This window comes from Oryx dammah, unplaced genomic scaffold (genome assembly GCF_014754425.2).
Source record: "Oryx dammah isolate SB20612 unplaced genomic scaffold, SCBI_Odam_1.1 HiC_scaffold_11032, whole genome shotgun sequence".
Classification (NCBI taxonomy): Eukaryota; Metazoa; Chordata; class Mammalia; order Artiodactyla; family Bovidae; genus Oryx; species Oryx dammah.
The window spans coordinates 457,311-724,510 of NW_024080426.1; the positions used below are offsets into that span (position 1 = coordinate 457,311).

At 37.9% G+C, this 267,200-nt stretch overlaps 1 protein-coding gene across 3 annotated transcripts; it reads right to left on the minus strand.

The window, feature by feature from the left end:
- Positions 1–66,879: 66,879 nt before the first annotated feature.
- Positions 66,880–242,130, minus strand: LOC120860170 (lysine-specific demethylase 6A-like). 3 transcript variants are annotated; one of them, XM_040235964.1, is made up of 29 exons: positions 241,635–242,130; positions 241,378–241,441; positions 214,519–214,627; positions 195,157–195,206; positions 167,725–167,783; positions 162,357–162,477; positions 152,637–152,691; positions 150,015–150,049; positions 135,533–135,626; positions 133,674–133,800; positions 129,750–129,848; positions 129,405–129,624; positions 128,769–128,903; positions 128,159–128,314; positions 126,448–126,543; positions 125,452–125,835; positions 115,914–116,674; positions 112,069–112,198; positions 110,128–110,233; positions 109,387–109,592; positions 101,370–101,434; positions 101,220–101,294; positions 100,325–100,473; positions 95,249–95,363; positions 93,646–93,833; positions 86,260–86,401; positions 77,091–77,217; positions 69,044–69,214; positions 66,880–68,045 (listed from the first exon to the last, which is right to left on the minus strand). In XM_040235964.1, exons 1-29 carry the CDS (start codon positions 241,784–241,786, stop codon positions 68,016–68,018), a joined length of 4,221 nt encoding a protein of 1,406 aa, XP_040091898.1. In that variant the 5' UTR covers positions 241,787–242,130; the 3' UTR covers positions 66,880–68,015. The 3 variants fall into 3 exon arrangements, with proteins under 3 accessions (XP_040091898.1, XP_040091897.1, XP_040091896.1); XM_040235963.1 differs by lacking the exon at positions 128,769–128,903 and having other exon boundaries at positions 125,452–125,541; XM_040235962.1 differs by lacking the exon at positions 128,769–128,903.
- Between the last annotated feature and the right edge of the window lie 25,070 nt (positions 242,131–267,200).

Consider the following 267,200-nt stretch of genomic DNA (forward strand, 5'->3'; position numbering starts at 1 on the left):
TTGATTTCCTGGTTGTGCCATGAGAACACTATCTCAGGTGTACCTTGTGTCTCCTCTGGACAGCTAATCTCGGGCTGCTACTCTGCTGGTGGATGTCAACCACCCGGGATCCCAGAAAGACATGGTTGACAACTGGGAACCTACTCATAGTTTAGTGGAAGATGCCATCTCTGGATCTGAGATTGCAGCAGCCCCATTGCCTTCCTGCTCTGGCTGTCACATGCCTTGCCTCTCTACCTCTGGGAGTGGAGGGGCCAATACACAGCTAGCTAGCTCTCCTTTGGTATTTGCTCAATACTTTGTTCTGTGAACACTCCAGGGTGTGGGTTAGAGTCTTTTCAGGGAAAGTTCTTTTTTTTTGCTCTCTCTGGAAATCCCACTGTTTAGGTTGCTATCTCATGTTTGCTCCCTCAGATTGTGCTCAGGACATTCAGGCCTGATCATTAGGGCCGGTGATGCAGCCCGCCCCTCCCTACCCAGCTCCTGCTTGCTGGTGGCGGACACGAACATCTGAGCTACTTTTCCACTGGTAGTTGCTGTTAGGGACTATTCTGTGGCGTTTTTTCTTTTTTTTTTCCCCTCTCCCAATTATGTTGCCTCTGAGATTACAAAACTCCCCACAGAGGTGCCTGTGAGAGGGTTTCCTACTGTGTGGAAACTTCTCCTTCACAACTCCCGCTGGAGGACATGTCTCCATCCCTAAATCTTTTGTCTCTCTTTTTGTCTTTTATATTTTGTCCTACCTCCTTTCAAAGAGAATGGGCTGCCTTTCAGGGTGCATGGTGACCTCTGCCAGCATTCAGAAGTTGTTTTGAGGAAGTTGCTCATCATTCAAATGATGTTTTGATGAATTTGTGGGGGAGAAAGTGTACTCCCTACCCTATTCCTCCACCATCTTGGGACCACTCCAAAGAACTTCTAGAAGTGGATTTAAAGTGTTAGCTCTTCACAGTATTTTTTTCTTCTTAAAGAAACTACAGTGTACAAAGTACTCTAGACTTTATAGAAAGCAATAGGAATATGTGTCTCTACCTGGGCAATAATTGTATTGGCCGAATCCCTCTGATATAACTATTTTAGAACTCTGGATCCTGTTTAAGGAATACAGTTTGCAGAGGAAAGCTTGAAGGATTAATTTTGTTCAATTTCAACTGTTAAATTGGTAGAAATTCTAATTATATAATGCAGTTTTCATATCTTAAATGTATTCTTTTTGGTTACCACAGTGAAATTAACACTCTACACAAAAAGAGAATGTTCCACTACAAAAATTAACTGAACACAATAGAAGACAGTAATATAAAAAATAAGAGAGAAAAAACCTATAAGATTTACATATAACCCTCAGAGGAGGGCAACCTAAGACAGGCACGGCCGTGAGAGGGGCTGGTGTGGTTGGAGGTTGGCCGCCTACAGCTTTATACCTTGCTCTACAGAACATCAATACAAATGTCTTGAGGGCTTAAATAATATAAAAAAGGGGGAGATGTGGGGCCCTAAATGGGAAACCTTAAAAAAGAAGGGCTAGCTTTGCTATTTAGATCTAAGATGGCACCTGGCGGAAGAGATGAGGGCGTGGCCTAAGTTGTCTGTCAAAACTTTTAATTGGCTCTCTTGATTTCTGTGCACGTAGACAGAGCGTGATCACCATAGACTCCTGTTATAATGAAGGCACATGACGATTTGACCTTTAATGTGATTGGTGCAAGTATGGAAAGTCCCTGCAAACCCCTCCCTGCTTGCCCTTATAAACCAAGAGCTTACAACAATAAATCGGAACTGCTTAGACGGAAAAAAAAAAAAAAAAGATTTACATATAGAAAAAATACAAAATGTACAAAGTCACTCCTTAACAGTTTTACTTGAAATATAAATGAATTAAACTCTACAATTAAAAGGCTGAGTCTGAAAAAATGTGTAAAAACTACCTGATCAACTAAATGTGGCCTACAGAGACTCATTTTAAACCGAAAGATGGAGTAAAGGTGAAGGAAGAGTGGAGGTAATATTCCATGCAAAGAGTAACCAAAGAGCCATGCAAAGAGCAGGAGTGGCTACATGAACAGTATGCAAAGTAATCTTTAAATCTGAAAAGTTTAAAAGAGATGAAAAGGGTATTATAATATACTGATGAAAGATTCAAGAAACCGAGAAGATAAAACAATTATAAACATTACTTAGCAATACCAACAATAGATAATCATGTATGAAATAAAATTTAAAAACTTGAAGGGAGAAACAGACATTTCTACAACCCCATACAGATAGTAAGGAAACAGAAGAATAGAATAACAATAATTCAACTGAGCTACCAGAGATATGCAAGACATTTTACCCAACAAAATCATGAAATCTTCTCAAGTGCTCATGGACATATTCCAGGGTAGATTATATAGTAGACCACAAATTAAGTGTTAATGGAAACGTACATTATCATACATATTCAACTCCAACAAAATAAATTTAGATACCAATAACAAAAGGAGAGTGGAAAATTAAGAAATTTACCACAATTAATTTAACACAATAACAATACAGTTTTTAACTGTAAAAAACTTACTGGATGCAGTGATACGGAAGAAATTTAAAGTTCAATTTCTTATGCCAAGAAGTATGCGTCTCAAATTGACAGCCTAACTTTATAACCTAAGGAATTAGGAAAAAAAGAATAAAAACTAGCAGAAGGAAGGAAGTCGTAAGGATTAGTGGTCATATAATAGAAATAGAAGGTGGAAAAATAATAGAAGAATCAATGTACTAAAAGTTGGTTCTTTGAAAACATTAACATAATTGACAAACTTTTAGGTAAATGAACTAAGAAAAAGGACAGAGTGACTCTTTCTAGGGCAAATTCCTAGAAACACAAGATTAACCAGGGTTAAGTGAAGAGGAACTAAAAAGCCTCTTGATGAAAATGAAAGAGGAGAGTGAAAATTTTGGCTTAAAGCTCAACATTCAGAAAACAAAGATCATGGCATCTGGTCCCATCACTCCATGGGAAATACGTGCGGAAACAGTGGAAACAGTGTCAGACTTTATTTTGGGGGGCTCCAAAATCACTGCAGGTGGTGACTGCAGCCATGAAATTAAAAGACGCTTACTCCTTGGAAGGAAAGTTATGACCAACTTAGATAGCATATTAAAAAGCAGAGACATTACTTTGCCAACAAAGGTCTGTCTAGTCAAGGCTATGGTTTTTCCTGTGGTCATGTATGGATGTGAGAGTTGGACTGTGAAGAAAGCTGAGCGCCGAAGAATTGATGCGTTTGAACTGTGGTGTTGGAGAAGACTCTTGAGAGTCCCTTGGACTGCAAGTAGATCCAACCAGTCCATTCTGAAGGAGATCAGCCCTAGGATTTCTTTGGAAGGAATGATGCTGAAGCTGAAACTCCAGTACTTTGGCCACCTCATGTGAAGAGCTGACTCATTTGAAAAGACTCTGATGCTAGGACGGATTGGGGGTAGGTGGAGAAGGGGACGACCGAGGATGAGATGGCTGGATGGCATCACTGACTCGATGGACATGGGTTTGGGTGAACTCTGGGAGTTGGTGATGGACAGGGAGGCCTGGTGTGCTGCAATTCATGGGGTCGCAAAGAGTCAGACAAGACTGAGTGACTGAACTGAAGTGAACAGAAACCAAAAGAAAAAAGAATATTTGAACATACTTATAATCAATAAGGAGATTGAATCTGTAATAAAGATCTCTCAAAAAAGAAAAGCCCTTAGTGAATCAGCAAGATAGTGGAGGATTTGGTGGATTGGAGTACTTCTGTTCCCACAGATGCATTAGGAATACCCCATCAGACACAGAAGATCTTGCAGAACACCAGCTGACAGCAGGCAGGAGTCCATGACCACCAGAAAGGAATATATAGATCCACACAAAACTCAGAAGAACGAAAGAAGAAAGGGAAAAAGGGGAAAGTGAATAGAACTGGACCTGCTATAGGAACTGAAGCAAGTGTGAGATCTCCAGATAGGAGCAATACTTTGAGACAGAGGGAAGGTATTTGAGGCTGTTAAGAAAGTGAAGCAGCTGATCTGTGAGAGTCTGAATGTAGTGATAACCACCCAGAGAATCCATGCGATAGCCCTGCATGCCACAGTGAGGGACACTAGTCCCTGGGAACCTGCAGCAGCTGGGAAATGGACGGCAGGGATTGGAGAACAATCGCATGATGAGGTCTGCTGTTGACTGTGGGGAAATGGCCTGTAGGGATATGAGACAGGAGATCACAGTGGGAAATGCCTCTGGAGGACAGATTAACAGCCATGGATGCAGGGTGACACTGCTGAGTCGCGTGCAAAGGTAGAACCATCACTGCAGCTTCTTTTTCTCTCCAACAGTAGAGAAAGACCCCAGCCAGAGGGGCCTTAGACTACCTGCTGTGGAAAGCCAGGGAGGCTGTTTGAGCAGAAAGAACCCTTTTAGAACTAATCTGCTGGGGGCCAGCGTGAGGAACTCTGCCCATGGCAAAGGTCATGAGGAAGGAGGCTTGGCATACGCAAAGGTGTGATCAAGCCTCAGGAAACACCCTGTTCCCGAGCATCTACCCCAAAACCAGAGTCTGTTTTATGCTCTCCCCCATAACCATTTCTCTCGGAGAAGGAGTAAACGTGCAGCTCCAAGGCACTCCTGGGGGTGACAAGAGTGTTTCAGCTTACGAACTCCTCTGAAGGTTATCTAACCCACCTGTATAGGTTCGTCCGACCACATGTGATTGTTTACAGCCTCCCAACCTAAGAGGCATGAGATGTTTTAGACTTACTAAAGGCAAATTCTTTTGGGGAGTTAGAAATTATTAGTATAGTGGGTTGGTTAGGAATTATATTGGTGAAGGGTTTTTCATTTGTTGTGTCAATAATTGCTGCTAATTCCCTGCTCTGGGTGGGACAAGGATGTCTCAGGTCAAACCTCTCTGCTGACAGACTAGCTTGTGTGACAGGATTATCCATACTCCTGATGATTGTTTACTACCTCTTAACCATAAACAGCACAGAGAGTTTTGCAGTATTTTGAGAGTCTTAATTAGCAGAGGGCTTTTTCTTATCATTGAGTCAATGATTGCTGCCAGGCCTCCATATCCTTAGGCACCTGGGAATATATTAATCAATGTATTTGGAATATAGAAAAGGAAATAGAGTAGTTCTTCATGTTAGCAATACTAGACTTTTTGAGTTAATGGATTTTCTCTTTTGTAATAGATCACTGTGCTTTGTTATAAATCACTGTGTCTTTGTTATGTAAAAATGTAACTTTATTGCTATCTTAAGACTAAATAGATCTTAAGGGGAGCATTGATGAAAGGATTTTCATTTGTTGGGCTGATGTTTGCTGCTAAATTTCCATGTTCCCTGCCCTTATAATGAATATAACTAACATATAGGAGAAATAAGTATTAATCTTTAAGCATATAGGAGAAATAAGCATGAACCTTTAAGATTAATCATGTTAACCTTGGGTTAAATAAATTCCTTTCTTGATTGTAACTCACTACACCCTCACCCTATAGGAATGCAACTTTATCTGGAGGGTGGTGCCTGGTTTAAGAAAAAACACCCTTGGAAGAAATAAGGTTTTTGGTTATCAGAAACAAAGGATCATAGAATGTCAGCAGGTCTCACTCATGGCCAGAAGATGATAAGACCTTTTTTTGTTATACATTTATGTGAAGCACCTGATTTTGATAAAGGTCAGGACTGCTGACCCCCGCGTGACTCTGTATTCATCCCTATGTGCAACAAAAGGTATTTAAGCAAACCCAAAAATAAAGAAATTGGATCAGTTTCCGGAAAGACTGATTCCCTCATGTCGTCCTTTTCTGCTCCCTGTTTTTCTGGCCGAATTCCCATCTGGTACATGGGTACCCACCAAGCCTATTAATTTTGCCTGGGCTTCTAAGATCAGACCGGGGGGGCCTCAGTGTCTCCTCTCCTTTGGGAGAACGGGAAGATGCCTGCGGCCTACATAGGTGGTGATTGGTATCCCACATGAACCAAGTTATTTGGCCTCTTTTTCTCTGCCAATTGTCTAATCCCTCTCTATCTGTAATAAAATAAGTTATTTCCAAAGATGCTGACGCCGTCCCTACCTTCGAATTCCCTGGATCCACCGGGGCTGGACCCTGGCAATCTTCTGTGCCTGTGGCCACTGGCTCTGCTGCATCCCTGACACCACTGAGGTCCCCATGACCCAAGCAGCTGTACCACGCCCATACCTGGCCCTCACTGGGGCAGACAGAAGTCCTCCAAGGCAGCCTCAGGAGCAAACATCAGTGGACAAACCACATGCAGAGGTGGAAATAAAACCACAGTTAAACCCTAGGGGCAAGGTGATTAATGAAGAAGATCAAAAATTTTCCACCAGCTGTACAAGCTGCACATTAAATTCACATGGTCAACTATACAGATTCTGTCTCTATGGAGTACATAAAAGAACAAATGAGAATTTCCACAGAAGAAAACACACTGCTCTGGGAGTTTTAAGAACACACAGGAACAGGGCCAGATTAGAGTGTGAGCAGTCCCCACAGCAGGTCTAGAGGCCCATCCTCCCCAACATTGGAGAGCTTCTTGGAGAGATGGGGCTATGCTCTGGCTCATGATGGGGACTAGGACACTGACAGTTGAGATCCTAGGAAGACATTTATTATTCTTACTATGCATTGATTTGTTCTGTTGTTGGTTCTGGAGTGTTTTCTTTTTTTCTTTCCTTTATCCCCGCTCTGTTTTCATGGTTATTGCTTTTCTTATTAGCATTATTTCTATTTAGGCTGCTGAGAACTTTTTTAAAAATCATAATTTTTCTTTTATGTGTTTTACTTTTACTTTAGCTTTCTATGGTTCTTTTGTTGTTGTTGTTGTTGTTCTGTTCCTTGGTTTGGTTCACAACAGTCACTCAGCTGTGTCTGACTTCTTGTGACCCTCATGGATTGTATCATGTCAGGCTCCCCTGTCCTTCACCATTTTTCCAGTGTTTATTCAAACTCATCTATATTAAGTTGGTGATACCATTTAACCATGTCACCACCAACCTCTTCTCCTCCTGCCTTCAATCTTTCCTAGCATCAGAATCTTTTCCAATGAGTCAATTCTTTGCATCAGGTCGCCAGAGTATTGGAGCTTAAACTTAAGCATCAGTCCTTCCAATGAATATTTAGGACTGATTTACTTTACAATGGACTGGTTGGATCTCCTTGCAGGTGAAGGGACTCCTAAGAGTCTTCTTCAGCACCACAGTTCAAAAGCATCAATTCCTCTGTTTTTATAGTTTTTCCTTAATATTCACAGATTTTTTCAATATATACTTCTATTTAATTTTGCCTTTCTATCTTCACCGTGTTTTTGCTCCTGTTTTCTTTGCTTTATTCCTAACTTTTCTTTGCTTTATTTCTCACAAAGCTAGTGGAGGTGATGGAATTCCCGCTGAGTTGGTTCAAATCCTAGTGATGATGCTGTTAAAATGCTGCACTCAATATGCCAGCAAATTTGGAAAACTCAGCAGTGGCCACAGGATTGGAAAAAGTGTTTTCATTCCAATTCCAAAGAAGGGAAACACTAAAGAATGTTCAGACTACCGTATAATTGTACTCACTTCACATACTAGTTAGTTAATACTCAAAATCCTTCAAGCTAGCCTTCAGCAGTGTCCACAGGACTGGAAAAAGTCAATTTTCATTCCAATCCCAAAGAAAGACAGTGCCAAAGAATGTTCAAACTACCGCGTAATTGCACTCATCTCACACACTAGCAAAGTAACGCTCAATATTCTCCAAGCCAGGCTTCAAAAATATGTGAACTGTGAACTTCCAGACATTCAAATGGATTTAGAAAAGGCAGAGGAACTAGAGATCAAATTGCCAACATCTGTTGGATCATTGAAAAAATAAGAGAGTTCCAGAAGAACATTTACTTCTGCTTTATTGACTATGCCAAAGCCTTTGACTGTGTGGATTACAACAAAATGTGGAAAAAATTTAAAGCAATTAGAATTCCAGACCATCTTACCTGCCTCCTGAGAAATCTGTATGCAGGTCAAGAACCAACAGTTAGAATTAGACATGGGACAGCAGACTGGTTCCAAATAGGGAAAGGAGTACCTCAAGGTTGTATATTGTCACCCTGCTTATTATTTAACTTTTATGCGGAGTACATCAATTGAAATGCCAGGCTGGATGAAGCATAAGCTGGAATCAAGATTGCCGGGAGAAATATCAATAACCTCACATATGCAGATGACACCACGCTTGTGGCATAAAGCGAAGCAGAACTATACAGCCTCTTGATGAAAGTGAAAGAGGAGAGTGAAAAAGTTGGCTTAAAACCCAACATTCAAGATCAAAGCTAAGATCATGGCATCTGGTCCCATCACCTCATGGAAAATAAATGTAAACAATGGAAACAGTGACAGACCTTATTGATGGTGACTGCAGCCATGAAATTAAAAGATGCTTGCTCCTTGGAAGAAAAGCTATTACCAACCTGGACAGCATATTTAAAGCAGAGATATTATTTTGCAGACAAAAGTCTGTACAGTCAAAGCTATTGTGTTTCCAGTAGTCACGTAGGGATGTGAGAGTTGGACCACAGAGAAAAGGCTGAGTGCCGAAGAATTGATGCTTTTGAACTATGGTGTTGGAGAAGACTCTTGAGACTCCCTTGGACTGTGAAGAAATCAAACCAGTTAATCCTAAGGAAAACCAACTTGAATATTCATTGGAAGGATTGATGTTCAAGTGCCAATACTTCAGACACCTGTTGTGAAGAATTCACTGGAAGAGACCCTGATGCTGGGAAAGACTGAGGGTAGGAGGAGAAGGGGAAGACAGAGGATGAGATGGTTGGATGGCAACATTGACTCAAAGGACATGAGTTTGAGCAAACTCCAGGAGATAGTGGAGGTCAGGGGAGACTGGTGTGCTGCAGTTCATGCAGTCACAAAGAATCAAGACACAGCTTAGAAACTGAACAACAATAACAATCTTCACAAAGAATCAGACACAGCTTCCAGACTGAACAACAACAATTTTCACAGTCTTCACTATTATATTTTTGTAGTAGTTTTGAAATCAGGAAGTATGAGTGCTTTGCTTTTGCTCATGTTTTTTTTCAGGATTTGTTTGCCTGTTATCTCAGGAAGTTCTCTGAGAGTCCAAATAAATTTTAGAATGTGTTTTTCTGTTTCAAAAAATATTCAGACTTTCACACTGAGAATGTTAAATGTTTACATCACTTTGGGTAAAAATGACAGCCTAATAGTATTATAACTTCAGTCCATAAACATGATGTCTTTCCATTTATTTTATTCATCAATTTCTTTCAGAAATGTTTTATAGTTTTCATCAGACAACTCTTTTATATGCTTGGTTAAGTTAATATTAAACATTTTAAGTTATCTTTTGGATACCCCTGTAATTGGAATTTTAAATTCTTTTTCACATTGATCAGTGATACATATAGAAATGCAACTGATTTTTAGGTAATGTCTTTGCATCCTGCCTCTTCACTAATTTAAGTTCTAGCAGTTTTGCTTGTGTATTTGTGTGTGAGATCATAAAGTTTATTTACATATAAGATATCAACTAAAACAGATAATGTTACATGCTTCTTATTTTTTATTCTTGCCTAATGGGTCTGTATAGGATTTCCACTGGAATGCTGAATAGAAATGCTAAAAGCAAGCATCATCATCTTAGAAGAACTACTTCATTTTCACCATTTATTATGAGTCTGATATGGGTTTTTATTAAGGGTTTTATTATCCTTGGTAGTTTCCTTCTAATCGTATTTGTTGAGTGTTTTATCATTGGACAATATTGCATGTTATCAAATATGGGTTCTGGATAAATGACTTGTCAATGTCTACAGATCCTTACATGTAGATGGATCTCATCTAATAAGTACTAAAAGTCGAACAAGGCCCTGCCCAAAGGAAACTTCTCCCTTGTCTGGAAAGGTTGCCCACCTTGAAAGAAGGGCCCAGGGGTTGGTGGTCTGGATAGGGGTGCCTGCCTGGAGCACCGAGGACTGGCTGTCACAGGATGTCACCCACCCTCATGGCCTCCCTCCAGAGGCCAAAATCATCTGTTCACCAGGCCATGAATGTAACCACTTGGAATCTTGTTTTCACAGAATACAACCGATGCAATTATGTCATCTATGGAAGTGCATCCTGTTTCTTCTTGTATGGGATCATTCTGCTGGCAGAAGGCTTCTATACCATAAGCTCAGTGAAAGAACTGTATAGGGAGTTTAAAAAACTGCCTGTGTTGGTTGCATCAGCGAAATAGTGAGTACAGATCCCCAGTGACTGAAAGCCAGCCAAAGCCACAGCTCTGTGTGTTTCTATGTATTGAAGATTTGGTAAAAGCTCACTGACAGTGCATGGAAAGTCTATGATACAGGTAATGTTCATTCCAATTTAAAGTCAGGAACATGAAGAAAGCCTCAGCATATTATTGAGGATAAATTAAAATCAATGACTGGCAGTATTTAATTATTTCAATTATCAATGTACAGATAATAAAATTATTGAATATTTTTTGAAATGTCAAGTTCCTATTAAAAATAACTTTCATAGCTCTCACTCCTCTCCTTTGATTTTAAGTATGGACAAATTTGAATATGACTTTTATGGCTATAAAGACTTCTATACACTATGAGAAATTGTCACAAAGCTTCTGGAGGCATTTATCAAGCACCTATTACAGCAAGCAGCTAGCACTTATTTCGTCAGTGGCAGTGCAAGGATTTAAATTTAGACCTCTGTCATCAACAAGTATATGAGCTAAAGCAGGCACTAAGAAATTATAATCTTTATATGAAATCTATTCCAGTACCCATTTGTTTATTTTTTTGCAGTTTATGAACAAACAATGGTGCTTATATTTGAAAATATTTCACAGGGGTAATGGAGATGAAGACTGTCTAATCATGAGAAAATCATACAAAGTAAATTTAAGTGTTGTTGGCACACAGCTACATTTATTCAAGAAGCTCTGGCACAAGTGGTGGTAAACTATTTTAGAGATCTGAACTAGGCTTCAGGGATAGGGTAGAGGAACACAAATCCAAACACTGGGGAAGATGGACCCTTTATGGCTCTATACTTCAGTGTGAGGTGAGAGAAAGGGAAGAATGCTAAGAATGCTAAGTCTGCCAAACGCAGAATGCTCTGTGTTTGGCAATGTATTTGAGGAGGGAAAAAGTGAAAGATGCAAGGACATATAAACATATATACTAGTACAGACTTGGACACAAAACCTTCCAAAGGACAAACTAAGAGTCCTAATGAGACTGTCATTTGAGAAAAGTATGTTGTTTAGAAGTATTTATGGAGATGAAATACCACCCTCATTTCTACCACTTCTTTACTGACTTGAGAATTTTCAATCCCAGGACAACAAACAGATCTTGAGTTCACTTTGGCTTTTTAAGGTTAAGTTCAAAGAACAATGGAATGAATTAATATAAGGCTTTGGGAATTTAGCCATTATTAAAAAAGACAAGTAAGAGACTATTATTCAATTAGAGGGAATCTGGTTTTTTTGTGTGTGTGGCAAGGAGGAGCTGGCTTTTTCTAAAAAAGTGAAGAGTACATAATAATAAAAACAAAGAAAAATCTTCCTGGAAATTTTTAGACAACAGTTTACCCCTGCTAACTTCTACTCATGAAGTTGTAAAAGTGAAAGGGATTAATTGCTACAGTGGCATAGATGCAAATCAGAAATTACCTGATGTTGAACATTTTAGATACTTGAATATTTGAGCTTTTGCCTTATCATTCAGGGTTTCCTAGTTAGTACAAGGAGCCAGTGCCAAGGCAGTGGGTGCTTCACTCTAAGCCAGGTGGGAGGCCATGTGGACCTATTTGGAGCAGTTCTTACGGGGATTGTGTGGTGAGCAAATATGGACCTTCTGTTCCATATAGACTGCTTTTATCCCTTCTATATTATATGGTCTGTTTAAGAAAAGGTCTATTCTAGAAACTTTCAAAGCCACTGTTGTTTGGGGAAGAGTTGTATTATCTTCACTCATTTCTTCATTTGTTTACCTGTGCCTTGAACACTGTGCTTTCGTTGATATATCAAATGGATATTGAATGGGCTTTCATTGCAGCATGGTAGGAAGACAAGTGACTGATGAGGCTGGAGCAACATGCTGAGAACTCTAACTTGTTTGAGTTAGGAAAGACTACAACTCTGCCCATCAGGGAGAATAGAACTGCCCTTCAGAATTCCTCGCTGTCCCCACCCCTACCCTGCTTACCAGGGGAAGCAGATATGAATGCCCTGCTGCTGCTGATGCTAAGTCACCTCAGTCGTGTCCAGTTCTGTGCGACCCCGTAGGTGGCAGGCCATGAGACTCCACCATCTGTGGGATTCTCCAGGCAAGAACACTGGAGTGGGTTGCTATTTCCTTCTCCAATGCATGAAAGTGAAAAGCGAAAGTGAAGTCACTCAGTCGTGTCTGACTCTTAGCAACCCATGGACTGCAGCCTACCAGGCTCCTCCATCCATGGGATTTTCCAGGCAAGATTACTGGAGTGGGTTGCCATTGCCTTCTCCATGAATGCCCTAGGGAGCTCTAATTACTGCAGGAAGGGAGGTCCACCAAAGAACTACCAGACACTTTCTAAGAAAGTAGTTTTGTTTTGAAGGGGAAGGAAAAGAAATCCTACACTGGAGTAGCCCAATTATAATTACTGAGGAGGAACAAACTACAAAACTGCTAAAAGATGGGATTCCCTGGTGTCTCAGTGGTAAAGAACCTACCTGGCAATGAAGGAGACAAAGGTTCAATCCCTGATCCAGGAAGATCCCACAGCCTTGAGGCAACTAAGTCCATGCACCATAACTATTGAGCCTGTGCTCTAGAGCCCATGCTTTGCAAAAAGAAAAGCCATGGTGATGAGAAGCTTGAGCACCAAACCTAGAAAGAAAAGGCCACATCTAGAGAAATGGCTGTGCAGCACCAAAGACCCAGCACAGCCAAAATAAATCAATAAAATTATTTTTAAAAGAAACTACTGAAATCTGCTTTGGTATTTAAAAAAATTCACAAAGTTTGGAAAACCTGTGTTCTTGAAATAAAACAAAGTGAGTTGTTTCTACAGTTTCCTTAGGTGACCAAAAGGAGGCAAACTGAGCCTGGCTGCAAGGTGAACCTCACATGAGCCAGATTTGGGTCTTTCCAGTTAAAAAAAAAAATAGCCAAACTTAACTGAACTCCCAAGTCCTCACCCATGCACTCTGTGGGTATATATTCTGAGAATGTAAATGCAAGTACAATATGGGAGACACTTTCACTAGATCTGTGACCTTGTACAAGATAGATAATCTCTTGGGCCTTATATCCTATTTAACTAAGAGAAGGGTGTGAAAAGTTCCTTTAACTGGCTTGATTCTCCTACTCTCCCTATCTGGCACCAGCTTTGGAGATACTGTGGTCCAATCAGTGCTCTGATTGCTTCCCACAGGTTCAGTATTGGGAGAAATGTCCTATTATTCCTTCTGGGGGCTGTTCTTTGCCCTGGTTAGTGACAATTTTTTTCCTTTCTTGTCCTAACTTGTCTTCCTCACCTATGTATTGAAGGTGGCCTGGCTAGGTGTGTTTGGTTTCTCGGTAGTGCCAGTGTTTATGTTCTAAAACATATGGTCCACTTGTGAAGTCATCAAGTCCCCCCAGACCAATGGGACAGCAGGGGTGGAGCAGATCTGTGTGAACATCAGGCAATATGGTAATTCTTGTGCAATCCCCTGATTCATTGTTATCCTCTGTGCATGTGTTTGGGCCTTAATTATTATAGGAGGACCTAAGTGTCTGAACCTGTTGCATTCATTCTATTGGAAGATTTTATACTCTTTCCCTCAATATGCTCTATTTTCTGGATGGAAATATCCGACTTTTAGTTTCTAAAGAATGTTATTAAAAATGTTATATTTTCAAATTTCAAAGTATTTGGTAAAAACATTTTGTGACAAAAAAACTTTATGATGCAGTTAACTAAAAAAGACATGGGTAGTCACTAAAAGAATTTTGTATTTTCCATTGATTTTCTCATTTTTACATCATTCAACTTTCCAGCCAAACTATTTTGCACACACTGCATAATCCACTTAATTAGCATATCCAAACTGTTCAACTCACATCTTTTAAAGTGTCTTTGAATTGCTTTAACTTCATATAAACCACAACATAAAATCCAGCTGCATTTTAAACTCTTCAGAAAGTACTCAGTCAATGTCAGCTGTTGGAAATGTCTTCAAATGTATTTTCTAATGAGTGGGCTCCTCACCATAGGCAGCTAAAGTTGATACATTTTTATAGGACACAGAAAGAGGCAGGGTACCTCTTGTCCATCACTGCAGATTCCACTTTCCTTCTGAGTCAGAAATAAGGGGGGAAGAGATTTTAATTAAAGCTGAAGTGGAAATTAATATTCTTTCACAGTTTTTCTGGAGGGATGTGATTGTTCTCATTTTGATTCTTGTTTTTCCCAGGTGGCTTATCTTTATCATTTTATTTTATAGCATAATAGGGAGGCTATTGAAAACGGCAAGTTGGATCAGTCTCTTCTCATAGAGATCAAGGTTCAACAGCACTGTTCTTTATGAGGGATTAAAAACAAATTCTACATTTTGATGTTGAAATTTTCATAAAAGAATTTCCAGACATTTATAATTTTCCTAGTTCTTAAGTATCAGTGAATCTTTTTTCACTACAACTTTTGGTCTTCAGTAACTGATTTAAATCTTCCATATTTGTCCATTTACTAAATCACAGTCTGGAGACTTATCATTTCTCATTTTACTAAAAAATAAAAGTTATTCTTGGCCTATGATGAAAGATGGGAAAGACTATGGATTATACGTTTTAATCTTTTTTCCCTTATCTCCTGACAAAAATGTAATTTTAAGCTATGTTTAATATTTAAGCACACACTTATTCATGAAACATATACAATTATCTTTGGGTTGCAGGGAGAAAATAATGGCAGCCTAATGGGCAGTTGCCACTGTGAATTACACTGAGAGACCACCTGTATACTTCACATGGGTTTTCTTTTGAAAAGATGTCCAATTGGACTTTTAATCCAAAATATTTCTATTTTTAATGTATTTAAAATATTAAACATAATAAAATGCATTTCTACATTTAAAAACAAATAGGTACAAAATACAAATACAAAAGTTTGTGATTCATAAACTATGCTATCAAATTTTCATGTTAGTTTCTGAGTTTATATTCTTAATTTTGGTAGTTATCTCATGTGGACTAATAAAAACATCAAATCCCCTCTTTGATTTGGAAGATCACAGACCAAGACATTCATGTGGAAATGTATTTGAACTCAGTATGATATAATGGTGATATGAAGAGGAGTTTTATTAGGGGGAGGTCATCCTGCAGTTATTTAACTATTTGTAATTAATAGTTCATAAATTCAGTGTAGAGAAAACCTAGCTTTGATAACCTGTTTTTATAGTCACTGAAAAAAAGCATAAAATTTTGGGGGAGTGGAGGTTGGGTTGGGGAGGTAGTCAATTTGTTTCCCCTTTGGTCTTGTTGTCCACATAAAACTTTTTATTGTTCCAAAAAATTTCTTCTACAGAGAGTGGATATACCAATTGTTGATGAAGAGTATTTCATATGATTGTGCTATAATTTCCATTGAAAGAGGAGGCCCCGATGCTAACAGGGGCTCTAGAGTTTGTGCTAATCATCATCCTTCTGCTGGGACTCGCTTCTTAGGAATCATCCCTTGGAATGCTTTCCCAGGAAGAATATGTAACTCAGCCCTGGAAAACATCTGCAGCACCAGAGAGGTAGGCTCCATTCCCCCAGCAGGTCCTAGACAACTACTGGGCACTTCAGGCTGATGCAAAGGGTGCTCTGAGCCACCATTTTCCACCTAGACAACGGCCTTGTCTCACAGCTAAACCCACTGAGTGAAGGTCCTGTGCCATGAGACAGCTTTCTCTTTTGGTGATAATTGGAAAGTAATTCTAATCATGCCAAGTCTGACTATGTCTCAATTCTTCTGTTTCATCTTCAGATAGTTTTTCAAATAGAATATTTGTCACACAGGACCAAAGTAAATTTTCATAGAGAAGACTGCCCTCAATTTGTGTACAACCAAATTTTTATGCACTGTCACTTAATCTTTTGTTTCCAGACTGAGTTGCTGGTATTGCTTGGTCATCCTTAATGGGCAATAAATCCTGACCCTAATGAGCAATAAATCCACTATGGCTTAAAATCTCTCTGCCCTGAAATAGTCTTCAGGCAATGGCTTGTGACTGTTTATAAAAGCAGATTCTCAATGCATTTGTGGGAGCTTGCATTTAAGAGGATCCTGATATGGTTTTGGAAGCAAGGAGCAACTGCAATAATCAGGGCCCACCACCTACCTGCTTCTTGGTGTGTACATCCATGATCTGGGCCACAGGTGGCATGCATGCAGGAGCAGTATAATATTCTGATTGTGGGGAGCAGCCCCAGGTCTGGGGTGTTGGCATGGGGTACAGCCTTTTGCCAAGTTCTGAAAGTTCCCCAAGTAAGCCCAGAATGTGCCTAGTTTTCAGAAATCAGCTGTACAGAGGAAAAGGGAGTGCTGCCAGAATAGGGGAGGCCATTACTCCCCCAAAGAATGCTCACCATGGTGCCCAGTTCTCTCCTAGTTCTACATGTCCTATCACCTGTTCATAGTGGCCTGAGCTGGAGCTGGTGCCACCATCATTGCCCTAGTGAGTTCTGGCCCACTTCCCTGCAGGCACTGTCCAACAGATTTCCCTTCCAGCCAACACACCAGGGACTCAGCTTTGGTTCAGGTGCCCTTGTGTAAACTTACCTCATATCTAGCTTCCAGAAAAGACAAGGTGCTGGTCTTGGCATCTACGGTAGGTGATGAGATTTGGATTCTGGTGGGAAGAAGAGAGGGTATCACCACTGGCATATGTATTAACTAGGGCTAATACATGTTGCAGTTAGCCTGTAATTTCTGTTGCGATTATAAATGTGAAAAATGATACACCCTAGGCTCTGAGCTGTCACCATCCCACCCAAGTGTGAAGTGTCAGGGAAGTGGCCAGCATTGTCTGTGTCTTACTGGTATGTTCTGTTTTACAGAACATTTCTGGAAACTATTTCACAGCCTTTAAAAAAAATTATTTACATTTCAATTGGAGGCTAATTACTTTACATTATAGTGTTTTTTTCCATGCATTGACATGAATCAGCCATGGGTATACATGTGATCCCTATCCTGAATCCCCCTCCTACCTCCCTTCCATCCCATCCCTCAGGGTTATCCCAGTGCACTGCCTTTGAGTGCCCTGTTTCATGCACTGAACTTGGACTGGTCATCTATTTCACATGTGGTAATATACCTCTTTCAATGCTATTCTCTCAAATCATCCCACCCTTACCTTCTCCCACAGAGTCCAAAAGTCTGTTATTTATATCTGTGTCTCTTTTGTTATCTCACATATAGGGTCATTGATTCCATTGTGTATAGGTACCACAGCATTCTTACCCATTCATCTGCCAATGGACATCTAGGTTGCTCCAAGTCCTAGCTATTGTAAACAGTGCCATGATGGACATTGGGGTACACATGTCTCTTTCAATTCTGGTTTCCTTGGTATGCCTAGCAGTGGGATTGGGGGGTCATATGGCAGTTCTATTTCCAGTTTTTTACAGAATCTCCACACTGTTCTCTGCAGCGGCTATACTAGGTTGCATTCCCACCAGCAGTGTAAGAGGGTTCCCTTTTCTCTGCACCCTCTCCAGCATTGTTTGTAGACTTTTTGATAGCAGCCATTCTGACCAGCATGAGATGGTATTTCATTGTGGTTTTGATTTGCATTTCTCTGATGATGAATGATGTTGAGCATCTTCTCATATATTTGATAGCCATCTGTATGTCCACGTTGGAGAAATCTCTGTTTAGTTCTTTGGCCCATTTCTTGATTGGATCATTTATTTTTCTGGTATTGAGCTGCATGGACTGCTTGTATATTTGGAGATGAATTCTTTGTCAGTTGCTTCATTTGCTACTTTCTCCCATTTTGAACGTTCTTTTTCACATTGTTATAGTTTCCTTTATTGTGCAAAAGCTTTTAAGTTTAATTAGGTCCTGTTTGTTTATTTTTGCTTTTATTTCCATTACTCTGGGAGGTGGGTCATAGAGAATCCTGCTGTGACTTATGTCAGAGAGTGTTTTGCCTATGTTTTCCTCTAGGAGTTTTCTAGGTTCTGGTCTTACATTTAGATCTTTAATCCATTTTGAGTTTTTTTCTGTGTGTATGGTATTACAAAGTGTTCTAGTTTCCTTTTATTTACAGGTAGTTGACCCATTTTCCCAGCACCACTTGTTAAAGAGATTGTCTTTTCCATTGTATTCTTGCCCCCCTTGTCAAAGAAAAGGCATCTGTAGGTGCATGGATTTATCTCTAGGCTTCCTATTTTGTTCCATTGATCTATATTTCTGTCTTTGTGCCAGTACCATACTGTCTGGATGACTGTGGCTTTGTAGTAGAGCCTGAAGTCAGGCAGGTTGATTCCTCCAGTTCATTCTTCTTTCTCAAGATTGCTTTGCCTATTCGAGATTTTTTGCATTTCCATACAAATTGTGAAATTATTTGTCCTAGTTCTCTGAAAAACCATTGGTAGCTTAACAGGGATTGCATTGAATGTATAGAATGCTTTGGGTAGTACAGTCATTTTCATTATATTAATTCTTTCAATCCATTAACATGGTATATTTCTCCATCTATTTGTGTCATCTTTGATTTCTTTCATCAGTGTTTTATAGTTTTCTATACAAAGGTCTTTCGTTTCTTTAGCTAGATTTATTCCTAAGTATCTTCCCTGGTGGCTCAGATGGTAAATCGTCTGCCTACATTGTTGGAGACCTGGGTTCAAACCCAGGGTTGGGAAGATCTCCTGGAGAAGGAAATGGCAATCCACTCCAGTGTTCTTGCCTGGAAAATCCCATGGATGGAGGAGCCTGGTAGGTTACAGTCCATGGGGGTCACAAAGAGTTGGACACAACTGACCTACTTCACTTTCACTTTCTTTTCATTCAGAGGAATGGCAAAGATGGTGAGAGAAATCACTGGTATAAACTTGATGATGGAGATGTAACAGAGTGTAAAATGGATGATGAAGAAATGAAAAATCAGTGTTTCGGTGGAGAGTACATGGGAGAAGTATTTGATCATATGATGAAACGCATGTCGTACAGAAGGCAGAAAAGATGGTGGAATGCTTACATACTGCTTTATGAATGAATGGACACAATAGACCAAGAAGATGAAATGATAAGATACATATCACAGCTAACTATTACAAAACCCCATCAGATTATGTCACCAGCCATTGAGAGAAGTGTGCGAAAACAAAATGTGCAATTCATGCATAACCGAATGCAGTACAGTTTAGAATATTTTCAGTTTGTGCAAAAATTGCTTACATGTAATGGTATTTACTTAAGCCCTGCTCCAGGTAAGTCTTTTTCATAAAATTATTTACACTCATTTTAGTTTAAATGCGTCAGCATATTCAGTGCCAGTTAATTAAGTTACCCATACTTTTGAATAGTGGCAGTCAGTATCTGGAGACAGAAAAACTTGAACTTAGGAAAGTTTTGACTAAGCATTAGTTTGAAACATAGATTGGTTAAGTGCTGAGATAAGTGCTGAAGATTACTTTTAGCTAAAAAAAAAAAAAATAGAGCATTTATTTAAGCACTTTTACGCAAAGATTCGGAAAAGGCAATGGCACCCCACTCCAGTACTCCTGCCTGGAAAATCCCATGGATGGAGGAGCCTGGTAGGCTGTAGTCCATGGGGTGGCTAAGAGTCGGACATGACTGAGCGACTTCACTTTCACGCATTGGAGAAGTTCTTGCCTGGAGAATGTCAGGGACTGGGGACCCTGATGGGCTGCCGTCTATGGGGTCACACAGAGTTGGACACGACTGAGCGACGTAGCAGCAGCAGCAGGCAAAGATTGTGTTTGATTGTTAATGTGCTTTTTATTGAAGGACAAGATCACTTATTGCCTGAAGCTGAAGAAATTACTATGATTAGCATTCAGCTGGCAGCTAGGTTCCTCTTTACCTCTGGATTTCAGCAAAGAAAATGCCAGTGATTGGTACATAGCTTTCATTTCATTTATTTTGTACTTACAATTGGTAAAGTTTATGATAAGATTGCTTTATTTTCTCCTGACTGTGGGAGTCATTTCAAATTTTAAATATAAGATAAAAGTCTTGGTAGCAGTGTTGAGAGAAACTATGTATTTAAAATGCTTGTTAAGTCTTTCCTATATGGATTCTGGCTTATGTTTAAATAGGTAGAGGAATTTTAAATGATTGTTTATATTTATAAAGGTATGGAAGACACTATAATACCTTGAGATGATAACTGTTCATAGCATCTCAGATTAGAAAATGTTAAGGAGATATCACTAGGTCAAAAAGAGATTATCAAATAGATTTGTATTTCCCTGCATACACAGTTCTCATTAAATTCATTTTGTGACTGTGGGACTAGAAAAGTCAGAGGGCTGGTATTTGTATTAAAACCTACTGTGACTAGGTATTCCTTGACAGTCCAGTGATTAGGACTGTGTTTGCATTGCGAAGTGCCAGGATTCAGTGTCTAGTCAGAGAACTAAGGTCCCACAAGCTGCCTGACGTGCCCCCCTCTCTCTCCCTACCCCAAAACCCCTAAGATTATTAATTATAGAGATCTTTCCTCTTTATTTGGTTCATAGAAACCTGTTTATTGCAGTAATCAGAATGGGGCCCCATGTTGAAAATTCATTTATTTTCCTTTTCCAGGTATGATGCATTGTGCATTTTACTCCGTCACAGTAAGAACGTACATTTTTGGTTTGCTCATAATGTGCTTTTCAGTGTTTCAAATCGTTTCTCTGAATACCTTCTGGAGTGCCCTAGTGCTGAAGTGAGGGGTGTATTTGCAAAACTTATAGTATTTGTTGCACATTTTTCTTTGCAAGATGGGCCTTGTCCTTCATCTTTCACATCTCCAGGACCTTCTAGTCAGGTAATTGAAAGGTTTGCTTTAATTATGAAATACTTAAGTGCAAATTATATGTTCTTCCAGTTGAAATTAATAAACATGCATTGTTTGTGATATGTACTGTATATGAAGGTTCATACGCATTATTGGGTAAATTGTTTCCCAGTAAGGTATGGTTATTGGGCAGTTTAAAATATAAGGAAAATTTCTTTTATTCAGTTGTTTGAGGCTCCGTACTAAGTTTTCAGTTAATGTTAATTTTATAAAGGCTGAGTTTTTTGTTGATTACATTTTTAGCATAAAGCTACACATGGGTTTTATTTTATTATTCTCTAACACTTAAAACAACATATAAAACATCTGATATGAAATCTCTCCAGCTCTTCCTCTCTAAAAAAGCAAATGTATTTAATAAATTTGTATGTGATACTTCTGTAAACATACCCTTTTAATGCAAATAGAAGTATACTGTTGTGTATCTTGTTGCTGATAAAACAGTAAATTATGCTTCACAGGCATGTGACAATTTAAGTTTGAGTGATCATCTACTAAGAGCAGTGTTAAATCTCCTGAGAAGGGAAGTGTCTGAACATGGTCGTCATTTACAGCAATATTTCAGTCTGTTTGTCATGTATGCCAACTTAGGTAAGAATTGTATGATTCTTTTTAATGTGTTATTTTGTATTTACATAGTAAATGATGAAATTATTTATTTCAGTGTTGAGAACTAATCTTATCTAAAATACAAGCCAGTATTCTAGGTTTATCCTTGAAATCCTTTGCAGATTTTTTTGTATAATTTTTTTTCATTAAGATCTGGTGCTTTGTTTTTTGCTGTACTGGGTTTTCTCTGCTGCATGGGCTTTCTCTAGTTGCTGTGAGCAGAGGCTATTATCTAGTTGTGGTATGCAGGCTTCTCATTGTGGTGGCTTCTGTTGTAGAACAGGGGATTTAGGGTACACAGGCTTCAGTAGTTACAGCATATGGGCTCGGTAGTTGTAGTTCCTGGGCTCTAAAGCACATGCTCAGTAGTTGTGGTGTATGGGCTTAGCTGCTCCGTGGTACGTGGGATTCTTCCAGAGCAGAAATTGAACCTGTGTCTCCTGCATTACGAGGAGGACTCTTTACCACTGAGCAATCTGGGAAGCCCATGTATAACTTTTTAATGGCATTTCTCAGGTTGTGTTCTAAGGTAATTTATGCACTTACTATTTCAGTAGTCTTTAAGGTCATAGATTATGTTCATGTTTTATCTTAAATCTGGCTTTAAGAAAACTACTCATTCCCAAACCTCATCTCATGCTATCTGAATCAGAATTCCTAGGACTAGAAAAAGAAATCTGTATTTTCTGAAGGATTGCAAGTAGTTGTACCTTTCAGGTTTAAGAATCATTTCCCTTTTGTGCATATGTTTTGGTTAAAATAAATTGAAATCCATGACAGTGTATGTAGTTGTTTACTTAAAAGTTCTTCTCTTTAAATCAATACCAGTTAGTAACTATCATTTTCAATATATCCTTTTTAGAGTAGCCTACTTTTTTCCTGAATGGTCTAGTGGTTTTCCGAACTTCCTTCAATTTAAGTCTGAATTTGGCAATAAGGAGTTCATGATCTGAGCCATAGTCAGCTCCCGGTCTTGTTTTTGCTGACTGTATAGAGCTTCTCCATCTTTGGCTGCAAAGAATATAATCAATCTGATTTCTGTGTTGACTATCTGGTGCTGTCCATGTGTAGAATCTTCTCGTGTATTGTTGGACGAGGGTGTTTGCTATGACCAGTGTGTTCTCTTGGCAGAACTCTTTTAGCCTTTGCCCTGCTTCATTCTGTACTCCCCAACACCAAACTTGCCTGTTACTCCAGATGTTTCTTGACTTCCTACTTTTGCATTCCAGTCCCCTATAATGAAAAGGACATCTTTTTGAAAAGGACATCTTTCGGGGGTGTTAATTCTAGAAGGTCTTGTAGGTCTTCATAGAACCGTTCAGTTTCAGCTTCTTCAGCATTATGGGTCAAGGCATAGACTTGGAAAACGGTGGTATTGAATCGTTTGCCTTGGAAATGAACAAAGATCATTCTGTCATTTTTGAGACTTCATCCAAGTACTGCATTTCGGACTCTTGTTGACTGTGATGGCTACTCCATTTCTTCTAAGGGATTCTTGCCCACAGTAGCAGATACAATGGCCACCTGAGTTAAATTCACCCATTCCAGTCCATCTTAGTTTGCTGATTCCTGAAATGTCGACGTTCACTCTTGCCATCTCCTGTTTGATCTCTTCCAATTTGCCTGGATTCATGGACCTAACATTCCAGGTTCCTATGCAATATTTCTCTTTACAGCATTGAACCTTGCTTCTATCACCGGTTACATCCACACCTGTGTGTTTTGCCCAAAGTACTGCAGTATTCTTGCCTTAGAATCCTACGAATGGTAGGAAAAGGCAAAAAGATAGGTCACTGAAAGAAGAACTTTTCAAAGATTCATTTGAAAAGACCCTGATGCTGGGAAAGATTGAACTGGGGGGAGAAGGAAATGACAGAAGATGAGATGGTTGGATGGCATCACACTGCAGTAGTTGGTAATGGACAGGGAGGCCTGGCGTGCTGCAGTCCATGGGGTCACAAAGAGTCGGACATGACTGAGCGAATGAACTGAACTGAACGGAACTGAACTTTTTCCCTAACACCAATTCACTTATTTTTGGTGGTTACCTAAAGAATGTGGGAAGGAGAGGATATAGGTATACATCAGCTGATTCACATTGTTCACAGCAGAAATTAACATAATGTTATAATCTATTATATTCCAATAGATTTTCTTATCTTGCTGTCTAGGAGACTGGAAAACTCTTTTGATGGGGACTTTGCACGGCAGCAGTGAATCAGTTTTGAGGATATGTTGAGCCAAGAATACATAAAATTTTTTGTGACATTTTCATTATTATTTTAGGTTATTGTTTACTAAGAGAGGAAAGAGACCCAATTTTTACTGAAGTATAATTGAGTATAAGTTACAGGCGTAAGGAGAGTAATTCACAATTTTCTTTTTTTTTTTTTACTTTACAATATTTTATTGGTTTTGCCATACATTGACATGAATCCGCCATGGGTGTACATGTGTTCCCCATCCTGAACCCCCCTCCCACCTCCCTTCCCATCCCATCCCTCTGGGTTGTCCCAGTGCACCAGCCTGAGTACTGTGTATCATGCATCAAACCTGGACTGGCGATCTGTTTCACATAGGATAATATACATGTTTCAATGACATTCTCCTATATCATGCCACCCTTGCCCTCTCCCACAGAGTCCAAGACTGTTCTATACATCTGTGTCTGTTTTGCTGTCTTGCATACAGGGTTATTGTTACCTTCTTTCTAAATTCCATATATATGCATTAGTATACTGCATTGGTGCTATTCTTTCTGGCTTACTTCACTCTGTATAATAGGCTCCAGTTTCATCCACCTCATTAGAACTGATACAAATGTATTCTATTGTGTATATGTACCACAACTTCCTTATCCATTCATCTGCTGATGGACATCTAGGTTGCTTCCATGTCCTGGCTATTAGAAACAGCGCTGCAATGAACATTGGGGTACATGTGTCTCTTTCAATTCTGGTTTCCTCGCTCTGAATGCCCAGCAGTGGGATTGCTGGGTCATATGGCAGTTCTATTTCCAGTTTTTTAAGGAATCTCCACACTGTTCTCCATAGTGGCTGTACTAGTTTGCATTCCCACCAACAGTGTAAGAGGGTTCCCTTTTCTCCACACCCTCTCCAGCATTTACTGCTTGTAGACTTTTGGATAGCAGCCATTCTGACTGGCATGAGATGGTACCTCATTGTGGTATTGATTTGTATTTCTCTGATAATGAGTGATGTTGAGCATCTTTTCATGTGTTTGTTAGCCATCTGTATGTCTTCTTTGGAGAAATGTCTCTCTAGTTCTTTGGCCCTCTTTCTGATTGGGTTTTTTATTTTTCTGGAATTGAGCTGCAGGAGTTGCTTGTATGTTTTTGAGATTAATTCTTTGTCCATTGCTTTGGTTGCTATTATTTTCACCCATTCTGAAGGCTGTCTTTTCACCTTGCTTATAGTTTCCTTTGTTGTGAGGAAGCTTTTCATTTTAGTTAGGCCCCATTAGTTTATTTTTGCTTTTATTTCCAATATTCTGGGAGGTAGGTCATAGAGGATCTTGCTGTGGTTTATTTCGGAGAGTGTTTTGCCTATGTTTTACTCTAGGAGTTTTTAGATTCTGGTCTTACATTTAGATCTTTAATCCATTTGAGTTTATTCTTGTTGTTGGTGTTAGAAAGTGTTCTAGTTTCATCCTTTTACAAGTGGTTGACCAGTTTACCCAGCATCACTTGTTCAAGAGATTGCCTTTTCTCCATTGTATATTCTTGCCTCCTCTGTCAAAGATTACGTGTCCATAGGTATGTGGATTTATCTCTGGGCTTTCTATTTTGTTCCATTGATCTATATTTCTGTCTTTGTGCCAGTACCATACTGTCTTGATGACTGTGGCTTTGTAGCAGAGACTGAAGTCAGGCAGGTTGATTCCTCCAGTTCCATTCTTCTTTCTCAAGATTGCTTTGCCTATTCGAGTTTTTTTGTATTTCCATACAAATTGTGAAAATATTTGTTCTAGTTCTGTGAAAAATACTGTTGGTAGCTTGATAGGGATTGCATTGAATCTATAGATTGCTTAGTGTACTATACTCATTTTCACTACATTGATTCTTCCACTCCATGAACACGATATATTTCTCCATCTATTTGTGTCCTCTCTGATTTCTTCAGTGTTTTATAGTTTTCTATATATAGGTCTTTTGTTTCTTTAGGTAGATAATTCTTAAGCATTTTATCATTTTCCTTGCAATGGTGAATGGAATTGTTTCCTTAATTTCTCTTTCTGTTTTCTCATTGTTAGTGTATAGGAATGCAAGGGATTTCTGTGTGTTAATTTTATATCCTGCAGCTTCATTTTATTCATTGGTTAGCTCTAGTAATTTTCTGATGGTGTCTTTAGGGTTTTCTATGTAAAGGATCATGTTTTCTGCAAACGGTGAGAGTTTTACTTCTTCTTTTCCTATCTGGATTGCTTTTATTTCTTTTTCTTCTCTGATTGCTGTGGCTAAAACTTCCAAAACTATGTTGAAGAGTAGTGATGAGAGTGGGCACCTTTGTCTTTTCCCTGACTTTAAGGAAAATGCTTTCAATTTTTCACCATTGAGGAGAATGTTTGCTGTGGGTTTATCATATATGGCTTTTATTATGTAGAGGTATGTTCTTCCTATGCATGCTTTCTGGAGGGTTTTCATCATAAATGGATGTTGGATTTTGTCAAAGGCTTTTTCTGCATCTATATGAGAGATAATCATATGGTTTTTATCTTTCAATTTGTTAATGTCATATATCACATTGATTGATTTGTGACTATTGAAGAATCCTTGCATACCTGGGATAAAGCTCACTTGGTCATGATGTATGATGTTTTTAATATGCTGTTGGATTATGTTTGCTAGAATTTTCTTGATGATTTTTGCATCTATATTCATCAGTGACATTGGCCTGTGGCATTCTTTTTTGTGTGGCATGTTTGTCTGGTTTTGGTATTAGGGTGATGGTGGCCTCATAGAATGAGTTTGGCAGTTTACCTTTCTCTGCAATTTTCTGGAAGAGTTTGAGTAGGATAGGTGTTAGCTTTTCTCTATAAAGTTTTGTAGAATTCATCTGTGACACCATCTTGTCCTGGGCTTTGTTAGTTGGAAGATTTTTTTTTATACTTTTGATTTCCATGCTTGTGATGGGTCTGTTAAGATTTTCTATTGCTTTATGGTTCAGTTTTGGAAGGTTATACTTTTCTAAGAATTTGTCCATTTCTTCCAAGTTGTCCATTTTATTGTCATATAGTTGCTAATATTGGTCTCTTATGATCCTTTGTATTTCTGTGTTTGTTCTGATTTCTCAATTTTCGTTTCTAATTTTGTTGATTTGACTCCTTTTTTTCTTAATGAATCTCGCTAATATTTGTGTATTTGATTTATCTTCAGAAAGAACTAGCCTTTAGTTTTGTTGATTTTTGCAATAGTCTCCTTTGTTTCTTTTTTCATTCATTCCTGCCCTAATTTTTATGATTTCTTCCCTTCTCCTAACTTTGGAGGTCCTAATTTCTTCTTTTTCTAGTTGCTTTAGGTATGAAGTTAGGTTATTTATTTGATTTTTCTCTTGTTTCTTGAGGTAAGCTTGTACTGGTATGAACCTTTCCCTTAGCACTGCTTTTACTGATTACCACAGGTTTTGGGTTGTTGTGTTTTATTTTCATTTGTGTCCATGCATATTTTGATTTCTTTTATGATTTCTTCTGTGATTTGTGGTTTTCCAGAAGTTTGTTGTTTAGTGTGAATATGTTTGTATTTTTAATAGTTTTTTCCCCCTGTAATTGACATCTAGTCTTACTGCACTGTGATCAGAAAAGGTGGTTGAAATGATTTTCTTTTTTTAATTTAGCAAGGCTAGATTTATGGCCCAGGATGTGATCTATCCTGGAGAATGTTTCATGTGCACTTGAGAAAAAGGTGAAATTCATTGTTTTGTGATGAAATATCCTATAGATAGCAATTGGCTCTAACTGATCCATTGAATCATTTAAAGTTTGTGTTTCCTTGCTAATTTTCTGTTTGATTGATCTATCGATAGGGTGAGTGGGATATTAAAGTCTCCCACTATTATTGTGTCACTGTTAATTTTCCTTTCCATATTTGCTAACATTGCCTTACGTATAGAGATGCTCCTATGTTGGGTGCATATCCATTTATCATTATTATATCTTCTTCTTGGATTGATCCTTTGATCATTATGTAGTGTCCTTCTTTGTCTCTTTTCACTGCCTTTATTTCAAAGTCTATTTTATCTGATATGAGTATTGTTACTCCTGCTTTCTTTTGGTTTCCATTTGCATGAAATCTCTTTTTCAGTCCTTCACTTTCAGTTCATATGTGTCCCTTGTTTTGAGGTGGGTCACTTGTAGACATCATATATAGGAGTCTTGTTTTTGTATCCATTCAGCCAGTCTTTGTCTTTTGGTTGGGGCATTCAACCCATTTACATTTAAGATAATTAATGATAAGCATGATCCCATTGCCATTTACCTTGTTGTTTGGGGTTCAAGTTTATAAACCTTTTCTGTGTTTTTTGTCTAGAGAAGATCCTTTAGCATTTGTTGAAGAGCTGGTTAGGTGGTGCTGAATTCTCTCAGCGTTTGCTTTTCTGTAAAGCTTTTGATTTCTCCTTCATATTTGAATGAGATCCTTGCTGGGTACAGTAATCTGGGTTGTAGGTTTTTCTCTTTCATTACTTTAAGTGTGCCCTGCCGTTCCTTCTGGCCTGAAGAGTTTCTATTGAAAGATCAGCTGTTATCCTTATGAGGATCCCCTTTGGTGTTATTTATTGCTTTTCACTTTCTGTTTTTAACATTTGCTCTTCACATTTGATGTTCATTAATTTGATTGATCTGTGTTGGGGTATTTCACCTTGGGTTTTTCCTTTTGGGACTCTCTGGGTTTTTAGACTTGGGTGGCCATTTCCTTCTCCATTTTAGGGAAGTTTTCAACTATTATCTCCTTAAGTATTTTCTCATGGCCTTTCTGTTTGTCTTGTTCTTCTGGGATTCATATGATTCAAATGTTGGGGTGTTTAACATTGTCCCAGATGTCCCTGTGGTTGTCCTTATTTAATTCTTTTTCTTTTTTCCTCTCTGCTTTATTTCCATCATTCTATCATCTTCCACCTTACTTATCCTATCTTCTGCTCCAAAGTGCTTTTGATCTCAGTTATTGCATTATTCATGATTGATGGACTCTTTTTTTAATTTCTTCTATGTCCTTGATAAACATGTCTTGCATCTTCTCAGTCCTTGTCTCTAGTCTATTTATCTGTAACTCCCATTTTGTTTCAAGATTTTGAATCATTTTTTTACTGTCATTATTCTGAATTCTTTTTCAGGTAGACTCCCTATCTCCTTCACTTTTGTTTGGTTTGGTGGGCATTTATCATGTTCCTTTACCTGCAGAATATTTCTCTGCCTTTTCATCTGATTTATATTGCTGTGTTAAGGGTGCTCTTTCTGTAGGCTTGAAGTTTGTGGTTCCTCTTTATTGTGAAGATTGCTCCCTGTGGGTGGTGTTGGTCTAGTGACTTGTCATGATTTTTTGGTTACAGGATCTTGTGTCTGTGTTCTGGTGAGTGGAGCTGGATCTGTTCTCTCTGGAGGGCAATGTTTTGGGGGTGTTTATGGTTTTGGCTTGGCTTTGGATAGCCTGTATTTCAATGTTCGATGCTGTTTTCATGCATTGCTGGAGAATTAGCATGGTATGTCTTGCTCTTGAGCCTGTTGGCTCATGGGTAGAGCTTGGTTTCAGTGTAGGTATGGAGGCTTTGGGATGAACTCTTGTCTATTAATGCTCCCTGAAGTCAGGACTTCTCTGAAGCTCTCAATTTTGGAATTAAGTCTTCTGCCTCTGGCTTTCACTCATATTCTTGCAGTAGCCTCAAGACTTCTCCATCCATACAGCACAGATAATAAAATGGTGAAAAGATTCTTCACAGTGAGGGATTCCCAAAGAAGTTCACAGAGTTACATGGAGAAGAGAAGATGGAGGAGGGAGATAGAGGTGATCAGGAGGAGAAGAGGGGGAGTCAAAGAGGGAGAGACCAAGCTAACCAGTAATCAATTCCCCATGTGCTCTCCACAGTCTGGAACACCCAGAGAGATTCACAGATTTATGTAGAGAAGAGAAAGGGGAGGGAGGAGATAAAGGTGACCTAGGGTAGAAAGGGAGAGTCAGAAGGGGAGAGAGCATTCAAGCCAGTAATAACACCCCTATGTGAAAATGGATATTGAAAATTAGATTCTTTTCTTTTTTTTTTGAATGAAAATTAGATTCTTAAAGGTACTAAATGGATAACAAGTAGAAAAAAAGCAAAGATTAAAAATCTAGAGTAGAGGGTAGACTCTCAAAAATACAATATTAAACAAAAAACCAACCACAAAAATTATAACATATATATATGAAATTTGCTTTAAAAGGTAATAGTAGGTTATAAAAATGAAAATAAGGGAGTAATAAAGAACTTATTTTAAAATAATAATAGTAAAAATATATCTAAGAATTTATTTGAAGCTGTTGTGGGCAGTGTGGGGCCAGTTCAGTTTCTGATAGTTCCTTGTTCCAGCTTGTACTTCTGCTGAAGTTCTACATCCTCTTTCCAATGCTTAGTCAATGTTAATTGTTTTTATCTGTTGCTTTTTAACCTGTCAGGTGACAGGTAAAAATAAAAAGTGACAGGTTTTTACCTGTCATTTCCAGAATGGTTCCCTCTTCTTTGTTTATTTTGCCTTCCTCTGTTTGCAGGTCTCTTTCAGTTCAGTTCAGTTCAGTTCAGTGGGTCTGTCATGTCTGACTCTTTGCGACCCCATGAATCGCAGCATGCCAGGCCAACTCCCAGAGTTCACTCAGACTAGCGTCCACTAAATCAGTGATGCTATCCAGCCATCTCATCCTCAGTTGTCCCCTTCTCCTCCTGCCCCCAATCCCTCCCAGCATCAGAGTCTTTTCCAATGAGTCAACTCTTCATATGAGGTGGCCAAAGTACTGGAGTTTCAGCTTTAGCATCATTCCTTCAAAAGAAATCCCAGGGTTGATCTTCAGAATGGACTTGTTGGATCTCCCTGCAGTTCAAGGGACTCTCAAGAGTCTCCTAGAAACACCACAGTTCAAAAGCATCAGTTCTTCGGCCCTCAGCCTTCTTCACAGTCCAACTCTCGCATCCATGCATGACCACTGGAAAAACCATAGCCTTGACTAGACGGACTTTAGTCAGCAAAATAATGTCTCTGCTTTTGAATATGCTGTCTAGGTTGGCCATAACTTTTCTTCCAAGGAGTAAGTGTCTTTTAATTTCATGGCTGCAGTCACCATCTGCAGTGATTTTGGAGCCCCCCAAAATTAAGTCTGACACTGTTTCCACTCTTTCTCCATCTATTTCCCATGGAGTGATGGGACCGGATGCCATGATCTTCGTTTTCTGAATGTTGAGCTTTAAGCCAAGTTTTTCACTCTCCTCTTTCTCTTTCATCAAGAGGCTTTTTAGTTCCTCTTCAGTTTCTGCCATAAGGATGGTATCATCTGCATACCTGAGGTTATTGATATTTCTCCTGGCAGTCTTGATTCCAGCTTGTGTTTCTTCCAGTCCAGCGTTTCTCATGATGTACTCTGCATATAATTTAAATAAGCAAGGTGACAATATACAGCCTTGACTTAGTCCTTTTCCTATTTGGAACCAGTCTGTTGTTCCATGTCCAGTTCTAACTGTTGCTTCCTGGCCTGCATACCGATTTCTCTTTAGTGTCTAATTTCTGCCCTGACACAATAAGGAGAAGGTGATCATTTATTTAGGCTCACTTGTTCTGTTGTGTTATGGGAAGGGAGGGACACTGCAAACAAACATCACTGGTGTGTGTATTAGGGGAATGTTTGTAGTGTGTGTTTTGCAGTGTATGGGTTTGCCCCATTTTACGACTCTGGGTTTACCCCAGCTCACAGTGGTGTGTGCTTTCTGGGTCTACACTGCTTAGGCTCCAGGTTGCTCTGCAGGGGTGCTTCCAAAGTATGCTCTGCATTTTGTGCACTTCCTGGATCTAAGCTGCTCAGGTTCAGGTTCTCAGGTACTCCACAAGGGCACAGACTCAGTTGGCATGTGTTTTGTGTCTTCCCAGGTCCGAGCAGCTCAGACACACAGGTGCTTGGTGAGCGCACTGTCCCAGATGGGCCATGCATCTTAATCACCTCTTTGGTCTGGGCCACTCAGTTTCCCTGGTGCACTGCAAGAGCACCGTCTCAAATGTGTTGTGTGTCTCGGGGAGCTGATCTTAGGCTGCGACCCTCTTGGCAGATGTCAACTGTCCAGGATTCCAGGAAGACATGGTTAGCAACTGGGAGCCTCCTCAGTTTGGTGTAGGATGCCATCTCTGGGGCTGAGACTGCCCCTTGCCTTCCTGCTCTGGTTGTCGCACACCTGCCTCTCTGCCTCCTGCAGGGAGAGGGGCCTGTACACAGTCAGCTAGCTCTCCTTTGGTGTTGACTGAATCCTTTGTTCTGTGAGCAAGCCAGGCTACATTAGGTTAGAACCTTTCATATGAAGGTTCTCTTTTTTTTCTCTGGCTATCCCACAGTCTGGGTTGCTATCTCTCGTTAGCTCCCTCAGATTGTCCTCAGGGCATTCAGGCCTGTTTCTTACCCTCAGCATGTAGCTTGTACCTCTCTGTCCAGCCCCCATTTGCTGGGGGCCTGTGGGAGCATCTGGGCTACTTCTTCATTGAGAGTGGTGGTAAGGTGCATATTCTGCACATTGTTTTTTTCCTCCCAGTTGCCCTCTGAGATTCCAAAACTCCCCACAGACCTACCAGTGAGAGGGTTTCCTGCTGTTTGGAAACTTCTCCTCCATCACGACTCCCTCTCCAGGACAGGTCTCCTTCCCTAACTCTCCCATCTCTCTTTTTCTCTGTTACATTTTGTCCTACCACCTTTTGAAGAGAATGGGCTGCCTTTGTGGGTGCCTGGTGTCCTCCGCCAGTGTCTAGAAGTTGTTTTGTGGAAGTTGCTCAGCATTCAAATGATCTTTTGATGAATTTGTGGGGGAGAAAGTAGTCTCTCCATCGTATTCCTCCATCATCTTGGAACCGCTCTCCTATTTTGCAGTTTTAGATTCAAAAGGTTTCTATAGTTATAAAGCTCAATATCATTACAACTACCCCCTAAAAGCTCTGATGAAAACTTGAAGAAAAAAAAAAAAGAAAATTCACTTATATGTGTTTTTTTTATAAACAAATATGCATGTTATTGTTTTGGCACACTATTATGTTTCCTTATGGAGTCCTGCAAATTGATAATCTTACATTGTTGTATTTAGTGAAAACATCTGATGTGAGAGTTGGGCTGTGAAGAAAGCTGAGTGCTGAAGAATTGATGCTTTTGAACTGTGGTGTTGGAGAAGACTCTTGAGAGTCCCTTGGACTGCAAGGAGATCCAACCAGTCCATCTTAAAGGAGATCAGTCCTGGGTGTTCTTTGAGAGGAGCGATGCTGAAGCTGAAACTCCAGTGTTTTGGCCACCTCATGCGAAGAGTTGACTCACTGGAAGAGTCTGATGCTGGGAGAGATTGGGGGCAGGAGGAAAAGGGGACGACAGAGGATGAGATGGCTGGATGGCATCACGGACTCGATGGACGTGAGTTTGAGTGAACTCCGGCAGTTGGAGATGGACAGGGAGGCCTAGTGTGCTGCAATTCATGGGGTCGTGAAGAGTCGGACATGACTGAGCGACTGAACTGAACCAACTGAACTGATTCCTCAATAGCCAATTTTCAAACTGCAAGCAAATTTTTAATGGAGGGGGGCAGATTATACCTTGATCTGAAGCCCCCAAAATATTGAGAAGTGACCATGAAATATAAGGTACTTGAAATACAGATTTATTTTTCAAGATAATAGAAAATAATTGTTGCCGTATCAACTATAAAGAATGACAGTAAGGATGTTTATATGTTATAAATTGAAATAATGGCAGTTATGAAATTAAAAATATAGTTTCACTCTAAAAATGTGATAATGCAGAAGGTATGCTTTAGTTTTACATTATTTTTTCACATTAAATATGTAGTCCACATTGTTCACACTTTCAAGCCTTTGGGGAGCTGATTCTTAACTATAAATAGAAAAGCTCTTTCTACAACAATGATTCTAAAATAACCATATGTGTCTCTGAACTTTTGCTCTTGTTTTTTTTTTTTTTTTCCCCCAGCATTTTATTATTTTTTAAATATATTTACTTATTTTAATTGTAGGCTAATTACCTTACAATATTATACTGGTTTTGCCATACATCTCTTGAAATGGTAAATAGCACCCTGTTGTATTTCATTTTTTACCTTTTCTTAACAGTAACTTGGGCCATCTTCTCCAAGTTCATTATGTCCGTGTACTAACTTTTCTTCACCCTGTTAATATGAAGCAACCTAGCAGAGTTTGTGCTCAACTCCGACAGAAAAATGAGTGTTAATCTGGAGTAACCCTCTCCATTTTTACAGCACAGAAAATCTAATATGACTAGCAGCTTGCTTTGCCTTCTCACATGCTCACTACTCATCATGCTCACTTAAAGGACATAAGCAAAATGCAGGCTTATCAGGATATCAAAGCAAAGGAAAAACAGGAACTCCAAGATATCCAGTCCTAGTCAAAAGAACAACTCAATTCTGACACATAAATATTGGCCAGAGGGTCTCAGTCAGTGAATTTACAGCTCTGATGAATCATCAGTCAGCTGCTCTGCAGTATAGATGTGTGCTCCCCCACACTTTACTGCCTAACTCAAGCTGCTGGGGTGTGTTTCTAGGAAAATCTTCCAGCAGGTAACTCTTTTTCTTTAAAACAGATATTGGAGGTTTCATGGGAGCCATCTTAAACAGCAACATTTCAACAAAATGATTGTATATCCTTTTGAAATTTGTGACATGTTCACAGTCCTGCCAAGACATAGTGTGAGAATACTTCATACCTCTTGATAGGGACCATGCCATACCAGCATCAGGGAGAGTGATGTAAATTCACTTCTTCCATCTGTTCTCAAGTAAGTATATCTACATGGAATTCTGAGAGTTGACACTTACTAAACGTTGACTTCTAATGTGATTCTAATCATTAACTTAAAAGTCATTTAGTTGACTACATTACTCAAAAATCCAGGAGATATTAATTTCCTGAGCCAACCAGAATCTGCTTTTCAGTAATGCTAAAATGAGCCATTAATAATTCTGCTACTAGTGGAGCTGGAGTCTCACACATTAAGGAGGGTTCTAGTTAATTGTGCAATAATTTCACTTGAATGAAAGGCTAATGACCTATTTCTCATCATTCTTCTTGGGAAATTGAACTCTCAGCTCTGCTTTAATGAATATTTGCCTTAAATTTGTGAGTGTCTATATTGTAAGAAGATAATTTAAAAGCCTATACAAATTTTGTTCCATAAATATTTTTATTAATTAAAAAGTACAACCTTAAAATGACCACTATCCTAAAGCATTCTTAAGTGATCTGGATAGTGAGTTTACAGTTTCATACCCACTATCTGAAACATAACTGGAGATCACAGACCGACTAACAATGCTTAAGTCACTTGGGTATTTATTTCACTTTTACTTATCTAAGCCTTAGTTTTTTCTAATATTAAAGTTTAATTTTCAGTAAGAATTCTGTGTTTAGGCCATATTCAAAAGAAACTTGTTTTCTAAATCATTGTGTTTCAGAATAGTAAGTGACTATAGGATTTGGGTATTAATGATGGTAAGTTTTGTGTTACTCTTTTATTAAATGATACATTTTACTGTTGGTGCATCAGTGCTTATAAAAAAGAGCTAAATGATATAGTGTTAACTATATCTATTGATGTTAGGAATAAAATCCTGAGACTTCTCTGATGGCCCAGTGGTAAAGAATCCACCTGCCAATGCAGGGGACGTGACTTTGATTCTTGGTCCAGGAAGATCCCACATGCCATGGAGCAACTAAGCCCATGTACCACAACGACTGAGCCTGAGCAACTTAGAGCCTGTGTTTTGCAACAAGAGAAGCCACTGCAACAGGAAGCGCAAGCACCACAACTAGACAATAACCCCCGCTTTCTGTATCTCAAGAAAGCCAGCACACAGCAACAAAGACCAAATGCAGCCAAAACAAACAAAAAAAGAATTAACTTGTGGTTTGGTTATTTCTAAAATTTAAAACATAAACATGTAGATATATATTAAAATTTTAAAAAGCTTCAGTTCAGTTCAGTTGCTCAGCCGTGTCTGACTCTTTGCGACCCCATGAATCATAGCACGCCAGGCCTTCCTGTCCGTCACCATCTCCCGGAGTTCACTCAGACTCACGTCCATTGAGTTCATAATGCCATCCAGCCATCTCATCCTCGGTTGTTCCCTTTTCCTCCTGCCCCCAATCCCCACCAGCATCAGAGTCTTTTCCAGTGAGTCAACTCTTCGCATGAGGTGGCCAAAGTACTGGAGCTTCAGCTTTAGCATCATTGCTTCCAAAGAAATCCCAGGGTTGATCTCCTTCAGAATGGACTGGTTGGATCTCCTTGCAGTCCAAGGGACTCTCAAGAGTCTTCTCCAACACCACAGTTCAAAAGCATCAATTCTTTGGTGCTCAGCCTTCTTCACAGTCCAACTCTCACATCCATACATGATTACTTTTATCAAAATCCTATTAACATGGAATGTTCCTCGAATATGGAATTTCCATTATTTTATTTCTTTTTTAAATTAATGCCTAAAATTGCCTAATTTTTTACATTGGGAGATAGTCTCTTCTGTGTATAAAAGGTTGGTGTTTTGTTTTTCTCTTGCAAGGCAGACAAGTATTTTTCCTGCAGTGGAGGTGCTGTTTAAATCCAGTGTTCTAGAAAAGGCATTGTCTAAAGCCTAGTTGTACCTTTATAATTCTGGTAGCTCATACCAGGGATTTTTGAAAGTTTTAAGTGTCTAAAATTCTTTATATAAAAAACATTACATTTTTCAATGTATAAATTTTTATACATACAGTGAATGTTTTCTCTTCATGTCAAGGTCTTCCTTTAGTGTTTTTCAAGTGTTATAATAAACATTTATATATAATATTCAATACTTGTGTATACTTATTTTAAAGATCTATTTAGGTGATAATAGTAGATGTTCTAAGCATAATAAAAGAAAATTACACTTTCATTCATCTTTTCACTACACCTAAATGCTATCATTCTTTGTCTTTACTATGGTATCACTTTAAAATAGTATGTATACTCAGGTTTAATAAAATATTATATGCCACCAGGCTGTATCTTGCTTAAATACTAATAGCATTTTCAGTTCAGTTCAATTCAGTCGCTCAGTTGTGCCCCATTCTTTGCGAAGCCCATGAATCACAGCATGGCAGGCCTCCAAGGCTGTATATTGTCACCTTGCTTATTTAACTTATATGCAGAGTACATCATGAGAAACGCTGGACTGGAAGAAACACAAGCTGGAATCAAGATTGCCAGGAGAAATATCAATAACCTCAGATATGCAGATGATACCACCTTTATGGCAGAAACTGAAGAGGAACTAAAAAGCCTCTTGATGAAAGTGAAAGAGAAGAGTGAAAAACTTGGCTTAAAGCTCAACATTCAGAAAATGAAGATCATGGCATCCAGTCCCATCACTTCATGGGAAATAGATGGGGAATCATTGGAAACAGTGTCAGACTTAATTTTGGGGGGCTCCAAAATCACTGCAGATGGTGACTGCAGCCATGAAATTAAAAGACGCTTATTCCTTGGAAGAAAAGTTATGGCCAACCTAGATAGCATATTCAAAAGCAAAGATATTACTTTGCCAACTAAGGTCTGTCTAGTCAAGGCTATGGTTTTTCTTGTGGTCATGTATGGATGTGAGAGTTGGACTGTGAAGAAGGCTGAGCGGTGAAGAATTAATGTGTTTAAACTGTGGTGTTGGAGAAGACTCTTGAGAGTCCCTTGGACTGCAAGGAGATCCAATCAGTCCATTCTGAAAGAGATCAGCCCTGGGATTTCTTTGGAAGGGAATGGTGCTAAAGCTGAAACTCCAGTACTTTGGCCACCTCATTTGAAGAGCTGACTCACTGGAAAAGACTCTGATGCTGGGAGGGATTGGGGGCAGGAGGAGAAGGGGACGACAGAGGATGAGATGGCTGGATGGCATCACGGACTCGATGGACGTGAGTCTGAGTGAACTCCAGGAGTTGGTGCTGGACAGGGAGGCCTGGCATGCTGCAATTCATGGGGTCGCAGAGTCAGACACGACTGAGCGACTGAACTATTTACAACTCTGTAAAAGTAGAAAGAAAAATTTGGCTAGCTTCTCCCACAAATAAAAGTCGTATGCATATGACAATAGGACATAGGACTTAAACTTTGCCACTAATTAAGGAAAGTAGAATTAATGAGAGGCTATCATAATAATCCCTGTAAATTGAAAAGCATGGAAAATTGAGTTATTTGAGTGTTAAGAGGTTACCTGAGGTATTGTTGAAAGATAAGATGCCCAATGTCTGGTGGCCATATGGCTCAACGCATGGTGGGCTAATAATGAATGCCTGAACAACATTTCTTGCCGTTATTTTCAAAGGTATACTTAAGAGGAAAATTTCTTAGAGGCTCCAGGAATAAAAAACACTCCCAAATCTTCTCGCATATTTACTATGGCCAAACAAGCTTCACCAGCAGAGACAACTGAGTCCAGATTAAATATGTAAAGGGAAAGAAATCTCTAGGGTTTTAGTAGAAAGACAGAGCAGACCAGTCCTGCCTGTATTAGGTGCTGAATGAACTTCTGTGCAACACTCCCTACAAAGGTTAGAAGCTGTGCTGGGTACAAAGGAAGTGCTCAGTAAATGTTACCTTCTTTTGTTACCATCTTTGAAGTATTTGTGTTTTCAAGAAAAGATAGGTCAAAAATAAAGAACAGCAGTGACATTGTAGTATTTCTGGGACAAATCAAAAGGACAGTGTTTGGTAGATGGTAGCCCAACTCTGGAGAAAAAGAAAACACTGAAACTTTTAAAATACTGCTATGGTGTTTGACCAATGTGTACATGCTGAGTCGTTTCAATTATTTCCTACTCTTTGAGACCCCCATGGAGTGTAGCTTCCCAGGTTCCTCGGTCCATGGAATTCTCCAGGTAAGAATACTGGACTGGATTGCCATGCCCTCCTCCAGGGGACCTTTCCAACCCAGGGACTGAACCTTCATCTCTTACATATCTTGCATTGGCAGGCAAGTTCTTTACCACTAATGCCACCTGGGAAGCCCATATATATACTGCTGCTGCTGCTAAGTCACTTCAGTCGTGTCCGACTCTGTGCGACCCCATAGATGGCAGCCCACCAGGCCCCCCCATCCCTGGGATTCTCCAGGCAAGAACACTGGAGTGGGTTGCCATTTCCTTCTCCAATGCATGAAAGTGAAAAGTGAAAGTGAAGTCGCTCAGTCGTGTCCGACTCTTAGCAACCCATGGACTGCAGCCTTCCAAGCTCCTCCATCCATCGGAGTTTTCAGGCAAGAGTACTGGAGTGGGGTGCCATTGCCTTCTCCGATAGATACACTAAATATATGTAAAACAATACAACTATATTAATACACTAAAAGGTACAAATGAATGTATTTCTCTATATGTGTTATGTATATACTAGTCTTCCAAAGAATTCTTACATATGTTTCAGGATTTGAAGGGATAGTGAGAAGGGGATTATTCCCTGGATCTATTTTCTGCATCACTTTTTGCAGTTTACACATGTGCCCTGAGAGTCTTCTGAACCAGTAGGGCAGGCCTGCCAGAACTTCAAGGTGAGATCATCCCTTAAGAGAAAGAAGACAAAACTTCAGTGCTCAAGAGCAGAAACTCTGGATATAACATGACATCTTTTGCTCAAATTTGAACCACGGTCCAAACCCCAAAATGGACAAATGTCTGACTCCTGTGGATGAGGTGTCCTGTGATTGAAAATGGATGGGACTTTTACATTGTGGCCCATGCAGACCCCATTATATTAAGCATCACTATAAAGCAGAGAGAAGCAGCTCTAGAAGACAGAGGAGTCTTCAGGACCTCTACTGTGGTCCAGGAAAGTCAGTGGGGTTTTGGGGCTGAAGAACTCCAGTACACCAGCAGCAGCAGGGCCAGCAGAGAGCAAAGGGCCCAGCAGAAAAGTTAGCAGTGCCTCACAGGAATGGCAGGATCCAAAGTAGCCAGAGGTGGGGCTCAACAGCAGAGTCTTGGTATGGAAGCCCCTATCTCCCTGCTTATTGGACTTGTTTCTAAACACAGGTTGAGTCATACCAGGACCCTCCCTGCAAACTGATGTTCTGCAGTGTGTTGGGGTTCTGTATGCTCATGTGGAAACAAAAGCCCACCAAGCACAGCTCAGTCACCTCATTTCTTCCCCACAGTAGTCCTGTGAGACAAATGTTTTTCCATGAAGAGGTCAAGTCTTAACCAAGTGTGTCTGCACTGTTGTCAATTTTATTCCCAGGGCTTGGAGACCCAGAGGTAATTTGAAATTTACATTTCTTCTATATAGTTCTGTTATTTGTGCTAGTGGGACTGGCTAGTTTATTTGAAAACTTAGACAAACTGAAAAAAAAAAAAACAATTTACTTTACTGTAATGAAAGTGAAAATATATGACAGAATGAGAAAATATATGTCTGGACTAGTCAATCAATTGATTATCTTTCATTTGTACACAACAGGATCAAATGGAGTGATGAAAAAAATTATAATAGATTACATGTTGTTCTTCAGTCACTAACTGTGACCCCATGGATTGCAGCAGGCCAGTCTTCCCTGTCCTATTTCTTTGCAATGTTCATTTTAAAATGGCTTCTTATCTGTCTTCTTGCTATTCTCTGGAACTCAGCATCCAGTTGGTTATAATAAGAATCAGTACTTAATTCTTTATTAGATGAAATCCCCAGAGGACAGTCCTATGACTGCAATGATAAAATGCAACTGCTTATGAGAAATAAGGATAAAACATATAAAAAATAGCAGATAAAATGTTGCCACTTTGTTATTTTTGGAATGAGGAACAACCATTTCAGGATAAGTCATAGAGAAAAGAAAAAAAGAATGAGATCTGAGTGCAAACAAATACAAACTTTATGTCAAGAAGAACCCCCCAGGATCGTGATCAACATGGCAGAGCAGGGGGATATGGAACTCACCACTTCTTATGAAACATCCAAAATACATCTACCTTTGCAGCAATTCTCAATGATAAGTACTTGCAGACTGTTAGAAAGCTTATTGCAAACAAGACTGGAAGAAAGGTCAACATAAAATTGGGAAAAGAAAGAGAAACAGGTTGGGAACTGTGCCCTTGGAAAGGCATTCTGAATAGGAGAAGAACCCTCTAAAGGGAGTATCCTATTTAAGCCCATATTGTGCACCCAGCTCTGGTGTCTGATACTGGAAGAAAGAAAACCAATGAGAGTAACAAGAGGGCAATAGAAAAACCTAAACTCAGCTTATGGAGAGTGTGAACACAGTTCTTACTCACAAAACAGTGGAAGAACCAAATTATTAATAAAACTTCCCAGGAGGGAGGGGGAAAAAGACGGTAAGGATACTGTGTTTTCTCACAACTATGACACCTACCAGGCATTGGTGGAGGATCTTTGGCACCTAAAGGAATGGAAGGAACCCTGGGGTGAGGAGGTAGAATATACAGGATGGAGTGGAGAAGAGGGGTTCCCATGCTTGGAGAGCACACCCATGGAACAGGGATTAGCTGGGTTGGTGAGAGATTTGGGGATCAGGAGAAGAGGGAAATGTGTCAGAGATCTCCATGCCCACTTGGGCCCTGGAGAAATTGCTTGCTCCTGGGTTGAATCTCCATCCAGGAACCTAAAGCCCACCTCCCCTCAAAAGCCATTTCCAGCTTCACAGGTCCTGAATCTGATTCCCACCCCTCCTATTCCTTGCCGGGGCCTTTATTGGCATTCTTTTTTTGTTTTTGTTTTTGCTTTATGGTTTTGGTTTTCTTTCTTGATGTTGTTTCATTTTTTCTAATACACTTTAAATTTTTTCTAATTTTATGTTTATTCTTTGTTTTTCTGTTCCTTTTAGTATGTCACTCTTTATCTTGGCTATACAGTTTGTGGGGTTTTGGTTTCAGTCCAGGGGCTGAGTCTGAGCCCCTGTAGTGGAATCACTGATGGCAAAGCACTGGTCTAACAGAGAACTTCATACACCAGGAAACATTAATTGGGATGTGGTCTCCCAGAGCTTCCCATTTCAGCTCCAAGACCTAGCTCTACCCAACTTCTTGTAAACTCTGGTGCTGGATTCCGCAGACCAAATAACCAGCAAAACAGGGACACAGTCCCATCCATCAACAAAAATAAGATGAGGACAACAAAATATGTTACAGGTGAATGAGCCAAGTAAAAACTTACAATATGAAAAGAGTGAAGAAGAAATAGGCAGTCTACCTGAAAGAGAATTTACAGTAATGATAGTGAAGATGATACTAAATAGAATGGAAATACATGGAGGTAAGGATTGAGAAATTCACAAGAAATGTCTAACAAGGACCTGGGAGAACTAAAGAACAAACAGACAACAAACAAAATAACTGAAATGAAAAATACACCAGAAGGAATCAATAACAGAATAATGAGGAAGAATAACTGAGTAAGTGATTGGGAAGGTAGAATAATGGAAATAAGACTGAAGAGCAGAATAAGAAAAGAATTGAGGATGGTTTCAGAGATTCTGGGACAACATTAAATGCACCTGCCGGGGGCCAGCGTGAGGAACTCTGCCCATGGCAAAGGTCATGAGGAAGGAGGCTTGGCATAAGCAAAGGCGTGATCAAGCCTCAGGAAACACCCTGTTCCCAAGCATCTACCCCAAAACCAGAGTCTGTTTTATGCTCTCCCCCATAACCGTTTTTCTCAGAAAAGGAGTAAACGTGCAGCTCCAAGGCAATAAAAATTCCTGGGCATGACAAGAGTGTTTCAGCTTACGAACTCCTCTGAAGGTTATCTAGCCCAACTGTATAGGTTCTTCCGGCCACATGTGATTGTTTACAGCCTTCCAACCTGAGAGGCACGAGATGTTTTAGACTTACTAAAGGCAAATTCTTTTGGGGAGTTGGAAATTATTAGTATAGTGGGTTGGTTAGGAATTATATTGGTGAAGGGTTTTTCATTTGTTGTGCCAATAATTGCTGCTAATTCCCTGCTCTGGGTGGGACAAGGATGTCTCAGGTCAAACCTCTCTGCTGACAGACTAGCTTGTGTGACAGGATTATCCATACTCCTGCCACTAGTACATGATTGTTTACTACCTCTCAACCATAAACAGCACAAAGAGTTTTGGAGTATTTGAAAGTCTTAATTAGCAGAGGGCTTTTCTCATTGTTGAGTCAATGATTGCTGCCAGGTCTCCATATCCTTAGGCACCTGGGAATATATTAATCAATGTATTTGGAATATAGAAAAGGAAATATAGTAGTTTTTAAAGTTAGCAATACTAGACTTTTTGAGTTGATGGGTTTTCTCTTTTGTAATAGATCACTGTACTTTGTTATAAATCACTGTGTCCTTGCTATGTAAAATGTAACTTTATCACTATCTTAAGACTAAATAGATCTTAAGGGGAGCATTTGTGAAAGGATTTTCATTTGTTGGGCTGATGTTTCTGCTAAATCTCCAATTCCCTGCCCTTATAATGAATATAACTAACATATAGGAGAAATAAGTATTAACCTTTAAGCATATAGGAGAAATAAGTATTAACCTTTAAGATTAATCATGTTAACCTTGGGTTAAATAAATTCCTTTCTTGATTGTAACTCACTACACCCTCACCCTATAGGAATGTAACTTTATTGGGAGGGTCGTGCCTGGTTTAAGAAAAAACACCTTTGGAAAAAATAAGTTTTTTGGTTATCAGAAAGAAAGGATCATAAAATGTCAGCAGGTCTCAAGGCCAGAAGATGATGTAATATCCCTAAGACTCTTTTTTTGTACATTTATGTGAAGCATCTGATTTTGATAAAGGTCAGGACTGCTGACCCCCGCGTGACTCTCTATTCATCCCTATGTGTAACAAAAGGTATATAAGCAAACCCAAAAGTAAAGAAATTCGATCAGTTTCCGGAAAGACTGATTCCCCCATGTCGTTTCTTTATTGCTCCCCGTTTTTCTGGCTGAATTCCCATCTGGAGCATGGATGCTGTTCCACGTAAACCAAATTATTCAGCCTCTTTTTCTCCACTAATTTTCCTACTACACTATCCATTTCTAATCCCTCTCTATCAGTAATTAAATATGTATTTTTCCAAGGATGCTGACTCTGTTCCCACCTTTGAATCACCCTGGATCCACTGGGGCTGGACCCCGGCATGCACCAACATTTGAATTATAAGGTTCACAGAGTAAGAAGAGAAAAATATGACTCTGAGTAAATATTTGAAGAGATTACAGTTGAAAACTTCCTTAACATGGGAAAGGAAATAGTCAATGAAGTGCAAAAAGCATGGAGAGTTCCATACAGATAAAACCAAGGAGGAGCACAACAAGACACATCTTAATAAAACTTACAAATATTATACACAAAGAAAAAAGTATTAAAAGCAGCAATGGAAAATCATCGAAGATATAGAAGTGGATCACCCTAAGGACAACAGCTGATTTTTCAGCAGAAACTCTGCAGGCCAAAAGGGAATGGCAGGATATACTTAAAGTGATGAAAGGGTAGAACTTTTCAAACTGCTCTACCCATCAAGGATATCATTCAGATTTGATGGAGGAAACCAAAAGTTTTACAGACAAGCAAAAGCTAAGAGAATTCAGCTTTACAAACAAATGCTAAAGGAAATTCTCTAGGCAGGAAACACAAGAGAAGAAAAAGACCCATAAAAATGAATCCAAAACAATTAAGAAAATAATAATAAAGACATAAATACTGATAATTACTTTGAATATAAATAAAATCAATGCTCCAAACAAAAGACACAGACTGACCAAATGGATATGAAATCAAGGTCCCTAGATATGCTTTCTATCAGAAGCACACTTCAGAACTAGGACACACACAGATTGAAAGTGAAAGGATGGAAATAGAAAGCAAGAGTAGAAATACTCTTATAAGATAAACTTTAAAATAAAGATCACTGCAAGAGACAAGGACACTACATAATTATCAAAGGATCAATCCAAGAAAGGGATATAAAAATTATAAATATATATAAATATGCATGTTCCTATAAATACATATGCACCTTAATATATAAGACAAACGCTCACAGGTATACAACGGGAAATTGACAGTAAGAAAATAATGACTGGGGACTTTAACTTTCCGTTACATCAATGGACAAAACATCCAGATAGAAAAGAAGGAAACAGAAGCCTTAAATGACATAATAAATCAGCAGCTAGACTTAACTGATATTTATAGGATGTTCCACCTGAAGATGCCAGAATGCCCTTTCCTCTCAAGGGTAGGTGGAACATATTCCACAATAGATCAAATCTTGGGTCACAAATCAAGGCTCATAATAAGGAAACTGAAATTGCATCAAGCATCTTTTCCAAACACAATGCTATCACAATTACAGGAAAAAAGATACCTGTAAAAACCACAATCACATGAAGGCTAAACTGAGTGCTGGCAAATAGGCAACAGATCATGGCAGAAATTAAAGAAGGAATAAAAAGTACTAAGAAATAATAATGAAAACACAATGACTCAGCAATGGAAAGTTGTAGAACTGCATGTAGAGCTCAATTTGCAGGTATTTAAGTTCTTGTGTTCCCTTGGACAATCAGATCTGATGGAAAAGTGGTCTGGGTTCACCTGCTTCATGGTGATTGTAAAGTGCTGGCCAATTAGCCCTGAACATAGTTGAAACAAAATAGGAATATGGCAGCAAAGCCTTCAGGATTTCAATCTCAGCACAACTGGACAAAGAGAAAAGAAAATTACTAATGTGGAACCAATCTTCAACAACTCATCCTGAATTCTCAAGGCCTGCTCTGAACAAAGACTTCTGGGGCTACCTTGAACAGCAGCATATCACAGCCCAGCTAAAGGTGGCTTTGAGCATACAGTGCACATTCATCTGGATACCTCATAATTCAAATTCTTCATTTGGGAATCTACTTTACCTTACCTTGACCAAGAAAGAAGAAAATATTTGTAATAAAAATGACTTTGTAGTATAAAATGCCAAAGATAATATCACTCCATATAATACAAACTGTAACTTTCAGAATTTTGGTGGACTTTTATATATTTTATTTCTTTAAAAGGAAGATATGTGTAAGTGAAAGCCAAAAAGGAGGGCAACCAGGATGAAAGCTCTTGAAGTTGTATTACCTGAGGAACTGATTATGCAACTCATGACTGAAACCTTTGTGTAATGCAGTTTGATTTTTAATTTTGAATCAGACTCTGAATTGGATGTGGTCATATAAACCCATCCCAGAACGGTCCAAATAGTTAGACTGAATATACCATGTCTAAAATAGACTTTCTTTTTTTTTAAATATAAATTTAATTGGAGGTTAATTACAATATTGTATTCGTTTTGCCATACATCAACATGAATCTGCCACAGGTATACACATGTTCCTCAACCCCCCTCCCTCCCTGTACCATCCCCCTGGATCGTCTCAAGAACCACTTAACATTTCTCCAAAGACATACAGAGGGCTAACAAACACATGAAAAGATGCTCAACATCACTCATTATCAGAGAAATGCAAATCAAAACCACAATGAGGTGCCATTTCACACCAGTCAGAATGGCTGTGATCCAAGACTACAAGCAATAAATATTGGACAGAGTGTGGAGAAAAGGGAACCCTCTTATACTCTTGGTGGGAATGCAAACTAGTACAGCCACTATGGAGAACGGTGTGGAGATTCCTTAAAAAACTGGAAATAGAACTGCCTTATGACCCAGCAATCCCACTACTGGGCATACACAGCGAGGAAACCAGAATTGAAAGAGACACGTGTACCCCCATGTTCATCGCAGCAGTTTCTAATAGCCAGGACATGGAAGCAACCTAGATGTCCATCAGCAGATGAATGGATAAAAAAGCTGTGGTACATATATGCAATGGACTATTAGCCATTAAAAAGAATATATTTGAATCAGTTCTAATAAGATGGATGAAACTGGAGCTGATTATACAGACTGAGGTAAGCCAGAAAGAAAAACACCAATACAGTATACAGTATACAAATACATGGAATTTAGAAAGATGGTAACAATAACCCTGTATGCAAGAGAGCAAAAGAGACACAGATGTACTGAACTGTCTTTTTGACTCTGTGGGAGAGGGAAATGGTGGGATGATTTGAGAGAATGGCATTGAAACATGTATAATATAAGAAATGAATGGCCAGTCTAGGTTCAATGCAGGATACAGGATCCTTGGGGCTGGTGCACGGGGATGATCCAGAGAGATGGTATGGGGAGGGAGGTGGAAGAGGGGTTCAGGATTGGGAACACGTGTACACCTATGGCAGATTCATGCTGATGTATGGCAAAACCAATACAGTATTGTAAAGTAAAATAAAGTAAAAAAAAAAAAAAAAAGAACCACTTAAAGACACAAAAATAATAAACTGTTAATAGATACTTGCTCAATTAAAAAAAAAAAGAACCATTTAATGTACTTAACTTTAAACAAATGAGGATGCTTTTTAAAAATGTGAGCCAATAGGCTAAAGTCACATTCATATTTTCTGTTTATAGAATTGGTATCAGTGTACCTTTATAGTAGTGTATCTTGAAATAGCCTTGAAGTGGTAACTAATCCCCCTATTTTCAATTTAAAAAGAAAACCCAAGATGAGACTAAGTTACCAATCAGTTGTAAATAACTTTTATAAACCTATGCCACTGTAAATTATGTGACAAAATGCTATTAAAAATAACTAAGAAGGAACGTAAAAAACAAAAACAAACCCCACAATGACTCAAAACCTATGGTACACAGCAGAAGTAGTTCTAAGAGGGAAGTTCATAGCAATTCAGTCTTGCCTCAAGAAACAAGAAAATCTCAAATAATTCTAATCTTACATCTAAAGCAGCCAGAGAAGGAAGAACAAAGAAAATCCAAAAGCAGTAGAATGAAATAATAAAATCAGAGAAGAAACTGCTGCTGCTGCTAAGTCGCTTCAGTCGTGTCCGACTCTGTGCAACCCCACAGAGGGCAGCCCACTGCCTCTGGGATTCTCCAGGCAAGAACACTGGAGTGGGTTGCCATTTCCTTCTCCAATGCATGAAAGTGAAAAGCGAAAGTGAAGTCGCTCAGTCATGCCTGACTCTTAGCGACCCCATGGACTGCAGCCTACCAGGCTCCTCCATCCATGAGATTTTCCAGGCAAGAGTACTGGAGTGGGGTGCCACTGCCTTCTCCGAGAGAAGAAACTAATGAATTAAAAATAAAGGAAACTATAGCTAAGATCAATAGAAGCAAATAGTGGTTCTTGGAGAAGATAAACACAATTCATAAACCTTTAGCCAGACTCCTCAGAAAAAAAGGAATATAATTCAAATAAACAAAATTAAAACAAAAAATGATAAATCAGAAGTGATACAGTAAAAATATAAAGGAAGACAAGAAACTATAAACAACTATATGCTAGTAAAATGAGACAATACGGAAGAATCGGACAAATCTTAGAAAAGTGCAAGCTTCCACAGGAAGCTGAAACAGGAAGGATTAGAAAATATAAACAGACAAATTACAAGTACTGAAATTGAAACTTTAATTAAAAATATTCCAACATACAAACGTCCAGGACCAGATACCTTTACAGATGAATTCTATCATTTACAGGAGAGTTAACACTTACACTTCTCAAACTCTTCCAAAAACCTGCAGAGAGGAATACTCCCAAATTTGTTCAATGATATCCCAATAACCTTGACGTCAAAATGAGACAAAGACATCACACACATATAAAATTATAGACCAATAACTCTGATGAACACAAAAACAAAAATCCTCAACAAAATACTAGCAAACAGAGTCTAATAACAATTAAAAGAAATCACAATCAAGGGATATATCCCAGGGATGCAAGGATTCTTCAATATAGATTAAAATGAAAACGAAAGTTGGGGTCAGTCCTGCCCGACTCTTTGCGACCCCATGGACTCAATCCATGGAATTCTCCAGGCCAGAATACTGGAGTGGGTAGCGGTTCCCTTCTCCAGGGGATCTTCCCAACCCAGGGATCAAACCCAGGTCTCCCGCATTGCAGGCAGATTCTTTACCAGCTGAGCTAAAAAGGAAGTCCTGAATTGAGGTTAGTCAATCAATGTAATATCTCATACTAACAAAGAATGAAAACCACATGATCATCTCAACAGATGAAGAAAAAGCCTTTGACAAAGTTTAACAGCAATTTATGATGAAAACATCTTCAGAAAATGGGCATAGAAGAAACATACCTCAACATAATAAAGTCCATATATGACAAACCCACAGCAAATATTTTTCTTAATGGTGAAAAACTGAAAGCATTTCCTCTAAGATCAGGAACAAGACAAAAGGATGTCCACTCACACCACTATCATTCAACTTTGTTTTGGAAGTCCTAGCCACACAAATCAGAGAAGAAAAAGAATGAAAAGGAACACAAATTTGGAAAGTATAAGTGTCACTGTTTGCAGATTATACATTACTATATGTAGAAAATCCAGAAAAAGGCCACCAGAAAACTATTGAACTTAATCAATGAAGTTAGTAAAGTTGCAGGATACAAAATTAATGCACAGAAATCTCTTACATTTTAGTAAATTAACAACAAAACAGAAAAAGAAATTTAAAAACTTAACTTGGTAAATTAAACTTTATTATCACAACAAATAGAATAAGTTATCTGTGAATAAACCTACTTACTTAATGAAGCAAAATACCTATAATCAGAAAATGATAAAGCATTGATGAAAGAAATCAAAGAGGACACAAAGAGATGGAGAAATATACCATGTTCTTGGGTTGGAAGAATCCATACAGTGAAAATGAGTACACTACCCAAAGCAATCTTCAGATTCAAGGCAATTCCTACCAAAGTACCAAAGACATTTTTCACAGAACTAGAACAAAAAATTTTACAGGTTTTCTGGAAATCCAAAATATCTCAAATAACCAAAGTGATCATGAAAAAGTAAATCATGGAACTAGAGGAACCAGGATTCCTGACTTCAGACTATACTAAAAGGCTACAATCAACAAGACAGTACAGTACTTCCACTAAAACAGAAATACAGACCAATGGAACAAGATAGAAAGCCCAGAGATAAAACCACGTACCTATGGCACCTTATCTTGGACAAAAGAGGCAAGAACATACAGTGGAGAAAAGACAGCCTCTTCAATAAATGGTGCTGGGAAATCTGGACAACTTCATGTAAAATAATGAAATTAGAACACTACCTAACACCATACACAAACTCAAAATGAACTGAAGACCTAACTGGACACTGTAAAACTTCATACAGTAAAACAAGAAAAACATTTTTTGACATAGATCACAGCAAGGTACATACAAAAACACTCTTTGACATAGATCACCACACCTCATAGAGTAATGAAAATAAAAAAAATTTTTTAATGAGACCTGTTTAAACTTAAAAGCTTTTGCATAGCAAAAGAAACCATAAATAAGGCTAAAAGAAAACCATCAGAATCGGAGAAAATATTTCCAAATAAAGCAATAGGCAAATGGTTAATCTCAAAAATATACACACAGCTCAAGAAGCTCAATATTTAAAAAAAGTCAAACAATGGGCAGAAGACTAATGTACATCTCTCCAAAGAAGACATATAGATGGCCAAGAGGCACGTGAAAAGAGGCTCAACATTACTCATTATTAGAGAAGTTCAAATCTAATAGATTGGCCATTATCAGAAAATCTACAAACAATAAATGCTGGGGAGGATGTGGAGAAGAGGTAACCCTCTTTTGCTGTTGGTGGGAAAGTAAACTGACACAGCCACTGTGGAGAACAGTATGGATGTTCCTTAAAAAACTACAAACTTCCATATGACCCAGCAATCTCACAATGGGCATATACCCTGAGGAAACCATAATTTAAAAAGTACACATGGACCCCAATATTCATTGTATAATTATTTACAATAACCAGGACATGGAAGCAACCTAGATGTCCATCAAAAGGTGAATGGGTAAAGATGTGGTACGTATATACAATGGAATATTACTCAGCTATGAAATGGAATAAAACTGAGTTATAGTCAGATGGATGAACCTAGAGCCTGTTATAGAGTGAAGTCAGACAGAAGAGAAAAATAAAAATTGTATATTAACACATATATACAGAATCTAGAAAAATGGCACTGATGAACCTATTTGCAGGATAGGAACAGAGACATAAACATTGAGAATGGACTTGTGGAGAGAGTGAGAAGGAAAGAAGTTGGGACAAATTGGGAGAGTAGCATTGACATATACACACTACCATGTGTAAAACTGCTGGGAAGCTGCTGTATAACACAAGGAGCTCAACTTGGTGTTATGTGATGACCTACAGGAGTGGAATGGGAAAGGAGGGAGGCTCATAGATGGAGTAGGTGTATATATAACATGTGGTTGATTCACCTCATTGTACAGAGGAAATTATAAGAGCATTGTAAAGCCATTATATTTCAATTAAAAAGTTGAAAAATAAGTCATATTTATGAGATTTAAAAATAAGAGAAAAAGAAGTAGAGAAAGAAGGAAGACAATGTGAGACCTGAATACAACTGGTGGTCATATTTCCTGAGCTGTTCTACTTCTAGCCAACTGACCCTTGTAGTCTCTTTAAACTCTAAAAATGTCAAGATCTACTGCTAAGCAAGTCAAGATCATTGAGAGACTGATGGATGAAATAAGCATATATGTGAAAGTCCATTTTTTTTCTGAAAACAGTAAACTTAGACTTAATATTTTGAAGAAGAGTAACAAATGCCTACATTGACTTTAAAAGTGTTACCCATCTATTCCTGTGACATTAGAATGTATTAATGTCTCACTTTCAAAGAATTTAAGGTATACAGAAAAAAGTCATTCCAGAGAAGGCAAATTTATTACCTTTTATTAATCCAGTTATCTAGACCTTTTCTTTTATTTATGTTTTTAATTTTTTAACTTTACAATATTGTACTGGTTTTGCCATACATTGACATGAATCTGCCATGGGTGGACATGAGTTCCCAATCTTGAACCCCGCCTGCCAACACCCTCCCCATATAATCTTTCTGGGTCAATTTGCTTTTGTATACTTTTATTTCTTTTTGACTTTATTCTTTCAGTCACTCAGTCATGTCTGACTCTTTGCGACCGCATGAACTGCAGCATGCCAGGCCTGCCTGTCCATCACCAACTCCCGGAGTCCACCCAAACCCATGTCAATCTAGTCGGTGATGCCATCCAACCATCTCATCCTCTGTCATCCCCTTCTCCTCCTGTCCTCAATCTTTCGCAGCATCAGGGTCTTTTAAAATGAGTCAGCTCTTTGCAGCAGGTGGCCAAAGTATTGGAATTTCAGCTTCAACATCAGTCCTTCCAATGAACATCCAGGACTGATCTCCTCTAGGATGGACTATTACTCAGCTATTAAAAAGAATGCATTTGAATCAGAAACTGGAGCCTATTACAGAGAGTGAAGTAAGTCAGAAAGAAAAACACCAATACATTAAAACAATTGTATGGAATTTATAAAGATGCTAAAGATGACCCTATATGTGAGACAGCAAAAGAGACACAAATGTAAAGAACAGACTTTGGACTCTGTGGGAGGTGAGGGTGGGATGATTTGAGAGAACAGCATCGAAACATGTATATTATCATATATGAAATAGATCGCCAGTCCAGGTTCAATGCATGAGGCAGTGTGATCAGGGCTAATGCACCGGGATGATCCTGAGGGATGGGATGGGTAGGGAGGTGGGAGGGTGGCTCAGGATGGGGAACACATGTACACCCACGGCTGATTCATGTGAATATATAGCAAAACTCACAATAATGTAATTAGCCTCCAATTAAAATAAAAATTTTAAAAAGATGACAAACAAAGATCACAGTATCCGGTCCGCTCACTTCATGGCAAATAGTTGGGGAAACAGTGGCTGATTTTATTTTGGGTGCTACAAAAGCACTGCAGATAGTAACTGCAGCCATGAAATTAAAGACGTTTACTCCTTGGAAGGAAACTTATGACCTACCTAGACAGCATATTAAAAAGCAGAAACATTACTTTTCCAACCAAGGTCCACCTAGTCAAGGCTTTTTCCAGTAGTCATGTATGGATGTGAGAGTTGGACTAAAAAGAAAGCTGAGCACTGAAGAATTGATGCTTTTGAATTGTGGTGTTGGAGAAGACTCCTGAGAGAGTCCCTTGGACTGCAAGATCCAACCAGTCCATCCTAAAGGAAATCAGTCCTGAATATTCATTGGAAGGATTGATGATGAAGCTGAAACTCCAATACTTTGGCCACCTGATGTGAAGAACTGACTCATTTGAAAAGACCCTGATGCTGGAAAGACTGAAGGTGGGAGAAGGGGAGGACAGAGGATGAGATGGTTGGATGCCATCACCAACTCAACGGAGATGAATTTGGGTAAGCTCTGGGAGCTGGTGACAGACAGGGAGGCCTGGTTGTGGTGCAGTTGGTTGGACACGTGGATTTCCCAAGCTTTGCATTCCCCTCTCATCTGTCTTTGGTTGGCTGTGATGACTTCTTTCATTTGGCTTCTAGCTTCAGTGGAAGTGTCCTTTAGGACCACATGACATTGTGGATCAGCTGTGAAGTAGTTTCTCCTCATGGTTTGTGTTTATATGTTATTTTCTAATAGCATATAAAATGAAAAAAAATAGATTCAACTATCTTTGCAGAATACACAAAGTATTCTGTGTCCTTGGTTGAAAAGAATCCATGTGTAAAAATATGTCTGGAAAAGACAAAAATATGTCTGGAAAGTCTGGAGAAGACATTGGGCATCTTCTCTTTCAACAATACCTCAGATAACCTCTTAACACTCAAATAACTCAATTTTCCATGATTTTCAATTTACAGGGATTATTATGATAGCCTTTCATTAATTCTACTTTCCTTAATTGGTGGCAACGTTTAAGTCCTATGTCCTATTCTCATATGCATAGGACTTTTATTTGTGGGAGAAGCTAGCCAAATTTCTTTTTCTACTTTTACAGAGTTGTGAATAGTTCAGTCACTCAGTCGTGTCCAACTCTGTAACCCCATGATTGCAGCACGCCAGACCTCCCTGTCCCTCACCAACTCCCGGAGTTCACTCAAACTCATGTCCATCAAGTCAGTGATGCCACCCAGCTATATCATCCTCTGTCGTCCCTTTCTCCTTCTGCCCCCAATCCCTCCCAGCATCAGTCTTTTCCAATGAGTCAACTCTTTGCATGAGGTGGCCAAAGTATTGGAGTTTCAGCTTTAGCATCATTCCTTCCAAAGAAACCCCAGGGCTGATCTCCTTCAGAATGGATTTTTTGGATGAGGTAGTGATTGCCAAAGTCCCAGTTTTAATCTGGACAGATGCCAAGGGAATATATCTCTGGTAGTTGGGCATCAGAACAGATGTCTCAAGCCTGGCTCTCTCCTCCACACACATGCATTCTGAGCTACCCTGTTCTGTGATATCCTGGCGACCAAAATCCCTTGGACTACGTGTGTGCATACCTCATCACTCCCACAAAGTCCCCACAACCAGTATTTCCTTCAGCTTTTTCTATCAGTCAACTGGATCCTCAAAACAAGTGGCAGGATCTTCTACAAACAGTCTGACCATAGCCCAATAGAGAGAGAATTTCAGTCTTACTCTTTGTCTGGCACAGTAGGGGCCGCCTGTACTATTTTCTTAGGAGCATGCTCAGGAGGGTATATAGACCTGTAATTTAACATCTTGAAGGAGTGTGCCTTCTTTTTCTCCTTAACATGTCTGTATGCAGTAGAGGGCTTGTTATAGAAAACTCTCCCCTTATCTTACTGATCACACTGGCAACAAAAGCCTGAAAATGCTCATGAAACTTCAAGAAAAAACCATTCAAGCCTGGTTATTTTTCTAAGTAACTTCAATTAAAGGAAAACATGTGCAACATGCATTTACTATTACAATATTATTCAGAAATTTGACTATCTTTAGTTTACCTATTCATTCCTCTCCATTTTATTTTCACAACATATGATCTTTTACTCTCATATTTTTGCCTTTTTAAAGACTATCTTAAGAGTTGGAATCATATAGTTTCTAGACCTTTCATATTGACTTAATCATCTAATTTACAGCTGGAACGTCTTTTTGTGTCTTTGTAGCTCATTTCTTCCAATCACTGAACAATACTCCATTGAATGGATGTTCCATACCAGTATAAGTGTATCCATGTCCCCACTGAAGGTTATTTCATTACTCCCAATTTTGAGCAATTATGAATAATGGTGCTATCAACATTCATTTGCAGGTTTTGAAAGGTTGTTTGAACACTGTGAACTTATAATGTTATGCTGGTTTGGTGGAAATTTAAGAATTTTTATTAGCATATAGTTGATTTACAATGTTGTGTTAGTTTCAGTGCATGGGTTTTTCTTTGAACATATATATTTTAACTCATTTAAAATTTAGTAGAATGACTCAGTGAAGGTATGAGCCATGTTGTACAAGATCAACATGTTACAGTGGAGAGTTCTAACAAAATGTCATCCATTGGAGAAGGAAATTACAAATCACTCCAGATTCTTGCCAAAAGAACCACATGAACATGAACAGTATGAAAAGGCAAAAAGATATGACACTAGACTATGAGCCCCCCAAGTCGGTAAGTGTCCAAGATGCTACTGAGGAAGAGTGGAGAAACAGCTCCAGAAAAAATGATGTGCCTAGGCCAAACAGAAACTATGCTCAGTTGTGGATGTTTCTGGTAGTGAAAGTATTATAAAGAACAGTATTACATAGGAACCTGGAATGTTAGGTTAATGAATCAAGGTAAATAGGTCATGGTTCAGCAGGAGACGGCAAGAGTGAACATCAACATCAGGGATATAAAATGAACAGGAATGGGTGAATTTATTTCAGATGACCATTATATCTATTATTTTGGGCAAGAATCCCTTGGAATAAAGGGAATAGCTCACATAGTGAATAAGAGTCCAAAATGCAGTACTTGGGTGCAATCTGGTAAAGACAGAAAGATCTGGGTTCATTTACAAGGCAAACTACTCAACATCACAGTAATCTATGTATGCCCCAATCACTAATGTTAAAGAAGTTGAAGTTTAATGGTTCTTTGAGGATCTATAAGACCTTCTAGTTTCAACACCAATAAAAGAAGTCAAGAGATACCTAGAGTAACAGGGAAGTTTGGCCTTGGAGTACAAAACACTAACAGGGTTTTGCCAAGAGAATGCAATGGTCATAACAAACACTCTCTTCCAACAACACAAGAGATGACTCTATACATGGACATCACCAGATGGCCAATACTGAAATAAGATTGATTATTTTCTTTGCAGTTGGAAGACAGAGAAGCTCTAAACAGTCAGCGAAAACAAGACCTGGAGTTGTCTGTGGTTCAGATCATGAGATCCTTATTGCAAAATTCAGGCTTAAACTCAAGAAAGGAGGAAAAATCAGTAGGCCATTCAGATATGACCTAAATCAAATCCTTTATGTTTACACAGTGGAGGTGACTAATAGACTAAAGGGATTAGATCAGGTAGACAGACTGCCTGGAGAACTGTGGACAGAGATTCATAACACTGTACAGGAGGCAGTTACCAAAAAAAAAATCCAAACAAAAAGAAACACAAGAATGCAAAATTATTGTCTGAGGAGGGCTTACAAATAGCTGAGAAAAGAAGAGCTGTGAAAAGCAAAAGAGAAAGGGAAATATATCCCAATTGAATGAAGTGTTGAACACAAATAATAGCTAGGAGAGACAAAAAACCCTTCTTAAGTGAAAAAAGCCAAAAAAAAAAAAAAAAAAAGAAAAAAAAAAAGAAAAATAAAACAGTGTGAAAAAGTACAGATCTCTTCAAGAAAACTGAAGATATCAAGGCAACATTTTATACAAGGATATGCACGATGTACAGAGCTGACTCTTGGAAAAGACCCTGATGCTGGGGAAGATTGAGGGAAGAAGATGGGAAGACAGAAGATAAGATGGTTGGATGGCATCAGTGACTCAATGGACAGGAATCTGAGCAAACCCCAGGAGATAGTGAACAACAGGGAAGTGAGGCATAATGCAGCACCTGGGGTTGGACACGACTTAGTGAACGAACAACTTCCAATATTGCTTTTGATCATTTCGCTCTTATCTTTCTGGTATTTGACTTTTATGTGATACACTTTTAAAATTGATTACTGTCCAAAACTGCAACTAGCTTTGAACAACCACCTACAATAGGATTCTGGCACTCAATTAAAAAAGATACATACATTTCAAAGACCAAAAAAAAAGCTGCAACAAGATGTTAGAATGGGGTGCAATCACGATAAAATCAAATCACATACCTGTTGGGTGGATGACCTATACCCTGCTACTGCTAAGTCACTTCAGTTTTTTCCAACTCTGTGCGATCCCATAGATGGCAGCCCACCAGGCTCCCCTGTCCCTGGGATTCTCCAGGCAGGAGTAGTGGACTGGGTTGCCATTTCCTTCTCCAATGCATCAAAGTAAAATGTGGAAGTGAAGTCGGTCAGTCATGTCTGACCCTCAGTGACCCCATGGACTGCAGCCCACCAGGCTCCCCTGTCCATGGGATTTTCCAGGCAAGAGTACTGGAGAACAAAACCAAACAAGTTCTCCCTCTGTTGTTAAAGTTCTGAGTCTAATGTCAGGCTTCCCAGTCTGAGGATCTGACAGAGAGACTAGGAATTCCCATAAAATCTAACTGAAACTCATAAAATCTGGGATTTGATTCAAGGGCTTCCACAGGACTGAGGAAAACAAGGCTTACTCTTGGAGGGCACAAACAGAATCCTGTGTGGATCAAGACCCAGAGAAAAGCATCAATGACCTCACAGGTGTCTGAACCAGACCTACTTCTTAGTATCTGAGGATCTCCTTTGGAGGCATGAATGGCCGGACATCACCACAGGGGTAAGAGCACTGGCTATGGTAGTCCTAGAAGATGCATCTTGGCATAAGCCCTCTTGGAACTTGCTTTTAATCCTACTACAGAGCCTGCAGACCTCGGTGCTGGGTCACCTCAGGCCAAAGGACTAACAGGAAAGGGGCACATCATCCATCACAGATTGTTGGACTAAAGTTCTACTGAGCACAGGCCTACGCTCAGGGCAAGATCCAGTTTTTTTCCCACTGCCATTTCCTCTCACCAGAAAACTTACAGAAGGCTCTTAGCTTTATCCACCGGAGGGCAGACAGGAGGAGGATGAAGGACCACAATACCACAGTTCTAGAACAAAAACCCTATTACAAAAAGTTACACAGGATGGAAAAGCAGAAGGTTATACTCCAGATGAAGCAACAAGTTAAAACCCCAGAAAGACAACTGGATGAAGATACGCAATGTTCCAGAAAAAGAATTCAAAATGATGATGGTGAAGATGACCTAGGATCCCCCAAAAAGAATGGAGAAGATACAAGAAATGTTTTAAGAAAGCTGACAACCAAAGAATTTATACTTTCAAACTGTGGTGCTGGAGAAGGCTCGAGTGTCCATTGAACTGCAAGGAGATCCAACTAGTCCATCCTAAAGGAGATCAGACCTGGGTGTTCACTGGAAGGACTGATGTTGAAGCTGAAACTCCAATACTCTGGCCACCTGATGCGAAGAACTGACTCATTTTAAAAGACCCTGATGCTGGGAAAGTCTGAGGGCAGGAGAGGGAGACGACAGAGGATAAAATGGTTGAACAGCATCATCAATACAACTGACACGAGTTTCAGTATATTCCAGGAGGTAGTGAAGGACAGGGAAGCCTGTTATGGTGCAGTCCATAGGGTGGCCAAAAGTTGGACCGGATGACTGAACAACCACTAATATCTAAAGCCATGCTTGGTGCTGTTTTGGGCAGCACAGTATCCAGATGCAACTTGCTATCACTCTCTGTGAAGGGTTGGTGAAGGCAGTATGAGATTTGGTCAGCAGTGGGTGCAAGCTCTTCAATGATGGTACAATTTAGAAAAAGTTCTGTCATGTACATGTCAGAGATGTTTCAGAAAATCTAGTAAAATTGTACTATGGACCATCTGTGAAATTGAGGGGCTAGGTGCATTTTTTCTCTTCTCAAAAGTGGTAATTTCCACAACAGTTCACAGTTTTCTTAGCACTTGCTGCTTTCTCTGTTCTCATCTGTATTTTGGACAAACCATTTAAGCTGGCCTGCAATTCCTCATCCAGCATCTCAGGTTTCTTAATATGCTGAAGATCCATCTTTTCCACATTTTCATTGGAAAGAAGCCTGCTGCTTTGTAATGCTATTTTTACCTTTACTCAATAAACTGACTTTCAGATAGGCAGTATTATTTGCATTAGCAAAACCTGCCTCATGGAAATTTCCTGTTTTGGGTTAAAGTGTTTCCACCAGATGGGTGGCCTTTAATTATCGTGCACTAAAAGGTAAGACATCTTTGCTTGGCTTGCGATGCCAAGAGTGTTTGCAATTACTATATAGACTATAGCTCAGGAATAGTTGGATGAAGGAGATGTGTAAGGCCTATGGAAAGACGCTTGGAGATACCATGTTCTCTGGGTATAAGACTGTACCTAAAATTCTATGTATTCACCAAATTGGAAGTTTCCAGGGATACTTTATACAAATACAAATTTAAAATAGTCTAAAGCCTAGAGTCTTGGGACCTGCTTGTTTCACTAGTGGCTAAGACTCACTCCCATTGCAGATCCCACCCCCAACAAGTTCATTCACTGCTGTGTGATTTAGATCCTGTATGTGTAAGAACCTGCATGCTGCAACTAAATATCCTTGCATGCCACAACTAAGACCTAGTGCAGCCAATAAAAAAAAAGAAAAACAAAAAGTTACTTCCACACAATGGAGTAATGTCCAGTTTTTAAAAAATTATAAAACCCCCAAATAGCTGACTTGGAGTGATTTCCATTATACACTTTATAGTGTTACATGAGCAAGGCTGCATTATATATAAAGAAGAAGATGAAAGAAAGTACATCTGTCTGCTCAGTCGTGCAAAGGAAAATGTAGCAAGAATAAACTAAAGACTAAAGGGATCTGCTTATTTCAGGGAACAGCTGAGAAGAAGAAAAGTGAAAAAAGTAGTGAATAGAGAGTGACGCTTTTCTGCCCTGTCATGCAATGATTCTTAGAAGTATGTTTCCTATATATAACATATTCCTACTGTAAAATTACAGTACACTATGCTGTTAGAGGAGCACAAAACAAAAGACAAATAATAACACAAGAACCTAAATGAATAACAAGCCCACTGAGTGGATGGGGGTCTGGTGGAAGGGGAAAGAAATATCCTAATTAACCTTGGTAAATAGTTTACATACCGTAAAGCTTAAGTTAAAAAGAACTGTGAACAAAGACGCCTCAATTATACTTCTAATATAGGATACAATTTGAAACTACTTTATATAGATACCAGACTGGAAAAAATAAGTCACAGATAATTTAAACCAGTTTTTTTTTTTTTTTTGGGGGGGGGCACCTATTTACAGAATAGGGTCTAAAACAAATAACACCCTAGGAGAAATGAATGCACTTGAGCCAAAATACTGGTTTCTAAATGTCATTCTGTAATGAGGCTTACAGAATTCACTGGAGAAATGGCTGATCAGGAGTAGGAGAATATTTGTAAGGAAAATATAAGATGAAACTGGAACATCTTATGATACCAGAAGACAAGGAAACATTTTAAGGCAAAAATAATTATCAAAAATGATAGACGTAGAGATAGGTGAGAAAACTCAGGCTTCAGCTCAATAGATTGATGGTCTAAAAAAAGATTATAGAGGATCCAGAATCTCATAATACAATATCCAAATTCTAGTATGTAATAGAAAAAGCTTCTCTTACAAATATGCTAATATATCAGAAAATGGATGAAATTTTAGTCAATGGATATTAATACCAAGATGAACTAAATGCTTGATGAACCAAAATTTAAATAAGCTACCATATAAGTATTTCAAAAGCACTTACAAATCTTTTCAAGTATCAGAAAATTTCAACAACAAAAAGGCTAAATGTAAATTACAGAATTGAAAAATGAATCAAAATAACAAACATATTGGCCCAGTAACAAACTGTAAGAGATAAGAAAAATTAAATGAACAAAGGCAGATCCGACGATAATCCGAAGCTGAACAAGGATGAATAGACCAGAGCAGCAGGAATGGCGGATTACACACAGCTGATAGAAGACTCTACACATGGACACCAGCAGATGGTCAACACCGAAATCAGATTGATTATATCCTTTGCAGCCAAAGATGAAGGTCTATACAGTCAGCAAAAACAAGACTGGGAACTGACTGTGGCTCAGATCATGAACTTCTTATTGCCAAATTCAGACTGAAATTGAAGAAGTGGGGAAAACCACTAGGCCATTCAGGTATAACCTAAATCAAATCCCTTATGACTATACAGTGGAAGTGAGAAACAGATTTAGGGGACTAGATCTGATAGGGTGCCTGATGATCTATGGACGGAGGTTCGTGACACAGTACAGGAGACAGGGATCAAGGCCATCCCCGAGAAAAAGAAATACAAGAAAGCAAAATGACTGTCTGAGGAGGTCTTACAAATAGCTGTGAAAAGAAGGGAAGTGAAAAGCAAAGGAGAAAAGGAAAGATATACTCATCTGAATACAGAGTTCCAAAGAATAGCAAGGAGAGATAAGAAAGCCTTTCTCAGAGATCAATGCAAAGAAATAGAGGATAACAATAGAATGGGAAAGACTGGCGATCTCTTCAAGAAAATTAGAGATACCAAGGGAATATGTCATGCAAAGATGGGCTCAGTAAAGGTACCTGACAGAAGCAGAAGGTATTATGAGGTGGCAAAAATACACAGAACTGTATAAAAAGATCTTCACGACCCAGATAATCATGAAGGTGTGATCAATCACACTCATCTAGAGCCGGACATCCTGGAATGTGAAGTCAAGTGGGCCTTAGGAAGCCAGTGGAGGTGATGGAATTCCAGTTGAGCTATTTCAAATCCTAAAAGATGATGCTGTCAAAGTGCACATGATATGCCAGCAAATTTGGAAAACTCAGCAGTGGCCACAGGACTGGAAAAGGTCAGTTTTCATTTCAATCCCCAAAAAAGGCAATGCCAAAGAATGCTCAAATTACCACACAATTGCACTCATCTCACACGCTAGTAAAGTGACGCTCAAAATCCTCCAAGCCAGGCTTTAGCAATACGTGAACAGTGAACTTTCAGATGTTCAAGACTTTTAGAAAAGGCAGAGGAACCAGAGATCAAATTGCCAACATTCGCTGGATCATCGAAAAAGAACGTTCCAGAAAATCATCTATTTCTGCTTTACTGACTATTCCAAAACCTTTGACGTGCGGATCACAATAAACTGTGGAAAATTCTTCAAGGGATGGGAATACCAGATCACCTGATCTGCCTCTTGAGATACCTGTATGCAGGTCAGGAAGCAACAGTTACAAATGGACATGGAACAACAGACTGGTTCCAAACAGGAAAAGGAGTATGTCAAGGCTGTATATTGTCACCCTGTTACTTAACTTCTATACAGAGTACATCATGAGAAACACTGGGCTGAAGAAGTACAAGATAGAATCAGGATTGCCCAGATAAATATGAATAAGCTCAGATATGACAATGACACCACCCTTACTGCAGAAAGTGAAAAAGAACTAAAGAGCCTTTTGATGAAAGTGAAAGGGGAGGGTGGAAAAGGCGGCTTAAAGCTCAACATTCAGAAAACTAAGATCATGGCATCTGGTCCCATCACTTTGTGTCAAATAGATGGGCAACATGGAAACAGTGGCCAACTTTATTTTTCTGGGTTCCAAAACCACTGCGGATGGTCACTGTACCCATGAAATTAAAAGACGCTTGCTCCTTGGAAGGAAAGTTATGACCAACATAGGTTGCATGTTCAAAAGCAAAGACATTACTTTCCCAAACAAGGTCTGTCTAGTCAAGGCTATGGTTTTTCCAGGAGCCTTGTTGGATGTGAAAGTGGGACTATAAAGAAAGCTGAGCGCCAAAGAATTGATGGTTTTGAACTGTGGTGTTGGAGAAAACTCTCGAGAGTCCCTTGGACTGCAAGGAGATCCAACCAGGCCATCCTAAAGGAGATAAGTCCTTGGTGTTCATTGGAAGGACTGATGTTGAAGCTGAAACTCCAATACTCTGGCCATCTGATGCGAAGAGCTGATTCATTGGCAAAGACCCTGATGCTGGGAAAGACTGAAGGCAGGAGGAGAAGGGGATGATAGAGGATGAGATACTTGGATGGTATTACTGACACAATGCTATAGGTTTGGCTGGACTCTGGGAGTTGGTGATGGACAGGGAGGCCTGGAATGGTGTGGTTCATGGGGTTGCAAGGAGTCAGACACAACTGAGTGACTGAACTGAACTGGAACTGATTACTTAAAATGTAAATGGGTCAAATCCTCCATATAAAAGAGAAGTATAGCTAAACTGACATGAAAATAGGGCCTATCTATAGATGGCCTACAACAGACTGATTTCAGATTTAAAGACATCTATATATGGAAAACTGAGGGGATGGAAATGGTATTCTACACCAACAGAAATCAAAGGAAAGCTAGGGTAGCAATACTTATATAAGACAAAGTAGATTTTAAAACACAGATTGTTATATGAGATAAATGATGATATTCATTATATCATACATGGTCAAGGGATTAATCCAAGAAACAACAAATATATACGCATGCATATATATGAACATACATCGGAGCACCTCAATACATAAAGCAAATACTAACAGACCTGAAAGGGGAAATTAACAGTAACATTGTAAGATTAGCAGATTTTAATACTTCACCTACATCAGTGGACACTATATCCAGAAAGCAAGTTAGTAAGGAAACACTGCCCTTATGTAACACATTAAGCCATGTGGACTTATATATATATATCATATGCATAGTCACTCAATTGTATCAGATGCTTTTTGATCCTTGGAGATTGCCAGGATCCTGTAGATTGCCAGGCTCCTCTGTCCTTGGGAGTTTTCAGGAAAGAATACTGGACTGAGTTGCCATTTTCCTCCTAAATGGGATGGATCTTCCCAACCCATGGGTTAAACCTGCATCTCCTGTATCTCCTGTATTGCAGGAGACTTTTTACCTACTTATATACTCTTTCTTTTTAACTGGAACATTCTCCAGATTACATCACATGCTAGACCATAGAACAAGCTGGAAACCGTAAAACTCCTAGAAGAAAACATATGTGGAACACTCTTAACATAAATCACACAAAATTTTGGATTTGTCTCCTAACTAAAAGAAATAAAAGCAAAAAGCCATTACATAACCTACTTTAAAAGAAAAAGATTTATAAAACAAAGATAACCATCAACAAAATGACAAGACAACCTAATAAATAACTGGGAGAAAACATTTGCAAATTATACGGGATTAACGCACAAAAAACGTTAAGAGTTTTTACAACTAAAAGGCACAGCCAATGTTTTACAGTAGCTATAAATGGTATATTACCTTTAAAATTGTAAATTGCTATGTTGAACACTTGAAACTTACTTTTGTATGTCAACTTTTTACTGAATAAAAAAAAGAAAAAAGTACCTGGGTAGAGTTTATACAGAGATATTCTACCTCCTGCAGTAAAACAAAAACAACCTCCAAATTAAAAAAAAAAAATTATTTTAGGCTGTGCTGTTTCTTTGCAGCTTTGAGTGCTTCTTCTAGTTGTGGTGAGTCAGGTCTATTCTCCAGTTGCAGTGTGCAGGCTTCTCACTGCAGGGGCTTCCCTTTTTGTAGAGCATGAGCTTTAGAGTAAACAGGCTTCAGCAGCAGTATGTGGGCTCTAGAGCATGGACTCATTAGTTGTGGCACACGGCCTTATTACTTGCTCTGAGGGATGTGGGATCCGACTGCACCAGGATTAAACCTGTATCCCCTGCACTTGCAGGTGGATTCTTAACCATTGAGATACCAGAGAAGTCCCCAAATCCAATTTAAAAGGACAGAACAAAATTCATTAAAGAAAATAGGTAATGGAGGACTTTTAAAATCTAAATGAATACTTTTGAGTGATGCTGATACATGTGATTTCACTTTTGTATCTGTTTAAAATTCTGAGAAATCTAATTCTTGACAGATGATCCAAAGAAAACCAAGTCATTTTTTATGTGTAGGCAAACTCAGTAGACTACATCATGAGAAATGCTGGGCTAGAAGCAGCACAAGCTAGAATCAAGACTGCCGGGAGAAATATCAATAACCTCAGATATGCAGAGGACACCACCCTAATGGCAGAAAGTCAAGAGGAACCAAAAAGCCTCTTGATGAAAGTTAAAGTGGAGAGTGAAAAAGTTGGCTTAAAGCTCAACATTCAGAAAACAAAGATCATGGCATCTGGTCCCATCACTTCATGGGAAATAGATGGGGAAGCAGTGGAAACAGTGTCAGACATTATGTTTGGGCTCCAAAATCACTGCAGATGGTGACTGCAGCCATGAAATTAAAAGACGCTTATTCCTTGGAAGAAAAGTTATGACCAGCCTAGATAGAATATTGAAAAGCAGAGATATTACTTTGCCAACAAAAGTCTGTCTAGTCAAGGCTATGGTTTTTCCAGTGGTCATGTACAGATGTGAGAGTTGGACTATGAAGAAGGCTGAGTGCCGAAGAATTGATGCTTTTGAACTGTGGTGTTGGAGAAGACTCTTGAGAGTCCCTTGGACTGCAAGGAGATCCAACCAGTCCATTCTGAAGGAGATCAGCCCCGGGATTTCTTTGGAAGGAATGATGCTAAAGCTGAAACTCCAGTACTTTGGCCACCTCATGCGAAGAGTTGACTCATTGGAAAAGACTCTGATGCTGGGAGGGATTGGAGGCAGGAGGAGAAGGGGACGACAGAGGATGAGATGGCTGGATGGCATCACTGACTCGATGGACGTGAGTCTGAGTGAACTCTGGGAGTTGGTGGTGGACAGGGAGGCCTGGTATGCTGTGATTCATGGGGTCGCAAAGAGTCGGACATGACTGAGCAACTAAACTAACTAACTGAAGTAAACTCAGTAAATTCAATTTATATGAACCTTGGCAATAAATCATCTCAAAATGAGATAAAACAATAAGATGTCTTGTAAGGAATACAAAGTTAAGAAAACTTAGATGGAGCACAAATATATTATAAATATACTAACTTTGTAAGTGTCCTGATGACTAAATTTTAATCTTTATTTGAAAAAACATTTGTCTTGAGTTTTAGTACTAAAGACCTTTGCATAAAAACATTTACAAAAGAATCACAAAATGGAGCAATTAGAATAATAAGTTGACTATTTTTCTTAAGTAAAACAGATTATTTCCTTTTGAAATTATATATATGTTTATCTATATGTGTATGTATATTTATATATATAAAATGATTACTGTTAAGATTTCAATTGTTGAAAACTATTACCTAAATGTAGTAACATATATACAACTTTCATCTTTAAATTATTTCTAAAAAGTTATTTGAAAATAAATACACCAAGGCATTTCATCAGATAGGATTACATATTCTCATTTCATTTACAGAACTTTTACCAAAGTTCTCTGGAAATCTAGAAAATGTGATAAAATGAGAATAAAGCCCAAATGCTTCAGTAAAATATAGGCAGAAAACCAGCAACTGTTATAAAATGGTTACAGATTAAGAGTAGTTTGTTTATATGAAATAAAAAATTTCACAGAGCTTGTTAAAATTTACTAATGATAAAGGATTTGTATATATTCTCCCTCTCCCCTCACTGAACCATGTTGTATAAGCAGAAAATCATGGAATTTTAGGTCACCTAACTCCAGAAAATATATCACTTAATATATTTATTATTAGAGTGGAGGCCATCATTATGAATCTCTTGCACACAATAAATAAAATTTATCAAACTTACATGTTCCCTTTAAAACTGTAACATCATTATTCATTTTCTACTACACGTTTTTCCAGCACTTATTTATTGGCAATCATTGTAACAACTGCAACCTCACCAACCAGAATAAAAGACATTTACTTTAAAAAGACACATACTTTTGTAAGTAATGCTTTAAGGAAGGCATCTCAGAAACTACCTTAGAGGTGAAAAATTAAAATTTGTTTTATCTTTTTATAATTCTATACTGTATTATAAATACATATGTTATACATGTATGTGGACATATATGTACATATAAAATATATATAATAAGATTTGAAAAGGAACAAAATCTGGGTTTTTACAGAAACTCTAAAACTAAAACAGTGGAAAATGCTTTAAACATGAAACAACTTTAGTAAAATTTCTGTACAATTTTAAAGTTTTATTTACATATATGAAATGTAAAAGGAGTAATGCTTAAAATTACAGAACTCCATATATTTAATGGCAAGTAAATCTTGAAAAAATAACATACCAGTCACAAATATTTTCAAGCAATAAATATGTATTCATAAATAGTGTAAATCTCTATCAAGATTAGAAACAAAAATCACAAAACTGAAGTTTATTTCTTAGTCTATGTGCAAGTGCAAACTATTACCTTTGCACCTTTACTATTAGGCTATTAAACATTTTTAAATCTTTCCATTTGGAACCAATATGGGCACCAAACAATACAGAAAAACTTAAAAAGTGATTTAAAAAAAAAGCAACAAAAAAACCCACAACCTTTCTTCTCTAATTTTTCACATTAAAACACTTAAGCAAAGATTTAAATTTAACTATCTTAGCAAAAATATGACCAGTGAGGGCAGTGTATCTTCCCAAAGAAAGTTTTGAAAGGATAAAATAAAGATGAAAGCTACTTTGTAAGTCCAGAAACATTTAAAAAAAAAGAAAAAGATATCTTAAAAGCAGTAGTCTACTGGGCAGTGCCACTTCTGTCACATAAACATATGATAATTAAGAAAAGCTGGATCTATCCTGGAGCAGAGAAATGCTCTCCTATATCCAGTTGATTGACAATATTCTTGGAAGTTTGCATAGACATAGCTTTCAGTCAGCACTCTTATTAAGCAGCTGTAAAACCAGTGGTGCAGAACTTTCCTGAAGATGAGAAAAGGTGTCATTTAATATTCATAGACCAGTATCAAGAAGAGCAGGATGATACTGAAGGAGCCTAAAATTAAAAGTAAGGTATGTTAATTGTTTCAGTATATTATTACTCCTCAAAAGTGTTCTCTATCTCATGGCTATAACCAATCTACAGTATACTTACAAAGTAAGTTAGAAAGAAAGTCTTGAAGTTCAATAACCTGCTATTGTGACCTTTAGGGACATATTTCTTAAGACCTGTAAATTATTACCCTCAATTTTCCTACTTAATCATTTAATCACAAGAATTTATAAGACATATTAAAACAAAAAAATAATTGTGGAAAAAACTGTAAAAATTCAATTAAAATTTCACTAGTGAATTGTCTGTGAACTTTTCTCAGCAAGAGCAACTATTTCTCAAAAATTTTTCTCTTTTAAGCAATCTAATGCACCATTCAATTGAAAATATCACAACTAAATTTCAACATTTAAAACAAAAGACATTTAAACAATACTAACAAGCCAGGAATAAATGTTTCCATTCACAAAGCCATTTCAAGTCAGAAGAAAACGCACTTGCCTTTGAAATGAAAAGTTGCAGACCATACAAATTTGTGAATTTGGTTTCATGCATGTTATATACCATTAGTAAAACAATATTACTTGTAACAAGAAATACATTTTAAGTAAACACAATTAATATATAACAACAGAGGAGTATTAAAAACATACCAATATTCTGGGGGATCATACCTACAGAATTAAGTAACCAATATCTGGCTTTATCAATTAAGTAGCATAATATTATGATAATATTATCAAAGTACACTAAAGTTTTTAATGTAATTAATGTTATTAATTAGGCCACTCTAACTGAAAAGGAATAACAGGAATAAGCGATGACTTGATAAAGATAAAAGGTTTTCTAAGTATATAAAGAGGAATATTTTCCATATGCACTGTTACTGAACCAACAGAAAATGTGAATGTCTTATTAATTCTTATAAATTAGGAAGTGAAAACAAACACTGATGCTTCAAAACACAGCTAAATATGTACTCACATAATGAATTCACTTACTAATGTAAACTGGTCATATACTTGCATCAGGTCCTCAATTTTGTATTCTTCTAGCACCACGAAATTGTCCAGATTCCCACTTGCTTTTCGTGCACAGTCTTGGCAATGTACTATGTATGTCTTTTGAGAATTGCTTTCATTAGTGACAAAAAGAAGATCAAAAACTTCCACCTATTTTATACAAGAGAAAAAGCACTGAGCAGACATAGCTGAAATTATCTGTACCACTATTATAAAACTATAGAATTCTACTTTACATGATGTAGATGATCATTTTGGACTAAATGCTAGGATTTTGATAAAAGGCTCCATAGGGGAATTCGCTGGTGGGCCAGTGGTTAAACTCTTCTCTTCCACAGCAAGGGGAATGGGATCAATTTTTCATCGGGGAGCTAAGATCTTGCATGCTGAGTGGCTAAAAGAATAAATAAAAAATACAGCAAAAACCTTAAAAAACACCTAGGCCCCATAGTAGTGTTTGAGATGCCAGGTTTATTTTCTAGGACATCCAAAGACAAGGACAGTATTATGTATTTCAAAAATAACCTAATGAAATCATCATTGTAACCATGGATCAGCATGTTTCAATTTTCCACATAATTATCAGTACAAAAATAGTATTGATCAGTTCAGTTCAGTTCAGTTCACTCGCTCAGTCGTGACCGACTCTGCGACCCCATGAACCATAGCACATCAGGCCTCCCTGTCCATCTCCAACTCCCAGAGTCCAACCAAACCCACGTCCATAGAGTCGGTGATGCCATCCAACCATCTCATTGTCTGGTGTCCCCTTCTCCTCCTGCCCTCAATTTTCCCAGCATCAGGGTCTTTTCAAATGAGTCAGCTCTTTGCATCAGATGGCCAAAGTATTGGAGTTTCAGCTTCAACATCAGTCCTTCCAATGAACACCCAGGACTGATCTCCTTTAGGGTGGACTGGTTGGATCTCCTTGCAGTCCAAGGGACACTCAAGAGCCTTCTCCAGCACCACAGTTGAAAGCATCAGTTCTTTGGTGCTCAGCTTTCTCTATAGTTCAACTCTCACATCCACACATGACCACTGGGAAAATCACAGCCTTGACTACATGTATCTTTGTTGGCAAAGTAATGTCTCTGCTTTTTAATATGCTGTCTAGGTTGGTCATAACTTTCCTTTCAAGGAGTAAGCATCTTTTAATTTGGATGCAATCACCATCTGCAGTGATTTTGGAACCCAGAATAATAAAGCCAGCCACTGTTTCCACTGTTTTCCCATCTATTTGCCATGACGTGATGGGACTGGATGCCATTATCTGAGTTTTCTGAATGTTGAGCTTTAAGCTGACTTTTTTACTCTCCTCTTTCACTTTCATCAAAAGGCTCTTTAGTTCTTCTTCACTTTATCATTAAGTGTGGTGCCATCTGCATATCTGAGGTTATTGATATTTGTCCTGGCAATCTTGATTCCAGCTTGTGCTTCCTCCAGCTCAGCATTTCTCATGATGTACTCTGCATATAAGTTAAATGAACAGGGTAACAATATAGAGCCTTGATGTTCTCCTTTTTCTATTTGGAACCAGTCTATTGATAATGTTCTGGTTTTAGTTGTCTTTCCCTGCAGGGGAGGAAAGACACATCTGTCTGACCTCTACAAATAAAGTCACAACTCTTTGTGGTCCAGTAACCCCAGCATGCCAGGGTCCCCTCTCTTTCACTATCTCCTGGAGTCTGCTCACACATCATAGTTGGTGATGCTACCTAAACATCTATTTCTCTGGTGCTTACTCCTCCTTTTGCCTTTAATCTTTCCCAGCACAAGGGAAAGATTTCCCTTGAGCTGGCTCTTTTCCAAAGAGCTTGCTCTTTTCCAATGAGCTCGCTCTTCACATCAGCTGGACAAACTACTGGAGCTTCAGCATCAGGATCAGTCTTTCCGAAGAATATTCAGGGTTGATTTCCTTTAGGACTGACTGGTTTGATCTCAAAGTTCATGGAGATCTCAAGAGTGTTCTCCAGTCCCACAATTTGAGAGTATCAATTCTTTGGTGCTTAACCTTCTATATGGTCCAACTCTCACATCTGCACATGACTAATGGAAAAACCACAGTTTTGCCTATACGGATCTTTGTCAGCTAAGTGATGTCTCTGCATTTTAACTCTAGGGCTATGGCTGTCACAAATTTCCTTTCAAGGAGCAAGCATCTTTTTACTTCATGCCTGCAGTCACCACCTGCAGTGATTTTGGAGCCAAGAAAATAAAATTTGCCTCTGTTTCCATTGTTCCCCCATCTATTTGCCATGAAGTGATGAGACAGGATACCATGACCTAAGTTATTTGAATGTTGAGTTTTAAGTCAGCTTTTTCACTCTCCTCTTTTACTCTCAAGAGGCTCTTTAGGGTCCTTTTCATTTTCTGCCATTAGAGTGGTATCAACTTCATATCTGAGGCTGCTATTTCTCAATTCCAGCTTGTGATTCATCCAGCCTGGCATTTTGCATGATGTACTCTGCATATAAGTTAAGTAAGTAGGGTGACAATTAAAACTGTTGTACTCCTTTCCCAATTCTGAACCAATCAGTTGTTCCATGTCTGGTTCTAACTGTTGTTTCTTGGACAGCCATTCCCATCATTTTAGGTCACTGATTTCTAAAATATCTAGGTTCACTCTTGCCATCTCCTGTTTGACCATATCCAATTTTCCTTGATCATGGCCCAAACATTCCAGGTTTCTGTGTAATATTGTTCTTTACAGCATGGGACTTTACTTTCACCACCAGACACTATCACAACTGGGTGTCATTTCCACTTTGGCTCAGCTAATTCTTTCCTTCTGGAGCTACTAGTGATTGGCGTCCACTCTTCCCCAGTAGCATATTGGTACTGTCTGACCTGAGGGCTCATCTTCTGTGTCACATCTTTTGACCTTTCACACTGTCCAAGAGTTCTCACAGGAAGAATACTTGAGTGGGCATATTCTCCTCCACTGGACCACATTTTGTTAGAACTCTTCACTGTAACCTGTCTCTCTTGGATAGCTCTGCTTGACATGTCTCATAGCTTCACTGAGTGACCCAAGCCCCTCTGCCATGAGAAGGCTATGATCCATGAAGAGGCCACTAACGTTTTGACTAACCCACATTATTCCTTTCTGGACTGCCAGCTACCATTGTGATTATTTATTTTCAATAGCAAGAAACTCATTGATGACTAATAAAGGGTGTTTATTTATTATCCTATTACATTAAGGAAAATGAGTACAGGGTCTGTTTATGAACTGTACTGTACCAAAAGACAGTGTACTTCTGTTACGAATGTTGACTTGTAATGTCTCAGCCTGGAAAATGGATAATACCTAGAATACTTGTTTTCATATACAGAAAAAATCATTTATCTGAGATATAAATGCTAACCAGAGTCTGTTTGGTCTTATAAAAATGTACTTCAATGAGGTTATGCAATGTTAAAACAGCCAAAAGATTAATCAGTATATCTCAGAATTAAAATGTAATTTCAAGATTTCCTTTGGATATTCAATTTCTTAGGCAAGTGATTTTCTGACTTTTGTTTGACTTCAGTGATTTTCCTTTATTCTAAACAGGCAGTAACATAGCTTAGTAATCCCAGTTAAAACATCTTAGTTCTTCAGCTTGTCATCATTCCCTAGCAGTCCAGTGATTAAGACTCAAGCTTGCCCTGTTGGGGGCTTGGGATCAAAACATATATGGGAACTAACATCTCACATTCTATGCAATATGTACACTCCCAAGACCCCAAACAACAAACAAAAATGCTCAAAACTAGTCTCTTACCGTCTTCATTTTCTTTAATTATCAACTACCACTTGATGAAACATGTACCTTGAGTCCCTTGCCGCAGAACTTTTAATTATCTTAGAATAAACATCAGATTTCTTAAATTCAAGATGCTTATAGCTAGATACCACTATATCTAGCTAGATATAGCTAAATACCAGTAGCTATAGCTAGTTTATAGCTAGATAGCACTAGCTATAAGCATCTTACAGATTTTTCAAAATATGCAATACATTTTCCAACCACACTAAACTACCTAGCCTTTTTATTACTGTACTATTAGACTTGTGCAAAAGTAACTATGCCTTCAGACCCTATATTTTAAATCATTACAACTAGTTCTTTATTAATCAAAATGGGGACCAATTTAGTCCACCCATTTTTGCCAACAAGAAATAAGTTTGTTTATTGCTGAAGCATAAAAATCTGTGCTTCAGCATTCACTGAATTCTTGGGAAGGATTTTCTGCTGACTGAAGTTGTCAAGATGCTTGAAGAAATGGCAGGTGGTTGATGAAAGGTCAGATGAATATGGGAGATGAGGCAAATTGTAGCCCCATTTGTTCAACTTTTGAAGCATTGGTCGTTGTTGTGAATAAATGGGCCTTTTCTGTTGACTAATGTTGGCTGCAGGCATTCCAATTTTCAGTGCATCTCATGACTTGTTGAGTATACTTCTCTGATGTAATGGTTAAGTTGGGATTCAGAAAGTTGAGTGGATCAGACCAGCAGCAGACACCTATAGTGACCACGACCTTTTATACATGCAAGTTTGCCTTTGGAATGTGCTTTGGATTTCTCAGTCCAATCACAGAGCTGACTGTCACAGTGAATAAAATCCACTTCTCACCAGATGTAACAATCTGAGTGAGAAATAGTTTGTGTTGTTGTGTAGAATAAAAGATGACAACACTTCAAAATGACTATTTTTTTTGATTTGTGGTCAGCTCATGAGGCACCCACTTATCCAGGTTTTCACCTTTTCAATTTGTTTCAAATGCCAAATGATCACAGAGTGAACGAAGCTGAGTTCTTGGCCAACTTCTTGGGTAGTTCTAAGAGGATCAGCTTGGATGATATTCTCAGTTGGTTGCTGTCAACTTCTAATGGCTGTGCTCCTAATCTTCAGGGCTCTAGTCTCCACTACAAAACTTCTTGAAACACCACTGCACTGTATGTTCACAGGCAGTTCCTGGGCCAAATGCATTGCTGATGTTGAGAGTTCTGTACACCATTTTATGACACACTTTGAACTTGAATAAGAAAACTGCTTGAATTTGCTATTTGTCTAAAATCATTTCCATAGTCTAAAATACATGTATTTAAATAGCCAGTAATAATTCATTGGCAAAAAACATAAAAAAAGATATGCACATTAATGTGGTGTATAACAGAACCACATTTATTTAAGAATGTATTCCAGTATCAAATGGCAACATTCACCAATGCAAAACTGAAATTACTCCTGCATCAACTAATACTTGTTTTGTCCTCCATAAAACACAATGATGTTTTTATTCTCTGATTCAAGCCATTTTTTCCCTGCTGAAATAAAATAATTCACCTTTGAAGGGGCCCCTACGGCAATATTAGAAAATAATTTTTCCTACTTTTTTAAAGAACTATTTCTTTCTTTTTAATGGACTGATGTTGCTTTACAATATTAGTTTAATTTCTGTCATACACCAACATGAATTGACCACAAGTGTACATATTTTCCCTTGTTCTTAAATCTCCCTCCCACCTCCTGCCCTTTCCCACCCCCTAGGTTATTACGGAGCCCCAGTTTGAGTTCCCTCAGTCAGAAAGTAAATTCCCACTGACTATCTATTTATACATGTTAGTGTATATACATCCATGCTATTTTCTCCATTCATCTCACCCTCTCCCTCCCTCTTCTCCTCCACTCTTATCCATAAATCTGTTCTCTATGTCTGCATCTCCACTGCTGTTCTGTGAACAGAGTCATCAGTACCATCCTTCTAGATTCCAAATACAGGAGTTAATATATTTTTCTTTTTGACTTACTTCACTCTGTATTATAGGCTCTAGGTTCAACCACCTCATTATACCTGACTCAATGCATTCTTTTTATAGCTGAGTATTATTCCACTGTATACCACAGCTTCTTTATCCATTTGTCAGACAATGGACAACTAAGTTGCTTCCATGTCTTGGCTATTGTAAACAGTGCTGCAATGAACATGGGGATACATGTGTGTCTTTTTCAGTTTGGGTTTCCTCAGCAGATATGCCTAGGAATGGGATTGCTGGGTCATATGGTGGTTTTACTCCTAGCTTTTTAAGAAATCTCCATATCATCTTGTATCAATTTACATTCCCTCCAGCAGTGTAGGAGGGTTTCCTTGTCTCCACACTCTCTCCAGCACTCACTGTTTGTGGATTTTTTTATTATGGCCATGCTCTCTGTCTCTCTGGTATGAGGTGATACCTCATTGTGGTTTTGATTTGCATTTCTGTAATAATATATGATGGTCCGTATCTTTTCATGTATCTAAGAGCCATCTGTATGTCTTCTTTGGAGAGATGTATGTTTAGGTCTTTTGCCCACTATTTGACTGGTGGTTGTCTTCCTGGTATTGAGCTGTATGAGCTGCTTGTATACTTTGAAAATTAATCTTGTCAGTTGTTTAATTTGCTATTACTTTCCACATTCTTAAGGTTGTCTTTTCACATTGTTTATAGTTTCCTTTGCTGTGCAAACATTTTAAAGTTTAATTAGGTCCCACTTATTTTTGTTTTTATGTCCATTATTCTAGGTTTAGGTCATAAAGGATCTTGCTAGATTTATGTCATACAGTGTTTTGCCTGTTTTTTCCTAGGAGTTTAATAGTTTCTGGTCTTACACTTAGGTTTTTAATTCGTTTTGAGCTTATCTTTGTGTATGGTCTTAGGAAGTGTTCTAAATTTGTTTTTTTGCATGTGGTTGTCCAGTTCTTCCAGCACCACTTATTGAAGAGACTATCTTTTCCCCATTGTATAGTCTTGTCTCCTTTGTCAAATATAAGGTGTCCATTTGTGTATGGCTTTATCTCTGGGCTTTCTTATTCCATTGGTCTATAATTTTTTGTCCTGTACCATATTATTTTGATGACTGTAGCTTTGTAGTATAGTCTGCAATCAGGTAAGTTCATTCCTTCAGCTTCAATCTTCTTAAGATTATTCTGGCTATTGGGCATCTTTTATGTTTCAATATAAACTGTGAAAACTTTTTGTTCTAGTCTGAAAAAGGCCATTAGTAATTCCAAAGGGATTACACTGAATCTATAGATTGTTTTTGGTACTGCAGTCATTTTCACAATATTGATTCTTTCAACCAAGAAGTATGGAATATCCCTCCATCTGTTTATGTCATCTTTGATATCTTTAACCAGTGTCTTTAATTGTCTGTATATAGATTTTTTTGTCTTCTTAGACAAGTTTATTCCTAGATATTTTATTTTCTTTGTGCAATGGTAAATGAGATTGATTCCCTAATTTCTCTTTCTGATTTTTCACTGTGAGTAGAGAGGAATCCAAGCAATTTCTATGTACTGATTTTTGTCCTGTAACTTTACTATTTCCTAAGTCATTGAATAATAACCTGTATATATGCCCACGGACATTATAGTTTTTACGCATATTACATTTATATGTTTATAATTTGTATCCTCTAAATAGAATATAATCTCATGTAGAACGGCTTACCACATTTTTATGTGTTCACTTTTAAATCTTTGCTACAAGAAAAAAAATTAACAAATGTTTATGAAATTAAGCAGAAAAGACTTAGTAGTGCATGGTATATATATATATATATACACCAAAATAGATTGTTGGCAACTGTGTACTTATGATAAATAGTTCCTACTTCAAAATATGAGATTATATCATCTGATAAAGAAAGTCTTACATAATTACTACTGTTAGGAGATACTTCTGAGTAAACACAGAGTTAACAGAATATTATACCATTAAGAGGGGAGCTTGAGGGAGAATGGATACATGTGTATGGGTAGCTGAGTCCTTTTGTTGTCCACCTGAAACTATCACAACATTGTTAATCAGTCATGCTCCAATACAAAATAAAAAGCTAAAAAAATATTATACCATCAAATGAAAATTTAATATAATAGCTATGATATTCAATTTCAACAAAATGCATCACATGAAAAGTATATGTAAGTTTATAATTAAAAGACAAAAGAAACCAAACCCTAAAAAAACCACAAAAAAACTGTCAGTAAGGACAGTTACCTCACAAATGCTACAGTAATGTGCTGGTTCATCATTTGTCCGGCCATGCCATATAATCTCTTTTCCTGCTGTAATAAGAGCTTCCCTCAGTGTCAGACATTGCTTCAGAATTTTCATAAGACAATACCTAGTGTAGAGAGAATTATTGTGACAACTGAATACTGGGTACTCAGCACAAATAACAAATAACTTCAAGAATCATGTTTCCAAGTCTAAATTGGAGGCTGAATACTTTAGATTATAATAAAGTAATAAAGTATATATTTACTCTTATAGTCAAAAAAATCACTTATACATGACTGACTTTAAAATTCCGGGTACTGTAAAATATTACTTATGGGTTATATTTTACAGTTAGTTTAATTACAGTACTAAAGAAAAAAGTACTAAAATTCTTATTTCAAATTTTAATTTGAAGGTAATCTAATGGTATCTTTAATTTAGATTAAACTTTTTGGTAATGTGTATTTTTTCAATACATTCATGCTTCTGATATTAATATAGTGAATCTTCACAAATTTTGCTAGTTTTTCCATAATTTGCTGTTACTACTCAAAATTGTGTCCTACAGCACCCACAACTGTGTCTCAAAGCTCTCCTCTGAAGATAGAAGCGGATGATGTAATCTGGGAAGGATAATTTAACTCGAAAAAGCAAAGAACTGGTTTAGCAATGTGATGTCACAACAATGTTTGTGAACAGTATAAACCCATAAGAGTATTAGTTTGATCAGTATCAAACCAATTTAGAGCTCTCTGATATACTGAACTGCTACTGAATCAGAGTCTGGAAGATATTATCATATTATTATATAAACTATTATTTGAAAGAAACGATAAAACATTAAATGTATCTACTATCCTCCTTATATTTACTACTTTTAGTCTTTATTTCATATTCAAACGTAGAGTTACTGATAGCAAAGGCTTTATTTCCTTCAAAAAGACTATACCTGGCATATAAGCACATAATAAATACTTGAATATTAACTAGGAGATGATTTATCTTTCCCAGATTCCTTACTGACAGAGCTACACACAAACAGCCTAAAAGGGTGATAACACCATGGACAGCCTACAAATCCTTTTAGCTGGCTTTGTTAACTATTCAAAGAACACTTTGTATATGTATTACAAAGCTGAATCTACTACATTATCTTTCTTTCCTTAAGGATTTTATTAAAAGGAATATTCTAATTTTAATGAGTAAATGAGCTGTATAAAACGTCAACCACTATAATAAACATAATAAATTTCAACTATCTTCAAATGTTAATTATGAACTGAAGAGTGAAGTTTTCCCTTAAACTTCAACCAAATTATTTTTAAATGTAAAAAAAATTAAAGCTTATTGTGAAAAACACATGGAAAAATCAAGAATAAACACAGCCCTCATTACCTCTACTTTAAGCTAAAATGTACAAATGTATTATCTTCTTTTGATACATCAATGAAGAAAATTAGAAGGAAGGGAGGAAATAGTAGTGCCGAAAAAGTTGAACATTCTATGAAGACCTACAAGACCTTCTAGAACCAACACCCCAAAATGATGTTCTTTTCATTATAGGGGACTGAAATGCAGAAGTAGGAAGTCAAGAAACACCTGGAGTAACAGGCAAATGTGCACTGGAGTAGAGAATGAAGCAGGGCAAAGGCTAATACAGTTCTGCCAAGAGAATGCACTGGTCACAGCAAACACCCTCTTACAACAACACAAGAGAAGACTCTACACGTGGCCTTCACCAGATGGTCAACACTGAAATCAGAATGATTATATTCTTTGCAGCAAAGATGAAGAAGCTATATACAATGAGCAAAAACAAGACTGGGAGCTGACTGTGGCTCAGATCATGAACTCCTTATTGCCAAATTCAGACTGAAATTGAAGAAAGTGGAGAAAACCACTAGACCATTCATGTATGACCTAAATCAAATCCCTCTAACTATACAGTGGAGAAGGCCATGGCACCCCACTCCAGCACTCCTGTGTGGAAAATTCCATGGGCAGAGAAGCCTGGAAGGCTGCAGTCCATGGGCTGCTAAGAGTCGGACACAACTGAGTGACTTCACTTTCACTTTTCACTTTCATGCATTGGAGAAGGAAATGGCAGCCCACTCCAGTGTTCTTGCCTGGAAAATCCCAGACACGGGGAAGCCTCGTGGGCTGCCGTCTATGGGATCGCACAGAGTCAGACACGACTGAAGTGACTTAGCAGCAGCAGCATACAGTGGAAGTGAGAAATAGATTTAAGGGACTAGATCTGACAGATAAGAGTGCCTGATGAACTATGGACAGAGGTTCGTGACACTGTACAGGAGACAGGGATCAAGACCATCTCCAAGAAAAAGAAATGCGAAAAAGCAAAATGGTTGTCTGAGGAGGCCTTACAAATAGCTATAAAAAGAAGGAAAGCAAAAAGCAAAGGGGAAAAGGAAAGATATACCCATTTGAATGCAGAGTTCCAAATAGCAAGGAGAGATGAGAAAGCCTTCCTCAGTGATCAATGCAAAGAAATAGAGGAAAACAATACAATGGGAAAGACCAGAGATTGCTTCAAGAAAATCAGAGATATCAAGGGAACATTTCATGCAAAGATGGGCTCAATAAAGGACAGAAATGCTATGGACCTATCAGAAGCAGAAGATATTAAGAAGAGGTGACAAAAATACACAGTAGAACTGTACAAAAAAGATCTTCATGACCCAGATAATCATGATGGAGTGATCACTCACCTAGAGCCAGACATTCTGGAATGTGAAGTCAAGTGGGCCTTAGGAAGCATGACTACAAATAAAGCTAGTGGAGGTGATGGATTTCTAGTTGAGCTATTTCAAATCCTATAAGATGATGCTATGAAAGTGCTGCACTCAATATGCCAACAGATTTGGAAACCTCAGCAGCAGCCACAGGACTGGAAAAGGTCAGTTTTCATTCCAATCCCAAAGAAAGGCAATGCCAAAGAATGCTCAAATTACCACACAATTGCACTCATCTCACATGCTAGTAAAGTGATGCTCAAAATTCTCCAAGCCAGGCTTCAGCAATATGTGAACCGTGAACTTCCAGATGTTCAAGCTGATTTTAGAAAAGGCAGAGGAACCAGAGGTCAAATTGCCAACATCTGCTGGATCATGGAAAAAGCAATAGAGTTCCAGAAAAACATCTATTTCTGCTTTATTGACTATGCCAAAGCCTTTGATGTACGGATCACAATAAACTGTGGAAAATTCTTCAAGGGATGGGAATACCAGACCACCTGATCTGTCTCTTGAGATACCTGTATGCAAGTCAGGAAGCAACAGTTAGAACTGGACATTGAACAACAGATTGGTTCCAAATAGGAAAATGAGTACGTCAAGGTTGTATATTGTCACCCTGCTTATTTAACTTCTATGCAGAGTACATCATGAGAAACGCTGAGCTGGAAGAAGCATAAGGTGGAATCAAGATTGCCAGGAGAAATATGAATAATCTCAGATATGAAGATGACACCACCCTTATGGCAGAAAGTGAAGAAGTAAAGACCCTCCTAATGAAAGTGAAAGAGGAGAGTGAAAATGTTATCTTAAAGCTCAACATTCAGAATACTAAGATCATGGCATCCGGTCCCATCACTTCATGGCAAATAGACGGGAAAACAGTGGAAATGTGGCTGGCTTTATTATTCAGGGTTCCAAAATCATTGCAGATTGTTTTTGCACCCATCAAATTAAAAGATGCTTACTCCTTGGAAAGAAAGTTATGACCAAACTATATAGCATATTAAAAAGCAGTAACATTACTTTGTCAACAAAGGTCTGTCTAGTCAAGGTTTATCCAGTGGTCATGTACTGATGTGAAAATTGGACTATAAGGAAAGCTGAGTGATGAAGAATTGATGCTTTTGAACTGTGGTGTTGGAGAAGACTCTTGAGAGTCCCTTGGACTGCAAGGAGATCCCTCCAGTCCATCCTAAAGGAGATCAGTCCTGGGTGTTCATTGGAAGGACTGACGTTGAAGCTGAAACTCCAATACTTTGGGCACCTGATGTGAAAAGCTGACTCATTTGAAAAGACCTTGATGCTGGGAAAGACTGAAGGCAGGAGGAGAAATAGACTCAAGAGGATAAGATGGTTGGATGGCATCAACATGGATATAAGATGGTTGGATGACATCACTGTGGATATGGCTTTGGGGGGACTCCGGGAGTTGGAGATGGACAGAGAGGCCTGGCATGATGCGGTTCATGGGAAACCAATAAGTCAGACACGAGTGTGAGACTGAACTGAGACTGAGACCACAAACGAAAAATGAGAAAATTCCTCCTCATGGCGAAAAATTGTGGTGTTTGCATTTCAAATATTGAGAGAAAACCTGACAAAGTACAGTAGTATAGACAATATTGAGAATAATGAAGGTAAAGAATGAAAATGTTAAAAGTGAGATAGGTTTTAAGTTTATGACCAAGAAGTAAGAAAACTAAAGATGATAACCAGCTTTTCTTCAGTACCTTTTCTCTCTTATCTCACTATTCAATTTGTATGTAAACTCTTGAGTTCAATCTTCACAACAGTATGTTGTATAATCTTTTTCTACTTCCATTGCTACAATCACAATCTAAGTTAGCTAGTTGGATTTCTTCACTTGTCTGTTTTCAATTTCATCTTCCATTCCCAATCTTTACACCCAAAGTAATAAACAGATTCACACTTTAAAGCTGTAAAACAAAAAAATCTCTTTCCCTTCTTCTGTAAAACATGGAATTACTATCTAAACTACCTAACATTGCCTACAAGAACCCTTGTAGGCTTCCTTAGTGGCTCAGCAATAAAGATTCCTGTCAGTGCAGGAGACACTGGTTCAATCCCTGGGTCTGGAAGATCTGGAGATAGAAATAGCAATCCATTCCAGTATTCTTGCCTGGAGAATCCCATGGACAGAGGAGCCTGGTGGGCTAACATTCATGGGGTGGCAAAGAATCAGACGTGACTGAGCAACTAAACAACAAATACATCTATAATTTTGTACCTTAGCATTTTCCTGAATTCATTGCCATAGATAATTCCTTTCCTCTGTACTGCTACAGCCATTTCTGTCCCATAAGCACATCTGCCGGGAGCCAGCACAGGGAATCCCACCCATGACAAAGGTCATGAGGAAGAGGCTTGACAGGCAAAGGCAAGTCAGATCTCAAGAGGTCCTCTGCCCGAGTGTCTACCCCAAAACCAAAATCTGTTTACTGTTTGCTATACTATACTCTTCTGACATTAATGGGAGGCTATTCCCGACCACCTTTCTCTAAACAAAATTAACTTAGAGCTCTAGTTAGTAAGTCTCCCGGGCATAAGAGTGTTTCAATCCAAAAACCCCTCTGATGGCTTTATAGCCTGCCTGACAAGTTTATTTGGACTCTTACAGCCGAGAGGCATAGGAAGCTTAAAACATCCTAGGAATGTAGGGGCTTCCGAGGAGTCAAAATCTTTAGAATAGAACTGATTAAGGGTTTCATTGGTGAGCCAGTACTTGCTGCCAAGTTTTCATATCTTTTATTTGTTGATATAGTTGGTATGTAGAAAAAATAGGTAGTAGCCCTGGCATTAGCAACATTAGATCTCTGAGTTAAGCACTTTCTTTGTTATAACCCACTGTACCTTTGTTCTATAGGGATGTAACATTAGTGCTTTGAGGGTGATGCAGATTAAAGAAAAACACTTCAGGGGAAATGAGATTAACATTCATTAAGGAAGAGAGCCATAAAGTGTTAACAGGCCTCTTGGCCAGAAGATAATGTAACTCACCTGAGAGCTTTTGTATACGGAAAGATATGCAGAAAGCAAGCCTGGTATTGATAAGGGTCAGGACTGCTGCCCCTACATGACTCTGCATCTTCCATGATGTAAAACTTAGGGTATGTAAGCACTTTTTGAAAATAAAGTTATGGGGTTTTTGCACAAGCTTGGCCTCCCCCATGTCAACTCTCTTTCTCCCTCTCCCTCCTTCTCTTTTCAGGCTGATCCCTTGGAACACAGAGGCTCACCCTGTCTACTTATTTGTCTGGGCTTCTAAGACCCACGCGAGAGGGAGCCAAAGGTGGGGCATCCTCTGCTATTCAAGCGGGCGCCTGTGGCCTATGTAGTCAGTGCAAGTTTCTTGAGACTTTATTAGCTTTAGTGTCAACCAAAGAATATCAGCCTCTTTTCTCCTCTATTTTTTCCCTAGTCTCTCTTTAAATCTCTAATTAATCTCTCTTTAATGGCCGACTCTATGCCCGCTTCGAATTACTGTGGATCCACCAGGGCTGGACCCCGGCACACATCAAAGTTGTTTTTCTTAAGGCTTTCACTTGTTTTCAGGATCTGAAATGCTTTTACCCCTCGCTTTTCGTCTAGTTCTCTTTTTTATGATTCTTGTCCATTAGAGAAACCATGCTGTCATAAACCACTTGAACAGAAGTAGCATTCTCCATGACCTTAACCAAAAAACAAATTTGTAAAAATGTACTTTACGTACATTACTTAATCATAACTTATTTATCTGTTTCAGAATTTGTTTATCTAGGTCACCCCGCTTATTTCACTTATATGCAGAGTACATCATGAGAAATGCTGGGCTGGAAGAAGCACAAGCTAGAATCAAGATTCTCGGGAGAAATATCAATAACCCCAGATATGCAGATGACACCACCCTTATGGCAGAAGTGAAGAGGAACTAAAAAGCCTCTTGATGAAAATGAAAGAGGACAGTAAAAAAGTTGGCTTCAAGCTCAACATTCAGAAAATGAAGATCATGGCATCTTGTCCCATCATTTCATGGGAAATAGATGGGGAAACAGTGTCAGACTTTATTTTTTGGGCTCCAAAATCACTGCAGATGGTGACTGCAGCCATGAAATTAAAAGATGCTTATTCCTTGAAGGAAAGTTATGACCAACCTAGATAGCATATTCAAAAGCAGAGACATTAGTTTGCCAATAAAAGTCCGTCTACTCAAGGCTATGGTTTTTCCAGTGGTCATGTATGGATGTGAGAGTTGGACTATGAAGAAGGCTGAGCGCTGAAAAATTGATGCTTTTGAACTGTGGTGTTGGAGAAGACTCTTGAGAGTCCCTTGGACTGCAAGGAGATCCAACCAGTCCATTCTATAGGAGATCAGCCCTGGGATTTCTTTGGAAGGAATGATGCTTAAACTGAAACTCCAGTACTCTGGCCACCTCATGTGAAGAGTTGACTTACTGGAAAAGACTCTGATGCTGGGAGGGATTGGAGGCAGGAGGAGAAGGGTACAGCAGAGGATGAGATGGCTGGATGGCATCACCATTGATGGACGTGAGTTTAAGTGAACTCCGGGAGTTGGTGATGGACAGGGAGGCCTGGTGTGCTGTGATTCAGGGGTCACAAAGAGTTGGACATGACTGAGTGACTGAACTGAACTGAACTGAACTAGATTAAATCACACAGAGACTCTTTTTTACATTCCACAGTATCTACTTTATTGCCAAGAATATGGTCAAGAATAGTTTGTGGTTCTCAAATATTTGATGAATGGGATTCATTGTGCCTAAAACCTAAAGAAAACATAGGTCAAAAAGAGACAAATGGAACATCTGGATCAGCCTATACTTATTATCATGAATTAGAATTAATGGTCATATTGAAGTTACCAAATGACCATCCATAATTGTGGATCTATAATATGAATTACTGCCTTAGTTCAAAATTTGAATGATGGATGGTCTTTCAAACTTTTCTAATTTTAAATCTCAAACATTTAAAGAAAATGGAATGAGTCAATAACTGAACAATTTTGTTTGGGGATATTTGTTAGAAGAAAATTTTGAAAATAAATTAAAAATTAGCACTGTATCTCAAGATACTAGTTTGTGAGACTAAATAGACTAGTCTAATTAGACTATCTAGTCTAAGATTTAGTACACTAAATCTTTGTCTACCATTCACAAACACACAGAAGTAGTGAAAGGACTTAAAAAGAACAACAGAAAATAGTAATTTACATATTTAGCCTATAATTTCCAATATTCATTTGGTGATGGCATGAGGGGAGAGGAAGTGAAAGAAAAACACATAAACTGAAGTTTGGAGAAACAGTGGTAAGTGGCTCGTTCTGAAAAAATGTACCAACAGACTCCAAAAACATGATTCCATTCTATACTAACACAATAAACCAAGTAAATTTTCTGCTTTTCTAAGGCTCATGTTGTGCATGTCAATTCTCTGATTTTGTAAACTTATGTTTATAATATATGCTAGTTTGTTAAGTGGGCAAAAACTTTAGGTCTAAAAAAACAATGCATATACATTAATTTAAAATGACCTATCGCAAAAAAAAAAAAATTACAAACCATCACCTCAACCTTCAGCAAGTCAAAAGCTTCTTACAACAGTAACATAAAGGATCACTAATCATAGTTCACTACCAGAAATATACCAATAAAGAAAAATCTGAAATACTGTGAGAATTAGCAAAATTATACATGAAAAGAAAGTGGGCAGGAAAGAAATGGTGCTGACACTTGTTCAATACTGATTTGCCACAATTCAACTTGTAAAACACATAGAATTTGCAAACTGCAGTCAGGTAAACAGCAATAACATGATATATGCCTATATTCTAAATACACCTACAAAAGAAATGGAACAGAAACCTAAGATAACAAATGAGCAATTAGTAGACTATATATACATACATATATACTTAAACTGTTAATCTATTAAATTTACAAATGGATCAAGAAGGGGATAATTTGATTATAGTAGGAAACTTAACTACTTAAGACTGTTTAAAATGATAATTTCTTTATGAGATATTTATAATAATCTCACTCCCTGTGCTTCAGACAGCCTTCCAGTATTAAAATTAAAGGGGTCCTAGGACATCAGTTTGGTCAAAGGTTAAGAAAAAGGACACATGTATGAGCTTCCTAGTAAAGAATCATGTATGCCTTCATTATTCTCTATGCCACAATAACCCTGGTATATTTCAAAAGATGTGAAGTATTTTTTAACAAGTAAGCATTAAGATTCTGGGGCAACTTTATCATCTGATATCAACTGATATAAATCTTCAAGAGAAAAACATTCATTAGATAACTTTATCATATTCCCTGTCCTCTATTTTCTCGCTACCACAAGCATCCAAAAAGAGAACTACAGCAGCTTTGGAAAGGACTTACTTAATCATTTCAAAAAGCTTGGGATCTGAAACTTTGATGTTTCGTGCCATATTCCAGGAGAGATGAACCATGGGTACTAATGACTTTACACTTTGCAATTTGTTCCACTCATATCGTTCCACTGCCAATTTATACTGGCTGGCTAGGATGGAAAAAAAAAATTTAAGTTATTCCACTGCCAATTTACACTGGCTGGCTAGGATGGAAAAAAAAATTTAAGTTAAAAATGAAAATAACAAAATATATTAACATAATCATTATCACCACTCAGGTCATCATTTTAATGGTAATTCTGAAAAACTAAAAACACTAAAATATGGTTCTCATAAAAATTAGAGTTAAATATTGCCATTAAAAAGCACTTCTTCAATTGCTTCAGTTCAGTTCAGTTGCTCAGTCATGTCCGACTCTTTTGTGACCCCATGAATCACAGCACACCAGGCCTCCCTGTCCATCACCAGCTCCTGGAGTTCACTCAGATTCATATCCATTCAATCAGTGATGCCATCCATCCATCTCATCCTCTGCTGTACCCTTCCCCTCCTGCCCCCAATCCCTCCCAGCATCAGAGTCTTTTCCAATGAGTCAACTCTTCGCATGAGGTGGCCAAAGTACTGGATTTCAGCTTTAGCATCATTCCTTCCAAAGAAATCCCAGGGCTGATCTCCTATAGAATGGACTGGTTGGATCTCCTTGCAGTCCAAGGGACTCTCAAGAGTCTTCTCCAACACCACAGTTCAAAAGCATCAATTTTTCAGCGCTCAGCCTTCTTCATAGTCCAACTCTCACATCCATACATGACCACTGGAAAAACCATAGCCTTGAACAGACGGACTTTTATTGGCAAACTAATGTCTCTGCTTTTGAATATACTATCTAGGTTGGTCATAACTTTTCTTCCAAGGAATAAGCATCTTTTAATTTCATGGCTGCAGTCACCATCTGCAGTGATTTTGGAGCCCAGAAAAATAAAGTCTGACACTGTTTCCACTGTTTCCCCATCTATTTCCCATGAAGTGATGGGACCAAATGCATGATCTTCGTTTTCTGAATGCTGAGCTTTAAGCCAACTTTTTTACTCTCCTCTTTCATTTTCATCAAGAGGCTTTTTAGTTCCTCTTGACTTTCTGCCATAAGGGTGGTGTCATCTGCATATCTGGGGTTACTGATATTTCTCCCGGCAAACTTGATTCCAGTTTGTGTTTCTTCCAGTCCAGCGTTTCTCATGATGTACTCAGTATATAAGTTAAATAAGCAGGGTGACAATATCCAGCCTTGACGCACTCCTTTTCCTATTTGGAGCCAGTATGTTGTTCCATGTCCAGTTCTAACTGTTGCTTCCTGACCTGTATACAGATTTCTCAAGAAGCAAGTCAGGTGGTCTGGTATTCCCATCTCTTTCAGAATTGTCCACAGTTTATTGTGGACACAGTTTCTGTCAAAGGCTTTGGCATAGTCAATAAAGCAGAAGTAAGACGTTTTTCTGGAACTCTCTTGAGTTTTCCATGATCCAGCTGATGTTGGCATTTTGATCTCTGGTTCCCCTGCCTTTTCTAAAATCAGCTTGAGCATCAGGGAGTTCACGGTTCACGTATTGCTGAAGCCTGGCTTGGAGAATTTTGAGCATTACTTTACTAGCATGTGAGATGAGTACAATTGTGCAGTAGTTTGAGCATTCTTTGGCATTGCCTTTCTTTGGAAGTGGAATGAAAAATGACCTTTTCCAGTCCTGTGGCCACTGCTGAGTTTTCCAAATCCATTGGCATATTGAGTGCAGCACTTTCACAGCATCATCTTTTAGGATTTGAAATAGCTCAACTGGAAATCCATCACCTCCACTAGGTTTTGTTTGTAGTGATGCTTTCTAAGACCCACTTGACTTCACATTCCAGGATGTCTGGCTCTAGATGAGTGATCACACCATCATGATTATCTGGGTGTGAAGATCTTTTTTGTACAGTTCTTCCGTGTATTCTTGCCACCTCTTCTTAGCATTTCCTGCTTCTGTTAGGTCCACAGCATTTCTGTCCTTTATTGAGCCCATCTTTGCATGAAATGTTCCCTTGGTATCTCTAATTTACTTGAAGAGATCTCTAGTCTTTCCCATTCTGTTCTTTCACTCTATTTCTTTGCACTGATCCCTGAAGAAGGCTTTCTTATCTCTTCTTGCTATTCTTTGGAACTCTGCATTCAGATGCTTATATCTTTCCTTTTCTCCTTTGCTTTTTGCTACTTTTCTTTTCACAGCTATTTGTAAGGCCTCCCCAGACAGCCATTTCACTTTTTTGCATTTCTTTTCCATGGGGATGGTCTTGATCCCTGTCTCCTGTACAATGTCATGAACCTCATTCCATAGTTCATCAGGCACCCAGTCTATCAGATCTAGTCCCTTAAATCTGTTTCTCACTTCCACTGTATAATCATAAGGGATTTGATTTAGGTCATACTTGAATGGTCTAGCGGTTTTCCCTACTTTCTTTGAGTCTGAATTTGGTAATAAGGAGTTCATGATTGGAGCCACAGTCAGCCCCTGGTCTTGTTTTTGTTGACTGTATAGAGCTTCTCCATCTTTGGCTGCAAAGAATATAATCAATCTGATTTTGGTGTTGACCATCTGGTGATGTCCACGTGTAGAGTCTTCTCTTGTGTTGTTGGAAGAGAGTGTTTGCTATGACCAGTGCATTTTCTTGGCAAAACTCCTATTAGTCTTTGCCCTGCTTCATTCCGCATTCCAAGGCCAAATTTGCCTGTTACTCCAGGTGTTTCTTGAGTTCCTACTTTTGCATTCCAGTCCCCTATAATGAAAAAGGACATCTTTTTTGGGTGTTAGTTCTAAAAGGTCTTGTAGGTCTTCACAGAACCATTCAACTTCAGCTTCTTCAGCATCACTGGTTGGGGCATAGACTTGGATTACTGTGAAACTGAATCATTTGCCTTATAGATGAAGAGAGATCATTCTGTCATTTTTGAGATTGCATCCAAGTACTGCATTTCGGACTCTTTTGTTGACCATGATGGCTACCCCATTTCTTCTGAAGGATCCCTGACCCATATAATGGTCATGTGAGTTAAACTCTTTGCAACCCCATGCCATATGCCAGGCTTCTCTGTCACTATGTCCCAGAGTTTGCTCAGATTCATGTCCACCAAGTTGTTGATGCTATATTACCATTTCATCCTCTATCACCCCATTCTCCTCCTGCCCTCAATCTTTCCCAGCATCAAGATCTTTTCCAAGAGTCAGCTGTTTATATCAGGTGATCAAAGCACTGGAGCTTCAGCTTCAGCATCAGTTCTTCCCATGAATATTCAGGATTGATTTACTTTAGCACTGACTGGTCTGACCTCCTTGCAGTCAAAAGGATTCTCAAGATTCTTCTCCAGCATCACAATTTGAAAGCATTAATTCTTTGGTGTTCAGCCTTCTTTATGGTCCAACTCTCATATTTGGACACAACTACTAGAAAAACCATAGTTTTGAAGATAAAAACCTTTGTTGGCAAAGTGATGTCTCTGCTTGTTAATATGCTATTTGTATCTGTGATAGCTTTTACTCCAAGTAGTAAGCCTCTTTTAATTTTATGGCTGGGCTCACTGTCTACAGTGATTCTGGAGCCCAGGAAAATAAAATCTGCCAATGATTCCAATTTTTCCTAATCTATTTGCCATGAAGTGATGCAACAGTACAGCATGACTTTAGTTTTTGGAATGCTGAGTTTTAAGTCAATTTTTTCACTCTTTTCTCTCACCCTCATCAAGAGGCTCTTTAGTTCCTCTTCTTTCTGCCATCAGGGTGGTATCATCTTCCTATCTGAGGTCACTGATATTTCTGCCACAATCTTGATTCTAGCTTGTGATTCTATCAACTTCTCATGTCACATGATATATTCTGCACAGAAGTTAAATAAGCAGTGAAACAATATACAGCCTTGACATACTCCTTTCCAAATTATGAATCATTCTGTTGTTCCATGTCTGGTTTCAAATTTTGCTTCTGATGTTAAAAGCAGCTTTCTCAGGAGATAGGTAAGGTGGTATAGTATTCCCATCTGTTTAAGAATTTTGCAGTTTCTTGTGATCTATACTGTCAAAGGCTTTATATGTCAAAGTAAAGGTTTTTCTGGAATTCCCTTGTTTCTCTGTAGCCCGAGAGATGTTTGCAATTTGATCTCTGTAGTTCCTCTTCTAAATCCAGCTTGTAAATCTGGAAGTTCTCAGTTCACAAACTCTTAAGCCAAACTAAAAGTATTTTGAGTATTACCTTGCTAGGATATGAAATAAGTGAAAATGTAAAGTAGTTCGAACATTCTTTGGCACTGCTTTTCTTAGGGACTGGAATGAAAACTGACCCTTTCCAGTCTTGTTGCCATCGCTGAGTTTTGCAAATTTGCTGGCACATTCACGGCAGTAGTTTAACAGCATCATCTTCTAGGATTTGAAATAGCTCAGCTGGAATTTCATCACCTCCACTATCTTTGTGGAAAGTCTTCCTAAGTCCCACTTCACTTCAGATGTCCAGCTCTAGGTGACTGAGCACAACATGTGGCTATCAGGATCATTAAGACTTTTTTTGTACAGTTCTTCTGTGTATTCTTGCCACCTCTTCTTAAATCTCTTTTGCTTCTGTTAGGTCCATACCATTTCTGTCCTTTTCTTGTGCCTATCATTATATGAAATGTTCCCTTGGTATCTCTAATATTTTTGAAGAGATCACCAGTCTGTCCCATTCTATTGTTTTCCTCTGTTTTTTTTTTTTTTCCTGCCTTGTTTACTTAAGAAGGCTTTCTTATCTCTTCTTGCTGTCCTCTGGAACTCTGTATTCAGTTGAGTATATCTTTCCCTTTAGCCTTTCACTTTTCTTCTTTTCTTAGCTGTATGGAAGGTGCTCTCAGACAACCACTTTGCCTTCCAGCATTACTTTTTCTTAGGATGGTTTTGATCACTGCCTCCTGCACAATGTTACAAACCTCTCTCCAGAGTTCTTTAGGTGCTCTATCAGACTAAAAATCCCTTGAATCTATTTGTAACTTCCACTGTGTAATAATAAGGGATTTAATTTAGGTCATATCTGAATGGTCTAGTGGTTTTCCCTACTTTCTTTAAATTAAGAGTTAATTTTGCTTTACAAAGCTCATAATCTGAGTCACAGTCAGCTCCAGGTCCTGTTGCTGCTGTTGTATAGAGTCTCTCCATCTTTGGCTGCAAAGAATATAATCAATCTGATTTTGGCACTGACTATCTGGAGACATTCAAGTGTAGACTCATCTCTTGTGTTGTTGGAAGTGGGTTTTTGCTATGACCTGTACATGCTCTTAACAAAAACTCTGTTAGCCTTTGCCTTGCTTCATTTTGTATTCTATGGTCAGGTATCTCGGAGATCGTTTTTGGTGTTAGTTCTAGAAGATCATGTAGTACTCCATAGAACTGTTTGACTTCAGCTTCTTCAGCACTGGTAAGTTGAGCTAAAGACTTGGGTTACTGTGATGCTGAATGGTTTCCCTTGGAAACAAAACAGATCATTCTGTTGTTTTTGAGATTACATCCACATAATGCGTTGTTGACTACGAGACCTACTCCATTTCTTCCATGGGATTCTTATTCCAAAATAGTAGATGTAATGGTCATCTGAATTAAATTTGCCCATTCTCATTCCTTTTATTTCACTGATTCCTAAGAGTTCACTCTTGTTTACTCTTGCTATCTTCTGCTTGGTCACACCCAATTTATCTAGATTCATGGAACTAACATTCTAAGAATTATGTGTTTATTTGTGGAAATATGAATAAATTACGAACATGAATGCATATGAAATAGTCTATGCAATATATATTTTTTTTACATCACCAGACTTTACTTTCCCCACCAGACACATCCACAACTGCACGTTGTTTCTACTTTGGCTAAGCCTCTTCATTTCTTCTAGAGCCTTTTCTCCATAGTAAGTTGGGCATCTATTATCTGGGGGCTTATCTTCTGGTATCATATGTTTTTTACTTTTCATACTATTCATTTGGTTCTCAAGGCAAGAATGGGAAAGTGGTTTGGCACTCCCTTCTCCAGTGGACTTCGATTTGTCAGAACTCTCCACCATGTGCCTGGTATTGCTAAGTCACTTTAGTTGTGTCCGACTCTGTGCGACCCCATGGACTGCAGCCTACCAGGCTCCTCCATTCATGTCCATGAGATTTGTCAGGCAAGAGTACTGGAGGGGGGTGCCACTGCCTTCTCCAGCACCTGATATTAGGCTTGCCTTTTTTAAATCTCTGAAGCCCTCACGTTTTTGGACTAAAAGAATTTCTCATTTTCCAGATTAAAAGAATGAGAATCTAATATTTCAAAACACTTACCCAAAGTCACAAAATTAACAAAGATAAACAAGCTAGGATTCATTCAGACCTTTCTGGCCCCAAATGCCAGACTTTTTCATCCTGCATATATTAAACAGAGTTTGACAAAACATCTCATGTGGCATACTAGAAAAAATTAAAAGTCTAAAAAATAATTATTCTGTTATGTTTTCCCCAAGTTTTCTTTTATAAAAACAATATTCAATGTTCTAAAATACCAAAAGTATATAGTCTATATCTACAAAAGCACATATTTGTTATTTGCTAAAATTTACTCTTCTATATACCTGTCAGCTAGAATTCACTCTCTGTATAGTAACAACTTTATTTTGGGGGGCTCCAAAATCACTGCAGATGGTAACTGCAGCCATGAAATTAAAAGACACTTACTCCTTGGAAGAAAAGTTATGACCAACCTAGATAGCATATTCAAAAGCAGAGACATTACTTTGCTGACTAAGGTCCATTTAGTCAAGGCTATAGTTTTTCCTGCGGTCATGTATGGCTGTGAGAGTTGGACTGTGAAGAAGGCTGAGTGCCGAAGAATTGATGCTTTTGAACCGTGGTGTTGGAATGGACTCGAGAGTCCCTTGGACTGCCAGGAGATCCAACCAGTCCATTTTGAAGGAGATCAGCTCTGGGACTTCTTTGGAAGGAATGATGCTAAAGCTGTAACTCCAATACTTTGGCCACCTCATGAGAAGAGCTGACTCATTGGAAAAGACTCTGATGCTGGGAGGGACTGGGGACAGGAGGAGGCAACAGAGGATGAGATCGCAGGATGGCATCACTGACTTGATGGACATGAGTCTGAGTGAACTCCGGGAGTTGGTGATGGACAGGGAGGCCTGGCGTGCTGCGATTCACGGGGTCGCAAGTAGTCGGACACGACTGAGTGACTGAACTGAACTGATACTAACAACTGTATTTCTTCCTAGGACAAATTTTCTGAACTTTTAGTGAGTTATTTTCCAACTCATCATTAGAGAGAATTTTTAAAATGTACTACTTATTACTGTTACTGTATTATTTACAATACCTGTAAGTGGGCCAACATTCCAAGCAATATTGTTGCACCAGCCAACAGCCTGAACCCAGTGCACAGTGCCTGCATTTATCCAGACCAAATCTCCAGGTCTTTGAATAAACCTATATACAGGAACATTTGCTTCATAAAGATCTTCAAGATTGGGCCACCAAGAACTCATCAAAAAATTCAAATTATTTCTGAAAAAAATGAATAATGTTACTGGACAAAGGTGTTTTTAAATGTCTCATCAAAGATGAAAAGATACTTCTAACAGATTAAAAAATGCTCTCACTTCATATAGTTTAATAAAACTTAATAGTACTGTCAGAACTTCAGAACAGGACTATAGAATAGAAAAAGCAATTGAAGAAAAGTAACAACAGAAGAGAATAGGTACACTTATTTAATTATTTAGGTACCATACGTCTAAACTTACTTTTCGAAAGTACAAATGTTAAACTTTCAAATTAGACTGAAAATAAATTAGTTTTTTAGTTTAATGTAGATTTTACTTAGGTATAATTCATGTACAGTAGAATCCACCTATTAATGAGTGTTGACAAACAGGTAAGAACCATTACAATCAGGTACTCTGGGGCCCGACGCTCTCAGGGGCAACTGTTCAAGTCTTGTCAAGCATAATATAAATGTTAGTACTATTTCACCCAGTATTACCAATATGAAACTGGAGAAATTTCCATTAAAAAAAAAAAAAGGATGCTAAAGATGGCACGCACACAGATCAAACATGTTTTTCAAAAATTCAAAACAGCAGTGATTTTAAAATAACATGTTGTCTGCAACCATAAACTATTGAAATTATAAACATTAGAAGCAGTATCCTTCTGCAAAACAAAATTATAGAAGTTGAGAAGACACATGTTATTTCTAAGTTTAAGATAAATCATTCTAGTTTGTTATTTTTTTATTACTCTGCAGTTTAAACTTTGGGGATAGCACCTATATTTTCCAAGTATATTTGACCTAAGATATCTGAAACAGAAGAAAATTAAACCCTAAAAATAGCTGTGTGTTAGTTGTCCAGTCATGTCTGACTTTTTGCAACCCTATGGACCGTGTCCTGCCAGGTTCCTCTGTCCATGGAATTCTCCAGGTAAGAGTACTGGAGTGGGTTGCCATTTCCTACTCCATAAAAATAAAAAAAATAAAAATAAAAAACCAGTTCTTCCTAAAAATAATCACTGCAATATATGTGTAAAAATTACCACATGGTATAACTTAAAGAAATAAATTCTATTAAAAAAATTCATTCTAACAAAAGTAAACCTGATACATAAGACAGAAAAACCTGATCATACATTACCAGTAATTGAGAGAATTTTGGAGTATTGTTTTTTCTAACCACTGACATACTTTTTAGTAAATAAACTATGAGTAAATATCCTCTAAAATGTTACAGAATTTAGTATATGAAATATGTGTATCAATTTAAAAATAATCACACGACACATATGAGAATTGCATTCAATTCTTAATCATGTATGTTATTATAACTGTATCATTACCAACTCTGAAACAACAGCAGGTAACTGCCCTTTATAATAACTTTTCTCATAATTATTTTCAAAGAATATTTAGTTTAGAAACCTACTTTTCACAGAAGTCATTCAGAACACCCCAGTAACCTTCAGGAACAACAAACCATTCACAATCACCTGGACCAATATTTATGTTAACAGAACAGAAGTTGTTATTTTCTTGGTGACCTAAAATGTAAAAGGAAGAAAATCATGATGTCACTATAAATGCAATGAACAGTGTGTACATGTAGCAGTGTATACCTGTCCATCCTAAACTCAATGAAAGAAATGTGCCGTTAAATTACTGCTCTGTTTTGAGGACTGGGTGAAAAATAAATGCTTACAAATTAATGAATGCCATATGAATAAGTAATAAATATTAGCTATTATCAGTGTTACTACTTTCTTATCTGTAAACTATCCCAACTCATAAAGAGTACCAAAAATTAACAAACGAGGACACAGACAACAAAGCTGTGGTTGCTGAAAGGAAGGGTACAGGGAAGGAACAGTCAGGGAGTCTGGGATTTACATGTACACACTGCTAAATTTAAAATGGATAACCAACAAGGACCTGCTGTACAGCACAGGGAACTCTGCTCAATACTCTGTAATGACCTTATGGTTACCGGGGGGAAGGAGGGGGGAAGGGATAGTTAGAGAGTTTGAGATGGACATGGACACACTGATGTATACATGGAGAACCAACAGAACCTGCTGTACAGCAAAGGAAGGGAACTCTGCTCAATCCTCTGTAATAATCTTATGGTTCCCATGGGGAAGGATGTGGGAAGGTACAGTCAGGGAGTTTGGGATGGACATGGACACACTGCTGTATTTAACATGGAGAACCAGCAAGGACCTGCTGTACAGCAAAGGAAGGGAACTCTGTTCAATACTCTGTAAATAATAACCTTATGGTTCCCAGGGGAAAGGATGGGGGAAGGGATAGTCAGGGAGTTTGGGATTTACATGTACACACTGCTGTATTTAAAATGGAGAACCAACAAGGACCTACCGTATAGCACAGGGAACTCTGCTCAATACTCTGTACTAACCTTACGGTTCCCAGGGGGAAGGATGGGGGAAGGGACAATTAGGGAGAGTTTGAGATGGACATGTACACAATGCTGGATAATTAACAAGGGACTGCTTAAAGCAAAGGAAGGGAACTCTGCTTAGTACTCTCTAATACCCTTATGGTTACCATGGGGGGAATGAAGGAGAAGGGATAGTCAGAGAGTTTGGGATAGACAGTTACACAATACAAGTACACACCGCAGTATTTAACCTGGAAAACCAACAAGGACCTACTGTACAGCACAGGGAATTCTGCTCAATGTGGCAGCCAGGAAAGGAGGGGATTTGAGGGAAAAATGGATACATGTGTATGTATGGGTGAGTACTTTGCTGTCCACCTTAAATACTGTTAATCAGCTATATACTTCAGTACAACATAAAAAGTTAAAAGAAAGAAATGAATGAGATATGATTTTCAAAATGTAACTGCTGAGTTAGCAACCTGTAAGCCCTATAAACCTTCCAATTTGATATTGATACATACTGTAAATGCTTATACCTCTTCCACCACAGGTAGACATGGTAATCTCTTACAATACAGCCTCAGAATATGGCCTCTAAATTTTTAAAAACACATTTAAAAGCTCATGTCAGTAGGTAAAGTATGTTACAGAAAGTATCATTTATTTTATGTAAGAACAGACAAAATGTTTACTAACTAAAAAACACTTAGAACGATTTTTCTGTGAATTACAGGAGCTGACTAAAACATGACACATTTTCTCTATGGATCTCCTTTTGAGTTCCACAGGAAACTGTTGGTGTAATGACAAACAAATGAAACATCCCAAGACTTCTAGGCATAAATGAAAAAGAGTAATATACTAAATTTGGCTTCAACATCTAGATTTTAAATTAAAAAAAAAAAAAAAAAGATTTTTCATTTTTGTGATTCATTTCACTTTCACATATTTATTTTTATAAAATATTCTATATCAAATAATTTTCAAAAACAAATAAATCTTAATGGATCTAGTCTAATATATACATTAAAAATCTTGAAAAATAATGTTCCTTCCCAGTATTAAGATGTTATTAATGACTAAAAAGGCCAATACATTAAATACTTTTTCAACTATTGAAATTATACATATTTCTTTCCACTTGACCCAAATACTGACAAAACAGCACTATCTATCTAAATTTCCAATAATCCTGGTAATAAACATTCCAACAACTGGGTTTTATTCCTGGTTATACATCAATATCCTTGAGAAGTTTTTAAATAATGATATCTCATCCTCAAAACGATTCATTATTTCTTCTGAAAGCTTTTCAGCAGATTACAATTACCAAAGTTGCCAACCCAAACTCATGAAATAAGCAACAAATATTCTTTTAAAAATTAGTTGGTCATTCAAGAGTGAGAATGTACTGAAGAAGACATCAGAAAAACAAACAAAATGACCTGTAGGCTGTACATATCACCATATAGCTGAGCTGGTTTTCTCTGCTACCATCTGACTTAGCTGACATAAGCTATGTTAATGCAAAGAGAATAATTTTATTTTTGTATTGAATGAAACTTTACGATCAAATACCCATTCTTGTAATTAAAATTCTTGGGACTCGATACGGTACCAATCTATGCTCTATCCATATACGTCTTCATGCTACAATATAAGAATTAGGCAGTTATAACAGAGACCTTATGAACTTATAACTTTATATTGCTACCTGACAAACTACAACTTTCATTAATAGTCAAAACTAAATAGCATTTTAACTGGAAAGCATATCATATTTTACCCTTTCATTTTTTTTAAAAATTGCAAGTGCACATCCATAATGTTAAGAGGAAAATAACAAATGTCAAATGTAACACTCTTAATGGGAGTGTGTGCATGACTTAGTCTACTTGATAGGAAAGGCACTTTACTTACTATGTTACAATGTTCTTTCTGTTCTAAAATATCAGTTCTTTGAAACTACCAAACTAGATTCTCATCACATTATGCCTCATATAAAAATAGTGAACAAAATTAGAAAACAAAATATAACAGCAGAAATTTTCCCCAGAAAATCAACAAAACTGAGGCTGAACCAAGGTTTGTCTATGGGCAGGAAAGCAAAGCCGTTTATAGATAACAAATTAATTAAATCATGTTTGGTGTATTGTAAAAAATATTTCTAGAGAAAGTAAAATGTTTCCACATGATTAGCTTTTTGTTGAAAACAGTTACTAAGTGAAGGTCCTGGAAGAAGTATCAGTAATCAGCTTTAAAAAGTAAATAATTGTGGCAGCAACATCAATAATCAGTTAAAAACAAAATAATTTCAAGCATTTCTTCCTGCCCCATAACAAATCAACAAATATTATTAGCACTACCTAACTGGTATTGTTTACTTGAGAAGTCAATGTCCAATATGAAGTGACTGAAGGTTTTGTCTCCATAAGTGGTCTTCACAGGATTAACTGTTAGGTGAGAATATTTTCAAAGTTCCAAATATATCAAATTAAGTTCTCTTGAACTGGAATCTGCTAATATATATTACAACTAATGGTAGGGAAAATATGTCTGGGAGAAAAGCATAATAGGACAAATTGACAAAGTATGTGAAAATGTTAAAGTACATAATGACTGAGGTTTTTCTTTGTATTATTCACTGACAAATAACTTATGAAAAATTTTTATCTCCTACTCTGAAAGACTTAATGAATATAAAATCTGTGAATTTATGACAGAAATAGAAGCTGACAATCTTGATATTCCCTATGGCTTTGCAGTATTGATACTCTAATTTATCGAGACTAACAATTTTTGAATGAGGCCAAACAACAGCCACTGTTATAATATCAAGATATTCATACACTGCTATGGTATTAAAAATTATATCAAATGCTAGCTGTACATTTCTTTAAACATTTGCAGCATATATTTCATAAGTTCAGACAGTAACTGTAGTACCATTTTCAAACAATAAAGCAAGTGCAGAGAACATTTTTATACTGTAAAAGCCTTCTAGTATCTGATCTTCAACTGAAAAAACTGCATTTGAAATGCAACTAAGTGAAGAGAAAATGTAAAAGTAAGAAAAAAACAAAACAAAACAGAAACAAACCCTAAGACAATTCTGTAAATGCCTTCCAACCAACTAAATAAGCTAAATAAAGTAAATACATAGACTGAGAAAGAGTGTCTGGCAGTTATCTAGTTGCAGAAAAACAATTTTAAAGATGAAACATATGAAACATACAGGATGGGGGAGATGCCAGAGGAGGACTGGCCAGCTGGGGCTTGCGAGGGAAAAAAAAAAAAAAAAAACACAACAGAAAAAGACGAAGCATAGACTTTTTCTATAGACTAGCTTTAACAGATGTACATTTGTAGCTATCCTGACAAAAGGGAATACTGACTTGGAATCCCAATAAGGTAAAATGTCATTTCCCCTGTTAAGAATGTTTGCATTTTGTCAATTATTTGTCTCAGTGTTTTTCAACTATTAAGTATTTTGACTTTCATCAATGAAGAAGACACAAGGAAATAATTTTTTCCTGTTTTTACATATGTATCTTCATAATATCCTCAATTTAATCTCTCGGCTAACAAAACATGAATTACTTAACTGTTTACCTTTGAAAGTCACCTGACTTCTGTATTAGTTTCTGTATTGTACTTTTAAGAAATATAACATAATGAGATAGAAAATATAGTGCATCATATATTTTAAGTATTTTCAGTGAAGTTTTATACCATATAGGACACGTATTAGTTCCTTATTAGTAAGAACTGTAACTGTGATGAAAAAAAACAGAAAACTGACAGTTTGTAATCAATGGGGTCAAGACAAAGACTTTCACTGCCTGAGTTAACACCCCTGTGCTAGGCTAAAATTTTTCTGATTTTTCTGATGGTTACATATAAAATGTATAAAAGTCATACTGACAGAAAAAATTGATACTCTCATCTTTAATTATAAGAATATTTACAGTATTTTTGCCTACTAGAAAGAATTATAAAATCCTACTGACTTCATTAGTTATAAATGGGAAACACTACAGGTGCATCTACATTTGATCAACTCTTTTTTCAACTATACAAAATGAATTATTTCATAAAAATAACCTGGTGTCCGACTCCCTGGAACTTTCATGTATAACTGAACTGTATTCATGCCCAGGATGGTATGACCAAGATGGCTTAGAAGATTTCCTGCTGATACAACACGCACAAAAGCAGGAAGTTTAGTCAGTTCAAGTAGCTGTAACTTCCACCTAAAATAAAATAATATGTGGAAATTATAATATTTTTACAAACATTAATTAGAACTAACCCCAAAATTTTGCAATCCAAATAGAAAACAGTTAAATCTGTAAGTTTTAAAAGTTTAAGGTCAAAAGAACTAGTCTTTAACTTCTATTTCAAAGAAGTCCTGAAACAAAGAGATAACTTAAAATTTTATGGGACTTCCCTGGTTCCAGCAGTTAAGAATTCACCTGCAAATGCAGGGGAGACAGGTTAAATCCTGGTCGGGAAAGTAGGGTTCCACATGCTGCAGAGCAGTTGAGCTAGTAAGCCACAACTGCTGAGCCCACATGCTGCAACTATTGAAGCCTGTGCTCCTAGAGCCTGTGCTCTGCAATAAAAGAGGCCACCACAGTGAGAAGCCCGCACACCAAAACTAGAGAGTAAACCCTGATTGAGGCAATTATAGAAAGCCAACATGCTACAAGCAAGACCCAGCACAGTCAAATGACAATAAATAAATAAAATATTTTAAAAACTAAAAAAAAGTGTGATAATCTTATATTTTCATTTGCACATCTGTAAAACTGTTTTGATACTGTAACAAAAATACCATTTCAAAATCTACTAAAAATAATTTCTGAATGCTAGAAAAAACTTATCTGTCAACACACAAAAACAGGATACCTATGGGATTATAGAAAATATAAAAGTAGACAACTTTCAGGTCTACATTTCTGTTTGCACTTCATGGTAATAGAACAGAAGGTCTTACTTTTTGTCATCAGAGAGGTCAATGTTCGTTCCAAATTTTATAGTTTTAAAAGGTCCTTTCCTTCTCCTTCCACTACTAAAAAAGAAAACAACAAAAGTAAATTCATGCCTTTTGGACAGGAACACTGAATGCATATTAAAATTTGCTTACTTATCTGAAGAAGTGGATTCATTATCTGAATATTCTCTATGTTGCATTCTTTTCTCATTTTCCTCCTAAAAATTAAGCAAAAACATTCATGTTTTAGTATCCTGCTACAGACTATACTTCCCATTACACAACTGAATAAAATAATTTTATCTACATAAACGCTACTGATTATGATTTGAAAAGTAGTTTCCTATAGGCACGTTGCACCAAAAGACCAGAGGTCGTTCTTCCTATATGAACTCTTGCATAAGAATGAAATGTGTATATTCTTCTACTTGACACAAATTAAGGTGACAATAAAAAAAATAACAGCAAAGTTCTATAGTCTTGCTATCAATGTTACTTATAAATGTCAATCAAGCTAAAGTACACATTTTAAATTGGCAGGAGTGTGTGTGCCTACAAAAATAACAGTCAGGTTTTCTATAAAATTTTTTATCCTAACCCTGTCTATATGAAGTATAGTAACACAACTAAGAGAACATACAGTTCTTAATAATCTAAACTTCTGACAAAATACATTCTATATAAATAAAACACTTAGCACTAGGAAGGAAATTAAATCTAAATAAAAATGTGTTACTCTCCTGAAAAATATCCCAAAATAATTCAGTGAAGAAATGGTACTGAAACTAGAAACCCATATTGAAAAGAATGAATGTTAGACACCAACCTTTTACTAAAGAGGAAAATCAACTCAAGAGGGATCCAATAACCTAATATAAGACATATAACTATGAAACTCTTACAACAAAAGAAAGAGTAAGTCTGCATGACCACAGGGAAAACCTAGCTTGGCTATGACACCAAAAGTAAAGCAGTTAAAATTTTCACCCAAACTAAATCTTCCACGCTTCAAAGGAAATCATCAAGAAAAAGTGAAAACACAACTTACAGAATAGGGAAAATATGTGCAAATTAAATACTTTACTAATGATTCTGTAAAACATGTAAGAGATCTTGAAGTAGCCACTTCATTTTTAAAAACAAGCAGTCTCATGTTAGTAAAACAAACCAGGTCAAACTGCTGTGTCCAAAAGTTGTTTTTTTGTTTTTTGTTTTGAAAAAGTAGTGAAAAATAGAAACTAAAATTAATGGGACCAGAAAACTCTATGGATACTCTCCTGGGGAAAGAAAAACCATGGACAATATCACAAAAAAAAATCCCTTTCTGAAATATACCAGAGGATTCTTTTCTTTACAGCAAAATCTGCACTCAGAAGAAGCTCTTTATTCACAGGCTAATTTTCTGGAATTTTTATTAGCCTATATGTCCAGAGAGACTTCCATGGTGGCTCAGTGGTAAAGAATCTGCCAGCCAGTGCAGGAGACATGGGTATGATCTGTGGGCCAGGAAGATTCCCTGGAGAAGGAAATGGTAACCCACTCCAGTATTCTTCCCTGGGACAGAGGAGCCTCGTGGGCTATCGTTCGTGGGGTTTCAACAGTTGGACATCACTGAGCAATTAGACAACAAACACATCTCCAGAGAAGAGAATACCAAACTCCAGCCCATTCTACACATTCAATTCTACTGAAAGAATGGGGAAAAAACAAACAAACATGAAGCACTAATGAAGTTCACAGTGGAGAGGCACATGCTTCACAAGGACTAAGACCGAATCATAAGATAACAAAATACCCCCTTACCTTAATAATTTTACCAATACATGACTAAAAGCCTACTTACAGCAGTTCCTTTTATCCAGCACATCAAGGTATGTGAAAAGTCAGATGCACAGCTTAAACCCCATACCAAGAACAAGAAGAGTCTCTGACATAACATAAATGATGGAACTCTAAGAAAAAAGGTTTTATAGTTTAGTATGTAAAGAATACTGGGATGGAGGAATCAGAAGTTGGGATCAAGACTGCCAGGAGAAATATCAATAACCCCAGATATGCATATGACACCAGCCTTAAGACAGAAAATGAAGAAGAACTAAAGAGCCTCTTGATGAAAGTGAAAGAGGAGAGTGAAAAGTTGGCTTAAAGCTCAACATTCAGAAAACTAAGATCATGGCATCCGCTCCCATCACTTCAGGGGAAATAGATGGGGAAACAGTAGAAACAGTGTTAGACTTCATTTTTTTGGGCTCCAAAATCACTGTGGATGGTGAATGCAACCATGAAATTAAAAGATGCTTACTCCTTGGAAGGAAAGTTATCACCAACCTAGACGGCATATTACAAAGCAGACATATTACTTTGCCAAAAAAGATATGTCTAGTCAAGGCTATGGTTTTTCCAGTGGTCATGTATGGATGTGAGAGTTGGGCTGTGAAGAAAGCTGAGTGCCGAAGAATTGATGCTTTTGAACTGTAGTGCTGGAGAAGACTCTTGAGAGTCCGCTGGACTTCAAGGATATCCAACCTGTCCTAAAGGACATCAGTCCTGGGTGTTCATTTGAAGGACTGATGTTGAAGCTGAAACTCCAATACTTTGGCCATCTGATGCGGAGAGCTGACTCACTTGAAAAAACCCTGGAGCTGGGAAAGATTGAGGGCAGAGGATAAGGGGATGACAGAGGATGAGATGGTTGGATGGCATCACTGACTCAATGGACATGGGTTTGGGAGGACACGGAGGCCTGGTGTGCTGTGGTTCATGGGGTCACAAAGAGTCGGACACGACTGAGTGACTGAACTGAACTGATGCAATGAATTCTAAAAAGGAGTAATTTGACATGGAGGTATCTGAAAAGAAATTTCTAAATCTGAAAAAGAGGGAAAAACAGACCAAAAAAAGTTCACAGAAAACCAAACCAGAATAAGCAAGAATTGAAGCGAAAGTTTAAAAGATGTATCAAACCAACAATGTTGAAAGAGAAGAAATAAATGAACCAAGAGGAAATTCCCTGGCAGTCCAATGTTTAGAACTCAGCACTCTCACTGCTGGGGCCCAGGATTCAATCCCTGATCAGGTAACAAAAGATCCCAAATTCCTCGTAGTATGCAAAAAGAAATAAAAAGTTAAACCAATAAACAAACTAGAAATAAGTAAATAGCCCCTACCAATGAAACAGAGGTATCAAAACATGAAGATAGAGGTTCTGAATAAAATCAAGAAGATAAATGTGCAAACCCTAAAGTTAGGCATATAATACTTATACTACAGAAAATCAAACATAAGGGAAAATATGGAATGGAGCCACAGAAAATAAAAATATCTCACTTATACTCATCTAAACATAACAATCACATTTTCTTCAAAATGTAAGCAAGAAGACAGTGAAATGGAAATAAAAATAAAATCACACTAGAATTTTATACCCTCAGACATTTTTCAAGGGTAAAAGAGAAATAAAGATTTTTCTAACAGACAAAAATTTAGAGAAATTTGCTAGAAAAAAACTGTGTTGGTTTGGAAAAAAATTTATTTTTTTTAAAGAAAAAAAATAATACAGGTCAGAATTCCTAATATATAAAATAAAAGCATCAAAAAAAAAGAATAAGAGAAAAAAGTTTCTTAATCCTCTTTTTTATAATTGGGATATAAATATCATAACATTATACCATATTTGTGTGTGTGTCTTTATTTGCTAAATTGTGTCCAATACTTTGTGACTCCATGGATTGTAACCTACCAGACTCCTCTGTCCAAGGCATTCTCCAGGCAAGAATATGGGAGTGGAGTGCCATTCCTTTCTCCAGGCAATTTTTGCCTTCTTTCATTTGTTTCCTTTTAGGATTATTTTGGTTACTTTCTCCTCTCCAACAATATCAATCTCCATGCATAATTCTTCAGGTACTCAGTCTACCAGACTAATAATCTCTTGACTCTATTTGTCACTTCTGCTAAATAATCATAAGGTATTAGGTAATACGTGAATGGTCTAGTGATTTTCCCCACTTTCTTCAATTTAAACCTGAATTTTGCAATAAGGAGCTTGGATGTGAGCCACAGTCAGCTGCAGGTCTTCTCTTTGCTGACTATAGAGCTTCTCCATTCTTGGCTGCAAAGAATATAATCAATTTGAATTCATTACTGACCATCTGATGATATCTATGTGTAGAATCACCTCTAAGGTTGTTTCCAAGATGGTGTTTGCTATGACTTGTATTCTCTTGGAAAAACTTGGTTAGGCTTTGCCCAGCTTCATTTTGTATTTTGCCCCCTGCCCATTTTGTATTCCAAGGCCAAATTTGCCTATTACTCAAGGTATTTGACTTCCAACATTTGCATTCCAATTCTCTAAGATGAAAAAGACATTTTTTTTTGGTGTTAGTTCTAGAAGGTTTCCCAGTTCTTCACTGAAGCATTCAAATTCAGCTTCTTCAGAATCAGTGGCTGAGGCACAGACTTGGATGACTGTTATACTGAATTGCCTTGGAAATAAACAGATCATTCTGTCATTTTTGAGAATGCACCAATGTACTATATTCTGGAGTGCTTTGTTGACTATGATGACTACTCCGTTTCTTCTATGGGATTCTTGCCCACAGTAGTATATATAATGGTCATCTAAATTCCATTCACCCATTCCCATTCATTTTAGTTCACTGATTCCTAAGACATAGATGTTCACTCTTGCCTTACCCTGCCTGACCATGTCCCATTTACCTGAATTCACAGACCCAACATTCCAGGTTCGTGTGCAGTATTGTTCTTTATAGCAATGGATGTTACTTTCACCACAAGACACATTGACACCTCAGCATCATTTCCACTTTAGCCAAGTCTGTTCATTGTTATGGAGTTATTTCTTCACTCTTCTCCAGTAGCATATCATATCAGACACCTACAGACCTGGGGGAATTCATCCTCTAGTGTCATATATTTTTGCCTTTTCATGGGGCAAAAATTTGCCTGTTTATGGGGTCCTCTAAGCAAAAAACTCAAGTGGCTTGCCATTTCCTTGTCCAGTTGACCTAGTTTTGTCAGAACTCACCTCAGTGACCCATCCATCTTGGGTGGCCCTCCACGTCATGGTTCATAGTTTTACTGAGTTACACAAGGTTGTGATCCATCAGTTGGTTAGCTTTCTGTGATTGTGGTTTTCGTTCTGGAGTCCATGGAACTGCACTTCTTGCTTCTTCTGTCTGCCCTCTGATGGATGAGTAAAGAGGCTTGTGCATGCTTTCTAACGGAACAGACAGGCTGTGGGGAAAACCAGGTCTTGCTCTGGTGGGCAGGGTGATATTCAGTAAATCTGTAGTCAAATTTTCTGCTAATAGGTAGGGATGTGCTCCCTCCCTGTTGATTTGGCCTGAGGCAGCCCAGTGCTCTAAGTCTATAGTCCCTATGGTAGGGCTACAGGCTCTATGGTAGCGCTAATGGTGACCTCCTCGAAGATGACTTATACCAACATGCTGCACTTCCCAAGACTGCTGCCACCAGTGCCCCTGACCCTGAGGCAGGCCACTTTCAACCAGTACCTCCACTGGAGACCCATAGGGAGGTCTGTCTCAGTCTCTTGTGTGGTCAACTGCTCTTTTCCTCTGGGTCCTGATGGTTAGAAGGTTTTGTTTGTGCCTTTCAGGACTCTTATGTCAAAAACTGCATGCTTCTCTGAAGTTCACACAGAATGTTCAGTAAGACCACATTCCAGGTCACTACGCACACCTTTGCAATTCAAAAGTAAAGACATAATACAATACATCCTATTAGATAACAATGGAAATAAACTAGAAATCAGTTAAACAAAGACAGAAAATCCAAAAACACACTGATACTAAACAATATATTGTCGAAAATACCCTCAAAAATACCTAATAATTATTTTGAACTGAGTTATAATGAAAATATAAATGTTAGTAAATTTGCAGATGCACCCAAACCAGTGACTGACAGGAATTTCAGCACAATTAATATAAATAATAGAAAAAGAAAAGATCTGAAATCAATCATTTAAGTTTCTACTCTACAAGAAAATTAAATGGAAAACAAGAGTAAATAAATCCAATAGAAGGGACTAAGAAAAGAAATATGAAGAATAATTAAAGTCACGAAAACTGAAAATACAAAGTCAAAAGAGAAAAATCAGTGAAACCAAAACTTGGCCCTTTGAAAAGACCAATAAAATTGATAAAACTAGGCTGGAAAATAAATATACAAGACAGTTCAGTTCAGGTCAGTCGCTCAGTCATGTCCAACTCTTTGCAACGCTATGGACTAGAGCACACCAGGCTTCCCTGACCATCACCAACTTCTGGAGCTTGCTCAAACTCATGTCCATTGAGTCAGTGTTGCCATTCAAGAGACAGAAATTACTAATAATATAAATAAAATATGGATCATTATTACAAATCCCATGGTCATTAAAGGATAATAAAAGAATGCTATGAATCACTCTACCCACAAATATGATAACCTAGATAAAATGAACCAATTCCTTGCAAGACACAATTTATCAAAAGAAACACTGGGAGGAAGAGATAATCTGTAAAGTATATAACTACTGAAATTGAATCAATCATTTAGTAACTATGTAGAACAAAAAGCACCATAGTGCCCAGATGAGGACACTGATAAAGAGTTCCACCAAAAATTCAGGAAGAAATTATGCCAGTGCTCAACAACCTATTCCAGAAAATAGAAGCAGACACAATCTTTCAACTATACTATGAGGTCAAGGACAATGACTACCCTAATACTAAAAACACTGAGAGAAAACTACAGACCAAAGAAAAATCCTCAACAAAGTATCAGCAGATCACATCCAACTATGCAGAAAGACATTTATACACTATGGCCAAATGGGATTTATCCAATGCATGCAAGGTTCAGTTCAGTTCAGTTCAGTCGTTTAGTAGTGTCCACCTCTTTGTGAGGTTCACTCAACACTAAAAAAAAAATCAATCATTATATTACATCAAACATCCACAGGTTAAAAAAGAAAAAACACATGATCATAACAACTGATGCAGCAAAAGAACTGACAAAACTGAATACCTGTGCATGATAAAATCAGTCACTGAACTAGGAATAGACAGGAACTTCCTCCACCTAATAAGATTATCTGTAGAAAATTGTTCGGTTCAGTTCAGTTGCTCAGTCGGGTCCGACTCTTTGCGACCCCATGAATTACAGCACACCAGGCCTCCCTGTCCATCGCCAACTCCTGGAGTTCACCCAAACCCATGTTCATTGAGTTGGTGATGCCACCCCACCATCTCGTCCTCTGTCGTCTCCTTCTCTTCCTGCCTTCAATCTTTCCCAGCATTGGGGTCTTTTCCAGTGAGTCAGTTCTTCCCATCAGGTGGCCAATGTAGCAGAGTTTAAGCTTCAACATAAACGCCTCCAATGAACATTCAGGACTGATTTCCTCTAGGATGGATTAGCTGGATCTCCTTGTAGTCCAAGGGACTCTCAAGAGTCTTCTCCAACACCACAGTTCAAAAGCTTCAATTCTTTGGTACTCAGCTTTCTTTATTGTCCAACTCTCACATCCATACATGACTACTGGAAAAACCACAGCCTTGACTAGACGGACCTTGGTTGGAAAAGTAATGTCTCTGGTTTTTAATATGGTGTCTAGGTTGGTCATAACTTTTCTTCCAAGCAGTAAGCATCTTTTTATTTAATCATATGTGAAGTTAGGCTCAAAGCATTCTCCAACAGAACAGTGAACAGGGCAAAGAATATTTTTAGATGCTTTTGTAAATTTCTGCTTCTTTTGCAGTTTTATTTACAGACTATTAATGACAAAGAAAGCGTCCTAACACTTTATAGAGTATTTTTCAGATAAAATGAAATGGAAACGCCTTTTTACAAACCAATGAAAAACGAGAGCACTGCCCAGATAATATTCTTTGTTAAAATCAGCCTGCAACTACTATGTAAACCTATTTACTTTATAATTTTAAGTAGAAACATTTCAAAAATAAGGATATGCTATAAAACAGTATTTTCTCTATTAACAATATGTACTTCTGCTAATATAACCTCATTTAAACCTTCAATAGTTTATTGTTTATTGTAATACTTACAAAAGCTAATTATATTACTGAATAAACTGTTAAGAGAAGCAATTATATTTAATTTAGAAAAAAAATCTCCAGGAAAAAACACTTACTCTCAATGACTCCTGGAAGGAGGAGGCCTGGTACTGTGCATACTTAGCAATTGTAGTATGAGATCGATTACTTTCACAACGCCAGATTTTCTTTGTTCCAGTGGGATCCCAGTTTTCATCTGCTGGTTGCAACAACTGTGTTCTCACTTCTACTGTGTGTTCATTGTTAGCTTCTACCAATGTTTTAGTAGAGAAAAGCCCTAGATCTACATGAATAAATAAGTTTTAATAAAAAATAAAACTGTTTTTGGTATAATGAACATATCAGAAGTTGTTTAAAAAAATTCTTTATGATGTTCCATCCATTTCTCTAAAGACTGCTTCAAGCCATATGAGGGCCAAACTTACAAAGCAGTCCCATGAATCATTAGATTTAACCACTGTGACAGGTGTAACAAGGGACTGAGGGACATAAGCAGGCTCTGGATCTAATTTTACCTACATCTTACATGGTAAAATGTCTTCAATTAACTAACCTTAGTCATTCATGCTGCTTAATAATAACAAATTAAAAAGAAGTAAAAATCTATCAAAAATTGTCAGTGGCTAATATAGGCATCATGTTAAAAATGTAAAGTGACTGAGACAGAAAGAAGGTTGTTTCTTACCATTAAAATAGTTTAATGGTTTCCTACCATTAAAATAAAAACTGGGGGAAACATCTAGGAAAAAAAGTGTGTTTCTGATAGTTTTTTAAAAAATGACAGAAAGAGAACTTTCAACTTTTTAAAAAAAACTTACCCAATTTAAGAGCTCCAGCAAGGCCACGTATTACTGTAACAGGGTTTTTGGGATTTATACAAAATTGATGTAATGGAGGAAAGAAAGCATCACGTTTACTTTCCAACTGTAAAATTGAAATGTTTTGTTAGATTTCAGAAAATGACCAAGTACTGTCCTGAAATACGTTTTCATTTTTTGTCCAGGCATTTTTACATCAACAATATACTTTTGCCATTAATGCAGAGTGCTACATACTACAGTGTTTTAGCATTAGTCCTTTCAGGAAAATTCCACGAGAAGAAAATCACTATATACATTTGTCTTTAAAAGTGATACACTTTAAATTTAATAAATTCTGAAATGGTGTTATTAACTTCTTAGATCACAATATTCACAAAAGGACTGAAAGAGGTTAGCAGTTCAAAAGTATTTCCCAAGTGTACTTACCAAGCATACCTTCAGAATTCTTATAAAAGAGGTATGGAAAAAGTAAAATATAAACTTAAATATTCAAAGTGTTTTAAAGACTATAATCAAAATAAAAAATGATTCAGTAACAGGCAAAAATAAATCTCCAGTTTGCATTTAATCCCCAAAAGTCCAGCTTCAGGGGTTGACCTTAATTTTATAACTAGACCTTCCTTTCACAATAAGTCAGTGTAATCTAATGTGGTAATTTAAGAGTAAAATTTGGTTTTATATAGCATCTGTAGGGTAAAGGAGTTAGAGAAGGTGAGGTTCAGAAAAAGAATGAGACTGGCACTTTATAGGAACAGATCACCTTTAATGAGGAGAGAAGGGGCAGGAGTCATATTAGTGAGGTGCTACACTTATCCAAGAAAAGAGTAAGTACATACAGGCATGTATGTGGAAAGCTACTGTCTTAAGGAGGCCTGTTCTTCTCCAGGGTTGTTTGGAGTGAGATCAGCCAGCTGGGAGGTGGACGTAATCAACCTTAATGTCCATTTTTTTTGGGGGGTGGGAGACTGCTTCCTTTTGCATAGAATGGTTGGTGGGGGTGGGTCGGTGGGACCTGGAGGGGAGTTTTAATTCCAGGCTATTTTGAGCCATATAACTTTCCTTAAGCATCTAGTTTAAAAAGGAGCCAGAAATCCAAAATGCTCTCTTACATAGCATCATTCTAAATATTTACTCTTCAAATTTTAGCTTAGAAAGTTTTCTTTTGTCTTAAAACAGGATAGTTTAAGGACGGACAGCAGATACACTTAGAAAAAAAAAAATCACAGAAATTGTTTTGACTTAACTTCAATCAGTTTTCTTTACCAAAGACCTAAATTCCCCAAAAGTAAAAACATTTAGCTTCAAATTGAAAATTTTTAATTATTTATTCTTTACCTTTTTAGTAACATGCACTAATCATAATTGCTATATTCTTAACCACTTTGTTGCTTACAAAAATTTTTGCTTTAAAGCATTAAATTAAGGTCTGTAAGATGGAAGAATGTAGATTTAGAATCATGTAAACGAAAAACTAAGACAAAAACAATTACTTATTGCTACTCTCAGAGAATCTCATTCCAAAAGTGAGAGACACTTTAAATTTAAATATTCCCTTCAAAAAATCTTTCTAGAGTACAGTGGCAAAACTTTTTCGAAGAAAGGACAAATGTAAGTATTTTTGGTTTTATGAACTATTTTCTTTCGTAACTATTTAAGGCTGTTAATCAAGTGCAAAGCAATCAGATAACATATAAATAAATGACTATGACTATGACTATGTAACAACAGAACTTTACTTACAAAAAGAGGTAGTGGACCATATTCAGTCTGACAGATGTTGTTTGTTATCCTCTAGGACACAAACATGGTTTTCCAAAGCTTTCAACTTTAGAGAAAAAATTTAATTTTCTCTAAGAAGATTCGCATTGGTTTAAAAATATATCTGAAGGTAGACAAGTTCAGATACCTGGCTTATTACTAATTAGCAAGAAGACTTACATAAATACTAGGTGTGGGTGGATTCAACTTGTCCTTTGGCAAAGGCGGATATGGAGAAGTTGGTGGTCTTGGAGGTGGACATTTATCCAACAAATTGTGACTATTAGACAAGCCATTTTTATCTAAGTTCCTAGAAAAAAAATTATAAGAAATATATCAGTTATGCAATGACTGTAAAAACAGGAGATTAAAACAAGAGAAAAATCTTAAGTTCTACGTTCAGTAAAGTAAAATAATATACACTGTTTCTTCAGAACAAATAATTGTATTTTTGGAGAACAAATTACAAATTATATTTAAAATTTCAAATTATACAACTACACAAGCTGAAGTAAAATCACTGTTCCTTGTTTAGCTTTACTTTTGCTAAAGGGAAGGAAAGCCTGAAACTTAGGATTTTTTTGCAGAACTAATGAAAACTAAAGTTTCAGATGGAGTAGTTATCAACTTTGAAATGCCGTAAAAAACAGCTCGTAGTGTGTAGAGCCTATTTTGGCCTTAGTTACCTGAATAGGGATCAAAGGGGGATTTTGGCAATGAATGTGCACAGTGCTAACCACTGAACCACCAGAGGAGTCCCTGTGATAGGATTTATATAGTTACAAATTAAGTTAAAAATGCAGACTTTTCTATTTTTAAACAATTTGCAAATGTAAATTACACTAAAATCTTACAATTAACTAGCAATTAAGTTTAAATGTTAAATCAGTCTCTAGGTTTCATTATCTGTCCACAAAGCATAGTGACTTGTGTGGTTCAAGCTGCCTGTATCTTAAGCTTCTAAATTTAAAAATACGATTCTAATTTATAAACGCTACAGAACTGATTTAACAACCAAAATACATGTCAGAAGCTAATATAGGAAAAAATATATCCTCCTTAGAACAATGCCTTAAGAGTCAATTATAATCTCTATATAATAAAAGGCATTTATTTTAGTGCTTAATTATGTCTGTCACTCTATACTTTCCACAAAATGATTTAAGTTTGATTATAAAAGACTTGTTTCCTAGTGAGAGATGTACTACAATATAATATAAATATTTTAGAATACTCTAACATATGGATCAAGGATTTAATTGTACTTGAAAAAAATAAGCCGATTTACCATCCTGTATATGAAAAATGAGTAGGATTTTTATAGTCTAATAACAGAGTAAATTAAGAGTATATAGAAAACTCAAGCAATTCAAAGTAAAAATATATATGAAAACAGAAAAAAAAAAAATGAGGCAAGAGCAAGGAACCCAAAACTGGCCCAATTACTTAAATGGTGAACTTACATTTTAAAATTTTAGCAGAAGCAAAAAATGCTATAAATGAAATCAAACACTGGCAGTTTAAAACTTTAATAACCCTTAAAATTTTTCTATGAAATATAACAAAAGAGAACACGCTGCTCAAAAAGTACAATGAAATCAAAAGATCCATTAGTATGTCCCTATGAACCAGTCAAATCAGAATCTATTTACCAAAGAACCAATGTTTTTGAAAATAAAGGAACCATCCTTTTTTTTCCTTTGTAAAATACCTATCAACCTTAAAGCATGAACAGTTTGCACAACAGAAACACATGAATTTCTAAATAGGTATGACTTCACTGCTATTCTAAGAAAAAATTACCATAAAAATTCAAATGGGAAAGAAATGAATTTGGGGGAAAAAAGCAGAGGTGGGAAAGGCTAAGAATATCTCACTGGTAGCAAAAATGTATTATTACTGAAAAATTACTTTAAAAATACCATACTTAAAAATATCTTATTATGAATTTACTTTTGAACACATTTAAATACCAAAAAATGGGAGGTGCTCTATAGATAAATATACAGATTTTTTTTTTCCTTATTAAGTTTCTCATACAGAGATTAAACCCTCTCAACTGCTGATTGCTTGAACTAATCAGAATTCAGTCCAGTAAAGAACACATCAGCATCGGGTAACAGGAATTGTCTCCATATGACAGTTATTATTTGCTATCTATTTGGCTGTGTTAAACTGGAGTAATTTTATCCTCAATTCAAAGCCTGACCTTCATGTTCTTTCTTCCTTCCTTTCTCATCTGTTCTTTATTTTTTCTCTTTACAACTTTTGGAGATGGTGATGGTATCCTTTCACTAGCAAACTGCCAGCCAAACTTACTGGAAAAACCATGCATCCATTTGTAAGTTATTTTCAACTTACAAATTTACACATTTTTAGCAATAAAACAAGTCCTTTTAGTGGTTTTGAGCTTAAAATTCAGTCTAAAAAACGTACCCCATAATGATGCTCACATATATTTTGTAAAATAAGATGGGAAAATTAAAATTTAATCCTCTATGAAAGGCAAAAATTTCTTACTCATATAATTTTTAAAATATCAATTATTTCCATTTTTCTATTATTCTATCTCCAGTAACTGCAAGTACAAACTATATAAACATTTAAGACTTGTGTCAGCTTATAATTTTATAACACATATTCAATGGTTGATCAGTGATGGTTTCTGAGATAATCTAAGTGTCTGAAAAATCTAAACATGTTTTAGTTTCAGCAACTGAGAAGAGAGGTAAAGACTCCCAGTTTCAGAAGACTTACAGTAATTAAGCAATAATTCCTTTTTTATATTTGAAATTCAAAACCTGAACTAAAATAGTCAAAATAGATAAAAACTAATCTTCAGATTTATATTTAATAGTACCTATCTTCTATTTTATTTCATTATAATCTCAATTATTCAAATTTCAAATTGAATTACTTCAAATTGATTATTCAAATTTCAAACAGAATTATTATTCAAATTTGTTTTAGAAAATTACACAAAAGCATTACCCCTAGTATTTTAACTATCACACAAGTTTTACTCTTCTATACTGCATCTAAGTATGAGAAATAAGATAATTTTAGATTAGATTTTAAACAAACAATAAAAATAGTACTTTAAAATGTGTGCAACAGTTTTCTTTTTGAGATGATAAAACCGCTGAAAAATTATGCTGGTGGTTGCTGCATTATATGGAAATATACTAAAAACCACTGTACTGTATGTTTTAAAGGGATATATTATAAGGTGTGTCAATTATATCTTAATAAAGGAGTTTTCAAAAACCATGAATGAATAAGACTGTGCAGAATATGGAAATTTATACAATTTCACATTATCAAAGACAGTGTTTCTCATCTTTTTGTGTCTTATTGTTTGAAGGCAATGAAACCCATTTAAGAAATAAATTTTTGAGGTTCATTCTTCTAAGTGAAAGTGAAGTTGCTCAGTCGTGTCTGACTCAGCAACTCCATGGACTGCAGCCTACCAGGCTCCTCCATCCGGGATTTTCCAGGCAAGAGTACTGGAGTAGGGTGCCACTGCCTTCTCCAGGAAGAATAATAGAATATAGCTTGACTTCCCAAAGTGACTGGTGGTCTATTAACACTTCCCAAATCTTTGTTTTCTTTCTCTTGTCACTCCTGCCTGTTTAAAACCTCTTCTAGAATCACAGAAAATGTTCCCAGAAAGAAAGCAATCAATAAGGTTTTACAGATTTTCTATCAAATATAATTTAATCCATTCACTGGTTTCAATCCCCAATCATAGAGAATATGACAACAACTCTGATAATCAACAGAACTTAGTAATACTAGAGATGTGCTTCTCACAATATGTTGTAGAAAAACGCTTTTCACATGTAATACACTGATAGTTTATGCATGATACTGAGTAATAACAAAGTTCCTTTTGAAACAGTTATTTTAGACAACTGACTACATAATTACCTTTTATATTTTTTATAAAAAACATATTATTTCAGTTTTCTGATCAAGTCAAAAGTGAACTATTTTCAATTTGTGATAAACTTTCCCATACTAACCTGCATGCCTTCAGAACTTCTGTAGAATTTGAGTATATGGACACAGACATTGATGGTATGATTGGAGAATCAGGTTTGCGGCTAATCATAGGCAAGCTTCTATTTTTAGAGCTGTGTGAGTTCTCTAGCCCTTTTCCATTAACTGTTTGTAACCTAACATGAGGACTGCTGATGCTGGTAACACCAAGGGTAGTCGTCTGGTCGGCAGATTTTAGAGCAGTTGTAGAAATGACTGAAGAGTGTAAAGAGGCAACAGAATTATTAGTCTTTGTATGACTTTCTGGGTGAATACTATTGACTTTGTCACATGCTCCAGTCATCACACCATCATTGGCTTTTCCAATCAACAAGGAAGACATCTGAGGATTGCCTGAAATTAAATTTGGTGACGTAGAATCTCTACTGTTTGGACTGCAAATAGGTTCTGCCATCAACTGCTGAACACGATTAGAAAGTCCCTTGACACCAGCACAGCCATTAGGTGTATCTTCAGTATGACTGCTTATTTCAGGCACAAAAGATCTATTTCCTGAAGGTGTGCTCTCTTTGGTATAACAAATGCCTTGTTGGTCACCTGAGGTAGCAGTATGAGAGAGGTGATTGAAAGCAGTTCCCTGTGTTACTGAACTAGTAGGCAGCATCCTATGTGAAGTCTGAGTATTAGTGCTAGCTGCTTGGAGATACAGGGCAGGATCAGTGGAAAATGAAGGCTGTTCATCATTAGATCCTGGCAAATGTGAATTCTGACCTTTGTTAAACCCCTAAAAAAAAGAGAAAAACAGACTTTTAAAATTCAATACTGTAAGTTCCAGCCAGATATTAAACAAACACCTAATGCATACAAAGAACAACAATGAGGATTAAAAACGTTAAATAAAAGCTAAACAACTAACTGTGTAACATAATAGAACCAAAATTATAAAAATCATTTTTAAAAGTTTCATAATCTTATAACTAAAGTGGTTAGTAGCCTTGAGGGAAAATCATATTTCTGGGCTGTGTAACTGATTTCATTTACTAGTGTGGCAACATAATTCTTCATGGAAGTCTTTGAGAAATTTTATCTAATTCAGATATATACATTTTCATTAAAAGAGAAATGACTAAGTAAATTTAGATATGGAAAAACATACATATAGTCATTACTGATTGAAGCTATGAACACATCTTAAACCAGATCACCAATTGTAACAATGTATTATGTTTTATATGGAAAGTGTATATATTAATCCTTTAAAATTAATACTGAATCTATAACAGAAAAGTAACAGCTATCCTCAAAGAAAGCAGATGAAATCTTATTAATTTTTTCCAAGGAATAACTTCAATCTTTCCCAGCATCAGACAAGGTCTTTCCTAAAGAGTCAGCTCTTCGCATTGGGTGGCCAATGTATTAGAGCTGCAGCTTCAGCATCAGTCCTGCTAATGAATATTCAGGACCACTTTCCTTTAAAATTGAATGGTTTGTACTCATTGCAGTCCAAGGGACTCTCAAAGAGTTTTCTAATGCACCACACTGCAAAAGCCATCAATTCTTTGGCACTCACCTTTCTTTACGGTCCAACTCTCACATCCATACATGACTACTGGAAAAACCATAGCTTTGACTAGACAGTAAAGTCACTTTATCCTAGTCAGTAAAGTGATGTCTCTACTTTTTAGTATACTGTCTAGGTTGGTCACAGCTTTTCCTCCAAAGACCAAGCATCTTTTAATTTCATGGCTGCTGTCACCATCTGCAGTGATTTTGGAGCCCCTAAAAATAAAGCCTCTCACTATTTCCATTGTTTCCCCATCTACTTGCCATGAAATGATGGGACCAGATGCCATGATTTTAGTTTCCTGAATGTTGAGGTTTCAGCCAACTTTTCACTCTCCTCTTTCACTTTCATCAAGAGGCTTTTTAGTTCCTCTTCGCTTTCTGCCTTAAGGGTGGTGTCATCTGCATATCTAAGGTTATTGATGTTTTTCCCAGCAATCCTGATTCCAGCTTGTGCTTCATCCAGTCCAGCATTTCTCATGATGTATTCTGCATGTAAGTTAAATAAGCAGGATAACAATATACAGCCTTGATGTACTCCTTTCCCAATTCTGAACCAGTCCCTTGTTTCATGCCTAGTACCAACTGTTGCTTCTTGAGCTGCATACAGGTTACTTAGAAGACAGGTATGGTGGTCTGGTATTTCCATCTCTTTAAGAATTTTCCACGGTTTCTTATGATTCACCGTGAAAGACTTCAGAGCAGTCTGTGAAGGAGAAGTAGATGTTTTTCAGGTACTTCCTTACGCCTCTATGATCCAATGGATGTTGGCAATTTGATCTCTGGTTCCTCACCTTTTCTAATCCAGCTTGTACATCTGGAAGTTCTCAGTTCATGTACTGCTGAAGTTTAGTTTGGAGGATTTTGAGCATTACCTTGCTAGCATGTGAAATGAGTGCAATTGTATGGTAGATTGAACATTCTTTGGCATTGCCCTTCTTTAGGATAGGAATGCAAACTAACCTTTTTCAATCCTGTGGCTACAGATGTGTTTTCCAAATTTATTGGTATATTAGGTGTTGAACTTTAAGAACATCATCTTCTAGGATTTGAAATAGCTCGCTGGAATTTAATCACCCTTTTTGTGTTTCCTGTCTAGAGAAGATCCTTTAGCATTTGCTGGAGAGCTGGTTTGGAGGTGCTGAATTCTCTCAGCTTTTGCGTGTCTGTGAAGTTTTTGGTTTCTCCTTCATATTTGAATGAGATCCTTGCTGGATACAGTAATCTGGGCTGTAGGTTTTTTCTTTCATCACTTTAAGTATGTCCTACCATTCCCTCCTGGCCTGAAGAGTTTCTATTGAAAGATCAGCTGTTATCCTTATGGAAATCCTCTTGTGTGTTATTTGTTGTTTTTCCCTTGCTGCTTTTAATGTTTGTTCTTTGTGTTTGATCTTTGTTAATTTGATTAATATGTGTCTTAAGTGTTTTGCTTTGGGTTTATCCTGTTTGGGACTCTCTGGGTTTCCCGGACTTGGGTGATTATTTCCATCCCCATTTTAGGGAAGTTTTCAACTATTATATCCTCAAGTACTTTCTATTGGTCATTCTTTTCATCTTCTTCTTCTAGGACTCCTATGATTCGAATGTTGGGGTGTTTCATATTGTCCTGGAGGTCTCTGAGATTGTCCTAATTTCTTTGAATTCATTTTTCTTTTTACCTCTGATTCATTTATCTCTACCATTCTATCTTCTACTTCACTAATCCTATCTTCTGCCTCTGTTATTCTACTATTTGTTCCCTCCAGAGTGTTTTTGATCTCATTTATTGCATTATTCATTATATACCAACTCTTTTTTATTTCTTCTAGGTCCTTGTTAAACCTTTCTTGCATCTTCTCAATCCTTGTCTCCAGGCTGTTTATCTGTGATTCCATTTTGATTTCAAGATTTTGGATCATTTTCATTATCATTATTTGGAATTCTTTATCAGGTAGATTCCCTATCTCTTCCTCTGGAATTTAATCACCTCCACTAGCACTGTTCATAGTAAGGCTTCCTAAGGCCCACCTGACTTCACATTCCAGGATGTCTGAGTCTATGTGAGTGATCACACCACTGTGGTTTCCCCAGTAAAAAAGGCCTTTCTTGTATAATTTTTCTGTGTATTCTAGCCACTTCTTAATCTCTTCTGTTTCTGTAAGGTCCTTCATCTTTCTATATTCAACAATACTTGATACTTAATATGGACAGAGTAGGTTTTTTTTTAGAGCTCACATGACAGATTAGGAGAAATACAAGTCTCAATAACAGAATTAAAATCATAAAAAAATATATTCCCTGAACAAAACAGAATAATACCAATCATCAAAAATATAATCTGAGAAATACCAAAACTTTGAAAAATATTCAACAGAATTCTCAATGTTTGAAATCAGGATATCACAACAGAAATTAGAAAATAACTTAAGGCAATACTTCAAAAACAAATCAAAAATATAACTCTATTCATAACAACTGAAAAAGACAACTGGGAGAAGTTAAAAGAGAACTAAGCAAACGGAGAGAAACTATATTCACAGTTTCGAAAAATTAGTAATTTGAGTTAAACACATAACACAATTCTATTAAGTGCCAGGGGATACTTTCGATACAAACTGACATAATGACCCCAAAATTATATTAAGATTAAAAAAAGACAGCAGTATCAAATCAACTATAAAGGTAAAGAAAATGTTATACAAGTATTATCTAAATCTCAGAACATATTCTGAAGTTACAGTGATCAAGACAATTAAGTATTAATAAAAGCTATAGTGATCAACAGGACAAAAGAGTGGAAAATAAAAACAACACTGGGACAAAGAGATAATCTGTAAGCATATAACTATTTAAACTGAATCAATCATTTAGTAACTTTGCAGAACAAAAAGCACCACAGTGCCTAGATGAGGTCACTGATAAAAAGAGTTCCACCAAAAATTTAGGAAGAAATTATGCCAGTGCTCAACAACCTGTTCCAGAAAATAGAAGCAGACACAGTCTTTCAACTATACTATACTATGAGGTCAAGGACAATGACTATCCTAATATTAAAAACACTGAGAGAAAACTATATTCCAAAGACAAAACCTCAACAAAGTATCAACAGATCACATCCAACTATGCAGAAAGACATTTATGTACTATGGCTAAATAGGATTTATCCAATGCATGCAAGGTTCATTCAACATTAGAAAAATCAATCATTATAATACATCACACATCCACAGGTTAAAAAGTAAAAACCACATAATCATGACAACTGATGCAGCAAAAGAACTGACAAAACTGCATACTTGTGCATGATAATATTACTGTCACTGACCTAGGAATAGAGATGAACTTCCTCCACTTAATAAGATTATCTACAGAAAACCTCTAGCTAATGTCATATGTTAAGCTGGGCTCAAAGCATTCCCCAACAGCATACAAAACAAGGCAGTGATGTTCCCCTCTCACCACTCTTTCATCTACCACACTAAAGTAAACTGATAAAACAAGAAAATGATGTAAAATGGATACAGATTATAATTAAAAAGGAAAAAATGAAGCCCTTTGTTCAAACTGACATAATTACCCATGAAGAAATTAAAAGAATCAAGAAACCTACTTAGAAAGGTTAGTAAGGATATAGCAATGTTGCAAGATATACAGTTAACATACAAAAGTTAATCACATTTCTATACTAGTAATGAACAAGTGTAATTTCTAAGGAATCTGCCTGCTAATGTAGGAGACAACGAGTTTGATCCCTGAGTAGGAAAGATCCCTTGGAAAAGGAAATAGCAACCCACTTCAGTATTCTTCCCTAGAGAATCTCGTGATCAGAGGAGCTGGCAGTCTACAGTCCATGGGGTCCCAAGAGTCAGACATGGTTTAGACTAAACAACAACCACTACATTAGCACTTGCCCTAAAATGAAGTATGTAGGAAAAATTCAATAAAATAGTTATCTGAAACCTTTATGAAAAAAGTACAAAGCATTGACTAAAAAATAACTAAGTAACAAGAGAGAGTTTCCACATTCTTCAGAAGTAAAACTTAGTATTATTTAAGATGTCAGTTTTTACAAACTTGATTCACAGATTCAATGTAAGCAAATAAAAATTCAATGTTAATTTTACAAATTTTTAACAAAGTGATTCTCACATAATAAGGAGAGACAAAAGACCCCCAAAATCCAACATAATGTTGAAGTAGAACATTAGAGGACTGACACAGGTTTATTTAATGATTAATATAAAGCTAAATTAATCAAGGCAGCATGGTACTGACAAAAAAAAAAAAACAGATAAACGATCAACATAACAAAATACATAGCAGATAAATAAACCTACAGAAATATAGTCAACTAATCTCTGACAACAGAGCACAGGCAATAAAATGAAGCAGAAACAGTCTTTTCAAGAATGGTGTGGAAAATCAGAATTCATATTGAAAAAAAGAATCTTTGGGAATTCTCTGGTGGTCAAGCAGTTAAGAATTTGCCTGTCGATCAGGGGACACAGGAATGATCCCTGGTCCAGAAAGATCTCACATGTCACGAAGTAACTAAGTCTGTGCCCTGCAACTATTGAAATCTGTGTGCTCTGGATCCTGCAAACCACAATTAGTGAGCTTGTGTGCTACAACTACCAAGCCAGTGCACTAAAGACTGTGCTCCACAACAAGGGACATCACCACAAGGAAAAACTCATGCACCGTAACTGGAGTAGCTTCTGTTCTCTTCAACTAAAGAAAGCTCAGACACAGAAATAAAGACAAGGCACACTTGAAAATATATATACATAAACATTTTAAAATTATTTAGCGGAAGAAAAAGGAAAATTTTTACACGTTACACCATTAACAAAAATTAACTCCAAGTGAGCCTTAGACTCAAATATAAAATGCATAAGTATGGAACTCCTAGAAGGTAGTATAGGTGAAATTATGTAGCATGGTGCAACTTTTTAAATACACTTTCTAAGGCACTATCATAAAAGAAAGAATTGATAAGCTGGAGTTCATTAAAATTTAAAACTTCTGTGAAAGATACTGTAAGATAATGAGAAGGTAAATGAAGACTGGGAAAATATATTTACAAAAGGCATTGCTGTTCAGTCACTCAGTCATGTCTGACTCTTTGCAACCCCATGGACTGCATGCAGGACACCAGGCTTCCCTGTCCATCACTATCTTCTGGGGTTTGCTCAAAGTCTATGTCCATAGAGTTGATCATGCCAGAAGGACTGATGTTGAAGCTAAAGCTCCAATACTTTAGCCACTTGATGTGAAGAACTGACTCATTAGAAAAGCCCATGAGCTGGGAAAGAGTGAAGGAGGAGAAGGGGATGACAGAGGATAAGATGTTGGATTGCATCACTGACTCATTGTACATTAGTCTGAGTAAGCTCCATGAGCTGGTATCAGACAGGGAAGCCTAGCATGCTACAGTCCATGGTGTTGCACAGAGTTGGACATGATTTAGTGACTGTACTGAACTGAAACATGCTCCAAAAATCATCAGTTATATTAGATTAAAAAAAAATGATACATCACTACCTCCCTATTTGAATCAGTAAAATTCAAAACACATCAACTGAATGTGTCCACCAAAATGCTACCCTCAACTTAAGTCTTCACTGTATGTGAAACAAGGCCTTCAAAGGTGATTAGGTTAAAAAATCTGGAGCTTTGAAGAAAGGAATTTGTGTCTTATAAAAGAAACCATCAAGGGGCTTCCCTGATTGTTCAGTGCTAAGGAATCTGCCTGTCAATGCAGGAACATGGGTTTGATTTTTGTGTCGAGCAGACCCCACATGCTATGGGAGCAACTAAGCCTGTGTGCCATGACTACTGAGCCTGTGCTCTAGAGCCCAGAAACCACAATTACTGAGCCTGTGCTCTGCAATAAGAGATACTACCTAAATGAGAAGTCTGAGCATCACAACTAGAGAGTAGCCCCGACTCATGGTAGAGAAAATCCTGTGCAGCAACGAAGACCCAGCACAGCCTGAAACAAATACATAAAACACCAACCACAGACATTCATTCTGTGAACTACAAGTACAATGAGAAGAGAGTCAACTATGAGTAATAAGTGAGCTCTCAAAAAACATCAAAATCTGTTGATGACTTGATCTTGCATTACTCTTGACTCCATGAGTATGATAAATAAAAACTCTGCTGTTTATAAAGCACTCACTCTGTGGTACTTTGAGTCTGCCTAAACCCAGCAACTCTCAGTGGGAGAAGCTAGAGTAAACAGAAGCCTCAGTCACTGAGGGAGGCAATGAACATAAAAGTCTTTTTAGAAGATAGCTGTCAGTTTCTTAGAAAAGTAATTGGTGCTCTTATAGTATGATCCATTTATCATGCTCTTCAGTTTTTACCTGAACGAGTTAAAAACTAAATCCACACAAATCTACAGAAGAGCCCCATGTATTTTGTTAGAATATTCTCTGATCCTATGCACAGGTAATGTACATAATCAATACTGTGAATTGAATGAATAACAAGAAAAATATATTTGAACTATTTGACTTTCCTGTCTGTTCCAGCATAAACAAATAAAGGAGACATAGTACAAGAAAAGAAAAAGAAATATAAACACAGAGTGAGTGCATAAACAAAGTGCAGTTAATGCAAACAACTAAGTGATCAATAATAAATATAGTTATCATCTCAAGGAAACACCCAAAGAAAACTAAATGTATATTGGTAAGAGAAAATCATTCTAAACAGGCAACATCCTGTATGCTTTTAATTATATGACATTCTAGCAAAAGCAACCATATAGACAATAACAAGGTCTGTTGTTTCTACATATTGAAAGAAGGCTAGAGGAATAAACAGTGCACAGGGTATGTTTATGAATCTATTTTGTAATGAAGATGGATGCATATCAAACACATTTGTCAAAATCAATATAATGTGCAATAGAAAGAATGTATTAGAATGTAAATTATGGGGCTCTATCACATTCCAGTATATGATGTTCAGATTAGTGGAAACATTGGTACAGGGAGTAGTTTTAGGGACTTTTCATAATTTCTGCTCAGTTTTTTAAAACCATTTAAAGTGATATAAAATGTAGTTAATAACTTTTAAGGAGGTGGCTGTTCAAGAAATCCCTATCTCTGTATCAAAACTGAATGTCTCTCATTTCCTCTTAGGATTCATCAAGCCCTTCACAAATTAAACCTGATCCTTTGTGTTTCATCTTCATAAACTACACTGTAGCTACATTTGCTGTGACTTGCTCTTCTAAATTTAGTTCTCTGAGACTGTAACTTCTTAGTTCCCTCCTAATGCCACCCCACTCCAGTACTCCTGCCTGGAAAATCCCATGGACAGAGCAGCCTAGAAGGCTGCAGTCCATGGGGTCATTGAGGGTCTGAGCGACTTCACTTTCACTTTTCACTTTCGTGTATTGGAGAAGGAAATGGCAACCCACTCCAGTGTTCTTGCCTGGAGAATCCCAGAGATGGGGGAGCCTGGTGGGCTGCCGTCTCTGGGGTCGCACAGAGTCGGACACAACTGAAGTGACTTAGCAGCAGCAGCAAGCTACTTTCTCCACAATGCAAATCAGATTTTACTGTAATGTATCATAGGTGAATCTTTTTTCATTAGGCTTTTTACCACACTAAAATAAATGCTTCACAGCTAGTAGAATATTGACTGTATGAGGAATATATCTGCATATATTAAATAATTGCAATTAAAAATCATGGCCATGATACTTTCATTCATTAAGCAATGGAATCTGAAAGAACTATGTCTGTGGTTTTTTTCTTTATCTTCAGACTGTCTAGCATAATTCATATATATATATTAATTTACACTAGATACGTAACTACCACGTGCACAGATGACCTTACAACATCGTATTAATAATGAAACACAAAATTCTGAGATAATTGTGAATTGTTTAAAAAAAGATAATATTTCTTAAATTGTAATTTCTTCTCCTCCAAAGGTATACAAGTCAAAGAAAAATTACTATGTAACAAGTAAAGCAGCTAATCTTTCTTTTACCTGAGTGGAGTTTGATAGTTGTTTTCTCCATGGCTCTTCTGTTCTGCTGGTCAGGTTTGTGCAGTTATGAGGTAGAGTGAATGTGTTTTGCTGCAGATAAGGCACATTTCCATTATTTCCACTTCGTGTTAAGTAATTATTGCCTACCAAATTAGTGTCTGTACACCCTAGTGGTTTTGAGGTGCCAGAAAGAATACAGCGTGCAGGAAAAGGTCCACTGGACAAAGGATTTTCAAAACAAGCAGAGTGCACTTCAGGCTGAGAGACACTAGGTACTCTGGGTAGAGCAGAATGTGGTTGCTGGCTAGAGAGAGAGTTTGTAGGCAGTGATGAATCAGCTATTGGCCCATTAGGAATTCCAGTAGTTTGTCCTGTTTGTCTCATCTTCAAAAACAAAAAAGAAAACCTGCTTGTGTGACTTTGAAAATGTGTTATCAATACATCCCTAACTTTATCATAACATTTAATCTCTACAGGTTAAAAAACATACATTTTAGAAATGAAATGCCATGTTTATATAGATAAAGCAAAATCTTTTTCACTATATATTTAAAAGAAGCCTTTGCTTATTAGGGGTATGTGGGCAAAAGAAAGCAATTGAAAACACTGAGTTAGTCATTTACAGGCTTTATTTCCCATTATAAAGTAAGGGATTTCAGATGGCCATTCCATTTATGCCAAATCCTTGAAAATAATCCTTAAAACTTCTCTACTTCAGTATATTCCTTAATTGTAAAGTAATAAAAAGTAAGCCTATAGAACACACCTGAAATATGCAAAAAACATAAAATATATTTCCTATTATTTTCCAAATTAGTTTATAGCTATTAAAAAATAATACTGTCCACCAGTGGTATTTAAAGCTCAGATATATAAATTCTAATGACTACACATAAAAAGTAGAAATAAGCATTAATAAATTCTTAAGTGGTGATACAGTCAAGAAAAATACTTAACATAAGTGATAAATATTTATAATGAAAATGGGATACATACTTGTTGCATTAAGACAAACTGACTTTCCAACTGTTGCAGCATCAGTTTCTGTGTCGGATTGAAATGATCTCTATCTGTGCGTAGCTGTTCCAAGTACTAGAAAGATTTTAAAGTACACAAAGATAAATCAAAGAAATAAGTCACCAGCAAGCAACCTGTAACTTAAAAATCTACAAACCAAGCAATTTTGTGTTGTGACATACAGTGATTTCTAACCAAATGTAATCAATACCAAAATGAAGTCATTACAAAAAGCTAAGAAAGATTTAAAAAAAATAAGAATTCACTTGATGAAAATAATTTTTGTGTTTTGAATTAAATATATTATATGGAAAGTAAATTATAATTCAAAGAGAAAGTTGTTTAACTATAAAACGTGTCATAACAAAAATGCTTAAGGGCAGCCTTGTTTATAATAGGCAGAAATTATGCAAAAGTCTAAAACAGAAATCTAGTTAAACAACATGTGGCTTCCAAGAAATTTTAAAATGTAGCATCATGTATCCATGAAGAACAAAGTAGCCATAAAATACATGAAAATATCTCAAAGATAGATCTTTGAGGAAGGTGAGCAGGGAGAGAAGATACAGCAGTCAAGAGGAAGGTGAGCAGGGAGAGAAGATATAGCAGTCAACAAGCTATATTAGTATAAGGGATAAAAAGAAAACTGAGATCAGCACATTTTCTTGTACATGCATATGTATCTCTAGAAACAAAAGAAAAAAACAAAGAAATTATTAATACTGATTATTTATTGGAAAGAGAAATTAAGTAGCTGGAGGCAGGAACTTCAAGGACCCTTTAAAACCTATACACCCCATCCTCTCATAATTCTTAAATTTCAAATATATGAATATATTACTTCTTTTTTAAAAAGTAGAAAACATAAATGTATCACGATTTCTATTCCTTTGGAAAATGTAGGCTCATTACACTTATGTACATATTAACTTCATTTACTGCCATTCAATTTTAAGAATTAATACCCAACAAAAGCTGAAAGCTTACTGCTTCCACTATGTTAAAACATGTGATTAAAACTGTCCAAAGAGTATTTCATACCTGTAATTTCTGTGGTGTCAAACACCATGAATCAACTTGTTCCTCTACTGAAGTATATGATACAGTGTGACCACTATGTCAGTTCTCAGAACTATTCTCAGGAAAATTTATTTTAAATTAAAAAATATTTGATTAAATTCATACACCAATAGTTACAACTCATGAGATACTAAATGACTAGCAATTGGAATATTTACAGATAAACAAGGCTTATGTTTTAAAAGCATTAAAAAAATTAATGCATAACCTATTTGGAAAATTATACATCTAAAAAGTCATTTATTCTTTAACTCCTCCTTAAAATGTATGTTCATCTGAACCGTGACTCAAAGATCTAACAGACTGTCCATTATATTCAACACTCTATTTTAATGTCCATACAAAGTGGTCGTAAAAATGTATGTTAAATTCAGAACAGCAGGGAAATGATTAAAATGTCTTCATGAACATAAAGTTCTCCCTACTTCCTATATTTAAATGATGCTACAATTTCAGGAGAGGAAATACTGCTTATAATGGCTTAAAAAAAAAACCCTTTTAACTCTCTGAGGAACAAATAGTTAAAATATAAGATAGGCACAACTTCAGAAGACTTAAGACTTTCATTTCTAATTGAAATCTCCCATTTCTCTGAAAAATTTATATATACCTTTGCTGGACTGGATATTCTTTTCCTCTTGGCAGGACTGGACAGGTCATCTACTTCACTACAGGTAAACATATGTACTGGCAAGGGCTGTTGTGAAATTGGTGTTTCATTGAGGCCTAATATAGGTTCACTATTTGGATGATGAGCTTTGTAAGCCTAAGGATCACAGAGGTAAAAAAAAAAAATATGGTTCTATATATTCTTAATTCATGCGTTCAAATTATAAAACCTGATGAATTGCTTACTTTCCAAAACTATGTAACATCATGGATTGCAATTGAAAATCAAAGTCAAGTTTCATCAATGGAGAATGTGCATCTTATTTTTAAAAACTTACTTTTTAAAAAATTAAATAAAATACTGTATGAAAGTCCCTTAAGAAATCCCTTTTGAAATCATAAAATTATACAAAAGTTTTAAACTACCCCAAGAATCTTCCCATATCAGAGGAAGTTTTATTTTGATCTAAAGTCCCTTAGTAGTAAAATTGAAAGGAATTTATTTTAAAAAAAAAAAGCCAATTCTGCACTTAGTAATTTAGATCTGATCACTACAGATTGGACAGAACCCTTAAAGCTGGGCACCTACAGAAGATAACCCAACTTCTCACCTGCTGTGCTGTGTTCATGGCACCCTGCCTGGAGGTAAGCTCTGCGGGTATTGGTAGGCTCCATGCCTCCTCAATACTAGGAAGCAATTTAGTTTTATTCTGTAGACTACCTTGTGGAAGGTTACACAACTGAGCCTAGGAAAAATTATGTAAAAAGCAAATTTAACACAGGACTACTTGAGTAAGAGCAAGTCCACTAAAACTTCCTCAATTTATAGGTATTTTTTAAAGAAAGCAGATTATAAATCTGGGGTTTCAGATATATGCTAAAGAGGATAACTAAAACATACTTTCAAGAATAGGAAAAAAGCTAAGCTGTTTTTCAGAATTCTCTTGGATACCTTGTGAAATTCCACACAAGAGTGAAAACAACTGTGTTCTTTTCTCTAAAATGTTATAACTTAAAAATGTAGATAGCACACAAAATAACGCAAATTAACATGAATCAGAAAAAGTAAGGATGCAAAAAACTTTCAATATAGTATTATCTTAAAGTGAAAAGCAGTATCATCATAAATATCAAAACTATGGAAATAAATTATTGACATCAAACAAAATTAGACAAACTTTCCAGCCACCCTCCTCTCCCAGGTATTTATGGAAATGTCTTTAAAATATGCTACTTTAAGAATTTACCTGTAAAACTTTAATCCTTCCTGTGAGCATAGAGGTATTACTGCAACTTTTGCTTCTAGTTGCATTTAAGTAGCATTTAATGGCATCTTGAGGTTGGTTACAGGATTCATACAGAGTGCCCAGGTCCATCCATGCTGCTGCATGTCCATGGTCCAATTGTACAGCACAAATATAGGCCTGTAATGCATCCATAGGCTGATTTTGTTGCTGATAGAGCACACTGAAAAGAGAAATAAAGTTTACTAAAACTGACTGTGTGTAACATTAATACATGCATACAGATGAAGGTTCAATAAACAGGGATATCAATTAAAGCATTATAAACTTAACACACACAAGCCTTACCCTATTGAACACCAGGTATCTGCACTTGCTTCTGACTTATCAATAGACTGCCTATAAGATATAAAAGCATCCTGAACCTTTCCGATACTTGAATAGCACCTGAAAGAGGGAAGGAACAAGGTAGATATAGATATACAGTTTAAATGTATTTATATTTCCACAAACACTTAAATAACTATATTACCTTGTCAAAATGATGTATATGTAAAGGGAAAATACTTGTTAATCAAGATATGTGCTTATACATAGTGATTTTAATGTACATTATAACTGCTATTAAATTAACTTTCTGTCTTATGATTGCAAGCAAATGTTATATAACGTATTCTTTTCAAACCATTACAGCCAGAAATGGCAACCCACTCCAGTGTTCTTGCCTGGAGAATCCCAGGGATGGGGGAGCCTGGTGGGCTGCCGTCTATGGGGTCACACAGAGTTGGACACGACTGAAGTGACTTAGCAGCAGCAGGAGAAGAAACTTAAATACAGAGCTCTTTTATATGCACTTTAAACTCAAGCTTCTTACATTCCAAGAATATGAGTTAAGTAACAGAAATTAAATGTTGATAGTGACCTCAATTGGCACATCCGAATTTTTCTTTCTGAACTTAAACAATGACAAACATTTCTTAACTTATGAACAACATAAAACTGAGATATAGTTAATATTAAAACAAACACAATAAAGGGTACAAATAAGCCTAAAGATTGGCTGATTTGTGGGCTGACAAACATCAGAAAGGCTAGTAAAAGAGACAGAGACAGCAATTTCAAAGAATGCATACAACCTTAGAGTCTTGCGGCAGAATTAAAACAGGAACAATAATGCAAACAAGGATAGACATTAGAAACAGTATGAATATTAACAGATAGAAAAATTTTTTTAACAAGAGTATTTTAATGATCAGACAAATGCTGTATGTATCTCCTGCTTTATTTAATGTTAAGAGAACTGAAGCACTAAGTAAAGCTGGGTTTTAGCTCTTTCTGCTACATGAATTATTATGTTACCTTGAGAAAATACTTCCTTGAATTCATGTCCCCTACTTGCAACATGAAACGGTAAAATAAGTTGCTGTCTGATCATTCCTAATTTTTTCAGTTTTCTGCTTGTGTCAGACTCTAACACTTTCATTACCAGTGTTACTACTGTACTGCAACATCCCTATCTCAATTTAACAGACACATCTCAATCAAGAAACAGTAATAATATGAAATACAGCCTTGGACACAGAGGTAACACCATTTTTTAAATACTAGATCATCAAATCTCTATAAATTTTACAGACATTGAGATCCTCATTCAGAGCTTCGGTAAGTTTTTTTCATCTAACTAACTATGGTTACAGTGGGTTTCCTGCTGCCTATGGTTACTCTCTCAGAGAAGGCAATGGCATCCCACTCCAGTACTCTTGCCAGGAAAATCCCATGGATGGAGGAGTCTGCTGGGCTGCAGTCCATGGGGTCGCTGAGAGTTGGACCCAACTCAGTGACTTCACTTTCACTTTCCAGTTTTATGCATTGGAGAAAGAAATGGCAACCTACTCCAGTGTTCTTGCCTGGAGAATTCCAGGGATGGGGGAGCGTGGTGGGCTGCCGTCTATGGTGTCGCACAGAGTCGGACACGACTGAAGCGACTTAGCAGCAGCAGCAGCATGGTCACTCTGAACTCAGAGAGTTGGTGATGGACAGGGAGGCCTGGCGTGCTGCGGTTCATGGGGTTGCAAAGAGTCAGACATGACTGAGCAACTGAAGTGAACTGAACTGATGGTCACTCTCTAGTTGTGGTATCTGGGCTCCAGGGTGAGTGAGCTCACTAGCTGCAGTGTATAGGCTTAGTTTGGTTGTTCCATGGTATGTGAGATTATCCCAGACCAGGGATCAAAATTATGTCCCCTGTACTGGCAAGCAGATTACTACTGGAGCACCAGGAAGTCCTTCAATAAGCTTTAAAATATAATTTGTCAGAAATGTGATTCCGTTTTCTATCAGTAAAGTCAATTAGAAGCAACATATCAAAAGGCAGCAGGGAAAAGAAACAAAATTATGGGAAAAAACTAATATTAAAAATAAATGCTGTCTAGGGACTTTCCTTGGAGAAGGCAATGGCACTCCACCCCAGTACTCTTGCCTGGCAAATTCCATGGATGGAGGAGCCTGGTAGGCTTCAGTCCATGGGGTTGCTAAGAATCGGACACGACTGAGCAACTTCCCTTTGACTTTTCACTTTCATGCATTGGCGAAGGAAATGGCAATCCACTCCAGTGTTCTTGCCTGGAGAATCCCAAGGACGGGGCAGCCAGGTGGGCTGCTGTCTATTGGGTTGCACAGAGTTGGACACGACTGAGGCAACTTAGCAGCAGCAGCAGCAGCAGGGACTTTCCTGGTGGTTCTGTGGCAAACACCACCCTGTGCTGCCAATGCTGGAGGCCTGGGTTTGGCCTCAAATCAGAGAAATAGATCCCACATGCTGCAACTAAGACCCTTGACAGCCAAATAAATAAATATTCTTTTAAAAATAAATAAATGCTGTATAAAATGATCATCTTTGGCTCAAAAGAACTATTATGTAATTGAGAAATCAAGACTGGGGTCCATATTGGTAGAAAAAACATTAAAAAGCAGAACATATATTGTTTTAAATTCAGACAACCTCAATTAATTCCTCTGTAGAATACTGCTTTTCCCAAAGAGATGGGAAAGTATATCTTTACTAAAATGAAGATTTTAAACATATTTCTTTACATGTATTGTACATGACTGTGATTAAACAGAAACAACAAAAGGATCCCTTATATAAAGAGTCACATACAATGTAAATGACATTATGCTACAGATTTTTATCTTGCATCAAAAGGAAAAAAATATCCTTTGTCATATTCTTTTAAAAATCTAAATTCGCAGGAGTGCTAATAAAAAAACCTAATATTATGTGTCACACTCCCCTCTTTCTAAAGATAAACCTCTTTTAAAATCACCCCATTAAGATAAATTTTGCACAAAGGTAAAAATTATATTAGCTCCAAAAGCAAAAACTACTTAGTTCACTTATTTCATTTACTAAATGGTTGACTGGTAACAACAAATGGAAATGGAAGATAAGAAAGATTCAGCTTATCCCGTAGGATCTTTAGCAGAGGAGAAAACACTAAGAAGGAATTCAAACTAGACTTTTACAAGCCTAGAGGAGATTAGAAAAACTCTATAATGAAAGTAGCTAACTTTGATTATTAAACAAAATTAATCATGAATGAAATTTTTTAAAAAGAAATTATTTTAATAATAATCTAAATATAAGTATACTTCCTTTTTAAAAGAAAAAGCCACTAAAATTAATATTAACACAAAACCTAAATGTGAATTAACCTTTACATAAAGAAACAAACTCAATGTCAATAAGGGGCAAATTTACAGTCAAACCAAGACAATTAAAGTTAAATTTATAATATTGAAAAAAGTAACTGATATATCTAATCCAATCCATTCATTAACCAGTGGAAAATTCCAACTTCAAATGGTTTAGACTTTTTAATATGCTAGACACAATCATCACATAGAACAAAAATGAATTTCTCTGTTAAATAAATACATTTTAAAAATGATAAAAATGATAGAGGAAACACAATTTAAATACTGAACAGAAAAACAATATCCCAATTATCACATGACAAAATTCTTTAAAACTCTTTGAAAACTAGTATTAACTCAAGTTACAAGACAATGTGAAATGAAATCTAATAAGCAGAATAAGAATTCTTCAGTAAAAGCACCTAATTCAGAATGATCTGAAATGATCAAATTTACCTCCCAAAAATCTGTTACAATGTTTTTAAAATAAACTGCCACTAAGGATATTATAGATTACATTAACATTTTATATCATAAATCATCTCTAGATAGCACAACCCAAGAGTCTGGTCTCACCTGCCAAGGAAATACCAAGACTGGCCAGAATTAGGATCTGCCTCCAATGACTTTTGGAGATACTGAATAGCACAGCTTTCCTTGGTAGCTTGGTCTCCTAATAGATCCACGTTATGATGCATCCATCCTATAATTAATCAAGTGGAAGCCATTTACCCATAATTCAACCACTCTTCTAGCCTCAAGAAAATCATGAAGCACACAAATACCCTTCTTGTATATTTATTTACTTATCTTGAATCAAACTTTCCTAAATTTCGAACTATCGAAGGTAGCTACAGGAAAATCCATTTTACTAAAAGGGATATAATCAACAGAGGGAAACTTAAAACATCTAGGGTACTACATAGAAGTCACACACAGATAATCCTTTTCTGAATTTAATTTGGAAAATAAGATATTGATTTATAAGCCAAAAAGTATAAAGAGAATTAATTTACTTATTCTTCAAAGGTTGAAATATTTTGAAAACAATCTAGTAAGTCCATGTTCATCTCTCAGGAATAAATGAAACTAAAAATATTCAAAGATAAATTATTAAAAGGAAAACCTTACCAAAGATCCTACACTTTACTTGCATTAATTATTTTCAAAGCATCCTAAACATATCATCAAAACCAAAATATTTCTAAAGCTATATGAATATGTAAATTAAAAACTGGTTCCAAAACAGATAAAAGCAATACAGCATTTGAATAATGAAAAAGTAGAAGTTATAGCAGCAAAGACAATGGAAAGATTGGACCATGAAAAAAAATGTTAAACACTTAACACAAATGGAAATATAGTGCTTCATCTGTCAGTCAAGTTATAAAATTACCTTTGCAAAAGTATATACAACCTAGGCAAAAGTACGACTAATTGCTTTTGACATTATAGGCAAAATACTGCCATTTCAAAAATACATTATCACAAGTTCATTAAAATTTAGAAACTATTTGCTCAAAAACAAATACTGAAAAAAAAGCAAATTTTAAAAACCAAATCTAAACATTAAATATATACATGATAAATAACTAACAAAATGAATTACTGCAGAGTATTCTTACTATCATGAAAGTAGTAGTAATATATTACATTATTTCTAAGCACCAAACTTTTGGTTTTTAAACATGAATGTAACAAGTAGCTACAGAAAATAAATAAAATATTCTTTCATTTTTAGGTGACACAGTTCCATTACGACATATAATAAAACACCCTATGAAAACAAGCTCACAGCACTTAACTAACATTTGAATTATTTTAACTCATTTAACTTCACAGAGTGCTTATAATAAGCACATAGGAATGTTCAAACCTCTTCTAGAGGCCAATTACTAAAGAAGAATGTTGAGAACTTAAAAGGAGTGGACTGGACCACTGAATCTAAATTATAAGAGGAAATATGCTAGATGGGTCAGCAAGATTCCCTGGAGGAAATGGCAACCCACTCCAGAATTTTGCCTGGGAAATCCCATGGACAAACTATGGGGTCACTGAGTCAGATACAATTGAATGATTAAAACAAGCAAATAAGGAATAAATACATTAACTCTTAACCAAAAACTATGAGGTCACTGAGTCAGACACAATTGAATGATTAAAACAAGCAAATAAGGAATAAATACATTAACTCTTGACCAAAAAAAAAAAAAAAAGAGAGAGAGAGAAAGAAGTACATTTACAATAGGAATATTTATAATATAAAATACTCACTTAAAATACAATCTCAATACACATCACAATTAATTCTAAAACACAGGAGTTTAGTGAAAAGTTATTTTTAAGCAGAAGAATTAAAACTGTTCTACCCATGCCCACCAAAATTTTAATAATAATGCATTATGTAATAAAAAGTAAAGTAAACTTTTATGTACCTAACTGTTGTAAAACAGTTGCTTTTACTTGTGCAGGTAGGTTTTCTGTCTGTAAAAGCTGTTCATAAGCTTCCTTCGCAGAATGATACATTCTCTAAAGAGCAGAAGATTTCAGAAAAAAAGATACATCATTACTGCAACAGAAAAAAGTTAACACAGATACAGAAAACAAACTAGTGGTTACTACTTGGGAGAGGGAATGGAGGAGGGGCAAAATAGTGAATTAAACGGGTTAGGAGGGACAAACTATTGTCTATAAAAGAGGTAAGTACAAGGATGTATTATACACCTAGGGAATTTAGTTGATATTTTACAATAAATTAAAACGCAATGAAATCTTTAAAAATTGGAGTATCTATGTTGCATATATTCCATATATAACATCAACTATACTTCACCTAAAAAAGCCTTTAAACATAGAATTAATGTTTCAACTAATAAACTGGAATAAACACTCATACATATGTTATACACATCATAAAATTTAGCAGTATATGATTCAGACAATAATATTTTTAAAGTTTCCATTATGAAAATAAGAGTTCTAATTCATTAACTGAATATTTAACTCTGCATCACCAACTTTCAAAATAACAGCTAGTAAAACTACACTTCAATCTAATATAGTATCAGTAAAATATGGTAATTATAACATTTGCTGTTTTCCACAACTTACGGGGGGAAAAAAATCACCTTTAGACATTACTTAATAACATTCACAAAGCTGTAGAACTATCCTACAAGCAGATGGATAATTAACCTGGAAAGACTTTCAAAGATACGCACATTTTATTAAGCAAATACAAGAAGTGCTACTACTATTCTTTACAAAGTCTAAGAGGAAAAGTAGTAAATTTAATTTGCATTTTAAAATATACTGCTTTAATAGAAAATGTCCTTGGAAAATATTTATAAGCCATGAGGTATTCAAGACATAACTTTCCATAGACATGATAAACAACATTCATATTGAAGGTACAAGCAAATTTACAAATGAGACCACTGCCCACAGTTCTCCTTCAAAAATTACTGTAAGACTAAAATCTTTTATCACCACTGTGATGTTTAACTCAACTGTTCCAAAACAACATAAAATGATAATAAAAGAAAATCCAAAGTATGGTGTCCTTAAAACATACGTGGAAAAGCCCGATAGACATTTTTACCGTCTTAAACAAAAAAGAAAAAGATGGTGAAGTCATTTCAAAGACATATTTTATTAAATAACATTTCTATTTTTCAAGTATTTATTTATTTGGCTGCGCTGGGTATTAGTTGTGGCACATGGGATCTTTGTTGCATCATACAAGATCTTTTGCTGTTCATGGGATTCACTAGTTGTGGCACAAAGACTTGGTTACTCCATGGATAGGGAGGTTGCCCATAGGGAACCTCAGTCTCCTGTTCCCTGACCAAATATAACCAGTGTCACTTGCAATGCAAGGTGGATTCTTAATCACTGGACCATCAAGGAAGTCCCAAGGACACCATATTAAGTAAACAGAACAATTAAATGTATAAATTGGGGCTAAAAACAGTTTTTACTCTAAACTAAATGAGACATGGAAAGAAGGAAGAAAAGAAAACCCTACACTTTTTCTCTCTCAAATACACACATACACATAAGAATGCCATAGTTTTAACACAGACAGCAAACCAACATTCAGAAAGCAGCCCACTAACAAGGATACACAGTTGCCAAGCATAAACATATAGTTAATAAATTAAGCAGGATACAAAATTAACAAGCAAAAATCAGTTGAACCAAGCTGATAGCAATCAGAGGAGGACACTATAAGGATCATGTATGTTAGCCTTGTGGAGTGTGTAATTATAGCAGAACATAAAAGTATTAATACACAGCAGGAAAAGCAATGTATACTTCCTATGGAAATGGAAGTATAACAATATGTAGGAATTGCTGTTACCAATGCAACACAAACATATACACCTGTTGCAGATCTTTCACTCACAAATATCACAAACACTGATTTTTTTTTTAATTCTGAAACTTAATAAACTTAACAGGTGGAGGTAGTGGTTTAGTCACTAAGTCATGTCTGACTCTTGTGACCCCAAGGGGTGTAGCCTGCCATGCTACTCTATCCATGGGTATTCTACAGGCATGAATACTGGAGTGGGTTGCCATTTCCATCTCCAAATACACTTAATAGGACATTCATCTTTTACTTCAAGAAAAATGATTTAATTCATCAGTGTTTAACTTTTTAAAAAGTTCCATTCTTGCAATAATAGTTTTATTTGATGTTACTGTTACACATGGAAACATCCATCTGTGCCAGTTGAAAAATAGAAACAATTTTGAGAAAGACTTTAGTGAGTGCCTGAATAAGTTTTTTGATGTATGTAATAAAAATGTTTCTGATGTATTTCTGAAATGTTAATAGGAATAAAAAAGTTTAACAAACAACTATCATGCTAATTACACATGGAAATGATTCCACAATATATACTAATTATGTTGTATACCTTAAACTAGTACAATGTTATTTACCAATTATATACAAATAATATTGGAGAAAAAAATCAACTGTATTTTGATATATTAACAGAGGATAATTCAAAAAGGAAATTAAGGTAACAAGTCAACTTACTGTACCACTAAGAAGAAAATCAACTTAAAATTTGCCAAATATGTAAAAGATTTAATTTTCTTTATCCATTCATCCGTTACGATTGTTTTCACATACTAGCTATTGTTAGTAGCGCTGCAGTGAATACAGGAAAACTAGTATCTCTGAAATCTTGAATTTAAACTTTTTTTGAATAAACACTCAGAAGTCTGAATAATGGCTATGATACTTTAAAAAAAAAATTTGATTCTATGATACTATTTTTAATTTTTGAGGCCTCTTCATACTGTTTTTCTGTACCTGCTGTACCACTCTGCCTTCCCACCAATAGTATGGGAAGTAATTTCATTTTCTTAACAATACTTGCTTTCTTATGTTTTTTGATAAAAGCAGTAATATGTCTTATACAAAGTATAAAACATTTTTAAAGATATAATGCACTTTTAATAGATGATAATATAGGGTAAACATAACCTTCATATGCACTGGGAAACCAAAAAACCCATGAACTTGCTTTGGTGCAATACTCGCTTCTTTGCACTGCTTTGAAATTGAAACGAAAATATTTCTAAGGTGTTTCTATATTAAGATAACACTTCCTGAGGCAATTTAAGGATTCAATATCTCTATTAAAACCCTGCTGCAATTTGCAGATATTTTAAAAGTGATCCTAAAGTTCATATGCAGGGAATTTCAAAAGACCTCAAACAATTAGTGAAGTAAAAATGAACAAAAATTTAAAAACTTAATATTATCTTGGATTAAAAGCTACAGTTTTCTTCATCATAGACTATGTCTTTATTTTTTCATTCATCATTACAAAATTTCAGAAATAATTCAAATATTTTCTCACAAATAACAGAAACAAAATGTGGCATACATATATTAATATAATACATATAATTAACCTAATACTTAGGAAGCATCACTACGAACAAAGCTAGTGGAGGTGATGGAATTCCAGTTGAGCTGTTTCAAATCCTGAAAGATGATGCTGTGAAAGTGCTGCACTCAATATGCCAGCAAATTTGGAAAACTGAGCAGTGGCCACAGGACTGGAAAAGGTCAGTTTTCACTTCAATTCCAAAGAAAGATAATGCCGAAGAATGCTCAAACTACGACATAATTGCACTCATCTCACATGCTAGTATAGAGATGCTTCTAATTTCTGTTTTACTGACTATGCCCAAGCCTCTGACTCTGTGGATCACAATAAACTGGAGAATTCTGAAAGAGATGGGAATACCACCTGACCTGCCTCTTGAGAAACCTGTGTGCAGGTCAGGAAGCAACAGTTAGAACTGGACATGGAACAACAGACTGGTTCCAAATAGGAAAAGGAGTACATCAAGGCTGCATATTGTCACCCTGCTTATTTAACTTATATGCAGAATACATCATGAGAAATGCTGGGCTGGATGAAGCACAAGCTGGAATCAAGATTGCTGGGGGAAATATCAATAACCTCAGATATGTAGATGACACCACCCTTATAGCAGAAAGTGAAGAGGAACTAAAAAGCCTCTTGATGAAAGTCAAAGAGAAGAGGGAAGAAGTTGGCTAAAAGCTCAAGATTCAGAAAACTGATATCATGACATCTGGTCCCATCACTTCTTGGGAAATAGATGGGGAAACAGTGTCAGATTTTATTCTGGGGGGCTCCAAAATCACTGCAGATGGTGATTGCAGCCATGAAATTAAAAGATGCTCACTCCTTGGAAGGAAAGTTATGACCAACCTAGACAGCATATTCAAAAGCACAGACATTACTTTGCCGACAAAGGTCTGTCTAGTCAAGGCTATGGTTTTTCCAGTGGTCATGTATGGCTATGAGAATTGGGAATATAAAGAAAGCTGAGCACTGAAGACTGTGGTGTTGGAGAAGACTCTTGAGAGGCCCCTGGACTACAAGGAGATCCAACCAGTCCATCCTAAAGGAGATCAGTCCTGGGTGTTCATCGGTTGGACTGATATTGAAGCTGAAACTCCAATACTTTGGTCACCTTATGCGAACAGCTGACTCATTTGAAAAGACCCTGATGCTGGGAAAGACTGAAGGCAGGAGGAGAAGAGGATGAGATGGTTGGTTGGCATCACTGACTCAATGGACAAAGGTCTGGGTGGACTCTGAGAGTTGGTGATGGACAGGGAGGCCTGGTGTGCTGTGGTTCATGGGGTCACAAGGAGTCGGACACGACTGAACTACTGAACTGAACATGATACTTATTTCTGGTATCTACAAGAATTAGTTCCAAGACCCTTTCTGGATTTCAAGTCCCTTATATAAAATGGAGCTATTATTTCATATAACCTATGCAAATCCTTCCACTTGGTTTATTCATCTCTAAATTATTCATAATACCTAATACCCAGTTCAATGCTCAAAAATAGTACCAAGAATGTAACAAGTTCAAGTTTTGTTTTTTCAAACTTTCTGGAATTATTTTTCTAATGTATTTTTGATCTGAAGTTGGCTGAATACAAATATGCAAAACACACAAGCACTGAGGGCTGACTGCACGAACAGGGCAAGGTTAATTAGCTTTCAAATAAAATCTGATACATGTTACAACACAGAAGAACCTAGATGATACTATGCTAAGTGAAATAAGTAATTCAAAATGACAAAAGCTATACAAATCTATTCATATGACATATCCACAAGACACATATACAGAGACGGAGAGCAGAACAGAGGCTACCAGGGATTGGGTTAGAGGAGACTGAGGGGCTACTGCTTAACAGTGAAACATTTTCCACTAAGAGTGATGAAAGATTCCAAATAATGCAACACTGATCTATACACAGTGCAAATACAGTAAACTCTACACTTAAAAAGTAATCTACAGAAGTGTGACTATTTCACCAAGACTTATAGCTAATATAGCATGATTCTTTCCAGAGACAAGTTTTAAATGTAAGAATATATTCTTATCTTCAACATGCAAATCAACGAATTTTAAAAAGATTTAGGCATATTAACATGAATGTCCTTTTGAGGTTACTGGCTTGAGAACTAAAAGGTGAGTCTGACTAGGAAGACTTTTGTTTTCAGTAGTCTACTTCAAACCCTGTAAGCTTACTCAAAATGTTAATATTAAGAAAAATAACCAGGATTACTCAAGAAAATATCCAGTGAAAGAGCTGCCCTATAAAAAAATTGAAAAAAGGAGTCATTCAGACTGAAAGAAAAAGACAGTAATCAGAAGTCATATCAAGAAATAAAGCAAACTGATATAATTAACCTATCAGGTACATTTAAAAGAGTCAGTACTACTATATTTTTGATTTACAAGTAATCTTCTGGTTTCTACATAAAGTACCAACAAAAAAAGAATACATGTTTGTCAATGGGTGTGTGCATGCATGCTGGATGCATGTTAAGCCATCTCCACTGTGGCAAGTCTTTGCAGCCCCATGGACAGTATGTAGCCCACCAGGCTCCTCTGCTCAGGGGATTCTCCAGGCAAGAATACTGGAGTGGGTTGCGATGACCTCATCCAGGGGATCTTCCTAACGCATGGAGGAAACCCACATCTCTTTTGTCTCCTGCATTAGCAGGCAGGTTCTTGAGCAATAGTGCAAGGTGGGAAGCCCCCTCTAAAAGAAATCAGTTCAGTTCAGTTCAGCTGCTCAGTCATGTCCCATTCTTTGCAACACCATGAACCGCAGCACGGCAGGTGTCCCTGTCCATCACCAACTCCCAGAGTAAAGAAATCAGGTCTCCTTTAATGTTTTGTTTGTTTTGCTTTCTCTCTGTGCTGAGTCTTCACAGCATACCGAGTCTAAATATGTAATTTGTGACAGTAACAAAAATCAGTGAGAGTAGAGAACAAATCAGTAGAGAAGAAAAATATTTGCTATTGAAGCCATGGTTTTATTACTTTAACTAGACTGCTAAAAATTTAGAATGTTAAATAAAGCCTAAGGAAACGAGGAATATAAGAACTTGAAGACAAGTATCCTCAACACCCAGATCTGTTTTGGTTCACAATCTGTTAAGATCCAGGCTGAGTAGTGGACAAGCAAGCTAAGCTCCAACTATATTTACAGCTGTTTTCCATCACTCCCATCTGCCTCCTGCTTGAAGAACTCAACACACGTAACACATTTGAATCATCCTGAAACCCCATCACACCCACAAGCCATCTGTCAGTGGAAACTTGTCTTCCATGAAACTTCTCATGCCAAAAAGGTTAGGAAATATTGCTCTATATAATATGAGAAAACAAACAACAAAAGGATAGAGGTAAGCTGTCCATTATCAGAGTAATTACCTTAAATATATTAATTGTGCAATCAATGTCAGTTGGCAAAATGTAGAATAGCCAATTCCAGTACACTGTTCACAAAAGACACAGGCTAGACACAGACACAGACCCTGATGCTGGGAGATCCTGAATGCAGGAGAAGGGGACCATAGAGGATGAAATGGTTAGATGGTTGGTATCCCTGACTCAACGGATGCAAGTTTGAGCAAGCTCCAAGAAATGGTAAAGGACGGGGAAGTCTGGTGTGCTAAGTCTATGAGGTCACAAAGAGTCAGACATGGACAGCGACTGCTGTCAATATCAACAGCTGAAGAGTATTCTTCCTGCAAGAATATTCAGAATTATATGCACTGGTATCTGATTGCAAGATGAATTGGTCGCTTAGGACACAAGAAAGGAACTTTACAATGTACACATTCATGTCTTTTTATTCTACAGTAAAACTAATCAAAAAGGAAAGGTATTGTAGAAATGTAAAAAATTCAAAAATTTCTGTTTCTTAAACTCTTTAGAGGCTACTTAGAATCATCCAGTAATATGACCTCTTAGTCCATGCAATTTTCATAAAATGTTTTATATTTCTTAAATTTTGATCTCCATGACCAATACTGGGATAGTAACTAATCTCGTCAAGAGTTAACTTTTTGAATAAAACTAGGGTAACTTATTATTTTGAAAGGAAATTATTTCATCTGTATATTAAAACTTCTTTTGGTGTAACTTTATGCAATGATTGTCATTTATTTTGCTAAAATACTTTTTAAACAGTATATATATTATCCTACTTTTGTACACTTTTGTACTTCTTTCTCCCTCTTAACACGCATATGAAAAAAATTCAATAATTTTTCCAATTTTTTGGCAGCACTACATCACTGTGGTATTTTATTTACTCGCCCGTGCATCAAAACTGTGACCTCAAAACTGCAGCTGAAGTAGACCACTGGACCACAAAGGAATTTAATTTTTTGAAGAATCAAGGTTTTGTTTCATTAGCCGATAATTAAAGAATTATCAAGCTCATTAATGGTAGCACATAAAAAGAAAAATATAATAGGACTAAGTGAAAGAGGAATAATGAAATCTTCTTACTTATAAGAGACAATGTAATCAAAACCAAAAGAGGTAATACCAAATATTCTGCTAACATCTTTAAAATGATAAAAAAGGCATTGATGTGAATCTTAAGTGGGCAAGGAAAAACACAGTATTATAATTATTAGGAGGTATGACTGTATATAACATTAAGAGTCAATTTTACAAATAACAAAAAATTTGTTAGCAAGACTAATAACCATCAACAGGAAATAAATTTCACAAAATTGAGGAGAAGGGTGTCCAACACTGTATATATCTTGGCTTTCTTTTAATCTTTGACGTTTCAAGCTATATATCATATCAAAAGTGAAACCGGTTATGTCTCTTAAATATCTTCTAATTTACAGAACTGCCTGTTTCCCTCAACCCCCTTCCCCCACTTAAAGTCTTAATAAACTACTGAACAATCTAAGTGTTTTATCCTGTCCTTTACTCATTTGAATATTTCTCCATTGTTCCCTCTTCTTTAAGCAGTTCACAGAAATAAACAGCTGACTTCAGTTTCCTTTTTCACAAGAAATAACTACAAATGGTGTTTCTGTAACTTTACTACTAACTTTTACATTTTTAAAAATTTCCTTCTCTTAACATAGATGTTAAAATAAAACCATGGGTTCTAAAATCTGCACAACTATAAGGCCTTACAATTGATTTTTCTTTCTTACAATACACGTGCCTGATGTGAGCTTCAACTTGTATGAAATACCCAGAGTATAGCTAGCTAATCTGAATAAATACATTGCCAACTATGTGACTAGATAAAGAACGAGACTGTATGCTGTGTCCCACTCCCAACTACTGTAATAGAGATTATAGTTGATTTAGACAATTTATCTTTTGGGCCACTTGTTTTTCTCTTCCTGAGCTTTAACTTCCTGGTGATACAGTTTTAAATGTACCAAAACAAACTGAATTTTTGAAAATTTTCATCAATTCCAATAGAAGTAGTACTCAGGTTTTTTCTATCTTCTTATGATCTTACCTGTGTGCCTAAAGAGAAACCTGTGATCATAGGAAGTACAAGAAGGGTAAGTCCAACCACAAGAGTTGTACTGATAGACTCAGTCCAGTATGTAACATTATAAGCTTAGAGATGCAAACTGTATTAATTTCTATTTAAACATGCTACTTCCATCATCTTCATGTAAATAAACATTTGTTAAGATGTCTAACGATTTGAGTTTTTTTCATGTGAGAACAGACATATACTCAAATAAATTACAGCATAGTCTATACATTGCTTCATCTTCCTCTATTCACTTAAAGAGTATGTATGATATTTTCCCAAAGGATACACAGAAATAAATATTCTTCATTCCATTAATATACAAATGGATTGTACTAGTTAGTACAAAATGTACCATATTTTATTCAACTTCTTTCTAGGTACTAGACACCTGAGTTATTTTGATATCTCTCAGTAAAGTACTTGATCTCATTGACTGGTTTTATTTTCTGCATAATATATATCACATTGCATGTTTATTGTCACCTTTCCCACAAGAAAATAAGTTTCTGTTTTTATAGGTGGCCTAGAACTACTGACATATCAAAAGTAACAAATTAGATAAATTAATGAATACACAGTTAAGAACAACAAAAAAAAGAATTTAAAAAATTTACCCCTTTAAAAAATACTAATATATCCCAAAATTTAACCATAAATTTAAAGAAAGGTACTCCAGCTTCCTCATAGAGGGATACTTATTCAACAAAGGGAGAGAGAAACACAACAAAGAAGAGTATAACAAAGTACCCACCTTTCCCTTTAGTGCACTGGTGAAGCACACAACATTACTACTGTCATGGAAACACATATCTCATCAAATACATCCCAAGTATGTGGGTAAATCACAAAAATTACTATAATATTGATAAAGGGTGAAATGAGATTCCCAGGTAGCTCAGTGGTAAAGAATCCGCCTGTGAATGTAGGAGATGCGGGTTCAATCCATGGGTGGGGAAGATCCCCTGATGAAGAAAACGGCAACCCACTCCAGCCTTCTTGCCTGGGAAATAATCCCATGGCCAGAGGAGCCTAGTGGACTACAGTTCAGGGTATCTTAAAGGGCAGCACACAACTTAGTGACTAAACAACAACAAAATCAAACAAGGCCTTGTAACACAAGAAACCATTTATAGATCATACTGTTCTGTGCTGTGCACAGTCATGTCCAACTCTTTTCAATCCCCTGGACTGTAACCTCCAGATGCCTCTGTCCACAGTGATTCCTCAGGAAGAGGTAGCTGTGCCCCTCTCCAGAAGATCTTCCCAACCCAGAAACTGAACCCATGTCTTCTGCATTTCATGTGGATTCTTCACTGTCTGAGCTACCAGGGAAGCCTGGATACTGGAGTAAGTAGCCTAGCCTCTCTCCAGGGGCTCTTCTAAACCCAGGAACAGAATGGCTCTCCTGCATTGCAGGCACATTCTTTTAACAGCTGATCTACTAGGGAAGCCTACAGATCACACCACTGCCTCATTTATGATGATCTATTCTCAACCTAAGAATGTGCCAGTGATAAGAAGCTGTAATAAGCTCAGAAGTTAAAATGATCTCTGCAAATTTTCATACATGTAATCTGGCATTCAGTAAATAATTCAAAACAAATTGGAAAGAATTAAGTAAAGATAACGGAGAGAAAAATTAAGCAAAAACAAAAGCAACATAAATTTCAGATATCAGAAGTATCAAACACTGACTTTCACATAATGAGTATTTAATATGTTCAAGACAATAAATGATGGATAACTTCAGCCTACAATCAGTAACCATGTGAAAATGCATCAGAAATTTTAAGGAAAAAAGGGAATAATAAAAATTAAGAACCTAATGGTGATTTAACTACAGATCTGATACAGAAAATGAGAAGATTAATGATCTGGAAAATAAATCGGAAAACACAGATGAAGGGAGAGGACAAAAAGGTAGAAAATACAGAGAAAAACAGAAAAGGCAATGAAATTCATACAATGTAAACATGAGGTGCTTAAAGGAAGAAAGACAACTGAATAAAAGTAGTTTTAGAAGAAGTGATCTCCAATATAACATAAAAGGACAACAAAGTACAGATTCAAAAATTCACAAAAATAATAATTTTCACCTAGGTGAAAATGATAAAGCATTAGATGATCATGGTACCAAAATTGCAGGAAACAAAGAAAAATTTTAAGTAATCAGCAAAAAAAAAAAAAAAAAAAAGAAGAAGAAGAAAGAAAGAAAAAAAAAAAACAACTAAAACTCAAGGTATAAGTGCACATAACCTTTTAAGAATCAACAATGTAATCACAAGACCTGAAGAAAAAATAAAAGCTGACAACAATGGAACATAAATTTCAAAGTGGGAAAGAAAATAAATTCTATACTCATTGAAAACATTCATCAAAAGAAAAAAAGATTCATTGTTGAAAATCAGGCACACAAACATACAAAATCACATCTCGTACTATTATTCATACTTCTTTAAGAACTGGTTTGATGAACTTTTTAAATTAAAATGTTAAAATGAATATAGGAAAATCTAAAGTCTTCATAACTTATCACACTATGCCCCCAAACAAAAGACATATTTCTAATTAAAATATGGATCATTAACCAAGACTGATGATATGATAGTCTAAAAGCAAACTAAAAACATTCCAACTAAAATAAATAATAAAGGTGTAAACAACAAACTTAAGATGGAGATTAATATAGAAAGTATAATTTGAAAACCCACTATTGCCTACATTAGTCAACATATTATATAACTATAGGTCAAAGAAATCAATAAATCACAAATGAAATTAGAAAATATTCTGAAATAACAAGTGAATAACACTGTAAACTTTTAGAAAAACAAAAAAATAATTCACATGGTTTTTCAAACTAGAAATCAATCACATATGTAGGTTAAAAATTAATAAAAGACAACACTGACTAAATTAAATCCAAAGTAAGGAATAAGAAAAGAACAGTAATTAACAAAACATAAAGCAATCATATAATAAATGCATATAAAAATTATTACATTTGAAAGACCTTGCCAAGACTGATCAGTAAAAAACAGCAGGTGTTCACCACAGATCTTGACAGCTTGCAAGGAAATATTATGGGTCAATTTAAGCCAACAGTCTTCAGATGAAACAGAAAAAATTTTCTTGCCCAAAATACAGCTGAATCAAAATACAAAAATCTAGAACTCTTCCCAAAAGTAATCACAAATACTTTTCAAAAGTATCCATAACCAAAACTTTTAACCATGAAAAATCTAGTCCCAAGTGACTTAGCCATTAAAATTTTCCAAATATTAAGAAACATAATAACACTCTTTAACACAAACTCTTCAGAGAATAAAAAAAAATGCTAAAATTTCCAAAGAACAGTGACTAATTTTAACCTTCAATTTAATTAATTCTGACAAATTAATCTTTAAAAAAAAGACTCAAATGGAAAGTTTAATAAGTTCAGTGATTGCTGGGGTTTAAAACTTCCCCCTTCACTAAAAACTGCAATGCAACTAAGGTAAATTTAACATCTATAAGTGTCAAACAGTCATAATACTATGGTTTTGTGGAAGACACCAAAATGTACAATGCTCAAGATCCCTTATATAAAATAGTCTAGTAGAGTTGGCCATGAGTATACTCAGGTCCTGTGGTAAGAAACCTGCAGAATTGTTGGGTCAGCGATAGACTGAATATAACTAAAATCACTTCCCCTACTTCAAAGAGGTAAGGGGGAAAAAAGTAATAACAATAATAATAAAAGCTATAAAGTAAACAAACACTTAGATTGGCAGATTCATCAGAAACAGATAATAGAAAGGTGTCTTTCCTTTATACATGTATTATAAAATAGAAGTTACAGATTAGAAGGTTATCTAACCTTCAGGGTTTATCAATTCTAATTCAGAAAATATGGAAACTTAGGGTATGCTTTTAAGGGGTAAGGTAATATGTATAGGGTACAGAAATCCGATGTCAGTTTTTTAAAGATCCCCGTAACAGCTACTATAAGCAGGGTCTGAGAACATGACACTTAAAATGATCTCAAACTATCTTACTATGTTCATTTATAATACGCATAAAAAAAGATATAAGCAGCTTTCCTTGTTTGGTATAAAGTTGCATAGTACATACTCTTACCCCATTATTTTACATTTGAACTAGAAACAAAAGATCAGACCTCACAAATATTCACAATATATCAAGTGTTTTCCCTCCTAGAAAAGCTGTTAACTTTACACTGAAACTCACATCTGAAATCAAATCTAAAATGTTTTACTATATATACTAGGTAGTAGTAGTATGCTAGCAACTTTCTGCTTTCAGATCCCAGACTATGAATTTATATGATAGTATAGTTATTAACTGAACAACCTAACAAAATATGTCACATACAAAATATTATAAAGTTAAACTGAAACAATTTTTAAAGCCTATAGAGAAGAAATGATACTAACATTAAGGGTGACTATACTTTGTATTGGAGAAGGCAATGGCACCCCACTCCAGTACTCTTGCCTGGAAAATTCCATGGATGGAGGAGCCTGGTGGGCTGCAGTCCATGGGGTCGCTAGAGAGTCAGACACGACTGAGCGACTTCACTTTCACTTTTCACTTTCATGCACTGGAGAAGGAAATGGCAACCCACTCCAGTGTTCTTGCCTGGAGAACCTCAGGGATGGGGGAGCCTGGTGGGCTGCCGTCTATGGGGTCACACAGAGTTGGACACGACTGAAGCGATGCAGCAGCAGCATACTTTGTGTTGCGCTTCCCCAGTGGCTTAGTGGTAAAGAATCTGCCTGCAATGAATAGACCTGGGATTGACGCTTGGGTGGAGAAAATCCCCTGGAGAAGGAAATGGCCATGTATTCCAAGATTCTGCCTGGAGAACCCCATGGACAGGGGAGCCTGGCAAGTGACAGTTCACGGAGTCACAAACAGCTGGACACAACTGAGTAACTAAAACTTTCATTTTTTCCATACTTTGTGTTACAAAGTACGATGTTTCAAAGACACTTCAGTATTAGAGAAAACCAGAAGCAATTATTCTAAGACAAAAACTTATTTCAAATATTCAAAAATATTCTAGAAAAATATACATATTAACATCAGGATAGCAGAACACTTCTTAAGTCATTTCAAATTAAGCAGATGACTGAAATTTAGAGGCAAATCACATTAAATGACAGTTTGCAGTGAAAGCAAAAGAGTGTTCTAGAAATTTTAAAAATCACAGTGAGTTGAAAGTTGTTACAAAAAATAGAAACATATTGAATACAACCTTTAATTCCTTCATGCTTCTTGTTTGGTTTTATCACTAAGCAAAATTTCAAACACATTTAATGAGTATATGAATATATTTAAAATATTAAATATATTCAGGAACATATACCCCAAACTGAATTAAATTAACTGCTATTTATTTCATTTAAAAAAGAAAGCATAAAACACAAAATTGTTTTATATAACTCATGTCACTTAAAGCATGGATGAGGATTTTATTTTTGTTTTTGATGAATTAAAACACTTACCTGGGTTTCATACAAGTGGGCAATATGAAACTGAACTACAAAAGATCATGGAAAAGGATTAATTACAATACAACTGCATTTACAATAATGAATGAAAACAGATATTATAAAATTTGAAATATTAAAAATGTAAAAAAAATAGATTGCAACTTAGAAGAGTAACTTTTGTTTTTAATGTACAAAAAATCATGAGCATGCTAAGAAAATATAATTGTCATTAAATAAAAATTAATTTATTTTTAATTCTATGAAAATATCAAAATATACAAAGTTAATAAGTATACTAAAATTAAATCAGCAATAGTAAGTAGATATAACTTTTGCAAAAAAAAACCTTTTAAAATATATATATCCTAAAACATATGAAAAAATGTTCACCTTAAAACACAGTAAAGTTATTATTTAATAGACACTTTTTTAACATACTCAAGTTTTCTAACCATTATAGTTTTTTCCTTTATAGTTTTCTTCCCTATATTTAAACCTTTTTTTTAAAGATTAGCACCGTATTAGTAGAGAAAAACATACAATAAACTCCTATTTTTTGTATCTTCAGATTTAGGTGAGTTTTTATTTGAGGAAGGAAAAAAAAGCCTTTCCACCTAAAAAGCAAAATTATACAGTACGTATGTCTGAAAAAATTTTATGATAGAACACATCTGCTTCTTTTTGGTTTAAGCTCTTTCTGATGCTCTGTTTGCAATTACCAGAATATAATAGATTCAATGAAAATCAAAATTATCAACAAAACAAAATTAGAATTACAGCTAAATTCCAGCAATTTGAATATTAAAAGGTTTATCTGTCAGTAACAAATCTTTCTTGTTATGCTATAAGTAGAAGAAACTTTCATAATTTTAGAGAACATAAATATGGATTACTTTCAAGAAAAAGCTTCCAGCAATCATGAAATTCTCATTAAGTAACAAAATGTTTCTTTTGTTCTTCCCTCTCTTCTCACCCCAACTTTCTCTATCACTTTCTCTCAGTTAACAGCAGGAAGATTATATACCCTTTAGGAAGCATTAAAAAAAAAAACAAAAAAAACAAACACCAATTCTTAAGTTCAGCACTTAAAAATTCTGATTCAGTGAGACTCAGGTTGAAGGCCTGGAAAATTGTCTCTTTAATAAATTTCCTTGCTTTCAAAAAACTTCTCGATATCCAGGTTATTCAATACTACATTCAATATACATAATTTCCTATATAGAACTGAAAAATTATCTTAAAATATTCTAATTAACCCTAAAATCAAATAACTTATGGATACAAAGTCGCTGACCTATGTTAGTGGTTACATGTTGTTATAAGCTAACAAAACATCCATAGGAGAGAATGAAAATATGTTTAGAGAAGAAAATACTATCACAATAATTAAACAACCAAATACAATTTATAAAATTTTAGAAGCTTCACATACAGAAATAATCTCTTTATATAACAGGTTAAGTAATTTTCTTTGTCCTCACTGTCATTTCCCAATATAAGGTCAAATTCAGTTAATAAAAATTTCATCCCATTCCATTATTTAAGGGAATGTAAAATAGGTAAAAATAAGGAGAAAGGTAACCTATATGCCATTTTCCTCATCTTTCTATCTATCTAATAAGATAACAAAAAAGAAAAGATCATCCAACTGGCAGAGTAAAGCCTTATGAACATCCTACCAATTGAGTCTCAGGTCCTGAGTATCTGGCCTCATAATCCCATGAGGTGCTAATGTCATATCTCATAAAGGGAAAAATCTCTCACTTCATTCTTAAACATAATTTGGAAAAGGAGTATAAATACTTAACCAGGAAAATACATGACATGAAAATTTTCTAATACATATACTAAAACAATGATAACATGCTAAAAAGTCTTAAAATTTAAACTTTATTACAAGAATTATTTTCAGAATGTTAAGAATATATACTATCCTGAAGGATAATAATCTAATGAAAGTTTTATATCACCTAATTGTTCTCAAAAGTATTGACTAGATACATGCATCTTTCCAGTTTGAAAAACAAAATGAATTAACATTAAAAAAATTATAAACCTGTACTTTATTCATAAACAAAAACACAATTGCCAGTTTGTTTTTTCTTTAAAACTTTACTTTAAATGCTTTGATCATCCTAATTTCATAAGCACAGGCTAATAAACACTTTGATCATCCTAATTTCATAAGCACAGGCTAAGAGAGTCAAAGAATAATAATGGCCTGTGGAATACATAAAGTCTCAAAGAAATTAAAAGAAAAAAGAAACAATTTACAGGTTAAAAACAGACACGACAAGATAATAATGCTTTATTATACTGAGCATTTAAATATCAGTCATTATAGTGAGCATGAAGTAAATACTCATTATATGTTACTGTTCTGTGAGTATTTTTATTCTCTGAGTATGAAAACAGAACAGTGACTATTTTAATATTCACAGAACATTTTTATACTTATCAAAAATTATTCTGATCAACTATCTTAAATTGTCTGAATCAGGTTTGTGCTCTCCCATTCTTGTTTTCAATAACCAAAATGAACAAAGGATATTTGAAAAGGTATTCAAATTCATAATATGAAATGTCTCATGGATATGCTATTCCTCAAAAAGAGAAAAAAACTAATATACTTACTTTCAACACTGGATAAAGTACAGGGATTAGAGTCAATCAAAGCTAACTGAAAATGCTGTAAGAAAAAGTAAAGATATTAGTGAACTAAATTTAGAAATGCATAAAGTCAACATTTATATTTAGACTTTATCATTGTGACATGTGGCATGAAATCATGTTATTTATATAATTAAAATATAATAGCTAACAAAAAACAACTATTCCTCACAATCTGTTGTGGAAATAATGTGTTTTCAAGTTATTTCTATGGGAAGTTTTTCTGGGGGAAAAACTGTCTTTACCAATGTATCTTATATCTATGTTTATTACAAAAAAGAAAGAAATTTCAGTACAGAGTAATGATAAAAAGTCAGTTACAGAAATATTTAAGTGAGATTTGTTTCAGGTCAGTATATTAAAAAACTATGAAATCCATCGGTATCTTTTAAAACATCAATGGTTACCTTAAAATGAACTGTGGACTTTTGAAATGAAAAAATACTATCAGAAATCTCTTAAAGAATAAGTCATATAGGTTTTTATTCATTCTTCACTATCACTGTACTTCAAGACATTGGAAAGCTATAATCCACACTGAAATTCATCTGGAAAATATAGTTGTCCTTTAAAAAGGTACGGATCATTCATGAAACATTAAACTACTCTACTTCTTATTGAATAAGGCTATGTACAGTGCAAATAAATATATATCTAGAAAATCATATTAGATGTATACTAATACATGTAAAGCAGAACAGGTACATAAAAGAAACATTACTTTAAAATTAATTACTAACTAGTATTAATTAATACAATAGTAAATGTAAAACATTTTAATACTTTATATGTCAAATACATATATACAACTCACATGTATTTGTCTACAGAGTTTTGACTTAAAACATGAATAACATTAAAACATGAAAATACTAGCTGTGATTAAAACACTGAGTAACTAATGATCTGTATTAATTATCAATATAAATGTCAGGGTTATACTAACTACTTAAGATACCACAGGCAAATGAATTTTTTTAAGTTAAATGAGAAAGAAGAGACCCCAACCAACCATTCTACAAATTATTCTCAGAAATACACAATTTTCAGACCCTTCCTTAATTTTTCAATAATCAACTGTAATAAGATTAAATAACCAAAGAATAAATTATTTTAAAAGTCAACATAAAATGCCTTTCCTTTATATAATTTGTAAATCTAAAACTGTGATAGCCATACTAAAATTTTAAACACCAGGATGGACATATAATCTAAAAAATATCTTCTTTGTGAAAAGCATTCTTCATCAGGAAGTTTTAGGACCACATTTCTTCAGAGTATCAAGGTGGACTCATCCAAAGGACATAGCTAAGCTTCTTCAGCAAGCTATAATTAACAACCAAATTGTCTGTTACCTGATACTGTGTCAAAAGATTGGTTATAAAAAGAATCATTTGGAAGAACACTGTAGGTGGTACAAGCAGCCTGTTATGCTCATACACCTTTAATAGCACAACTTTTTCAACAAATGGTAGTTCTGAAATAGTTACATGGAAAAGAATGAAGGCAGACTGATATCTTACAGGTAAACATGAAGAACTAAAACTATAAAGCTCTGAGAAGTGTGAAAATGGTGCTGGTGGATCCCAAAGGCACAGGCAACAATAAAAACAGACTGCTGCTAAGTTGCTTCAATCGTGTCCGACTCTGTGCAACCCCATAGATGGCAGCCCACCACACTCCCCCGTTGTTGGGCTTTTCCAGGCAAGAACACTGGAGTGGGCTGCCATTTCCTTCTCTAACGCATGAAAGTGAAAAGTGAAAGTGAAGTCACTCAGTCATGTCCAACTCTTTTCGACCTCATGGACTGAAGCCCACCAGGCTCCTCTGTCCATGGGATTTTCCAGGCAAGAGTACTGGAGTGGGGTGCCATTGCCTTCTCCGAAAAACAGACTAGGATTCTTAAAAATTAAAAACTTTTGTACATCAAAGAAAACTATTACTAGGAGAAAACATCTTAAATCATAGCTTTCATAAGGGATTGATACCCAGATTACAGAAAGACACCAACTCAACAAGAAAAATCAAAGAATGCAATTCAAACCTGGGCAAAGGACTTTGGTGTACACTTCTCAAAAGAAGGCAAATGGTCAACTGCAGAAGGAAAGATCCAAATTAAAAAAAAATAAGATAAGATCAATTCATTTCCATTTGGATGGTTATTTAGGATGGTTATTATCTTTATGAATAATGGAAAAGAGGCTTCAGTAAGATGTAGAGAGATTCTATGACCCCAGTGCACTGCTGATGAGAATGTAAAATGTGCACTCAGTGTGAAAACTATAAAAATCCTCACAAAGTTAAATATACAATTCATACATCAGACTCCTAATTACATTTTTAAAAGAACTGAAAAAAGAGAGTCAAACAAACACTTTTACGTCAACAGTCACAGTAACATTATTCACAACTTTCCAAAAAATGGAAAAACCGAAAAGTCCATCAACAGATGAATGGATGAAAACCCTGTGATACACACATGAAATAGAACATTATGTGCCATAAAAAAGAAAGTCTATACATTCAAGAACACAAATGAACCCTAGCAACATTAAGCTTACTGAAAAGAACCAGACATAATACTGTCTGATTCCACTTACATCAGGTAACCAAAACTGTCAAGTTCACAGAGTTACAAAGTAGACCAGAAGAGAATCAGAAGCTGAGGGGAAGGAAATTATTATTTAACACGTATGGAAGTTTCTGTAAGAGACACTAATAATTTTGGGAAATGAATACTGATGGTGGTTATACAACACTGTAAACATAATTAGCGTCACTAAATTGTACATTTGAAATGAAGTTGATGGCTTCCTGGGTAAAGCACCTGTGTGCCAATGTAGAAGATGTGGGTTCTATCTCTGGAAAAGTGCACGTGCCGTGAAGCAACTAAACTCATGCGTCACAACTAGAGCCTTTGCTCTATAGCCCAAGAACTGCAGCTACTGAAGCTTGTGTGCTCTACAGCCTGAACTCCACAAGACAAGCTGCCACAGTGAAAATCTCATGCAACAACAGAGAGAGGCCACTGCTCAATGCAACTAGAGAAAAGCCTCTGTAGCAACAAAGACCCAGCACAGCCAGAACTATATTAATAAAACAGTATCAGTTCAGTTCAGTTCAGTCGCTCGGTCGTGTCCGATTCCTTCCGACCCCATGAATCTCAGCACGCCAGGCCTCCCTATTCCTCACTGTCTCCCGGAGTTCACTCAGACTCATGTCCATCGAGTCCGTGATGCCATCCAGCCATCTCATCCTCAGTCTTCCCCTTCTCCTCCTGCCCTCAATCCCTCCCAGCATTAGAGTCTTTTCCAATGAGTCAGATCTTCTCATGAGGTGGCCAAAGTACTGGAGTTTCAGCTTCAGCATCATTCCTTCCAAAGAAATCCCAGGGCCGACCGCCTTCAGAATGGACTGGTTGGATCTCCTTGCAGTCCAAGGGACTCTCAAGAGTCTTCTCCAACACCACAGTTCAAAAGCATCAATTCTTCAGCGCTCAGCCTTCTTCACAGTCCAACTCTCACATCCTACATGACCACTGAAAAAACCATAGCTTTGACTAGACGGACCTTAGTCAGCAAAGTAATGTCTCTGATTTTGAATATGCTATCTAGGTTGATCATAACTTTTCTTCCAAGTAGTAAGCGTCTTTTAACTTCATGGCTGCAGTCACCATCTGCAGTGATTTTGGAGTCCCAAAAAATAAAGTCTGACACTCTTTCCACTGTTTCCCCATCTACTTCCCATGAAGTGATGGGACCGGATGCCATGATCTTCGTTTTCGGAATGTTGAGCTTTAAGCCAACTTTTTTGCTCTCCTCTTTCACTTTCATCAAGAGGCTTTTTAGCTCCTCTTCACAATATAGTTCAATGTATTTTTAAACACATAAAATATTTTAGCACAATAAAATAATTTAAAAACAAAACTGGAGAAAATTTAGGCTAGCATGTAGACCATTTTTAAAATTTATTTAAAACATATGCTGAAATGTATTAATTTATTAAGATGCATGTGGCCCTTATACAGTAAATGCATTATTTCTTCTATGCTCAGTTGCTCAATTGTGTCTGACTCTTTGAGACCCCATGGACTATAGCCTGCCAAGCTCATCAGTCTGTGGGACTCTCCAGACAGGAACACTGGAGTGGTCTTTCATTTCCTTCTCCGTATTTCTTCTATAAACATAGTCAAAAGTGTAAAAAACAATGCAGAGTAGACAACACTACAAAAAAAAAAAAGAAAAAGAAAGAAAGAAAGTTTTGACCTTAATCAATGCCCAATCTTGGTTGTGGTAAGATATAGTTATATAAGATACTATCTCTCAGTAAAATCATTTGATGGGTATATGTCACCTCTCTGTACCATTTTTTAAATTCAAATATTTTTATAGTAGATGCTTTACAATGTTGTGTTAGTTTTATGAGTGTAGCAAAGTGACTCAGTTATACCTATACACACATCCATTCTTTTTTAGATTCCTTTCTTACATATGTCATCACAAAGTACTGAGCACAGTTTCCTTATTAATTATTCTTGTTAATTACCTATTTTATATATCAGTTCAGTTCAGTCATTCAGTTGTGTCCAGCTCCTTGCAACCCAATGGACTGCAGGCCTCCCTGTCCATCACCAACTCCTGGAATTTACTCAAACTCATGTTTATTGAGTCAGTGATGCCATCCAACTATCTAATCCTCTGTTGTTCCCTTCTCCTCCTGCCTTCAATCTTTCCCAGCATCAGGATCTTTTCAAACAGTCAGTTCTTCACATCCGGTGGCCAAAGTATTGCTGCTTCACCTTCAACATCAGTCCTTATAATGAACACCCAGGACTGGTTTCTTTTAGAATGGACTGGTTGGATCTCCTTGCAGTCCAAGGGACTCTCAAGAGTCTTCTCCAACACCACAGTTCAAAAGCATCAATTCTTCGGCGCTCAGCCTCCTTCACAGTCCAACTCTCACATCCATACGTGGCTATTGGAAAAACCGTAGTTTGACTAGATGGACCTTTGTTTTCAAAGTAATGTCTCTGCTTTTGAATATGCTATCTAGGTTGGTCATAACTTTCCTTCCAAGGAGTAAGCGTCTTTAAACTTTATGGCTGCAATGACCATCTGCAGTGATTTTAGAGCCCGCAAAATTAAAGTCTGACACTGTTTCCACTGTTTCCCCATCTATTTCCCATGAAGTGATGGGACCAGATGCCATGATCTTAGTTTTCTGAATGTTGAGCTTTAAGCCAACTTTTTCGCTCTCCTCTTTCACTTTCATCAAGAGGCTTTTGAGTTTCTCTTTACTTTCTGCCATAAGGGTGGTGTCATCTGCATATCTGTGGTTACTGATATTTCTCTCGGCAATCTTCATTCCAGCTTGTGCTTCATGTAGCACATTTTATACACAGTAGCGTGTAAATGTCAACCGCAACCTCCCAAAGTAAATTACCACCCCTTGCCTGAAACTATAGTTTTGTAATCTACTTCTGTGACTCTACTTGTTTGTTTTTCAATTGCATGATTATTTACTATGATCTGAAATTTTTAAGTTAATAATAAAATCCAAAACAGGAAAACACTTTTTACTTAGGAATAACCAATATTTAAACTTTGAATACTGCTTTCATTTTCATCCATTCTGTAAAACTAAATACATATCCTTACTGTGCTACCAGAGGCAAGTCAAATCTATTTTAAAATATACATTTTATTAAAAAAAATATATTTAGTAACTGCTTTCCTCTAACAGAAAGACAAGTATAACAGTTCCACTACATACCATAGTACATTTTTAAGTCTAACTGATCTTGAAAACATACTAACAGTAATCTGAGATAACAAAGTCATCTAAAGAAGTAAATTGCCCTTAAAAGAAATACATTTCCAAGATGACAATATTTAATTATTATTATAGTAAAACTCCAAAAAGTTAGGAGATTTGTATAATTTGAAATCCCCATCTACATTTAATCTCTGTATTCAAAATCCTAAAGGCAAAAAAAATTTCCACAAACTTTCAAAGCAGCAGGAAAATGTATTACTATTCTAAAACAAACCTCAAACAACATAAAAGGTTAAATATTTTGTAACAACAGTACTGTTGCAAATCTTGACAATTCCTGATACCAAAAGCATAAGCAACAAAAGTGAAAAATAAGCACATGGGGCTATATCAAAGCGAATGAACAATAATAATACATAAATATGCTAGTTAGCCAAGAAAAGAATAAAGTAATGCCATTTCCAGCAATGTGGACAGATCTAGAGAATACTGTACTTAGTGAAACAAGCTGAAGAAAGACAAACATTGAATAGTGTCACTTATAGTGTAATTTAAAAAATATTATAAACAAATATGGGCATTCCAGGTGGCTCAGAAAGCAAAGTGACCACCTGCAGTGTGGGAGATTTGGGTTCAACCTCTGTGTTGAGAAGATCCCAGGAGAAAGAAATGGTAACCCACTCCAGTACTCTTGCCTAGACAACTCCATGGACGGAGGAGCCTGGCAGGCTATAGTCCATGGGGTCACAAAGAGTCAGACACGACTGAGCAACTTCACTTTCACTTTTCATAAGCAAATATATTGTAAAATGAAAGAAGACTCATTTTTATAGGAAACAAACTAGTGGTTACCAAAGGGGAGAAGGATAGGTGGACTTGAGCACATTAGAGGGATGCTCTGAAGAGATAAGCAACAAGGATATATTTACAGCCATTATCTTAACTTCTAATGGGGTATAATCTATAAAAATACTCTAACACGATGGTATACACCTAAAACTAATAAAAGCATCCTAACATTCTGTTTTCATACAAATGACTTTTAGAAAGTTGTCAGAAGTTTAAAATAGGGCAAAATTGGCACAGGAAGGAAGAACTGCATACCCCCAAATTTTTTTGCTTAAATTGGCATCTTTTGAGGGTCTGTTACTCTTTACCTAAACGAGCTTCCCTGGTGGCTCACAAGGTAAAACAATCCACCTGCAATTCAGAAGACCCAGTTATATCCCGGTGTCAGAAACATCCACAGGAGACAGGAATGGCAACCCATACAGTATACTTGCCATAGACAGAGGAGTCCACGGCATGGCAGAGTTGGACATGAGTGAACAACTAACATAATAAAAAAAGTGCATATAAAACTAGTTCTGCTATACATGAGAAAGCAAAAACACTTTCCATAAGGCAGTGAACATTATCTAACTTTACTCTGCCCAAGTAAAGGACAGTTCACATATTGCCAATTTTCTTTTGCTGTTCAGTATCTTTTCAGAAAGCACATAAAAGGCTGTATGATAACATGTTACAAAAAATTACACCGTATTTAACTTATTTTCTCCTGTGAAACATGTAAGCATTTTTGATAGGTTAATGTAAACACTTTGAGTGTATAAATAAAAGGAGTTAAAGTATAGAAGGTGTGGTAGTTGTAGTTACTTTACATTTTAAATCCACTGACCCCCTACAGGATACAGTTTGATAAACTATATTCTAATCTTAATGGAAAATAACTGATAAACCTAATCCCATTCTCTGAACCAAGTGTGTTTAACTTATTCTTCAGCTACATTTATATCTGACCTGTATTTGATCTAAATTCTTTACAGTCTACTTGCAATGTTCTTGGCTGAATTTCTGTATGCCCTCAGGATCACTCCTATATAAACCCATAAACTGCCAACAAAGGCTGAGGAATTTAGTATTTTAAAACCTGAAAGAATTAAGGAATTAAATGAGTACGAATGCAGTAAGGAATTTACTCAGCTGGTCTGCACTTGCACATACAAAAGAAAGCTCTAGCATTAAGAAACTTCTGAGACTCTGTTAAGCCTTTAGAATATCCTGCCTTACAAGTATACCTTTGAATGCACAGGGCCTTGAGTGATCAAGATAGTTTATTTTAACAATAGTATACATTATGGAGAACTAACGTTGTCAGTTCAATGTCTAAAACAGCTGGCTGAGTCACTAAAACTAAGGCTAGTCAGATGGCTCTATCTATACCAAAGTTCAATATTATACAGATATATATACACTGAGTGGAAAAGAGCAAAACACTGGAAATGCTTGGTGAACTTCTGTGGCTGGCAATACTCCTGGTATGAAACTAAACATCATTTCAGGGAGAATAAGGTGCTATCTACATGACTGTAATGACTTATGACTGGACTTTGGCACTCTTGACTGTCTTTGTCATCTTTTTCCCTTGAAAATTTTAACTTGTATTTTCACTGTAATAAATCTAAACTATAAACTGTTTTCTGAGTTCATCAACCTCTGCCAAACCACTAACCTTGAGGTTAGTAGTAAGGAAGACCTTCAATCACATTAGTTATTCAGTTCAGTTCAGTCGCTCAGACCTGTCTGACTCTTTGCGACCCCATGAACTGCAGCACGCCAGGCCTCCCTGTCCATCACCAGCTCCCAGAGTTTACCCAAATTCATGTCCATTGAGTTGGTGATGCCATCCAAACATCTCATCCTCTGTCGTCCCCTTCTCCTCCTGCCCCCAATCCCTCCCAGCATCAGAGTCTTTTCCAACGAGTCAACTCTTCGCATGAGGTAGCCAAAGTAGTGGAGTTTCAGCTTTAGCATCAGTCCTTCCAAAGAACACCCAGGACTGATCTGCTTTAGAATGGACTGGTTGGATCTCCTTGCAGTCCAAGGGACTTTCATGAGTCTTCTCCGACACCACAGTTCAAAAGCATCAATTCTTCAGCGCTCAGCCTCCTTCACAGTCCAACTCTCACATCCATACATGACCACTGGAAAAACCATAGCTGTGACTAGACGAACCTTTGTTGGCAAAGTAATGTCTATCCTTTTGAATATGCTATCTAGGTAACCTTTATTTCACATTTTCCTTGTTATTGAGTTCAGCTTTATGTCAGATGCACATATGCACACCAGCTTTGTAATTAAGGTAGTCTGGAATACATCGCTATGGGGGGAAGACCAAACATTCTAGGAAATCATAAATTCTCAAAACTACATGCTTTTCTCCAGAAAGCTGAATATTTTCAAAGAGCAATGCTGACACATAGGGAAATCTCATTCCCATTTAAACCTTGGAAAGCATAAAATGACAGCACAAACCCAGAAATTCAAAAAAAAAATTAAATAGTGACAAATTCCTAATAACATAAAAAACATTTAACAATTATGTTGTTTTTTAAAATGATGTTCATATTTACCAAGTAGCAGTCCACAACTGTTAAAAGATAAATACATATATTAAATACTTTTGTGACGACATATGCTATTAAAAGCAGGCAGATTTCTAATCAGACACACAAAATAATAGTCAATACTTCAATCCCAAGACAGCATCACTAACCAACTCTCTATGTCTGTAGTGGCTAGTCACATACCGGAAACTGTTTTACATATACTCAGATGAAATAAATAAAGATCAATATTAACTAATCAAAAACACCAGTATTTACATTTTGTTAAAGTCTACAAAAGTCTAAAGCACGAAAAAGTTTTCCTGTAAATATTAGCGCTCTAATTTGCACCTTGAAATCCAACTCTTTATTCCCTTTAAGTTCATATTCTAAACTCTCCCATTTTATAATAACAGTAATATAAATTCTAACACTTCTCAACACTTTGTAACATTTAAAACAAACACACACACACACACAAATATAAAGCAGTGCATATCTAGGAAAAGCCCCAACCACCTACCTTTAAACTAGATTCATAGTCTGTGTTCACTTTGAACATAAGCCCAAGTCGTAAATGAATCTCCTTTGCTCGACAAAAGCTGGGCTCAACATAAAGCACCTCTTGAAATGCTTTAATTGCCCTTAAAGAATACAAATGGAAGAAAGTATAAGATTAATATTAACTATATTTGCCTAGGGAGTACAGAAAATACAATGATTATACAATTTAAAAACAAATGCCAACTTTAAAACACTGTAAACGAATATTACAATATATTAGAAAACTCCTCTAACTCCTCACATCATTTGGCAAAACGGTACAATAAATTTATTAACTTTTCTATGTAAATAACCATTAAAATTCTCTGAAACAACTTAGAGAAGACAATACGAGAATGACATGAAGGTAAGAAGATTAATCTTGTTCTATACTGCTCCATATAAGTCTACTTTTAGAAGGCTTCAGTTCAGTTCAATCACTCAGTAGCGTCCAACTCTTTGCGACCCCATGGACTGCAGCATGCCAGGCCTCCCTAACCATCAGCAACTCTCAGAGTTTACTCAAACTCTTGTCCAATGAGTCAGCGATAATATCCAACCATTTCATCCTCTGTTGTCCTCTCCTCCTCTGGCCTTCCATCTTTCCCAGCATATGGATCATTTCAAATGAGTCAGTTCTTTGCATCAGGTGGTCAAAGTACTGGAGCTTCAGCTTCAGCATCAGTCCTTCCAATGAATAGTCAGGATTTATTTCCTTTAGGATGAACTGGTTGGATCTCCTTGCTAACCAAGGGACTCTCAAGAGTCTTCTCCAACACCATGGTTCAAAAGCATTAATTCTTCAGTGCTCAGCTGTCTTTATAGTCCAACTCTCACATCCATACATGACTACTGGAAAAGCCATAACTTTGAATAGATAGACCTTAGTTGGCAAAGTAATGTCTCTGCTTTTTAGTATGTTGTCTAGGTTGGTCATAACTTTTCCCCCAAGGAGTAAGCGGCTTTTAATGGCTGCAGTCACCATCTGTAGTGCTTTTGGAGCCCCCCAAAAATAGTCTCTCATATTTCCATTATTTCTCTATCTATTTGCCATGATGGGACCAGTTACCATGATTTAGTTTTCTGAATGCTGAGCTTTAAGCCAATGTTTTCACTCTCCTGTTTAACATTCATCAAGAGGCTCTTTAGTTCTTCTTTACTTTCTGCCATAAGGGTGGTGGCATCTGCATATCTGAAATTATTGATATTTCTCCTGGCAGTCTTGATTCCAGCTTCTGCTCTCTCTAGCCCAATGTTTCTCAGGATGTACTCTGCACAGAAGTTAAATAAGCAGGTGACAATATACAGTCTTGATGTACTCCTTTTCCTATTTGGAACCAGTCTATTGTTGCTTCCTGACCTGAACACAGACTTCTCAAGAGGCAGGTCAGGTGGTCTGGTATTCCCATCTCTTTCAGAATTTTCCAGTTTGTTGTGATCCACATAGTCAAAGGCTTTGGCACAGTCAATAAAAAAGAAGTATGTTCTTCTGGAGCTCTTGCTTTTTCTATGATCCAATGGATGTTGGCAATTGGATCTCTGGTTCCTCTGCTTTTTCTAAATCCAGCTTGAGCATCTGGAAGTTCTCATTTCACATACTGTTGAAGACTGGCTCAAAGAATTTTAAGCATTACTTTGTTATCATTGGAGAAAGAAATGGCAATCCACCCCAGTACTATTGCCTGGAAATTCCCATGGACAGCGGAGCCTGGTAGGGTACAGTCCATGGGGTCGCAAAGAGTCGGACATGACTGAGTGACTTCACTTCACTTTGTTATCATGTGAGATGACTTTAGTTGTGCAGCAGTTTGAGCATTCTTTGGCATTGCCCCTCCTTGGAACTGGAATGAAATCTGACCTTTCCCACTCTCGTGGCCACTGCTAAGTTTTCCAAATTTGCTGACATACTGAGTGCAGCACTTTCACAGCACCATCTTTCAGGATTTGAAATAGCTCAACTAGAATTCCATCATCTCCACTAGCTTTGTTTGTTGTGATGCTTCCTAAGGCCCACTTGACATCACATTCCAGGATGTCTGGTTCTAGGAGAGTGATCGCACCATTGTGATTATCTGGATCATGAAGATCTTTCTTGCACAGTTCTTCTGTGTATTCTTGCTACTTCTTGTTAATATCTTCTGCTTCTGTTAGGTCCATACCATTTCTGTCCTTTATTGTGCCCATCTTTGCATGAAATGTTCCCTTGGCATCTCTAATTTTCTTGAAGATATTTCTAGTCTTTCTCAACTTATTGTTTTCCTCTATTTCTCTGCACGTATCACTGAATAAGGCTTTCTTATCTCTCTTTGCTACTCTCTGGAACCCTGCATTCAAATGGGTATATCTTTCCTTTTCTACTTTCCCTTTCACTTCTCTTTTCTCTGCTATATACTGTGTGTGTATATATATATAGTAAGTCAACCTCAGACAACCATTTTGCATTTCTTTTTCTTGGGGATGGTCTTGATCACTGCCTCCTGTACAATGTCCCAAACCTCTGCCCATAGTTCTTCAGGTACTCTATCATATCTAATCCCTTGAATCTATTTCTCATTTCCACTGTATAATCGAAAGGGATGTGATTTAGGATTTGATATGATTTATAAGGATTACTTTTACCTATCACACTTTACATTCTGCTTGGAATCTATTTTAAATACAGTATGACTCAGAAAGGGACTAGTAATTTTTTTTTGCAGTATGGGATTACTAGTGTACCGAATGATCTGTGGAAAAAATACTCTTGCCCTCATGGCAATGGAGTGCTACCACTATCATAAGTCAAGGATCCATGTTTATGGAACTGTTTCTAACTTCCGTAATCAACTTCAATCTTTTTTTGTCTATTGTGTTCTATTTCTATTCCACCTTGACTACTCTGTCATATTAATAGGTCTTTATTATTAATGCAGAAAAATCTAGATAAGTTGGAAATGTTTTTATTAGTACTTCAGTTCAGTTCAGTCGCTCAGCCGTGTCCTACTCTTTGCGACCCCATGAATCGCAGCACACGAGGCCTCTCTATCCATCACCAGCTCCCGGAGATCACTCAGACTCACATCCATCGAGTCAGTGATGCCACCTTATCCTCTGTCGTCCCCTTCTCCTACTGCCTCCAATCCCTCCCAGCATCAGAGTCTTTTCCAATGAGTCAACTCTTCGCATCAGGTGGCCAAAGTACTGAAGTTTCAGTTTCAGCATCATTCCCTCCAAAGAACTCCCAGGGCTGATCTCCTTTAAAATGGATTGGTTGGATCTCCTTGCAGTTCAAGGGACTCTCAGAGTCTTCTCCAACACCACAGTTTAAAAGCATCAATTCTTCAGCGCTCAGCCTTCTTCACAGTCCAACTCTCACATCTATACATGATCACTGGAAAAACCATAGCCTTGACTAGACAGACCTTTGTTGGCAAAGTAATGTCTCTGCTTTTCAATATGCTACCTAGGTTACTCATAACTTTTCTTCCAAGGAGTAAGCATCTTATAAGTACTTGGAATATGTTAATTATTACTTCTTCAAAAATAAGTATGACAGGAGAGACAAAGAGTCTATTTTGAATCTCAATTATTCTATTCTCTCAAAACCTCTAAAATCACTATTAGGATTGTAAATATTTCCAAAGTCAGTCCTCTTTATATTATAAAAGAAAGTCTATAGCAGTCATATCACAATTTAGGATTAAGCCATATACCACATGACTTTAGTAAGCTTTGTTACAGTCAAAATTCTACTTCTGAAATTCTGTGGTTATATATACATTTACTGCAAAAACAAGTATTTCAAAAAGAAGATTTTCTCTGGGAATTACACAGACATCATATAAAGATGAGTTGTTACAATCCATAATCAACTTTCACACTAACTTAACTCTGTCATACATTTATCAAGTAATGAGCATTTTGAATCTACAGATTTATCGCTCATGATTTTACATTCTTATCTTCACTCTAACAGAGTTCATGAGTTATCATAAGTACCTGAAAACTTCTTACTGTAAGTCACACTTCTCTATTTTGAAAACTTATAGTTCTTTGTTCTAAGTCTTATACTGGATTTTACCTACATTTGTTCTGACTAGCTAGAATGACTGTATATGCAAAACTGCAAGGGATGATTTTTAAATATCCATTTTTCCATCTTTATAGGACAAAGTACAGTAAATTATTCCATTTGGTGTAGCTTACCTCTTAACATATCTCACTAAAAACCTTGTAAGTCCTACTGCTAGCTTCCATTACCATCTATCCTCTTCCCATTTGTAACTGACCATAAGTAAGTTCATGAATCCAATGCCAGTAACAGTTTTGTTAAAAGAAAGGAAGAAAGGGAGGGAGGCAGAAAGGAAAGAAGAGGGAGGAAAAAAAAGAAAATCCTTTTTTTTTTTAAGTACAGAATATGTTTTAAATTATTATCATCTTGAACATGAAGCCTCCTAATACTAAATAAATGATTAAGAAAAACTAAATAAAAATGAACATATTTTATTTTCCTTCTCAACAAAATTTTAAAATTTAAATGATCTCTAAGATCTTTTCTACTTCTAAAGTTCAGATTTTTAAGTTGTGTTGAAAGAATTTTAAGGCAATTTACAGACCTTAAAATTGTCCCAATTCACAATCAATTTCAAATAGGATTCAAAACAAAAGATAAGTGAATTATGTTTAACACCCGTTAAACGTATCTTTATGTTCTCTCTTATGTTAAGAGATCTTTTTTAAGAGACATATTCTTAGGTAAGAAATATAGTTCATTTTAAAAAGTGCTGTAACATCTATAGATTATCCAGAGGTTTATGCAGCAAACTTCAGAACATGAAAAAATTAATTCACCAAAAAGCCAAGAAGGTAAACATTATGTAGGCAAGTCATACAACTAAAAGCTGAATGTTTCTTCACCTTTGTGAAACCATAACAAATACAGGTCAATGTATATTAAACAACTCTGTATTAAATATTCAGAATGACCTACAGGACATGGTTGCTACAACTAGTTGTATACTCATTTACCTTTCTTTGAATTCTTATAGTACTTAAACGAAAACTTTAAAAGGACAAAACCAAAAAAGTATTGTTTGCAGTTTATAAAATCTTACATATTACTATCACAGTTAATCCTCAATACTGAGGAGGTATCATTATTCCTACTCAGGAAGATGGATAATTTATAATCAAGTCAGCAAATATGTTGACTGAAAGGAATGATGGCTAAACTTGATTTGAATCTACAAAGGAAAATATGCTACTAATGAGATGAGAGTTTACTGACCCTAAAACATTTAATGTGCTGGTCATTTATATGTGCTTACATACACACACAGAGGGAAAAGATCTGATGTAAGTCAACTTACCAGTGAAATGCATTGTAATAGAAGTAAACCAAACCAAGGCCATATAAAAATGCAGCATTCTGTTAAAAAAAATCATTTAAAAGCTTTTATGTTTATTGTTCATGTTATTAAGGAGAAATATAGAACATAAGATGCTCATCAGTTCTAAAAATTCTATCCTATATTACAGAATAATGAGAGGAAACAATGAATTCATGAACCAACTGGTAATGTAGAAGCCAAAAACCTTGAAGAAATATTTTGTTTCTTTCCATTAAGCTCATTATATTGAAAACAATTTTTTCAACTCCTAAAAACACCTGTGAAACCAGAAATTTGTTCCAAATAGTCACAGCAATCCAGAGAATGAGGATGAAGTTGAAGGAATCACATTTCCTGAATTCAAACCACACTATGATGCTGTACTAATTAACAACAGTATGGTAACAGGCACTATAAAAATAACAGCACAGAGACTGAAAGAACAAAATCAAGAATACAGAATGAAATCCACATATTATGGTCAACTAATTTTTCACAGGGGAGCAAAAAATACCTAACTGCAAAGGGGTAAACTCTTTATCTCTTTAAAAATGGTGTTAGGAAAAATGGATAAACCCATGCAAACTGCTAAAATTGGACTCTTTTCTTATACTTGGAAAAGGGAACAGCAATACAATCCAGTATTCTTGCTGCAGAATCCCAAGGACAGAAGACCCAGGTAAGGTACGGTCCGAGGCATTGCAAAGAGTTGGACACAGTTGAGAAGCTAACAAACACTAGTAACAAAAAGTAACTTAAAATGGATTAAGACCTAACACACAAAGGCTTATACCATAAACCTTCCTTGAAGAAAATATAGGGAAGAAGCTCCCCAACTTCGGTCTAATCAAGTTCTTATACATAGCACAACAGCAAAATAAAATATCAACAAATAGAACTAGATAAAACATGAAAACTTCTACCAAAAGAATAAACCAAAAAATTCTACAGATTGGAAGAAATTTTCCAAATGTTGTAACATTCAAGATTCATGGAAAGAGCTTAAAATATAAAAATTACAGGAAACTGATGTCAACCTTTACAGCTGACTTTGAGAAGTTCAAGGCTTCAGTTCAGGAAATAATGCCAATAAGAAGGAAACAGCAAGAGAAACAGAATCAGAAGTAGAGCCCGAAGAGATACAGAATCATTGTAATTTATGATAAAACTTTAACAGATGAGAGGTTGCTCTTTACAGATGAACAAAGGAAACTCTTTCTTGAAATGGAATATACTCCTGATGAAAATGCTGAGAAGACTACTGAAATTTAAAAAAAGGATTTAGAATATTACATAAACTTAGCTGTTAAAGCAAAACCAGAGTCATTCTGAGTAGCAAAATGACTACAATTTTGAAAATTCTAGTGTGGGTAAAACAATGCTATCAAACACCATTTGTACTACTGAAAAACTACTTGTGAAATGAGTCAGTTAATGTTGCAAACTTCACTGTGGAACTAAGAAACAGCAAACATCATAATGATCAGTTAGGAGACATCAATATCAAGAAAACACACTCCACCAACAAAAAGATTATCAGACACTGAAGGCTCAAAATATAATATTTTTTAGCAACTAAATATTTATATCTTATTTTTTTAACTTTTACTTGACTTATTTTTGCTCTCTTGTAGAATTTACTTGTTTTTAAGAATTTTGTTGAAGTAAAGAGTCGGACACGACTGAGCGACTTCACTTTCATGCACTGGAGAAGGAAATGGCAAACCACTCCAGTGTTCTTGCCTGGAGAATCCCAGGGGCGGTGGAGCCTGGTGGGCTGCCATCTGTGGGGTTGCAGAGAGTCGGACACAACTGAAGTGACTTAGCAGCAGCAGCAGCAACATACTTGATTTACAATATAAGTATTTTAAAATAAATGTGTGTACTTTTTCTTAATTTATTTTTGAATGTACTAAGTCTCTCGCTACCTGGGCTTTCTCCAGTTGTGGTGATTCGGGACTACTTCTGGTATAGTGGGAGGGTTTCTCATTGCTGTGGCTTCTCTTGCTGCAGAACATGGGTTCTACAGAGCAGAGGCCCAACAGTTTTGCACAAAAGCTTAGCTGACCCTCCACATGTGGAATCTTCCTGGACCAGGAATCAAATGCATGTTCCCTGCATTGGTAGGCAGACTTTTAATCACTGCACCTCCAGGGGCATCCTTGTACATTTTTTTTTTTAAGACATGTTACTGCACACTCAATAAAACTACAGTACAGTGTAAATATAACTTTTTTTAAGCACTAAAAAATAAAAGAAAACTAGTATCATTCACTTTAGTGCAATATCTGATTGACTGTAGTGGTCTGGTTTTTATCCTCATCCATAAGAGAGCAGACATAATGAAAACCAGAATCACAGAAAACTAACCAAACTCATTACTTGGATAACAGCCTTGTATAACTCAACAAAACCGAGCCATGCTGTGTAGGGCCATCCATGATGGACGAGTCACAGTGGAGAGATCTGACAAAATGTGGTCCACTGCAGAAAGGAATGGCAAACCACTTCACCATTTTTGTCTTGTGAACTTCAGAATCAGTATGAAATGGCAAAAAGATATGACACTGAAAGATGAACTTTCCAGGTGGGTAGGTGCCCAATATACTCCTGGAGAAGAGTTGAGAAATAGCTTCAGAAGGAATGAAGAGGCTAAGCCAAAGCAAAACCAATGGCCAGTTGTGGATGTGCCTAGTAGTGAAAATAAAGTCCAATACTGTAAAGAATAATATTGCATAGGAACCTGGAATATTAGTTCCAAGAATCAAGGTAAATTGGAAGTTGTCAAACAGGAGATGGCAAGAGTGAACATTGACATTTTAAGAATCGGTGAACTAAAATGGACTGGGATGGGTGAGTTTAATTCAAATGACCATTATGTCTACTACTGTGAGCAATAATTCCTTATAAGAAATGGAACAGCCTTCATAGTAAACAAGAGTCTGAAATGCAGTACTTGGGTGCAATCTCAAAGATGACAGAATGCTCTCAGTTCGTTTGTAAGACAAACCATCAATATTGCAGCAATCTAAGTCTTTGCCCAACCACTGATGCCAAAGAAGCTAAACAGTCCTATAAAGACCTACAAGACCTTTTAGAACTCACACCAAAAAAAGACGTCCTTATCATCACAGGGGACTGGATGCAGAAGCAGGAACTCAGGAGATACTTGGAGTAACAGGCAAGTTAGGACTAGGAGTACAAAATGAAGCAGGTAAAAAGCTAACAGAGTTTTGCCAAGAGAACACAGTCATAGCAAACACCCTCTTTCAACAATACAAGAGATGACTCTACACATCGACATCACCAGATGGCCAATACCGAAATCAGTTTGATTATTTTCTTCACAGCCAAAGATGGAGAAGTTCTATACAGTCAGAAAAAAAGAAAAACAAAAGCAGGAGCTGACTGGGGCTCATATCATGAACTTCTTATTGCAAAATTCAGACTTGAAAAAAAGTAGTGAAAACCACCAGGCCACTCAGGTATGACCTAAAATCCCTTATGATTACATAGTGGAAGTGACAAATAGATCCAAGGGATAAGATGTGATAGACACTGTACTTGAAGACCCATGGACAAAGGGTCATAACACTGTACAGGAAGCAATGATCAGAACCATCCCCAAGAAAAAGAAATGCAAAAAGGCAAAATGATTGTCTGAAGAGACCTTACAAATAGCTGAGAAAAGAAGAGAAATGAAAAGGCAAAGGAGAAAAGGGCAGATATATCTATTGAATGCAGAGTTCCAAAGAATAGCAAGGAGAGATAAGATGCCTTTCTCAGTGGTCAATGGAAAGAGAGAGAGGAAAGCAACAGAATGGGAAAGACTAGAGATCTCTTCAAGAGAATTGGAGATACCAAGCGAAAATTTCATGCAAAGATGGGCTCAATAAAGGACAGAAAGAGCATGACCAAACAGAAGCAGAAGATATTAAGAAGAGGTGGCAAGAATACCACAATGGTGTGATCACTCACCTAAAGCCAGACATCTTGGAGTATGAAGTCAAGTGGGCTTTAGGAAGCATCACTATGAACAAAGTTAGCAGAGGTGATGGAATTCCAGTTGAGCTATGTCAAATCCTAAAACATGACTCTGTAAAAGTGACACTCAATATGCCAGCAAATCTGGAAAACTCAGTAGTGGCCACAGGACTGGAAAAGGTCAGTTTTCATTCCAATACCAAAGAAAGGCAATGCCAAAGAATGTTCAAACTACCACAATATTGCACTCATCTCACATGTTAGCAAAGTAATGCTCAAAATTCTTCAAGCTAGGCTTCTACAGTATGTGAACTGAAAACTTCCAGATGTTCAAGCTGGATTTAACAAAAGGCAGAAGAACCAGAGATCCAATTGCCAACATCAGATGGGATCATAGGGACAAAGAGAGTTTCAGAAAAACACCTACTTCTGCTTTAACTAAATATGCTAAAGCCTTTGACTATGTGGACTGCAACAAACTGTGGAAAATTTTTAAAGAGATGGAAATACCAGACCCACCTTACCAGTCTCTCAAGAAACCTGTAGGCAGGTTAAGAAGCCACAGTTAGAACTGGACATGGAAGAACAGACTAGTTCCAAACCGGGAAAGGAGTATGTCAAGGGCGTACATTGTCACTCTGCTTGTTTAACTTATATGTAGAGTACATCATCAGAAATTCCCAGCTGGATGAAGCACAAGCTGGAATGAAGACTGCGAGGAAAAATATCAATAACCTCAGATATGCAGAAGACACCACCCTTATGGCAGAAATTGAAGAGGAAATAAAGAGTGTCTTGATGAAGGTGAAAGAGGAGAGTGAAAAACCTGGCTTAAAACAACATTCAAAAACTAAGACCATGGCATCCAGTCCCATCACTTCATGGCAAATAGATAGGCAACAATGGAAACAGTGACAGACTATCTTTGGGCACCAACATCACTGCAGATGGTAACTGCAGTCATGAAATTAAAAGATGCCTGCTCCTTGGAAGAAAAACAATGACAGACCTAGACAGCGTATTAAAAAGGAAAGACATTACTTTGCTGACAAAGCTAGTCAAAGCTATGGTTTTTCCCACTGTCATGTATGTATGTGAGAGGTGGACCAAAAAGAAGGCTGAAAGCCCTAAAGAACTGATGTTTTTGCACTGTGATGATAAAGAACTCTTCAAAGTCCATTGGACTGCAAGGAAATCAAACCAGTCAATCCTAGAAGAAATCAGTGCTGAATATTCATTGGAGCTAAAGCTGAAGTTCCAGTATTTTGAGCACTGGATACAAGGGGTAACTCATTAGAAAAGATCCTAAGGCTGGGAAAGTTGAGGGCAAGAGGATATGGGCATGTTTGGATGGCATCACTGACTCAATGGACATGAGTTTGAGCAAACTCTGGAAGGATCCAGTGCTGGATTACTTCAAGCCAAATAACCAAGGAGGAGGGGACAGAGTCCCAGCCCCAACTATCAGCAGATAAGTGGATTTTAAAGTTACACTGAGCACAGCCCTGATCAGAGTGAATTCAGAGTAATAACAGGATCTCAAAAAAAGCTTTGAGGCAAGGGTTGAGAAGAAGTAGGAAATGTTTAAAGAAATGAAAAAAAAACAGTAGCAGAAGTCAGAAGCAGAATAACTTAGGTAGAACACAAAAGTGACCTGGGAGACAATAGTTGAAATCGCTGCCATGAAACAGAATAAAGAAAAAAGAATGGAAATACATAACAATATTCTAAGAAACTTCTAAGACAACATTAAGAAGCACCAACATTCACATGATATGGGTTCCAGAACAAGAAGAGAAAGGTAACAGTGACCCAAGTCCAGGAAGTGCAGAGTCCTAGGCAGGATAAACCTAAGGATAAATACCCCAAGACACACAGTAATCAAATTACCAATGCTTAAAGACAAAGGAAAAAATATTAAAATTAACAAAGGAAAAACAACAAATAACATACAAGGGAACTCCCATAGGTTATCAGTTGATTTCTCAGCCCCAAAGGGAATGGCTATGACATAGCCCAAAGACAAGCTATGAGAATACAGCACTACCAGACCAGCCTAAAAACAAATGTTAAAAAAACTCCTGTTGGCAAAAGAGACTAGCAACTTAAAACAACCATATACATACCACTTTACCAAAATCTTACAGAAACAGCAAACCCCAAAACCACCATATTTACACAAACACACACATACACGAAAAAGCAACACAAACATAAAAATAAATATGGTTATCAAAAGGTAAGAGAACAAAAGAAAAAGACCAACAAAAACAAAACAAGTAAGAAAATGGTAATAGAACATCCATGTCAATAATTTTCTTAAATGTCCTGTATTAAATTCTCCAGCCAAAACACAAACACTATCTGAATGGCTGCAGAAACAAAATCTCTATATATGCTGCCTTAAAGAAAGCCACTACAGACTTAAGGACACATACAGACTGAAAATGAGATGGTGGGAGAAAGTAATCTATACAAATGAAATCAAAAGAAAGCAGGAGCAGCAATACTCATATCAGACAAAAAAGAACTTAAAGACTGTTACAGGAGACAAAAAAGGACATTACATAATTATCAAGGGATCTTCTCAATCCAAGAAGAAGATAGAACCACTGTAAATATATACGCAGTCAGCATAGAAGCACCTCAACATACAAGCTAAATATTAAAAGACAAAAAAGGAAAAAAAAACATGAGAAGGACTTTAACATCCACTTTTATCAATCAATAGATCACTGAGACAGCAAATAAATAAGGAAATACAATCCTGAAAAGTCCCATTTGATAGATGGACCTGACTGTCACTTATACAGCAACCCATCCAAAATTCAACAGTCTTTTCACGTGCACATGGCATACTCTCCAGGATTGACCAGATACTGGGACACAAAGCAATCTTTGATAAATTTAAGAAAACCCAATTCATATCATACATCTCTTTAACATTAGAAAAAAATCTTAAAAAAACAACAACAACAAAACACAATACATGTAGACTACATCATATGATACTAAACAACAAATGGATTACTAAAAAATTACCTGAGGATAACTGAAAATGAAAGCACAAAAATCCAGGACTTCCCTTTAGATTAAAATGAAAATGAAATTAGAATATTCTTTAACACCATTCACAAAAACAACTCAAAATAGATTAAAGACCTAAATGTGAAACTGGATACTCAAAATTTTTATAGAAAAACACAGGCAGAATGCTCTCTGACAAAAATCACAGCAAACCCTTTTCAATCTGTCTCCAAGAGTAATGGAATTTAAAACAAAAACAAGCAAATGGAATCAAATTAAATGCTTTTGCGCAGGAAAAAAACAAAATGAAAACATAGCCCACAGAACAGGAGAAAATATTTGTAAACACTTGTGACCAACAAGGGACTGATCTCCAAAATTTAAAAACATCTCGTCTTAATATTATCAAAACAAACAACCCAATCAAAAAATTGGAAGATCTAAACAGACCTCCAAAGAAGTCACACGGAAGACTAAGAAACACATGAAAACACAATTAGTTAACATCACTAACTACGTTGTGGTTGTCATCTGGTTGCTAAGTTATGTCCAACTCTTTGTGACCCCATGAACTGCACCATGCTAGGCTTCCCTGTCTTTCACTACTTCCCAGAGTTTGCTCAGCCTCAGGTCCATTCAGGCATTGATGCCACCCAACCATCTCACCCTCTCTTGCCCCATTTTCCTCCAAAGGCCCACTTGACTTTCTAAGGCCCAAGTGACTTCACACTCCAGGATGTCTGGCTCTAGATGAGTGACTACAACATCATGGTTATCCAGATCATTAAGACCTTTTTGTATACTTCTTCTGCATATTCTTGCCACATCTTCTTAATTTCTTCTGCTTCTGTTAGGTCCTTGCCATTGCTGTCATTAGAAAAATGCAAATCCAAAGTACAAGGAGATATCATTTCACATTAGTCAAATGGACAGCATCAAAAATAACAAATGGTGCAGTGTGTGAAAAAAATGGAATCCTTCTACACTACTGACGGGAATGTTAACTGGCAAAGCCTCTATGGGGGACAGTATGGCAGTTCCTTAAAAATTAAAAATAGAGCCACCATATGACCCTGCAATCCCACTCCTGGAGTTTATCCAGAGAAAAACGTTATCCAAACCAATAGTCAAAATATGGAAACAACCTAAATGTCCACCAATAGAGGAATGTATAAAGAAGATGTGGTATAAATATCAGTCATAAAAACAGACGAAATAATGCCGTTTGCAACAACATAGATGGACCTAGCCAGTGTCACACTGAGTGAAGTAAGTCAAGCAGAACACTCAGACAGAAAAAGAAATACTATGTAATATGGCTTATGTAGGGAATTTGGGGGGTGGGGAGGGAATGATACAAATGACTTATTTGCAAGACACAAACAGTCTCACAGACAGAGAAGGAACTTATGGTTATCATGAAGGAACAGTGGGGAGTTTGGAATTGAAATGGACACACTGCTGTATTTAAAATGGACAGGATTTAAGCCTGAGCACCACTTGCAACTAAGCCCACATGTCACAGTGATAGATCTAAACAGTGATAGATCTAAACAATGTAAGAATGATTCCAAATACCCCAAGACCCAAGGCAGCCCACTTAATTAATAAATTAAAAATAAATGAATCAATAAAACTAGTTACTTTTTTTAGCTGGTAAAAAAACTACTTTTTTAGTTGGTAAAAGAAAAAAATAAAAGGAATAACCAACAAAGTCATCTACAGAACATGGAACACCGCTCAATATTTAATAACAACCTAAATGGGAAAAAATCTGAAAAAGAATTGATAAAGGTATATCATTTTGTTTCACATCTAAAACCATCACAACATTGTTAATCAACTATACTCAATATGAAGTTAAATGTAAAAAAAAAAGATCAAGCAACATATTTCTTAAAGAAAAAGAGAACAATGCCAAGGTTATTTGTTACCTTCTCAAAGAAAAGGAAAAACAATCATGCATTTGTGAATAGATACACTGGATGCTGCAGTATGCAAACTATATTTTGTAAACATAATTGCAGATTTTGTATATATGACTACAGGGCTAACAACAGTTATACAAGCTTCTTTATAAAAAAAAGAAGTCCATGGCAGAAACAAGTATAGCCAATTAAAGTTAAAGTTTATTATCAAGTCCACAAAAAAACCTTGGCCAAACTCCATAATCAACAACTCCTGAACTTCAATTCTTTAAAATATATATAACGGTGGCAAGTGAACCTTATCAAACGCCTGCTGAAATCTAGTTACAATGAAAATAAAGACATTCTTTTAAAAGACTAAAATAATATATATTGTAATAAGATTTGCACACTTCATTTGTAAGGGTAACATAATGTTACACTTAAAGGATCTCCAGAAAAACAGAACCTCATACAGTTTGTTCGAGGTCTAAGCAGAACTCCAGGGCTAGGGGCTGGAGGTCATTGTTCAGTCACTCAGGCATGATTCTTTGCAACCCCATGGTCTGCAGCACCACAGGCTTCTCTGTCCTATCTCCTCAAATTTTTGTTCATCAAGTCAGTGATGTCATCTAACCATCTCATTGTATGCCACCCCTTCTCCTTTTGCCTTCAGTCTTTCTCAGTAGGGTTAGGGTGAGGGATTGTAAACTAACTGATCAGTGAGTATTTCAACTGGTCATATTTCTTTACCTAGTGATACAAAGCTTCAGTCCATAAGGATCTGGGCCCTTACTAGTATACTTCTGTCTGGATTGGGCTGTTTCAATTTTCCAGTATCCTGAAACTACAAGGCACGTTGTACTAAGAGATGTCCTCAGGAATTTCCTGTATGGACATTATGCAATGCTCTACTTTGTAGCCATTATGAAACAGTATTTCAAGTTCCCCTTCCTGCTTGTCAGAATGAATCAGCAAAGCCAGAAGAGAAACTCCTTTGTCTGCTGATTCACTGTAATGTATATAACGTGTCCAAATTACAAGGAAGCACTCTTAACTTTCAGTTTAATGTAATCACTGGTGATATGTCTACAAGTGAAAGCAATCCTCCTTCTGAAACTAACACCTCATCTCTTTCCAAGGAAGGCATAAAGTCATGGGGAAAGGAAGCTAAAACTGGTAGCAGGTCATTCAGAGTAATAGTAAATGGTGCTGATGAGATATCATCATGATGTTAACACAAATTTTTCTCAACTTCAGTCCCAACTAGCAAATAACCCAGACAAAACAACACTGTAAAAATCCCAGAAAATGGGGCTAACACTAAAGAGCATTCTTAGAACTGAAACATAAGAGAATGCCTAAGGAGGGTAAGAGGGACATTTTTATTCAGATTATAAGCAACAGTTAGAACTGGACATGGAACAACAGACTGATTCCAAATAGGAAAAGGAGTACGTCAAGGCTGTATATTGTCACCCTGCTTATTTAACTTCTATGCAGAGTACATCATGAGAAACACTGGGCTGGAAGAAGCACAAGCTGGAATCAAGATTGCCAGGAGAAACATCAATAACCTCAGATATGCAGATGACACCACCCTTATGGCAGAAAGTGAAGAGGAACTAAAAAGCCTCTTGAAAGTCAAAGAGGAGAATGAGAAAGTTGGCTTAAAGCTCAACATTCAGAAAACGAAGATCATGGCATCGAGTCCCATCACTTCATGGGAAATAGATGGCGAAACAGTGGAAACAGTGTCAGACTTTATTTTTCTGGGCTCCAAAATCACTGCAGATGGTTACTGCAGCATGAAATTAAAAGACGCTTACTCCTTGGAAGGAAAGTTATGACCAACCTAGACAGCATATTAAAAAGCAGAGACATTACTTTGTCAACAAAGGTCCATCTAGTCAAGGCTTATGGCTTTTCCAGTCATCACAGATGGATGTGAGAGGTGGACTGTGAAGAAAGCTGAGCGCCAAAGAATTGATGGTTTTGAACTGTGGTGTTGGAGAAGACTCTTGAGACTCCCTTGGACTGCAGAGAGATCCAACCAGTCCATTGTAAAGGAGATCAGTCCTTGGAAGGACTGATGCTAATACTGAAACTCCAGTACTTTGGCCACCTGATGGGAAGAACTGACTCACTGGAAAAGACTGATACTGGGAGGGACGGTGGGTAGGAGGAGAAGGGGACGACAGAGGATGAGATCACTGGATGGCACCACCGACTCAATGGACGTGAGTTTGAATGAATCCTGCGAGTTGGTGATGGACAGGAAGGCCTGGTGTGCAGCAATTCAGAGTCAGAGTTGGACACAACTGAGTGATTGAACTGAACAGAACTGATACTGTCCGTCTCCCAAGTGAGCACATCAACATACCAAGAAGGATCTACTAGGTCTACAGTTTCTACAGTGAGCAAAGGAGAATCCAAGATGGATATTCAGCTTCCCCAGCCTTGTGAGTGACACTCAGAGCAACCCAGTGAAGTTTTATGAGGATTGCAGGAAGAAGATGCACTGCTTAACCACTTGGGATTATAATGTACCTGAGATCTACTAGCACTCCTATCATGGGAGACCAAGTTTCCCTTGCAGAAGTGACAAGTAGAGAGCCCAGACAGTGACTCTGTGATTCTGCAGAGCCACTGTAAAGGCACATCTGAAGAATTAACTCAGTGCACAATTCTGCCTGATACTGCACCCCAAACAATTAGCATTACCAGCTTTGAAGCCTTTTTATTTTCTACACTGGCAACCCATGGCTGGTTCACTGAATGCCTTCTCCATCCTGTAGCACAAACCAATCAGCAAACTCAGTCACAGAATCTGGGAAGCTGCACAGCCCATCCAACAACAGTACTTACAACAGCATCTGAGTGAAGATTGAGCAATACTAGGAGTAGCTGTTGGCCCCAACCGACCAGGGAATCTAGTGCCAAGTTCTATCAGTTATATGAGGCATATAAACCCAGTCTGAGCTAAGAAGCACACTCATAAGTGCCAGATACTGTTCTTTATAGCTCTAGTGTCATCTAATCACAAAGTCTAAACACAATATCTAGGGTCCTACAGGCCCACTTACAATGGCACCTGAGCACACAGCCCCCAGCAAAGCCCATCGAGGTAACCAACGCAGCAATCGTATCTGGCCAAGAAGTTGGTGAGCAACTCTGTCATGTTAAGAGAGCCCAAGCATCAAGATCTAACAGCCAAGGAAACCATTCTACAACCCTGATCAGGCAAGGAAGCAAACTGCAGACCCATCCAAAAACTGAGTATAGGAACATGTCCCATGCTATCAGTAAGCCTGCAAGAGAATCAATGCAACTAAGGTGCCAACTCTAAAGCCAATCATATACAGAAAACCAAGTGAGCACACTCCTAACGAATTCCTATTCAGACAGGGACTGAGCTCCTGATTTCAGAGGTACATAATAGCTGAACAAGAAAAAAAAAAAAAATCAACCCTCACTGCAAGGCTCACTTGCCCAAGAAGACTATAAACTGAACTGAATTAAACCCAAGTTGAGGTAATACATGAAGGGCTGTCTCTGCCCAAGAAAACCTGAGAAGTACAAAAAAGGAGATCACATATTACCACTAGCAAGGTATAGCAATTATGAAGAATCAGATAAAACTCACACCACAAAAGAAGACTATTTAAACTTCAACAATTGACCACAGAAAAACAGACTGTCAAATGTATGACAATTATCAGAAGTTTCTTATAGAAGAAACTTTTATTAAACTGGAATAACATATAGTAAGACCACAAAATGAAATACAAAAAACATAAAAGAACAAAATGAAAAACTCAACAAAGAAACAGATGTATGTATACCTATGGCTGATTCATGTTGAGCAATGGCAGAAACCAACACAATATTGTAAAGCAATTATACTCTACTTGAAAATATAAATTTTTGAAAATAATAATAAAGGATCATACAAGCACATAAAAATTAATTTCAAGCTTTCACAGGTAATCTGAAAATTCAAAAGAGACTGTAATTAACATATTGTTAAATGGCTTTTTCCCTTAATAATCCATTTTGATTAGTTTCAGATATGGCCTAAATGCTGTTCAAAATTTGTACAATACATGTATAATTCTTCAAAAAACATACAAATTATTTTAAGGGTCTTTTAGTGAAGAAGTCAATAAATGAACTGAAGAGTTAAATAGAGAATTTCAAGATCAAACACAACCAAGCAGAACAGAGAATCAGCTAACCAGAAGAGAGTCATTTGAAATTATTAGGCTGGAGGAGCGAAAACAAAAAAAGGTAAATTAAAAAAACCAATAGGACTTAACACCCATCATCAAAAGGAAACTATATACACATTTTGTGAATCCCAGAAATGCAAGACAAAGCGAGAGAAAAGTACTTGTAAAAGAAAAATGGCTGAAAACCTTCCATATCTTGGAAGAAAAATGAGTATCAAATTGCTAAGTCCAAAAGGCTTCCCTGGGGGTTTAGATGATAAAGAAACCGCCTGCAATATAGGAGACCTGGTTTAAGAAGATATCCTAGAGAAAGCAATGGCTACGTACCCCTGTATTGTTGCCTGGAGAATTCCATGGACATAGGAGCCTGGAGGACTACAGTTCATGTCGTCACAAAGAGACAGACAAAACTGAGTCAGGGATAAAGTACTTTAAGTAGGTTACCTCAAAAGAATCCTACCAACACATGTTATAATTGTTAAAGTCAAAGATAACAAGAATTTCTAAAGCACCATGAGAAAAGTGATGTTATCTTACACAAGACTATAAGCAGATGTACCATCAAAACCTTGGCAGATAAGAAAAGAATGGGATAATATACACAAAACACTGAAAGAAAACCAGAAATACTACTCCCAAGAACTCCCGTTAGTCCAGCAGTTAAAGAATCCATCTTGCAATTGAGAAGACTTGAGATAACACTTCTCACCTGCAATAAGTGTAGGTGGGCTAGCATCACTGTGAAAAAAGCTAGTGGAGGTGATGGAATTCCTGTTGAACTATTTCAAATCCTGAAAGATGATACTGTGAAAATGCTGCACTCAATATGCCAGCTTAGAAAACTCAGCAGTGGCCAGAAGACTGGAAAAGGTCAGTTTTCATTCCAATCCCAAAGAAAGTCAAAGCCAAAGAATGTTCAAACCACCACACAACTGCACTCATCTCACACAACAACAAAGTAATGCTCAAAATTCTCCTAGCCAGGCTTCAACAACACATGAACCATGAACTTCCAGATGTTCAAGCTTGATTTAGAAAAGACAGAGGAACCAGAGATCAAACTGCCAGCTTCCACTGGATCATAGAAAAAGCAAGAGTTCCAGAAAAATATGTACTTCTTTTTTATTGACTACGCCAAAGCCTTGGACTGTATGGATCACAACAAACTGTGGAAAATTCTTCAGGAGATGGGAATACCATATCACCTGACCTGCCTCCTGAGAAATCTGTAGCAGGTTAAGAAGCAACAGTTAAAACTGGACATGGAAGAACAGACTGGTTCCGAAGCTGGAAAGGAGTACATCAAGGCTGTATGTTGTTACCTTGTTTATTTAACTTTTGTGCCGAGTATATCATGTGAAATTCCTAGCCGGATGAAGCACAAACTGTAATCAAGATTGCTGGGTGAAATAACACCACCCTTATGAAAGAAAGTGAAGAAAAACTAAAAAGCCTCCTGATGAAAGTGAAAGAGGAGAGTGAAAAACCTGGCTTAAAGCTCAACATTCAGAAAACTAAGATCATGGCATCCAGTCCCATCATTTCATGGTTAAACAGATGGGGAAACAACGGAAGCAGTGAGAGACTTTACTTTGGGGGGCTCCAAAAGCACTGCAGATGGTGTCTGCAGCATGAAATTAAAAGACACCTGCTTCTTGGAAGAAAAGCTATGACCAGCTTAAATGGCATATTAAAAAGTAGAGACTTCCCTTTGCCAACAAAAGTCCATCCAGTCAAAGCTACAGTTCTTCCAGGAGTCATGTATGGATGTGAGTCTTGGACTATAAAGAAAGCTGAGCACCAAATAATTTATGCTTTTGAACTGTGGGGTTGGAGAAGATTCTTGAAAGTACCCTGTACTGAAAGCAGATCCAATCAGTCCATCCTAAAGGAAATCAGTCCTGAACATTCATTGGAAGGACTGATGAAGCTGAAGCTCCAATACTTTGGCCATCTGATGTGAAGAGCTGACTCATGGGAAAAGAGCCTGATGCTGGGAAAGAGTAAGGTTGGCAGAAGGAGATGACAGAGGATTTTATGGTTGGATGGCATCATTGACTCAATGGACATGCGTTTGAGTAAGCTCTGGAAGTTGGTGATGGACAGGGAGGCCTGGCATGTGGCACTCCATGGGGTCACAGAGAGTCAGACATGACTGAATGATTGAACTAAACTGTACACTGCTACTGAGAATATAAATTTGTATAATCATTATGGTAAATGGCATGGAGGATCCTCAAAAAATTAAAAATACAATTACTACATGAACAGCATTTCATTTTGGGTATATAGTTAAATAAAAACCTTAGTTATTAGCTGAGAAAATATCTACCTCACAAGGTTTCATTACATACTATTATTTATAATAGCCAAGGCATAGAAGTAACCTAAGTGTCCATGGATGGATGAAGAGAATGTGATACATACACACAGATAAACAGAGTACTACTTGACTATAGAAAAGAAGAAAATTCTCCAACTTGCTACAACATGAATGATCTTGAGGGTATTACAGTAAGCAAAACCATTCAGAAATAAACACATAATGTTATCTCACTTACAAAATTCAGAATTTAAAATTTGAATTCTTAAAAAACAAACTCACAGAACAAATTGGTGTTTGCAACAGAAGAGTGGAAGTAATTGAATGAAGGTAAACAAAAATTTAAAAATTCTAGTAATAAATAAATCATGGGGATGTAATGCCTGTAATCAATACTGTGCCATATACTTGAGTATCACTGAGAAACTGTATTTTTAATTTTCTTACAGAAAAAAATTTTAGCTATATGAGGTGATGGATGTTAGCCAAATTTATTTTGGTTATCATTACACTATACATATACATACATATGCACATATTTGTATATATATGAAATTCATTCAGTCATTATGATATACACTATACATTTTATACAATGTTATGCATCTCTTCTATTAATAATAAAATGCTCTCCTTCCATGGTGGAGACTGTTCAATGTCATCAATTTATCTACAGATAACTTGCTGATCTCTTGGAAAATGGTGCCACGTGGGGAATTCACTCTTGATACCTGCTGCTCACAAGCTGGACATTCAGTGGCCATAGGCAGAACAGTTTTGATGAATGAAATCCATGTTGCTGAGACCACTGTATAGCCTATAACCTTGCCACTGTGTTCAAATTACTCATTAGCCCAATGGGTGATGACACCGTTGACCAGGAAAAGAGCCTGACTGCTACTTATACAGTCAGTCATTATATCCATTATTAAAATGATTCTCAGTTGAGGTGAACCTTTGGTAAGTACTTTACATGAAACATAGATACCTATGTTTTTTTCTTTCATTCAGAGAAGTTAAAATATGTCTTCTCTTCCCCAAATCTGAGCAATTTTCAGTCTCATTCATTCCATGTCCCTGACCATCTAATCAAAACTACTAGACACACATAACGATATCAGTATATAATTATACAACTGACTGTTACTCCTTCCAAGGCAAGTGCACAGTCAGCTACACTGGAAGGATTATTATAGAAGTATTCCATGAATAACAAAACCTTCACAGAGGTCTATGCCATCACTGTCCAGTTACTATATCAAGATATATGCAAATAACTTTGCTTATCAAATAAAGTCTAAACAGAATTTCAGCCATGATCTTTTTAAATAACAGTTACTGTTACACTTTGATTCTTCTCTGGAAGTCAGCTAAAGGCGGGAATGCTCTGTGGTGGCATCACAGTCTCAGTTTTCTTATTTTTAATGAGAACTTAATTACTTGCATGGGTTCGCAAAGAGTCGGACATGACTGAGCAACTGAACTGAACTGAACTGAAGTGAATTACTTCATAGTTTTAAAAAGAATCTGTTTGGGACTTCCCAAACTCCAGTCTAGTGGTATGGGGCAGTCTACTGGTTGAAACTTTACCTTCAAATGCAGAGCGTGTTCACTTTTCACTTTCATGCATTGGAGAAGAAAATGGCAACCCACTCCAGTATTCTTGCCTGGAGAATCCCAGGGACAGAGGAGCCTAGTGGGCTGCCATCTATGGGGTCGCACAGTCAGACATGACTGAAGCGACTTAGCAGCAGCAGCAGCAGCAGAGGGTTGTGGGTCTGATCCCTGATCAGGGAGCTAAGATCATAGCCAAAAAACCAAAACTTAAAACAGAAGCAAAATGTAACAAATTCAATAAAAACTAAAAAACAAAACAAAACAAAACACACAACTCTCTTCCTTGAAAATGATACTATTGAAAACACAGATTATAATACCAAACTTTTGACTTGAATGTTTGTGAATGACATGTGCACTGAAATTACATAATCCAAGAGACTGGAACTATGAAGCCACTGCTTCTCTCTGAAAAAATGGCCTGAACCCTGGCTAATCAGGTTGCATAGCTTTTCAGAGTAGGTCACTTACTGGAGAGCTCAGAAACCTTAGGATATTTTGAGAACACTAGAAAAAAGAATTCAATCAAATCTCTACAGTGCAGGCAAAATGCTGCGTTGCATTTCTAGCTTGATTTCCTTGAATATGAGAGACTTTTAAAAGTCTAATCTGAGATTTCTCTTTTTTTTTAACTTCTCAATATTGTATTGGTTTTGCCATACATCAACATGAATCCGCCATGGGTGTACACATGTTCCCAATCCTGAACCAACCCCCATCTCCCTCCCCATACCATCCCTCTGGGTCATCCCAGTGCACCAGGCCCAAGCATCCTGTATCCTGCATCGAACCTAGACTGGTGATTCATTTCTTATATGACATTATACATGTTTCAGTGCCATTCTCTAATCTGAGATATCTTATGAAAAGTTCCAGGAAACAAATTCAAAAGATATTTGTGACCAATAAACTATCTGTACCACCCCTATGTAAGTAATCAAGCAAAATTTAATGAAGCTACTGATTTTATAAACAAAGTGTACTGACTTTGATTCCTCATAAAGTAGATGGTGGAAAAAAATGTTTACAATGGAAAACTATAAAGCTATCATTTTGGATTTAGTCTTGCATGTTTGCTACTCCTTGACATATAATGAATTCCTCCAATAACTGGCACACTGTTTCTATTCAGTCTCCAAGTCATGTTTGACTTTTTGTAACCCCACAGACTACAGCACAGTAGGCTCCTCTGTCCTCAACTATCTCCAAGCATTTGCAACAAACTCATGTTCATAGAATTGGTGATGTTATCCAAGCACTTCCTTCTCTGTTACCCTTTCTCCTTTTGCTTCCAATCTTTCCAAGTATCAGGTTCTTTTCTAGTGAGCTGGCTCTTCACGTCAGGTGGCCAAATACACTGGAGCTTCAGCTTTACCATCAGTCCTTTCAATGAGTATTCAGGGTTGATTTCCTTTAAGATTGACTGGTTTAATCTCCTTGCTGTTAAAGAGACTCTACAGTCTTCTCCAACACTATAGCCTGAAAGCATCAATTATTTGGCACTCAGCTTTCTTTATGGTCCAACTCTTACATCCATACATGACTACTGGAAAAACAACAGCTTTTACTATATGAACTTTTTTTGTCAGCAAGGTGATTCTCTGCTTTGTAATATGCTAAATTTGTCACAGATTTTCTTCCAAGGAGCAAGTATCTTTTTCATTTACTGACTCCAGTCACCATCCACAGTGATTCTGGAACCCAAGAAAATAAAATCAGCCACTGTTTCCACTTTTTTGCCATCTATTTGCCATGAAGTGATAGAACCAATGCCTGTATCACTCTAAATGTTTCCAAATTTTCTCCATTCTGATGTGGAATAATGCAGAACTAAAACTGTTTTACCCAGATCTCTGAGAGCTAGGTAACATCAACTAAATTTCAAAGAAACTACCATAACATTATAAATGAAATAGCTTTGTGCTTATTGCAGACTCTGTCATAAACTGTATCATCACAACTCCAACTAGTAGTTCTATGTATTTTTCCTGTTGTCAATACTCTACTATTTTTGAGTCCAACATCTTTAAATCTTGATTAACTGTCCTCTGGCATTAGCATCTAGATTTTTAACACTTAGTCTTTGTGTTTATGTTATGCTCACATAAAGTACCCCTGCTTAAATGCTTACTGCCTCACACTATACAATGTTATTTCTACCATCTGACTCAACAGATGATTCAGCTTGTCCTAAATGTACAAAAGATTATAGAACAAGAAATGAAATTACCTATTTTTCTAAGAAAGATGTCTCTTCAGACCGTTAAACAACAGAGGAAACAAAAGTTTACTCAGATTCCTGAAACTGTTCCTAGGAACATCTGCCCAATTCCCTCTAACATCCTTAACAAAAATGTTAACTGGGTATAGCAGAAGTGCCTCATCCTGTGTATGTGAATGCCTATAATACCTAATTGAGGTTTCTCATCTTCCACTATTTACCAGGTGATACCTAATCAATCTTTAATAAGGATGGCTTAGCCTAAAGAGACTTATTATTTCCTTAAGTAATTTTTCATATGCTGATCTTCACAGGGCTCCTTGGCTATAAATTGCTACTTTTTCAGCTGTAATTAGAATTGAGCTCAATTTTTTATTGAGTAGCTTTTCCCCAATAGCAGTAGCATTTAATAGTGTTCCCTCTTTAATTCCTATCCTCCTTTGTCAAAAAACAACAAAAAGAGACAGCAAAGTAATTCCCTTCCTTGATCGATGATACACAAGCATGAAAATGAAAAAGGCTATTTGATCATTCTGATGTCCCCTTCAAAGGAATCGTTATTTTTTATCTCCTATGGAAGAATTCCTCCTCTAGAAAAAATACCTCTAAGACATTCCAGAATGAAGCTGTGGGTACAAAAAAGAAAAATGTTGCAACTGGGTCACTACATTAACAGTCAGTGGTGCCATTGCCATTTCCACTTTGCCTGCTGGACCAACATACCTATCATAAAAAACACCACCAATTCAGAGCGTTATAAATCTCCTGGTGAAGGAAACAGTGGTGCTCAGAGATCACTGTAAATTGTTACTGTATTGACAGGAGAAGGTCTTTGGAGTGGCCAGCCACTGAAGTGTGGAGCTCCTGCTCAAAAGTGAGAAAAAGAGAGAAAAAAATCTTTTCTCAAGGGATTGAGCATGCAAAAGGCATTTCACTGTTCTGTCAGGATCATGAGGAGCATGTCACTGAAATTTATAACCTCTAGGTGTCCCTTTGCTCTACTTCTTTTCCAGTGAAATTCCTCACTTTAACACAACACTAGGTAGATTACCATGAAATTAAAGGCATTCTATAACTCCACAGATGTCACTTTAGACTCCCCAGTGCAAACCAATATCCTGGTACATTTCTATCTTAATGTGGACAAAATGCTGACACTTTGATAATGTAAGCAGTCCACTATAATAAATCTGGCACTGAGTAGCTGCATGAATATGTCACAGAATGATACCATAGGAGGAACTGAGGGTTACTTTTTCTGGTACACTAGGCACTGGGAATTCATGGATGAAAGCCCATGGTGCTAATCCCATGCAGAACTTTGTCTCTGCCTCTAATAAATTTGTCATGAGCCCTGTTGAACAATGACAGATGTGGTTGGGAAGAGCCTCTGCTAATACCCTTTTCATTAGGAATACCAATGGATGTATAGTAGAGAATGACAAAAGAGAGAAAAGACAAAAAAAATTCAATAACTAACAGCCAAAAACTTCTGAAATTTCATACAAAACTTTAACCAGTAAGTCTAATCAGAATAAAGGAAGAGAGATTCAAAGACAGATTGTAATAGAAAATGCTGAAGATCAAGGACAAGGAGAAAATTCTAAAAGCAGTCAGAAAAAAAAATTCCTACAAAACAAAACAAAAACCCAATTATTAGATTAAAAATTGATTTGTCCTCACACACCATGATGGTCAAAGGCAATGCTCAAAGAATACAAGATGTCAATCAAGAATCTTCCACCGCAGCAGAGCTTTTAACTATGAAGGCTTGATTAGTGTCAGTCACTAGTTGTGTCCTACTCTTTGTGACCCTAGAGCCTGTAGCCCACCAGGCCCCTATGTTCATGGGATTCCCCAGGCAAGAATATTGGAGTAACTGCCATTTCCTTCTTCAGGAGATCTTTCCAACCCAGGGAACAGAGCTTGGTCTCCTGCACTGCAGACAGATCCTTTAACATCTGAACCATTAGGGAATCCTTACAGAGCTTGTAACTATGCAGACTAAATAAATATAAGAGAGAGAAAGAATTCACTGTAAACACACTTGTCTTACAACAAATATTACAAAAAAGTTCTAAAGAAACTTTTTAGGCTTACAGTAAGCAACTGTGTTAAAATCTTTGACTGTGTCAATCACAACTAACTGTGGAAAATTCTTAAAGAAATGGGACTAACAGGCCACCTTACTTGCCTCCTGCAAAACCTGTATGCAAGTGAAGAACCAGACATGGAACAATGGACTGGTTTGAAACTGGGAAACTAGTATGTCACGGTTGTATACTGTCAGCCTGCTCATTTAAATTCTATGCAGTGCACACCATACAAAATGCCAGGCTGGGTGAAGCACAAGCTGGAATCAAGATTGACAGGAGAAATATCAATAATCTCAGATATGCAGATGACATCACCCTTATGGCAGAAAGTGAAAAAGGAACTAAACAGCCTCTTGATGAAAATGAAAGAGGAGAGTGACAAGGCTGGCTTAAAACTCAACAGTGAAACAAAGATTATGGCATCTGGTCCCATCACTTCACGGCAAACAGACAGGGAAACAATGTAAAGAGTGATAGACTACTGTCTTGAGATCCAAAATGGTGCAGATGGTGACCAATGGTTGCAGCTATGAAATTAAAAGATGCTTGCTCCTTAGAAGAAAAGTTATGTCACTACTAGAAGCGTATTAAAAAGCAGAGACATTACTTTGCCGACAAAGTTCCAGCTAGTCAAACCTATGGTTCTTTCAGTGCTCATGTACAGATGGGAGAGTTGGACCAGAAATAAGACTGAGCTTAGTTCTGGAAGAAATGATGCTTCTAAACTGTGCTGCTGGAGAAACCGCTTTAGAGTCCCTTGAACAGCACGGAGATCTAACCAGTCAATCCTAAAGAAAATCAACTCTGAATATTCACTGCAAGGACTGATGCTAAAGCCCCAACACTGGCTACCTGATAGGAAGAGCCAACTCATTAGAAAAGACCCTGATGCTGGGGAAGATTGAAGTCAGAAGAGGACAAGGTGGTTGGATGGCATCATGGCTCAATGGACATGAGTTTGAGCAAGTTCCAGGAAGTTGTGAAGGACAGGGAGCTTGGTGTGCTGTAGTCCATGGAGCTGGAAAGAGTCTGACACAACTGAGCGACCGAACAACAACAAAATACCCATCAGTTTTTCAAAGACAAAAAAGGATGTAATTACCTATAATTATACAGGTATGGTACATGTACCATTTTTTTTCCCTTCATTATGTCCTCCTGATTTAAAAACTGTTTAAGCATTCTCCATATAACTGTATTTAAGTCAAACAGATATAGTAATAAATTATTCTTAATGAAAGAACATATCAATTAAGTGGACTACAGATAAGACTCCAGACGGTAAGTGAAATATGCAAGAAAAAAATCAAAAAACAAAAATGAGAACTTAAAAGTCTAAAATACAAAAGCTGAACACACATTTTTATAGCTCAACAGATTACATAAATTAATATTATAACTATGTACGTGGACTGCAAGGAGATCCAACCAGTCCATCCTAAAGATCAGTCCTGGGTGTTCACTGGAAGGACTGATGTTGAAGCGGAAACTCCAATACTTTGGCCACTTGATGCGAAGAGCTGACTCACTGGAAAAGACTCTGATGCTGGGAAAGACTGAAAGCAGGACGAGAAGGGGACGACAGAGGATGAGATGGCTGGATGGTATCACCGACTTGATGGACATGACTTTGGGTGAATTCTGGGACTTGGTGATAAACAAGGAGGCCTGGCATGCTGCAATTCATGGGGTCACAAAGAGTCGGACAAGACTGAGAGACTGAACTGAGGGTTCTGGTTGGGACATGCTGCCTCCCCTGGGCACCATGCTGTGTGCACAGGGTACCTGGCCATACTCCTGCTGAGCGACTGAACTGAACTGAACTGATACACTATTATATAACTTTCTCAAACACAAATAATTGTTGAAGCTGCAACAAATAAAAGAACAGGGTACATAAAGCTCTATAAGATTACTGTTTCTTTATCTCACAGAACTACAGTAATATAAATTCAAATAAATTCATTAATGAGCACACTTCAAGTAACAGGGCAAACACTGAGAAAGTAACACACTAATGAAAAATATGAATCAATTGGGCTATATTTTAAAAATCTGCTTATGTAGTAAAGCAAAAATAGAAGAAAAAGACAATGGTTAATGGCTCAATGATAAAGAATCCACCGGCCAATGCAGGACATGCAGGTTTAATCACTGATCCGGAAAGATCCCATAAGTCCCTAAGTATGCATCACAACTACTGAGCCTGTGCTCTAGAGCCCTGGAGCTGCAGCTACTAAGTACATGAGCCCTAGAGCCTGTACTTCACAAGAAAAGCCACCACAATAAGAAGCCTATGTATCACAGAAAAGAGTAGCTCCTGCTTGCTGCAGCTAGGGAAAGCCTATAAAAAAACAAATACTCAGCACAGTCAAAATAAATTTAAAAATTATTTTAAAAAATTTAAAAAGTAATAATAAATTACTTTAAAAATTAGTTTTTTTAAAGTACAATGGCAGATGTATAAAATAGTAACATTAAACAAATCTGGACTAAATAATCAGAACACACAAATTATCAGACTTGATAAAATTAAAAGATCCAACCATATACTCTCTTTAGGAGGCCTTCTTTAGATTCAAAAATATAGACTCTATAAACAGAAAAGATGAAAAACAAAACACCATGAAAACAATAATTATAAAAGTTATGGAATGGCTATACTAGTATTAAACAAAATTCTTCAAAATGAAAAAAATGTTAATAGAAATAAAGGAGGACATAAAAGAATTAATCTCTGTATTTTAATCCAAAAGTTTTTAAGATGGTAAATCTTAAACATTCTCAAGACAAAAAGAAATGGTAATCATGTTACATGATGGAGATGCTGGTTAATGCTACAGTGTTAAATGCTTTGCTACAAAGGCATCACACTAACGCACCCTATATCTTAGACAAACAGCATTACATGTACTTTAAAGTTCAAAAATTTTGTCAATTTTATCTCTAAAAATTTTACATCAGTTATATCTCCAAACATACAGCAACTCTAAAGACACTTGTGCTGAACAAAATACGACACAAAACCTATAAAAATGACCCGAAAATAAGCAAATCATCAATACCTGGAGTCTTCAATCTCATTCAATACAGACAGTACAATGAGAAAGAAGATAAAATAGATAACTCAAAACTTATAACCCACCAAACTTAACAAATATTTAAAGACTACTTCAAATAAAAAAAGATACACATATTCCTCTCATGCACATTAAACATTCCCCAAGATAGAATAAATAGTATGCTGCAAACAAAATCCAAGTAAAAGCAAGAGTTGAAATAATATAAAACACATTCTTTGATGTTTTTTAAATATTAGAGAAAATGTAGAAGTCAAACAATATATTCCTAAATAATTAATAAATCAAACTATGATTAAAAGAAATAGTATGTAAAGTGTGGTGTATACTTAGTCACTCAGTCCTGTCCAACTCTTTGCAACCCCACGGACATATCATATCAGGCTCTTCTGTTCATGGGATATCCCAGGCAAGAATGCCCTCTTCCAGGGTATCTTCCCAACTCAGGGATCAAATCTAGATCTCCCATAGAGAAGCATATTCTTCACTGTCTGAGCCAGCAAGGAAGCCCAAGAATACTGGAGTAAAGTATGGTACCAACACAGAAACAGTCTTAAACAGAAGTGAAAGTCTAGAAATAAACCGAACATTTGCAGGCAAGAAACTTGATAATGCTATCAAGACCACTGTTAAGGAAACAATTTTCTTTCTAAAAAATACTGCTGTTAGGACAACCAGCAATTAATTAAGTTGAAACCTTACTTCATATTATACAAAAATAAATTATTTAAAAATGATCAAGAAGCTAAAAGTAGGAGAGAAAACCTTTATGGATTTAGCTTTGAAAGAAAAAATGAAGACAAATCTTTGTGACTTGCATGGTATTAAGCATGCTGGAGAAAAAAATGAAGAAAAATAATACATGGGAATTCATTACTAAAAACTTTTGTGCCTCAAAGAGACAAATGTTCTATTAAACATGAAAAAATAACCCAGATAATGAGAAAACCTCAGCAATTCAACTAGATATAGAAATAACATTCCAACTTAATTTTAAGGAGCAAAGAATCTAAACAGATTTAAACAACAAACAAAAAGATTTGCAAATATTACTAGTTATGAGGGTAATGAAAACAAAACCTAAAGTGAGAAACCATTTCATACCCATTTTAGGATGGTGGAATTTAGAAAAGACAGAACAAGTACTGGCAATAAGAAAATGAGTTCTTCCTATACCAACTATCAGAATGGAATATGGTATAATCACTCTAAGTCAACATATCATCAAAAAGTTAAAAGCACAGCTAATTCAATTCTGAGGTATATTTCCAAAAAGAATGAAAATATGGCTTCAAACAAAGAAATGGATATGAACGGTCATAGCAGTGTGATTCATTATAACCTAGGAGGTAAAATAGCAGATAGCCATCAACAGATAATGGAATAAACAAAATGAACATTGATAAACTGTAAGTTACAGTCCTAAAAGAGAATGAAATAGTAACAACGTGCAACCACGGAGATAAACCTTGAAAACATAGTTTTTTAAAAGTCATTCCAGACTAGACAAACATATATAATACAAAATAAATGGACAATTTTCATTGGACAGGGATTGTGGGGGTTGGGAGAGTCTGGTCTCATTTTTGTATGCTAAAAATATTTTAAACATCCTAAAATTCATTGTGGTAAATACACAAACTTTGTGAATATATACTGCTGCTGCTGCTGCTGCTGCTGCTAAGTCGCTTCAGTCGTGTCTGACTCTGTGAGACCCCACAGATAGCAGGCCATCAGGCTCCACCATTCCTGGGATTCTCGAGGCAACAACACTGGAGTGGGTTGCCATTTCCTTCTCCATGAATATATACTAATAGTATACTAATATATACTAATAGTAATAGATTCTGCTACTCTAAGAATCTAAATAAACTTATGCAAATATTTTCAGATTAAATAAACCTTCATATTTAACTGTTTCCTTCTACTCCAAGTACTTCCTAAAAGCCAGCAACACTTTTACTTACAATTTGGATCAACATATGAGTTTTCAAAGTCTTTGGGTAATCTAAAATTTCCCTTCCAGGCAACAAAACACTGTTTATAACTAATCCCTATAGTAATTATATGGTATTATAGGTTATATCCCATTACAAGATACATTTGCTTTGTGACTCAGAATAATGACATATTGGAGAAGGCAATGGCACCCCACTCCAGTACTCTTGCTTGGAAACTCCCATGGAAGAAGGAGCCTGGTAGGCTGCAGTCCATGGGGTTGCTGAGAGTTGGACACGACTCAGTGGCATCACTTTCACTTTTCACTTTCATGCATTGGAGATGGAAATGGCAACCCACTCCAGTGTTCTTGCCTGGAGAATCCCAGGGACGGGGGAGCCTGTTGGGCTCCCGTCTGTGGGTGGGGTCACACAGAGTCAGACACGACTGAAGAGACTTAGCAGCAGTAGCTGAAAAGCCATCTGTCAGCTATCAGTGTCACACTGGAAAGTACATATGCATTCAAAGATTAATCTGCTAACTAGTTTGACTTTACTGTTTAAGATAATATAGTAGATATTTCATTCTTACACATAATTCTCACTTAGACTTTCTAAAATGGATGGCTTTAATTCTGCTCAGAGATCTAATCATAGACAAACTGTATAAACAAATCATTCTTAGCTTTCACAGCCTAATCCAGCAATCTTCAGAATCACCACCATCAAACCTTCAATTATTTCTTTACAAACTTAAAAAGTTGTTCTTTTTTAAGCCTGATACTTTATATTTTGTTTATTAAAATATCAGATAGAATGTCGTTTTAATTAGTCAGAAATGTACTTACTAAGAACACTACCTTCACACAAAACAGGTGGCACAAAATAATACCTTTCTCTCTTATCACATTTCCTACTTAAAATTAGTATAGTTAATGATTTGCCCCAAAATAAGAAAACAAAATTGGCATTCAAATGTGTACGAACCTTCCAGTAGTCAGATTGCAAACTGTAGTATCTCTGATACGCAGATAATGCTGAAAAAGGAAAAATAGTCAAATTATATCCTATTCAAAAATTCATAACACAGATATTAATATTTTAATATAAACTGCCCATCAGTCCTGCCTCTCAGCAAAATAGGGACTAGTAAACACAGTAAATCTTTAAAGTTTATGCCCTACCAACTTAAATTATGATAGAAAAAATTATCTACAGGAGATCAGTTATATAAACAATCATCAAACCAGATCCTTGCACTTATATGTAAAAATTTACTTTTTGAAGCTCCACCTCTTAAAAAAATTATTTACATATTCATTTATTTATTGCTGTGCTGGCTCTTCATTTTTGCATAGGCTTTTCTCTAATTTCAAAGGCAAGGGCTACTCTCTAGTTGCTGTTCCAGTGGCTTCTCTTACTGTGGAGTATGGGCTATAAAGCTCATGGGCTTCATTAGATGCAGTTCCCAGGCTGCACTGAACAGGCTCAACAGTTGTGGCACATGGCCTTAACTGCCCCAAGGCATGTGAGATCTGTCCAGATCAGCTACTGAACCTGTGTGCCTTGCACTGGCAGGGTATTCTTTATCACTGAGTCACCAAGGAAGCCCAAACAAATATAAAATTTTGACAAATTTAATTCATTTGATTTCCTTCATCAATCAAGTCTCACAGAAAGTTTCTAAGACTGTTTTTACATATATAATGAATTTTCTCAAAATGCATCAACTTCCAGAAAAATAAATCCATAGCTCTAACAAACTCTTGTTTCTGGTGCTTCCCTTCAAAGAATCAACATTATCTTGAGCTACTAGCTTCAATTTCATTCCAAGATGGCTATTCCCATGCTCTCTAAATCATCTGAAGGCTTTAAAAAGGCTGAAATGACATAAAAAGGCTCTTGTCTGCCTAAAAAAGGGCTTATATAAGGTAAAAAGATCAATATGAAGTCACATAAGTGTATTGGAGTTAGGGGGGACAATTTTTAAAAACTAAAAATAGGAAACTCCATATCACTCCAGGGAAATAAAAATGTCTTTGATTCATTTGTTGAAGTTCCAAAGGGAGAGCGTTTAGAATAAGATACACTTAGGAATGAAAACTGCCTTAAAGTCAAAGTAAAATGAGAATACTGAAGTAAGAAAGGGAAGAACAGATTTTATATGGGTTTGGTACCACCGAGAATTTCCATATTTTGGACAAACATTTTTATGAATTTCAGATATCTTCCCTCCAGTCTCATAAACATTATTGAGTATCCTTTCATGAAAATAACTACACAGAGTTAAGGGGAAGAAAGTTTATAAGGGAAACTTACTTTTTCAAATACTATCATAAAGTTACAATAATTGGAATTTCAAAATAACCAAATGTATGTTTAAAAGACAATAGTATTTATGACAATAATCTCATACACCACACTCCCATTTTAAGTCTAAGAACAAAATGACTTAAAATATTTGTTTTTACAACAAGAATTTAAAAGGCTAAAGCTAACACAGGGTACAAGAGCAGTCATTAACTGAGAAAAATTACCCTAGAAACAAGGGTCGCGCTACAAAAGTTCACTGTAGTATGCTTGAAATCTGAAACATCCCTGGGCTCCCAGACGGAGGAGTAGCCCCACAACATTGTGAGGCAAAACACTGTGAGACTTACAGGGGCCCATAATGTCTATCTGAGAAAAATCTCCACAAGCTTCTGAGAAAATAATGGAATAAAGAACAATTTTTAAAAACTTTTCCCTTTGGATTGGGGTATAGCTGATTTACAAAATGATGTGTTCCTTTCAGGTGAACAGTGAAGGGACACACCATCATACACAGGTTTCCATTCTCCCCCAATCTCTCCTTCCATTCAGGCTGCATATGATATTTAGCAGATGTCCCTGTTCTGTACAGCAGGTCCTTGCTGGTTCTCCATTCTAAACACAGCAGTGTGTCCATGTCTATCCCAGACTCCCTAACTATCCCTTCCCCCATCCTTCCCCCTAGAAACCATAAGGTTATTACAGAGGATTGAGCAGAGTTCCCTGTGCTGTCCAGCAGGTCCTTGTTGGGTCTCCTTGTTAAATACAGCCCTGTGTCCATGTCCATCCCAAACTCCCTAACTATTCCTTCCCCAATCCTTCCCCCTGGGAACCATAAGGATATTAGAGAGTATTGAGCAGAGTTCCCTGTGCTGGACAGCAGGTCCTTGTTTGTTCTCCATGTTAAATGCAGCAGTGTGTCCATGTCCATCCCAGACTCCCAACTATCCCTTCCCCCATCCTTGCCCCTGGTAACTATAAGGTCATTACAGGGTACTGAGCAGAGTTCCCTGTGCTGTCTAGCAGGTCCTTGCTGCTTCTCCATGTTAAATGCAGCAGTGTGTCCATGTCCATACTAGACTCCCTAACTATCCCTTCCCCAATCCTTCCCCCTGGTAACGATAAGGTTATTAGAGTATTGAACAGAGTTCACTGTGCAGAGTTAATTCTCTGTTCTATATCATAGGTCCTTGCTGATTATGAAAAATAAACAATTTTTAAATAGCCAAGAGCATTCTGTTCTTCTTAACAATCAGGAAATTTAAAGTAGATATTCAACTCCAGCCCACTCCAATCATCCTATATATTCTAGAGAGAGGAAAACAACCAAGAAATTTTTATGTAGTTCACTTTCCAAAGGCATAGACTAAAAAGACTAAGACTGAGGACACTTTCCCTATGCCAACATCCTGTACACCATTAGAGAAGGCCTATTTACAGAGCTTCTTTATACCTGGAATACCAAGGTCAGATATCAAGAAAGTATTACAAATCACACACAACCCATATGAAAGAAGAACAGAAGGAAGGAGAGGGAGGAGAAGCAGAAAGAGGCAGAGCAATCAGAACCAGATGTAACAATGATGCTGAAATGACCAGATCAGGGAATTTAAAGTGACTACAACTAATATGCGAAGAATATCTAAACAATATATAAAGTGGACAGTATACTAGAATGCTGAAACAATGTAAGTAGAGAACAGGAAGGACAACACTTTCAAGCAGAAATGTTAAAGATCAGAAACAGTGTAAAAAAAGATTATGAGATTAGTAAGGGTTGTATACTGCTGAAGAAAGACTATCTGACATAGAGGACTTATCAAAAAACAGGGAACACTAGGGAAAAAAAAGAAAAAAATACACAGGGTTGTGGGACAATTAAAAAAGGTATAACAGTGTTACTAACAAAAGATAAATAAATATGATACTATGAAATGATAAAGAGAGCACAGGAATTATTTGGAACAATAAATGAGAATTTCCCCAAAATTAATATAAGGCAATAAGTCATATATCCAGGAAGCATAATGAATATCAAGCATGTAAAATATCCATAGCAAAAAACTACATTGAGGTATATTATTTTCAAACTGCAGAAAATGAAATCTTTAAGATTAAAAAGAAACATGGATAAGAAGGCTGATGTATCTTTTGTTCTGATCTTTTACTGTAATAACAGTAACTGTATTGACTGATGTCGGGAAAGAGTAGCAACAGGAATGATGACAACACACACACTCTGGAAAAGGTAATCAAACTTATCTTCAGTCACCAAAGACAATTACTGATAGACATAAAGAAAAGGGAAAGTCAAGAAAACAAGATGCTTCAGAAACTATTGATGAGGTTTTTAATATTAGAAAGATTTATGACAGAGAAAGCTAACTCTAATACTGAAAGGATCCTTGAAATCATAGTGCTCTGATAACTGATATCACAACCCCTTTTAAAGCAATCTTAATCTTTCATGATTACATCTCAACTGATGGCTGACAAATATTGAGTGAGGTCCAGGTCAGCCTTGCTTTCCTGGTGTCTCAGATGGTAAAGAACCCACTTGCCCAAGAGAGACACAGATGTAAAGAACAGACTTTTGGACTCAGTGGGAGAAGGTGAAGGTGGGATGATTTGAGAGAATAGCATTGAAACACGTATATTACCATATGTGAAATAGATGACGAGTGCAAGTTTGATGCATGAAGCAGGGCACTCAAAGCTGGTGCTCTGGGACAACCCAGAGAGAGGGGGTGGGGAGGGAGGTGGGAGAGAGGGTTCAGGATGGGATGACCCACGTGCACCCATGGCAGATTCATGTTGATGTATGCCAAAACCACCACAATACTGTAAAGTAATTGCCTTCAATTAAAATTAATTAATTTAAAAAAAAAAAAAAACAACAAGAACCCACCTGCCATGTAGGAGCTGCAGGTTCAGTCCCTAAGTTGGGAAGATCCCCTAAAGGAGGACATGGCATCCCTCTCCAGTATCATGGGGTTATAAAGAGTTGGTGATGACTGAAAGACTAACACTTTTACATTTTCTTTTTTTCAAGTATGTAGTAAGACAAATCAAATTTTTAATCTTTTTTTTTGGGTGGGGGGATATCACAGAAGTAGACATTGAATTTAAGTCTAACTTCACGTTAGTTATGGTGTTCATAAAACAAAGAAGGTACTAGGCACTTCTTGCTTTTATTCAAAAAGAATATCCCTTTTTACTACATACATTCTGTAAGCAAAACTTTTTAGTATGTGTGTATATCCCTTTAGTATCTACAAAATGTTTGGATTAGGAATTCCTTATATCTGTTCTCCTACAAGTCTGTGAATTTGTGAGAAAATTACACAGGAACTTTTTGTGTAGTCAGTTCCTACACTGATTTGGTAAACACAAATTTCTACAACTGTTTCAGTATTTATAACTGACCATTTCTTACAGAAAAGTATGAAAACTTAGCATTTGTTTTACCACGAAGTGGTGTGACACAGTAGTCTTTGCTTCTAGGAATTAGTATGGGAGCTTTGGGGTTCACAGCCTGGCAGAACTGTCACCCTTAGCCTGACATAAATTTATTTAAAAGTTGATTATCCAGTATTTTCCAGATTATATCAGATTACATGGGGTTGGACAAAAATGTTCCTCTGATTAAGTAAAAATAAAAAATCCATTTCTCATGTTCACAAAGAACTTTATAGAACAATGTATTCACTGTTTCGTTCCACTATCTTCAGTCTTTCAGGCAACTTCATAATTCCATCTTCCTAAAACTTTTTATCTTCTTGATCAAGGGACTGTTTCAGGGGCTTTTTATATACCAATGGGAATTCAAGTTTTCTTCATTAAGAGAAATTTGTAAAAACAGAAATAAGTGGAAATCTGAAGGTACAATGTCTGATGAACATGGTGGATGAATCAGAACTTTCCAGGCAAGCTGTGTTTCTGTCTGGTCATCCAACAAGCATGCAGTCTTCCTGCTATCCTGATGGAAGCTAATGCAATCTGCTGACTAATTCTGGATGCTTTTCATCAAGTGCTGCTTTCAGTTGATCTGACTGGGAACACCACCTGTTGGAATTAATCATTTGATTTTCCAGAAGAGGTTCATAATAAAGGACTCCCTTCCAATTTCATCATATACACAACATCATCTTCTTTACCTGAAGACCAACATTTGGTGTGATTGATCATGGTTCATGTTTTTGTGACGTTTCAGTACAAAATTGCAGGTGGAAATACAGTCAAGAGGGTTTTTTCACTTAACTTATGTGGAACCCAAACATCAAAGCAATTCACATAAGCAAGCCTGTGTCAATGATTTTCAACAGTTGATTATGATACACTGAGTATGCTGGCTGTCTCCTGTGGGGTATAATGCTGATTGTTCTCAATTAATGTCTTGGATTTGACCATTAGCAGCTTCAACTGGTCTACCCAAATGTGGAGAATGGTCCAATAAGAAATCTCCAGTAAGAAACATCAAAAACCACTTTTCAGAAGTTTGATTATTAACAGCACCTTCCCTACACGTTGCATGAACCTTTTGTGTTTCAGTTGCACCTTCTTCTTTCCTAAAATTATAATGTGCCGAAAGTGTTACTTTTTTCCTTCCATCTTCAATAAAATGGCTACACAAAAACTCACCAATTTTTCTGTATTTTTTTTCAATGCACGCTGATATGACAGCTGTCCAGTCCAACTCAATAAAATGGTTTCAAATAAAGTTAAAGACAGTAAGTGCAGATAGATCCCATCCTATGGAAAACACCAAACAAACCTTTGTTCAACCAAATACACAGTCAATGATTCATAGACTATGAAAACATAATCAATGATCAGCTTTTATCAATGAATAAACTGATCTTAGCAAAATTCCTAGCAGTGAAACTCTGAAATGCCTGTATTCAGATTTATGGTAAAATTTTTCAGTTAGCATTATTAGTAATACTTCAGTTTTTCTGTTTGTTTATATTCTATACTAAGCATAGGTTTAATACAAAGCAGAAGTGAGAGCTGGACCATAAAGAATGCTGACTGCCAAAGAATTGATGCTTTTGAAATTGTGATGCTGGAAAAGACTTTTGGGAGTCCCCTGGACAGCACGGAGATCCAACCAGTCCATCCTAAAGGAAATCAACTGTAAATATTTATTGAAAGGACTAATGCTGAAGCTGAGGCTCTAATACTCTGGCCACATGATGCCAAGAGTTGACTCAACGGAAAAGATCCTGATGCTGGGAAAGATTGAGGGAAGGAGGAAAATGGGACGACAGAGGATGAGACAGCTGAATGACATCAGTGACTCAGCGGACATAAGTTTGAGCACACTTAGGAAGATAGTGTAGAACAGGAAATTCTGGTGTGCTGCAGTTCACGGGGTTGCAAAGAGTCGGATACAACTTGGGAACTAAACAACAACAATATAATAGAAACCTAACAGTTTAATTTGCCATATTTATTTTATTTCCTTGAATATTTTTTCATAGCTGCTTAAGAAGATTTAAAAAATCAATGCACCTTGATCAGAAAAATAATAAATGTATCTTCTTTTAAAACGATACGAAGAACTCTTAAAATCCAGCCATGGCAAGAACATCCGACTAAAAATGGACCACAGAGTTTAACACTTCACCAAAGAAAATATACTGATAATAAATAAATCATATGAAAAGATGGATCACATATCATGTCATCAAGGAAAGACAAACTAAAACTATACACTTATTTAGAAAAATCAAAATCAAAAACACTGACAATACCATATACTAATGAGGATGTAGAACAGGACTGTCACTCATTCCTAGAGAATGTAACATGGTAAAACCAAAGAAAATAGTTCACTAGTTTCTTACATAACTTACACATACTCTTATCATATGATCCAACAACCACACTTCTTATGCAAAGGGGTTAAAAACTTTATGCTGCCTTAAAAACCAGCCTAAGTTCTGATTTTAAATTTTAGATATCTCTCTTCAGGAGAAAAAAGGCTGACAATCTTTCTTTCCCCAAGTCAACCGTATGTTGCAAAGCTTTATTTCAATCAAGTGCAAATGACAGCTCAGGTTAATGTGCTCTACCAGCTCAGCTTCATGGCATATGGAAGAACAAATAGAAGAGAAAAACACTGGCCTCCAGTCGCTCTTAGCTACATCATATTCAGAATGAGACCATGTCAGAAGAGGTGGGATGCCTAACACCTGCTAGTAAATCAGAGATCACTCCAAGAGAAGAAGGTCACTAATCCCACACTCCAGCCCTGGAAAACTGATGCGGAGGTTCTCAGTTATAGTTCCTAAGTAACTGATTTTATATGGAAAAGACATTAGAGAAGTTTAAAATTAATACTATTGTTGAAAACAATGGAGACTATAATAATTAGGTAATTAAGATGGAGGTTGATAGTTCTCAGAAAGCAAATATCTAACCTATAAACTGACCATAAATTTATTCAGAGAACTAAGAAAAGATACACACATGAAAGAACATCCAAAAGTGTAAACAATCCTGTAAGATCACACACACACACAAAAAAAACCCACACACAAAAAACCCAAAACGGCATGTCCAAAGAGCACAGTGTGGGAATAAAATAAGAATTAATCTAGTCAGATAAGAACAATTTAAGACAAAGTTAAAAAACAAAACATACAACCGTAAGCCAACAAACAGTCAATGTTAATATTTGAATGCCAAGAAATACAGGCAGACAAGCTATAAATGTAATAAAAACATTAGAAAATCAAATGCTTAGGGGAACACTGTTAAAACCAGAAGTCTTCATTAGCAAAGAATGCACCCTCTGAGAAACAATGAGATTGCACACAACAAGAAATATCTAACAGTACTGAAAATTCCATTAATAAATAAAAACAAGCAAACAAAAAGCTGTATGGGGAGGGTGGTATGGTTGGGGAAACTTATAGAAAGACAATACATCGTAGTTGGTATAAAATATATCTAACGTGTACAGATTTCCATGGGAAACTGTCTCCCATAAAATGGAAGACAAAACAAAGTGAAAATCCAAAACCAAAAAATGGGAACTATCATGGACAGATACTGGAGTGACAAATGAAGGACTTCAAAACAGATAATATCCAAAATAAGAAGGAAATCATCATTTCTAAGGGAAAAAAATTAAGAAAACAATGTCTGATCATTAATTTTGCGAGGGAAAAATTCTGAAAAGAGAAGAAAATTTTAGTATTAAAGAACAACATGAGGGAGGGAGAAACACACTGCAACAGCAGATCTGAACTGACAAAAGTAAAAAAGGCATTATAAGAAATGATGTCATCAAATTGATGAAGAAAAAAGAAAAATAAGTAGAGCATAAAAGAAATGTGACATACTATTAAGTACACAAATATGCATGCCCAACTGCAGGAGGGTTCCCATCTCATCATCCCAAGTGGCTGTTTATATCAAGACTTACCGGAGACCCAGCTCCTGTGTCTGCTGAGGGAGCAGATGGACGTACCAGATGGGAACTCAGAGTGACCCCCAGCTTTGGGGAGGCAGCTCTGGGAGCTTAGACCTACACCTTCTCCCTAGGAGAAACCCCTCCTGAAATGTTCTCCAGGTCTGCCCATGAGGGCTGTCAAGCCAGTCGCCCATGGAACCAGGATCATGCACTGGCACACGTATGGCCTTGGATATGTATGCAGAGCTGGCATGCCTGGACGTCATCTGGTTCTGCAGTCAAGAGTGTCCTGAGCAGGAGCCTGCTTTTGTAGATAGCTTTGTGGGTTCGGGGGCTTTGCAAGTGGTACAAGTAGTAAAGAATCTGCCTGCCAATGCAGGAGAGGTAACAGACATGAGCTCAATCTCTGCATTGGAAAGATCCTCTGGAGAAGGAAATGTCAATCCATTCTGGTATTCTTGCCTGGAGAATTCCATGGACAGAGGAGCTGGTGGGATACATTCCATGGGTAGCAAAAAGTCAGACATGACTAAAGTGACTTAGCAGCAGCAGAATGCATATACATATAATATAAGAAGAAAAGAACAGACAAAAGCATAAAACCCTGAGGAATAATACTGCAATGTGTTTAGTGTATTCTCTTTACTTCATATACCCAGATTTAGAGCGAAAGAAGGCAGCAACATGGAAAGGCCAACAGGCAGGGAGGAACACACACCCAGACACACACACCCACTCATGAAGTAGCTCAGTCATGTTCAACCCTTTGTGGACTTAAACAGTCCATGGACTGTTAGGCCTCTAGGCTCCTCTGTCCATGAGATTTCCCAGGAAAGAATACTGCAGCAGGTTGCTGTTTCTTTCTCCAGGGGATCTTGCCAATGCAGGGATTGAATTCGGGTCTCCTGCATCGCAGGTGGAGTCTTTACCACTTGCACCACTTGATGCACTCCCAAAAGACATTCTCCCCTCAATAAAGAACTAAGATAAAAACGAAAAAAGCAAGACAGAAAACATTTACATAAAAACTGCTGAACTGCAGTAAAACTCCAAAGAAAAAGTGTTGCCTTAAATAACCCTTACAGAAACAGTGAAGGCAAAGTACAGACTTCCTAAAACAGGATGGATGAATCCTAAGTTGGAATCAAGAATGCAGGGAGAAATATCAGTAACCTCACCTATGCAGATAATACTAGTCTAATGGCAGAAAGCAAAGAAAAGCAAAACAGCCTCCTAATGAGGTTGAAAGAATAAGTGTGAAAAGGCTGGCTTGCAACTCAACATTAAAAAAAACTAAGATCACAGTCCCATTACTTCATGACAAGTACAGGGGGAAAAGTGTAAGCAGGACAGATTATATTTTCTTGGGCTAGAAAATCACAGATGATAGTGATAGCAGCCAAGAAATTAAAAAAATGCTTGCTCCTTGGAATAACAGCTATGACAAATCTAGACAGCATATTAAACAGCAGAGATATCACCCTGTCAACAGAGGTGCGTCTAGTCAAACCGTAGTCAAAGCTACGGTTTTTCCACTAGTCATGTATAGATGTGACAACTGGACCATAAAGAAGACTGAGCGCTGAAAAACTGATGTCTTTGAACTGTGGTGCTGGCGAAGACTCTGTAGAGTCCTTTGCAGAGCAAACAGATCAAACTAGTCCATCCTAAAGGAAATCAACCCTGAATATTCACTAAGGACTGATGCTCAAACTGAAGCACCAATATACGTTGGCTACCTGATGTGCAGAACTGATTTGTTGGGAAAAATTCTGACGCTAGCAAAGACTGAGGGCAGGAAAACGGGGTCGCAGAAGATGAGATGGTTAGATAACATCACCTATCTAACCATTAATGGTCATAAATTTAAACAAACTCCAGGAGATACTGAAGGAAAGGGAAGCCTGTTGTGCTGCAGAACATGGGGTCACAAAGAGTCAGTCGACACTACCTGGCGTCACAAAGAGTCAGTGGACACTAATTTAGCAAAAGCACAACAAACTGTAAAGTCTAAAACTGATATACACAATTACCAAAGTAAAGAACTCAGCTGATGTCTTCAAAGGTACAATACAAGTATAATTAAGAATCACTCAACTAATGCACAGAACATGAGAAATTATCATATCAAAACAAGAGGAAAAAAAAAAGACATAAAAATGTAAAAAAACCTTAAGGACTTACAGTAAGTAACAAGAATATAAAATTTGTGTTCTACAACCTGAAAGGAATGGAAATACAGCTGAAACAAACAAAAAAATGTGGCAGCCTGGATGAGGTGGTGGGGGTGGAGTTTGGGGGCAAATGGATACATGTATATGTATGGATGAATCCCTTTGCTGCCCACCTGAAACTCTCACAATATTGTTATCTGGCTATACTCCAATACAAAATATGAAGTACAAAAGAAAAAAATGTACAAAGGACTTTAAAAGATATTTTGGTAAATATAAAGAAAAGGACTATATCCATGAGAAGATGTTTACATTCAGTCACCAAAGAAATCGAAAATTAAAACCATGAGACACCACTTCGTATTTAGTATGATGCCTACGAGAACAGGGTGGAGAGAGTATTGGTGAAGGCATGCAAAAACTTTAACCTTTACCTACTGTTGGTGAGACAGTACAATGTTGCAACCACTGTAAAAAACAATTTGGTGGCATCACAAAGAAATAAAACACAATCAATAGATGACCCAGCAATTCTACTCCAAGGTATAAATCAAACAGGATTAAAATTAGGAATTCAAACAGACATCTGTACACCAGTGTTTACAATATACTCAGTTAACAAAAACTAAAAACAAATCAATTATCCACCCACCTGAATAACTAAATCAAAACAGCTACATGCCTACAATGGGATATTATTACCTCAGAAGTAATAAAGTATCAGTTCTGGGGCAAGAGGAATTATCCTTGAAAACATACAGTTGAGTGAAAGAAGGCAATCATGAAAAGTCAACATATAGATTTATTGTTCAAGTTGGCCAAGCTGTGTCCAACTCTTAGCAACCCTACGGGCTACAGCACATCAAGCTCCTTTGTTCTCTACCATTGCTAAGGGCTTGCTCAAACTCATGTCTGTTGAGTCAGTGATGCCATCCAGCCATCTCATCCTCTGTCATCTCCTTCTCCTCCTGCCCCCAATCCCTCCCAGCATCAGAGTCTTTCATAATGAGACATCTCTTCACATCAGGTAGTCAAAGTATTGGAGCTTCAGCTTCAGCATCAATCCTTCTGATAAATATTCAGGACTGATCTCCTTTAGGACTGACTGGTTTGAGCTCCTTGTAGTCCAAGGGACTCTCAAAAGCCTTTTCCAACACCACAGTTCAAAAGCATCAATTCTTGTACTGTGCATAGCAGTTGAGAGTGACAATATATAGACTTGAAATATTTATTTTCCAATACACCAACCAGTCTTTTGCTACACATCCAGTTCTGTTGCTTCTTGTCTTCCACACAAGTTTATCAGGAGACAGGGAGGGTGATCTGGTATCCCATCTAAGAATTTCCCACAGTTTCTTGTGATTCACACAGTTAAAGGATTTAGTATAGTCAGTGAAGCAGAAGTAGATGTTTCTCTTTGATCCAAGGAGAGCTGCAATTTGATCTTTGCTTTCTCTACCTTTTCTAAACCCAGCATGCATATTTGGATGTTTTGGTTCACATACTGCTGGGCCTAGCTTGAAGGATTCTGAGCATTACCTGGCTAGCGTGTGAAATGAGGACAACTCTTCTGTAATTTGTTGGAGAAGGGCATGGCAACCCACTACAGTATTCCTGCCTGGAGAATTCCATGGACAGGGGAGGCTGGTGGGCTACAGCCCACAGGGTTGCAAAGAGTTCGGCATGACTGAAGCGACTCAGCACGTACACATGTACTGCAGTTTGAACATTCTTTGGCACTGCCCTTCTTTGGGACCAGAATGAAAATTGACGTGTTAGTGAAGTAGAGGCTTAATTTTAGGGCTTCCCAGTTGGCGACAATGGTAAAGAACCCTCCTGCCAATATAGGAAACATGAAAGATGCGGGTTTGATCCCTGGGTTAGGAAGTTCCCCTGGAAGAAGAAATGGCAATGAGCTCCAGTTTTCTTACCTGAAAATCCCATAGAGAAGCCTGGAAGCTACAGTCCATAGGGTTACAAGGAGGTGGATACAACCGAAGCAACTTAGCCCGCACATGGGTTTAATTAATGAAACGCAGAATATGCCACCCCAAAATATGTCTATTTAGCATAAGGATTATTTTTACATGATTATTTTTTAGAAACAGCACACATGCCAAAAAAAAAAAAAAAAGCCGTGAAAATAGTAGAAGCTGAAAGTTACACAGAATCTACTTCCATCTATTAATTGATCTGAGGTTGTAAATGTACACTCCAACTACTACTCTGATACTGCATGGATGGAATGAGGGGAGAAGGGAAGATGCAGGGAATTTTTAGGGAAGAAATTATAACGAGTCCTAGAGAAAAAAAGATGGTAAACAGATGTTCACAAGAAACCAAAATTTTAAAACGTCTAGAAATCATATCCTGTATGTTAAATTCCATTTGTGCCAGTTTTATGCAATCTCACAACAAAGATTCAAGGAAGATGATGGGCCAAATGGTCTGAAGAGATGAATCCTTGAGGATTCCTAACTTGATTCTCACAGCTCAGTTCGACAAGTATGAGACCCTGCAGCTGAAGCATCCTCCTTGTTTAGTGACTAAGTGTTCGACTGTGAACTTGTGGAGTCTGGCCTGCCAGGCTTCTCATTCCATTGGAATTTACAGGGAAGAATACTGGAGTGGGCTGTCACTTCTCCTCCAGGGAATCTTTCTGACCCAGGGTTCAAACTTGCATTTCTTCTGTCTCCTACTCTGGCAGGTAGATTTCTTACACTAGCATCACTCATGATGTAGTCTATATCTGAGAGTTATTCAGTTTGCTCAGTTTCTTTGATGTAACATGAGAAACACGTTTTAAAACTTCTGTTTATTCTTCTGCTCTTATTCTGTCTTTTACTGAGAGATGAGAAGCAGGAACTCAGACAGATAGAAAGGAAAATATTTTTCCTCCCTACATTTGACAAAAACCATAGCACACAATTAAAATTTGTGGCTAAATCACTGATTAAACAAATTAATTTTATGCTACAAGACCTTCTAAAAGTAACACCAAAAAAGATGCCCTTTTCATCACATGGGACTGGAATGCATACGTAGGAAACAGGAGGTACCTAGAGTAACAGGCCAAGTTTGGCCTTGGAGTTAAAAATGAAGCAGAGCAGAGGCTAACAGAGTTTTGCCAAAGGAACTCACTAGTCATAGCAAACACCTTCTTCCAACAACACAGAGAAGACTCTACACATGGACATCACCAGATGATCAACACTGAAATCAGACTGATTATATTCTTTACAGCCAAACATGGAGAATCTCTACACAGTCAGCAAAAACAAGATCAGGAGCTGACTGGGGCTAAGATTATGAACTCCTTATTGCCAAACTCAGACTTAAATTGAACAAAGTAGGGATAACCACTATGCCATTCAGGTATGACATAAATCAAATCCCTTACGATTATACAGTAGAAGTGACAAATAGATTTAAGGGATTAGATATGATAGAGTACCTGAAGAACTATGGATGGAGTTCGTGACACTGAACAGGAGACAGGGATCAAGACCATCCCCATGGAAAACAAATGCAAAAAGGCAAAATGGCTGTCTGGAGAGGTCTTACAAATAGCTGAGAAAAGAAGAGAAACTAAAGGCAAAGGAGAAAAAGAAAGATATACCCATCTGAATGCAGAGTTTCAAAGAACAGGAAGGAGAGATAAGAAAGCCTTATACAGTGATCAAGGCAAAGAAATAGAGGAAATCAATAGAATGGGAAAGACTAGAGATCTCTTTAAGAAAATCAGAGAAACTAACGGAACCTTTCATGTAAAGATAGGCAAAAGGAAGGAGAGAAATGGTATGGACCTAAAAGAAGCAGAGGATATTAAGAAGAGGTGGCAAGAATACACAGAAGAGCTATACCAAAAAGATTTTCATACCCAGATAACCACAATGGTGTGATCATTCACCTAGACCCAGACATCCTGGAATGTGAAGTCAAGTGGGCCTTAGGAAGCTTCACTATGAACAAAGCTAGCAGAGGTGATGGAATTCCAGTTGAGCTATTTCAAATCCTGAAAGATGATGCTGTAAAAGTGCTGTACTCAACATGCCAGCAAATTTGGAAAATTTAGCAGTGGCCACAAGACTGGAAAAGGTCAGTTTCCACTCCAATTCCAAAGAAAGGCAATGCCAAAGAATGCTCAAACTACCACACAATTGCACTCATCCCACACACTAGCAAAGAGATGGTCGAAATTCTCCAAGCCAGGCTTCAACAGTTCTCAACAGAACTCCAAACCAGTTCTTCAACTGGGAACTTCCAGCTTTACAAGCTGGATTTAGAAAAGGCAAAGGAACCAGGGATCAAACTGCCAATCTCTACTGGATCATTGAAAAAGCAAGAGTTCCAGAAAAACATCTACTTCTGCTTTATCAACTATGCCAAAGCCTTTGACTGTGTGGATCACAATAAACTGTGGAAAATTCTGAAAGAGATGGGGATATCAGACCACCTGACCTGCCTCCTGAGAAATCTGTATGCAGGTCAGGAAGCAACAGTTAGAACCAGGCATGGAACAATGCACTGGCTGGAAACTGGGAAAGGAGTAGGTCAAGAATATATATTGTCACCCTGCGTACTTAACTTTTATGCAGAGTACATCATGCAAAATTCACAGCTAGATGAAGCACAAGCTGGAATCAAGACTGCTGGGAGAAATGTCAATAATCTTAAATACACAGATTGACACCCTCCTTATGGCAGAAAGCAAAGAACTAAAGAGCCTCTAATGAATGTGAAAGAGGAGAGTGAAAAAGCTGGCTTAAACTCAACATTCAAAAAACAATGACATCCAGTCCCATCTTGGCATCCAGTCCCATCACTTCATGGCAAATAGATGGGGAAACAATGCAAACAGTGACAGGGTTTGTTTTCTTGGGTTCCAAAATCACTGCAGATGGTGACTGCAGCAATGAAATTAAAACACACTTGTTCCTTAGAAGAAAAGCTTAAAAAACGTAGACAGCATATTAAAAAGCAGAGACATTACGTTGCCAACAAAGGTCTGTCTAGTCAAAGTTATGGTTTTTCCAGTAGCCATGTATGAATGTGAGAGCTGGACTTTATTATAAAGAAAGCTGAGTGCCAAAGAGCTGATACTTTTGAACTGTGGTGTTGGAAAGGACTATTGAGATTCCCTTAGATTGTAAGAAGATCCAACCAGTCCATTCTAAAGATCAGTCCTAAATAATCACTGGAAGGACTGATGCTAAAGGTGAAACTCCAATACTATGGCCACATGATGGGAAGAACTGACTCACTGGAAAAGACCTTGATGCTGGGAAAGATTGAAGGCAGGAGGAGAAGGTGACAACAGAGGATGAGATGGTTGGATGGCATCACCAACTTGATGGACATGTGTTTGAGCAAACTCCAGAAGATGGTAATGGACAGGGAAGCCTGGCATGCTGCAGTCTGTGGGGTCGCACAGAGTTGGACATGACTGAGCATCTGAACTGAACTGAAAGCATTAATGCCTCATAGCACTAAAAATTTACTTTAGCCAATTGTTATTTCCACTAAACACATTTGCTGACAATCAAAAAATGTCTATCTACTCTATATATCAAGGTGTTTATGACTATCAAAAGATTAACATATCCTTGCTTATGACAGTTCTCATTTGGTATAGGCATCTGCTGTTGTTGCTTTTAGGAAGGGCCAAGCATTTTTCAAGGTGCTTTTAACAAAGTAACTGTTTTGAGGAACAGGGAAGTATGCACACATTTTAGAAGATGGCACTCATCTTAAATATAAAAGATTCCCTCAGGTTCTTTATCTTCACCTATTTCTGAGAAGAAAAATATTACAAATCAGTGAAAATCATGTTTTACTTAAGGTGCTGTAAGCTAAAAATGCAACTTACCAAAGCAATAAACAAAGGATGTTGCTGTCATCAAGTCATCACAATAAAGCTGCCTTCATGCTGAGCCCTGAGAGAACTTTTGATAAGGCAGGATTTAACCAGTCAACAGATGGTATTAACTAGTCAACTACTGTGGCCAGTCCTCTCCCCACAGGGCACCCTGAAGGGACCAATGATGACAAGTACTGTAATTAGCCCTCGATAGTGGAAGGACATATGAAAAGTGCATATGATTTCAATGAGCCCAGACTTCGCATCTTTCCAAACAGAAAAATGCTGAATTCTTTGAGATTTTTGGATTTCTTTAATTAACAGTAACCATTTTGGTCAAAAAACACATTAAAAGATGATCATCACTGATGAGCATTTCACAGAAATGAAATCAAAACTACAGTGAGATATAACCTCACATCAGTCACAGTGGCCATCATTAAAAGTTTACAAACAATAAATGATGGAGAGGATGTAAAGAAAAGGGAACCCTTCTACACTGTTAGTGGGAATGTAAGATGGTGCAGCCACTATAGAAAACAGTATGGTGTTTCCCTAGTAAACCAGAGTCATCATATGATCCAGCAATACCAATCCTAGGCTTATATATTCAGAAGACAAAAGCTACAGGCCAAAAAGACACATATATCACAATGTTCAATGCAACACTATTTACAATAGCCAGGATCAAGATGTGGAAGCACCCTAACTGTCCACTGACAGATAAATAGATAAAGATGTGGTGTGTATATACATATGTATGTGGAATGGAATATTATCCAGCCATAAAAAAGAATGAAATGCCATTTGAAGCACTATGCATAGGCCAACAGACTATCATACTGAACAAAATAAATCAGAAAGAGAAACTAATTTCATACCATTAATCTTTTGATACTCTGAATACCTGGTCTTTTTTGTAAAAATTTCTATATAACCAGGCCCTGTCTTATCTCTATGCAACAATCCCTCAGAGTTATCGGAGGTGCTGTGTCTTATCTCTGTGGAACAATCCCTCAGAATTATCTGAGGTGCTGTGTCCTGAGCCCAAGTCCTCAGTTTTGTTCACCAAATAAAACACAACTCTACACTTGCAGGTTGTTTATTTTTTTCGGTCCCAGTCAGAACTTAAGAGATTATCATTCTCCTGCACTGCAGGCAATTATTTACCAGCTGAGACACAAGGGAAGCCCAAGAAAAGTGGGAAAGGTTTTACCCCTTATCCAGGGATAAGGGATCTATTATTATTACCATACAATGTCATGGATAATGTCAGATTTTCAAATATTTTCTAACTTAAGTAGAAAACTTTACAAATCAAGAGCAAAAATCGAAATGCTATTTTTGTTTGTAAAATAATAAATATATTTCTTGTAAGGTCTGTGATAGAGAGCTCCAAAAATACTTGAAAAGCCCTGAGTGAAGTGTTTTTATTTCTCTTAAGTGGTCCCTTAGGTTCACTTAATGCTAAAGAGAGGACTTGTAAGGAAACCCTAGCAATTCTCAGTATGATGCTAGGTAGGGAGGAGAAAGGACACAGAATAAGTGCTACAATAAATTGCTGAAAAGTGAGATTTGATTATTTCAACCCAATTCCTTAGGGATAGAAGTTCCTAAGCTTAGAAAACTTTCAGATCTCATTTCTGTACCCCTTCATTTTCCTTTTCATTTGCATCCTTTATAACATTCCTTATAGTAAATTAATTAATGCTTCCCTGAGCTTGTGAGTCATTCTAAAAATTAATCAAACTCAAGAAGGGGGTTTGGGAAACTGTCTTATAGCTGGATGATCAGGAAGATACATGACAACCTAAATACAACTCACTTCTAAAGAGAGCAGTCTTGGGGAACTAAATCTTTTTCCTTGTGGAATCTAAGCTATTTCTAAGTAAACAGTGTCAAAATTTGAGTACAATTTATAGAACCATACTGAGAACTGGAAAATTATTTGATGGTGTTTGAAAGCACTTCAGGGTAACTCTTTCATAAAGTTTCCCATTTGCATGTACAGATGAAAATACCAAACAGCATCTTTTTCTAATGTGATGAGGTTTTAAACATCACATTTTCACAAGGGCAAGGAAAGTAGCAATGCACATGTATGTTATAGGTTTTGCAGAGTGATCAAATTCATTTAATGTTTACATGAAATTACATAAAATCTTGACATTTCCATCCACTCTACTTTTTTTTTTCTCAGTGTTTGTTTTGTTTATGAGCTTGCATGTGTGCAACCTAAGTCACTTTAGTTTTGTCTGACTCGTTGCAACCCTATGGACTACAATCTACCAAACTCCTCTGTCCACTGAACTATCCAGGCAAAAATACAGGCGTGGATTGCCATTTCCTTTTCTAGAGGGTCAAGGTTTGATTCCCTACCCAGGGATCACACTTGCATCTCTCTCACACATCTAGATGTGCACTGGAAAGCAAGTTGTTTACCAACAGCACCACCTGGGAAGCCCCTTTATGAGCTTAGAAGAAACTACAGTACAGTTTTAAGTACATTGATAAAAAGTAAAAACAATTCCATTTTTCTATGTTGCAAATGAAGCAGAAATTGTAAAAATGAAAAACATTACCTTTTGGATAATCTTCCAATAAGAGGTTGAAGTGACCTAACTGACAAAAGAATTCAGACTCCACTCTTCCTTCAGCTTTTAAGATTAGAGATTCGTAGCAGCAAACTGCCTAGAAAAAAGAAATTATAAATAAATATTAAGAAAAAAGCAAAATCCTAATTGCATGCTTTCTGAAAGAACAGATAGATACTTTGTGAGAGTACTCAAGAAATCAAACAGTGTTATTTCCATCGAGACTAAAAATTCAAATTTTCCAGAAATTAGAAGAAAGTGGGACTTCCCTGATGGTCCCAGTGGTTAAAAACCCACCTGCTAATTCTCAGATATAGGATTCAATCCCTAGTAGGGAAACTAAGATTCCACATGCTGTGGAGCAACTAACACCAAGCTCTGCAACTACTGAGTCTGTGTGCCACAACTAGAGAGAAGCACGCACTTCTCAACAAAAGCTTCTGCATGCCACAACTAAGACTCAATGCAGCCAAATAAATAAATAATAAATAAATATTGTAGAAAAATAAATTAGAAGAAATAGCTTTCTAATTACTTAGCAGAGCCATCACTTATGATTCAAGTTTTTATTGTGATTCAAAGCTGTCCTATATGAAAAAAAGGAGACTAAGACCTGACAAATAAGATAATTTAGAAGTTGATTAATGACTGTTAGTTTCCAATCTAAATTATAACTTCAATCCTTGTTCACATAACTGAACTACACTCAAATAAACAGAAGCAGAAAGAACTTTACTAAAATTTCAGGAGCCATTAACTACATTTGAAATGTGACAAGTCCAAATTGAGATGTGCTATAACTGTAAATTGCATAACAAATTACAAAGACTGCATACAAAAGACTTATACATTTACTAACAATTTTATGTTGACCATTAAGTTAAATGTATTATTCAATTTCATGTTCCTCTTTACTAGTTAATACAGTTACCAAATTTAAAAATCATATGAGGAATTAAAATTCTGTGCTTTACTACATTTCTATTGGCTAAAGCTGCTCAACAATAGCTACTATCTCAGGTATTTCTGCAAAGAAATGTTACATTTTAGAGCACCATACAGGACGTAGTGTAGTTTTTCAGGCAAATACATCATATATTTTCTTACTAATGCTTCGCACATATTTCAAACATACTAACTCAAATATTATCTCATCCCCTACCACAGACATCTATCATGCTTTTATTAGAGAAAAAAATAAAACTTAAAGAATCTCTTAAAAAAAAAAAAACTTTCAGAAGTCTGCAGATAGAAGAAATTAAGATTTTATTAAAATATCAGAAAGAACAGTATTCTGGAGTATCTGCATAAAGAACAATGTTCTGCAGAGTTGTCACAAATTGTGGGAAACTTTGTTCATACATTAAGATATGGGGGATGAGGGGGCAGGTCCATAATGATCCAGAGGTTAGGTTTCCTTACTTTCACTGCCATTACTCAGGGCCAATCCCTGGCTGGGAATTAAACAGTCTGACCTATGACTACCAAACACACATACCACATCTGCTTTATTTAAAGATAGAAATAAATAACTCCATTCCTCCAGTGTTCATGGTAACACTTCTAAGACAAGATACCCTTATTATATTTTAATTTACATAAAGTTTAGGCCAAACTATGTATAAACCAGAACGACTACCCACCATCTTCTTTTTTTCCTTTTTCTTTTTGGCCATACCACTTGGCTTTCAGGACCTCAAATCACTGAAAACAATTAAAAATCTGAATCTTTTCTTAGGTTTCAGAAATCACTAGAAAGCGAAAATAAAAAATTTCAAGCCTCTGTCAACTTAAAAATTTGTCAAAACCTAGAATATGAAAGTTCCGTTTTAGGGACAGGAGTCAGGTTAAACAGAAGTTTGCAACAAGGGGCAGGTAGTCTGAACATCAAAAGATTATTCTTAACTAAGGAAAATCAGCTGTCTCAAGTTAAGGAATTTAGCCCTTTTCCACGTATGGGTAAACGCAAGAGCCTGGGCTTATTATAGCAATCAGTCACTGACTAGCATCCTTTGATTTGATTACTCACAACCTTAGTTCCTTTTTCATGCAGGGAGTAATGGCAGGCCATGGCTGGCTGCTGAATAGCATGCATTGTTCTTCCTGGGCTTAGAAATTAACATTTGGAGGGTTGAATCCCTAATAGTTGTGATATCCATGTGTACTGATTTGGAAGCAAATACTCCTTACCATAGTCCCTCCGGGTGATAAAAACTTCAGCCAATTTGGGAGACATTTCATGACCATTTTTTGTTCCATGGTGCTGGGAGGTTCTTCCCAGATCAGACAAATAAGAAGTTCTATTGCTAGGTCACTCCAGGTGTTAACTTCTGGATTAGGCCCATTGGTAAGTAATCAAAGATTCTCTGTATTCTATACCTTCTAACCTATTAATATCCAGGAGATATTTTCTTTTTTGCTTCTGCCCATACATGGAATCAACTATATAATTATCAATTGTATACAGAACCATATCTTTGATAAATAACTTTAAGTTGCCTAGTCACCAACACATTTGTTGGAGGCAGGGTTACACCTCCAACAATCTTAAGAGACAAGAGACAACAATCTTATAAGATGAAGTAGCTTATAACACTGACAAATTTATAAAGCAACAGAGAGAAAAAGACAAAAACAATTTGAAAAACAGAACAAACTAAAACTAGATTACAAATAAACTGGTATACAAAGAAAACTAGGAAAACAAATTAAAATTAGTATAACTAGCTGGAATCCAAGTCTAGTAAACCATCAAGTCCAAAGCAAAGTTAGCTGGATAAGTCAAATTTTGGCAGGATCAGGCAGAAAAATAGGGCAATGTTTCATCTTTGTTTACAGAGGCAGACTTTTATCAACTTATTGTAGGTCACAGCATAACAGAAAAAACTTAACTGAAAAGTAGCTTTAACTGTTGGTTTTCAAAAGTCAAAGTTATGTCATATGTATCAGTTCATTCAGTCCCATGTAACGGATTCCTGTTGACCCACATAAAATAATCAGGTTTTTTCATTAACAGATAGTCACAGTGGCATTACCTAAAAGCTATCAGAAACTTTTTATAGCCTTTTTGAAAATCATTTTGTAAAGGCAATGTAAATTTATGATAATCTATAAAGGACACAATTTAAAATTATAGGCTAAAGATTTTGAGGACAACGCAATTACGAAACTGATTATTTCTATAACATAATATTTCAACATAATTTGAATTATGATAACTTTATAAGATGATTGATAAAGTTATGACTGATAACTTTATAACATTATTTCATGAGATATCACATATTATGGATTTCATGTAAAATTTTGGGTTATTATTAATACATTAATGATACTTATCCATACATATTAATTGCCGACTAAGATCCATCTAGCCAAGGCTATGGTTTTTCCTGTGGTCATGTATGGAGGTGAGAGTTGGACTGTGAAGAAAGCTGAGCGCCAAAGAGATTCTTTTGAACAGTGGTGTTGGAGAAGACTTGAGAGTCCCTTGGACTGCAAGGAGATCCAACCAGTCCATTCTGAAGGGGATCAGCCCTGGGATTTCTTTGGAAGGAATGATGCTAAAGCTGAAGCTCCAGTACTTTGGCCACCTCATGCGAAGAGTTGACTCATTGGAAAAGACGCTGATGCTGGGAGGGACTGGGGGCAGGAGGAGAAGGGGATGACAGAGGATGAGATGGCTGGATGGCATCACGGACTCGATGGATGTCAGTCTGAGTGAACTCCAGGAGATGGTGATGGACAGGGAGGCCTGGCGTGCTGCAATTCGTGGGGTCGCGAAGAGTCGGACACAACTGAGTGACTGAACTGAACTGAATACATATTAATGATACATATCCAAAACAATCTAAAGTTTACCTCTCTAATCCTGACAATGTTTCCAAATTTAAAACACCAAAAACATAGCTTAATATATCTAAGATGTCTCACAAATGTTTCTTTGAAGCATCCATACCAGATTTCATTTCAGTTTCTCATGGAAACCACCAATCCCCATAGTTTGCTCAAACTCATGTCCATCCAATTGGTGATGCCATCCAACCATCTCATTCTCTGTCATCCCCTTCACCTCCTCCCTTCAATCTTTCTCAGCATCACGATTTTTTCCAAGGAGTTAGCTGTTTGCATCTGGCGGCCAAAGTATCGAGGTTTCAGGTTCAGCATTAGTGCTTCAAATAAATATTCAGGACTGATTTCCTTTAGCACTGACTGGCTGGATCTCCTTGCAGTCCAAGAAACTGTCAACAATCTTCTCCAACACCATAGTTCCAAAGTATCAATTCTTTTGCGCTCAGCTTTCTTTATAGTCCAACTCTCACATCCAAACATGACTACTGGAAAAACCACAGCTTTGACTAGATGGACATTGCTGTCTAGGTTCATTATAACATTTCTCCCAAGGAGCAAGTGGTTTTAATTTCATTGCTGCAGTCCCCACCTACAGTGATTTTGGAGTCCAAAAGATAAAGGCTGTCACTGTCTCCCTTGTTTCCCCATTGGTTTGCCATGAAGTGACGGGACCGGATACCATGATCTTAGTTTTCTCAATGCTTAGTTTAAGCCAACTTTTTCACTCTCCTCTTTCACCTTCATCAAAAGGCTCTTTAGCTCTTCTTTGCTTTCTGCCATAAGGGTGTTGTCATCTACACATCTGAGGTTATTGATATTTCTCCTGGCAATCTTGATTCTAGCTTGTGCTTCATCCGAGTCAGAATTTCACATGATGTACTCTGCATAAAAGTTAAATAAACAGGGTGTCAATATACAACCTTAACATACGCCTTTCCCAATTTTGAACCAGTTCCATGTCCGGTTCTCACTGTTGCTTCTTGATCTGCATATAGATTTCTCAGGAGGCAGGACAGGTGGTCTGGTATCCCCATTTCTTGAAGAATTTTCCAATTTGTTGTGATCCACACAGTCAAAGTCTTTGGCACAGTCAATAAAGCAGAAGTAGATTTTTCCTGGAACTCTCTTATTTTTTTGATGATCCAATGGAGATTGGCAATTTGATCCCTGTTTCCTGTGCCTTTTCTAAATCCAGCCTGAAAATCTGGAAATTCTCAGCTGAAGCACTGGCTTGGAGTTTTGTTGAGAACTGTTGAAGACTAGCTTGGAGAATTTCGAGCATTTCTTTGCTAGTGTGTGAGATGAGTGCAACTGTGCAGTGGTTGGAGCATTCTTTGGCATTATCTTTCTTAAAGACTGGATGAAAACTGACCTTTTCCAGTCCTATGGCCACTGCTGAGTTATCCATATTTGCTGGCATTTGAGAGCAGCACTTTCGAAAACAGCATCATCTTTCAGGATTTGAAATAGTTCAACTGGAATTCCATTGCCTCCACTGACTTTGTTCACAGTGATGCTTCCTAAGGCCTACTTGACTTCGCATTCCAGGATGTCTGGGTCTAGGTGAATGATCACACCATCGTGGTTATCTGGGTATGAAAATCTTTTTCGTATTCTGTGTACTCTTGCCACCTCTTCTTAATATCTTCTGCTTCTGTTAGGTCCATACCGTTTCTGTCCTTCACTGTGCCTAACTTTGCATGAAATGTTCCCTTGGTATCTCTGATTTTCTTTAAGAGACCTTTCTCTAGCCTTTCTCATTCTATTGTTTTCCTCTATTTCTTTGCCTTGATTCACTGAGGAAGGCTTTCTTATCTCTCCTTGCTATTCTTTGGAACTCTGTATTCAAGTGGGTATACCTTTCTTTATCTCCTTTGCCTTTAGTTTCTCTTTTCTCAGCTATTTGTAAGTCCTCCTAGGACAACCATTTTGCTTTTTTGCATTTTGTTTTCTTGAGGATGGTCTTGATCACTGCCTCCTGTACAGTGTCACGAACCCTGGTCCATAGTTCTTCAGGCATCTGTCTATCATACCTAATCCCTTAAATCTATTTGTCACTTCCACTGTATAATCATTAGGGATTTGATTTATGTCATACTTGAATGATCTAGTGGTTTTCCCTACTTTTCTCAATTTAAATCTGAATTTAGCATTAAGATGTTCATGATCTGAACCACAGTATGCTCCTGGTCTTGTTTTTGCTGACTATATAGAGTTTCTCCATCTTCAGCTGTAAAGAACATAATCAATCTGATTTCGGTATTGACCATCTGGTAATGTACATGTGCAGAGTAACTTCTTGCGTTGTAGAGGGTATTTGCTATTACCAGAGAGTTCTTTTGGCAAAACTCTAGTACCCTCTTCCCTGCTTCATTTTGTACCCCATGGCCAAACTTCCCTGTTACTCCAGGTATCTCCCGAGTTCCTACTTTTGCATTCCAGTCCCTTCTGATGAAAAGGACATCTGTTTTGCTATTAGTTCTGGAAGGTCTTGCAGGTCTTTATAGAACTTTTCAACGTTTCTTCAGCATTAGTGGTTGGGGCACAGACTTGTATTACTTTGATACTGAATGATTCGCCTTGGAAATGAACAGAGATCATTCTGCTGTTTTTGAAATTGCACCCAAGAACTGCATTTTGGACTCTTCTGTTGACTATGAGGGCTACTCCATTTCTTCTAAGGGATTCTTGCCCACAGTAGTAGATACAGGTGGTCATCAGAATTAAATTTGCCCATTCCAGCCCCTTTTAGTTCACTGATAACTAAACTGTCGCTATTCACTTTGCCATCTATCTGTTTGACCATTTCCAATTTACCTTGAATCATGGACCCAACATTGCAGGTTCCTATGCAGTATTGTTCTTCGCTTTGGTTAGATTCTGGTTTTGGAGAAGTCTTTTAGAAATAGCAAGAGTTTAAAACATAATAGGATCATAGGCAACTTATTAACCAAAGTCGGAAAAAAAAAAAAAGAAAACAAATATACATCATTTAATGGTCCAGAAACACACAATTCATTATGAAATAGGAGCACTTCTAATGAGAAAAATCAAATTTCAGTCCTGCAGTAGCTCACATTACAAAATCAATTTAGCTAACTTGAATCTAAATTTAGTTAATCCTGACTATGCAAAAAACATTTTCCTCAGGATTTCTTTCCACAATTTCTTATCACTTTCTATATCCATCCTGCTTCTCATTTTCCTTCCAAATAAAATCAACCAGCTCATTTTTTTTCTTTCCTCGCCAATAAAATGTAATTCCATTTCTCATACCTTCTTTACTGAAAACACACATTCTATTTCTTACTGTGTACTGCAACATTACTGTACTATTCCCAATAGCTTTAATTAAATGTTTAAATTAGAATCCTCAACTCTTAAAACCTTAATTTTTAGCAAAGCCAAGAAGTAGGCAATTATGAACTATCTTTACAATGGCATTTTATAGACTGGTGAAAATAAACACCAGTGATAATCTCTAAAATCATTTGATTTCTTATAGAGAACATCTCAGGACAACATCAAACATTTTCATTAACAGTCATAAATACTTCTAGGTTTTTTTGGATTAATAACTGATGTCTCAGTCTCTTTCAACTAATTAACAAACTTTCCATCACTTACAGTAGTGTAGCTTTAGAACTTTAAGTTACCAAATATCTGGAAATATCATTTTAAGTAGACATTTCTAAAATATAACTACTTTAAAGATTTTATCTCAAAGTTCTTATTTCATTTGCATCTAAAGTTTCATCATGTTGAGTTATCTTTCTTGCAAGATACTTAGAAGGTCCTATTAATTAAATGTAGGTACATTAAATCTGAAGAAGGCAATGGCACCCCACCCACTCCAGTACTCTTACCTGGAAAATCCCATGGATGGAGGAGCCTGGTAGGCTGCAGTCCATGGGGCTGCAAAGAGTCAGACACGACTAAGCGACTTCTTTCACTTTTCACTTTCATGCACTGGAGAAGGAAATGGCAACCCTCTCCAGTGTTCTTGCCTGGAGAATCCCAGGGACGGCGGAGCCTGGTGGGCTGCCATCTCTGGGGTCACACAGGGTCGGACACAACTGAAGCAACTTAGCAGCAGCAGCACATTAAACTTAAAATGTTATATTAATTACATCAACAAAGTTTAAAAAAATTAAACAAAATTAATTCCTGATTAATATCAGTAATCAACTTAATATTGACTTTCCCAGTTCATGTGAGCCTGAAAGTCATCTTGAAAGGTCTTTTAAATGTTAAGCACTTTTTACTAACATTAAATAGAACTGCTTATAAATTTAGACAGGACTTCTTAAAGAAGTAGAAAGTGAAATTGAAAGTCACTCAGTTGTGTCCAACTCTGAATTCTAAAGGCCAGAATACTGAAGTGGGTAGCCGTTCCCTTCTCCAGGCAATGTTTCATACCTGGGATCAAACCCAGATCTCCTGCACTGCAGGTGGATTCTTTACCAATTGAGCTACCAAGAAGCCCAAGAATACTGGAGTGTGTAGCCAACCCCTTCTTTTAGAGTTACCTCAGATGTATAAAGTGCACACAGACATACCCAGGCAAACTAAAGATCCCATGGCTTTACTGAAAAATTAGATATGAACCACGTACTGCAAAATAAACTTAGTTTACAAACAGCTGCAATACATTAAAGTTGATTGCTCAAATAACTAAGGCTTACTAACTGATGATGAAGATGAAGGACCAATGCTGAAGCTGAAACTCCAGTCCTTTGGCCACCTGATGCAAAGAATGTCTCTTCTGTAAGGACCCTGATGCTGGGAAAGATTGAAGGAGAGAAGAGAAGGGGACAACAGAGGATGAGATGGTTGGATGGCATCACCGACTCGATGGACATGAGTTTGGGTTAACTCTGGGAGTTGGTAATGGACAGGGAGGCCTGGCATGCTGTGGTCCATGAGGTCGCAAAGAGTCACACACAACTGAGCAACTGAATGCCAAAGCCTTTGACTGTATGAATCACAATAAACTGTGGAAACTTCTGAAAGAGATGGGAATACCAGACCACCTGACCTGCCTCTTGAGAAACCTATATGCAGGTCAGGAAGCAACAGTTAGAACTGGACATGGAACAACAGACTGGTTCCAAATAAGAAAAGGAGTACATCAAGGCTGTATATTGTCACCCTGCTTATTTCACTTACATGTAGAGTACATCATGAGAAACGCTTTGCTGGATGAAGCACAAGCTGGAATCAAGATTGCTGGGAGAAATATCAATAACCACAGATAGGCAGATCACACCACCCTTATGACAGAAAGTGAAGAGGAACTAAAAAGCCTCTTGATGAAAGTGAAAGAGGAGACTGAAAAGTTGGCTTAAAGCTCAACATTCACAAAACGAAGATCATGGCATCCGGTCCCATCACTTCATGAGAAATAGATGGGGAAACAGTGGAAACAGTGTCAGACTTTAGTTTGGGGGGCTCCAAAATCACTGCAGATGGTGATTGCAGCCATGAAATTAAAAGACGCTTACTCCTTAGGAAGAAAAGTTATGAGCAACCTAGATAGCATATTAAAAAGCAGAGACATTACTTTGCCAACAAAGGTCCACCTAGTCAAGGCTATGGTTTTTTCAGTGGTCATGTATGGATGTGAGAGTTGGACTGGGAAGAAAGCTGAGTGCCAAGGAATTGATGCTTTTGAACTGTGGTGTTGGAGAAGACTCTTGAGAGTCCCTTGGACTGCAAGGAGATCCAACCAGTCCATTCTAGTCCTGGGTGTTATTTGGAAGGACTGATGCTAAAGCTGAAACTCCAGTACTTTGGCCACCTCACAGGAAGAGCTGACTCACTGAAAAAGACTCTGATGCTGGGAGAGATTGGGGGCAGGAGGAAAAGGGGATGACAGAAGATGAGATGGCTGGATGGCATCATGGACTCAATGGACGTGAGTTTGAGTGAACTCCAGGAGTTGGTGATAGACAGGGAGGCCTGGCGTGCTGCAATTCATGGGGTCCCAAAGAGTCAGACACGACTGAGCAACTGAACTGAACTGAACTGGACTGAGTAAGGTAGCCAATTCAAGGGAAAACAATAGGTTAGACTTTCCGTTAACAATTCAGTACCATTTTACTCAGTGTTTTAGTAAGCAAAGTCTTCCCTGTCTCTATGAGGCCAACCACTTAGTACCCAAACTCAGACATTCCAGTGCGTTTACACTGAGGGGACACTGCTGAAGTAGAACGTTGCCAGTCCTTTGACAGAGATTAATCCACTGAGTATTAAAGTGAGCAACCTAGGTATGTCTTCTTGAAACAAGTTTCAAGGTAACATTTTTGCTCCATCAAATAAAACTTAGGATTTTCTACCAATACTGGAGATCTGAGAACCAGGAGAGACTCACTCAAATCCATCTAGACTCCCTGAGGAGGTAGGTGGGCACAAGGGGGATATACTGGTACCAAGGCTCTAGTTTTTCATAGAGTTCAGGCAGAGGACAGAAATCTGCTCTGGGTCCCTTCATGATGGCTGCCAAAACTGTCAACCTAAAGAAAACAGTCACAAACTAAAAGTTGAGTTATATTTGGTAGGAATTTTTAAAAAGCATCTCAAGTAACCCTGAGGGGACTGTTTCCAAGAAGCAGGAGGAGGAAATAGTTTACACAGAAGTCTGCAGCAAGATGAACGTATTCTGAACATCAAAAGATTATTGTTGGAGGGCATAGCCACAGAGAAGGAAGACAAAGAGTCCATGTCTCCCCATGTCTAGTATGCCTTTCAGTTGCTGGTCAGGGACCTCCTGAGGACAGGCTAATGGGAGGAGCCCCAGAGGAAACCAGGTAACAGACAGAGGGTTGTGGAGAAAGCTCAAGGCCTGGGGACCATCAGCTGAGGGTCTGCTGGAGGAGGAGAGTCTTTGTGCTGGGAGTAGCAGTCCTTGCTCCATCAGGAAGGGGAGGGATCTCTGAGGAGATAGAAAGATCCACTTGGGGAACCTGGGGTTTTGCCTTCACTTGATCCTGGGGAGCCTTCTGGGCCCCAAGGGCCTAGATCTCTGCCTTCTAGGGCCTCTCCTCCCTCTGATGGAGCCCTCTTCCCTCTGGGGCACCCTACACTCTTCAGAGACCCCACCATCTGAGTAGATCCTATGAATGAGAGAGAGAAGGGAGGCTCCTGATGGAAAAGGAAATGGATGACTGGGCTTTGGGAGGCACCTGCAGGCTTCTGAGAACAAAGCACTGCCTACTGTCCCCTTCCTATCGCCACTCAGCCCTGGGGAATCTCGTAAGGTGCTCAGGCCAAGCCCTCTGTCCTTCACCTTCAGGACCACTTCCACCTTTAGGGGCCCCTCCATCCTCCAACGCCCCCTTCCAGGACCCTCTCCAGGGGTCCTCTACCACTCCTCTCTCCTGGTTGAGGCCTCTGCCATCCTGGAGCCCCCTTCTACCCTCCAGGGTCCCCCTTCACTCTCATTTCCTCTTCCCTCCAGAGACCCTGTGCTACATGTGCCCACATCCATGGGCTCTGTCTGATCTCTGGACTTGGCTCTCTGCTACTAAGGAGCCCCCTCTACTTTTCCTCCTTCCAGGGATCCCCTCCACCCTTCAGCAACCTCCCCACCTTACTCTGTCCCCCAGAGTCACTTCCGAAGGCACCTTCAGCCCTCAGAGGTCCTGCAGGTGCAGAGAGGAGTGGAGACAGAGCAAGGCTGCCCAGGGAGGGGTTCCTCCACGTGTGAAGGAGAGAAGAATCCTACTGGTGTTCCCCCATCCAGGACCTGGGGAGCCTCCTGGGGGCCTGGCCTTATTCTCATACCCCAAAGCTGGAGGCACTGTAGAGGCCCTCTTGGTGCATGGGGCCTGAGCCCCTACCTCAGACAGGGTCCTCTCTGAAGGCTTGGGTACTGGGTCAGAACCCCACTCCCAACTGAACACTGGCACCATCTAGGCTGTTCCTCACCCAAGCCTCTCTTCACAGCCTAAGTTTTGTTTGCCTTTTGGTGTTTGGGATTTTTTTCAGTGTTTTTACTATTTACTACTAGTGGAGTTCAATTTTACCTTCCAGTAGTTGTTTCATGCATATTCTTATTTTTTTCTACAATTTGTTAATTTTCTAGAATTATTTTATTATTTTTTCATCTTCATTATTATTCTGCTCCCTCATATATATATATATATATTTTTTTTTTTTTTTCCTTCTCTCTCTTGCTATTCAGTCTGGCTTTACCCTTCAGGAGTTGTTATCTTTTATTCTTTGGAAGTTATTCTGCTTTTTCTTTTTCCTGGTTATTTTTCTCTCTCTCTTTTTTTTTTTTTCATTTTCTGCGTCCTATAGCTTGTAGAATCCAGCTTCATAGGCCAGAGACCAGACCTGAGCCTCTGAGTCATGAGCGTTGAGTCTGAAATGTTGGAATAACAGAACCTCAGCCCCCAAGGATATTAATCACAGTGACACCTCCCATAGCTACACATTTGACCCAACTCTAACCAGTGGTCCACACACTTCACTGCTGGAAACCTCAGGCAAAACAACTAGTGAGACAGGAACACAGTACCACCCATCTAAAAAAATAAAGTTACAAATGAAAGAGCAAGACAAAAAACTACAAGACCAAATAAATGAAGAGGAAATAGGCAATGTATTTGAAAAAGAATTTAGAATAATGGTAATAAAGAAGTTTCAACAGGTCAAAATAGAATGGAAAAATATAAGAAACATCTAATACATTTAACAAAGATGTGTAAGAAATAATCAATAAACACAGTCATTAAAATTAAAAATACTCTAGAAAAAAATCAATAGCAGAAAAACTGAGGCAGAAGAATGGATAAGACAGAATGACAGAAGTAACTGCCAAGGGGCAGAATAAAGAAAAAATAATGGTAAGAATTGGACAGTCTAAGAGACCTCCGGGACAACATTAAATGTGCTAACATTCTATTTACAGGAGTCCATGTAATCAAAAGCCTATAATGCCTTTTCAAAATCCAGATGCCTATCAGAATTATTTTAGAATATTTCAAAAATGCAAATGTCCAGGCATTGCTTTTTTTTCGTCCAAAAGCTCCAGATGTGTTTTTCATCCAAAGCTCCAGATGTGTTTCCAATGAGCAATTGCTGGAAGCCGCCACGGGAGATCCCACCCATGACAAGGTCATGTGGAAGAGAACTGTTAAGCAAGGCTTCAGAACTCAACGGGCTCCCTAGGCTTTCTCGAGCATCTACCCCCAAACCAGAATCTGTCTGTTTTACTATTTCATGACTTTCACCAACTCCTCTGACATTAATAGAGGGCTAACCCTGACCACCTTTCTCTGGAGAAAATCAACTTAGGGCTATAGCTAATAAGTCTCCCAGACATGAGAGGAATATTTCAAATCAAACCCCCTGTTAGCATTCTAGCTTGCTCGGCAGGTATATCCAGACTCTTACAGCTACGCGTGTGATTATTTACAGCCTCCCAACTGTGAGAGGCACGGAAAGCCTAAAACAGAGAGCCTTTTAAAGAGTTAAAAGTTATTAGAGTAGTGCTGGTGTAAGATTTCATTATTGAGCCAATGCTTGTTGCTAAGTTCCCATTATCTCTTACCCACCATGCACCTGGAAATGCATTAGTTAACATAGTGAGAATGTAAGAAAAACAAGTGTAGCCTTGAAATTAACCACATCAGCCTTTTGAGCTAATTGGTTCTTTCTTGTAACTCACTGCACCTTTACTCTGTGAAAGGTAACTCTGTTTGGCATTTTCTGAGGCTGACACAGATTAGAAATATAAAGAAAAAACACTTTGAGGGAAAATAAGTTTTCTGGTTGAGCAGCCTTTATCAAAAGAGGGTCATAAAATGTTCACAGGCCTCCAAGGCCAGAAGATACTGTACACAACATCATTTGTTGAAAAGGTATGCAGAAAAATCCTGGTTTTGATTAGGGTAAAACTGCTGGAATGTTGGGGTGACTCTGTATGACCTTGCATCTTTCATTTCCCTCTACGTACAAAAAAGGTATATAAGTACTTTTTGAAAATAAAGCTATGGATCCCACTCATCAAAGCAGCTTGGTCTCCGCATGTCAATTTTCCTCCTCTTACTCTCTTTCAGGCTAGTTCCCATCTGGAGTACGGAGGTCTGCTGTGTCTACTTATCTGGCTGGGTTTCTAAGACCTGAACAGGAAGGTGCCCTGCATCTTCACTCCCTCAGGAGACCGGGAGGGCACCTGTGGCCTTATGCAGATGGTGCAAGTCTCTTGTCTTGAGACTTTACTGATTTTCTGTGTAAACCAAGGAGCATCAGCCTCTTTTCTTCTCTCCTCTATTTTCTTATCTACAACATTCTTTCCTTATCGATCTCTGTCTCTAAATCAATCGCAATCACCGATGCCATTCCTCCTTCGGGTTTCCCTGGATCCTGGGCGGGCTGGACCTGGCAAGCAATCATGTTTAAAAACAGGACTGTATGATGATCTTTCACTTTATCTAGCTGTTTCACTTTTCTCCAATATGTACAAAACATTCTCTTCAGTTTAGATATCTTCTTACTATGCCTGACTTATAAACTGATGACATCACTACTCTTCTACTTTTTGGCCATTATTTAGTAAAACAAGGGTAACAGGAACAAAATTACTGAGACAGTCAATCTGCTGAGAACATCACTAAGGACTAAGGCGCAGGTAGAAATATACAGCATGGACACGCTGGACAAGGGTGTTCATATTCTGGGCAGGCGGCAGCAGGAGGGTGAGAGATTTGATCATGCTACTTAAAATAGCACATGACTTAACTGATAGGGAGAGGGGGATAACTGGGACCAGAGATGCAAAACCAAGGATAAGAGAGACCAACTATTTACAACAAGCAAAAACCTGGAAATAACTGAATATCCATCAAAGAATGAATGAATAACCAAAATATACCAAATGTGGGTATACCCTGGCTTTTCAATGGAGGTCGAATAATGACTCAGCCATAGATAGGAATAAAATACAGATAGATGATACAACACGAATAAACTTGGAAAACCTTATAATAACTGAAAGAAATCAGATACATAAGACCTATTTTATGTTTTTTAAGCAATAGAGAATGGTTCCGGTTAGTAATTCCTGGGGTTTTTTAGGTTAGAGATGATGAAAATGCCCCAAATCAGATAATAGTATAATCACACACTTTGAATGTACAAGTAGCACTGAACCATATAGTTTTAAAGCAGCAAATTTTATAGTATGTGAATTTTACCTCAATAATTTTTTAAAGATATAGCTAAAAAAAAAAAAAAAAAAAAAACCAGGAATTAAACACCACACAGTAAGTAACAGGAATTTTATAGTTAAGAGACAGTCAAAGAAGACATATTAAAAATGAGACACAGACAGCAAATAAAGGAGTAGGCATTCTTAAGTTGGGAGTAAATGTGAACAGTACATATATTCCAAAGAAATGTCACAGATGCTAGGCTGGATTTGCTAAAAAGCCAACAATAAGTTGTCTTTTAAAAGACACATATTGAATCCAAGCAAGTGGTTGGGAAGGGCAAAGCTATGCAAACAGAAACTATATAAGAGTCAAGTGACTATATTAATTACAGGCCAAAAAGAGACAAAGAGGTAGCTTTCACAATAAAATGATCAATACTGACAAAAATCTAACTGTTCTGAATGCATACACAAGTCAGAAAATATGTGATGCCAAAGCTAAAAGAACTCAAGGGAAAATTTAAAATAAGAAACAGTAAAAAATCCCAAAATTTCAATTTCACCAACAAATACACCAAAACTTGTTAAGGATATCTTAAAGAATTAAACTGGACCAAAGCTGACTTTTTTAAAACAGTTTTAAAAGGGGATAAGGGTGGGAAGGAGATGGGAAATAATTCCTCAAGATTTAAACTCAGAAGAGCCATTTCTAGGTATAAAATCTGTATTTCTGCGCACCCACCAACACAGTATTTAAGGTGCATTTTTATAGTTATATATGCCCTTGTTAAGAATAAAATGGGGTATACAGGATCATAAAACAGCCCTAAGTTTTTCATATAAGTCCAAGATGACCATTAATAAATATTCCTAAGTATCTTTTCCAAAACTCTTGTCAGAGAATTTCTTGAACTGACCAATGAGTACACACTTAACAAGTGCAAGATAAGAAACTATGGTAAATATTACTACCAAATAAGATCAAAGAGGAACAGAGTTTAGAATAAAGTATCTTTTATGTTTCTAAGAGCTAATATCTTAATTTTAAATCATGCTTTTAAAATTAGTATTAAAAACTGCATCATGATGCTCTAAATCAAGAAAACAATCCCCAAGAAACACTATCTTACTAAGAAAAAACTACCCAAACTTTTAATTTGTTAAGCTGATCTTTACTGTAAACTTTAAAAGCACTTTAGTTTCCTTCTTCACTGACATTCTGGGGACAAGCTCAAAATAATGAAATGGAGCAGAATGCGTGCACTCAGTCGCTCAGTCATGTCTAACTCTTTGCAACCCCCACAGACTGCAACCCACCCGGCTCTTCCATCCACAGGATTGTCCTGGAAAGAATACTGAAGTGAGTTGCCATTACCTTCTCCAAGGTAGCAGAAAATGGCACTTTGGCATAGACAGGATTATTTTGAAATGAAACTCTAGACAAGTCATAGACAAGAGTATTTCTGAAAATGGGATATAAGTTGTCAGTTGTAAATGTAAGGGATACTTACACAGGAAAACAACATTCTTAGAAGATCTCCCTTTTGGTAGTAGAAAAAAGAGGACTCTCAATCACAAAATGGAAAGAAACCCAGAGTTAAATATGCATAACAACCTTAACCTCAGTTACCCCTTTTAACTATTAATTTGCCTCCCACCCCCAACATCTCACATGCCTTTAACAGTAAATGGGCCAAATGCTTGGCCCATTTTGAAGACGGAGAAGGCAAAGGCACCCCACTCCAGTACTCTTGCCTGGAAAATACCATGGACGGAGGAGTCTGGAAGGCTGCAGTCCATGGGGTCGCTAAGAGTCAGACATGACTGAGCAACTTCACCTTCCCTTTTCACTTTCATGCATCGGAGAAGGAAATGGCAACCCACTCCAATGTTCTTGCCTGGAGAATCCCAGGGATGGGGGAGCCTGGTGGGCTGTTGTCAATGGGGTCACACAGAGTTGGACACGACTAAAGCAACAGCAGCAGCAGCAGCATTCTGAAGAGGAACTAAAAAGCCTCTTGATGAAAGTCAAAGAGGAGAGTGAAAAGGTTGGCTTAAAGCTCAACATTCAGAAATCTAAGATGGCATCTGGTCCCATCACTTCAGGGGAAATAGATGGGGAAACAGGGGAAACAGTGGAAACAGTGGCTGACTTTATTTTGGGGGGCTCCAAAATCACTGCAGATGGTGATTACAGCCCTGAAATTAAAAGATGCTTATTCCTTGGAAGGCAAGTTATGAGCAACCTAGATAGCATATTGAAAAGGTCCGTCTAGTCAAGGCTATGGGTTTTCCAGTGGTCATGTATGGATGTGAGAGTTGGAGTGTGAAGAAAGCTGAGTGCTGAAGAATTGATGCTTTTGAACTGTGGTGTTGGAGGAGACTCTTGAGAATCCCTTGAACTGCACGGAGATCCAACCAGTCCATTCTAAAGGAGATTAGTCCTGGGTGTTCTTTGGAAGGACTGGTGGTAAAGCTGAAACTCCAATACTGAAGTGAAGAGTTGACTCATTGGAAAAGACTCTGATGCTGGGACGTACTGGGGTCAGGAGGAAAAGGGGACGACAGAGGATGAGATGGCTGGATGGCATCACTGACTCGCTGGACATGAGTTTGAGTGAACTCCGGGAGTTGGTGATGGACAGGGAGGCCTGGCATGCTGCGATTCATGGGGTCGCAAAGAGTCGGACACGACTGAGCGACTGAACTCAACTCAATTCAACTTTCCAAGCTATGTCTCATGGCTATAATCAGGAAATGGAGAGACTCCAGATTGGGTATTTAAAATCAGCCAGGCCCTCTTTGCATTTCCTGAGATAAGAGACAGGTAGGTTTTAACTGAGGAATTTACACCCAGACCCATATTTGCTCTTGGAAATAGCAATAACAAAACAAACAGGATAGACAGCAAGTCTTTCTTTTTAACACTTCAAGAGAATAAGTATGGCAAGGACAAAGAGAAGCAAAGGCCCTTCAAAGTACAAGATAAGGGAGACACTACACATGTGCAGAAAAGTCAAGGGATAACTCCAGGCCATAAAGGGTCTTGCTCTTCCCATCTTGGGAGATTCCATCTTGGGAAATCCCATCTTGGTTCAGGGATGCATGCACACCCCAGGGGAGGGTCCCATGGCAAGTCAGATGTGGAAAAAGAAACCAGATAACTGGCTTGAAGGCAAACAAAGACCCAGCAGAACTGCCTTATATAAATAACTTAATGTCCCTTCAGTGTGCATCTCCTCACCAAGGGGGACGCCCACACCCTTTCCCTTAAGTTGTGCATCTCAGCCTTGCTCTCAACTAAACAATTTCTCTACATGATCTCCCACTTGTTGCTGTGCTATCTCTAATAATAAACTTTGTACCTACCTTTACTTTTTCCGCCTCCATGATAAATGCAATTTTTCACTGGGGGCAAAGAACAGGGAAAATTAGCTTCTAGCCTCTAGTCCCTTGGTGACTAGGATTCCTAGATTTTATCCAAGCTCAGTTCAGATCAGTCGCTCAGTCATGTCCGACTCTTCGTGACCCCATGAATTGCAGCACGCCAGGCCTCCCTGTCCATCACTAACTCCTGGAGTTCACTCAGACTCACGTCCATCCAGTCCGTGATGCTATCCAGCCATCTCATCCTCAGTTGTCCCCTTCTCCTCCTGCCCCCAATCCCTCCCAGCATCAGAGTCTTTTCCAATGAGTCAACTCTTTGCATGAGGTGGCCAAAGTACTGGAGTTTCAGCTTTAGCATCATTCCTTCCAAAGAAATCCCAGGGTTCATCTCCTTCAGAATGGATTGGTTGGAGCTCCTTGCAGTCCAAGGGGCTCTCAGAGTCTTCTCCAACACCACAGTTCAAAAGCATCAATTCTTTGGCACTCAGCTTTCTTCATAGTCCAACTCTTACATCCATACATGACCACAGGGAAAACCACAGCCTTGACTAGACAGACCTTAGTCGGCAAAGTGATGTCTCTGCTTTTGAATATGCTATCTAGGTTGGTCATAACTTTTCTTCCAAGGAGTAAGCGTCTTTTAATTTCATGGCTCCAATCACCCCCCAAAATAATGAATACACAGAAGCACTGTACAAAAAAGATCTTCACGACCAAGATAATCACTATGGTGTGATTACTCATCTAGACCCAGACATCCTGGAATGTGAAGTCAAGTGGGCCTTAAAAAGCATCACTATGAACAAAGCTAGTGGAGGTGATGGAATTCCAGTTGCTATTTCAAATCCTGAAAGATGATGCTGTCAAAGTGCTGCACTCAATATGCCAGCAAATTTGGAAAACTCAACAGTGGCCACAGGACTGGAAAAGGTCAGTTTCCATTCCAATCCCAAAGAAAGGCAATGCCAAAGAATGCTCAAACTACCGCACAACTACCGCACAATTATCCAAGCTACCCAGGTTCAATTCCTGGACAAAGGATTAAGATCTTACCACCACTCACTGTTGCCTCTCTAAGATCAGAGACAACAGATATACATGTTATTAAATTCCATTTCTCTCCTGCAAATTTACTTTATTACAGAGGGGTTTCAGCCAAGAAACTAGAAGGGGAGAGCAGAAATGAATTTTTCCTCATATACAGCAGGCAGAAACCTGTGCTATTTCTACACATTTAAAAAATCTTGCACTTATCACAGTTAAGTTTTTATCACTCTGATTTATTATCTCAATTTATAAGCCAATCCTTTGAAAATTCAGTGTACATTCATATAGAGCAATCATTAGCCTACTTAACAACAATCTACAGAGAAGTTCCTGGTGGTCCAGTGGTCAGAACTACCTTGGCCTGAGTTCAATCCCTGTTTGGGGAAACTGAGATCCTGAAAGCCCAGAGAATTTTCCAAAAAACAAACAAAAACACCATCTAACAACTTGGGCAGATAGGTGTTAATTTCAACTCAATGTTAATGGTTTTCTTAAGATAAATTAGCTTCTGGCTATCTGATTTCAAAAATATTAGGATCATTTTAGCATGAGTTCAGATAGCTCAAAGCATCATAAGCTGCAATTCAAAAACTAAAGATCATGTAACAGGGACTTCCCAGTGGTATTGTGGAGAAGAATCTACCCTGCCAGTGCAGGAAACATGGGTCTGATTGCTGGTCCATTCGATTCCACATGCTGCCAAGCAACTAAACTCCTATACCACAACTACTGAGCCCATATGCTGCAACTACTAAAGCCCATAAGCCTAGAGTGTGGGCTTCATAACACGAAGCCACTGCAATGAGAGGCCTGAGCACTACAATTAGAGAGTAGCCTCTGCTTTCTGAACTAGAGAAAGCTTTTAAGCAACAACAAAGACCCAGTGCAGCCAAAAATAAATTTTAAAAAATAATAAAATTATGTCTATCAGGTATAAAGAAAAACTCTACATTGATTCCATAATTCAGTTCAGTTCAGTCGCTCAGTCGTGTCTGACTCTTTGGGACACCATGAACCACCACAGCACGCCAGACCTCCCTGTCCATCACCAACTGCCAGAGTCTACCCAAATCCATGTCCACTGAGTCGGTAATGCCATCCAACAGTCTCATCCTCTGTTGTACCCTTCTCTTCCTGCCCTCAAGCTTTCCCAGCATTAGGGTCTTTTCAAATGAGTCAGCTCTTTGCATCAGGTGATCGAAGTATTGGAGTTTCAGCTTCAACATCAATCCTTTCAATGAACACTCAGGACTGATCTCCTTTAGAATGGACTGGTTGGATCCCCTTGCAGTCCAAGTGTTTCTTAAGAGTCTTCTACAACACCATGGTTCAAAAGCATCAGTTCTTCAGTGCTCAGCTTTCTTTGCAGTCCAACTTTCACATCCACACATTATTACTGGAAAAACCATAGCCTTGACTAGATGGACCTTTGTTGGCAAAGTAATGTCTCTGCTTTTTAATATGCTGTCTAGGTTGGTCATAACTTTCTTTCCCATGAGTAAGTGTTTTTTAATTTCATGATTGCCATCACCATCTGCAGTGATTCTGGAGCGACCCCCACCTCCATCCCCGCCCCACCCCCCACTCCCTGCTAAAAAACTCAGCAGTGGCCACAGAACTGGAAAAGGTCAGTTTTCATCCCAATTCCTAAGAAAGATGATGCCAAAGAATGTTCAAACTACTGCACAATTGTACTCATCTCACACACTAGTAAAGTAACACTCAAAATTCTCCCAGCCAGGCTTCAGCAGTATGTGAATCGTGAACTTTCAGACATTCAAGCTGGTTTTAGAAAAGGCACAGGAACAAATCAAATTGCCAACATCCACTGGATCATCAAAAAAGCAAGACATTTCCAGAAAAACATCTATTTCTGTTTTACTGACTATGCCCAAGCCTTTGACTGTGTGGATCACAATAAACTGTGGAAAATTCTTAAAGAGATGGGAATACAAGACCACGGACCTGCCTCTTGAGAAATCTGTATGCAGTTCAGGAAGCAACAGTTAGAACTGGACATAGAACAACAGACTGGTTCCAAATAGGAAAAAGATTCCATAATTGGCCAACTGCTAAAACCTCATTCTGATTTACTGACTGATGCCTCCTAAGTTTTATCACCCAAGTCACAATTCCTATCAAACAGAAATTTTATTCATACCTTAATAATGATTATAAAATGTTTCCCACTTAGTTAGATTTTTAAAATATCTATTTCACTTTTTTAAAAGGATGTCTTTCAAATCTAAGAAAGTTTCCATTCCAATTCAGTTCAGTTCAGCTCAGTCGCTCAGTCATGTCCGACTCTTTGTGACCCCATGAATCGCAGCATGCCAGGCCTGCCTGTCCATCACCAACTCCCGGAGTTCACTCAAACTCAGGTCCATCGAGTCAGTGATGCCATCCAGCCATCTCATCTTCTGTCATCCGCTTTTCCTCCTTTCCCCAATCCCTCTCAGCATCAGAGGCTTTTCCAATGAGTCAGCTCTTCTCATGAGGTGGCCAAAGTACTGGAGTTTCAGCTTTAGCATCAGTCCTTCCAAATAACACCCAAGACTGATCTCCTTTAGAATGGACTGGTTGGATATCCTTGCAATTCAAGGGACTCTCAGAGTCTCCTCCAACACCACAGTTCAAAAGCATCAATTCCTCGGCAATCAGCCTTCTTCACAGTCCAACTCTCATATCCATACACGACCACAGGAAAAACCATAGCCTTGACCAGACGGACCTTTGTTGGCAAAGTAATGTCTCTGCTTTTTAATATGCTGTCTAGGTTGGTCATAACTTTTTTTCCAAGGAGTAAGTGTCTTTTAATTTCATGGCTGCAATCACCATCTGCAGTGATTTTGGAGCCCCCCAAAAATAAAGTCAGCCACTGTTTCCCCATCTATTTCCCATGAAGTGATGGGACCAGATGCCATGATATCAGTTTTCTGAATGTTGAGCTTTAAGCCAACTTTTCACTCTCCTCTTTCACTTTCATCAGGAGGCTTTTTAGTTCCTCTTCACTTTCTGCCATAAGGGTGGTGTCATCTGCATATCTGAGGTTATTGATATTTCTCCTGGCAATCTTGATTCCAGCTTGTGCTTCTTCCAGCCCAGTGTTTCTCATGATGTACTCTGCATATAAGTTAAATAAGCAGGGTGACAATATACAGCCTTGATGTACTCCTTTTCCTATTTGGAACCAGTCTGTTGTTCCATGTGCAGTTCTAACTGTTGCTTCCTGACCTGCACATAGGTTTCTCAAGAGGCAGGTCAGGTGGTCTGGTATTCCCATCTCTTGAAGAATTTTCCACAGTTTATTGTGATCCACACAATCAAAGGCTTTGCTTAAACGTCAGAAAATAGAAAATATATATAAGGATACTTCAAATATTACCACTGAAAGATTACAGTACAAAAACACCATTTCTGAAACCATATTAATAAATTTTTCTCCATTTCAGTTCAGTTCAGTCATTCAGTGGAGTCTTGATTCTTTGTGACCCCATGGACTGCAATGTGCCAGGCTTCCCTGTCCATCACCAACTACATATAAGCAGACCAAATCTAGAAAAATGTATGTTTTAATCAATTCTAAATTATTTCCATTTCTCAGAAACATTTAAATAACAACTATTCTAAAAATATCCCTCATGGCAAAAAATGTACACATCATTGAACAGTAAACAAATTACAACTTCCCTAACCTCTTTAATGATTAATGTTGTTGTTTAGTTGCTAAGTCGGGTCTAGCTCTTTGTGACCCTATAGGCTATAGCCTACCAGGCTCCTCTCTCTTGCTGGGATTAATAATGGAGTGGGTTGCCATTTCCTTCTCCAGGGGATCTTCTTGACCAAGGTAATTACCCCAAAAAAACCCAGACCCAAAATTTTGATAATATTCTACATATAAGACTAAATATTTACAAAGACACCTCTAAATAAACAGTAGCAATACATTTCCAGACCTCCAGCATTACTTTAAAGGAGTACCACATTAGTAATAGTCTATAAACTAAAAATATCACTTGTCATCTGGCTCTACAAAGACTGAGTCACTAGGCATGGCGGCTACTGACTTTAACACATACTGAAAGAAGCTCAGGGTGGAGAAAAAGAGAGAGGTACTCTGCTTGGGAATAACTGACTGATCATTTTTTCAGATAGTTATACCTTTGGGAAAAAATTTTTATGAAGATGCAAGTTCCTGCCCATTCCCATACTTTAAAAAGCACTAAAATCATTAAGATAACCGTTCCCTGGAAAACAGAATGGCAACTCACTCCAGTACTTGTCTGGAGAACCTCATGTACAGAGGAGTAGGTTGGGCTACAGTCCATAGGGTGGCAAAGAGTCAGATAGGACTAAAACAATCCAGAATGCGTGCATGCTGGTGAATAGCAGTAAATCTTCTACCAAGTTTATATACTGACTTACCTCTTACCTAGGCAGAGGAGTTCCTCAGAACAATCTGAGAGGCTGTCTCTCAGGCTGCAGTCCTCAGTAACTCCCCAAACAAACCTGAAACTCACAGATCTCATGTTCTGCTTTTTTTATTTCAGCAAACAATTCTATTTTAATTCTATTCTTACCTAACAAAAAAATCAATCCGAAACATTTTCTAAACTGCAAGGAAAATCACCACTGATAATTTCTGTTAAAAGTCCTCTTTAATCAGTTAAATATACTCTAATTTTTAAAAAGTTGAGGGACTTTCCTGGTGGTTCAGTGGTTAAGACTCAGAACTCAACAAGGCACCAGGCCCAGGGTTCCCTCCGTTGTCAGGAAACTAGATCCCACATACTGCAACTAAGACCCTGAGGAGCCTAATGAATTAATTATTTTTTTAAAACCTGTAACCTAGTTAAGGTCATGTGACAGTTCAAAAACTTTGATTAGGCAACATCTAGCTTTTTACAGTTAATTTTTAATCTAACTCAGATGGTACAAAGTCTGACTTCAATGCTCTAGACCCCAGGTTTGATCCCTGGGCCAGAAAGATCCTCTGGAGAAAGAAATGGCATTCCATTCCAAGTTTTCTTGCCTGGAGAATTCCATGGACAGAGGAGCTGGCAGTCTACAGGCCATGGGGTTGCAGAGTTAGACAAGACTTAGCCACTTTAAATCTAAAATTTCCAACATTGTATATTATATGGCAACCCTTCAAAAGTTCTTTTATTAGTTTTAAGAGTCTATGACTATAACAATTCTAATGGAACATAAGCAACATTATACTTAAAAAATTTTTTTTCAGAGACAGAGAAACTAACCATTGAGAGAAAGTAGCCCTGATGAGAAGAGACTTCAAACACAGGCTTGAAGGAAATATGATATCCAATTTGTGAATGTTAAATCCTAGCAATTTTACTTTATGCCAAATATAATTCAATAAAGCTTAGAAAAGTAGGGAGAGGTGAATCCATGAGATTGCTGACACAACCCAGAACATTTCACTGCACTTAAGTGACTAATGTTAAGATTAATGAGTCTTGACCTAGGAGAGAGGAATTCAGAAGTCTCAAAGCTAAATGTTAATCAAGTTTATTTATTTCCATTTCACTGAAAACATTTACAACTGTTAATAAAATAACATCATTCCATGTTTTACAAAGCTACAATTCTACATAATGAAAGTTCAAGCCTTCTCATTATTAGAAAATTACTGTAATTAGAGAGACAAGCTCACCTTCATAATTAATAATTGAAGAAAGTAAAAGTGAAGTTGCTCAGTCATTTCTGGCTCTTTGTGACCCCATGGACTGTAGCCTTCCAGGCGCCTCTGTCCATGGGATTTTCCAGGCAATAGTACTGGAGTGGGCTGCCATTTCCTTCTCCAGAGGATCTTCCTAATCCAGGAAAGGAACTGGATCTCCTGCATTGTAGGCAGACACTTTTACTGTCTGAGTCACCAAGAAGTCCCAATTGAAGAGATTTCCTTAAAATTTAAATCCAATACTGTCATATTGCAAACAGTTAATATCAAATCCCCAACACTGAATACTATCAACTGAGAATTTATCTGAATTGATGTATTTGGATATTTAAAGTTATAAACAAATAAGAAATCAAAAGTCACGGTATCTTTTTAATTATAACTGGAGTAACATTCTTTTTCAAATTACCATAAGAATGCTCAACTTCAGCACAGCATAGCACATTCTCAATCTCACTGACCCAAATTAAAAGATCAACTCTACAATATAACATCCCCTTAAAGTAAAATTTTTTCAGTTTATTGGGGCAACTCTGAAAGTATTCAATTTCTTTAAGAACAACAATCATGGTCACTTATATCTTATTAGATCTAGTCACTATTTTGCCAGTGATCATTTTAATGCAGCAATTTTCACGTACATGATAAAAGTTTAAGTTCTAGCAAATCAACTGGATTTAGTGAAAAAATTATAGTTCAGTTGGTGGTCACTCTTTGCTGGAGGAGGAGGAGACAATGATAAAAGGGAGATTATGGAGAAAAGAAACTCAACTACACAAACTCAAACTAAAGATGAGAATCATATCAGGAAAAACACTTTACAAATAAAAATCACATAACATTTCCTTCTCAACTGCATTACAGGGAAATTCAAAATGACCAATTTCATCTAAAAAAAAAACTAATGGAGGCAAAATTTGTCCAAAATGTCCAGCTTCCAGACAGGAGAATGTTTTTTAACCAGATTTTGCTCACAGATAACGACAGGCTTAAAATCTACAGGGCCTTTGTACAATCATAAAATTAGATGAATAAGGTCCATTTAATGTGCTTAAGGTTGATAAGTATATTCAGTGTTTATGAGGGCTGCTGTGAAGCTTGGTAACAACAAAAGAACTATACTTTTAGGTAATAATGCTTCATTTTTGTTCAGTACTATCAAGCTACAGGAGCTGAGACAAAGGCATACTCCTTGCTAGTATTTCCCTGTTTATATATACAGCCTCTCTCGAAGCTCGCAGAGTCATTTCTGCACCGTTTCCCGCCATCTTGGCCGACAGGGGCAGCCATTAACTAAATGACAGTGCCAACAACTTTTCACGCAAACAGCCAAAGCTCCCTGGTCTCCTTCATACAAGAAACTAGGCTCCAGAAACAACACGATCGTAAAATTGCATTTACGGTAATATCTCTTAATGGCTAGACCCAAAGAAGTAAACACATCACTTAACTTCTGGTCAAACACATAAAGATCTGTATACCAATGAAATACCTAGTTTTAACTCTTCACTGCTGTCAGGTACTGCAAGTATCACTTTCCGAGAACAGGATATAAGAAAGCTTAAAACGAAGTTAAAATTAGACGCCAGAGAAATAACTGCCAAAAAAAAAAAAAGTCCAAGTGATATATGTCTGAGAATTTAAAAACTGTACATATTAACGATCTAGTGACGGTCAAGTTCACTCATGATTGCCTTACCTTGAGCAACAGGGTCTCAGTCTTGGCGCCATTTTCGTGAAGGTTTAGGAACCCAAAGAGGAGACTATGGGAAGAAATACAGGACATTTGTTAACGCTGGGGTAAATCTACCCGGTCTGTCCGTTGCAGATCCCGAGGCTTCAGTAGTAGCCACCGCTTCCAGGGGGCTGCCACCGCAGGCACCCTGAGGTCTGCTGTCCTTAAGGGCCGGCTCCACTCCATGCCGAGGCAGTTAGGAGAATGACGACGGTCCTTACCTGTCCAATCCGCTGAGCTCCTCCCTCTCCTCGGCTGTCAAGCTTAAGGTCCCTTCCTTAGTCTTGCCTCTCGGTTTTCCCGCCGCCATTTTCTTTTCCTCATCACTGAAAGCAGGGGCTGCTGCTGCGAGCGACACTCCGCAGGATTTCATGTAAATACAACCAACGCAAAACTCCCAAAGCTGAAACCTACCAACTCCCAGTCCAGAGCTGGAAAAGACGCACTAGCGGCGAGAAACTGGCAAACCAACTTTATCGCCGCTGCCTTCTCCAAAGCGACTCACAGCAACGAAAAACCCCAAGGTTAGCAAAAGCAGAGGACACGCGGGTATGGAGTTCGGCTACCAGAATCACATCACCGGATTCGCGGAGACAACAGATAAAGCGGAACCTCGCTGTAATGGAAGAATTTCGTAGAATCACAAACTTCACCAGCCACCAGCACAAAGTTGTAATCGTGTCACAGGGCGAACCCCAAGTCGCCGTGACGCCCGTACCCCCTCAGCTGGGCGCTGCCAATTGAAGCGAAGTATTCTTCTCACGTGACCTTTGTTGACTTACGTCAGTCGCGGCTCTACTTAACTTGCTGGATACCGGAGGCCGACCCCAACCAGGGACAGGAAAGGGCGGAAAGTCCCGCCAGTAATTGGTTAATGGACACGTCAGTCGGGGAAAGGGACGACACCAGATACAGCAAAAAGCTTGGTTGTGCGAATTGCATACACCCTTGTAGCAAAAGGAAGGTGCGGTCTCATTACTTTGGGAGCACACATAATAACCAAAGGGCAATGGGGGGAAAGAGATCCGGAAAATACTGCGGACGACGTTGGTACGCTTAAAGGGTATATACAACTCCTTTACCTGCTCCGAAGCGCGAGGTTTTATGTTCTCGGACCTCGCTGGTGGATATTATCTGTAACAACTACAGGGCACTGAACTTACGACTTTTAGGACTTCTGGGAAATCATGACACTGCGCCCTGCACTCTCCCTACCCTACTGCCTCTCAGCCGCGTGCTAAGAGAAAGAAATAAGGACCCTAAGACTTAAACTCAGACTGAGTGAATAGTCTTACCTGCGGTCTGTTTCACTGACCAGGTGAAACTCCACACATAATTACTTAGTGTGCTGCAATAATCTCCAAGTGGAGCAGTTATAAGAGCTGCTTATGACCAGCCTTATGCAAAAGAATGGTTGTGGTCTTTACAGTTTCAAGATGTCAGCCTTTAAAAACAAAATATAACAGAACTTTATTCTTATTTTCTCTTCGTTGTGAGTAAATCAGTGAGAAATTATAAGAAAAACTACTTCTAAAACGACTCTTTTCAAAAGGCTAGTTTCATAGTGTTTCATGTGACAGATTTTTGACAGCTGTACACTCATGAATGTACACAAATCCACTCATGAATGGTGGAAAAATGCTGATTTTTAACAAGCATCTTAAGAAACCTGGGGCTTCCATTGTGGCTCAGATGCTAAAGAGTCTCCCTGTAAGGCAGGAGATCTGAGATCAGTCCCTGGATTGGAAAGATCCCCTGGAGAAGGAAAGGGCAACCCACTCCAGTACTTTTGCCTGGAAAATCCCATGGCCGGAGGAGCCTGGCAGGCTATAGTCCAGGGGGTTCCAAAGAGTTGGACACGACTGAGAGACTTCACTCATTTAAGAAACGTGATTTTGTTTAAGGTAATAAATACCTCTTGGTCTAAAATAGACAAGATACGACTTCTCTTGTGGCACACTGGAAGATATGAGTCTGCCTGCCAGTGCTGGGGAAATGGTTCCATCCTTGGTTGGGGATGATTCCACAGACCTCTGAGCAACTAAAGCCAGTGTGTCACAACTATTGAGCCTAAATGCTTTTGAGCCCATGAGGCACAGCTACTGAGCTGGCATGCCACAGTTATTGAAGCCTATGCACCTAGACCCTGTAATCAGCAACAAGACAGCTACCCAATGAGAACTACATGCACCACAAGGAAGAATAGTATCGTGACTAAACAAAGCATGATGCAGCAATGAAGACACAGCACAACCAAAATTAAATAATTTTAAAAAATCATAAAGTAGACAGCATACTGAAAAGCAGAGACATTACTTTGCCAACAAAAGTCTGTCTAGTCAAGGCTATGGTTTTTCCAGTGGTCACGTATGGATGTGAGAGTTAGACTGTGAAGAAGGCTGAGTGCCAAAGAATTGATGCTTTTGAACTGTGGTGTTGGAGAAGACTCTTGAGAGTCCCTTGGACTGTAAGGAGATCCAACTAGTCCATCCTAAAGGAGATCAGTCTTGGGTGTTCTTTGGAAGAACTGATTTTGAAGCTGAAACTCTGATACTTTGGTCACCTGATGTGAAGAGCTGACTCATTTGGAAAGACCCTGATGCTGGGAAAGATTGTGAGCAGAAGTAGGGGATGACAGAGGATGAGGCGGTTGGATAGCATCACCGATTCAATGGAATGGACATGGGTTTGGGTAGACTCCAGCAGTTGGTGATGGACAGGGAGGCCTAGAGTGCTGCAGTTCATGGGGTCGCAGGGAGTCGGACATGGCAAGCGACCGAGTTGAACTGAGACAACATATATTTAATTTTTTACTTAGCATTTTAGGACAATTTCCAGGTAGCCCAATCAATACATTATAACACATTTAGTGAGGAACTCTGGAAACCCTACTGTTTTGCACAATGCCTGCATACTCATTATTATTTGACAAGTACTGATTATACTAACTGTATAGTTTACAGTAGGTGTTTAGTTACTTTCTCTGATATATTTCTACTGAATTTCCCTTACTCTGCTTTACTTGAATGATTATATATTCCTCAGAATTTTTAATACCTTTATCATTGTTTTTGTTCTTCAGTTGTTAAGTCATGTCTGATTCTTTGCAATGCCATGGGGTGCAGCACACCAGGCTCCCTGTCCTTTGTGGTCTCCCAGAGTTTGTTCAGATTCATGTTCATTGAGTCAGTGATGTTATCTATGTCATCCTCTGCCACCCCCTTCTCCCTTTGCCTTCATTCTTTCTCAGTGTCAGGGTCTTCCAATGAATCAGCTCTTCCCATCAGGTTGCCACAGAACTGGAGTTTCAGCTCCAGCATCAGTCCTTCCAGTAAATATTCAGGGTTGATTTCCTTTAGGACTTGTTTGATTTCCTTGGACCCCAAAGGACTCTCAAGATTCTTCTCCAATACCACAGTTCAAAAGCATCAGTTCTTTAGCATTCAGCATCCAACTCACATTCGTAAAAAACTACTGGAAAGAACAAAATCTTGACTACGTGGATCTGTTTTGGGAAAGTGATGTATTTGCTTTATAACACCCTATATAGGTTTATCATAGCTTTCCTTCAAAGGAGCACCTGTCTTAATTTTGTGGCTGCAGTCACCACCTTCGGTGATTTTTGAGCCTAAGAAAACAAAATCTGTCACTGCTTCCATTTCTTCCTCTCTACTTGACATGAACTGGTGCTACCGGATGCCATGATCTTCATTTTTTGACTAGTGACTTAATAAGCCAATTTTTTCACTTTCCTCTTTCAGCTAAGAGACTGTTTATTTCTCTTCATTTCTGTCAGTAGAATGGGACCATCTGCATATCTGAGGTTGTTGATATTTTTCCCAGCAATCTTGAATCTACTTGTTGAGTCATCCAGCTGGGTATTTCACATGATGTAGGCTTCAGCAATACGTGAACCGAGAACTTCCAGATGCTCAAGCTGGATTTAGAAAAGGCACAGGAACAAGAGATCAACTTGCCAACATCTGCTGGGTTGTTAAAAAGCAAGAGAGTTCCAGAAAATCATCTATTTCTGCTTCTTGAACTATGCCAAAGCCTTTGCCTGTGTGGATCACATTAAACTGTGGAAAATTCTGAAAGAGAAGTGGAATACCAGACCACCTGACCTGCCTCTTGAGAAACCTATATGCAGGTCAGGAAGCAACAGTTAGAACTGGACATGGAACAACAGACTGGTTCCAAAAAAGAAAAGGAGTACATCAAGGCTGTATATTGTCACCCTGCTTATTTAACTTATATACAGAGTACATCATAAGAAATACTGGGCTGGAGGATGCACAAGCTGGAATCAAGATTGCAAGGAGAAATACCAATAACCTCAGATATGTAGATGACACCACCCTTATGACAGAAAGTGAAGAAGAACTAAAGAACCTCTTGATGAAAGTGAAAGAGGACAGTGAAAAATTTGACTTAAAGCTCAACTTTCAGAAAACTAAGATCATGGCATCCATTCCCATCACTTCATGGGAAATAGAGATGGGGAAACAGTGGAAAGAGTGGCTGACTTTAATTTCCTGGGCTCCAAAATCACTGCAGATAGTGACTGCGGCATGAAATTAAAAGATGCTCACTCCTTGGAAGGAAAGTTATGACTAAACTAGACAGCATATTAAAAAGCAGAGACACTACTTTGTCAACAAAGGTCCATCTAGTCAAGGCTATTGTTTTTCCAGTAGTCACGTATGGATAGGAGAGTTGGACTGTGAAGAAAGCTGAGCACCAAAGAATTGATGCTTTTGAACTGTGGTGTTAGAGAAGACTCTTGAGACTCCCTTGGACTGCAAAGAGATCCAGCCAGTCCATTCTAAAGGAGATCAGTCCTGGGTGTTCATTGGTTGGACTGATATTGAAACTGAAACTCCAATACTTTGGCCACCTGATGGAAGAGCTGACTCATTTGAAAAGACCCTAATGCTGGGAAAGATTGAGGGCAGGAGGAGAAGGAGACAGCAGAGGATGAGATGTTTGGATGGCATCACTGAATTGATGGACATGGGTTTGAGTGGACTCTGGCAGTTGGTGATGGACAGGGAGGCTTGGTGTGCTGTGGTTCATGGTGTCACGAAGAGTCAGACAGGACTGAGCAACTGAACTGAATCCTGCATATAAGTTAAATAAGCAGTGTGACAATACACAGCCTTGACATACTCCTTTCCCAATTTTGAACCAGTCATTTGTTCTATGTTAGCTTCTAGCTTTGCTTCTTGACCTGCTTAGAGATTTCTCAGGAGACAGGTAAATTGGTCTGGTATTCCCATCTGTTTTAAGAATTTTCTGCTGTTGGTTGTGATTTACAATAGTCAAAGGCTTTAGCATAGTAAATGAAGCACAAGTAGATGTTTTTCTGGAATCCCCTTGCTTTCTCTATGAGCCAGTGAAGTTGGAAATTTGATTCCTGGTTTCTCTGCCTTCTCTAACCCTAATGTGTAAATCTGGAAAATCTTGGTTGACATACTACTGAAGCCTGTCTTGAAGAATTTTGAGTATAACCTTACTGCTGCTGCTGCTGCTAAGTCGCTTCAGTTGTGTCCAACCTTACTAGCTGCTGCTAAGTTACTTCATTCATGTCCGACTCTGTGTGACCCCATAGACTGCAGCCCACCAGGCTCCCCCGTCCCTGGGATTCTCCAGGCAAGAACACTGGAGTGGGGTGCCATTTCCTTCTCCAGTGCATTAAAGTGAAAAGTGAAAGTGAAGTCACTCAGTCGTGTCCGACCCTCAGCGACCCCATGGACTGCAGCCTTCCAGGCTCCTACATCCATGGGATTTTCCAGGCAGGAGTACTGGAGTGGGGTGCCATTGCCTTACTAGCAGGTGCAGTTAAATACCTAGAATAAATTAAATACATATATTATTTTATAAACTAAAATACCTATAGCAATAAACATAAAACATCTATAGTAAAGTAAGTGTATATATATTACTTTATAAACATAAAGTAAATTAAAAAGATGACCCTTAAGACAGAGATATTTTTGATATTTGTATACACATCCATAAGCAGGAATATAGGTATCAAGGAATTTATAGGTCATAATTTATACAGATATTTAAAATTATATAGCAAAACATGATTTATCTATTTGTATAAGTAGATCTTAAGGTTGTTCCTTATACTAGCACCAAAACCTCTTACCAGCCAACCTAATTTTAATCAGTTCTTACTGGTGTCATGAACATTGTATAACTGGCATCAATAAACATTGATGAGAGAACTGAATACTGATTTGCCACTGACAATTGATAAGAAACCAGAGTGAGCAGATTTTCAGTTTGAAATCTTCAGTTGTAAAAACAATTTGCTTTTTCTCCTAAGCTAGAATCTTCTGAGGTGTGGGTTTATGGACACTCCAGTGTTCTTGCCTAGAGAATCCCATGGACAGAGGAGTCTGATAAGCTATAGTCCGTGGAGTTGCAAACAGTTGGGCACAACATGCTCTCATGCACGCATGCACACACACACACACAACACACACACACACCACATACAGAAGCAGTAAAAGAGGAAACGTTCAGGATAAATAGATAATAATTTAAAAGGTGCTTTACAAAAATTTACTGTTTAATTCCATGATATAATGAACATTTACTGAAAGACACTCTGTCCCCCAAAATTATATAATACAAAGTGATGACTGCTGTGGAATATACTGAAATTTCTACACCTTTCCTAGGTGCCTAAAAGAACCTGGCAAGGCTTTGGCAAAGGCAGAAATGGAGAGGCAATAGATGTGAGAGTGGGTATGTATTGCAGGCAGTCGCTGTTCAGTCACTCAGTCATATCCAACTCTTTACAAATCGCATGGACTGCAGCATGCCAGGCTTCCCTGTCCTTCAACATCTCTCAGAGTTTGTTCAAACCCATGTCAATCAAATCAATGATGACTCCAACCATCTCATCCTCTGTCATCCCCTTCTCCTCCTGCCCTCAGTCTTTCCCAGGATCAGAGTCTTTTCCAGTAAGTCAGAACTTCCAAATAGGCAGCCAAAGTACTGGAGCTTCAGCTTCAGCATCAGTTCCTCCAATGAATATTCAGGATTGATTTCCTTTATGATTGGTTGGATCTCCTTGCAGTCCAAGGGACTCTCAAGAGTCTTCAACACTACAATTGAAAAGCATCAAAATTGACATTCAGCCTTCTTTATGACCCAACCTTCATAACATAGATGACTACTGGGAAAACCATAGCTTGACTATACTGACCTATGTCAGCAAATGTCTGCGCTTTTTAATACCCTATTTAGGTTTGTCATAGCTTTTCTTCCAAGGAGCAAGCATCTTTTAATTTAATGGCCACAGTTACCATCTGCAGTGATTTTGGAGCCCAAGAAAATAAAGTTAGCTACTGTTTCCATTGTTTGCCCATCTGATTCCCATGAAATGATTGGGCTGGATGCCATGATCTTAGGTTTTTGAATGTTGACTTTTAAACCAGATTTTTCACTCTTCTCTTTTACTTTTACAAAGAGGATCTTTAGTTCCTCTCACTTTCTGCTATTATGGTCATGACATCTGTGTATCTGAGGTTGTTAATATATCTCCCAGCAATCTTGATTCCAGCTTGTGCCACATCCAGCCCAGCATTCCTTATAAGTTGAATAAGCAGGATGAAACTACACAGCCTTGACCTACTCCTTTCCCAGTTTTAAAGAAGTCCATTGTTCCATGTCCAGTTCTAACTGGTGCTTCTTGACCTGCATAGGTTTTGCAGGAGGTAGGTAAGGTGGTCTAGTATTCCCATTTCTTTAAGAATTCTCCACAGTTTGTTGATCCACACGGTCAAAGACTTTAGCATAGTCAATGAAGCAGATGTAGATGTTTTTCTGGAATTCTCTTGCTTTTTCTATAAAAAATGTTCCTTTACCTTTTCTAAATCCATCTTGTACATCTGGAAGTTCCTGGTTTATGTACTGTTGAAGCTTAGTATGAAGGATTTTGGACATTACCTCGCTAGCATATGAAATGATTGCAATGGATAATTTGAAGAGTTTTCAGCACTGCACTTCTTCGGGATTGGAAGGAAAACTGACCTTTTCCAGTCCTGTAGCCACTGCTGAGTTTTCCAAATATGCTGGCATGTTGTGTGCAGCACTATAACAACACCATCTTATAGGTTTTGAAATAGCTTAACTGGAATTCCATCACCTCCACTATCTTTGTTCATAATGATGCTTTCTAAGGCCCACTTGACTTCATACTCCAGATTGTCTGGCTGTAGGTTAGTGATCACACAATCATGGTTATCTGGGTCATTATGGTCTTTTTTGTATAGTGCTTCTGTGTATTCTTGCCACCTCTTCTTAATCTTTTTCTGTTAGATCCAAACAATTTCTGGCCTTTATTGTGCCCATCTTTGCATGAAACATTCCCTTGATAGCTCTAATTTTCTTGAAGAGGTCTTTAGTCTTTCCCATTCTATTGTTTTCCTCTATATTTTTGCATTGTTCACTTAAAAGGCTTTCTTTCCTCTTCTTGCTATTCTTTGGAAGGCCAATCAGATGGGTGTATCTTTCCATTTCTTCTTTGCCTTTCACTTCTCTTCTTTTCTCAGTGCTAAGGCCTCCTCAGACAACCACCTAGAGCAACCATCAATAGGAGAATATTGGAACCCACCAAAAAAAAAAAAAAAGATACCCCATGTCCAAGGGCAAAGGTGAAGCCACCACAAAACTGTAGGAAGGGAGGAGCAATCATATTTTAAAATGAAATCTCATACACACCAAAGATGCTCGGAGGGTACCAACAAAACCTTGTGTGCATTAGGACCCAGGGAAGGGAGCAGTGACCTCCACAAGAAACTGAGTCAGACCTACCTTTGAGTGTTTGAGTGTTTCCTGCAAACTCATGGGTCAGCAGTGGCCACGGGGATAAGGGTTTTACAGCAGCAATCCTGGGAAGCATGGTGTGTGGTCCTCCTGGAAGAGGCTGTCAATAGCACAATCAGAGAGCCAACAAGCAGATGACCCACAACCAGAGAACAATTATAGCAAAGAAGTTATCACACTGTGGCAAAAGTTCTAGGCCCCACAACAGATTTCCCAACCTGGGGATCCAGCAAAGGTACTGAGCAACCCCAGAGAATTTGAACAACAGTAGGACTGAGGAGCCTGGTAGACTGCAGTCCATGGGGTTGCTAGGGGTTGGACACAACTGAGTGACTTCACTTTCACTTTTCACTTTCATGCATTGGAGAAGGAAATGGCAACCCACTCCAGTGTTCTTGCCTGGAGAATCTGAGGGACGGGGGAGCCTGGTGGGCTACTGTCCATGAGGTCACAGAGAGTTGGACATAAGTGAATTAGCAGCAGCAGCAGCAGCAGCAGCAGGATTTGTTTACAGAATCCAATAGGACTGGGTAGAGACTTAGCTGGCGCAAACAAAACCTATGCATACTGAAAGAGTTAAAGTTTTGGCAGGCAGGTAAAGAATGGGTGAACACTCTCTGCTCTTGCTTTCCTTAAGCCTTATGCAACAATGTATCTTGTCTGAGAACTGGCCTTTCTTTAGTACCTGAACAAAGGACAACACAGCACAATGCCTTACTTATGAATATGCTTTTCTTAGGCTCTATGTTAAGGATTGTAATTGTAACAAGCCTTGCCTGGGAACCTGTTTCTCAAGACTTGTACCCCTAATTACATAGCAATAGTATATCTGGCCCAGAAAACTTGCCTGAAACCCAGTCTCACTGGCTAAGTTTATGCCAAAGTTATCTCAGAATGTATGCCTCAGGAAAGTTCTACTGGAAACTTTACAAAAGAGAGGCATTCTTTTTATCTATTCTCAGCAGCCAGTTGAGAAGTATATAAGGCCCTACTTAAACTAGTGAGATAGATACTCCCCTATCCTCCTCTGACGTCTATGTCAGAAGCTTTTTCTATCACTTCACTTTAAATAAAAATGTGCACAAAACTCTGAGTGACTGAGATTGTCTTTGGTCCCAAAGTTAAATCTTTTCCTTCAGAGACTAGGAATCCAGCAGCACTGTTCACCTTAAGCTAGCTATTAGTGCTGAAGAGGAAAATTAAAAGTTACACCCAGCTAGAAATAACTTCATGCTGGTTCTGCTTTCCAAACTCAGCTTGCTTCTTGCAACTCAAATTGATCCTGAGGAAGTAACATAAGTTACATAGTTTCAGGAAAATGGAAATTTAATGCTAGGAGTTGAAATTTACCTCACTCACCCTTGTCCTACTTTTGCAATACCCAACCACTGTAATCATGTTTAACCAAGTTTGTTTGAGTGCAGGTCAGGCATCCCCCCTGCTGTGTCCTAACCAGCCCCCTAGTTTAAACTAGCCTATTAACAGTCAGCACTGCTCATTATAATCTGAGATCATGCACTACCTGTGAAAAGTATGTAACCCTTGTTCAAGGATCAGAGCTGGAAATGTTAACTCCTCTGGGCCCACCAGTGTAATAAAACAGAATTCTCCAGCTCTCTAGAGCATGGTGCTTGGTTTTTCTGCAACATTTCTGGCGACCCCAGAATAGATTCCAACCACACAGGCCCCTTGAGCCACCAGATGGATGGCTTAGCCAGGCTGGAGTGGAGGAACTCTTGAGACTAACAAGGAGGCATGCCACTGATGGTTTTCTGGGTACTCTTTCAGACTGGCTTTCTGACTCTCTGCACAGCCAAGCTCACCAGTCATTCAACCAGTAACTCTGGATGGATCAACTCACCAGTAACAGCCAGTATTAGGTAAGGCCTCAGGACACAGAACCAGTCAGGTCCCATAGCCTGAAGGAAGAGCAGCTTGATCACCTCCTGTGGTCTTCAGTAAGACCACCAATTAGGAACCTTCACAGAGAGGGGAGGGACTGTGATAAAACTCTGAATATGTGTGAGTGAGTGCCCTGGTTCCTCTTCCTTCCAGGGCCCAGAAGGAAGGCTCCTGATTAACCTGATACAAATGATGAATTTAGAACATCTCGTGTTGGTGAGAGGGTAACAAGCAGGAAGGCCAGGGGTCTCCAAACAGAGGAAATAGCCTGCAAGTGTCAGACATTTTTATCGCTCTTAAGCGCAGGAGGAAACATACTAGCCACATTTTTTCCTTCTCTATACAAATTTAAAAGGAGGTTTCTTTTAAAATACTGTGTTGTCATAATGACACCTGGTTTCACCTGAAGTTAACTATTCTCCAACCTAGAGATAACCAATGCATTTCTCTTATGGAAATGTTTATCTTAAGCTATGCTAATATACTATGTGAAAGTGAAAAGTGAAAGTGAAGTCACTCAGTCGTGTTCGACTCTTTTCGACCCCATGTCCTGTAGCCTATCAGGCTCCTCTGTCCATGGGATTTTTCCAGGCAAGAGTGCTGGAGTGGATTGCCATTTCCTTCTCTAGGGGATCTTCCCGACCCCAGGAATCAATGTCTCCTGCATTGCAGGCAGACGCTTTACTGTCTGAGCCATCAGGGAACTAATGTATTATGTATTTACCCCAAACTCTGTCTTCAAGTCGGTTCCACCTCTTGGCTCAAGACCTACTTGACAAACCAGTATGTTATATTCAGATATTGTTCCCCTCATCTATGTAAATGAAACTATTTGTATGGTGAAATGCCCTTCTTCAAGATTCAAATTAATCATTTTATGGCCCAGAATGAAAAATTTGGTGCCAAGATTATCCCAAAGTACATTTTATGTGTGAGGTGCCTGGTGCCATTCTGAGTTTTAAGACATTCCTTTCTTTCATTAACAGACTGCTAGTGACTATATAATATCCAGTTGAAGACTAGAAGGGGGATACCCCCTGAAGGTGCCCCCTTCTGATGCCTATGTCAGAAGCTTTCTCTATCTCATTTATACTTTATTAAAACTTTATTACACAAAAGCTCTGAGCAATCAAGCCTCATCTCTGGCCCCGGATTGAATTAATCTCCTCAGGGGGCCAAGAATCCCGGTGTCTTTGCATGATTCAACAACAACCTTTCATCTTGGGGGCTCGTCTGGGATCCTTCAGGACAAGGTAAGGATGCTTGGAGCTCTAGTTCTTTGTTCTCTTAGCAAACACATTTTCTGCTGTGCTTTACTAACTCTATGGTGTGCTTGTGTGAATGAATGACACACCCTGCGCAAAGCAAGTGAGGAGCCCTGCTCTGCAGTTCTACGGTGATCTCATACAGCTTATGGCAGAAACCTGTCGGGGGTTTATACCAACCTGCTAGTGCCAAGAGGCATCCAATGTCTCCTTCAGGAACCGACCAGAAATGGGCAAAGCGTGTGGACCGAACTCTCCTTTCTCGGTCAGACTTTTCGGTCTCTTGGACTATTTCATAACTCCTTGGGAATTAGAAGTACTATCCTAATTTATTGGATCATAGACTTTCAAGGGACCTGTGATCTATACTTTTACTGTGTACTTTGGCTTAGGTCCCAAACTTGGCTTGGTAGTCAAGAAAGGGCCTAGCTTCGCCAGGAATCGAAAGTTCGGAAGCTAGATGGAGCTCTAGCTCCAAGTACATCTCTGAAGTAAAGGTTACTCAGATTGGGACCGCAATGGGTTTTTTCATTTGGTAACACTGGCTCTTAGTGGACCAGAGGAGGCTCTTATACTGGTGTGGTGATGCTTGGAAGGAACATCTCAGTTTTATGTTTGTATCGGTCTTACTGTGGTCAGGAATATACTCAGGGTCGTGCACAGGCACTCAGGTGAAGAATGTTTCCCCCAGCAGTCTTAGCTTGGGAGGCATTCCGGAAGGTTACTCTGATTGCACCCTGGGTGGCATCAGAGGCAAACAAGGTTAATGGTAAAGAGCTGGACATCAGTTAGGGATGCTATCAAGTCTATCCTTGGTACATCCCCACCATCTCGGTGGTAGAACTGGGAGGGATGAGTACGGCGCCTGCGTCGGTAAGGGACAGACTAAGTCCGACCAGGAAGGAAAAGCTTTTGGTGTAAAGTCTGTCTACACCCCCATCTAGAGCAGAGAGAGACGCTTCCAGGAGAAAAATGGTGCTGGTCGCTTTTTTTCTCTCTTACAGATGGGAGCTAAAAATTCCAGCCTCACTCCTTTGAACTTTATCCTGAAAAACTGAGATAGATTTGATCCCCAGGGCTTAAAGAAGACACACCTGGTCTTCCTATGTGATACTACATACCACGGTATCCACTGGAGGATGGCAAACAGTGGCCAGTTGGAGGGTCTCTTAAGTATAATACTGTTTTACAATTAGACCGCTTCTGTAAGGAACAAGGGAAAAGTGATCTTAAAAGATAGATTTCTCACTCAGCTCCAGATATCTGCTGTAAGCTATTAAAATGGGCATATGGACCAAATCAGTCTTTAGATACTCTGTTACAACTGGCTCAAACAGTCTATTACGATACGAAATATGAGAAAAAGAAAAAAAGACATAATTTCACGTGGGTGGCCCCACTGCCTAAGAGTAATTGGGACAATGGCTTTATTAACACCTGCAGCTTTAAAAATAATTAATGGACAAAAACTTACTTACTGACTTCTCATGATGTGAGCAGAATCTTAAATTCTAAGGTTAATATTTAGATGACAGACAGTAGGCTTCTTAAATATCAGTCATTGTTGTCAAAAAGACCTGTAACTAAGCTTAAAGTTTGTGGAAATTTAAATCCTGCCACTTTCCTTCCTGAGAAGGAAAATAAAACACCTGATCACGATTGTTCCCAATTCCTAACTTTAAACTATGCCGCTCTGGAAGATCTAATAGATACCCCATTAGACAGTCCTGACATGGAAATATTTACAGATGGCAGTTCTTTTGTTCGGGATGGAAAGCATAAAGCAGGTTATGCCGTGGTGACTGCTGAACTGGTTTTAGAAACACAATCTCTCCCCCAGGGAACCAGTGCTCAGTTAGCAGAACTTGTGGCTCTGACCTGAGCTCTAGAGTTAAACAAAGGGCAGCGGGCAAATATATACACTGATTTTAAGTATGCTTATTTGACTTTACATGCTAATGCTACAATATGGAAAAAAAGACAGTTTAAAACAGCAACAGGAGAACCTATTAAACATTTCAGAGAGATCCAGAGACTTTTAACTGCTATATATTGTCCTAAAGAAGTAGCTGTTATGCATTGCAAAGGGCACAACAGAGATGGGAGTAAAGTAGCCAAAGGTAATCAGTTGGCAGACTGTCAAGCCAAAAAAGCAGCACTTTACAAAACCCCTTCACTACAGACCCCTTTGATCTAGACAGGTCCTGTGAAACAGGAAAAACCACAATATACTGAGAAAAAATTTGAAAGATATAAAAAATGAGGAACAAAGATTACTGATAAAAGATGGTTACAGTCCAAGAATGGAAAATTAATAATTCCTGAAAATTCTCAGTGAAAAATTCTTAAGACTTTAGATCAGAGTTTTCACTTGGGAACAGAGAGTACTTACCAAATGGCTTCTCATTTGTTTAAAGGTAAAAATCTAATAAAAACTTTAAAAAATATTATCAAAAGGTGTGAAGTTTGTCAGAAAAATAACCCAAAGACTGAAAAGCTAACAAAATCTGGATTACAACGAAGTGGGAAGTATCCTGGAGAGGACTGGGAAACTGATTTTACTCATACGCCAAAGGAGAAGGCAATGGCACCGCACTCCAGTACTCTTGCCTGGAAAATCCCATGGATGGAGAAGCCTGGTAGGTTGCAGTCCACGGGGTCGCTAAGAGTCAGACACGACTGAGCGACTTCAGTTTCACTTTTCACTTTCATGCATTGTAGAAGGAAATGGCAACCCACTCCAGTGTTCTTGCCTGGAGAATCCCAGGAACGGGGGAGCCTGGTGGGCTGCCATCTATAGGGTCGCACAGAGTCGGACACGACTGAAGCGACTTAGCATATGCCAAAAGCTAATGGAATTCTTGCTTACAAGTTTGGATAGATACTTTTACTGGATGGATTGAGGCTTATCCCTGTCATAGTGAACAGGCTAAAAAGGTTATAAAGATTTTAATCCATGAAATTATCCCCAAGTTTGGGCTGCCACAGAGACTTCAGAGTGACAATGGCTCCGCCTTTAAAGCTGCTGTAACTCAGGGGGTATCTAAAGCTCTAGGAATAGAATATCACTTACACTGTTCCTGGAGACCCCAATCCTCAGGAAAGGTTAAAAAAGCTAATGACATTATCAAAAGACATCTGCGCAAATTAACTCAAGAGACTCAGGACAATTTAAGTCCCACCCATAGCTTTAATGAGGGCTCAAACTGTCCCCCCTTTGAATGTATTTATGGAAGGCCTTTCTTATGCATAGACATTGTTATAGACCCTGAAGCCTTAAAATTAACTAGTTATATAATCAGCTCTCAGCTTTTCAACAGACATTAACAGAACTCTGGGAGACAACTCCTGACCCCACCTCTGAGTCAAACAAACCTCTATTTGAGCCAGGAACCAAGTCCTCATAAAAACATTGAGATCTGGGGGCCCATCCCTCGAGCCCCTCAGGGAAGGCCCTTACCAGGTTATTCTTTCTTCTCCCACATCTGTTAAAATGCCAGAAATTGATTCGTGGGTACATCACACTTGAGTTAAGAGGTGACACCCGACCAAAACTAAGTGACATCATTTTATGTCTTTACTTTCTATGGTCTGACTTTGTACTTTTCAGATGGGCCTGATAACCTATGTGAGCTTACTTCTGCTGACTCCAAATATCCTGAGTCTGCCATTTGATCCTCAAGACAATGCCTTCCTGTCCTGGGCTCACTCCTACGATACATTCCATAATCGGTCTAACTGCTGGGTCTGTGGAGCACTCCCCTCTTCATCAGTGGAAGGCTTCCCGTGATGGACATCTCCAGTTCAAGGAAAAGGCTTTCTCCAAGTCTGCAAATACCTTCAACAACAATCATGTGATGCCTCTTCTTCATCTGATGACATGTAACAACACTAAAATAGACTGGTACAACGCGTTGCACTTTAACTATGGACATAATGTGACTTTTAATTTTGATTTTAACTTGTTTTAATGACTATTTTGTTACACTTAAGACAAACAGGTCTAGATCTAATGGTTTTTTACCTGATGTTTATCATGGCTAACTCCTAAAAAAGGACGTTTAATATCTACTGCCCCTATATGCTGGGAACAAACAGAGCCATCCCCAAAAGTTAGCCAACAACTTAATTACAATGATTGGAAACAATTGGGATTCTTGCCTCAGGAAATATGCAACGTAATCATTCCTGTGTTTTCCAACCACAGTTCAGGTCCTCCCTTTGTGTGGCCAGGCACTAATTGTAACTGGATATCTCAGTCAGCTGGCTTGCTCCAAATGGGACTTATTGGATATGTCGCTCTTACCTATGGGCATGGCTTCCCCCTGGTTGGATAGGGAGATGCACTCTGGGTCTAGCCTTTACTCATGGCTTTATATTTTCAGAGCTTCCAAAACAGCCTGCTAATTTACCCCACATTGAACTCAGCCTTCTTCAGGAATCAATGCAAAGAAATAGAGGAAAACAACAGAATGGGAAAGACTAGAGATCTCTTCAAGAAAATTAGAGATACCAAGGGAACATTTCATGCAAAGATGGGCTCGATAAAGGACAGAAATGGTCTGGACCTAACAGATGCAGAAGATATTTAGAAGAGGTGGCAAGAATACATGGAAGAACTGTACAAAAAAGATCTTCATGACCCAGATAAGCATGATGATGTGATCACTCATCTAGAGCCAGACATCTTGGAATGTGAAGTCAAGTGGGACTTAGAAAACATCATTGTGAACAAAGCTAGTGGAGGTGATGGGATTCCAGTTGAACTGTTTCAAATCCTGAAAGATGATGCTGTGCAAGTGCTGCACTCAATATGCCAGCAAGTTTGGAAAACTCAGCAGTGGCCACAGGACTGGAAAAGCTCAGTTTTCATTCCAATTCCAAAGAAAGGCAATGCCAAAGAATGCTCAAACTACCGCACAATTGCACTCATCTCACATGCTAGTAAAGTAATGCTCAAAATTCTCCAAGTCAGACTTCAGCAATACATGAACCGTGAACTCCCTGATGTTCAAGCTGGTTTTAGAAAAGGCAGAGGAACCAGAGATCAAATTGCCAACATCCTCTGGATCATCGAAAAAGCAAGAGAGTTCCAGAAAAACATCTATTTCTGCTTTATTGACTATGCCAAAGCCTTTGACTGTGTGGATCACAATAAACTGTGGAAGATTCTGAAAGAGATGGAAATACCAGACCACCTAACCTGCCTCTTGAGAAATCTCTATGCAGGTCAGGAAGCAACGGTTAGAACTGGACATGGAACAACAGACTGGTTCCAAATAGGAAAAGGAGTACGTCAAGGCTGTCTATTGTCACCCTGCTTATTTAACTTATATGCAGAGTACATCATGAGAAACACTGGGCTAGAAGAAACACAAGTTGGAATCAAGACTGCCAGGAGAAATATCAATAACCTCAGATATGTAGATGACACTACCCTTATGGCAGAAAGTGAAGAGGAGCTAAAAAGCCTCTTGATGAAAGTGAAAGAGGAGAGTGAAAAAGTTGGCTTAAAGTTCAACATTCACAAAATGAAGATCATGGCATCCGGTCCCATCACTTCATGGGAAATAGATGGGGAAACAGTGGAAACAGTGTCAGACTTAATTTCTTGGGACTCCAAAATCACTGCAGATGGTGAATGCAGCCATGAAATTAAAAGATGCTTACTCCTTGGAAGAAAAGTTACGACCAACCTAGATAGTGTTTTGCCCATAGTCCGAGTCCCCAAAACTGAGGGAATAAGACATCCACAGCAATGCAAAAGCATAAAGGGGTTTATTGCTAGCTTGAGCCAGGGCTCCTGTCACATCCAACACAGTGGAGTAGAACAAGAGCCCCGAGCCCAGATTTTTAGCAGTATTTATAAGTTTAGAACAAAGACAGGGAGTTGGCAAGGGTTGATTGGTTGCAGGAGTTTCCTGGTACTTACTGCTTGGCCACTTATCATCCCTCTGACTGGCCAGAGTTATCATCTTTCTGAAGCCCCAGAAGCATGACTCAGGGATTATTTTTGGCCTAGTGCACCTGTCTGAGCCTGTCATGGCTCTGGTGAGGTTGTAACATTCCCCCCCGTCTTTAGATCGTATAGAGGAATCTTCCTCTTTGTTCTGGGGTACAGTTTGATATTATTGTCTAAGCACAAATAGTTGAACTGTATTAATACGCTCTTTTATAAACGTAATGAGCCTGTTGAGGATGCATGGGCCAATGGTGAGTATTAGTAAAACCACCATAAGAGGTCCCACCAGAAGGAAATTAATGTTGTCAGCCATGGAGATTGTTGAAACCAAGATTTAAACTACCTCTGCTGGGCTTTTCGCTCTCTCTTTTGCTGGGCTAGTCCTTCTCTCACTTTTGCCATAGATTTTCTTATCCTGGTGTGGTCTGCGTAGAAACAACATTTTTTTCTCAGGGCCCATTTTTTTTCTGCGCAGAGCCCCCCCTGCTGCAGAAAAATTAGATCTAGCCCTCTTTGGTTCTGCAAGACCATCTCGGACAGGGAGGTCCGCGATTTTTCTAGGTGACTAATTGACTCTTCTAGGCGGGTAATGTCTTCATCTATGGCCGCCCACAATGAAGTAAATCCCTGGCCTTGGAGGGACAAGGCTGCTATCCCAGTCCCTGTCCCAGCGATCCCAAAGCCGAACATGGTCGCTGTGGTGATGGCTGTAATAGGTTCTCTCTTGGTTCTGCCTTGTATCATTTGACCGGGTGTTTGTTTTCGGGCCCAGTAGTCGTACATTATCTCTTCAGGGTGGTACAGGATTTTTGGCACAACCGCCACCAAGATGCAGAACAACTCTTCTTTAGGATTGAATACTGAGATGTGTAAACAAGGGGTTAGACCAGTACGTGAGCAGACCCACCATCCCCCCATCTCTGGGATAATCCATTTAACCTCAGTTAGCTCTGTGGGTTCGGCTGTGTAGGCACATAAGGGGGAATTTTGGGGTGGAACTCTGCCCACACAGAGTTCCTTTCCCCAAACTTTTTTATTGTGAGGCCCATTTTCCGTTCTCTCCAGCGACACTGAGGAGGATCTATACTATCAGTCACGTCGTAAGAGGCGTTAAGACCCACTGCTTCAATTATAGCAAAGACAGCAAGATCTAGTTGCTTCCGGGTTAGTGTGATTTAAGGTTATATAGACTGCCTTAACTAATTTCCATAATGGGTCTGAGTTTTTGAGGTTGCGGATGGGAGCCGGAGGATTGAGTGAGACGAAGGATGTGGAAACCGCTGTGGTTGGGCTGGGAGTTACGTCAATTTTTTCCATTGGGTTGGGACCTATACTGTGTATCTGCGTTGGCTCTAGAATCTGGCTTATAATTATAATTCCTCCGTAAATTTGTGCGCCTGCCACCGTTCTTGTTTGTATTTCCCAGGATAAGCCAGAAATCCAAGCCCTCTCCTTTTTTGTTATTTTTTCGATTGAACCTTATCTTAACCTGTGCATAGTTACAACTCTCTCCACATTCAAAAGTTGGGTCCCCAAGGGCTCTGGGGGTGGGCTTTGTGAACGAGAAGTTAAGTAGGTCCCGATTTCTTACCTCCCAGCGCCGAGGCCCATCATCAGAAGTAACACAGTCCCATGATTTACAAAAATAATCTTGTGCCCCCCCACAAGTCTTCTATTTGTTCCTCTGGTGGCCTGGGCATGCCCAGAACCCCTGCATCCGGAGGAACCCCTTGCCCAAGGCACACCCACCACCGGCTTTAGGTCAAAATATAGGTCCGGCCACCAGGTGTTCAGAGGATGTACTTCAGTGGTTAAGTTGAGCACCTTTCGTGTTAGTTCGTCTTGAAGTTTCGAGGTGATTTTGGCCGGCTGGTGTGGGTTGTCATGGGTGGCTCCAGGGTCGAGGAGGATGGTCACCAATAGGACAGTCAGGATGATTTGTCTGGATCCTGTCGGTGGATGAGCTTTATCTTGAAGGGGTTTGAAGGGTGCGGCGTTACCTCCCATTCTTTTTGGGCCCTTTCTTGCACTTCTGGAGTAGGTTGGCGTACGTGGTTGCAGTGCACCCAAGGTCCGATACTGTCGACCTTTAAAGCAGTGGGGGTGGTAAGAAGAACCACATAAGGACCTTTCCATCTAGGTTCTAATGTCTTGGGTTGGTGTCGCTTGACCCAGACCCAATCTCCGGGACCAGTATTATGTGAGGGGATGGTCCCCTTGTTCTGACCCTCGTGGATTTCCGTGATCAATTTCTAGACATGCATATGCACCTTGCCTAATCCCATCAGGGCTTCCTGGAACTGTCCTAAAGTAGGGGGTGGTTGTTTTCTTCCCTCAAATATAGGGCATATGGGAGGGGGCCTCCCATACATAATTTCAAAAGGGGTTAAGTTCAGGTTGTAGGGGGTATTATGCACACGGAAGAGAGCAAAGGGAAGGAGAGTCACCCAGTCCCCGCCAGTCTCTATTGCCAATTATGCCAAAGTTTCTTTTAGAGTCCAATTCATCCTCTCAACCTGTCCTGAGCTCTGGGGATTGTATTCACATTGCAGCTTCCACTTGGTCCCCAGAGCTAAGGCCAGTCCCTGTACAATCTGACTCACAAAGGCAGGCCCGTTATCAGAGCCAATAGTCACCGGCAGCCCAAACCTAGGTACTATTTTTTCTAGGATCTTTTTAGCTACTATCATTGCTGTTTCTCCCTTAGTAGGGCATGCTTCCACCCACCCAGAAAAAGTATCCACCAAAACTAACAGATAACGGTACCCATACTTGGCTGGTCTTACCTCTGTAAAATCTATCTCCCAGGGTTGCCCTGGCCTCTCTCCCCGGTACCTCATTCCCATATGCTGTCCTTTTCCTGGCTTCATCATCTGGCATGCTTTGCAGGCCTGGACTATGTCTCGTACAGTCGTCTGTTGTTGGGGAAACCGCAAATTGCTGTCTGTAAGAGGGTTAGAGTCTTTTGTTTTCCTAGATGGGTGGTCAGATGTAGGTGCGTACAGAGGTGTTGACCCAAGTTGGTTGGAAGTATCAAGTTGTCATCTTGGTCCCGATACCATCCGTCTTCGCCCTCCTGAGGGCTGGCATTTTTTTGAATCCAGTTGATGTCAGAAGAGGAATACTTGGGGGTTGGGGGCAAAGTTCCCATACCTGGGGGTGGTAGCCCCACAGTTAGTATAGGGGCTGTGCAGTCCCTGTCAATCGCCTCATTAGCCGCCATATCAGCGGCTCGGTTGCCTCGAGCCTTGATGTCTCTTCCTTTTTGAGGTCAAGGGACATGTACTATTGACACTGCTCGAGGCTGTTGGATGGCTGGCTGCTAAGAGTCTGCGGATCTCAGGCAGGTTTTTAACTTCTTTTCCTTTGGCTGTCAAAAATCCCCGCTCTTTATATATTGGGCCCTGAATGTGTACGGTGCCGAATGCATACTGACTGTTGGTATAAATAGTGACTCTTTTTTTTTCTTTGCCCTTTCCAGAGCCTGTATTAAGGTTATTATTTCTGCCTTTTGGGCGGAGGTACCCGGGGGAAGGGCTTCAGCCATATTATCTTTCCAGAGTCATCAACTACTGCGGCTCCAGCCTTTCTCTGTCCATCTTTCATAAAACTGCTTCCATATGTAAACTATATCAGCTCACTGTTATTTAAAGGCACATCTGTTAGGTCTTTTCGTATTGCCTTTGTCTCAGCCAGTATCTCACCGCAATCGTGGAGGGGGCTGTCTTCTTCCAGGTTGGGTAAGAGAGTAGCCGGGTTCAGGAAGCAGGGCATCTAGAAGTGTATCCGTGGGGTGTCCAGCAGCAAAGCCTGATAATGGGTCAAACGGGCGTTAGAGATCCATTTACCTGGTGGCTGCTTCAGAATCTCTTCGATGGCATGGGGAGTGTAGACCAGGAGTTGCTGTCTATAAGTCAGCTTGTCAGCACCATGGACCAGGAGGGCAGTAGTGGCAATGATTTGGAGGCAAGGAGGCCATCCTGCAGCCACCAGGTCCAGTCGTTTGGATAGGTAGGCCACTGGTCGCCTCCAAGGCCCCCACTGCTGTGTCAAGACTCCTTTTTCCATTTCCTGTTTTTTCATCTATGAACGATTGGAAGGGCTTGGACGGGTCAGGGAGAGCAAGGGCTGGGGCTTCCAGCAGATCCTGTCTGAGTTCTTGAAAAGCCCGTTTCATTGGCTCAGTCCAAGTCCAGTTTTTATTTTCTCTACTTCCTTCATATAGTGGCCGGGCCTTTTCAGTAGATCCCAAGATCCATAGCCGGCAATACCCAACAGTCCCAAGAAATTTTCTCACTTGTTGAGGAGTTGCCGGCTCAGGGATCTGCAGTATATCCTCTTTCATGGCCTCTGTCAGCCATCTCCGTCCTTGTTTTATTTTATACCCTAGGTATATGATTTCCTGCTTAGCAATTTGGGCCTTCTTTGCACTAGCCCGGTACCCCAAGGTCCCCAAAGTTTGAAGGAGGTTGCCTGTTGCTTCTAAGCATGTTTCCTCAGTGGTTGTGGCTAGCATAAGATCATCAACATGCTGCAGTAGAACAATGTTGGGGTGATCAACCCGGTACTCATGGAGGTCTTCACCCAGAGCCTCATTGAATAGCATTGGTGAATTCTTGAAGCCTTGCGGAAGTTGAGTCCAAGTTAGCTGTCCTGAGGTCTGGTTGCCTTCTTCTATCCATTCAAATGTGAAGATCTCTTGGCTCAAGGGGCCAAGGGTAAACTGAAAAAGTGATCTTTCAAGTCCAGGACAGTATACCAGACGTAGTCTGGCAGGAGGCCACTCAAAAGGGTGTATGGGTTAGGGACGGTTGGATGTATATCATTCACCCGTTTGTTGACTTCACGAAGATCCTGCACAGGCCTAAAGTCTGTTCCCCCTGGCTTTCTCACAGGTAACAAGGGATTATTCCATGGAGATCAGCACCTTTTAAGAATTTTTGCCTTCAGAAGCCGTTGTATACATGGTGCGATTCCGCGTTGGGCTTCTAGGCTCAAAGGGTATTGTTTTACCTGGATAGGGGTGGCAACCGATTTTAGTTCGACAATGATGGGAGGCCTCTGCTTGGCTAGTCTTACCCCTGCAGTTTCTGCCCAGGCTAGAGGGTATTTTTGGACCCAAGGTTGTACATTGGGGTCAATGGCCATGAGCGGCTTTGGCTGATACAGTCTGTATTCGTCTCTCAATGCCAGAGACAAAACTTGTATGGTATGTCCGGTCCCATCTAGAACTGATATCTCTCTGTGGTCAAAGTGAATTTGGGCATTGACTTTAGATAGTAAGTCTCTTCCCAACAAGGGTGCTGGGCATTCTGGTATCACAAGAAAAGAGTGGGTCACCTGCTGGGCCCCCAAGTTCACTTGACATTTAGTAGTCCATCCATATCATTTAGTTCCGGTGGCCCCTTGTACCCAGCTGGTCTTTTTAGACATCAGTCCATCTTTCTGGTTAAGGACCAAGTATTGAACTCCTGTGTCCACCGTGAAGCCAACTGGTTTCCCCTCCACATGTATAGTTATCCAGGACTCGGGGAAGGGTGCCGGGCCCTGACCCCCCTAATCACTATCCTCTCCTGCATATAGGATGTGGGCCCCCATGGAGGACGCAGAGGACACCTCCTGCTTGGTGGGTCTCTCCCTTAGGTTTTTCTTGGGGCACTTATTCTTCCAGTGTCCTATCTCTTTGCAAAACGCACACTGGTCCTTTTTAAGTCCTTGCCTTGCTGGCTTCCCTTCACCCTTTGAATGGACTTCCCTTGTTCTCCAAGAATTGGCTCCCTGTTCTACCCCTGCAAAGAATATCTGGGCTTTCTTTCTGATTCCTACGGCTTTCTTTGGCCCTGAATTCTCTTTCCTCTCGCCTAACACGTTCCTCTCTTTCTTCTGGAGTCTCTCTATAATTAAAAACCCTCTCTGCTGCTTTTACCAGGTCTTGCAGGAATTGCTCTCCCAACCTCTATATTGTTTGTAGTTTCCTCCTGATATCTGGGGCTGCCTGATTCACGAATGCTAGCATCACTGCTGTGCACGACTCATCAGCTTGTGGCTCCATGGGGGTGTACTGCCTAAAAGCTTCCATTAATCTCTCAAGGAAAGCTGCCGGGCTCTCATTTGGCTCTTGTCTAACCAGATTTACTTTAGCCAAATTTGATGGCCTCCTGGTAGCCGCTCGGAGGCCGGCCATGAGAGTCTGGTTGTACACTCGGAGATGCTCCCTATCTTCAGCGCGCTTGAAGTCCCAAAAGGGCCGCATCAGGGGAAATCCCTCATCAATCAGGTTAGGCTGCATAGTGGGTCTCCCATGTACCCCTAGCACATTCTTTCGTGCTTCTGACAAGCTCCGTTTGCCTTCCTCTGTAGTAAAGAGCTCTTGAAACAACTGTTGACAGTCATCCCAGGTGGGGTTATGAGTGAAAAGCATAGATTCTAAAAGGTCAATGAGGCCCTGAGTTTTTTCAGAGAATGAAGGGGTCTGAGTTTTCCAGTTGTAAAGATCACTGGTGGAAAAGGGCCAGTACTGGTATGTCTGTTCTCCGTCTTCTCGGGCAGGCCCTGCCCAAACTGGAAATGCCTGGACTGTGGAGGAGGGGGCTTCCGGGTTTTTTCTTCCCCCATATTGGTGATGCCCCTGGTTTTTCCCCTAGTCCCTTGGGCGGGGCCTCCTTCCCAGGCAGGGGCCAAAGGCTCGGTGTCCCTCTGTATCCTTTCAGAAGAGACCTGAGGAACCTGCGGGGGCAAAAGTGGATCCACATAGGGGGGCGGGGAGAGTTCGGTCTCCAGGTCGAGAATATTGGGGTATAGTGAGGATTCCTGGAATACCAGTTTCACCCGGTTGCTGTTCTCTTTGTCTTCTTTCTCTTTGGATGCTTCCATGACTAGTACCTGTGGATGTAATGAAGCCAAGGACGGGGAAGAGGGAAGGGAAGTGAGGGGCTGAAAAACAAAAGGTTTTAGCCAGGCCAGGGGGTTTTCCACCAGGTCCTGCCAGACCAGAATGTATGGAGTTTGGTCTGGGTGCCCCGAAGGGTAGGGGGCGAGCACCCTCTCTCTGACCGCTTGAATAGTAGGCAGGCTGAAGGTGCCCTCTTGTGGCCTGCCGACATCAAAAGCAGGCCACTCGGCAGAACAAAAAGTTACTAACTTGCTTTTCTTCACCAGCAATGATAGATTCTGTGCTCTAGACTTAAAATCAAATAAGTTAGTCATAAGAGATAAAGGAGTAGAAGTTGTTTGTCCCATGATCACAGAAAAGTACACTGGGAGCCAAAAAAGCACACAAAGAGCAAAGATGGTGAGAAAAGATGGCGAGGCACTCACGCAAACACAACAGATAAACAAACACAACAGATAAACAAATGCAAAATGGCCACCAACAACACAACACTGGGTCTTCTTGAATTTCCACTCAATCTTATCTGCAGGATGTTCACAGAGCCAGCCGCCCCCCAGCTCGATGCTGGGCCTTGGCCTTATGCTGGACTTAATCCAGAAACCAGAGCCAGCTGCCTCCCCAGCATGATACCGGGCCTTGGCCTTACGCTGGACCTAATCCAGTAACCAGAGCCAGCCGCCTCCCCGGCACGATACCGGGCCTCGGCCTTACTCTGGACTTAATCCAGTAACCAGAGCCAGCCGCCTCCCCGGCACGATACCGGGCCTCGGCCTTACTCTGGACTTAATCCAGTAACCAGAGCCAGCCGCCTCCGTGGCACGATACCGGGCCTCGGCCTTACTCTGGACTTAATCCAGTAACCAGAGCCAGCCGCCTCCGTGGCACGATACCGGGCCTCGGCCTTACGCTGGACTTAATT

Bases quoted from the DNA above. Each gene is read 5' to 3' on its own strand.
- LOC120860170 (XM_040235964.1), bottom strand. From the start codon at position 241,786: ATGAAATCCTGCGGAGTGTCGCTCGCAGCAGCAGCCCCTGCTTTCAGT. The intron at 133,801-135,532 runs GTACATAAAAGT...GATTAATTATAG, and splicing joins AACTGTTTTACAACAGTTAG to GATGGATGCATCATAACGTG. The intron at 112,199-115,913 runs GTTAGTATGGGA...TTTTTTTTCTAG, and splicing joins GAAGTTCTGAAGGCATGCAG to GAACTTAGATAAAAATGGCT.